This window comes from Sciurus vulgaris, assembly GCF_902686455.1.
Source record: "Sciurus vulgaris genome assembly, chromosome: 14".
NCBI classification, from domain to species: Eukaryota; Metazoa; Chordata; class Mammalia; order Rodentia; family Sciuridae; genus Sciurus; species Sciurus vulgaris.
In genome coordinates this window covers 43927177-44215534 of record NC_136475.1, presented here as the reverse complement: position 1 = coordinate 44215534, position 288358 = coordinate 43927177, and the positions used below count along the sequence as shown (strand labels likewise).

Here is a 288358-nt window from a genome sequence, read left to right as displayed (position 1 = left end):
AGCTCCTCACCGATGCTTTGCACATAGCTCGCATCCTGTAAATTGTTGTTGAATTATGGCTGAGTGAATGCATATTAAGGCCAACTTGGACTGAACCCAAGTTTGCCATACCTACCAGCCCCATCTGGAATCATTGGTGAACCCCATCTCTGGCCCCAGCTGCTGCTGGTTTATTCACAACAGATCTCAGCACGCTTCCAACAAAGCTGAAGCAGCATGATTATAAATCCTTTTATGAAAGCATTCTTATTTCCCCCTACTCTTTGTTTGATTATAAAAATAAATATGCTCACAAGGAAAACCTGACAAGTTTCAAAAACATAAAAAAAAAAAAAAAAAAGGAGGGGAAAATCCCCATCATCTCAACATTCAGGAAAGTGTGCCTTTTAAACCTCTGGCTAATCTGCGTCATTGCCGCCGATTTGCTACCTGTGTTTCAATTTGAAATTCTTTCATCTTTAACAACCATAGCTTGTTATATCCTGCCCAACTTGAGAAATTCTATGGGAGATAAGTTATAAAACCCAAAATACAGGAAGCTGACTAGCAGAGGAGAATTTCATGAGTGATACAGTTTGATATAGTTGTTCATTGTTATATTGCAATTCTTGCCCATAAATGAATCTACGTGTCATGATGGAGTGGGGGAGGACTAAACAAGCCTCATGTCATCTATGTTCTTTCCATTAAATTAACAGACTTAAGAAAATGGTCATAAGACTTCTTTCTTCTTCCTCTTCTTTAACATTTTTTCCCTCTTCTTTAACTTTAAAAAGGTAAAGAACACACTTTTTGGAAGAATCTCATCAATACTTCCACTGTAGGCCCCATTTTCTAAGGAACATCTCTATTTGCAGTTCTTGACAGTAAATGATTTTACTGTCATTGAACCAGACTGTTCTCATCTTTTAAAAAAAAAAATCACAATTTCTCTGTGACAAATTTAGCTTCAAAATAATAAATGAAATAAAATAATACCAATGCTTAGCAGAGCATGAGAGATAAATATAAAAACTTAGGATATGAAATCTGTATATCTGCAAAGATTTAGAAGACTAGACAATTATGGGGCCAAATTTAAGAGTCAAATCTTTTAATAGTAGCATAAGGAAATTCTAATGCAAAGGAAGGCAACAAATTTTAAAAATCAACCAGCAAGCAATTTTAGAAAACTGTAGCCAGTAACACTAGCCTCTCTTGTTTAAAGAACTCTATGAGAAGTTTGTCACAGCAGTGAAAATCTCACCACAGCCAGACACAGTGAGCTCTTGAAAAATCTGCAGAGCAGCTGATATCAAGGGAAGACCTTTGCTTTTAGTTATTTGTTTTCACTTTAAAAACCACTAATTTTAGAGGTCATGTGGCTAAGCAATATATTATTATTAGTCTCTCACTGAAGCCTGGGGTCATAATAACAGTTGCCCAGGCTACTTTTCAGGAACTAATGCCATTTTTGACTATTTGGGACTGCACAAGAGTCTGATGGGTAATTTCGTTGATATCAAGAGACCTAAAAACTCTGCCCTCAAATCACATGAAAGCCACCACTTTCTGAACACATCCTTTGAAGAGCTATGAAGATTTATTAAAACGCACAGAGCACCAATTATGTCAGTTTTCTCACCCCACTCACCTTTCCCCACACTTTAAACCAATCATCCTGCTTCTTTATCCCATAAGTATCCTTAAGCTCTGTCCTGGGGAGGCAGATTTGAGTCTTGATCTCCTGGCTCCCTGCTTGGCCTTGTAAAGAAACTCTCTTTTGCAAAACTTGTTTCAGTGATTGGCATACTGCGCAATGGGCAGAATGGGCCTTGTTTGGTAATAAGGTGATTGTTTTTATTTCTAGGACTCTGTTATTAGCCTGGAAGATTAGCTTTCATACCCATTCTCCTCTAGAATTTTTAAAATAACCTTCTGACATCTTTTACTTGGCAAGAAAAGAGCTTGCTTTCAAGTAAAAGCAAGCAAGTTAAAGCTGAAGTTAAAAGATCCTCTCTCAGTACTGCAAATTCCAGAAAATAATAACACAGATATGGTACTATTAAACAATGCATCCTAATGAAACATGACCTCCAGAAGAATATCTGAAGGTAAAATGATTGTATCTTGTAACATCTCACTATGCACAGAGATATGAGTAGTATAATAACAAAACAGGGAAAAAAGAAAAAAATTAGAAGATGTCCAGCAACTTGATAGCATTTGGAAACAAGTAGGAAAATTGCTTCTGACCCACTCCGAGCATATGTGAACAAAAAGTAGTCTTTGGGAACCAGACCTCATCTGGAGCTATGTGGCTCTGATTCATGGGAACTGGAACAGCAAACACCAGGACCTGGACTATGGGAAGACAGTGAGGAGCTGGGGCTCAAAACTTAAGGAGGCATTCACTCACAGGGCTCACCCTACCCTTGTATCTTTCTGAGAATGAGTGCCTTTTTAAATCTTGAGCCCCCAGCTAGCCCTTCATTTCCCTGGCCCTGGTCTGGGGCCCTGTCAAATGCTGTGAAATAACAATAAACATTCATGTGATAATTATTCAAAGTAATATCATATACTTAATTTTATCTAAGTCTTACAACAACCATAGGAAGTAGATATACATAAATATAATTGCTTTCATTTTATAGATGAGGAAATGGAGACTGAAGGCTAAGTGATTGGCCCATTTATTCCACTAGTCAGGAAGGTACCAATACTGGAATGGGAGCCTTCTGACTTCAATGATGCTGTCTTCCACTTGGCTCTCTGCTCATATACCATTCATAGATATCCTCCATCTAAATTCCAAGGGATGCTTTTTAGCAGATGTTAAGGAAATTTTCAAAATACAGTCTCATGAACACAAACTGAAAGTACTTTGGATGTTACAATAAGCTTATTTTCCATATAACTATTCATCCAATCTCCACTTGGAACTAGCACCAAGATTTATATATTTCTTCCCTTTCTACCCCCAAATCCTTAGTCCATACATTATAAGAACATATGCTAACATACTTGGTATCACTTTTGAGCAAGACTTCATTATATCCTTCTAAGAATTCATCCTCTGTTATCCAAATTCATGATATTCTCTTTAGTACAGGGTCTAAGTAAAAATCAACCACATTTGACAAAATATTTTCTTTGACTTGGAGATAATGTGATTCAATGTTGTCTAACACAGTGTTATCACAAAAGGCAATATCCACCTAGAATACTGGTTATATATGAATGATTTTATCAAATTATCTTTTCATTACATTTTATGATTTTTTCATTAAAATGTGTGCCAAAAATGTATTAAAGTGTACCTAGAACCATTCGTAATGCACCAGACAAAATACTCATTTTTTTATGTTCCTGGGAGTGGAGTCATTCTGTGAAAAGTTCTTCAATTTAAAAAAGTGTGTGTTGTAGGGGAGGGTGAATAAACAGACCCTGTCAGGAAAAGTGGCCTGTTGAAGGTCACTCAGTGGCAGGGCCAGACTGCATCTCCTGATCACCAGTTAAGAGCTCTTTCCCTGAACTCTGCTTCCTTCTGATAACATATCAGGTGATTTTGCCTTCATGATAAAAGCAAACCAGAAACATTGCACAACTCAATTTCTATTTTCTTACTTAACACACAAATAACTTTCATTAAAGTTCAAGTCATTAAAGTTCAAACCTTCCCTTCCCACCAGATTAAAGGGATGCAGAAATTTTAACCAAATCTCTGCACAATAGTTGAGTTTCCTATGCTATTTTGTGCAATGAAAAAAAAAAGTTTTGCTGTGGAAAAATAAAGATCACAAAGAGGAATTACAAGTTGTGTCATAGTAAGGTTGCTTTTTTCTTCCTATTTCTGATGTCTACTGCTGTGTTATTTTCTTATAATACTAAAACTCATCAAATATGATCCAGGCTTACTTTTCCACCTGGTCCTTCCTTGATTTTATTTGTGCATACGTGGGGTTGGGAGAAAGAAAGAGCCCTTGTCCCAGGCAGAGGGCACAAGTAACTCAGTGTCTGTGGTAAAGAAGGTGGAGCAGTTTTGGAGGCTGAAGGGAACTAGAAAAAAGAGCAAGTGTGTCCACAGACACTCATACACATGAATGTACCCAAGGAACATTGCACATCACCTCATTCAATCTCCATAAGGTCCTTAGGAGGTAGGAAAAATCATTATTCCCATTTTTTAACACAAGGAAACAGATTTGCTAAGTCACTGATCCAGATCAATGCTGCTAGGACATGAAAGAACCAGGATCTGAATTGAGGCTGTCTGACTCCAAAAACCCACAGGGAAGAAAATTTTCTCCCTTTTATTTCCAGAGGTTGGTTTACTATCCCTGCCCATTAAAATAGAAGTGGGTGTGAGTGAATGGCCAGGGTGTTTCAGGGACAAGTAAGCCCCTAATGACTGAAGAACCCTAGAAGTCCTGTTCCCCAATAAAGTCACCAGGAGACTTTCCATACAACATAAATTAACCATTTAAAATAGTACCATTAACCATTTAAAATAGGACAGTTCAGCAGCATTTAGGATGTTGACTATGTTGTGCAAAATCCATTACCTCTAGTCCCAAGAATAGTCTCATCCACCCAAGAGGCAGCCTGTAAAGGCAAACACAGTAGTGCAGTTTTGTGAAATGCTATTAGGAAGTCTAGCAAAGTAGAAGAAAAGACACAAAATATTCCAGTGGAATGGCAAGAAGTGAGAAATAGCAAACAGAACTTAAGAGAAACTAAATAGTTCTTAAATTTTATTTAACAACTACCTTGCTGAAAGAGTATAATGCATATAATGTACTTGTGCTGGAAAGTTGAATACTGTGGGGAGCTGTGGATGTAGCATTACTGAATTCCATTTGCTTTTAGTCTCCACATGAGCTTGTAATTTAATGAATTCAGTTGTGTCATACAATGTACAAGGTAAGGAAAAGAAAAGTGTCTACAGACAGAAGAAATAAGGTACCAAAGAATAGGACAGGAAGTGCATTTGTTCTCTTTAGATCAAGGAAAGTCTTGTGCTTGGACCAATGGTGACTTCAAGACTGAAGAGCAGAGAAGTGCCAGGTAAGCTGCTGAAAGCAATGATGAAACATGAGCTCAGGAAGTGAGTCTTCCTTTTGGGGAGGGAATAAAGAAATTGAGGAGACAGTCTTGTGTGATGGTTGGTCTTTATGGTGTTAGGTGTGTAGACTCCTCTCATGAGAGAGTATAGGTCAAGTCCAGGAAACAGGGGGAACATTTGAAAAGAGCAAAATGTGAAGATACCTTTAATGACATCATTTCATAGCAGAAATGTGAGCATTTAAAACATCGAGAGAGCCCAGCTTGGTGGCACACTCCTATAATCCTAGTGGCTCAGGAGGCTGAAGTAGGAGGATTTCAAGTTTCAGGCCAGCCTTAGCAACTAAGCGAGGCCCTGAGCAACTTAGCAAGACCCTGTCTCAAAAAAAAAAAAAAAAAAAAAGGGAGTTGTGACTCATAGGTTAAGCACCCCTGGGTTCAATCCCTTGTACTAAACAAACAAACAAAACCAGCTAGTGAATGAGTAAAATGAGCTGGATGGCAACAAAGTAAAAAATGGGACATAAAGAGGACTATGACAGATTGAAGATATGAAGTATATAATAATGATATGTTTAGAAAGGAAAGAACATGCAAAAATTGGAGATCAACCTTCAGTTCCATTGTCCAAAATGATACATACAGCAAATAATGCCCCCAAAAGGTGATTTGTAGAAGAGGGGTATATTTCCAGAAGATAAGATAAAGAAAGTTGTCAGTGAAATATAAAGTTTGAGAGCCTAAAAAAAGTTTGAGAACATAATTACCTACATATACAGGTAATTATGGAAGAACTCTTAAAAGAAATGCCTGTGTATAAAGGTATTAATAAGAGAAATGCTTAGGTATAAAGGTATTAATAATAAACCTGAGTATTAAAATAATTTTAAGAGGGTATAGGAAAAAAATAATAAATATAACTAGTTAATATGAAGGATAATATAAAACAGAAGTGGTTTTTTTGTTTTGCTTTATTTCATTTTTTTATACCAGGGGCGCTTAACCACTGAGCCACATCCCCAACCATTTTTTATATTTTATTTAGAGACAGAGTCTTGCTACGTAGCTTAGAGGCTCAATAAGTTGCTGAGACTGGCTTTGAACTCTTGATCCTCCAGTCTCAGCCTCCCTAGCTGCTGGGATTACAGGCATGTGCCACTGTTCCTGGCCAAAACAGAAGTATTTTATAAAATGTTTTACTTAACAAATGATGGTTCCACAATGAAAATATTCAGGATATGGGCAGCAACCATTGCATGGGCTATGACTAAATGTTTTGGAGCCACTTAGACAAGATTAGGAGGAAGAAAGAAGTGACTTAGTGTCAAAGAATAAGCTTATGGGTCTTATTCAGAGGAAGGGAGATAGATGAGAAATAAATCATCCTGAAAATAAAGATTCAGAAAGCAGAAACCTCCAGATATGTAAGAAGTCAGAAGAACTGGGAGTATGTAAATAAATTAGAAGAAGGAAGTGTGTGATGGGTTGACATATTTGACTCCATGGAAATTATAGGCCAGGCTATATATATGGGTAATGACTAAACAGACTCCATTTTACCCTGACACTCCATGTCATGAAGGAAATGCTTCTCTCATGGGAACACCCCACCTCTGTACCCATCAATAGTTGCTTAGCATAGCATGTATGGCAATACAAAATGGCAATTCTTCTATAATGTAAATTTAAAAATTAAAATTAAAAATTAATGCAAATGTAAGATTGTTCTCTTTTTGATTTCTATTTTTCTTAGACAATGTACCATGTCAACAGCAATTGTCTAGATGTTAGTACCCATTCTTTAACTTGTACCCAACTAAGGTCATTTTGACCCACTTCCTCCTCTGCTTATGATTTTGGATCTCATGATGTTAGTTTCTAGTTTTGAATCATAGCAACAGACACTTTTGATTGATGTTCTGACTTATGGTATAAAAACTCCTGCAAGCCTATGGTGTGGGCTGTTCTCCCAATAGCCATTTTGGGCATTATGTGTGACAGTCAGCTGGCTGGCTAATAAAGACTCTCCAATTTGGACTTCTCAGTGGCGATCAATCTGTTCTTAAGTTGTGCCCCACAACAAGCAAGTGAAATAAATAAAGGGTCACCAGGGCATCCCAGAGAAATCCAGCACAGTTATAAACAGAATTCTTCTTGGTTTGTTTCATGGTGGATAAACAATTATAAATACGTATAAAATAATACACTACAATTATAAACAGGTATAAAATAAAAGTATGTTTAGAAATAAAACAAAGGAATCAAATGAGTTAATGGAGTTAAAATTAACTTAAAAATTACAAGTCAAGATAGAAATGAGGGCTGGGGAGATAGCTCAGCTGGTAGAGTGCTTGCTTTGCAAGCACAAGGCCCTGAGTTGGATCCCCAGTACTGCCAAAAAAAAAAAAAAAAGATAGAAATGAAAGGCATTATTTCATTGGAGTCCAGCAGCTGTGGGCTTCCATATGAGGCACAAAGAAGGCAGAAGCACTTGGCTGATCTCTGCTCAGTTACCACAGAAGCCGGTCACTGCGAGAGCATGCATGTTGAAGACAGTGCTCTTCCATTACTACCAAAGTCTACTCCTTGCTACCTGAAACCATATCATGCAGAATCTTTCCCTGATATCTTAAAAAACTGAGCTATAATTCCCATACCATAATATTCCACCTTTAAAGTGTTCAACTCAGTGGCTTATAGTATATCCACAAACTTATACAACCATTACCACTCTCTAATAAAGAAAATTTTCATCACCCTATAAAAAAACTCCATACTTATTAGTACTTGCCCTCATTCCCCTCTCAGATCAGCTCCTGAAAACCAAGAATTCACTTTCTTTATCTATGGATTTACCTATTCTGGAAATTTCATATGAATGGAATAATACAATACATGACCTTTTATGTCTGGCTTCTTTCACTTAGCATAATGTTTTCAAGGTTCATCCATTTTGTAGCATGTATCAGCACTTCATTCCTTTTTAAAAATTTTTTTTTAGTTTTTTTTAATTTAGCTTTTAATTTTTACAGACTGCCTTTTGATTCATTGTACACAAATGGGGTACATCATTTCGTTTCTATGGTTGTACACAATGTAGATTCATACTATTCATGTAATCATACATGTACATAGGGTAATGATGTCTGTCTCATTCCACCATTTTTCATACCCCCTCTCTCTCATTTTCTTCTACATATTCTAAAGTTCCCCCATTATTCTCTCATTCCCCACCCCCACCCCCATTATATATCATCCTCCACTTATCAGGAAAAACATTTGGCCTTTGGTTTTTGGGGCTCGGCTTATTTCACTTAGCATGATATTCTCCAATTCCATCCATTTATTTGCAAATGTCATAATATTATTCTTCTTTATGGCTGATTAGTATTCCATTGTGTATATATACCAGAGTTTCTTTGTCCATTTATCTGCTGAAGGACATCTAGGTTGGTTCCACAATCTAGCTATTGTGAACTGAGCTGCTATAAACATTGATGTGGCTGTGTTACTGTGTTACTGTAGTTTGCTGATTTTAGGTACTTTGGGTATAAACTGAGGAGTAGGATAACTGGGTCAAAAGGTGGGTGCATTCCAAGTTTTCTTAGGATTCTCCATACTGCTTTCCAAAGTGGCTGCACCAATTTGCATTGTTGATGAACCTTTATTTTACTTATTTGTATGTGGTGCTGAGAATCAAACCCAATGCCTCATGCATGCTAAGCAAAGTGCTCTACCACTGAGCTACAACTCCAGTTCCTTCATTCCTTTTTTATAGCTAAATAATATTACATTGTATCAATTTTTATCACATTTTACTTATTCATCAGTTGATGGACATTTCCAATTATTATTTTCATTTCCTTCAATTTTTTCAAGTTTGCAGATATTTAGAAATTAGTTTTACAGCTAAATAGATATATGCAGATTTATTTCAAGTATGTGATATGAAGTTCTCAAGTTTATTATTATTATTATTATTAGTAGTAGTAGTAGTAGTAGTAGTTATATTATTATTAGTAGTAGTAGTAGTAGTGCTGGGGATGGAACCCATAGGCACTTTGCCAATGAGCTACATCTCCAGTCCTTTTTATTTTTCATTTTAAGGCAGCGTCTTGCTAAGTTGCTTAGTTCCTTGCTAAGTTGCTAGCTGGCCTTGAACTTGCAATCTTCCTACCTCAGCCTCCTGAGTCACTGGGATTATAGGCATGTGCCATCATGCCTGGCTCAAGATTAATTTTTAAGATAAAGAATTATTATAAAAATTGACAAACATCACAATAGGTATAGGAATGAATAAAATGGTTTTAGATATATATAAACACTTTATTTTACATATGTATATTATTTATATATGTATAAATTATTCTTATGTATATTATACATATATATGTGTATGTATGTACATGTTATATATTAAAAAAAACTATCTTATATCCAGTCATTGCTGTTCAAACTGTCCTCTTTGGGGGCACATATTCTGTAGAACGTCTCTTCTTTGCTGAAAAAAGAATAAAAACAGCTATGACTTTTCTTCATGCTCCATATGAGGCAATGTCTCAAGTGCATTCTTCGCTTTTCTGGATAAAAACATGTATGTTCCATTTATGGAGTTAGTGTTGATCTTTCTCACAGGTTTACATCAGTTTTCACAAACATTTGAACATCATAGTACACAAACACACGAACCTAAACCACAGTTGAAATCTGACTACCATACAATGTTTGAAAGAGGGGAACTGGGTATTAATTACATGCTAAACTTGCAACGTAAGTTATCTTATCTGTCATATTTTTCTTTCCTAGTTTTTTTTTCACTGAAACGAGACATAGGCAGAGAAATAAAAGATAGATGGATAGATGGACAGATAGATAATAGATGACAGAGGAATTTCTGATTTTTTAAAAAGTACCCTGTGAACAATTCTAATTTGGTAGAAGGAATCTGGGTAAGTTCAAACTCCCTCCATAATTTTGGTATCATTTACTCATTGAGCAAATATTTGTGAGAAACTATGTGCCAGTACTTTGAAGGGTTGACAAATCTGGAATGACATTGCTTCTGATTATCTGGTGAGTAAGACAAGACATGAACATAAATATCTAAAATATAGAGTAGAAAGTAATGACTGCCACAAGAGAGATGCGGACAAGTTGCCACAGGAATTCAGGGAAAAGATAAGTTGTCTACAGTTGAGAGGAACCAAGAAAAGCTGGGGGTGGGGAAAATAATGGGTGATCCCAAGATCCTGGACTAGACTTTAAGGATAGGTAGAATCTGAATAGGCAGAAACAGGGAGCAAGATCCAGGGGACAAAGGCACAGAGAATATTTCTGAGCATGTGAAGGAAGAGCAGGCATCTTGTAAGGAGTAATGGGCCACAAAAACGAGAAGCTAGATTGGGGTGGACAGTACAGGGCCTTGCATGCCATGAATAAGAATTTATGTCATATTGTCAGCAGAGAGATATCAAGATTTTTGAGAAGGAAAGTAATGTGAAAATAACTGTACTTGAGGAAGAGTAAAATAATAAATACAAGTATAAAATCATGGGTAAAAGGAGTTGAGGGAAGAGACCAGAGGTATGAAAAACAGTTAAGAGTCTATTACAGTGCCCAGGAGAGAGACAGGGCCTGAACAAGGGGCATATATGAAAGAAATATCATGAAAACAGAACTGAATAAATCTTTCATTGTCCTATTATTAATTCATATTCCAAGAAGCAAAATTCTACTCAATTAATATAGAAACAATCTCTTGATTGGTGAAAACAGCAGTCATTGGCACCCAAAGTTACACAGAAAATGACATTGGCTCTTTATTAAAAAAAAAAAGAATTTTACAATATAAATTTTTTAATAAATTTTTTATAAATTTTTATAAATTTTTCTCTTTTGAATATTTAATCCATCTTCAGAATTTCTAGAGAGAGTCCTCACAATCCAGGGATTAAGGAATGTGCAGAACCCTGGACCAATTTACCTCACCTCCATTTACCAGTAATGCAACTCAGGCCCATGCAGAACTGACGTGGCCAGGGGAACATGGCTGGGTGGGTACTCAACCTCCTGATCTCAGCTGCCATCCCCAAACTCACAGTCTACTGTGAATATTATGGGTTGGCTAGAGTTTCAGTATCTAAATAAATTGTCTTCCTGTTTGCTTGGGCTTAAAGTGTTGGTTTCAAATAAATGGTCATCAAGGAAAAAAAAATATGACTCCATTAGCAAATTGGAAATCTGCAAGGCATTACTGTTTGGAGGGAAGAGTGGCATACCTCACGCCTTATTTATCAGGTATCATAAAACACGGAGTTAAATGCAGTGTAGCAACCTCTTGACTGGAAAATTCTGGTTACTTACGGGAATTTCTTAGGTCTTACAGAAATCTGTGGTCTCCAAAATCCCAGTGTTTTTTTTTTTTTTTAAACTTGAGAACAACAAATATGTTTTTAATAGAATTCATTTTAAGATTTCAGGAAATAACAAAATCCAAAGCTTATAGGCATTGCAAAAATGAAGGAAAAGGGCATCAATCTCTCAAAATTCTGGCAGGAAAGGGGTGGCTGTTTCCAAAGTTCTTTTTCCTTTGCAATAAGCTGCTCACTTGTGCCAAAGAACAGCTCATCAGCAGTGTTGTTTCATTTTATAGGGATGTTTGGGGAGAGGAAAAAAAAAAATCAGGAATGTGCACTGTGATTTTTTTTAAACTTCATGTCCCAAAGCCAATAATAATCTTGCTACTTCTTATTTAAAAAAAAAAAAAAAAGAAGAAGAAACCAAATGTTTGCGATTTAATCTTTGAGTCTACCACGCTGACTGCAGGCATATTATGTTAACATTATCACAAGAAGCAACATGTAGTTTCTTCACATGTTGCCAGATGGGAACAAAAAAGCCATAGCTACAGATTTTAAGAACTCAAATTTAAGTACTCTTTGTTTTTCTTTTTTTTTTTAAGAACATTCTTCTATGTGTAACTCACGTTACACTGAGTAAGTCACTGGGTAAGACAGAGCATTTCTGTCTCTGTCCTGGGATCTCATTCTCTGCACTGCAGTCCAGGAGTGCCCACGGGTATCTCATATGTACCCTGAGAACCGGTCTCTTGGCTGCTATGTGTTTCACAATTCCTTTTTTCTGATATAAGCACCTGCTGCCAATCCTCTAGGCCATGTCATATGCCTAAAAGGCATTGCCACCATTGTTGGGGCTGATATGTATAAGATCTCCAAGCCTTGAAGTCCACATCAGAGATGTTGATGGTCCTAGAGCCAAGGCTGCTCCCGTGGCACCAACATTTGAAGATTATGGGGAATAATTTCCTTTAGCTTCTACTAGGTCTTATACTACACCTATGTTGGGGTTGCAAAACTCAGGTCAGGTGTTCAATAGCTACTTGTTGAAAGAATGAATTATTCTTCTAGCTGGGCTAGAAACAATCCTAGTAGCAGGTATGATGTCTCAGACATGTTCAACCCCACCTGCAGAGCTTCAGGCAACCTCTGTCCTTGGTCCTTTCTTCCACAGAGATTAGTTCTTTCCTGGAGGCTACTTGTGTTGTCTTATAAATAGAATTCTAAAAGGTTCACCCCACCAGATACCAGGTATGTCCAGATATGTCTGAATCCTGGAGAGGATAAAACTTAGGCTCAACTTCACCACATACTATCTTCATCTTAGCAAAGGGAAATACAGAATTTTATATAATTATGCAAAAATTAAGGTTTTTTTTCATTTGTATTTTATTAAGAGTGACAACCTGGCAGCCAATAAGTCAAATCTGGCTAGATGATTTAAAAAAAAAAAAAACTTGTATGATTTTAAAAATATTTTTTAAATTAATAGACATCTAGATCAGTGATACCCAGACTTCAGTGTGCATCAGAATTAAGCTTGTCACAACTGGAGGACTTGTTAAAACACAGATTGCTGGTTTCAACCCCCAGAATTTCTGATTACAATAGATCTGGGTTGGGAGCCAGATAATTTGAATTTCTTCCCAGTTACAGATACAGCTAGTCTGGAGACAAATTCAGAACCACAGCTTAGGTGCTCTGTAGTTTACCACACTCTGTTACCAACCCCCATTGTGTTTCATCTGACCTACTTTATTAATTTACATTACGTGCATTATGTAATGCATTATTTGCATTAAATGTGAATCTCTGTGAGTCTCAATGTTTCAGGTGAAAATTATTTTACAGTGTGATTCATGGAAATGGTCATATTATCCACTTTATTTCACTTGTAATTCTTGGTTTATATCTATGGTCTCATGACAAAATGTTCAGTAAATGCTGTTCCCATCACTCAGGTTCTTATTTTTTATGATGGCTACTGTTGACACTTGATTGTTCCTGAGATTATCAGCTCAGTCCAGAAGTGGAAAATGGAAAAGACCAGAATGCTTGTGACAATGGAGAAAGCAATTTCATTTTCATGTTTCATTGTGGTCATATCATGCTTGGAAATAAATGCCAATTTTCCATGCTTATGTGTATTTGGATTTTTAATCTATACTTTTGTCAAAGAACAAAGATTGCCTGAATACCAAATACTGATTATATTCATAGCTATAGGCATAGTAATAAGAATAATTTAAACCTGTCATCAAGAATAAACATTAATTATATTTTCTCTTGACTTTTTATTGAAAAGTAACAGAATAACCCACATATTATAAATGTACAGCTCATTGAATTTTCACAAACTGAACACAACCATGTAACCAGCCCCCAGAGCAAGAAACAGAATATCCACAGATCCTAGAAACCTCCTGTCTACCCCTTTTAAATATTAACCCCCAGGGAAACCACAATGTTGACTTCTAAGATCATAGAATAATTTTGTCTGGTTTTGTGATTTATACAAATGGACTCATACATCATGTATTCCATTGTGTCTGGCCTCTTTTGATCAATACTATAAGATTTATTCACATTTGTTGTATATGTAGTTGTAATTGTTCAAACTTAATTGCTATAGCATGTTCCATTGTGGGATTATACTACAATTTATCCATTCTACTGCTTGTAGACATTTGGATTGTTTATATTTTGGGACTGTTACAAAAAGCGGTGCCACAAACATTCTCAGATATGTCTTTTGCTGTATATACTATGCATTTTTATTACATACATATCTAAGAGTAGAATTGCTGGGTCATAGGGTGTGGGTATTTTCAGCTTTAGGAGATACTGCCAAAATGTTTTCCTAAGTAGTGGTACCAATTTACACTCCTGCTAGAAATGTACCAAAGTTTTAGTTTCTCCACATTATCACCAATACTTCAGATTTCCCTTATCACTTTGAAGGAATACAGATCTGCTGGATCTAAGTTATTGCGGAAAACCGCAGCTGCTTGCCGACAGGGCTGCTTCAAGCGGCTCGCCTTGCGGCTTCTCTTATGGGAAACTGCGGGTTCTTTGTCTTTTCGCTTCCGAAAACTGCTTGCAGAAAACTGCGGCTCCTCGCACTTACCGCCGAACAGTGGGACAGAAGACACATACTCTTTAGAAGTTCATGAAGCAGTTTCCCTTTATTCCAATAACACCCTCAATATATAAGCAATCTCATGCATAAGCAATTGTAACCAGATATGTCCATCCAATCCTGTTAAAGGTCAAGCAGTCACTCGCTGGAGCATACATGTAAAGTATATCTGCCCACGTGCTAGGCAGCTGAACTGATTATAATACAGCCAATTGTAAACGCATTCTGCCTTTCTCCATGCATATTCAGAACTCCATTTGCTCTCTGCCAGTCGCCATCTTCGGATGCACGTTAACCCTGGGCCCCGGTTCCGCCTGCCACAAGTTATCAGTGTCTTCATCTGATATTCCTTCTGAGTTCACTGTACTTCTACCAATTTCAAGCAACCAAGGTATGTCTTAAATAATTGAGCCCACAACCAATTTGTAAATAGATACCCCAATGAACTTACTATCTAAGTGAATATTATTCTTGCCATGTATTATCCACTGTCTGATTTTTAAGCCACCAAGTCTATTCTGCATGGGAAGATAAGAGTATTCTCTGTGTTGCAGCTCTAATCTTAATGTCTAACTAAGTACACTTTGCATTTGGTGACTGGAGGTTATTATTTGTAGTAACTCTCCCAGCAGCTGATGCTCTTCTTTGAATCACAATTTCCATAACACAGTAAGAAGCTCAAGACCTCACCTGTCTTACTGGACAACAAGGTTAAGTTGCCTGTCTGCTGCTGCTAGTTCCTATAGCCTGGAGCCATGGCAGAACATAGAAAGCTATTTGTCTTTTGGCTTAAGAAATACTTCTTTCCCCCATCCATGAGGGTTACATAATTGCTTTACTTCTGATTCATATTATCCAAGAGTTCTGGCATATCTATTTTGTAAAATTTGGTCTTGGTGAGTGGTAGCTAAAATTGTGGTATTTGAAATGCTATTACTGAGAAATTTTGTTATTAATAGGAAGTCAAAGATTTTAGGATCTTATCTATCCACAGGGAAGAAATTTGCATTTCCTGGCTGAAGGTTGACTCTAATGATCAGTGACAAGTGTTTTATATCATGTAACCTCTCTTACTTTGGTTGTAAGATGACCCTTCGAAAACACTTCAGAATGACACCTTTTGTGGTACTATCAGGACTAGCAAGGGAACCAGTCTCAGATTCCTGAGACCTTCCATTTATTTCTGTTTTCCCACTGTTGGGGATTAAACACAAGGCCTTGCACATGCTAGGCAAGCACTTTACCTTTGAGTTACATTCCTGACACCGCCCCCCCACAACCATCTTTATTTTTTTTGAAACAGTGTCACCCTAGGTTGCCTAGGCCAGCCTTGAACATGTGATCCTCCTGTCTCAGCCTCCTGAGTAGCTGGGATTACAGGCATGCACCACCAAGGCCAGCTGAGACCTCTTCTAACAGGCTCATTTATCTACTTTACACTTTCATGGAGTTGAATTTCTCCTTGGCATCTCTGGTAACCAGGTGCCATAAATAAACATTTTATTTAATTGTTTAATTGAGCAGGAAATGGCCTTAACACAATGGAAATCTTTTATATTTCACTATACTAATGTTTATTTTCTTTGCTTGCCTCCTTTGAATAGTTTTTGGCTCTGATAAATTTCATCTTAAATTTCATTGGTTCACTTAAATAATTGCACTATTTACATCTTTTTTCATAAAACTTAATGGCTTAACAATATACCTTTTAATTCCGTATTTGTCACTTTTCATCAGAAACTGGGTAAGTGAAAAAAATAATTATTTTGAATTCTTTAATTTTTTAAAAGAATAACATCTCTGATTTTTTTAAAATGCAAAAAATTCAAGTGATTTTTAAAAAGCAAAAGTAAAAAATTAACCAAAAATAGTAAAAATAGCTATTGCTAACTCTAGTTGAATATTATTCCAGACATTTCTATGCCCGTGTACAAGGCTAGACAAACAGGAAAAAAGGTAGATAAATAGATGTTATTAGAATTGGATCATAAAATAGCTGGCAGTTAATAAAAAATTAATAATTTTAATTTAACAGAAGAAAAGCAAATTGAATGATATGGAATAGCTGAACTTCAGACAGATTTTGGAGGTTGTGACCGTGTATGCTTGTGCTGGACTGAGTTCTGACCTCTAGCTGTTGGCCTAACCCTCGAGGAATTTCTTGATTGCTGGTCCAACAATATTAGTCTCCCCAACCCCTAATAGTTTATCTGATATTGCAGTACGTGTATTTTTGTCAGAAGCCTGTTATTCTTTCCTGTAGAAAGATTAGAAAGAAAGAAAAGTTTCAATCTCAGTGTTTATATTCCAGTTTGTCACTTTAGAGATCCTCTTAAAGTGCCATGTAACTTGTAGATAGTACTGAACATTCTAGGGAGACCTAGTGTTTTTCATAAATAGACCTGGCCTTCCTACTTTATTATGGAATAGGTCCAAAAAGCCATTATGGCTAGCACGATGGTGCACGCCTATAATCCCAGCAGCTCGGTAGGCTGAGACAAGAGGATCATAAGTTCAAAGCCAGTCTCAGCAATTTAGCGAGGCCCTAAGCATCTCAGTGAAATCCTGTCTCTAAATAAAATATAAGAAAGGGATAGGGATGTGGCTCAGTGGTTAAATGCCCCTAGGTTCAATCCCAGGTACAAAAAAATAAATAAATAAATAAAGTTGTTGGATTATTTATCATAGGCTCTGCACAATGCCATAGACCATGAACTTGCAGAATGCCTGGGTAATATACCAAGCAGCACCTGGGAAACTCTATACCCAGTTCTCCCATCAATAATACAAAACCCAATGTTATCAACTACATCTCATTAACTATACTGTAAAGAATTGAAGGAGGCTATATGATTGAAAGCGAACTGAAAATTTAATAGGAAAGGTCAACATGACCCAGGCAAATGGGAGGAAGGAAACTAACATTTCTTGAGCCTCTATTCTTATGTTAAATAGTATGTTTACCTCTTTTTTAATCCTCAAACCACACTGTGGAGTTGATATCATTTGTGTTTTCATGTTACAGAGGAGTAAGCAAAACTTGGATGAGTTGATGCTGATTGATGAGCTGGAATTTAAATCCAGATCTGTCCCAAGTCCTGTGCTCTTTCTCCTCTCCTGAGCCGTTCTACCTCCTGCAAGTTGTTATTCCAACAAAATTTGAAACTATACATGCAATGAAGCTTTATCATAGGGTGCTATGCATAGCATGCTATGTGGTTCCCCTATTTAGTCATTTATCAGAGCAACAGACCCAACTATTTCAGTCATAATGCTGTCTCCGAGTCACACCTAACACTTAACGGATTTGGTTACTGCCTGTCCTTGTCACCTGATGCTGCCAGGGAAAATGGAAGAACAGCTGCTGGAAAGTCTTGCTGATTCCTTTGAATAGTTTGTGACATTATCTAAACTTTAGATTTTAAAGGACTCTGTTGACACTGTAGTTTTAAGAAATAAGATAGTTTTTTAGAAATCTATTTTGTTGATATTGTGTAGTCTTCTCAATTAATGTATATGAAACATAATCCCCCGTAATGAATACTTGAATGACAGTTCCAGCATTAAGAGATGGAATTCTGTTTGAAAGGTCATGTGCACAGTTGAGCAACTTCATATCAAGTGATCTTATTAAGGAGATTACACTGTAGACCTTGTGATACAGGCTTTTTTTTTTTTTTAATTTTAATACCATGAACTGTTTAAAGGTAAAAAGTGATTGTTTTTAGATTTCTTACAATTTAAAAACATGGAAAATTAAGTAAAAAGTTTCATTCACTGCTTATCATTCTTTCTGATTTCAAAATCTCTTTTAAAAAGTGGGTAGGTAAATCACATAATGTAAGGATCAGAGGGTAGTCCTGATTAAATGGTAGTAAGCCACTTGTTGGCAGGGACAACTTTCCATACATCATGTTCAGAAAAAAAAAAAAAAAAAAAAAAAGATTATTGGTTCCTCTAATCTGTGGTTTCAGTATTTCCCAGTTGTGTGAATGGTGGTGGTGTAGAGAGATGGGGAAGAGAAGGAGTGATTTCTCATTTTACTTTATAACTGGTGAAACTGAAATAGAGAAGTGATTTGCCAAGATTGTGTTTCTGGATATGTAACACTCAGCTGCATTGCACTTCTTGTTAAAGCAAAACTCTAGTACTTTATGGTTCAGATTAGGGAGATGGTATGTTCTTTCCTATTTCAAATCTGCCTAATCCAAAAGTTGCAATAGCCCTGTAGCCCTCTCCTCTTGCTCTTAGGCTTTTTTTTTTTTTTTTTTTTTTTTTTTGTAACGGGAAGTGAACCCAGGGGCATTTAACCACTGAGCCACATCCTCAGACCATTTTTGTATTTTATTTAGCAACTCTCACTGAGTTGCTTAGGGCCTTGCTAATTTGCTGAGGCTAGCTTTGAACTTGTGATCCTCCTGCCTCAACCACCTAAGCTGCTGGGATTACAAGTGTGGGCCACCACTTACGGCCCAATCTCTGGCTCTGTTTTATGATGACCTGGTTTGAAATGATAGATCATTCCTCGTTTGACTTCAGTAGTGAGACAGGACTCTCAGGACAGAACAAAGACTCTCAGAACAGAATCACCTTAGCACTGTTGCCATCAAAACACCTGGACATTACTCTAGGAAACTTAATGTCCAATTTTCATTGTTAGGCTTTTCATACATCTCTTTTCATACATCAATGCTGAAATCAAACAAATATGTTGTCCCAAGACATGCAAAACTCAGACTCACCCTAGAAAACTGTTGTCCTCTCTCATATACTCAAGTAAATCATTGTTTTGCAATTGCTGTAGAAAAAAAAATACAAGAAACAGAATAAAAAGAAAGAAGCTCATATCCTAGAGGGAAATTAATTTATAATCACATTTTTCTAATTATAGTCTTTTCAGTATTTCCCCCCTTTGAGAAATCTTCTGTTTGGTTCTCTTTCAGCCCCACAGCCTGTATGACCCAGAGTAAACTCTCTGATTAGAGAAACTTTCCATGTGGTGAGATTCTAGCCCCCCTTTTCCCTGCCTACCCCACCCCACATGCAAATAGTTCCACCATCTGTCTGTAACACTGCCTGGAATTCCATCATGTAATATATTCCTGCACATTTAATATGTACTTACTTATTTTAAAAAATCATCATCATTTCATTGAACATTATCCTAACACAACTATTTATATTAATTTTTTCTGATATTTTCAGTGCTACTACAGATATTTTTAATTACACAAATACCATGTGAATTTATGTTTATTTCTGGTTGTTGCTGTTTATTTGATGCTGATTTGATATATTATCCATATGTCCATGCAAGGCATATATTCATCATGTTATTTTCATTATTTATGTGCTCTAATTTGGTAATTTGAGAAGAAAAAGCATTTTGAATTGTGTCAAGTTTTATCTTAAAAAATATTTCTGCCTTAAATGTTATTTTACACAAATGCTTGATTCTGACTTCTCCAGTATTTTCTTAAATATCCTTAAATTCCCCAAAGTAGAATCCTTTGTCAAAAAAGAACAATGCATTGATATCTCATTTCATATTTCTAATATAGTTAAAACTATACCATTGAAATATTGTATCACCAGCAGTGGTGGCACAGGGCTATAAGCCCAGTGGACTGGGAGGCTGAGGCAGGAGGGTTGTTAGTTCAAAGTCAGCCTCAACAACTTAGCAAGACCCTAAGCAACTTAGTGAGACCCTGTCTCAAAATTGAAAAAATATAAAAAAGGGCTGGGGATGTGGGTCAGTGGCTAAGTACCCCTGGGTTCAAACCTGGCTACTAAAAAGAAAGATTATATCAATTTGAAATGCTACCAGAAACATGCATATGAGTTTCTCTACACTGATGACTACTATCATCTTTAAATTTAAAAATAAATACATAATATGTATGTGCATAGTTAAAACTCATCATTTTTGGCTTTTTTAAAAATTAGACAAGGTAATGTTTTTCAACTGATGTTTTCCTGTACCCCCTTTCATTTGTAAAGCCTAGAAATTTTGATATTGGCCTGATAGCTCTGCATTATGACTAAGATAATATAGTGAGGAAGTGACAGCATTAAGATTTGAATTTAAATCCTGGGGATGTAGCTCAGTGGTAGAGTGCTTGCCTAGCATGGGGGAGACTGTAGTTTCAATCCCCAATACTGGGGGAAAAAAAGATTTTAATTAGGTCAATCTAAGCCAGATGGATGAGAAGGACACTGGAATGAAAAGGAAGTAGTAATAACATAGGATTGCTCTTTGTATATTTTATAAATTAAGTTGTTTTTGATATTATGTTATCTTCATTGTGAAATATGTAACATACATACATATATATATATGCAGAAACTAATTTAAGCATACATTTAAGTAACAATTATAGAGTAAACTTTAGTTCTGAAATAGAAAATTGTTAATAGCTTAGAATTTCTGTGTGGGTCCTCCTATACTCTCTTCTAAAAGTAACCCACACTCCTATCTTTTGTGATATTTTTTCCTTTGCTTTTCTTTATAATTTTACCATGTATACATGCCTCCCTAAATTACATATTGCTTGGGTTTTACCTATTCTCCAACAGACCATTTGTATTATTTATTACTTGCTTCTTTTGCTCAACATGATGTTTATAAAATTCATCTATGTTGATACACATAGCTCTAGTTTGTTGATTTTTATTTCTGTATAGTTTGTTTCCTATGCTTTGTAAAAAATATAACAAATGTAATGACTTAAAATATCCCACATTTATTATCTCACAGTTTCTACAGGTCAAGAGTCCAGATATTACTTAATTGGGTCCTCTGCTCAGGGTATCACTACCTGCAATGAAGATATTGACCAGAAAGCAAAACGGGAAGGATCTGCTTCCAAGCTCCTTCAGGTTATTGGCAGAGCTCATTTTCTTACAGCTTTAGAATTCATGGTAACTTGCTCTTCAAGTTCAACAGGAAAGAAGAATCTGTTCAGATTTATGTACATAGGTGTATATATGTAGAAACACACCCATATATAGACAGAAGCATAATCATAGGAGTGATATCCCATTACCTTTGGCATATAATATAAAATAATCAAGAAAATAACATCCCATAGTTTAGCCATATTTCACTAGTGAAAGGGAAGTCACAGACTCTGCCTGTGATTATATAGTTTAACAATGGGAGTGGAGATCATGGTGGCCAACTTGGAATTCTACTTATCACAATAGTAATTTAGTATTTCCATTGTGTATGTAAGCCACAACTTATTCATCTAGTCTAACACAGATGGACATTTAGATCCATCTAATTTGTTTCTAGTTTGGGGCTGCGATATTTAATTTTAAGTGTCAATTTGGCTGAACCATGGTGCCCAGATAATTGGTCAAGCCTTATTCTGGATGCCTCTGTGAGGTTGTTGTTGTTTGAGATTTGCATTTAAATTGGTGAACTTTAAGTAAAGCACACTGCCCTCCATAGTATACGTGAGCCTCATCCAAACAAGTTGAAGGCCTAATAGAACAAAAAGCTGACTTCCCCTGAGCAAAAGAGAATACTAATTCTGCCAACAGAACGCCTTCAGACTTCATCTGCAATATTAGCTCTTCCTGGTTCACAAGCAGACCGCCTTTAGACTTGAACTGCAACAATTTTTTTTTAGTCTCCAGCCTTCTGGCCTTGTCCATAGGATATGGGACTCACCAAGCCTTCACAGTTGCATGAGCCAATTCCTTAAAATAAATCCTTTTCAAACTACACACACACACACACACACACACACACACACACACACAATTTGTTCTGTTTCTCTGGAGAATCTTGACCAATACAGGGACAATTAATAATGTTGCTCCTATGGATGTTCTCCTGTATGCCTTCTGATGACCATGAGAAGATAATTGGGGAACATACTCAGGAGTAGAATTCTTGTGTTGTAAAGTATGCCTCTATTCAGCTTTATGAGTTAGTGCTAGAGTTTTTTTCAAAGTTTCTGTGCCTGTTTATACTCCCACCAGCACAGCTGAGTTCCCATCAATACAAACGCTCGTCAACACATGGTATTCTCTATTTTTAAATTTTGCCAATCTGATGGGTATGAAATGGTATCTCATTATACTTGTGTTTCCTTGATAACAAATGAGGTTGAGCATGCTTTCATATGTCTGTGAGCCATTTGAGTTCCTTCTTTTGTGAAATCTCTTGTCCATTTATCCACTGAGCATTTTGTCATTTTCCTACTGATTTGTGGAAGTCCTTATATAGTCTATATATTAGAATTTCCTAACATGTGCTGCAAATATCTTCTAGTTTGTAAGTTTTCTTTGCACTGTTTTATGGTATATTTTGATGATCAGAAAATCTTAATTTTAATGCATCTTAAGTTTTCAATGTTTTCTTCTGTTTGTCTATTTGTGCTCTAAGAAATCTTTAAGTACTTTATTACCCTGAAAATATTTTTCTGTATTATCTTTTTAAATTTTTCTATTTGTTCTTTTTAGTTATTTATATGACAGTAGAATGTATTTTGACATACATAACATGAGTATAACTTCTTGTGGCTGTGCAAGATGTGGAGTTACACTGGTCAAGTATTCACATATGAACATAGGAAAGTTATGTCTGATTCATTCTACTGCCTTTCCGATTTCCATTCCCCTCCCTTCCCTTCATTCTTCTTTGTCCAGTCGAATGAACTTCTATTCTCCCTGTACCCTGCTTATTGTGTGTTAGCATCCTCACATCAGAGAGAACATTCAGCCTTTGTTTTGGGGATTGGATTATTTCACATAGCATGATAGTCACCAATTCCATCCATTTTACTGCCATTCTTATTTATGGCAGAGTAATATTCCATTGTGTATATATACATTTTCTTTATCCTTTCATCTGTTGAATGGCACCTCGGTTGGTTTTTATTATCTTTTAAGACTTTAGTTTTGCCTCTGACTTTTATCTTTAATTTTCCTAAATTTTTATTTTATTTGTAGTATGGGGATAGAGATCTAATGTAATGTTTTTCCCATATGGAAATCTTTATCCAGTCCCACTTTTTGAAAAAAACATCCTTTTCCTGATATCTGAAAAAGCAGTTCTGTCACATACCAAGTATTTATATTATATAAGTATTATTTGTATTATGTTGGGGGATTTTTTTTTCTGTTCTATTGACCTATTTGTCAATACTCTACAATTCTAAAAGGCATAGCCTTTTTTTTTATTGTAAACAAATGGGATACATGTTGTTTCTCTGTTTGTACATGGAGTCAAGGCATACCATTTGTGTAATCATAAATTTACATAGGGTAATGTTGTTTGATTCATTCTGTTATTTTTTCCCTTCCCCTCCACCGCTCCCACCCCTCTTTTCCCTCTATACAGTCCTTCCTTCCTCCATTCTTGCCCCCCTCCCTACCCTAACTCTAATCCTAACACTAACCCTTCCCTCCTCCCATTGTGTGTCATCATCCACTTATTAGCGATATCATTCGCCCTTTGGCTTTTTGAGATTGGCTTATCTCACTTAGCATGATATTCTCCAATTTCATCCATTTACCTGCAAATGCCATAATTTTATCATTCTTTATGGCTGAGTAATGTTCCATTGTATATATATACCACAGTTTCTTTATCCATTCATCAATTGAAGGACATCTAGGTTGGTTCCACACTCTGGCTATTGTGAATTGAGCAGCTATGAACATTGATGTGGCTGTATCTCTGTAGTATGCTGATTTTAAGTCCTTTGGGTATAGGCCAAGGAGTGGGATAGCTGGGTCAAATGGTGGTTCCATTCCAAGCTTTCTGAGGAATCTCCATATTGCTTTCCAGAGTGGCTGCACTAATTTGCAACCCCACTAGCAATGTATGAGTGTACCTTTTCCCCCACATCCTCGCCAACACCTATTGTTGCTTGTGTTCTTGATAATCGCCATTCTAATTGGGGTGAGATGAAATCTTAGGGTAGTTTTGATTTGCATTTCTCTTATTACTAAAGATGGTGAACATTTTTTCATATGTTTGTTGATTTCTTGTAGATTTTCTTCTGTGAAGTGTCTGTTCATTTCCTTAGCCCATTTGTTGATTGGGTTATTTGTATTCTTGGTGTAGAGTTTTTTGAGTTCTTTATAGATTCTGGAAATTAGCGCTCTATCTGAAGTATGAGTGGCAAAGATATTCTCCCACTCAGTAGATCTCTCTTCACATTACTGATAGTTTCCTTTGCTGAGAGAAAGCTTTTAGATTTAATCTATCCCAGTTGTTGATTCTTGCTTTTATTTCTTGTGCTATGGGGGTCCTGTTAAGGAAGTCTGCTCCTAAGCCAACAAGTTGAAGGTTTGGACCTACTTTTTCTTCTAGAAAATGCAGGGTCTCTGGTCTGATTCCGAAGTCCTTGATCCATTTTGAATTGAGTTTTGTGCAGGGTGAGAGATAGGGGTTTAATTTCATTCTGTTGCATATGGTTTTCCAGTTTTCCCAGCACCATTTGCTGAAGAGGCTATCTTTTCTCCATTGCATATTTTTCGCACCTTTGTCTAGTATGAGAAAATTGTATTTATTTGGGTTTGTGTCCATGTCCTCTATTCTGTACCATTGATCTACCTGTCTATTTTGGTACCAATACCATGCTGTTTTTGTTACTATTGCTTTGTAATAGAGTTGAAGATCTGGTATTGTGATACCCATTGAGGATTGCTTTAGCTATTCTGGGTTTCTTATTCTTCCAGATGAATTTCATAATTGCTTGCTCTATTTCTGTAAGGTACATCATTGGGATTTTAATTGGAATTGCATTGACTCTATATAGCACTTTTGGTAGTATGGCCATTTTGACAATATTAATTCTGCCTATCCAAGAACATGGGAGATCTTTCCATCTTCTAAGGTTTTCTTTAATTTCTTTCTTCAGTGTTCTGTAGTTCTCACTGCAGGGGCCTTTCACCTCTTTTGTGAGATTGATTCCCAAGTATTTTATTTTTTTCGATGCTATTGTGAATGGGGTAGTTTTCCTAATTTCTCTTTCTGAAGATTCATCACTTATGTATAAAAATGCATTGGATTTATGAGCATTGATCTTGTAACCTGCTACTTCACTGAATTCACTTATGAGTTCTAAAAGTTTTCTGGTGGAATTTCCTGGTTCCTCTAAGTATATAATCATATCATCAGCAAATAGGGATAGTTTGAGTTCTTCTTTTCCTATTCGTATCCCTTTAATTTCTTTGGTTTGTCTAATTGCTCTGGCTAGAGTTTTAAGGACGATGTTGAATAGAAGTGGTGAAAGAAAGCATCCCTGCCTTGTTCCAGTTTTTAGGGGGAATGCTTCCAGTTTTTCACCATTTAGAATGATATTGGCCATGGGCTTAGCGTAGATGGCCTTTACAATGTTAAGGAATGTTCCCACTACCCCAATTTTTTTCTAGTGTTTTGAGCATGAAGGGATGCTGTATTTTATAGAATGCTTTTTCTGCATCTATTGAAATAATCATATGATTCTTAACTTTTAGTCTGTTGATATGGTGAATGACATTTATTGATTTCCGGATGTTGAACCAACCTTGCATCCCTGGGATAAAACCCACTTGATCGTGGTGCACTATCTTTTTAATATATTTTTGTATGCGATTTGCTAAAATTTTGTTGAGAATTTTTGCGTCGATGTTCATTAAGGATTTTGGTCTGAAATTTTCTTTCCTCGATGTGTCTCTGTCTGGTTTAGGTATCAGGGTGATATTGGCTTCATAGAATGAGTTTGGGAGGGTTCCCTCCTCTTCTATTTTATGGAATACTTTGAGAAGTATTGGAATGAGCTCTTTTGTAAAGGTTTTGTAGAACTCGGCTGAGAACCCATCTGGTCCCGGACTTTTCTTTGTTGGTAGGCTTTTGATGACCTCTTCTATTTCATTGCTCGAAATTGATTGTTTAAGTTGTGTATATCCTCCTCGTTCAGTTTAGGCAATTCATATGTCTCTAGAAAGTTGTTGATGTCTTTGAGGTTTTCTGTTTTGTAGAAGTATAGATTTTCAAAATAGCTTCTAATTATGTTTTGTATTTCACTCGTGTCTGTTGTGATATTTCCATGTTCATTCGAATTTTAGTAATCTGAGTTTTCTCCCTCTTTCTCTTTGTTAGTGTAGCTAAGGGTTTATCAATTTTGTTTATTTTTTCAAAGAACCAACTATTTATTTTGTTAATTTTTCCGATTGTTTCTTTTGTTTCAATTTCGTGATTTCAGCTCTGATTTTAACTATTTCCTATCTTCTACTACTTTTGGTGTTGGTCTGCTCTTCTTTTTCTAGGGCTTTGAGCTGTAGTGTTAAGTCGTTTATTTGTTGATTTCTACTTCTTTTGTTGAATGCGCCCCATGAAATAAACCTTCCTCTAAGTACTGCTTTCATAGTGTCCCAGAGATTTTGATATGATGTGTCTTTGTTCTCATTTACTTCTAAGAATTTTTTTATTTCCCTCCTGATGTCTTCTGTTATCCATTCATCATGTAATAGTGTATTATTTAATCTCCAGGTATTGGAGAACTTTCTGTTTTTTATTCTGTCATTTATTTCTAATTTCAATCCATTATGATCTGATAGAATACAAGGTAGTATCTCTGTCTTCTTGTATTTACTAACAGTAGCTTTGTGGCATAAAATATGGTCTATTTTAGAGAAGGATCCATGTGCTGCTGAGAAAAAAGTGTATTCGTTCTTTGTTGGATGGTATATTCTATATATGTCCGTTAAGTCTAAATTGTTGATTGTGTTATTGAGATCTATGGTTTCTTTATTCAATATTTGTTTGGACGATCTATCCAGCGGTGAGAGAGGTGTGTTAAAATTACCTAGTATTATTGTGTTGTGGTCTATTTGATTTCTGGAATTGAGAAGGATTTGTTTGACGTACATGGATGAGCCAATGTTCGGGGCATAGATATTTATGATTGTTATGTCTTGCTGATTTATGCTTCCCTTAAGCAGTATGTAATGTCCTTCTTTATCCCTTCTGACTAGTTTTGTCTTGAAGTCCACATTATCTGAAATGAGGATGGATACTCCAGCTTTTTTGCTGTGTCCATGTGCATGGTATGTTTTTTCCCATCCTTTCACCTTTAGTCTATGGGTATCTCTTTCTATGAGATGAGTCTCTTGCAGGCAGCATATTGTTGGATTTTTCTTTTTAATCCAATCTGCCAGTCTATGTCTTTTGATTGCTGAGTTCAGGCCATTAACATTCACGGTTATTATTGTGATATGATTTGTATTCCCAGTCATTTGACTCATTTTTGTTTTTTGACATGATTTGGTTTCTCCTTTATTTGGCTATTCCTTTAGGCTAGTTCCTCCCATTAAGGCATAGCTTTTTAATGTCTTAAAATCTGATAGGGCAAGTCCCCCATACTCACTAATCCTTCAAAGAGTGTCTTGGCTATTTTTAGTCCTTTATACTTGCATTTAAGTTTTAATCACATTTCATAATGTTCTACTTTCATTTGTTCAGTTGTGCCATTTTGTTTGAGATATTTGAGATGGTCTCACTGTGTTCCCCAGACTGACTTTGAACTCCTACTTCTTTCTCACATGTAGCTGGAATTACAAGCATGTACCAGGGCACAGGAAAGTTTTATTTATTTTTAAATTAGAAAAAGGAAATTCGATTTATTCCTAGTTAGCTATATGTTTTTATTCTGAACGAATGTTAAATTTTAATCAAACACCTTTTCTGCATCTGAGATTATCATATATATTTTCTTCTAGAGTCTAGTAATGTGGTGAATTGAATTAATTAATCTAGAGTTAATCCAATGTTGAATGACTAGGAGAAACCTCACTTGGTCATCATATGCTATCCTTCCTACCCATAGCTGGATATGTTTTGGTAATATTTTATGCCTGGCAAACACTTTGAATCTTATCCTTTATTTTTTAAAATAGTAAACATTTAAATTTTATATTTTGTGTTTGAAATATGTGTGGACCTATTCCTGGTAATTCTGCTTTCTGCTATTTATCACACATGGTGCCTTTTTTTAACTTATGTGTTTTGTTATTCTTTCTTCTTGTGAGCAATTCATTTCTTGGAACTCCATGAAGTCTGAGATGACAGTGGGATGCTCTAGATTCAATGTATATTTGTTTTTGACTGGCCATATGCGAGTGCTACAAGTAAAAGTTACTGTAAATTTTTAAAATTCTGAGAATTTGTTATGATCCTATGTGAGGCTCATCTTGTAATTCCAGATTTATTTATTTATTTATTTATTTATTTATTTATTTATTTATTTATTTGGTACTAGGGATTAAACCCAAGGGCACTCTACCACTGAGCTATATCCCCAACCTATATTGCCTAGGTTGGCCTTGAACTTGCCATCCTCCTGCCTCAGCCTCCTTAGTAGCTGGGATTCTGGGTGAGAATCACCATACCTGGGTTATAATTCCAAATTCTTTGCAATTTTTTTAACCTCTTTGTTTCTATGCTAAATGTCAAGTCTGTCTATTGTCTTTTTAGACCCCAAGGACAGGAAAGAGGTGGATTTATTTCCAGGTCATTCTTATACTGAATGTTTAGAAGTTTGATGTCTCGGGTGAATTTGTTTGCTTGTTTGTTTGATTTTTAGGTTTTTTTTTTTTTTTTTTTTGGTATTGGGGATTGAACTCAGGGGCACTCAACCACTGAGACACATCCTGAGCCCTATTTTTTTTTTGTATTTTATTTAGAGACAGGGTCTCACTGAGATGCATAGTGCCTTGCTATTACTGAGGTGGGTTTTAAACTCGAGATTCTTCTGCCTCAGCCTCCTGAGCCACTGGAATTACAGGTGTGCACCACCACGCCCAGCTCAGATGTTTTTGAGGTGGGAATAAATATTTATATTCTGATAAACAAATATTTGATAAATAAAAGTTGATCTTAGCACATTTACAGCTATGTGTTTCAAACCTTCATAATTCCTTTTTATTGGTACTTGGAATTGAACGCAAGGGTTACCACTGAGTTAGTTAATCCCCAGTTCTTCTTATTTACTTTTTATTTTAAATGTAAGCTTTTTCAAAAATATTTTTTAATTGTAGATGGACACAATACCTTTATTTTATGTATTTATTTTTATGTGATGCTGATGATCAAACCCAGTGAGCTCTACCACTGACCTACAACCCCAGTCCCTCTTTTTATCCTTTGTTTTGAGACGGAGTCTCACTAAATTGCTCAGTCTGAACTCTTAACTTGTAATCCTCCTGCTTCGGCCTCCTGGGTAGCTGGAATTACAGACATGTGCCACTGCACCTGGAAAACCTACATAATGTTTAACTTTTTTTTTTTTTTTCTGATTTCATGAAATTGTTCTTGCCTAGAACATCTCACAGGCAAAAGCTTAGAAATTCTAATACTTGTTGAAAAAGAAACCTAACATTATACTTGTGGATTCAGCAAAGGTTTCCAATGTACTTCAAGTAATTAGCTGATTTTAAAAAATACTGCAAAAAAATACTAATGTTTATTAGTTAAATTCAAAACACATATATCAAGGAAAATATAATTTGCACACTTACTACCTACCAAACTAGAAACAAAGGAACAAAATATCCTACCCCTTCTCAGGAGAATCTCCATCAGGGAAATGCTTCCTACTTATGATTAAGTTAGACACCAGATAATTCTCCTTGCATTTCCCATAAAAACAGTAAAACTTTAGATAAAAGATAAAATATTCAATTAAAAGGTGTTTTTAATTAGTTCTGCTTAACGAGGAAGAGATCATTTGTTTGTTGTAACTTGAACCTCAAGTGGAGGATATTTTTCTTCCTAATTTTTCCCAAACATTATTCTGTTTTAGTTTTGACTCATGTCCTGCAGCAACGAATTGAAATTCAAAATATTGTTTTGTCCTAAATATTTCACAACTCAGAACTAGTTTTCCAAATTTCCACTGAGGATAGCATATATTTTTATAGTAAGTTTACTTACTTGGATTATGCTTGGTTGAAATAACAGAAGTGGTACTGGGTAAAATTTCTGGATTCTCTGAATTATTGCATATTGTCTTGTTACAATAACAATATAAGGAGACTGTATCCCTCTTTCAGGGTCTATCGGTACTTTATAACATAGAAAAGTGTAAAGCCGACAGCAAAATTCATGTCACTAGTATCATCACTTTGACAACTTGGCTTATGAAAAAAGATACACATAATCTATAAATTTTAATAATTTTTAAATGACCTGTTTTTTTAAAAAAGATTGTTTTTAGATGCTGATGGACCTTTATTTTATTCATTTATTTACATGTGGTGCTGAGAATTGAACCCAGTGCCTCACACATGCAAGTGACCTAACACTGAGCCACAACCCCAGCCCAAAATTTAATAATTTTGACCCCAAAACAAGGAGTGGCCGTAGTGGAAGTAGAAAGTACACAGGACATAAAGTTTCATTCTGTAATGTATTCGTTGGGAAATCTTGGGCAAGTCATGTAGTCCCGTTAAGTTCTAGTTTTTTCATATAAAATAGGAATTCTAATAACCTCCTCTTTAAATTTTTGTGTGGGCTTAAGAAGGGATAAAAATGTGAATGCACTTAGCAAACATTTATATGGTACATAAAGGTTTCATTTGTTCTTTAATCCTCTTAGTTAAACAATAGAATTTCACAGATGGAAAAACTCAGAGACATCAGGTAACTTGCCTAAGATCATATATCCAAAAACATTCTCTAGTGCTTGCAGGGGGCCTATGCAATTAATTGCAACAGGATGTGCATGTGACATTATTGGTTATACTTGTGTGGTAGGAGTTGGGGGTAGTACAATGTTTCGTGCTTTGTTCGGCACACAGAGGAAAAGGTTAGTCTAAACTGGTTATCTGTATCTGTGTGTGTGTACATGTATACATATATTAAAACTGCTCAGTCCTGAAAGATGGCATATTTCTCAATGTCGACTTCAGATTTGGCCAAGGAGGAAAAGGAAAAAGAATCTTTCAGAAGGTATACTCAGGGGCCACAGAGAACAATGAGCAAGAAAAATTTCTCAAAGTCAGAGCTTAATCAGGTAACAATCCTTAACCACAGGTAGAGGGCCCTCAAAAGTTCTCTGTAGTAGGATTTCAGAATCCCTACAAACCCAAATTTGTTGTGTATTTCCCATTTCTCCCTAGAAAAGCATTTATTACAATTGTCCTGTTTCTGTACCATCACTAGATATTGGGTGAGGGAAGGTAGGTAATTTATTTTTTTATTTCACAGGTGTGGGTAGTATCTAGAAAAGTGGTAGCATGATTGGAAACTACCATACATACCCAGAGGCCACAGATTATGAACTTGATGTCTTCATGCATGGGATTTGGGGGCTTTCTCACTTAGGGAGTGGGTAATTATATTTCACATCTCTGAAACAGAGTAAATCAAATACATGTGGACCAAATCAAAAAGAGGGCACCCATGGGCTGGAGATGTGGCTCAGTGGTAGAGTGCTTTCCTTGCATGCGTGGGGCATTGAGTTTGATCCTCAGCATTACATAAATAAATAAAATAAAGACATTGTGTTCATCTACAACTAAAAAAAAATTTTTTTTTAAAAAAAGGGGTACCTGTTAGGGTTATTGTTCTTCTTCCAGGGATATGACAGGATTTCACTTCCCTGCCCTTGAAGTTAGACATGGACAGGTAACTTGCTTTGACCAATGAAATGTGAGTATAAATGATAGATGTCTCTTTCAGACAAAATTCTTTGAGTCAGTACATTATTCAAATGTTTCTATTCTCTCCTACTGTAGTGATCACAGAAATGCATTGTAGAGCCCTTTGATTCTGGGTCCTTAGTTGTTCAAATGAACAGACTCCCTTGCTGATCTGGGTTCTGCATGCAAGATGAACAAGAAATAAACATTTGTTGTAATTAAGCCTCTGAGACAGGAAGTTGTTTCTTACTAGGGGTAAAAGGCAACCTGTCCTTAATATATAAGCCCAAATCTTATTAATTAATTGAAACCACATCCTATGTGGGTGGGTGCCTGCCTGTGTGCATGTGAGGTTCTGATGTTTGAACCCAGAGGGAAACTCTACCAGGGGCTACATTCCCATCCCTTGTTTGTTTTATTTTTTATTTTGAAGCAGGGTCACACTAAATTGCCCAAAATTAACCTCAAGCTTGCAATCCTGCCTTAGCCTTCTGCCTCAGTGGGATTACAGGTGTGTGCAATCTTGGGACCGAGCTCTTAAAGGAGCTTTACAAGTACATCAACCAACCTGAGAAAACACTGATAAATTGATGATATTAACATTCTAATCTCCAATCATGTGTACTTGATCATTCATTACAGAAGGTCTAGAACTTGTGCCATACAGTGTTGAATGAGAGGTGAGATTCGTCAAAGTAGAGGACTGCGTATATATGTGTGTATGTACATAAAATATTTCATTGTATTATACTTTATTTTGAAAAATTTCTATCTTTTTTCTTAATGCATTATTACATTTATTTATGTTTTCAATTTGTATAGAGTTGCATTGCTTCTCAAATAGGGATAAAATCAATAAACGAGAGACTTCAATAATCAAAGAAAGAGGAAAATTTTTTTCCATGTAGAAGGTGACTTGAAGTAGAACTTGACAGTCCAGCATCAATTAACTGGCAAGAGTTTTCAAGTCTAGGGTTGATTCAGCAAAGAGGCCTCCCAGAGGGGCCATAAGTGATTCTCTGTGACAGAGAAACAGTAGAAGACAAAGGAGAGAGAAAAACACTAAAATCTTGAGGAATTCAACACGTTTACCCTTTCCCATGTCAAAAACATATGATCACTCAGCATATGATTTTCAGATTTCATGGTAAGTAAGAGAAGTTCTGTAATTTTTAAGAAGATTCCAGATTCTTAAGGTGAACCTAGGAATGGGTGGAAGGCATGCTATGAGGGCAGGGGTGTCACAAAGCTAATAAGACATAAACTTCAGCACCCCTCACTTGCATTTGTAATTTTCTCAAAGGAGTACCACTTTAATCCTAGGAGTTTCAAATCCATGCAACCCGTATCTGCCTCTGTATGACAAAGCAAGCTAGCTCTGTAAGCTTGATATTCTTCCTGCTAGGAACTTCCTAACAACTTAAGGATGGGATCAGATGGAAAGAGTAATAACGGGAAAAATCAGTGGGGGGCTGGAGTTGTGGCTCAGTGGTAGAACACTTGCCTAGCATGTATGAAGCACTGGGTTCAATTCTCAGCACCACAAATAACTAAGTAAAATGAAGGTCCATTGACAATTAAAAAAATAAAAAACAATTTAAAAAACCAGTGGGCTCAGTCTGTTTCAGGAAAAATTTGAAAAAGGTACATTGTCTTCTTCATTAGTGGTTGTCTTACAATACATGGTACTAATACATCTTGTTTTGAGCTGGGACCTTAGTTGCTAAATCCTGGGCAATGATACCAATATCTCTTTTAAAGTACATGCATCAAACAAATAGGGATACTAGTAAAGTAGCCTGGTTCTTGAGGGCCACTGTAAGACTGCCATCCTTTTCTAGTCAAGGTTCATTCAGGCAGGCTTGAGATGCTGGAGATTGCCTTAAGTGAGGAGCATCATGAACCAAACTAGGACAAACAGCCCAAACCAGACTACTAAGTCCAAATGCCAGGTAGAGAGTAGAGGCAGATGTGGGAGTCTGAATTATGGGAGAATAGAGAGGAGGGTGATAGAAGGGAGCAAGGAGCATGCTAAGGACAGTGAATGCCTTTTTCCACAGGGTTTTTCCTTGGGGACCCTCTGCCCACTTGTGTGAGCAGGCCAAATTAAAAATCAGACAATATGAAAATATGACGTGGAAATGACATTTGCATGCAGAGGAAGGTAAGAACTATCACAACCAATAAATTAGGCATTTCTGGTTTGAGTCAGTGCTGGACCACATAAAAACCAGATAAAACAATGAAGACGTTTTATTCACATCAAAAAAATTTGATCAGTTTCTCCAGTGCACCAAACCTGTGGTATATGCTGGGCTACAGCAATGATCATGACAAACAAGGTCTTTATGTTTTCAAGTTCACTTTCATTTCTAACACAGCTCCTTCTATGTTTGAAACATGATCATCTACATGTTTAATGTGATTATTAGAGTATAAATATTTGAGTGAGGATATGCCTTATGCATCCTTGTATTCACAGAAAATACTCAAGAAACCTTTGTTAGCTGAATAATGAATTCATTTGCAGCGAGAATATGGCTCATGAAATTCATTCAAAATGCACATGTTAATTTAGTATGATTAAAACTTTAAGAAAGGAAGACCTATCTCATAATTCTGAAATGTAATACCAAAGAAATATTGTGATTAATAAAATTATATAGAAAAATATCTCTGAAAAGGATATATTCAGAGATTAGTCAGGAGTTATTTTCATTTTCTTTCTTCATGGCTATTTTTCTGTGCCAATAATTTGCTGCTAGAAGATGATTTTAAGAATAGAATCTTTAGGTAATAGATTAAATGCAGCTGGCTTCAAATGGTAGCTGGGGGGATGAGTCATAGATGGCCAGCAATCTAGGGAATTCTATGACCTCAGTGATAACCCACTAAAATTCCTGGACTACTTCTTATAAGAGAAATTCTGTATATCTTGAGAATTATTGCTTTTTATTGAGATAAAATTCACATTACACAAAATTAACCATTTAAAATCCCACAATTCAGTGGCATTGAGTGCATTTACCATGTTGTACAATCACCTCCTTTAGTTTCAAAATGTCTTCATTACACCAAAATGAAACTTCAGACCTATAGCAGTCATCCTGAGAATTATTTAATCCTTGGCTTTAAGTGCCCATTTTATCAGCTCTAAAAGAAATAACATGAAAAGTATTTTTCACTACAAAATATGAAATAGTAGGACCAGCCAGAGAAAGCTGTCTGGGTTGACCCTGGAAGATCAAAATATCAACAGAGTTTTGAAGCATATTTAAGGTTTTCAAACTTAAGTAATTGTAAGTTACCAAAAACCAGACCATTATGAGATGTGGAAGTGATCAAAATGAAAAGTACAAAATATATAAATGTATTGGAAAGTGGAAAAAAAAAAAAACTCACAAACACTACACAGCAGCAGTCTAGGAAATACCTCTTTCCAACTTTGACTCTCCTGATGAGGAGTATGTGCTGAGGGAATGGGGGCTCAATTTCATTTAAAGAAAGGACCAAATGCCTCCAAGGTGAAAATCCATCTACAGGGAAGAGCATGGAGAAAGAATCCGGCTAGAAACAAAAGCTGAGGAATCCCCAGAGGGATTTGGTCTTTCGGATCCCAGTTTTGTATTTGCCATTCAGATTCTACTCCTGACAATATTCTTTGGGGACTCATGTCTAGGTGGGATGGGTAGAGTAGTAAAATTTGAAATCTGAAAAGCTACTTAGTTAAGGAGTAGTCATTTCAACAAATATTGTGAAAAGTGACAAGTGCCAGGCTTTTGTTACACACAGAATATAATGGTCACCAAGACAGAAATACATGCATATGTTCTTGTCCCCCAAAATTTTACAGTCTAAACATAGTCTCTGGGTTCAAACCCCTGTACCAATAATAACAATAATAGTAACATAAAATTTGACTACATAACTAATAATTATAATAAAGGATATAAAGGATTAGTTCAGTAGGCAATGGCAGTATTTAATGGTGAAATCCAGCCTGCCTGGAGGGACAAGGGAAGACTTTCCTGAGGAGATGACATTTCAGCTGAGAACTGTGGGATGAGGTGTTGGGAAGGCAAAAGAGTAGGGACCAGAGGCACAGCTGTGCAAATGTTTTGAAATGGAAGGAGCTTGAACTTGAGGTGAGTGGGCTTTAGTAAAGGGGCCTGGGAGAAAACCAGTAGCTGGCTGCTTCCCCATACATGCCAGGCTTAGCATCCTACCAGAGACCACATTTAGCCATAGGCAAGGCAGGGTCCCTCCCAGTTGGAAGGCTGTGGGATTTAAAAAGAAATGGGGACTTGAGGGGTTTGATAAATAGATGAGGCAGATGTCTGGTTTTCCTTCTAGCTCAAAGCACTGGGCCATTAATGTAGCCAGGACACTTTTCTCAGGTATCTATGCAACATTGTCCCAAAGATATAGATTTAATCCCTTCCAGAAACTCTAGAATTATTCTAGAATCTACATCAAGGTTCAGAAACCAAAGCTAAAGCATACTGTCTGGTTAACGCTTTTACCTCAATTCCGGGCTGCATGTGTTTTGTACATCTGCACAGGAAACCCCTCACAACATTAAGTCCTCTGTTGTAGGAAAGTTGCCACCATGTCTGTGCTTTCCCTAGCAGAAAACTCACCAGGAAGGAGCAGCTTGAAGAATCATAAATCTCACAGCTACACCAGGACCTGGTTTCCCATCAGATATTTAGGCAGAACCTCTGTGGGTGAGCATGGCACCTCTGGCCATCCTTAGCTCCAGAAGACAAACATGTCCCTCTTGTCTAAAGCAGCTTCCTGGCACCTGGCACAGTGCATAGCATGGCACAGTAGGGAATCAAGAATTATCATCATAATGATTGTGGGGGATCGGAGGAGGACAGAGCAGGTATTACTCCTGTTAACAAAGCAGTTTCTAGCTCTCAAAAGGTGAGCATTCTCTGCTTGCAGAGATTTACAAACACAGCCGCTAAGTCAGTGATTCTCATCCTGGCCTCTCATTCATGAGTTGAGCAAATAATTAATACCTATTAATGTCATGAATTTCATTGATTGATTTTTAAATATTATATTAACATTACATTTCTGGTATATTCTATTATGCATGACTGAATTAAGTTTACTAATATTTTGTCTAAGATTTTTGCATCTTTCATGGAAGAGATTGGCTTGTGTTTCTTTCTTATTTTGTACTTGCAAGCTTTGGTACCAGGTTATGTGGTTCACTAAATAAGTTGGCAAGTTTCCTCTCTTATCCTGTTCTTTAAGTAGTAATGTAAGTTAGATGTTATTTCTTCTTTAACCTCTAAGCCTAGAGGTTTTATGTATGCCAGAGGAAGGTTTTAAATTATAGAGTAAATGTTTACACAGCTATAAACTATTCATATTTTTATTTCTTTTTGTGTTGTTTTAGTAAGTATCATATTTCTGGGAATTTGTCAATTATTTAAAATTTCAGATAAATTAACATAAAGGTGCTCATATCATTTTATCCTTTTAGTGCCCATAGAGTGGATAGTGATATTTCCATTTTATTTCTGACATTAGAGATCCATGCTTTCTTTTTAATCTTTTCTTTGATCAATAGCATCATTGATAAATCAATATTATCAGTCCAGTGAGTCTGAAGATCTCTTACACTTTCAAAATTATTGCAGACACTAATGAGCTTTTGTTTTTGGTTATACATATCAATATTATAGTGTTAAAAGTTAAAATTGTAATAATTTTAAAATATTGATGTATTAATTCATTTAAAATCCATTATTATTTAGAATAAATAACACATTTTATGTTATTTCTAACATATAGAGATGAGTAAATTGTTAACTCAATGAATGAGCAGTATTTTTTAAAACAAAATGTTGAGAAAAGTAACGTTTTACACTTAAAATTTATTTTCATGTAAGTTTTAATAGAACAAAGAATATCTCATTCATTTTTGTTTTAATATGTTAAATTACTGCTATACTGTATACTTGTGAGAGAATAATAATGAAAAAAGAAAATAATGCATTATTGTTATTAAAATAATTTTGATCCTATGGACCCCTTGAAAGGAATTCAGAAATCTAAGGGTCCTCAGACCACACTTTGAGAACCACCATGTTAGTCTTCATTAAGAACCAACTTGGAAGAAAGAGCCTATAGAGTGGGAGAATATCTTTGCCAATCATACTTCAGATAGAGTACTAATCTCCAGAATCTATAAAGAACTCAAAAAACTCTACTCCAAGAATTCAAATAATCCAGTCAACAAATGGGCTAAGGAAATGAATAGACACTTCACAGAAGAAGATCTACAAGCAATCAACAAACATATGGAAAAATGTTCAACATCTCTAGTAATAAGAGAAATGCAAATCAAAACCACCCTAAGATTCCATCTCACCCCAATTAGAATGGCAATTATCAAGAATACGAGCAACAACAGGTGTTGGTGAGGATGTGGGGAGAAAGGTACACTCATACATTCTGGTGGGGCTGCAAATTAGTGCAGCCACTCTGGAAAGCAGTGTGGAGATTCCTTAGAAAACTTGGAATGGACCCTCCATTTGACCCAGCTATCCCACTCCTTGGCCTATACCCAAAGGACTTACAATCAGCATACTACAGAGATACAGCCACATCAATGTTCATAGCTGCTCAATTCACAATAGCCAGACTGTGGAACCAACCTAGATGCCCTTCAATTGATGAGTGGATAACGAAACTGTGGTATATATATACAATGGACTATTACTCAGCCATAAAGAATGATAAAATTATGGCATTTGCAGGCAAATGGATGAAATTGGAGAATATCATGCTAAGTGAGATAAGCCAATCTCAAAAAGCCAAAGGACGAATGATATCACTAATAAGTAGATGATAAGACATAATGGGGGGAGGAAAGGGTTAGTGTTAGGGTTAGAATTAGGGTTAGGGAGAGGGGCAAGTATGGAGGAAGGAAGCACTGTATAGAGGGAAAAGGGGTGGGTGGGGTGGGGGGAAGGGAAAAAATAACAGAATGAATCAAACAACATTACTCTATGTAAATTTATGATTACACAAATGGCCTTTACGCCATATACAAACAGAGAAACAACATGTATCCCATTTGTTTACAATAAAATAAAATTAAAAAAAAAAGAACCAACATGGACATGATTTTTCCTTGGTCTTGAAATCCTCTCTCCCTTCTCTACTTGGATTCCTGCCCATCTATCAAGAGCCAGCTAAACTGTCCTTATCTCTGGGATGGCCTTCTCTCTTCTCTACTCTTGGTCCCTGTGTGCCAGGGTGTTGCTGTTATGCTTTGTGTAAACACTGCTCTTGAACATGCAGTTCAGCTGTCATGCATTCTCTTCACAGATTTGGTTCTACCAACAGCCTGAGCAGCATTTCTCAATCTTTTAAAAATCCATGTTCTCTTTTAAATAAACATTAAGTGTTGCAATACTCAACTCCACCCTTGATTCTGAGAATCCCTGCATCTCCTGCATAGTACTAATAGTCTCACATTTTTATTCAAGCTTTCCTTTCTGTGGTTTGTATTATGAAGCTATATTTTCATTTTTAAAATAAAATGTAGTATTCAATATGCTGTTTTCAAGAGACCGTGTCTCTCCTTCCCTTTTGCTTACAATTTCTCCCCACCTGTCTACAACTCTCCCACAGCTGTTTTATAGGTTCCATACAACCTAGGAAACTGTCTTTATTCTTAGTTCCAGGTCTGTGCCCTGCACTCATGGTCTCAGCTATGCACAGCTGTTTGTTTCCGTCCTGCATAAGTTCCACATGTGTGATGCCAAAAACTAACTGGCAGTCAATGATGTATCCAGTCCTGTGCCTAGTGCCCAGCTCAAAGGAGGACTGGCTCAATTCATTTTTGTTGAATAAATGAACATTGTGCTCATCCCTCTACCTTGAGACAAATTTCCAATCACTCAAAGAAGCCAACGGAAAGGCTTCTCTAGTGGGTCATGGAGGACTGTGGCCAGAATATAATCTGGAAGAAAGAGAAGGATTATTTTGCTCTTCACCAGAAGGTTACTTTGTTGGTGAATCAGGCTGAATATCATTATCCTCAAATAGAGATAAGTAGGTATTTTTCCTCTTACATGTTTTTCCTTCTAAATACAGAATTCCCAAGGATATAGTTGGTTTAATCACAAATAAAGGCTGAAGTGTAATAAACAGACAGCAATCTCAGGAAGAGAATCACAGCATTTTAATCAGCCTATGAGGTCTGATTCAAGACACCTGCTGCTTTGTTTAACAACAGCGGTCTTCTCAGGACAATGCATCTTTCTTTGTTCCCCTAGCACTGATGGATAATATATGCACAGCTTGGAGAACATTTATTATGGTAACTAACTTCAGGCAGAATGGAAGCAATAAAGAAAATAAATAGGTACTTATACTCCAGTGTAATGGAGCCCTTTAGACTTGAAAAAAGAACAAAATAAAACGAAACAGCATGTGAGACCTGAAAACCAGGCCAAGTAGACACTTTGTAGTCCTCCTTCCACAAAGAAAACCACTTCAGAAATGGATGGGATCTTGATCCACAGTTAGAATCAAGCCTACATTAGAAAATCAACAAACCAAGTCTGATACAGATTTTATTTGAGAGCAGGGTATTGCTTTTGAGAACTTCAGTTTAATTAGTGCTATTTTCTCCAGTATTATTTCAAAGCTGTACCCCTGGAAGGGGCCATAAGATCCCACTGTTTATTTCCTAGAGTATTTCCATACTCAATTTCAGTCCAAACACCAGAACTTGGGCTGGCCCTAAAACACTGTGTAGATATTTACTGAGCACAGGCATTCCATAAGTGGCAAATATTTTCCCTCATGCATGGCCATCCTTGAAGCATGTGCCAAATGTGTGTACCCAAAAATGTTGAATGGGACAGATGTGGAATAACTTGGGAAGAGAAGCAGGAGGAAGGGACAGAATATCATTATGTTTAAATGCTTACATATGACAGGCTCTCTACAAGATACTTTATGCACATCAATCAAAAACTTGTCTGTCTCTTCTTCTTTCCCACCTGGGATTTTTTCATTTAACAGGGATAGTGTTACTACTGAGAATCATGCCCCAAGTATCACCCACATCAACAGGGTAAGTGGTGTAAAGAAGATAAGCAAATGCCCAAAGAACGGGTACATTTAACTTTTCCCAGTAGTAATAACTCTCACAATAGCTAGATTGTGAAACCAACTGAGATGCCCTTCAAATGATGTGGTATAAAGAAGAATAAAATTATGGCATTTGCTAGTAAATGAATGGAGTTGGAGAATATCATGCTGAGTGAAATAGGCCAAGCTCAAAAAAAAACCAAAGGCCAGAATGTTTTCTCTGATAAGTGGATGACAATACATACCGAGGGGAAGTGGCAGGGCAGGGAAGAGAAGAATGAAGGAACTTTGGATGGTGCAGAGGAAAATGGGGCTGGAGTGGGTGGGGGAATGAGACAGACATATTACCCTATGTATATGTATGATTACACGAATGGTGTGAATCTACATTGTGTACCACCATAGACACGAAAAGTTGTAGCCCATTTGTGTATAATGAATCAAAATGCAGTCTGTAAAAATAAAAACTAAATAAAAAAAATAGATCAAAAAAGAAAAAAAAAGAACTTTCCTGTCCTTTACTTCATGCATTCTTGAGAAAGGGGCTGCAGTTTGTCCTTCCATTCATTCATTCATCCATTCAGCACCATTATTGAATGCCCACTCTAAACACTGTTAAGTTGCCATGCTAGGAAAACAGAGATAAATAAGACATATTCTCTGTCCTCAAGAAATGAAGTCTGGGATGGGGAGACAGCTCAGTCAGTAGAGCACGAGGCCTTGGGTCCGATCCCCAGTACCACTAAAAAAAAAAAAAAAAAAAAAAAAAAAAAAGAAATGAAGTCTACTTGGTAGGCAGACAGATTTGAAAACAATAAGAACAAAACAATCTGTGAGTGAGTGCAATAGTAGAAGCAGGTATAAGACATGAGTAGAGAGTAAAGGAGGACATAATCTCTTTCCCTGGAGGAACTAGGAAAACTTCTTAGAGGTATTATTGCAGTTGTGACTCCAGTAAATGAAATTGCTACCTGGCTAGATACTGCTGAGGGGATACTCCATATGGACCCCAGGACTCTGCCCTCTCTGGATTACAGGTGGGCACCTACCCCAAGGCAACACAATGGCTAGTCAGTGCACACGTAACCTATGGCATGACATAGACTGTGTGTGCGTGTGTGTGTGTGTGTGTGCGCGTAAGGGTGACCCAGGGCAAATCACATTCCCTCAGCATTTAAACTGGAAATGTAGAGAGAATTGGGTAGTTAGCCCAGAAATTTCTCTTTCCTGTTGATTCATGCTTCAAACTGCAGCTAAGAGTCACTTCCTTATGAAGAAGTCAGCAAGAATTGACAAATGGGATTACATCAAATTAAAAAGTTTCTGAGCAGCAAAGGAAACAATCAGCAGAATGAAGAGACAACCTACAAAATAGGAGAAAATCTCTGCCAGCTATTCATCTGACAGAGGATCAATATCCAGAATATATAAAGAACTCACAAAACTCAACAAAAGAATAAGTAACCCAATCAAAGAGTGAGTAATGAGGGCTGGGGTTGTGGCTCAGTAGTAGAGCACTTGCCTAGCATGTGTGAGGCACTAGGTTCGATTCTCAGCACCGCACATAAATAAAATGAATAAAATAGAGGTCTATTAACATCTAAAAAGTATTTTTAAAAAATGAGTAATGAACTAAACAGACACTTCTCCAACGAAGTACAAATGGCCAATAATTTTATGAAAAAATGTTCAATGTGTATTAGCCATCAGACAAATGTAAATCAAAAGTGCATTGAGATTCCATCTCACCCCAGTCAGATGGCTATTACAAAAAAATATTTTAGAAATAAAGAAAGGCTATGAAGAACCCTTGTATACTGTTGATGGGAATGTAAATTAGTACAGTCACTATGGAGAACAATATAGCGGTCCCTCAAAAAACTAAAAATATAACTACCATGATCTAGCTATTATGTTTGTACATTCAAAGAAAATAAAATCAGCATACAAGAGAGAAACCTGTATATGCCTGTGTATGGTGGCACTACTCACAATAGCTAAGATACACAATCAGTCTAGTTGCCCATGGACAGAAAAATGGGTAAAGAAAATACAGTGTATATGCACAATGGAGTATTATTCCATCATAAAGAAGAATGAAATCCTGTCATTTTCAAGAAAATGGATGGAAGTAGAGAACAATATATTAAGCAAAATAAGCCAGACACAGATAAGTTTTGCTTGTTCTTTTCTAACGTGTGTACAACAACCATAACAAAGATGTGAAATTAGAAGAGGGGTTATGAAGGAAGGTGAGAGATTATCAGGGAGGGGGACGGGGCAAGAGGGAATAGAAGGTGGACAGGATCAAGGCATGTATGTAAATGTCACAGTGAAACCCATTTGTACAATTAATATGCATTAATTATAGTAAAAAAGAAAAATAAGTGTAATATATAACAGAATATTGTTTATTCTTAAATTTTTTTTATCTGAGATAACATAGTTGAACCTGGAGGAAATTATGCTAAGTGAAATAAGCCAGACTCAGAACAACCAAAAATACTGCATGATCTCATTTATATGTGGTATCAGGAAAAAAAAATCAAATTCTGGAAAATGAAGAATTTACCAGAGGCTGGGGGACTGGAGAGAAAGGAGAGCTCTTTGTCAAAAAGTTTAAACTTCCATTTATGAGTCAATTCTTAAGATCTGATTTACGGTGTGGTAACTAAAGTCAATAATAATGTATTGTACACGCAATTTGTGGAGAGAGTAGTTGTCACCATACACTCCAAAAATAAAAATGTAACTAGGTAAGGTGATGAATATTAGTTAGAGTGATTATGGTAATTACTTTAAAATGTGTAATTATATCAAAACATCTTGATGTATACTTTAAATATATACATTTTTGTCAATCATAATGAGGTAAAATAGAAGACATAAGTATACATAGAAAGGAAAAATATGGGACAAAACAAGAGTGGCCTTGATTTAATGTTTAAATTCCATTCTCATGTGATTTAAAGTTCACATTTAAATTTTGCTTCCACATATCTTGATCACAAACAACATATTAAATAAACTATCATATCTTATCTGCAAATCCATAAATAACCTCTTTTCTGACCTAGATCTAAAGAAATAAGAGAACCAATAATGTTTTTACTCAACAAATAGATTTTTCCATAATTTATATTTTTGGGATCTGATTATTTCATCCATATGTCACACTCCTGAAAAAACCCTCAGCATTGCACAAATATAGTAGTGCTTACAGTTCACTAAGCAAAACTAGAAAATCTTCAAGATGGGGAAGTTAATAGAGATTTCCCATCAAAACAAAGAAGAAAAGAAAACAACCCTTAGTAGGTAGTGATTTACATGTCAAGTCACTTACACAAAAGAGAACTAAAAATACCCTCTTAGATCACATCCTGTAGATTTTAAACATGCCATGCCAAGGGGAAGCCAGCGCGTAACTCTCCAATGCCCACATCCTATCCTGTCTCTTACACTGTATACTCCTTACTTCTCTTGATAAAATCAACCTGTCTCACTTTGACCTGTTCTTAAATTCCTTGCCTCTGCCTGATTCCAAGTCTACCTTCCTTTGGGAACCTCTTTGGAACCCTCTGTGTCCCAATGACAATCACATTTGCAGTGTTTGCAGTTTGTTTGTGTAGCTTTTGTTGATTTGGACCAGTACTTACTCTCCTCTGTATCTCTGGAAAGGCAGTGATCATGTTTTTATCCTTCTCATTGCATATATAGTATCAATCACAGTGCCTGAGACATAGGAGACAAAGTTTGTGCTTGATAAGTCTTTGTTGAATGAATGAACAAAGAAGATTGTAATGCAGTGAAGCAGAAAAAGCCAAGGCTGTGTGGGCCATGGATAACTCAACACTGCTTGGAGAAGCTGCGGGTCAACAAGAAGATCCCAGGAAAGGATCTCTGATGCAGTTAGAAGGGCACTCAAGAAAGTCTCCTAGAAGAGCCCCAAAGACCACTACAGGCCTAGGACTAAATAACTGTCTTAGGTTAGCTGCCACGAGAAATTCATTTTGAAAATCATGAAATGTACCTGCATTTAATACCTCTTATGTTCACCTGAATTCGAATATAAGCAAAAATAAGTTCAAAATTTCTCATTTTTCCACTACCATTAAGAGTAAAGATTGAAAATACAAGTGACCCTCATGTGACAACAACTCCTCAAGATGATTTTCTCTTTTAAATTCTGCACTACTAAAAAAACACTCTACTTCTTAAAAAAAACGAGCAGCTTCTAAAGGGAACACTTACAAATTTTGCTGCAATAAGGAAAGACAGTGAAGAAACATCTCAAAATTTAGGCCTAATTACCCAACACAATTTTAGCAACCAAAGATGTTTCAAGATGATTATATTCTTATAAATTGACAATTCAAATCATAGTATTGAAACTATGCAAGGAACCATGTTATATTTTGGACACAGGCTTTATTTAAAACTGGTAGAACTGGGTATGATGAAACCTGATGTGTTGATGAGTTTCTTAACCTCTAAATACCTCAATTTCTTAATACAGACCACACAAAATAATTAAACTGCCTCTCAAAGTTGTAAAGATTAAATGAGACGATGTACATGAGTTTGGCTGATCTTTCATATGAGGGTTCAATAAGTGATAATTATTGTTTTTTTTTTCTTTTTATTTTTTTATTGTAAACAAATGGGATACATGTTGTTTCTCTGTTCGTACATGGCATAAAGGCATACCATTTGTGTAATCATAAATTTACATAGAGTAATGTTGTTTGATTCATTCTGTTATTTTTTCCCTTCCCCTCACCCCTCCCACCCCTCTTTTCCCTCTATACAGTCCTTCCTTCCTCCATTCTTGCCCCCCTCCCTACCCTAACTCTAACCCTAACACTAACCCTTCCCTCCCCCCATTATGTGTCATCATCCACTTATTAGCAATATCATTCGTCCTTTGGCTTTTTGAGATTGGCTTATCTCACTTAGCATGATATTCTCCAATTTCATCCATTTACCTGCAAATGCCATAATTTTATCATTCTTTATGGCTGAGTAATGTTCCATTGTATATATATATATATACCACAGTTTCTTTATCCATTCATCAATTGAAGGACATCTAGGTTGGTTCCACACTCTGGCTATTGTGAATTGAGCAGCTATGAACATTGATGTGGTTGTATCTCTGTAGTATGCTGATTTTAAGTCCTTTGGGTATAGGCCAAGGAGTGGGATAGCTGGGTCAAATGGTGGTTCCATTCCAAGTTTTCTAAGGAATCTCCACACTGCTTTCCAGAGTGGCTGCACTAATTTGCAGCCCCACCAGCAATGTATGAGTGTACCTTTCTCCCCACATCCTCGCCAACACCTGTTGTTGCTTGTATTCTTGATAATCGCCATTCTAATTGGGGTGAGATGGAATCTTTCTTTTATTACCAGAGATGTTGAACATTTTTCCATATGTTTGTTGATTGCTTGTAGATCTTCTTCTGTGAAGTGTCTATTCATTTCCTTAGCCCATTTGTCGATTGGATTATTTGAATTCTTGGAGTAGAGTTTTTTGAGTTCTTTATAGATTCTGGAGATTAGTGCTCTATCTGAAGTATGATTGGCAAAGATTTTCTCCCACTCTGTAGGCTCTTTCTTCACATTGCTGATAGTTTCCTTTGCTGAGAGAAAGCTTTTTAGTTTGAATCTATCCCAGTTATTGATTCTTGCTTTTATTTCTTGTGCTATGGGAGTCCTGTTAAGGAAGTCTGGTCCTAAGCCGACATGTTGAAGATCTGGAACTACTTTTTCTTCTATAATCTGCAGGGTCTCTGGTCTGATTCCGAGGTCCTTAATCCATTTTGAGTTTAGTTTCGTGCGTGGTGAGAGATATGGGTTTAGTTTCATTCTGTTGCATATGGATTTCCAATTCTCCCAGCACCATTTGTTGAAGAGGCTATCTTTTCTCCATTGCATATTTTTGGCCCCTTTGTCTAGTATGAGAAAATTGTATTTATTTGGGTTTGTGTCCATGTCCTCTATTCTGTACCACTAAAGAAAGAAATTAAAGAAAACCTTAGAAGGTGGAAAGATCTCCCATGTTCTTGGATAGGAAGAATTAATATTGTCAAAATGGCCATACTACCTAAAGTGCTATACAAATTCAATGCAATTCCAATTAAAATCCCAATGACGTACCTTACAGAAAGAGAGCAAGCAATTATGAAATTCATCTGGAAGAATAAGAAACCCAGAATAGCTAAAGCAATCCTTAGCAGGAAGAGTGAAACAGGGGGTATTGCAATACCAGATCTTCAACTCTACTACAAAGCAATAGTAACAAAAACGGCATGGTATTGGTACCAAAATAGAAAGATAATTATTGTTAAATAAATAAAACTATCTCTTTTACATTTAAAAATATTTCTTAAAAACCTATTTCTCCATCAGATTTTTTATAACTTTATTTATTTATTTATTTATTTATTTATTTATTTATTTATTTATTTATTTTTATGTGGTTTTGAGGATTGAACCCAGCACCTCACATGTGCTAGGCAAGCACTCTGCCACTGAGCCACAACCCCAGGCCTCTATCAGATTTGGTCTCCAATTTCATTGAGTTGTTTCTTTCTCCTCCATAGGAAAAATATTTAAATACATTCTACTTTTCCTAGTCAAAGGTAGTGAAAATGTGTTCTGTAGTCACAAAGGAGAGAAAAATCTCTCTCTCTCTCTCCTTTTTCTTTTTTTTTTTTTTTGTTTCTGGGTTCTTTTCACACAGGAGGAATTATTTCCTCTTTCCTCCCTGCTACCCCTCTCATTCTGTGTACAAACCTCGATGGCTACTTAGCTTGATTTCACACTCACAATTTTCTCTTCTCTCTGGTATGGAGAGCTGAGCTCATTCATTATTAAAGAAGGGTAGAGTGTCTTTTAAAATTTTTCAACCAGTATTTTGAAGGGATGCTAGATTGGCATTTATGAATTAAGAATCCATAAATATTATATTATATTCATTCACTTTTCTATTTTAATAAAGTTATTAATATGATACTCCTGCACATAATTTTTTTCCTAAAGTGCTGCATTTCAAGAAATGTTGATTGTATTTCTCTGTTCTCCTTATCTTATTCTATATTTTGTTGTTATTTAGCTGAAAATTAGGCACCCTTCCAGATGCATTCATTATTCAACTTACTGAAGCAAAAGAACCACTAGAATCTCCTGAAGTTTATTTTCTGTCTCTTAACCTGAGCCTTACAAGTTTTAAATTCTATCACCTAGAGAAACTTGGTTTGCTTAATACCAGGCTTTTATATGACTGTGTTGTGGGGTGGGGCGGAAGAACATTTTAAAGAGAACATACTAAGACAGAATGATCATGATAACAATGTAGACATTTGTATCAGGAAAAACAGTCTTTACACATTTGGTAGCACAGCTTCCTATTTTGAAAACAAGATTAACCACACTGAACTTTGCTAACATTTTCGAAGAATTCACCCCCCCCCATCACCCGCCACCCCTTAGATAAACTCCTTATTCAAAATATCTGTGCTCCCATCATTTTCTTTCTCTATATAATATTCAATTAAGGAGAAAGTGAAGGGCTGGGACTCTTCTAGAACTCTTGCCTGGCCTGCATGAGGCCCTGGGTTCAATCCTCAGCACAGCAAAAGGAAGGCAGAAAGGAAAAAAGAAAAAGTGAAGTGTTTGGATTTTGTTTTACAAGTTCCATTATGGAATGTCTTGAGGAGAATGGACCCATGCTATTTTTCTTCTTCTTCCTTTTTAATTAGAGCTTTATAGTTTAACATATTGAGTAGGTTCATCCCAACAAACTCATACATGCATGGAATTTGATTTTAGATCATGATCCTTCCTCCTTTTTCCTCCCCTTTTTCCCATGCAGTTTTTTAAAAACACTTTTTTTAGTTGTAGATGGACACAATACTTTTATTTTATTTATTTATTTTTATGTGGTGCTTCACCCTTGCTAGGCACCACTCTACCACTGAGCTACAGTCCAGGGCCCTCTCATGCAGTTTTGAAGAGGGCAACTAAGTAAATATTTTAACCCAAAGTTACAGGAGTCTTGGAGAGATTTTAATGCCTAGGATTTATTCATGATACTGCCTGTGCCATATGAATGTTAAGCACAGCCTCATTAAATTCTGATCTACCTCCATGAAAACAGTGACCTTTAAGTGTCAGCCTCTCACTTTGTTTTCAATATGGGGATGCCAGTCATTGACTGGCCACTTAAAGGCTTAAATAGTGACATCCAAGACACTAACATGTATTTCATCAAGTACTACAGATATGACATAAAGTATGACCATTGGAAATAGACAAAAAAAATCCAAACTGTTTGCAAACATATTATAACTTACAAAATGAAAAAGACGATTCATGCTCTCAAGAGATATAAAAATTGTACAAATGTGAGCACCACAAGCACAGGGAATTTTATATTTTGTTACTCAGTATATTCCAAGTGCCTTGAACATTTCTGGCATACAAAAGGCATTCAATAAACACATGTACCATGAATGAACGATCAAGATAATATAGATGAGGAACGGGACAATTTCTAGTAGATTCTTAGATTCTCTGACCCATGATTATTCCAATCCTTCACTACAACTGTATTAACTTTTTTTAGAAAAATTATTGAACTAGCATATTCTAGGATTTTAAGGAAAATAAACACAAAACAGGTAAAGTTAAGCTGGGAAAGATATTATGATACCCATATTCTTTCAGAATGAGGTATGAGGAACTGAAAGAAAAAATCTAGAATGACTGAGATGGGCCCCTATGGCCAAGGGTGCCTTGGGGAGAGAAGAGACAGGCACCCAAGACAAATGTTGCCTTTTTTGTAATCTTGCCAAGGGTCAAAGCAAGTATGTTTAAGCAAGTAGAGTGGAAAAATAGAGAAGTTTCTCTACCTATAACTATTGTTAAAAACTATTGGGCAAAAAGATGAAATATGCATTTATTGGGGAAGATTTATTTTATCTCATACCAAAGTGATTTTTTAAATTAAGATTAAAGAGCACTAATTAAAGGCACTCAAATTACAAAAAAATGTGATTTACTTTCATTGACTGTTTCAGAACAGACTACTTTAAAACATATAACAAGCTAACATCAATTCAAGGTAAATTTAAGGACTACTATCCAAATTCTGCTAATTAAAAAAATGACAAGTATAAATAAGTATTAAATTCTGGAACCAAAATACTGTCAATACAATTAGTAAAATTGAGGGCGATATCATTCATTTCTTTTTCTTTTAACCTTAGAAAGAACTCATTGCCAGGCATGGGTTACATGCCTTGAGTCCAGTGACTTGAGAGGCTGAAGTGGAGTATCATAAGTTCAAGGACAGCCTCAGCAACTTAGCAAGGCCCTAAGGAACTAGAGAGACCCTGTCTCAAAAATAAATAAATCAGCTGGTAGAGTGCTTGCCTTGCAAGCACAAGGCCCTGAGCTCAATCCCCAGTACTGCAAATAAATAAATAAATAAATAAATAAATAGGACTGGGGAGATATCAAGAAAAAAAAAAAAAAGAACTGATAATATGTAGCACATCCACAGTTGTATGTTGCAAAATTCTGTACCTAGAATAATTACACAGCTCTTCAAATCACAGGAATGAACAAGTCATATAATTTTCCAGACCATGATGTTTCAGTATAGTCAAGTACTATAAAAACATAAATGAGGAATATTTCACTGATAGCATGACTAGCAGGGCATTAGCCAATGCACTTTTCCAGTAAAGAATCTAATCAACAGATATAATGGTAAACAGAATTTTTCTTAGTAAAATCTCCAACTTCATATCTTTACACTTGAGAGAAACATATGGTTCAGTCCTTACAGACTTAGCAGTAGTGGGAGACCTGTGAAAACTGTTCACAGTCACAACCTAGAGCACATTTTTAGGTCTTCTTCCAGAACTCACTTGAAGACTTCCTTTCTTTCTAATGTTAAATACAGATGGGGTTCTATTTTATTCACTTGCATCATTATTCATTATAATCAATGTGAATATTAAAGGATATTTTTGTTTTCACCAAAAGAAACAAACTGCCATATTCAGTATATACAACTGATTAAAAAAGAAAGAAAAAAAATCTTGTCCTCTTACTTTTTATTGCACCAATTCTACAAATGGTTTTCAAAAAAGAAGGTTTAGTTTTGCACAAATTCTCTTTTCACCTATTCTCACATTTTCAAATTCCATTTCTTTCTTTTACTGTACAATCATATTGCTTTCTGATTCTGGCATCACCAGATTTCAATATCATACACATCTGTCTATACAACATGTTTATAATCCTGACCATTCAGACCCTAGACACAGATCCTCATACAGCAACAAGCAGAAAAAGAAAACAAACAAACAAACAAACAAACAAAAAAACAAAACAAAAAAAAAAAAAAAAAAAAGAGCAAGGTGGGCAGGGAGAAGTGGTGGGAAGGAAAGGAACTGCAATTCTGGAGCCCAATACAGGAGTCCAGATGTTGGCATAGGGACACTTTCTAATATTACAGTGGATGCAAAGATGAATCACAAATATGGAAGTCTAATTACTTGAGTACATTACCCCATGTATCCCCAAATCCCAGAAAAAAAGGTGGGGCGGGCCTGGGGCAGAGACTATGTCTGTTTTGCAATTTTATGTCTGGTGTTGGAAATAAATTTCTTATGAAGCTAATGGAGTTTAAGCCTTGATGTCCTTCACTTGTACGAACCTAGGAGAACTCTAGCACTGTGTTCACATGGTCAAAAGCATTTGTAAAATTTGCAAAAGTAAGATATTTTAAGTGTGGTCATAGTCCACATAACCTCCCTGCCCCCTGCTGAGCTGCTCATACGTCTCCATATGGCACATGGTGGGAATCACTGCAAGTATTTTCAGTTCAGGGACTGTTCAGTTGGAGACACATCTAGTTTGGGTTTAGCATGAATGTTCATGGGTTTGTAATCACCTCTGACTAAACTCATCCATGACATTGGATGAGTCATGACCCAAAGGCAAGGGGGCCAGAGGTTGTATTATATGAACATGTCCTGTAGAAGACAGCATAAAATTATATGAGAAGTGGAATAGAGGCTAAATATGAAATTTATAGATCCAGAAGCTCATCTAGAAGGTCATTATATGTGTACACTAGAATTACAAGTGGAGAATTTATTTCTGTTCAGTGGTAAACAAAATGAAAATTCTCTTCTGCATGGAATGAACTTGACAACAACTCTTTTATAATTATAAGTGCATTATTCTTATAGTTGGATCTGAAATGTCCCCCAAAAACTCATGTGTTGGAAACTTGGTCCTCAATACAATAGGGTTCAAAGGTGGGGCTTATAGGCAAAAATTTTGAGGGATTAAACCATTGACAGTTGAATGAACTACTGGGAGATGAAACCAAGTTGGAGGAAGTAGGTCTCTCGGGGCATGCCCTAGAAGGATTTATCTAGTCCCTGGCCCCTTCCTTCCTTTTTCTTTCTCTTTGCTGACAGGCTACCATGAGTTGAGCGGATTTCCTCTGACATGCCTTTCTGCCATGATGTTCTGCCTCATCTCAGGCTCAGAGCAATGGCCTTGGCCAACCATGGCCTGAGACCTCTGAAACAATGAGCACCACAGTTTTTCTTTAAGTTATTCTTGATAAATATTTTGGTTACAACAACAAAAAACTGCCTAAACAACTACACACTTTTCCATCTTTAAATGAGAATCAGATAAAACAGAATGGTCATAATGATCTCTGTATTTGTGAGGAACAACCCTTAGCAGTATTATGGACAGTGCAGTGGACTAGGTAGTGTTTCACATATCTCAAAATACTATGAATACACTGATAAAAGATTAAAATTGCTTGCTAACTTGATATGAAATATTCAAAAAAGTAATATAAGACTCACTATTATGAGGATATCAGTGACAATTCAGATTAAGATTTGAAAAAAAGTTTTTTAAAGATTTGAAATTTCTTAAATTCTACTGGTTGTATTTGAAAGAAACTTCAAGGAGATTTTCTCAAATCTTAAAAAAGTTAAATGACATGACTGATAAAGACTGCCAAGACTGAGAGAAACTTTTAAAAACTGTCAATAAAAAACTTATTTTGATTAGTCATGCTAGTCTCCTCTGTTTTATTTCTATAGAAAAATATTTATAATATTGTCATATGGAAAGATGATTAAGACAAAAACATAGGGAGATATTATGGAGATGTCAGAAAAGTTAAAAATATTATGTCATTTTTCTGGGTTTTATAAATTTAGTGATATTTGTAGCTTTTAGAAACTTTAATTTGTTACAATTTCTTTTCTCTATTCACTACTGTACCCAGTTTGGGTCTGTACTTAAATTGTTTTTCTTAACAAGGGTCCCCAAATTATACAAGCTTCAGGTCATACAAAGCCTGGATTTGCTTTTGTCCTGTGCTCAGCTCAGAACCTAGTAAATTAGGTCTTTGTTGGCAGAATCACTGTTCCTGTGGACCCAAGGTTAATGACTCTGGTCAGTCTGTGCTAAGAGTTCTTAGCTCATTCAGCCTCTATCCTTGATCAGTTTTGGAATCCTGGTGGTACCAACCTGCCACAGAAATTCTGAATCCATCCTGTGGAAAGCTGAGATGACAGAGGCAGCAAAAATGAGGCTGCAGACTAATAGATGGTTTTACAGTCAAGAAATAATATTTGTGCTTTCACTCTTGAAGGGTACTGAAATTAATAAAAAGAAACTCTTCCTGTCTCCAAAGAGTATGCAAATTAATTTTCATGTGTTTGGAAATGTATCCCTCTGCGTTATGTTTCTCATTTGAAGAAAATAGTTACTCTTCCTACCCTTTAAACTGTATAATGTGAAACATATGTGAGTAGGATTACATCAAGTCCCAAGATATCAATGTTTGGAAGTGACTGAAGTGTTCCATATAGAGTTCCAAGTTAAAATACTTTAACTTGAATTAACATGCACATTGTGACTTGATATTGTTATTCTACTCATGTTCCCACTTGACAATATTTCCAGCCTGAAGGAATATTTAACCTCAAAATTTCTAGATTGCTTCACTTGCACCAAGGCTAGAAGTCTAGGAAACTCTCTTAACTAAAGACAAAGCCTTGAAACATGGTTGGGTGAACTGGTTCCTGCTAGAGCTGCTTCTGAGGCACCAGTAACTAGAACTAGACCCACGCCTCAGCCCAGGAGAGCTCGTTGGGAGAGATGGGAGTAGATAGTCCTTGCTCAGCGTGCTGGGGGAAAGTATAAAACTACATGATATCTAAAGGAAATGACAAAAGATAGAGTCAAACAGCTGATGTCCTGGATTCTGATACTCCCCCAAAAGGAGAAAATGTGGAACCTAGAGGAAACCAGTTTGGAAGTTCAAAGGTTTCATTGCCTACTAATAGGCATTAGTAGGTAACGAAACAATGGCCACCTGACTGGTATTCAGGGACAAGTTCCAGTCCCTGGGAAGGGGTGAGAGTAAAGAATGATAATAACAAAGCAGGACTCTGTTGAAGATATGAAATCAGGTACCAGCCACAAGAAAGCAAGGCAGAACCTCTGTTAACTAACCTGAAGCATAAGCAGGTAGACAAGTGAATCTTGGAGAATGGGACAGAAACTTATCAGAACCTACAGCTGGACCAGCAACAAAAGTGACTTGATGCTGAATCCCATAGTATTGGGCTAGAGCCCTTATATCTCTTCTGAACTGGGTCTGAACAGTAGGATAAGCTGAGCTTGTGGTTAGGACAAAGTGGATTTTGCTGAGGGAATAAGAGGGCTGCAAAGACTTGGAAGCAGGTACCACCTGACTGATGATGAAGTAAAGGAAGGTCCTACACATGTACAGGGCTTTTGAAATAATTCATTGAACTTTAGCAACAATAGGAAGACCATTTGAATCTTTTATGCTACTTCGATGAAAAAGAAGAACTTTTTTTTTTTCACATAAGGGAGTTTATTAAGCAAACAGAGTGTCTCCCTGCAGGGTAAGAGAGAAAATGAGAGGAAAAGAGAAAGGAAAGAGAAAGGGAGTGTGAAAAGCGAGGAGGAGAAAGAAAGTGAGTCGGGGAGAGAAAAGCAAGAGAGAGAAAAAAAAAAAGAACTTTTAATAAGGAGAAATATTTTTGCTCAGAGAAAGAAATATTCAGATTTTTGAAACCTATTCTTTTAGCTTCTCTTTATACATAATAAAAAAGAAAGTTAAAACAGAATGTAACTAAGAATTCTCTCTCTCTCTCTCTCTCTCTCTCTCTCTCTCTCTCTTTTTTTTTGCAGATTCAGAAAGGATTAAGTTAGGACAGAGAAAGCTACTTTCTCTTCCAAGACATGGATTTAGTAATTGTTTGACACAAATTCCTCACCTAGGAAGCTGCTTAGCACATTTTTTTTTTTTCTCTCTTGACTCACTGTCTGATTCATCAGGGAGATAGGCTGTATCAATTCTGGAAGTCACTGGGGTCCTCATTTATGCCCCCATATACCATTTTCAATTACTAGGGTTAGAGTAGAGACTACATCAGAAGATTCAAAATGTCATAAATGGAATTTAGAATTAGGCTGTAGCCATAGACATGATGTGATGAGGCCTGGCTGATCAGATGTTAGCCCTTAACCCTGTGTGCAAGCTAAGTGCCTATCACTGGGTTTCAACATCAGTTCTTCACTTAGTAGTCCAATTCTTTGTGGGAGGGAGACTTACATGGAGCCCCAGTCTAGTTGGCTGAGAGGTATCCTCTCAGGATCATATCCTCTAAAAGACAATCCTATTTCCTATGCCCCCAGCAACATAGGGCTGCCTAGGGCACTTTTTTGAAGTTGAATGTTAACCCTAAGCCATGGAAATGGTGTCTGCTTATCTTGGAACATTACTTGGTGACTGAATATCTGCCTGCAGTAACACTGATATTGGTAACCTCTCACTCTTAGACACGGAATAGAGCCACTGATCCTGAAGGTTATGACCTGATAAGGCCTGAACTCCCTTGTCCATTTTTTCACCTAGAGTATTAGAAAGGATCTCTATAATGTGCTGAACGGAGAGACAATAAATAAATAAATAAATAAGAAAAGAAAAAAGAAAAAAAGAAAGTCAAAGAGTTGGAATCTGAGAGAGTTGATCTAGCTCTGCCATTTAATTTTAGATAATATGCTAAGCTTTTTTTTCTCATGTGTAAAATGAGGCTAATGATTCCTACTCCTATGACAACTGTTAAATTTACATGAGATAAATAATATAAAACATCTCTTATAGTGTCTGCATTTAAAGGTTACTTAACAAATGATTGCTACCATAATTACTAGCAAAAGTAAGGAAAAAACTAAATTCATTCATCCAACAAATATTTAGTGCCTATTCACTACCAAGTATTGTCTCTGGAAGACAATGGCGAAAAAGACATTGTCCTCTAGTGGAGAAGAATCAATAAATAGACATCTTCAGCATAGTATGCTATGGATAGTGCAATGACACTTTTTAGCCTGGGTAATACAGACCTGCATTGGAGGGGCATCTAAACTGGAGATGAACCTAGAAGAACATCCTGAAGGAAAAAAAGAGCTGGAAGTGTGGATGTGAAAGGTGCTCTTAGAAGAGTGTGATCAAGCTTGTCGGACTGGGAAACTGCAAGTAGTGACTGGAATATGGACTGGAAGCAGAGAGGTGAGTCACTGAAGGAAATGGAAAGTAAATGGGTGTCTTTCACAACGACTCTTGTGGCTGGGCTAAGGAGTTTGGAATTAAACCTGAGGACTATAAGTGGCTGTTGATGGGTTTAAGCAGAAGTACAGCATGATCAGATTTATGTTTTAGAAAAAGACTCCAAAGCTTCCATGAATGACATCATGAATTGAAAAAACACTGAAAACCAAGACAGAATCACTATGATAGAGACCCATGTGCTACTCCAGAAGTATGTTCTTTTATTTTAATCCTCTAATGGAAATGTTATGCCTAAATGACTTCACAAACATTAAGATAATGAAAAGAAAATATTTTTGGATTAAAATTTATTTTAGTTTGAACTTCCTGATTTATTAAAAGACCTAACTTAACGTCTTCAAACGTGAGCAAAATCGAAGTCCAGGATCCCCATATATGTTCTCACACTTATGATTTTAACACCTGAGCATGGATCCCAGGTAGTCACAGGCTGACTGAAAATGACTTTATAAATAGAAATTATTTAATGTGAAATGTTTAGCCTTTCAGGAACCAGTGTAAATCCATGTCTATACTGAACTCTATAAATATTATTGGCAATTTAAGAAATTCTTAAAATTCTCAATTTTATAAAATACTACTCACATAGTATATATCCATCACATTGCCATTTTTGGGGTGTTGGCAGGATATTTAATTTTTGAGAAGTGGTTGTAAAATAATTTAAGGGTACTGAATTGTAATTAAAGGTGACCCTTGTATCAATCATACAGATGAAATATTAACTCAGATGTTAAGTATTGCTTTTCAATGTCATTGAATTGATGGAGTACTCTACTTTTAGCCTTCTTATCTTCTGACTAGCAAATATTCTCACTATTTAAAACACTTTGAGTTGAGGCATTCTGCTGTTGTTTTGGAAAACAACCTGTTGAAGAATTTACTACCAGAATGTGGAATGCTGCAAATAACACTCCCCAACTTGTGGAATTGGGTGAGTGGAAGTGGTAGATCAGAGGACAGTGAGGAGGGTGCCATTCTTCTGGACTGAGGAAATGGTGGTTGGAAAATAGTTCACTGAACTATTACTTGGTACCTGAAACAAAGTTTTCTGTGACTTGAGTATTAGGGAAAATGATGGTGAGAAAAAGAATGTTGGTGTGTGTGGGCTGCTTCTCATGTCTTTCACTAAAAGCTAAAAATAAGAAGGCTTATGCTGAAAGCAGAGAGCTAGTAGTAGAAATAAACTTACTTGCCAAAATTACTTCTAAATATCTGCTTTTAAAAATCTACACTAGACAAAGGTAACTAGTTTTGTTTTGTTTTTGTCTAAGATAAGATTACAAATCTCCACTTGAATCCATTGTTTCCAATTGCACTGAGGCAGAGGTCATCAAAATGTGGACCAGGGGAAATGCATAAATCTCAGAGAGGTGTCTGTGGCTAGAACACTGGCATTGCCAGACCCGAAGATCGTATCTAAACTGGTTCCCTAGCAGTACTTCCTGGTTTGTGGAATTGTCTAGAAGAAAAGACATTAGAATTCACTGTTTTGAAGATAATTGTATAACAAATAAATTCTAAGCCTAAAAAGTCACAACAATGACCTACCCAGTGATAGTTCAATCTCTAAGAGACTATTATAGGTCCCTCAAACTTACAATAACAGGAAGGATTAAACTCTCCAATACTGTCTCAAATGTGGCCAAAGAAGGCAATGAACAAGGAAGATGTTCCCAGAGGACAGAACTAAGGGTTACAGAGACCAATAGGTCCTAGAAAACAGAATCAGAGATGAACAAATCAACTGGCCAAGGAATTCATCACTATCTCAGTGGGCAGTCCTCGCTTCTTTCTAATAGGACATGATATAAGATACAGATCAATGTCCATCCAGTGTCACTTTCCTTTTTCTCCTTCTCAAGTGATAGTTTTAATTGTTATCTTGTTCCTTTTCCACCATCATATTTTGAAAATGTTTTATATGGAAGACTTGTTTTTAAGCCATGGGACCCTGGTTCACAAGAAGCCAAAGCCAAACCTGGCAGAGAGATCCTAGACTTAGAGCCGGATGTAATTACTGGCTGAGACTTTGGATTTCTTCCCTGTGGGGAAGGAATGAATGTGTCTCATGTTCTCATGTAGACATTTTTTAGATTCTATATGTGGGAGGAATGAAACTAGACTAACCATATATGATACTGTTGGCTGTCTACTCTGCTTCCATTTCCTCTTCTTCCTTTACTGTTGAATGAAACCTACTTTTGTTCAGGTACCCACCTCTTTCTATGTATCCATGTTCATCAGGAGACACCAATTGCTTCCAAGAAGTAAATCCTGACTGGTTTAACCCAACCAAGTTTCTCCCATTGCCCTTTCTGGTAGCTGTTACAGACATGGGTATGCTCAGCACCTAGTTAGTAGAAAAGGTCTGTTGAAAGCCTTCTGATAAAAGTTTCTCAAAAAGATAGAAGAAAGTCACAGCTTCTCTCTGTATGATGAACTTTATCACATTGGGTTATGAAGCATGCACTTGCTACAGCTATTGCATGATCATGGGAAGAGTTTTATGCTAAGGAGAGGGAAACAGTGGAAAGAAACAGGGTCCTTTAGACATTAAGTTAAATAGTCTTAGAGTTTCTCTACCTCAGGGTTTCTGGTCATGTGTAATCATAAATATCCTATTCCTTAACTCTATCTAAATTGAGAATATCTTTTCCTTGCAGTTCAAAGCATCCTTACAGATCTCTCTCTATCTCACCCTTTGAGTGCTGTTTTTACCTGATTAATTTTTTCAATATAAAATTCCCTAGAGGCAGCTCATTGAAGCTGAAGCCTGGACACTAATCTGGATGCTGGATTCAAGTGTAATTTTTTAGAGCATGAATACATTTATTCAGTTATACCATACAAATAGTAATTCAGGCTCTAGTATTTTAGTATCTATTTTAGGTTGAGTTGTATCTTTCCTTATCAACAAAATTCATATGTTGAAATCCTAAAATCACACTATCTCAGAATGTGGCCTTATTTGGTTATAAGGTCTTTATGCAGTTAATAAAGTTAAAACGGGGTCATTATTGTAGGCCTTCTTCTGATATGACTGTGTATGTATAAGAAGAGAAAACTTGAACACAGACACACATAGAGGGAAAAAAATGCAAAGAAATATAGAGAAGGCAGTCATCTCAAGCCTACGAGAGACACTTCAGAAGAAACCAGCCCTGCTAGCATCTTCACCTGAGACATCTGTTAAGTCACTCAATTTGTGGTACTATGTCATGAGAGCCCTAACAAACTAATATGTATTTGTGACACTGCTTCTCTGTAATTAATCCCAGTGGCTTGGGAGGCTGAGGCAGAAGGATTGTGAGTTCAAAGCCAGCCTCACCAGAAGCAAGGCAACTTAGTGAAATCTTATCTCTAAATAAAATACAAAATAGGGCTGGGGATGTGACTCAGTGGTTGAGTACCCCTGAGTTCAATTCCCCAGTACCAAAAAAAAAAAAAAAAAAAAAAAAAAAAAAATGGACAAAGTTTTTCTTTCTCAAATTTAGCAAATAGCATATCCAACGTTATAATGCCACTCATTCATTTAATTATTCAACTTAATTTGATAAGCATTTACTGATAAGCATATACCAGGATTTGTTAAATGGGTTCTCAGAGACAAATAAAATATTTATACTTTGTTCTCAGAGATCTCAGTAGTGAGTAGCCTACTGTATAGTTGTTAATTTAAACTAAGAGAAGAAATTGTTATCAAAACCTTTAAAAGAAACTATTTATTATAAACCATATGCCAATTTCAGATCATTCTTGTGTATGCATTAAAGCTGATTTCTAGAATAAATGAACATGATAAATATAATGTACATGAGAGGAATAAAGTTGTATAATCTTAAAATAGTTGATAATTCAGATTGGCTTTTTAAATTGGTGTTAATTAGTAAGGCATTATTCAAAGGATTTACAATAAATAATTTTTTAAAATTTGCTCAAAACTATCAGATGTTCCTAAAATATTGACATTAAGAAGGAAGAGGGGTAGTAAAAATATTTAAAATGTAACCTTGTCCTCACTTAACATATTATCTAACAGAATACCAACCCATTGAAAAAATAAATAACTACACCTACAAAGTAAGGTTTGAGGGAGAGAACTAAGTTTGAGCAAGGGTTAGTTTTGGAAGGCTTTCTATACAGAAAGGGGTCTCTGTGGCAGTGTTTTAAAGAAAAGGAGAGAACTTCCTACAGCCCTCATTGGGTATTGTTCTAGTTCTCCTGCTCACAGCCAGGAATTAGATCCACATTTCCTTTGCCTGGAAGCACCAGACTCCCTCTACCATGGAGCCTTTACATCGAGGCCTTGCTTTCTTCCAATTTCCCTTGGTGCAAATACGGTGAGGTCTAAAATTCTTCCAGTCCAATTGACATCATCTGCTTTTTAAAAAAACTGTACAACTGTCCTCAAACTAATAAGTGGTCAGAAGTATTAAGAATGTTTAAGTTTAATTTAAAGTCTATCCTGAATTATTCTAAGTTTTCCTTGATAATTACATATTACCTACTTATAGGAAGCCATAGAATGATTCTTTAACACCTGAGGTTTTTTATAAACAGAATTCATAGTAAAAAACATGTCTAACCTTGGATGAATATGCCATTTTAGATCCTTTCATGTTTAAAATTAAAATAAAGCTTTTTAGCTACTATTAGGAAAGGGAAAGGGAGTGGGAAGAGGGAGAGACTCAGGGTAAAGGGGTAAAAGTGGGGGGAACATGACCAAATCACAGTATGTGTATGTATGGAAATGTCTCAGTAAAAACCCATTAATTTGTACAATTAATAGGCATTAATAATCATAATGAAAATTGAGTTTCTTTGTAAAAAGATAAATATTTGAAAATACCATTTGTCTCTTCTATTCCAAAAGAGATCTTTAGTCAGGAAAATTAATCAAGAAAAGAATTCATTTTAGTCAAAGTGAACACAGATGTCCAAGAAATGTAGCCTTATAAGGAATTTAAGTATCTTGCTAGTTGTTGGATTCAAGTGGAAAAACTAAATATAAAGAAGGGTAAAGCACAGAAGATTGGTTATATCTTAGAAACAGAGTTTTAGGTTTAGAAATTACCTCAACAATTATCAAGTTACCAGTGAGAGGACTGGGATTCAGTACTTGCCCAAGGTCTCAGAGTCAGTGGAAGCTTTAGAAATGTACCAAAGTATCCTTGACTCCAGTCTTTCCTGGACACTACCCCTAGTTATGACAACCATTCAATAATAACCTCAATCATTTGCACCAGCATCAGAGTCCCTTCTAAAGGGATCTAATTCTAGGGTAACATAGGAAGAGGTTTGCAAACATTTTTCCATAAAAGGTTCCATAGTAAATATTTCAGAGCTCATGGTCCATTCACAATATGAGTCTTTGTCTCATATTCTTTTCCTACTTCTTTTTTATTTGTTATCCTTTACAAATATATTTTTAAAAACTTTTCTTAGATTGAGCTCTAGTTAAGGTACACACTAAAGGCCAGAATTGTCTAGTTGGCCAGAAGTTTGCTAACCCCTGTCATGGGTCAGAGAGTGTTGGTCAATAAAGTCTCCGTGTTAGCCCGCTTTCCATTACTGTAACAAATAGCTGAGGTAATTAACTTGTAAAAGGAAAATGTTTACTTTGTCTCAAAGTTTTAGGAGTTCCAGTTCCTGGTTGGTCCTACTGTTTTTAAGTCTCAGGCAGCATGACATGGTGGGAGGGTATGGCAGAGCAAAACGGCTCACCTCATGGCAGGAAGGAAAAAGAAAGAGGATGAACCCAGGTGCCATAATCCCCTTTAAGGGTATAACCCCAATGACCCAAAGACCTCTGGTAGGTTCCACCTCTTAAAGGACTCCCTCCTCCTAATAGAGCCAAGCTTGGGGACCAAACCCTTTAATACATGGGCCTTTGAGGGTCATTCCAGATGCAAGCTATAGCAGCTTCGTTGACTCAGGGAAAAATGAAAAAAATAAGGGCAATGTGGTGAGCTAAATTCATTCAGTTTAAAGGACTGCCCTCTGTTCTGACATATCTTTCCTCCATTTTGGAAGAGAGAAGTTCATTAAAATGCTCTTATTTTTATGGTCTAATGAGGATAAAACTTGTTCTGGTTTTTTTTGTTTTTTTTTTTTTTGTTTTTTTTGTTTTTTTTTTTTTTTTGGGGCGTTGGGTACCAGGGATTGAACTCAGGGGCACTCAACCACTGAGTCACATCCCAAGCCCTATTTTGTATTTAATTTAGAGATGGGTCTCACTAAGTTGCTTAGTGACTCACTGTTGCTGAGGCTGGCTTCGAACTTGAGATCCTCCTGCCTTAGCCTTCCGAGTCACTAGGATTACAGGCATGTGCCATGGCCTCTGGCTGGTTTTTTTGTTTGTTTGTTTTTTAATGTTCTTCCTTGGCTTAAAAAAATAAGAAGAATAAAAGAGAAGAAAAAAATAAGCAACCTATGCTCTTAATAAAAAATTATATGCATTTTATTGGCCCCTGATATCTCAAAGTCTAATGGCACTTTATGGGAGTCACTGCTCCCAAATAAGGTATTTTAGGTTTTTAGAATGTGTCCAAATGGCATTCACAATTGAATGCAACATGTAACTTACCTAACAAACTCTTATTGAGGTCTAGTAATTATTGCAGTCATTTGACAAGCTCTGGGGTTCCCTTTATTTGAATGACGGAATGATACTTTGTACAGTGATTTGCAAAGCTCAGTGCAGTTGCATTTCTGGATCTTGACTAATGGAAATAGCCTTTCTTGAGACCTAGCTCTCCTGTTATGGTATCATATAAGAATAAAAAGATCCCAAGTTCTTTAAAGGCAGAGACCATATTTTGTTCATATATTTATCTTCCCACAGCATCAAACATAGTAATGAAAACTATGTATATTTTCCTGATTAAATAAATAAATAAACAAGACAATCAGAAGTTCAGAAGTATATTGGAAAGATTACTGCCTATAGCAGATACAAATCTGGAGAAAATTAGGGGGTTAGTTCCAGTGAAAATCCTGACATTTTTGTTATTACCTTGTGAAAAGGGTTCACTTCTTGAACAGGTACAGGTATGAAACTGATGTTTCAGTTGGGTAGAGTTTGGGTAGAATGTTCCATGCTCAGAGCAATGTCTCACATAGTGCTAAAAACAATAGAAGAATTAAAATTTTTTAATAATTTCTTAAAATTGTGCTAAAAACAATAGAAGAATTATAATTGTGCAGAACTCTTACTGATCTATTTTTTATTTCATTTTTTTAATTAAAAATCATAAATTTACATAGGGCAATGTTCTTTGATTCATTCTGTTATTTTTTCCCTTTACCCCCACCCCTCCCACTCCTCTTTTCCCTCTATACAGTCCTTCCTTCCTCCATTCTTACCACCCTCCTTATCCCTAACCCTAAACCTAACCCTAACCCTAACGCTAACCCCTCCTACCCCCGATTATATGTCCTCATCTGTTTATCAGCGAGATCATTCGTCCTTTAGTTTTTTGAGATTGACTTACCTCACTTAGCATGATATTCTCCAATTTCATCCATTTGCCTGCAAATGCCATAATTTTATCATTCTTCATGGCAGAGTAATATTCCATTGTATATATATGCCACAGTTTCTTTATCCATTCATCAACTGAAGGGCATGTAGGTTGGTTCCACAATCTGGCTATGGTGAATTGAGCAGCTATGAACATTGATGTGGCTGTATCTCTGTAGTATGCTGATTTTAAGTCATTTGGGTATAGGCCAAGAGGTGGGATAGCTGGGTCAAATGGTGGTTCCATTCCAAGCTTTCTGAGGAATCTCCAAACTGCTTTCCAGAGTGGCTGCACTAATTTGCAACCCCACCAGCAATGTATGAGTGTACCTTTTTCCCCACATCCTCACCAACACCTATTGTTGCTTATGTTCTTGATAATTGTCATTCTAATTGGGGTGAGATGAAATCTTAGTGTACTTTTGATTTGCATTTCTCTTATTAATAGAGATGTTGAACAATTTTCCATATATCTGTTGATTGCTTGTACATCTTCTTCGGTGAAGTGTCTGTTCATTTCCTTAGCCCATTTGTTGATTGGGTTATTTGTATTCTTGGTGTAGAGTTTTTTGAGTTCTTTATCGATTCGGGATATTAGCGCTCTATCTAAAGTATGAGTGGCAAAGATATTCTCCCACTCTGTAGGCTCTCTCTTCACATTACTGATAGTTTCCTTTGCTGAGAGAAAGCTTTTTAGTTTGAATCTATCCCAGTTGTTGATTCTTGCTTTTATTTCTTGTGCTATGGGGGTCCTGTTAAGGAAGTCTGCTCCTAAGCCAACAAGTTGAAGGTTTGGACCTACTTTTTCTTCTATAAGATGCAGGGTCTCTGGTCTGATTCCGAGATCCTTGATCCATTTTGAGTTGAGTTTAGTGCAGGGTGAGAGATAGGGGTTTAATTTCATTCTGTTGCATATGGTTTTCCAGTTTTCCCAGCACCATTTGTTGAAGAGGCTATCTTTTCTCCGTTGCATATTTTTGGCCCCTTTGTCTAGTATGAGAAAATTGTATTTATTTGGGTTTGTGTCCATGTCCTCTATTCTGTGCCATTGATCTACCTGTCTATTTTGGTACCAATACCATGCCGTTTTTGTTACTATTGCTTTGTAATAGAGTTGAAGACCTGGTATTGTGATACCCCCTGCTTCGCTCTTTCTGCTGAGGATTGCTTTAGCTATTCTGGGTTTCTTATTCTTCCAGATGAATTTCATAATTGCTTGCTCTATTTCTGTAAGGTACATCATTGGGATTTTAATTGGAATTGCATTGACTCTGTATACCACTTTAGGTAGTATGGCCATTTTGACAATATTAATTCTGCCTATCCAAGAACATGGGAGACCTTTCCATCTTCTAAGGTTTTCTTTAATTTCTTTCTTTAGTGTTCTGTAGTTCTCATTGCAGAGGTCTTTCACCTCTTTTGTGAGATTGATTCCCAAGTGTTTTTTTTTTTTTTTTTTTTTGATGCTATTGTGAATGGGGTAGTTTTCCTAATTTCTCTTTCTGAAGATTCATCACTTATGTATAAAATGCATTGGATTTATGAGCATTGATCTTGTAACCTGCTACTTTACTGAATTCACTTATGAGTTCTAAGAGTTTTCTGGTGGAATTTCCAGGTTTCTCTAAGTATATAATCATGTCATCACCGAACAGGGATAGTTTGAGTTCTTCTTTTCCTATTCGTATCCCTTTAATTTCTTTGGTTTGTCTAATTGCTCTGGCTAGAGTCTCAAGAACGATGTTGAATAGAAGTGGTGAAAGAGGACATCCCTGCCTTGTTCCAGTTTTTAGGGGGAATGCTTTCAGTTTTTCACCATTTAGAATGATATTGGCCATGGGCTTAGCGTAGATGGCCTTTACAATGTTAAGGAATGTTCCCACTATCCCAGTTTTTCTAGTGTTTTGAGCATGAAGGAATGCTGTATTTTATAGAATGCTTTTTCTGCATCTATTGAAATAATCATGTGATTCTTAACTTTTAGTCTGTTGATATGGTGAATGACATTTATTGATTTCCGGATGTTGAACCAACCTTGCATCCCTGGGATAAAACCCACTTGATCGTGGTGCACTATCTTTTTAATATATTTTTGTATGTGATTTGCTAAAATTTTGTTGAGAATTTTTGCGTCGATGTTGATTAAGGATATTGATCTGAAATTTTCTTTCCTCGATGTGTCTCTGTCTGGTTTAGGTATCAGGGTGATATTGGCTTCATAGAATGAGTTTGGGAGGGTTCCCTCCTCTTCTATTTCATGGAATACTTTGAGGAGTATTGGAATGAGCTCTTTTGTAAAGGTTTTGTAGAACTCGGCTGAGAACCCATCTGGTCCCGGACTTTTCTTTGTTGGTAGGCTTTTGATGACCTCTTCTATTTCATTGCTTGAAATTGATTTATTTAAGTTGTGTATATCCTCCTCATTCAGTTTAGGTAATTCATATATCTCTAGAAAGTTGTTGATGTCTTCGAGGTTTTCTATTTTGTTGGAGTATAGATTTTCAAAATAGCTTCTAATTATGTTTTGTATTTCACTCATGTCTGTTGTGATATTTCCTTGTTCATTCCGAATTTTAGTAATTTGAGTTTTCTCCCTCTTTCTCTTTGTTAGTGTAGCTAAGGGTTTATCAATTTTGTTTATTTTTTTCAAAGAATCAACTATTTATTTTGTTAATTTTTCCGATTGTTTCTTTTGTTTCAATTTCGTGATTTCGGCTCTGATTTTAACTATTTCCTATCGTCTACTACTTTTGGTGTTGGTCTGCTCTTCTTTTTCTAGGGCTTTGAGCTGTAGTGTTAAGTCGTTTATTTGTTGATTTCTACTTCTTTTGTTGAATGCGCCCCATGAAATAAACCTTCCTCTAAGTACTGCTTTCATAGTGTCCCAGAGATTTTGATATGATGTGTCTTTGTTCTCATTTACTTCTAAGAATTTTTTTATTTCCCTCCTGATGTCTTCTGTTATCCATTCATCGTGTAATAGTGTATTATTTAATCTCCAGGTATTGGAGAACTTTCTGTTTTTTATTCTGTCATTTATTTCTAATTTCAGTCCATTATGATCTGATAGAGTACAAGGTAGTATCTCTATCTTCTTGTATTTGCTAACAGTAGCTTTGTGGCATAAAACATGGTCTATTTTAGAGAAGGATCCATGTGCTGCTGAGAAGAAAGTGTATTCGTTCTTTGTTGGATGGTATATACTACATATGTCCATTAAGTCTAAATTGTTGATTGTGTTATTGAGATCTATGGTTTCTTTATTCAGTTTTTGTTTAGAGGATCTATCCAGTGGTGAGAGAGAGGTGTGTTAAAATTGCCTAGTATTATTGTGTTGGGTCCGTTTGATTTCTGAAATTAAGAAGGATTTGTTTGACGTACATGGATGAGCCAATGTTCGGGGCATAGATATTTATGAGTGTTATGTCTTGCTGATTTATGCTTCCCTTAAGCAGTATGTAATGTCCTTCTTTATCCCTTCTGACTAGTTTTGGCTTGAAGTCCACATTATCTGAAATGAGGATGGATACTCCAGCTTTTTTGCTGTGTCCGTGTGCATGGTATGTTTTTTCCCATCCTTTCACCTTTAGTCTATGGGTATCTCTTTCTATGAGATGAGTCTCTTGCAGGCAGCATATTGTTGGATTTTTCTTTTTAATCCAATCTGCCAGTCTATGTCTTTTGATTGCTGAATTCAGGCCATTAACATTCAGGGTTATTATTGTGATATGATTTGTATTCCCAGTCATTTGACTCATTTTTATTTTTTGACATGATTTGGTTTCTCCTTTATTTGGCTATTCCTTTAAGCTAGTTCCTCCCATCGCTGATTTGCATTGTTGTTTTTGATCTCTTCCTCATGGAATATTTTGCTGAGAATGTTCTGTAATGGTGGCTTTCTTTTTGTAAATTCCTTTAGCTTTTGTTTATCATGGAAGGATCTTATCTCATCGTCAAATCTGAAAGTAAGTTTTGCTGGGTATAAGATTCTTGGTTGGCAACCATTTTCTTTCAGGGCTTGGTAAATGTTGTACCAGGCCCTTCTAGCTTTTAGGGTCTGGATTGAAAAATCTGCTGATATTCTTATTGGTTTCCCCCTGAATGTAATTTGATTCTTTTCTCTCGCGGCCTTTAAAATTCTGTCTTTATTTTGTATGTTAGGTATTTTCATAGTAATGTGCCTTGGTGTGGGTCTGTTGTAATTTTGTATATTTGAAGTCCTATAAGCCCTTGTACTTGATTTTCCATTTCATTCTTCAAATTGGGAAATTTTCTGATATTATTTCATTGACTAGATTGTTCATTCCTTTGTTTTGTTTCTCTAAGCCTTCCTCAATCCCAATAATTCTTAAATTTGGCCTTTTCATGATATCCCATAATTCTTGTAGATTCTGTTCAGATTTCTTACCATCTTTTCTGTTTGGTCAACCTTGTTTTCACGATTAAATATTTTGTCTTCAATATCTGAGGTTCTGTCTTCTAGGTGTTCTATCCTATTGGTTATGCTTTCTATGGAGTTTTTAACTTGGTTTATTGGTTCCTTTATTTCAAGGATTTCTGCTTGGTTTTTTTTCAGTATCTCTAACTCTTTATTGAAATGATCTCTTGCTTCCCTTATTTGCTCTTTTAACTCTTGATTGGTGCGATCATTTAATGCCTGCATTTGTTCTTTCATCTCCTCCTTCAATGCCTGCATTTGCTCTTTCATCTCCTCGTTTGCTTCCCTGATTGTTTTAATTATGTACATTCTGAACTCCCTTTCTGACATTTCTTCTGCTGTGCTGTCATTGGGTTTTATTGATAAAGTATCTAGGTTTGTTTGGGACATTTTCTTCCCTTGTTATCTCATATTGGTCAGATGTCAGTGGGACTCTGTGATATTGCAGATTTCCTCTATTGGCTTATAGTTTCCCTGTAGATTTCCAGTGTATCACCTTCCAGCTTTCAGTAGCCTGAAGTCTTGGAGTAACTTGATAATGCAGTGCTTCCGAAGAAAGCTGCCCCTAGCCCACTACTGGTTCCAGGGCTTGGAGCTGGCTCTGTGTGGAAAGGCTCTCACTGGGGGGCCTGCTCAGAAAAGCTGGCCATGTGGGAGGAGCCCACCGCTGGAGTGCACAGGGCTGCCTGGGGAAGACTCTACCTGCCCTGCCCTACTCTAATAAGCCGCCCGAATCCAGGCCTGCCGACTGGGCAGAGCTTCATCGGGTGGGGGAGACTCACCCGTGGCTCTATTTTAATCCAAGTCTCTCAATGCTTCCCCTTCTTGAATCCTGGGTTCTGGAGCGACTGGAGATGCAGTCACCCTCTAGTCCGCCATCTTGGATTGCCCTGATCTCTTAGATTGAAGCAATGTGTCTCCTCTCCACATAGCTTTTTTATTTTTTATCTCAATACCAGGGATTGAACCCAGGGGTGCTTCATCACTTAACCACTAAGCTATATCCCCAGCACCGCCTCCCCCATTTTTTGAGACAGGGTCTTGCTAAATCATTGTAGGCCTCACTAAGTTGCTGAGGCTGGCCTTGAATTTGCAATTCTCCTAACTTAGCCTATTGAGTTGCTGGAATTAAACTCATGTGCCACCACGTCTAGCGCTGTATACCTTTATTTATTTTTTTAAAGCTGTATAAGCCAATGATAACATAGAAAATTTTATGATATACATTTTTGGTCTAGGTACAATGAATAAGTTTGCAAAGTATTATTTTATTTCCAATCAATAAATATATGGGGGCTGATGTTGTGACTCAATGGTAGAGTGCTTGCCTAGCATGTGTGAGTCACTGGGTTTAATTCTTAGCACCACAATAAAATAAAAGTCCATCAACAACTAAAATAAAAAATTTTAAGTCTATTCTAAACAAACAAATAAATAAATATATGGAATATATACTGTTATGGTTTGATGTGAGGTGTCCCCCCAAAGCTCATGTGTGAAACAATGCAAGAAGGTTTGGAGGAGAAATGTTTGAGTTACAGACTTAACCTAATCAGTGAATTAATACCTAATGGGAATAATTGAGTGGTAACTGGAGGTAGATCAGGCATGGCTGGAGGAAATGGTTCATTGGGGGCATGGCTATGGGGTATATATTTTGTATCTGGACAGTGGATTCTTTCTCTCTGTCTCTCTCTGTCTCTCTCTGTCTCTCTCTGTCTCTCTCTCTCTCTCTCTCTCTCTCGGCTTTCTGATCATGATGTGAGCTGCTTCCCTCTGCCACACTCTCCTGCCTAAACTTGAGCCCCAAGGAATGGAGCTGGTTTTCTATAGACTAAAACCTCTGAAACCATGAACCCTCAAACTTTTCCTCTTTTACAGTTGTTTTGGTCAGGTCATTTAGTCACAGCAGTGAAAAAGCTGACTAAAACACATGCTAAAAATGGTATGGTATTTTTTTCACAGAATCATTTTTTCATATTATATTATTGAATAATATAGAACTAGCACATATCAAATGTTGAAAATTTTGGCTTTCTGCCTAAGTAACTTTAGGTACTGAGTTACATCATTAACCAGCACTTGCCATATGTTGGAACCCCTACCTCTTTATTTTATTTTATTTTTTTCTTTTGTAATTCATAACAGCTCACACTATAGAAATTGCTATTAAGATATTACAATTTATTTATTATTATTATTTTTTTTTTTACAAAACCATCATGAAAACAGAAAAAAGATTATTTCCTAGTAACTTGCCTACTGAGGAGGTTGAGCTTGGGCCTGAACTCTGCTTAATTTCACTCACCATATATGAAACTCAGTGTTCAAGTACATCAAGGCATTTTCAGACATACTTGGGAATTTAAATTATTGAACACCAGTACACATAATTTCAGTGTTTCATTTTAGATATGTCCTTAACATTAGTGACAATTAAATGCCATGCTTTTATGTATAAATTCATGTTGTTCTTTCAGTTTTCTATTTCCAAATCTCTTCTATCACCAAAAGACTACAAGTAACAGAGCAAGAAGAACTGACATTGAGTTGAAATGGCTTCCTTTGGGGAGAGTTTCTGTTCAAAAACGGGTTTATTATCCTAGGTAATATTTCACTTGGCAATGCAATTGTGACCAACTATGAATTCTCATCTTCATACCCAGAGAAGGGTTGGTAACATAGTTTTCCAAGCAAATTAAAGAGAAGCAGTTTTTTTAGTTCCTGTTCCAGGCTTTTGGAGCATAGAAATGTCCTTCAGAGCAAGCTAGATGCTCTTATCCTAACTCCACAAAGGTGCCCTTTGTCTTCTAGTTGCACTGTGATTGGATTCCATCTTTACAAAATAACATTAGTGAGCATCTGGAGAATGATCTGGGAGAATTCTTGAAACTCATGGCAGAATAGCTCTCTTCCTTCATGCCTCTCTTACTCAGACCTGTCTCCTGATGGTCCAGCCTTGTCATATACAGAGTTTATGGCATGGTGTGTCTGCCTGGAGATAAAGGCAAAAGAAAAAGTACCCAAGTAATGTCAAATTTATTCAGTTTTATTCTTCTTATAGAAAGTAAAATGTCAGGGACCATAATTTAAATCAAGAAGTAGATGTACTTTTGACAAGCATTTTACTTTCTGTTGGGAACATTGGTCCTCAGTGAGTTCATCCATCTAATCCCATTTAGGATCATACCATAGCAGATCTGGAAGGGATCTCAGTGACCCCCAATTGCAGTCATGCAGTTAGAGTTCAAAATATCACTTTTATTATTGATAAGGCTGTTTGTGGAACGAGGGTTAGGGCTGAGGGCCAAATGCACTTGTCAATGTTTCCTGACATTCTCTGCCCTTCCTCACACCTATCTCTGCCCCTAAACCAGATTCTAGAAGAGAATTTGAAACTGACTCAGCTTGGCTTATGTATCAATGGTCATGTTAATAGGTTAACTCTACCTAAGTATGATCTGTGGATTAATGGCTGTCAGTTATCAACCAGCTTGAATAAGAGGCCAGAGGACCACTATTCTGGGAAGTCCCTCCACATGGGAACACAAAGAGTAGGAAGAAGCACACCACTTCCCAGCATTTATGAGAAGCAATGCCATAGGGATTCTGGTAAATAAAATCCTCCATTTCATTTCAAAATAATTTGAAAGCAGTTTAATAGGAATGTACCATAAATTATTAATACAGAACTCTATTCTTAACAACATATATAATCGAAGACCAAACGTTTTCTCTGATATGTGGAAGCTAATTTATAACAAGGGGGGATTTGGAAGAATAGAGTTGCGTTACATTAGGTAGAGGGGAGTGAAGGGAGGGTAACAGGTTTGGGGCAAGGAGTGATAGAAGACTGAAACAGACATTATTCCTCAGGTACATGTATGCCTAACTGATGTGATCCTGCAATATGTATAATCAGAAAAATGAGAGATTACACTTATTTATATATGATCTTTCCAAATGTATAAATGGATTCTACTGACATGTGCAACTAATTAGAAGCAATAAAATTTTAAAAATTAAAAAAGAAAAATATATATATATAAAAGACTTCTACTGTGGGCTGGGGAGATAGCTCAGTTGGTAGAATGCTCACCTCGCAAGCACAAGGCCCTGGGTTCAATCCCCAGCACCACAAAAAAAAAAAATTAAAATAAATAAATAAATAAAAGACTTCTACTAATCTCTTACAAACATATCATTAAAAAAAAAAAAGGTTTAAAACCACTGTAAGAATCGTTTCTTTTCTCCAAGTCTTATCACAACAATTTATCTCACACCTCAAATTCTGAATAATTTTAACAAAAAACATTCTGCAGGAAGGAATACTGGAAACAGAATTGCTTTATGTGAAAGAAACTTAAAACAAAGAAGATGAGTTTTGCTTGTAATTCAGTTCTGAATTATAGTACTTTTAAAGCCAAAAAATAAATCTCAAGAAGCAACATTACACTAAATTAATAAAGTTTGCGGATATCTTATGGAAGCCATCTGTCAGAAAATAATCAAACCAACAAAGGCAATAACAGATCCATATGATAGGTACTCAGTGTGCTTGTTGAATTATTAAAAGGCATGACTACATATAATCTGAGGAAACTGAACTTTCATTTCAGAACATTAAGACCTTTAATTCACTCAAAGCTCATCATTTCAATAAAATACCTGTGGTTATGAGGCTGTGAGCTTATATGTTATGATATTTTGGACAGGAATTTACTAAAATTATACTGACATGATCCTGAAAGAATATTCTAGTTGCTCAAATGACAAAATATAGAGGGTATTTAATCTGTTTCCTTTAATTTCTTCATGAGAAATATTTTTTCTTAAATGAAATTTTTTTATCCACAGTATATCTTATTTATACTGTAGTGAGAATCCAAATTACTCTGCAACATTTGACTAATCTATTTTGTCAAGATAAAAAGGTAATTTAAAAAAATAAGCCATATATAAACAATACCTAAAGACCTAGGAAATTGCAAACACAAAGTTCGTTTTATACTTCACTGAGCATTCTAATTAAGGTTTCTATGCTGCTTTGATCTCTCTTCTATTCTGGATGATCTCATCCACTCCCTTAACTTTAAATACCATCTTTTTTTAAAAAAATATTTGTATAGTTGTAGATGGACACAATGTCTTTATTTTATTTATTTATTTATTTTATCTGGTGCTGAGGATCAAACCCAGTGCTTTGTGTGTGTTAGGCAAGTGTTCACAACTTGAGACACAACCCCGGCCCTTCAAATACCGTCTTATCTGTTAATTACTTTATGTGCTTTGGCCATCACCTTTCTCCTACTGTTTTGACTCATATGTCTCTAAGTTAGGATAACTTCTTTGAGAGGTTTACAGTTTCATAAAAAGATACAGGCCTGTAATCAAAAACAAACATTGGAGAAAAGATAGCCTCTTCAACAAATGGCTCTGGGAAATCTGGAAATCCATGTGCAGCAAAATGAAATTAAACCCCTGTCTCTCACCCTGCACAAAATTCAACTCAAAGTGGATCAAGGACTTAGGCACTAGAACAGAGACCCTCAGCCTAATAGAAGAAAAAGTAGGCCCAAATCTCCACCATGTCAGCTTAGGAACTGACTTCCTTAACAAGACCCCTAAAGCACAAGAAGTAAAATCAAGAATAAATAAATGGGATGAAATCAAACTAAAAATCTTCTTCACAACAAAGGAAAACAAATAACCCAATCAATAATGGGAAAAGGAACTAAACAGACACTTCACAGAAAAAGAAATATGAATGGGCAACAAATATATGAAAACATATTCTACATCTCTAGCAATTAGAGAAATTCATATTAAAACTACACTGAGAGTTCATCTCACTCCAGTAAGAATGGCAATGATCAAGAATACAAGCAACAATAAATGTTGGCAAGGATATGCGGAAAAAGGTCCACTCATACATTGCTGATGAGGCTGCAAATTGGTGCAATCACTAGGGAAAGCAATATGGAGATTCCTCAGAAATCCTAGAATGGAACCACCATTTAACCCAGTTATCCCACTCTTTGATTTAAACCCAAAGGGCTTAAAATCAGCATACTGTAGTGATGCAGCCACATCAATGTTTATAGCAGTTCAATTCACAATAGCTAAGCTATGGAACCAACCCAGGTGCCCTTCAACAGACGAAGTAAATGAATGGAATTGAAGAATATCATGCTAAGTGAAATAAGTCAATCCCAAAGAACCAAAAGCAAAATATTTTCTCTGATATGTGAATGCTAATTCATAATAAGGGGGTACTAGGGAAGAATAGAAGTGCTTTGGAGTAGACAGAAGGTAATGAAGGGAGGGGAGCAGGTATGGGAGTGAGAGGACAGTGAAATGAATTCAACATTTTTACCCTATGTGTATATGGTGTAATTCTACATCAGGTATAACCAAAAGACTAAGAAGTTATTCTCCATTTATATATGATATGTCAAAATGCATTCTACTATATGTATAACTAATTTAAAAAAAGAGAGAGACAGACCTGTAAACAAATGTACATGTTACAAATATTAATATCAGCCCATACAGGTGCTGTGGGGTTACAAAAGAAACAGGAAATATGTCACAGGGGAAACAGCATTGCAGTAGATGTCTAAGGAGGGGAGTGACAGGAAGATAGGAAGAAGACTGTGGGGAGAAAGAAGAGTAGGAGTCAAATTTCTAAATCATGAAATGACTTCTAAAGCAATTTCCTAAAACTTGGATTCTAGAGTACAAAGTGGGAAATAGCCAGAAATCAGGTAAGAGCCAAATTTGGATGGAGGGCAGTCTGACACTTCATATTTGACAATTTATTCCATATTGAATTTATTCCATATTTCTTCTACCTATCGTGGAGCAATAGGAAAACATCACAGGGTTTTTTAAGCAGAGAAGAAACAGGATCCAATTTGGATATAACAGAGGGGGGGAAAACTTTCCTATTTTAATCCCAACTACTTTCTAAAGAGAATGAATTAAATTTGTTCTTTTTAGCCCCTGCAGAGATTTAGTCATACATGGTTGTGAGTAAAGATAGAAAAGTTTTAAACTGTTGTGCTTTCCAGGGGAAGAAGGAATTTCCTAGATAACCATAGGGAAACGGGATAGAGGTGAGAAAAGCTGGAAAAATACTGTAAAATGCTAACTCACAAATACTTTGGTTGGGTTTGTTTGTTTATTTGTTTGTTTTGGTAGAAACTCAATTTCATTCCAAGATCAGTTGAGACTGCACTCATAGAGCAGATCCTAAGGACAAAAAGACTGTGATTACATCGTGACAGACTCTAAGGTGGTTCTCCATGATCTTTGCCTTCTAGTGTTCACAAATTTGCTATCCACACCTCTCTGAGTGTGGGCAGGACCTGTAACTTGCTTGTTACTGATAAAATGTTGCTAAGGTGATGGGTGTCCCTCCCATAATTGCATTGCTCTGTCTTGCTAGCAGATTCAGTCTAAAGGCTGTCCTTGCTATTCTGATCAGGTAATCAGCCAAGTTAGAAAAGTCCATGTGGCAACAGATTATAGGTAGCCTCTAAGAGTACAGATGGCCCCTGGATGCTAAGGACAGCTTCCAGCCAGTAGTCAGAAAGAAGCCCAGACCCTCACCCCTACAACCATGGGCAATGCATTTTGCTAACAAACAGAGTGAACTTGAGAGCAGATTCTTCCCCAGTCAAGCCTCCAGATGAGGACACGGCCCTGTCCACACTTTCCTAAACAGAAATAACAAATGCATGTTGTTTTAAGCCTCTAAAAATGTGTTACCCAGCAATAGAAAACTAATACAAATATAAATCTATAGTCCCCTACTCCCCAAGTTTATAGATATTCCATATTCTGTACCCCTCCCCTCCCCTGACTTGTGGATTACTTAAATTTTAGGAGAGAAAGTAACATTCAAAGTGGCTTGAGAGAATGGATTAAAGGAGTATGAGATTATAGGCTGAAAAGAATAGCAAGAGCCCAGGTGTGAGACAGTGAGGGCCTACGCTAAGGAAGTAGCAGTGCCATTTACCAAGTTAGTTAGGAAATACAGGAGAAGAAAAGGTTTCAATAGAAATAGAATGAGTGCATCTGAAATATGACAAGTTCAAAGTGTTTGTGTATTCTCCAAGTGAAGCCATCTAGTAAGCTTTAGTACTAACTTTGCAAGATACAAGTAAATTTGGCAAAACTCTCACTTCCCCCATCATAACCCTTCACAACCTGACACCAACCTACCCATTCAGTCCTCTTCATGTATTCTATACTTTCTGGAGCTACTCTATGCTCTCCATACATGACTTGTATACTCCCACTTCCATGTCTGTGTTCATGCTGTTGACTCTGAATGAAATGCACTTCCCTTTCATATTTATTGATGAAAAGCCTACTCGTTTTAAAATATCAATATGCTCTGTTAAAAATATAGGCTCCTTCAAGGGCAGGGTTCTTTGTCTTGCTCACAGATTATCTCAAAAACCCAGAATAGTGTCTGGCACACAGTAGACACAAATATTTCTTTAGTGAATGGATAAATGTCTTCTCTAAAGTCATTCCTAATTATCTTCCCAGTCACAGAGTAAATACTAATGTATTTCATATCAGAGACGCTGAACAAATGCTTACTGATAAGCAGTACAACTATGAAAATGATGAAAAGAAAAGGTAAATTTAATAAGAAAGGTAATAAAAATGCAGGTGTATACCTGAATTTTAGCTCTGTTTAAAAATACAGGTCATTTGATATGTATTTACCAAGCACCTAGTATATGCAATATTTGCTTACCCAAAACCCATTCCAAAACCTTTCTTCCTTGCTACCCTTTAGTTACAGAACTGAAAGTAGGTACTCATTTCCCCAACCTCCTTTATAGCTAGGGATAATCATCTGACACATTTCTGTAAATGTGTCATCCATTTCACTAAATGGATGATTTGAGAAAGATGTCTTTCCTGGTTTAAAAATAAATAAATAAAAAGCAAAAAAGAGTCACATAGAAAACTCTGTCTAGTAGTGCCTCCAGCTTACTGTCTTTGAAAACAGCTGTGATGCTTAGAGATTTTGCATTCATCTTGTGACCATGAAGAGAGAATAATGCCCTGGCATTAAACTGCTAACCCAATGCAAGTGCCTAATTCTTCTGTTAGACAAATAGACCAAGAGGTTCAGATCTATTAGTCTGTTATTCTATTACTTATAGCTGAAAATATCTCCATACTAGAAGAGGTTAAAAAAAAAACCTGGCCAACAATACAACGAATCTGGTAAATAATGCTATGCATAAAATGACATTAAAGTGCATATTGATTTTAAATTGTTTTTGAAAATACCATCTACATGTCTTTAAAAACACATGAGTTACACTTCCTAGTATGTGACTGCATTATCATCATCTTCATGGTCTCTTCTGTTAAACCTCAACCTGTGAATACTTGTGTCAAGAGAGCATGTTTGCCAACTCTGATTTCAGAGATAGGACTACTAAGATGAAAATGAAAATTAAAGGAACAGAATAAAGTAAAAATGGAAATTAGGATTAATGAAAATTCCAAAGTTATTAGCCCAAACCTTTCAAAGTAATTCTATTCCAGTAAAGCTGGATCTATACTTTTCAAAAAGGTAAAGTAAAATTTTTGATTTATAGACCTTACAAAAGACTAGGGTAGTATGATAAAGCGTATTACATTATTCTGTGCCTGTTTAAAAAAATTCAAACCACTCATAGGACTGTTTCTTACAGCTGTCTAAAAAGTATAATGAGAACTCTGTTTTTCTCTATACAACTTGCCAAGTATCAACAGGACATGGGTAGTATTTTAAATTGCTTTCGTAAGTGAGTAGTGTACCCAATTACCAGTTCCTAGAATTTTTGAATAAAGGAAGCAAATTCAATAAGAAACCACCTGTGTAATAAATAATTGTCCTGGAGGCTTTCCAATAGATTGAAAAGGGAACCATTTATTAAAACTATCTCTAAGAAATTTCATTAGCTGGAACTGTTCTGCCTTAGTAGAATTACTCTACTATAAAAAAAAAAAATTCCCTTCCTTATTTTTTTCCCACAGGCACTATTTTGTCAGGAAACACTTGGAAGGTTAAGAAAGCACAGGGCTGTGCCTGGAGCTAGAGGATACCAGAGGCATGAGAGAGGCCCTGCCCTCTATGAAGCTTTCAATGTAGAGGGGCAGCCAGAGAGGCAGCCAGTCAGGCAGAAAGCTTCCAACCCAAATCCCAGCAGTTCTGTTAAAGCTGGGTCTATCAGAATAGAAGGGTGGGAGTGTAGCCCAGATGGATGGCTTTGATTTTTTGTTTTGTTTTTTGTTTTAATTTTTAAAAATTTTTACAGACTGCATTTTGATTCATTGTACACAAATGGGGAACATCTTTTCATTTCTATGGTTGTTTGTTTTTATTGAGGAGCTGCCTTTAAGTTTCATGCCAGTGGAATGGTCAGTGTCAGTCATTCCCAAATGAGATAGATGTATCAAATGTATCAGAAGTAATGGTCACAAGCACTCATCAAGTAACATAACGAAATAATAGGAATGACAGTATGAAAGCAAGCTTTGTTTTGTTTTGTTTTGCTTTCACTTTAATCAGGCATTGTTATTTAAAGAAGTTAAATAAAAGCAAGGCTGAAACTTGTTTCTTAATAGTGTCTTAAGAAACAAAAATGAAGAACCTGGTAGAATTTCATATCCTATCTCTTGACATTATTAGGTTTTCACTTATACAAAATATTTAAGATATATGTATGCAGATTGATCAATTCTTAAATTCCTGCCAAAATGAAAAATGTTACCATGGGTAATTATTACTAAAAAGAAAATCACATTTTATATAAAAATAATTTGAACTGACAATCAAAGACTGTGAGGCTGAAAATACATCTACAAAAAGCCTTGTATAAGAATATTAAGAACAGCTTTATTCAAAATAGAAAAAGAAAAGGGAAAAAAAGAAATAGTTGAGATGGTGTTATTAGGAGACCTGCTAAAATGTGATTCTACGTTGGTTTGAATGGTGGCTCTCTAAAGATGTGTCCATTTGGAACCTGTGAATGTGACCTTATTTGGGGAAAGGATCTGTGTAAATTTAATTAAGGATCTTGAGATGGGATCAGCCTTGAATAGGATGGGTGTTAAGTCCAATGACACTGTCCATATAGAGGAGAAGGTAGACACAGAGACACCGAGAAGTAGGCTGTGTGAAGACAGAGAATGGAATTATGCTGCCACAGCCAAGAAACACCTGGAGCCACCAGAAGCTGGAACAGGCAAGGAAAGATCTCCCCTAGGATCTTCAGAGGGAGTACAGCCCTGCCAATACCTTGATTTTAGGCTTCTGACTCCAGAAATGTAAGATGTCATTTTAAATAACCAGACTTGTGGTAATTTGTTAAGGTAGCCCTAGGAAACTAATACAGATGTATTCATAAAATGGTGGTATATTCATACAATAAAATACTGCCCAGCAATAAAAAGTAAACTTAAAATACTGGTATCCTCAATAACATAGGTGAATCTCACAAATGAGTGAACATTGAACAGGTATTCAAAGACTCTGAGGCTGAAACATATCTACAAAAAGTGAAAGACATATTAAGACATGCAGATAGTGTGATATTTTATTTAAATGAAGTTTAAGAATAGGCAAAATGAAATCTGTAGGCATAGACATCAGAACAGTGATTAAGCTCTGGGGGCAGGGATGGTGACTGACTAGAAGGCACTTCCTGAGGCAATGGGAGTGTTCTAAATCTTGACCAGGATGTTGATCACATAGGTGAATCATTTGTCAAAAACTCATCAAATACTGCATTTAAGAGCCGCTGCATTTCATTGAGTGTAAATTAGATATTAATAAAAAAAATATGGATGGAAAAACTCAAACAATTAACAGCAATGAGAACTGAAATTGGAAACTAAGGCAGGGATTAGGAAAATACAGGCTCTGGCCCAAATCTTGGCCACCACCAATACAATTTTATGTGACCACTGCCAGGCACAACTGAAACTGTTCTCACCTTGCAAAGTGAGAGAAGTTGAAAGACATGCTATACCCTGCAAAGTTGAAAATATTTACTATCTGGCCTGTTACAGAAAAAGTTCAGCAACCCCTACACTAAAACAATAGTCTGTAATTTGTCTATAGCTCTTGCTTTTAACATCATGTGATTCTCATTACACTTGATGGTGGTATGAATCAGAGATGTTGTTAATATACTTGAAAAGCCTGAGCACTCAGGTGAGATTTTGAACTAAATCTTAGGATTCTCTCTGTTCATTATTTCATTTTTTATTTCACGTGACATTTTTCGTTCACTATTACACTATCAAAAGTCTTGGCATTTTATCCATAAGGGCACTAACTTATAAGGCCCTCCTGTGAGACATACTCATCACTTAACCGTTGATAACAGAGAAATGAAAGAGAGAATTGGCAGCCTATGGGCCCAGGGTTGAGAGAACTTAACCAGCTGCTGACAGGATCCTGTTAGCCGTGGAGCAGGAACTTTAGGGACAAATTCCTATACTTGTGGGGTGGAAGGTGGAGGGAAAAACTGCTGCCCCCTTAAATGGCTGTTGCTTGTTTCAGGTAAGGCCCTCCAGAGAAAACCGCAAGGAACAAACCAAAAACGTTCAGTTATTCTGATCTACACTTCTAGATGACTTTTATATTGTTTATTATATTGCAATATTTTTGCAATATAATATTATTATATTATATTGCTTATTATAGTCTCATTATAATGCTAAATTACCCACTCAGGGTCTGTTCCTGCCCAACATTTTCAACATGTGATGTATAAAGAAGTATGACCTTGAATTCAGCATGCTCAGGAAATTTTCCACACATGATGACAAGACTTTCTAAAATGAATATGTGTGTGTTTCCCCACAAAAAAAGCCCCTTGCTTTTTTTTGTTCTGGGAGAGACAATGTTTTGGGAATTATAGTCAGTGCTTCCCTTACTGGTGCAAGTGATATATCTTTTCACTCTTTATCTCTTGGTTGTGCTTATTGACTTTGTACTCATCCAGGGTGAACCCATTGTGTTCAGTTATAATCCCAAGGACCTGTGGGCCAGAGCATAATAAGAGCCTAGAAAACTTGGTTAGATTCTCATGGGCACAGTCATCAACCAACCAATTGGGTGGTTTGGGGACTCTGAAGTAGGCATCCTCTGAACTTTGAGAATAGTCAAAACCATCAGTCAGAAAGAACTTTTCATTATTGTGTGGAAAGCAGACTGTGCCCATCTCTGAGTTACCCCACATTATATAGAACAGCAGTGCCTAGCCCTGAATTACTCTATTTTGAATCCGAGTGCAAAGGCAGAATGATTTGGGGACTTGTCTGAACAAATAGAATAACCACCAGAAATTAGACATACAGAATTTATCAAAATAGCAATAATTAATAACAACCACCCCAGGCTCACAGCACAATCATAAGCACAAACTCATAAATCAATTATGCTAATAAAAAATGACCACCTGCAAATTTATCAAATTAAATTAGAAGCACATGGATACACGAGCATATCAAACGCACATCAGAGAAACCAGGCCTGTGAGCTTAAAAAACACACCACATCACTGATTGATGCATGCCTGTCACCTGAGATACATAAAAGGAGAGGCACTGAAGATGGTGGCACAGCAACACATACCGACCTGCCATCTTAGACCATCTAGTAAACTCCTCACAAGAGCAACAGATGACAACTTCCAACTTCATCCCCAGGGCTTTGACTCAGCTCAATCTCCCTGCTTGATGAAGTCCACTTTGAAACTGCCTGTCATCTCGAGGACCCTCACCTGGAACAAGTTCTGTGCCCTGAACACTGCACCCTGAACAAGTTCTTAGCTAGTTCAAAATCTTATCTGACCACCTGCAGTGACACTTTTGCCTTCATATCTGCTGTCTGCCTTAACTCTCAGTGCAGCCTTTTGAAACACTATAGTTATCGTGGCCCTTTCTTCACTGTTCTGTAACCATATATCATTGGGTAAAGTGTGAGGTGTGATTTGAGTGTTACAGATCTTAGTCATTAAGATTGGAATGCAATTAAAGAACCTGTGATTACCCTGCTCATGGCTACCAAGTGAACTATGAGTACTTGGTGAATTAAAGTCAATGAAAGTGATGTAGCTTGTGAATTTATTGTTACTCAATAAACTCCAATATTGTGGACATGTGTCCACCCTATGTTAATAGCATAACTTGCTCCTAACAACAGCCCTTAGAATAAAACACTCAATCACTAAAATAGTTCCCAATACCCTGAATAATGTGGTCACTGCCTACCTCTCAGCCTTTTTTCTTCTTCTCTTATAATGTCTTTTTTTTTAAATTTTAATGTATTTATTCATTTTTTTCCATTTTTTAATTAAAAATCATAAATTTACATAGGGCAATGTTGTTTGATTCATTCTGTTATTTTATCCCTTCCCCCACCCCTCCCACCCCTCTTTTCCCTCTATACAGTCCTTCCTTCCTCCATTCTTACCACCCTCCTTATCCCTAACCCTAAACCTAACCCTAGCCCTAACGCTAACCCCTCCTACCCCCCATTATATGTCCTCATCTGCTTATCAGCGAGATCATTCGTCCTTTAGTTTTTTGAGATTGGCTTATCTCACTTAGCATGATATCCTCCAATTTCATCCATTTGCCTGCAAATGCCATAATTTTATCATTCTTCATGGCAGAGTAATATTCCATTGTATATATATGCCACAGTTTCTTTATCCATTCATCAACTGAAGGGCATGTAGGTTGGTTCCACAATCTGGCTATGGTGAATTGAGCAGCTATGAACATTGATGTGGCTGTATCTCTGAGGTATGCTGATTTTAAGTCATTTGGGTATAGGCCAAGGAGTGGGATAGCTGGGTCAAATGGTGGTTCCATTCCAAGCTTTCTGAGGAATCTCCAAACTGCTTTCCAGAGTGGCTGCACTAATTTGCAACCCCACCAGCAATGTATGAGTGTACCTTTTTCCCCACATCCTCGCCAACACCTATTGTTGCTTATGTTCTTGATAATCGCCATTCTAATTGGGGTGAGATGAAATCTTAGTGTACTTTTGATTTGCATTTCTCTTATTAATAGAGATGTTGAACATTTTTTCATATATCTGTTGATTGCTTGTACATCTTCTTCGGTGAAGTGTCTGTTCATTTCCTTAGCCCATTTGTTGATTGGGTTATTTGTATTCTTGGTGTAGAGTTTTTTGAGTTCTTTATCGATTTGGGATATAAGCGCTCTATCTAAAGTATGAGTGGCAAAGATATTCTCCCACTCTGTAGGCTCTCTCTTCACATTACTGATAGTTTCCTTTGCTGAGAGAAAGCTTTTTAGTTTGAATCTATCCCAGTTGTTGATTCTTGCTTTTATTTCTTGTGCTATGGGAGTCCTGTTAAGGAAGTATGATCCTAAGCCTATATGTTGAAGATCTGGACCTACTTTTTCTTCTATAAGATGCAGGGTCTCTGGTCTGATTCCGAGGTCCTTGATCCATTTTGAGTTGAGTTTTGTGCAGGGTGAGAGATAGGGGTTTAATTTCATTCTGTTGCATATGGTTTTCCAGTTTTCCCAGCACCATTTGTTGAAGAGGCTATCTTTTCTCCATTGCATATTTTTGGCCCCTTTGTCTAGTATGAGAAAATTGTTATTTATTTGGGTTTGTGTCCGTGTCCTCTATTCTATACCATTGATCTACCTTTCTATTTTGGTACCAATACCATGCCGTTTTTGTTACTATTGCTTTGTAATAGAGTTGAAGTTCTGATATTGTGATACCCCCTGCTTCGCTCTTTCTGCTGAGGATTGCTTTAGCTATTCTGGGTTTCGTATTCTTCCAGATGAATTTCATAATTGCTTGCTCTATTTCTGTAAGGTACATCATTGGGATTTTAATTGGAATTGCATTGAATCTATATAGCACTTTTGGTAGTAAGGCCATTTTGACAATATTAATTCTGCCTATCCATGAACATGAGAGATCTTTCCATCTTTTAAGGTTTTCTTTAATTTCTTTCTTTAGTGTTCTGTAGTTCTCATTGTAGAGGTCTTTCACCTCTTTTGTGAGATTGATTCCCAAGTATTTTGTTTTTTTCAATGCTATTGTGAATGGGATAGTTTTCCTAATTTCTCTTTCTGAAGATTCATCACTTATGTATAAAAATGCATTGGATTTATGAGCATTGATCTTGTAACCTGCTACTTTACTGAATTCACTTATGAGTTCTAAGAGTTTTCTGGTGGAATTTCCAGGTTTCTCTAAATATATAATCATGTCATCACCGAACAGGGATAGTTTGAGTTCCTCTTTTCCAATTCGTATCCCTTTAATTTCTTTGGTTTGTCTAATTGCTCTGGCTAGAGTCTCAAGAACAATGTTGAATAGAAGTGGTGAAAGAGGGCATCCCTGCCTTGTTCCAGTTTTTAGGGGGAATGCTTTCAGTTTTTCACCATTTAGAATGATATTGGCCATGGGCTTAGCGTAGATGGCCTTCACAATGTTAAGGAATGTTCCCACTACCCCAATTTTTTCTAGTGTTTTGAGCATGAAGGGATGCTATATTTTATCGAATGCTTTTTCTGCATCTATTGAAATAATCATGTGATTCTTAACTTTTAGTCTGTTGATATGGTGAATGACATTTATTGATTTCTGGATGTTGAACCAACCTTGCATCCCTGGGATAAAACCCACTTGATCGTGGTGCACTATCTTTTTAATATATTTTTGTATGTGATTTGCTAAAATTTTGTTGAGAATATTTGCATCGATGTTCATTTAGGATTGTCGCTGGCTCTTTGCGGTTTCAAAATCCGTGGATATTTGTCACCGCTTGCAGCAAAACTTGCACGGGTTTTATGGGTGGTGGACTGGAAACTGAGGCACTTCTATCTTTCTCTTTAGTGCACTGCTTTCTTGCTTTTTGTTCATAGAGGATAGAGGAAATGAGGTTTACTTGCTTTGAGAGGAGAGAGAAAGAGACTTTGCTTATCAGAGAGAAAGAAGCTTTGCTTAAGAGAGACCTTGAGAGAAGGACAGGCTTTGCTTAGAGGAAGAGAGTCTGCTATGCCTCACTTAAGTTCTGCTGCCTCTTACTGGTGCATCCTGCATCCTATGAACTAAGGGTGTGTCTACCTAAGGTGGTTTAGTAATGCGTCTCAGTTCTCCATTCTGTAATCTGCCTTCTGCCGCTTTCTGCTAGCTGCTGTGCCGCTTTTCCCTACTAGCTGCCGTCGTGCGTCTAGCTGCTTCAGTGTGTCTTATTAGCTGCTGCTCTGTGTTTTTCTGCTTCCGTGAGTGTGTCTTCTTCTACTGCTTTTCTGCTAATGGCTGCTGCTCATGTCTGTCTCGCTCCACCTACGCTTATATCACCTCCAGGAGGCAGAGAGCAGGGCCACGCCTCTTACGCAAAGATCAGGCTAGACGCTCTGAGCAGGCAATTAGTGCTCGAGAACACATGCGCATACATTGTGTGTGTGGACCATAAAATCACCTGAGTGTGCTTATGTCAATTAACCTCCTCACTGCCGATGTGATCAACATGGCACAGCCCCCAACAATTCCCCCTTCTTTATATACAATGAAAAGAAAGCTTGCAGGGATCATGTCTGTCTCAGGTTGTCCACGGCAGAGCAACATCCTTACCCGTCATCGGAATTCTCACCTCCAGGCGTCAGAACCCTGTCTTAGGTTGGTATGAGCTCCCCATGAATCTTACCCGTCTTTGACTACCGATCCAGCACACCAAGCCATACACTGGGAGATTGGGCGGCCATGGCCTATTTTATGATGACATAAGCCTGTTGACTGGCTTTGAGGTTTTTGTAGAAGATAGAATTAACACAAGCACACCCAAACCTATTAGTGTAAAACCTAAAAATCCCCCAAATCTGATGCCAAACTGTGCTGAAAAAACAATTGTTTAATATTAACTCCATTAACCTTCTAGTCAGTGCACTTCCCTTTACTTATAAACCCTCCTTAAAGGTGAGGTATCAACATGAGTGATTAGAAAGTGAGTTACACAGGATGAAAATAAGCAGCTTGCTTTACTGAGAAAAAGATGAAAACCATCTGAGTAGCTAGATCAGCTTATGAGGGCTATGGGTCCTACCAATTCCAATTTGGGAATTGCCCGAGTGATGCAATCACTATCAGCAAAAATATCTGTTATTTCCCAAACTCTACAAGGGCTATAACTGTGCTCCCATTTTGTAAGCCCTGAGTTGAAGAGCCCTGTACCTTGTTTCTTAAATGATTTGGTAACATCTTTCCCTCAACATTAGTAACTAATTTGCACTTGTTAACCCAATGTTTTCCCTTTCTGCACTTTGAGCAGAGGCCTGGGGCACAGGGTATAACAGATTTTACTATAGTTATCTCTTGGCTTTTCTTTTGTTAGGGCATTGTCTCTTTGCTGCTGTATATATGTGCATGCACTCCAGGATCATATTGACTTTGAGTATCTATTGAAGCATATTAGCCTTCTCCTACTAGCATTCCAACGTTTCCACCAGGAAACCTTGCTACTACATTTCTGCAAGCAGTTTCGACAGCTATTTCTTGCCACTGAGCTCTCCAACCAGACATCGTCCTCCAAATAACACTGCTCTGCATAGCTTTTTCCAGTCATCACTGTCTATATTCTTTGTATTAGATTCAGCTCTGTCCTACCTTTTTCCCTTGTTCTTAAGTTTTCACTACCACTTAGTTATTCCTTTTTTGGGGTTCTTTGTATTAGGTTTAGCTTTCTCCTACATTTTTCCCTTGTTCTTAAGCTTTGAGCAATTATTTTCTAAGTCATTACCATGCAATTATTCCTCACTTTGTTTTCTTTAACAGTTCTTTTCTGTTGCTATTAGATCCTGTTTATGAAGATCCCCTTGTGGCACATTGAACAACTTTTCCTCTATAAACCCTGGGCTTATTTCTGCTAGAGTTTGAACATATGATTGTACACTGGTTTCCTTATTTTCTAATTCTTCCCCAGTGTTTCCTTCCTCCCCAGAACATTCCTGTTTTTGGTTACCCCAGCTAACTTCCTTTTTAATCTCTCCCAGCACTTCTTGTAATATATTTTTCACACCTCCTTTTGAATTATCCCTTCAGACTGACTTCATGATATTTCTGAATTTATCCTTCACTGTACAAAGGCCACACTAACAGTAGTACAAACACACAAACAATACAAAATACACACATTCCGGAGCCCCTCTATCATTCTCTTTACAATGCGACCAAAGACATGAACTCTTGACAAACAACAAACACACAAAATCTTATTTTAATACCTAGCCAGTCCACTGGGAGTTACTTTACCCAGCTCCCTATCCGCTGGGGGTTACTTTACCCACCTCCCTGTATTTGGGCCCTCTCCACTGGGGGTTACTTTACCCAGCTCCCTGTACCTGAGCCCTCTTCAACCCAGCTTCCTGTATACTACTTTAACTTTTCTTGACTTTTTTTTTTACTTGACTTATTTTAGTTTTAAACACAAACAAATACATGCATTTTTGCACTTCACTGTCGTGTCCTTTGTGACCTTTAGTTTTTGACCAACACTATTTATTTTTACTATCCCTCGCCCTTAAACTGCTCTGGCCAGAGACTCCTGCGAGGTTCCTACTTTCCCTGCTGTATCTATTCCCGGAGGTGGATCTTGAATTTTCTCTTACCCTATTTCTGTGAGGTTCCTCAGTTTCCCCACCATGCAGATTTCCCTTTTTTTTTTTTCCTGTAAGGTTGTTGTTAATTTTCCTTCCCCGCATGCTCCCCATTCCCCGGAGGGGCCACCATTCCCCGGACGGGCCACCATTTGTCGCTGGCTCTTTGCGGTACAAAATCTGTGGATATTTGTCACTGCTTGAAGCAACAACTTGCACGGGTTTTATGGGTGGTGGACTGGAAACTGAGGCACTTCTATCTTTCTCTTTAGTGCACTGCTTTCTTGCTTTTTGTTCATAGAGGATAGAGGAAATGAGGTTTACTTGCTTTGAGAGGAGAGAGAGAGAGACTTTGCTTATCAGAGAGAAAGAAACTTTGCTTAAGAGAGACTTTGAGAGAAGGACAGGCTTTGCTTAGAAGAAGAGAGTCTTGCTACGCCTCACTTAAGTTCTGCTGCCTCTTACTGGTGTGTCCTGCATCCTATGAACTAAGGGTGTGTCTACCTAAGGTGGTTTAGTGATGCGTCTCAGTTCTCCATTCTGTAATCTGCCTTCCGCCGCTTTCTGCTAGCTGCTGTGTCGCTTTTCCCTACTAGCTGCCGTCGTGCGTCTAGCTGCTTCAGTGTGTCCTATTAGCTGCTGTTCTGTGTTTTTCTGCTTCCGTGAGTGTGTCTTCTTCTACTGCTTTTCTGCTAATGGCTGCTGCTCGTGTCTGTCTCGCTCCACCTACGCTTATATCACCTCCAAGAGGCGGAGAGCAGGGCCACGCCTCTTACACAAAGATCAGGCAAAACGCTCTGAGCAGGCAAGTAGTGCTCGATAACACATGTGCATACATTGTGTGTGTGGACAATAAAATCACCTGAGTGTGCTTATGTCAATTAACCTCCTCACTGCCGATGTGATCAACATGGCGCAGCCCCCAACAAAGGATATTGGTCTGAAATTTTCTTTCCTCGATGTGTCTCTGTCTGGTTTAGGTATCAGGGTGATATTGGCTTCATAGAATGAGTTTGGGAGGGTTCCCTCCTCTTCTATTTCATGGAATACTTTGAGGAGTATTGGAATGAGCTCTTTTGTAAAGGTTTTGTAGAACTCGGCTGAGAACACATCTGGTCCCGGACTTTTCTTTGTTGGTAGGCTTTTGATGACCTCTTCTATTTCATTGCTTGAAATTGATTTATTTAAGTTGTGTATGTCCTCCTCGTTCAGTTTAGGTAATTCATATGTCTCTAGAAACTTGTTGATGTCTTCGAGGTTTTCTGTTTTGTTGGAGTATAGATTTTCAAAACAGCTTCTAATTATGTTTTGTATTTCACTCGTGTCTGTTGTGATATTTCCTTGTTCATTCTGAATTTTAGTAATTTGAGTTTTCTCCCTCTTTCTCTTTGTTAGTGTAGCTAAGGGTTTATCAATTTTGTTTATTTTTTCAAAGAACCAACTATTTATTTTGTTGATTTTTCTGATTCTTTTGTTTCAATTTCATTGATTTCGGCTCTGATTTTAACTATTTCCTGTATTCTACGACTTTTGGTGTTGGTCTGCTCTTCTTTTTCTAATGCTTTGAGCTGTAATGTTAAGTCGTTTATTTGTTGATTTCTAGTTCTTTTGTTGAATGCGCCCCATGAAATAAATCTTCCTCTAAGTACTGCTTTCATAGTGTCCCAGAGATTTTGATATGATGTGTCTTTGTTCTCATTTACTTCTAAGAATTTTTTTATTTCCCTCCTGATGTCTTCTATTATCCACTATTATTAGTAATAATAATACACTATTATTAGTGTATTATTTAATCTCCAAGTATTGGAGAAGTTTCTGTTTTTTATTCTGTCATTTATTTCTAATTGAAATTAAATTAGTCCATTATGATCTGATAGAGTACAAGGTAGTATCTCTATCTTCTTGTATTTGCTAACAGTAGCTTTGTGGCATAAAACATGGTCTATTTTAGAGAAGGATCCATGTGCTGCTGAGAAGAAAGTGTATTCATTCTTTGTTGGATGGTATATTCTATATAAGTCGGTTAAGTCTAAATTGTTGATTGTGTTATTGAGATCTATGGTTTCTTTATTCAATTTTTGTTTAGACGATCTATCCAGCGGTGAGAGAGTTGTGTTAAAATCACCTAGTATTATTGTGTTGTGGTCTATTTGATTCCTGGAATTGAGAAGGATTTGTTTGATGTACATGGATGAGCCAATGTTCGGGGCATAGATATTTATGATTGTTATGTCTTGCTGATTTATGCTTCCTTTAAGCAGTATGTAATATCCTTCTTTATCCCTTCTGACTAGTTTTGTCTTGAAGTCCACATTATCTGAAATGAGGATGGATACTCCAGCTTTTTTGCTGTGTCCGTGTGCATGGTATGTTTTTTCCCATCCTTTCACCTTTAGTCTATGGGTATCTCTTTCTATGAGATGAGTCTCTTGCAGGCAGCATATTGTTGGATTTTTTCTTTTTAATCCATTCTGCCAGTCTATGTCTTTTGATTGATGAGTTCAGGCCATTAACATTCATGGTTATTATTGTGATATGATATGTATTCCTAGTCATTGGACTCATTTTTGTTTTTTGGCATGATTTGGTTTCTCCTTTATTTGGCTATTCCTTTAAGCTAGTTCCTCCCGTTGCTGATTTACATTGTTGTTTTTCATCTCTTCCTCATGGAATATTTTGCTGAGAATGTTCTGTAATGGTGGCTTTCTTTTTGTAAATTCCTTTAGCTTTTGTTTATCATGGAAGGATCTTATCTCATCGTCAAATCTGAAAGTAAGTTTTGCTGGGTATAAAATTCTTGGTTGGCAACCATTTTCTTTCAGGGCTTGGTAAATGTTGTACCTGGCCCTTCTAGCTTTTAGGGTGTGTATTGAAAAATCTGCTGATATTCTTATTGGTTTCCCCTGAATGTAATCTGATTCTTTTCTCTTGTGGCCTTTAAAATTCTGTCTTTATTTTGTATGTTAGGTATTTTCATAAAAATGTGCCTTGGCGTAGGTCTGTTGTAATTTTGTATATTTGGAGTCCTATAAGCCTCTTGTACTTGGTTTTCCATTTCAATCTTCTGATTGGGAAATTTTCTGATATTATATCATTGAATAGATTGTTCATTCCTTTGGTTTGTTTCTCTAAGCCTTCCTCAATCCCAATAATTCTTAAATTTGGCCTTTTCATGATATCCCATAATTCTTGTGGATTCTGTTCATGATTTCTTACCATCTTTTCTGTTTGGTCAACCTTGTTTTCAAGATTAAATATTTTGTCTTCAATATCTGAGGTTCTGTCTTCCAGGTGATCTATCCTATTGGTTATGCTTTCTATGGAGTTTTTAACTTGGTTTATTGTTTCCTTCATTTCAAGGATTTCTGTTTGGTTTTTTTTTCAGAATCTCTGACTCTTTATTGAAATGTTCTTTTGCTTCCCGTATTTGCTCTTTTAACTGTTGATTGGTGCGTTCATTTAATGCCTGCATTTGCTCTTTCATCTCCTCGTTTGCTTCCCTGATTGTTTTAATTATGTACATTCTGAACTCCCTTTCTGACATTTCTTCTGCTGTGCTGTCATTGGGTTTTATTGATATAGTATCTAGGTTTGTTTGGGACATTTTCTTCCCTTTTTTTCTCATATTGGTCAGATGTCAGTGGGACTCTGTGATATCGTAGATTTCTTCTATTGGCTTATAGTGTCCCTGTAGATTTCCAGTGTATCACCTACCAGCCTTCAGTAGCCTGAAGTCTTGGATTATCTTGATAATGTAGTGCTTCCGAAGAACGCTGCACCTAGCCCACTACTAGTTCCAGAGAGAGAGACCCGAGAGGTCTCTTGCTGCCCAGTCTTGGTCCCAGAGGCTGCTTGCAGGTCGGAGGTCTCCACTGACTTGGGGACTTGTATCTGGCTCTGTGTAGACAGGCTCTCACTGGGCGGTCTGCCCCGAGAAGCTAGCCTAGAAAGGCGCTTCCCGCCGCAGGGGGCTGGGCTTCTTGGGGAAGTCCCTGGTGCCCTGTGCTGGTCTCTGAAGCAACCTGCGGGCAGGCCGGAGCTGGCCGCGCTGCTTCTGTGCAGAAAGGCTCTCACTGGGGGGCCTGCTCCGTGAGGCTGGAGAATCTGGCCCTGTGGGAGGAGCCCACCGCCAGAGTGCTCAGAGCTGCCTGGGGGAGACTCTATCTGCCCTGTCCTACTCTAATAAGCCACTCAAATCCGGGCCTGCCGCCCAGCTGAGATTCACTGGGTGGGGGAGACTCACCCCGTGGTTCTATTTTATTCCGAGTCTCTCAATGCCTCCCCTTCTTGAATCCTGGGTTCTGGAGCGACTGGAGATGCAGTCACTCTCTAGTCTGCCATCTTGGATCGCCCCGTAGAAAAAGCCTGCAGCTGGAGGGGGACAAGGCTGCCTGGAGAGGTCTCTGGCTGCCCAGCCCTGGTCCCAGAAGCTGCTTGCGGGTCGGAGGTCTCCGCTGGCTTGAGGACTTGTGGCTGGCTGTGCCTCTTATAATGTCTTTTAACAGGATAGACATGATCAGTGTTGATCTTCAGAAAGCTTCCTTTGGCATCGGTAGGGGAGAGCCTGGAGATAAGCAGAATAGTTAGGGGCTACCAGGATAATTAAAGTACTAAGAAGTCATTTAATGAAGGTCTGAATTAGGAGAGTGAAAGCATAAATAAAGAAAAGGATTCCAGGATAAATAAAATGTTTATTATTCATTCAATGCAACACTACATAGCAATGAAATGAACAATGACTACACATAATATGGATGAATGTCACAATCATGATGTTAAGCAAAACCAGCAGGGCCAAAAAGAATATACACAGTATGATTTCCCTCATATAAAGAGGGAAATGGAAAACTATGTTGTTTGAAAATAATTATAGAGGTGATTTAATAAGGAAAAGCAAGGAAACAATTATCAAAGAGTCAAGTTTATGACCTTCAGGGAGAACAGAGGCATTTAGGGACTTGCTGCAATGTTCTATTTTTTGTTCTGGTTGATAGTGATTACATGGATGTCAGCTATGTAATGAAATATATATAAACACAAATTTTTCTCTCTTGGTATGTATATGTACACACACACACACATATATATACAGTATACAAATATATAAATACATATATAAAACACTTTTCTTATGAACTCTCTGCAATGTTTTATCACAATTTAAAACAAAATTTAAAGGAAAACAGATTCTATAGAAACAGTTGAAGTATACTTAATTAGGAAATGGAGGGTAAGGCAGAGGACTCAGGATCAGATAGCCCTGGGTTCAAATTTTGATTATGTCACTTATTGGTGATGTGACCTTGAACAAGTTATTTAGCCTTTAAAAGCCTCAATTTTTATCAGGAGTACTAAGAAGGTTGTTATTATGATTGAAATTAAAATCTGTCTTTGACTATTTTTTCTTCTCCTTTCTGACTGATCAACTGGTGAATCTCCCTCAAATTAATAAACTCATATGTATCATAATTCCCTGTGCTTTACTAATGGATATGAGTTCCTCAGCATCTTTACAGGTTCGGCGGTCTGGTTTCTCTAAAACTGATAAATCAGACAAGTGGAGGATATTAAGCTGTCCACTCAAGCTAGGTTTAGTGACTCACGTGTAATTGCAGTGATTGGGGATAAGTGAATGAGGGCTGAGACAGAAGGATAGTCTAGGAAAATTAGCGAGACCCTATCCCAAAATACAAAATAAAAAGGGGTTGGAGATATCACTCAGAGGTAAAGCACCACTGAGTTCAATCCCCAGTAGTAGTGTGTGTGTGCACGGGCACACACACACACACACACACACACACACACTCTCAGAGGGAGAGAGAGAGAGGGAGAGAGAGTGCTATCTCCTCTGATAACTTAGTGGTTCTCAGTCCTGAATATTTACCACAATCTTATTAAAGATCTATTAAAATACAACTTGCTGGGTCCCACTTCCAGTTCCTGATTTAAAGTCCTGCAGTAAGGTTTGAGAATTGCATTTCTAACAAGTTCCAAGTTCTCAGTTGATGTCACTATGTCATTGCTTCTGGTTCTGGGACATATCAAGAACTATATTCTAGCCCAAAGCCAGACAAGTTGACAAATTGAGTCCCCTTCACTGAAGGAACTTCTTTGTTCTCAGACTGTCCAAGTATGAGAGAGATAATTTATCCCAAGACACCTGGAAAGAGAATGACTGCATCTGTGTGGGCCCCTTTTCTTCTGAGTCAGGAGTCAGCATTCCCAGGTTACAGACCTTATATATCCCACACCTATCTTCTCCTCTGGAAAACTCACAGTTGTCTTCAGAAGCACAGATTACCTCCAGAGAGGTTTTTGGTAGTTGTTTTTGTCCTTGAATTTTGCTTCAGTAAGGAATTGGGGTTGGGGAGGGAGAAGTCAGGGAAATGTGTTCAAGTCATTTTTTTCCTCCCAGAAATTCCTGTGAGAGTTAAAGGAGACTAAAAAAAAAAAAAGTGCCTGACACGTCCGAGCACTTTACTACATGTTAGCTGTTACTTCTAAGACTTCAACTTTTTTGAGATGGACATTTGCAAAGATTGTTATTAATATAGAAATAGAATACATGAGATGAGAAGTTTTTCAGGAAAGTGTATAGCTTAATTAGGAACATTTTAATGTTTACAAATATTATATTTATTTTCATATTTACCCATTTTAGTCATGACTCTAATGTTAAAACTGAAGTATTTTATAAAATAGAACTGACAAATAATCTGAGAGACAAAGACAGCAGAAAGTTTCTGGAGCTTCTTTCAGAAGTGAAGATGTGACCCAGTTTGAGACTTAACTAGCTAGAAGGTACCCCAAGTGCTAGCAGCTGCCTAGTTCATGGACACTAGTTTTTTAGAGCAGGCAGTAAGCACATGTTAAGCTTGTGATGTGCTTTGGCAGCGAGTCTTGACCATCCTCTCTCATTCTTTGAACACATGGTTCGAACGTTTCTAAACAAAGTCCAGTCTGAACCTTGACTCTGTCTCCCTGGGGACGGGGTGGAGAGGTTTATTTTGCAATGCCTCATTAAATATTTCAGGGTTTTGCTTTCCACAAAAAAACATGTTTCTTTCGCACAAGTTTTTTTTTTTCTTTTAAGCACCATCTTATTCTTTAATGTTTGTATCTCAGCTAGCCATTCTAATTATTTTTACAATTTACATACTTTCTTTTTGGGGGGTGGCAGGAAGGGTACTTGGGATTGAACCCTGGGACACTCTACCTCTGAGCCACATCCCCACATCTTTTTTTTTTCTTTTTTGAGACAGGGTCTCACTAAATTTCCCAGGCTGATTTTGAACTTGTGATTCTCCTGCCTCAACTTCCTGAGTTGCTGGGGTTATAGGTGTGAACCTGCTTGGCTATAATTTTTATGATTTATATCCGTTCAAATTACCCAGAGACCTTTAAATAGATTCTATGAGCTACACAGAAGTAAAAAAACAAACAAAAAAACCTATATAAATGTAACTGAAGTTTATTAAAAATTATGGGATATACATTTATAGCATATATATATATATATATATACATATGCAAAACTTTAGTAACCACTTTGTGAGGTTTTTATTTCTCTTCTTTGTTTTGGAAGTGGGAGTGGAAAGTCAGGGTCTTGCTATGTTGCTCATACTGACCTTGAACTTACAATACTCCTACCTCAGCCTTCTCAGTGGCTAGAACTATGGGTGTAGGCTACTATGTTCAGCATAAGGGTTTTTTAAAGATCAAATTATGAACTGATAGCTTTACAAAGAAACATAATTACTATTTTAGATGTGAAAATGCAATTATTAAACTATTTTCATATGATCCAGTTAAATTCAATTCAACATTTATTTATTGTGTGATTTGGTATAGATGCTGTGGGGGACCCAGAAGAGAATAAACAACACTGTCTTTGTCCTCAAGGAGTTCTTAGTCTTTTTGACCATGGGCTTGAGTATTTATTTCCTTGTCGCTCTGTCCCACTAGATAATGATTATCTAGTCCCTAGAGGAGGAGGTGATTGATTTGGCCAGGATCTCTGAACATGGAGGTGTGGTTAAGGAGGTAAACTTTGGGTTAGTTCTTCAGGGATACAAGGAATTGGGGTGAGGAGGTGGGGAGAAGAAGGACATTCTAAATGGAGATGACAGAGCAGTGCAAAAGCATTGGCAGGGAAATTGTTGAGATTGACAGGTACCTCTGTGTGGCTCCAGTGTCAGTATTCATTCTGAGAGGGGTGCAAATGAGAATGGTGAGGCCAGATGGTGGAAGGTTCTTTTATCTTGTTTTCTTTTCTTTTTCTTTTTCTTTTTTCTTTTTTTTTTTTTTTTTTTTTTTTTTGCCTCTAAGGAGTTTTGATTTTACCTATAGATGGTTGGGAGTCATGGAAGAATGACAAAATCAGATTTGTGTTTGGGCAACAATGTCAACAGTACAGAGGGTGAACATAGTGACCAATTGTGGACAAAAAGTCAAGTTAGGTTGTGGTATGACAGCCCTCAGAAGCCAGACTCTGTCTATTGCTATTTCCATGTGATTGATTCAACAATACTCATAAATTCTGTTTTAAAATTGTTATATAAAAATGGAAGAGTTACTGAAAATGAACTAAAACTAAAGGCCCTACCCAATAGCTCAAAGTTCAAAATAAAAGTTCAAAATTTAGAATATTAAAGGATTTCAGAAACACACAAATACTAATTAGGTATGAAGATAAGTAGTAAAGTTAGATTTCCAGCACTTTTCAGCAGTTCAATGATTACCATAGGACAAAAAAATCCAAATTGCTTTTGTGTAAGGACAGAGGAATTATGGTTGCTGGGATATACTGTAAAAACAAATATTTTATTTAAAGAAGGGAGAAAAAAGACTTGGGCCGGGTGTAGTGGCACTCGCTTGTAATCCTAGCAGCTCTGGGAGGATCCAGAGTTCAAAGCCAGCCGCAGCAAAAACGAGTTGCTAAGCAACTCAGTGAAACCCTGTCTCTAAATAAAATATAAAAAATAGAGTAGAGATGTGGCACAGTGGTCGAGTGCCCCTGAGTTCAATCCCCAGTACCAAAAAAAAAAAAAAGAAAGAAAAGAAAAAAATCTTTGGGGTTTGTGGATCAATTAATCTGAATCTCAAAGGGAAAATATGGGGGGTAATATTAATAGTCACATATGAATGATGTTAATTGCCATAGCACACAAAGGTAGTTAGGATAATAATTTTGTACTATAAGGAGTCACAGGAAATGCTAACAAAGCACAGGCCTTTATTGTTATATAATTCAAAGAAATTTGAATTTGAAGTATTTTTAAATTAAAATTCAGCATCAGAAATTTATTCTAAATGTTTCAAAGTATTAGTATCTACACAATAAATCTGGACTTTATTATAACAATGTAAAATTTTCAGAATTTTTTAGTTTAAAATAGTTTTTATCTCACAAAAGTCCCAAAAAATGAGTGATAAAGGAAATTATTCAATCAGATCTGCTTTTGTTTTTATTAACTCATCTCCTATGGAGCCTGTTAAAACAAAACAAAACCAATAGTACACGTGTGTGTGTGTGTGTGTGTGTGTGTGTGTGTGTGTGTGTGTGTGTTTGTGTGTGTGTGTGTTGCTGGGGATTGATCCCAGAGCTTCACTCATGTTAGGCAAACTCTCTACAATTGATCAATAGCACAATAGAACACTCCCAGCCCAAACCTTTTAGAAAATGACACAGCAAAAACTTTGATACCAATGTTTTGTCTTAAACATTGAACCAAATCTCAGACCTCACATGAACTGTATTGCTTTTTTTTTTGGGGGGGGGGGGGGAGATGGGGATGCCAGGGATTGAATTCAGGCCACTAAGCCACATTACCAGCCCTATTTTGTGTTTTATTTAGAGACAGGGTCTCACTGAGTTGCCTGAGGTTGGCTTTAAACTCGTGATCCTTCTGCCTCAGTCTCCCAAGCTGCTGGGATTACAGGAGTGTGCCATGGAGTCTGGCTCCTAAACTGTATTGCTTTTAATTTCCCACACTTTTATTCTGTAAAATTTCAAAACTTGCTTCACTATATGGAAGTTATACCTCAGTTTTTAAATTTTTATTAAGGAAAACTGTAAAAAAAAAAAAAAATTAACCCTCCAAAACCCTTTTCAAACATACATAGAAGTTAAAAGACTAGTAGGATGAACACTAGATTGACCATATTAACATTTTATTATTCACCTTCTTTCTCTGTCTTTTCCAGAACCAACTGAAAGTCAGTTGCAGACATCATAGACATTTTGACACTTTCGCCCTAAATACACTTTCACCCTAAATACACAGCAGTAAAACTTAAGGGGTATCTCTCTTTTTAAACATTTTTTTTTTGTAGTTGTAGATGGACAGGATGCCTTTATTTTATTTTATATTTTTATTTTTAGTTTTTTTTTAAAATGTGGTGCTAAGGATCAAACCCAGTGCCTCACACATGCTAGGCAAATGTTCTGCCACTGAGCTATAGTACCAGCCCATTAAGGAGTATCTTGATAACCAAATTTTGTTATATTCAATTTATCTTTTCAAAAGTCACCCTGGATGGGGGCTGAGAATATAGCTCAGTTGGTAGAGCGCTTGCTTAGGATGCAAAGCCCTGGGTTCAATCCCCAGCATTACTGGGTTGGCAGGGAGAAAAAAAAAAAAAGGTCATCTTGGAACAAATAAACAGATAAATGTAAAACGGATACTCTGAAATAAAGACTCAACTGTATTTGGTCAAAAATAATGATGAGCTGGGTGTAGTGGTGCAAGGCTATAATTCCAGCAACTCAGGAGACCGACACAGAAGGATCACAAGTTTAAAACCAGTCAGCAGCTTAGGTAAGACCCTAAGAAACTCAGTGAGACCCTGTATCAAAATCGAAAAATAAAAAGGGCTGGGAATGTGGAACAGTGATTAAGTACCCATGAGTTAAATTCCCAGCACCAGAAAATAATAATAATAAAACTAAAAAAGTATTACATCTTAGTGGGAAAAGGAAAGAGTATCCAATAGCATGCCAGGATAATTAGTAAACCATTTTGGAAAAAAGAATTAACTAAGTCTACATTTATACTGTATATCAAATAAAGTCTAAGGGCTAGTGATGTAGCTAAGAGGTAGAGCACTTGCCCAGCATGCACCAGGTCCCAGCACTGTAAAAATAAATAAAAACTAAATCAATTGTGTTATAGGTAAAAAAATCTTACTCTTAGAATGAATGATAATTTGTGTATTCACTTATTTGCTCATATTTATAGTTCACTTAAGTTGGTATAAATATTTTGTGCAACATAAATGAGAATCATGCCAATGAGAAAAAGAGAATAAATGGAAAAATAAAAAGTGAATGGATAATCATCCCTAGGTAAAACTTTTAGGATGATGGACTAGTAAGGAAGGGGGAGGGGCAAGAGAAGAGGGAGGAGGAGGAGGAAAACTGTCAAAGGTATTTGCTTTGCTAGTGGGTGACATTTGGCAATTATTAAAATCCATCTCTTGACTCAGCAAAATTCTCAATTTGAGGAATATTCACTTTACCTTGCTAAGTAGTTGTTGCTTAAAGATGGAAATTCTATCATGCTCCACAGGATAATGTGGGGGTTAGTATCAGAACCCATTGGAGCTGGGAAGTGAGAGTTCTAGGATCAACTGCTCTCTTTTATCTTTCCCTCCAGGCATCTCTGATTTTCTCTGCAAGTCTGTCCCACTCTCTCTGCTCTCTTCTTCCACTTATATATGATCTCTTATACATGTCCAGTGCAGATTGGCAGGGCTTCTGTTCTTTGTCACTCAGGAATTGAACTTGATGGAGATCCATCTCAATGTGCTTCTTTGATAACTGGCAGGGAGAAGGAAATAGAGAACTGTACACTGGCTTTTGCTCTTGAAACATCTGCCCCAAAGCGATGTATATTACTCCTGCTCATGTTTCACTGACCAATCCAAGGTACATACCACAATTAACTCCAAAGTGGCAGGAATTGCCATAACTTACCAAATATCCAGAAAGAGAATCAGCATTTTTATGAATAGTCTTTATGAGTTCCAAATCCACATCTTTGTGTGCTTATTTGAATTTCTTATGAATGTATATTAAAAGTTCAGTTCTTTACTATCCTTTTATTAAAAAAATTTAAGACAAAGCAGCAGGGGTTTATTGACATAAAACTATATAAATGAGCACAAATCTACCACACATACATCTTACTCAATTAAATGCCACTTAAAAGTTCAGAAGTATCAGTCTGGGAAATTCTCTGTTAAGGCAAATTAGCCATGCATATAAAACACAATATTTTATCCTACTATAGGTATTTTTTAAGTTACACTTTTTAAAATTTATTTTTGGAGTTGTAGATGGATAGCATGCCTTTATTTTATTTGTTTATTTTTATGTGGTGCTGAGGATAGAAGCCAGTGCCTCACTTGTGCCAGGCAAGCACTCTGCCACTGAGCTACAGCCCCAGCTCTATTATAGGTATTTAAAGCAATCCTTGTAACAGTTCTTCCTTCTCTAACTTTTCTACTTAAAATAATTAATTCCATTCATAGACATTCTTAGAGGTTTAACCTTGAAATAAAAAATTTCAAAAATCTACTGCTCCTTTCTCAGCCTTCTGAGTTTAATTGAAAATTATTTTTTTAGTTGTCAATGAAAAAGTTTATTTTATTTATTTATATGTGGTACTGAGAATTGAACCCAGTGTCTCACACATGCTAGGAAAGTGCTCTACCACTGAGCTACAACTTCCACCTGAAAAGTATTCTGAAAATCACGATTTTTGCAAATACTTATCTTATACCTGCAAAACTGTAATAAATAGAGAAATAAATATTAATGTTGGTAAGAGTGGAACTGTCATACACAGCTCCTGATCTTAATATTTTTTGTGTGATTATTAAAAGAGCATCCCTCCTCTGTTTAATAAGTAAATGTCATACAATTAAACTTTAAAAAAAAAACCTATACTAACAATTCACTTGTCTAATATACATATTGACATTTTCAATGCTAAAATGAATTTTGAGAACTACTTCTATAGGCCATTTTGTTGGTCACAAATTCATTTGGTATTTATCTCACTTTTAGATATTTAACCTAGGGATGCTTTACCACTGAGTCCTTTTTATTTTTTACTTTGAGACAGTGTCTCTATAAGTTGCTTAGATCCAAGGATGGCCTTGAACTTGTGATCCTTCATTCCCCCATCTCAGCCTCCTGGCTCAATGAGATTATAGGTATGCACCACCACACTCAGCTGGTCTCTCCTATTTTGAAAATTCTTCTTAAAACACAAAACATAATGTCTTGTGTCTCTTGGCTTTCAGACTCTTGAATCTCCCTTCTTTGTAAGTTATTCCAGCAAAATTCTTTAGTGAATGAAATAACAGAATATTAAACAGTTTGTGCGATTTGTTAAAAATATTTGCATAAACCTAGAGCATGAGGCTAGAGATAATTTTGTACAGTCCCCGGCACAATTGTTACTTGGCTAACAAAACTCAGCCTCCCTTCTAACCCTACATCATTTTCCCCTTTTTAGCCCTTTAGCTTTGTTTCTCCTGAACAAAACATTCATAGAAAATTCTTTGTATTTCTTAGAATTCTTAAAAGATAAAAATATTACTCTGATGCAAATGTTTCCATCAAAACTGCATAACAGTTTCATGGACTCATGTAGACATTGGTAGCACATGGGCTTTATAGACAACAACATTTTAAGAAATTTACTGTATGATTGTGGTTTCTATGATAACAATCTCTCTGAGAATGTGACTTGAGTCTACCATCTCTAGCAAGATCATTTCAGTCAAGTCAACCTAAATGCCTCAAATAAATAAAAAACAAATTTACTGGCCTAACCCATTAAGGCCCAGGTTTTAAATTCTACAAATATTTCAAAAAAATTGGCACAGATGCATTAAAATGGTTTAGAAATCATAATCTAGAGCTTACATAACATAAATGAACACACATATATATGTATATATATGTATTTTAAAATGCTCTAATCAGTCACCTCTTACTTTTCTCCAAAAACTGAACTCTGGAAACATAATAGTTATTTCAAAGTGATCATAAGTGATATATTTGTCATTCAATTTAAGTTTTTTATTGATGTCCTCTATATAGCATGATGAGATAATGGGTTAAATAATTGAAAAGTCCATGGGTAGAGAGCAGAAAATGGGTCTCAGTTAAAGGGTTCAAACCCTGTCATCAAGACTCCATTTCTCTCCATCTTCCACTCTGCCTTTCACTCTGTTGATTTAATTTCCAGGCTCCATGTGGTAGTACCCAGAAGTTTCAGCACACCTTTACTCAGATTCAAGTTTAGTAGAAGAGTAAGAGTCTCTTCTCTGTTGTTACCTCACATCTGATTTGACCATTTTAATATGTGTCCTTGGTTGCAAGAATGCTAGGACCTGTATCAAGGGTTCTTTGGGCTACAAATGACAGAAAAATCTAAGTTACAGTTATTTAAACAATGTAGAAATTTATGATATCATAAACAAGAATACTAAAGACAAGCAGTTCAAAGGCTAGTGCCATTTGTTGAAACCTATCTTTTGCTAATGATCTCTTATAGCCATCTCACATAAATCAAGCCACCATATATATATATATATATATTTATTTATTTATTTATTTATTTATTTATATGTATCAGTTTCTTGAGTCTGTTCTGTTTCTATTAGTCAATATTTTTGTCCCTAGGTCACTGCCAATGTGTTTCATAAGAAATCTTGTCATTTGGCAGAGCAAAATTTTCTCCTTTTTTCTTGAGAAGCATTTTGGCTGTTCTTGAATCTTTGATTTTCCATATAAATTCTGTCAAACTTGTCAAGTTAAACAAATCCAGCTAAGATTTCAACTGAAGCTAATTTGAACAGATAGATCAATTTTGAGGAACTTGTCTTCTATATAATATTGACTCTTTCTATCAAGAACATGCTGTATTTTTCATTAAAGTTTCATAAGTTTCTCTGTAATGTTTTGAAGGATGTTACATTTTTTGTTGCTATTGTAAAAAGTTTCTCTTAAAATCTTGCTTTCCTAATATATATTTTAAATTTAAATTCTACATTTTAATCTTATATTGGACATTTTGGCAAATTCTCTGCTTTCATGATTTATAGGTAGAATTCTTTAGATTTTTGTATGTATGTATTTTGTATGACAATCATATATATGAATAATAATTTTATATTTTCTATTTCAATCCCATAACTTTTATTTATTTATTTTTTCTTACTGTAAAAGTTCTTCTTTTACCTACAACCCTTCTGTGTCCTTATGTTAGATATGTTTCCTATAAATTCCATTCAGGTACATTTTATTATTTTTTAACCAATCTCAAAATCTTTCCTTCAACAGCTTAGCCTATATACATTGATGGTGTTTACTGATACATTTGGATTTATTTCTATCATTTTATTTCATGCTTATTTTCTCTTTTAAGTTTTTTAAAAATTTTGTTTTATTTTAAAAATCTGTTCTTTTTCTTTTGCTCCTATCTATTGCATTACATAAACTTTCATATACTTTTTCCTCTGTCTATTGCATTTAGGAATAACACATTCCACATATATTCTCTTAGGGATTTCCTTAACATGAGCATCTAAAGCTGATAAATGTGTACACCTTGTTCTTGAATACAACAATAACTTAGGATACTTCTCCTGAGATCATCTTATTCCATCATACATGCTATTACCATTAGTATTTCAGCTACATGTTATTTTTATACCTCACCAAGAGTCATTATTATTATCATTGCTTTATATAATTAATGCTAATTTAGATTTTCCCATGTACTTACCTCTCCCATCACTATTTTTTTTTGTATCTCATTCCTTTCTTGTGGTATTGTTTAATTATGAAGTAATTAAATACTACTCTTCTAGTAGAGAGTCTTGATATTTGGTTTAGCTGGATATAAAATTTTAGGTTGACATTGTATTAAATATTTATTTGCTCATTCTTCTCCCTGTACCAAGTATATGGATCCCCAAGACAGAGACTGTTTTACTCATTGCTGCACCCCTAGTACCTAGAATGGTATATAATACTTAAATATTTGTTGATTTCATTAGTGAATGGCCCCTCCTCTATGCTTTATTCTCTCCTTTTTAGGCAGATGAGTTTTCTCTCTATATATGTGATAGATGGACCAAATATATTCACTATCAGATGAAATACTATTATTACATGGAATCAATAAGCTAAAATTTTTTCTTGATTCAAGACAAATCAAAAAGTTTAAGTACTGTTGTCATAAAGGAAACCATTAAACTTTTGATTTCTCTGTCTTCTTCCTTTTACATCCCTTGCCTGGTTTTTTTTTTTTTTTTTTTTTTTTTTTTTTTTTTTTTTTGCAGTGCTAGGGATTGAACCCAGGTCCTTGTATTTGCAAGGCAGGCACTCTATCAACTGAGCCATCTCCCCAGCCCCTGCCTGTGTTCTTAATGTCTTAAACTCCTACCCCTGCCCCTGCCTTTCCTCCCTTATGTAATCTTTAAAAATGAACTTTCCTTCCTTGCTAAGTAATGTTAAGGGGGCCTGTGATTTTTGTTTCTGAAGAAAATGGCCTAATATTCACTTTTGTAAGGAAATATACTATTTGTACTATGAAAGTTTGTGAATTTGTGTTTTTCCATATTAAAAACCAAATACATATTTTAAGTTATTGAAGAGTAATACATGCATGAGTTTTAAAATTCAAGCAGTACAACTGAGTAGGAAAATGAAAGATAAAAATGTAGCCTAGCCACTGTCAATTCAGTCCAGCTTCTCCTTCATTGATCAGGATCCAAGTAGGAAATACATTTTACATATATGTGTAAAGCTGAAAAATGTTTCACATATTTTCCTTAACCCCACTCACACATCTCAATATGACATTTCTTTTTTTCCTTCTTTTCCTCCTTCTAATATAAGTTGCAACCCACCAAATTGATTTCTCTCCCACCATTAGAAAAACACTGCTCTAATGATAGCATTTATCAAACTATTTCTAGTACTTCTGATAGCTATATCCATAGTTTAAAATAGTACACATACACTGCCACTGCCATTTTTTTGGTTCTATATCTGACTTTTTTTTATTGACTACACATTTTGAAATTTTATTGCTCTAAAGAATATACTTAAACCTCTATTTCTTGGTGCACCCACTTTAGAAAGTGACTCTTAAACGCTCCAGTATGTAAGATTAACAAATTTGCATTCTTTCTTTTCCCTCCATTTTTCAACTATTGTTAGCTAATTTTACATTGTCAGTATTTATAATATCTTATCTGTTAGAATAAGTGTCTTCTTCATTCTGTCTTTAACTTTATTTTGAAAATTGAAGATTTTTTTTCAGTATCATCACTTTGCAAACCATATGCACTGTAGAATCAAGTTGTAAAAATGCACTGTGAATAGGGAAACATGTTACTAACCTATTTTGTCCCATTTTCCCAGATGTGAAACACCTATAAAAACTTAAATATAGTATATAATATGTAATATATAATAAATTACATAATATAAATTTGTAATAATAATATAATTATAATAATGTTAATTGAAAATAATTAATAAAATAACATATAAAGCTGTAGATTATAATTTCCAACCTATTTAAGTGTACTTGTGTCAACTTCATTGCAATATTACAGAATCAAAAACCTGGGACTTAATACACTTTCTGAAGGAGAATTTTTTTCACCTCAGGGGCACTTAATGACTGAACAACATCCCCAGTCCTTTTTATTTTTTATTTTGAGACAGGGTCTAGTTAAATTGCTTAGGGCCTCGATAAATTGTTGAAACTGGCCTGGAATTTTCCATTCTCCTGCCTCAGCCTCCTGGGGCACTGGGATTACAGGCATGCGCCACCACACCCAGCCTCCCTATCACTCTTGAAAAGGTAATTTACAACTTCTATTTGGTTGACTGTCTTTTTCTTCCTTAGGTTAACAGAATTCTCATAACTGGCCATTTTTGCTACTCTCTTCTCCTAGCTCTATATCACATATTATCCTGACTTTCTTTAATAATTGCCTTCACTTTCTTATTCTCCTTTACACATTTCTGCCTTTACTATGTGATTTCTAAATATTGGAGTTTCCGTACCTTCTTTTCTACTCTCTCTGTCTTCTCCCTGAATGATCTTATCTGTTTTCATGCTTTAAAAACCATCTGTTGACAATTTCTAAATTTATATCAATAGGGTAGACTCTATTTCTGAGCTCTAAACTCACATCTTTAAATATCTACTTGACATCTCTCTTGTATGTCTCCTAGGCATTTCAAACTTAAAATGAACAAAATGTTTTTCTCTTACATCTGGATCTCCCTCAGCCTTTACCATCTCAATAAAAAGCCCTATGATTGACTGTTCTTGACTCTTCCCTTTCATTCACTCCTCATAGCTTGAGTTTCTTTTCATTTTGCTGAAACATTTCCTTAAGCAATTAATTCATCTAATCCAGCATCTAATCCGGCATCAATTCCTGTTATTTCCACCTTCAAAATTAAAAATGTAAATTAGAGCATGTCAGTTCCCTGCTTAAAATGTTTAGGTTGCTTTCCAGTGCATTTAGAATAAAATCCAAAACCTACACAGCCAGCCCTCTGGGTCTGATTTCTTCCTACTATCCAAATTCATTTCTTGCTGTTTGTCATTCTCCACTCACATTTCCCTACTCCAACTTCTTGTCATCTCCCAGAATACATAATGCTCAGAGCCTCTGTACTTGCTATTCTGCCTGGTGTCCTTTTTCCTCAGGTCTACATAGGGCTGATTCTTTTTCATTCTTCAGGTTTTAGCTTACACATTCAGGGCTATATGTGAATTGGAAAAAGTTAGTCTTCTGGAAAGCAGTTTGGGTTGGATTTTAGCCCCCAATAGGCCGTGATTCAAATGGCACCTCTTAGAGAGAAGCTGTTCTTGACCACCTTAATGGTCATATTAATGCTCCCTTGTTATTCTAGATTATGGCACTCCTTTATAGATTTTTCATTCAACTTTTAATTCTTTAAGTTTAAAAGTTATCCTGGTCATTCCCACTCAGGACAGTAACTTCTTGGTCAAATTTACTATTATAGACTTAGGGCTTGGCATAATGCCCAGCACATGATAGGTGTTCAAGAAGTAATTTTAAATAAATAAATAGGGTGAAACTCTGTTTTGAAATTTCATAAGAATGTGATAAGGAAAATAGTTTCCATCTGTTATGGTTTGGATGTGAGGTGTCCCCCAAAAGCTCATGTGTCAAGACAATGTAAGAAGTTTCAGAGGAGAAATGATTGAGTTTTAAGAGTCTTAACCTAATCAGTGAATTGATCCCTGAAGGGATTAACTGAGTGGTAAATGGAGGCAGGTAGGGCTAGAGGAAGTAGTTCATTAGGGATATGGCTATGGAGAGTAGTGTGTGTGTGTGTGTCTCTCTCTCTCTGGTTCCAGATGATATGAGCAGTTTCCCTCTGCCATGCTCTTTTGCCATGATGTTCTGACTCACCTGAAATCCCCAGGAATGGAGCTGGCCTTCTGTAAACTCAGACATCAGAAACGGTGAACCCTCAAATAAACCTTTCCTCTTCTATAATTGTGCTAGTCACAGCAGCAAAAAAACTGACTAAAACACCATCATTCAGTTTAGATTTTTATGGGTACAATTCACCTGAAAACTTGGGTTTTTGTTCATATATATTCTTCATATATAAAATATGTACTTTATATAAGTAAGCTCAGGGGCACAGCTAGCAGACAAATAAAATCAAACAGAAAGCGGCCGAAGCAAGCTTTATTGGAATTTGGCTCTCGGGCAAAATTCCCAGCACCCCAGGGTACAGGGCAGGGTAAGGAGCCGGAGAAAATCGCACAATCTAGCCTGGCCCTAACTGCCCAGGATCTTTATAGGCTGGAATGGGCGGGGGTCCTGCTGAGTAACAGAGGGAGTTAAGAGTCAGCAGGTGGAGTTAAGGGTCAGTGGAGTTTTCTTGTCCTTTTGATTGATCACCCTTTGGCGCAATGGCCTTTGTCTCAGTTGCTCTGCTCTCCCTCCTACAGTTGCCCAAATTCTGACCTAACAATATATGTATGTATGTATATATTTTCTATTTATTTCTACCACTTGAGTTTTTCTGTTTTCTACTTTCTGGAACCTCTATTTGACAGATCACAGAACTTAATGGGAATTATTCCATTGCTCTAGAATTGGTAGTAAGTCAAACCTAGTACAGATAGGTGGTAAGTATCTCTCATTTTAAAGAGAGAGTCTCAACAAATTGAAGATTTACTGCTTCCAACCATATCCCAAACCCCTCCCCATCTATTCCCAGTGTTTAGGAGTAGAAGAGTGATGAAGGGTAGTAAAAAATAAATTATCAACATTGTTTTAAGCCACAGTACAGTACCTTTTCCTTATGTTCCCTACTTCCAAAACCAGGTAAGATACGAAAGCTGAAAATCACTCCTTACAAGAACACTTGAACATGAACCTCAATTGCTGGATATTTTTAAATGGCCCACTATTGATCTGCCCAGTACTACTTTAAATACAGAAAGAAGAAATAAAAAGAGATAATAGGTGCAGTATGGGAAGCAAAGTAATGTTTACCCTGTCCATTTGGGCTAGAAAGGAAATAGAAATTTCTCATTAGCCAAATAATTCCATTAAAGATAATTATTATAAAGTATAAGCCATTGTACTAATGTTCCACCTAAGAAAGCAATGTTTGGATAGAAAGACTCTAGTAGCAAGAGTTTGTGGGATGTATTGTCAATTTTAAGAGTTGGGGTAGAGAGGAAAGAAGCAAACTCTTTTACAAAAAGAGGACACACACACACGCACGCGCACACACAACCTTTTCCCCCCACTTAGGATGCAAAGAGTAGTAACTTTACTTGTCATTATATATGTTGCCATCACATCTTTTAATGATTAATAATATCCTTTTATATTAAATATACCATAATTTAACTACTCCACTATTAGTGGCATTTGAGTTGTATCTTCATTTTTTATAATTAAAACACTGGAATATTCTTGTTTATATAGTGCATATTCAAAGCAACTTATTTTACATTTTGTGTAAAAATATATTTTAAAATCAGACACTATTTTATTCCATTTGGAGAAACTCAAAAACTCTAGCTGAAAAGCAGATCTATACGTGTAACGAGGAAAGTGATACAAGGAAATTTCTTCCTCCTCCAAAGGGTTTGAAAACAGAGTTTAGAGGTGAGAAATGTATGGGTTTAAAAAATATAGACCCAGTGAGAAAAGATTAAGGGCAGTTCTAGGGCTAAGCAAAGAATAAATGAGTGTGGTTTGCTATTCTTTGACACTACAATTATGGTATATTAGAGTATTTTAGTTATCTTTTACTATGTAACAATACACAGTACTAAACATAGCAAGCTGGGCCATTCTTCTACTGGTCTTACATGGGTCATTCATGTGGCCAGTTTGAGCCATTAAGCAGTTTGACTGGAAGTAGATATACTAAGATGAGCCCCAACACATCTGTCAATTCGTACTATTTGCTCTGAAGGGCCTCAAATGGAAAAACTTATCTTTATTGCATGTGGCCTGTCATTTCTGGTAGGTTAACATTGGCTTCTTCCTGCAACAGTATCAGGGCAGTAAGTATTCCAGGGGATGAGACTGAAAGCTGAAAAGCTTGAGGCCAAGGCTTACAAGCCATTCAACATCACTTCTGTAGCATACTACTGGACAAAGAAAATCACCTGTCCAGCCCAGACTCCACTTCTTAATGGGAGGAGTGACAAAATCACATTGCAAAAGAGCTAAGACACAGGGATGGGAAAAACTGTGACCATCTTTCCAAATAAGCTGTTGTAGCGGGTCTTGTTTAGAAATCCTCCTTTTGTGTTACAAAAGTAAATTTGTAAGTTGATTATTTGTCATTTCTATTGGTTCCTATAGAAATAATGGGTAACCTCTAATATCACATACCTATGTAACAGTCTACATTATTAAAGTTCATTTATGGTCTAGGGTTGTAGCTCAGTGGTAGAGCACTTGCTTAGCACACATGAGTCACTGGGTTCCGTCTTCAGCACCACATAAAAATAAATAAATAAAATAAAGGTATTATGTCCATCTACAACTAAAAAATTTTTTTGAAAAAAGTTCATTTATAAGTATCTCACTTGATAACTCATTTAACAAATTTCTTTTGGTTGTCTATTATGTGACAAGCACTGTGATTTGCTCTAGGAATACAAAGATAGACATGGTGCTTACCCTCAAAGAGCTTACAGTCTGTGGAGATAAATATTGAAAAAGTAACAACAATAAATCAAGAAATGATAATAATTATTTATTAATAATATTATGATAGGAAAATATGGTGAATCATTAGTTGAGTTCACATTCTCTGCCAACACTCAGTGAGATGATCTTTGTAATAACTACATAAGAAGCAAGATAGGTTATTAATCATTATCTTCATTTTTATGTGAGGAAACTAAGGCTCATAAAGTTAGCCAAGTAACTTAACCAAGATTACAAAGGTTCTAAGTGGCGGAATTTCACAATTTAAAAAATAGGCCTACTTTACAAATTGTTTTTTCCAGTATACTCTTTTGCCTTGTGAGTACCTAAAAAAGAAAAAAACAAAACAAAACAAAACAAAACAATAAATAAACAAATACTTAGATGATGGTATACATTATGTAGGGATTCTGCTGAGTTTCAAAGCTACCAGAGCTGCACCAACCAGGAGGTACAAGAAGTTGGTAATGTGCTGAGTGTTTACAGCTTTAGAGATCGATCATATAATGTACACATACCTTAACCGAGAACATCATCTACAACAAGAAACTTTGCTTATTTTCTAAATCTTTCTGGACCCAGAATCCAGATTATCACTTGGATTCACTAGATTGAAAAAGAGCCATTTAAAAAGTATTACATAATATTCCATATCTAAAGACAACAAAAAGGTTTAGATGAGAATGACTACCCTGAATTTCTACTACAGAAAAAATTATACTATCACCATTTTACTAAGCAAATAATTTAATCAGGAACATACACAACTTTGCCTCAAGAACATATATATCTTGCCCTCAAGTTCTTTTTGGAATTTATGAACACATGTAAATATATGTCAACATGCATATGTAAAAATATATGAATACAAAAATTTTAAATAATTAATTATCAGTGCAACCTTGGTATTTATTCCTTCACACTAAGAAACTGGTACAGCCCTCAGTCTAATATGGGCTTAAAGAAAGTTTTGGTCTATCTGTATCCTTTTATCTTTCATTATTCTATTACTCTATTTGTGGCTTTATCTGATCTCTATCCCATGCTGGTCTGTTAGGAAGGCCTACATATCAAATAGCTAAAATTCTCTAAATTGGTCTGTGATGCTTCCAATACTGACAGTCTTCAATAAGTTTATTTCTATTATTTGAATAATCTGATTTTAATTTGTTACTGTCCTGATCTGTGCAAAGCTAGAATTTTAGTAGGCTGTTAACCTCTAATGCTTTCTCTGTAAAACTCTGGATAAAAGTCACAGATGACTGAGAGTGGCCTGTCTTCTGGCAGTACTTTCTGCTCCAAGTTTTACCCTCTTTCTTTCTCTCTCATGTGCTGCCCAGCCAATGGTGGGAAGGGGAATACAGATCAGAAACTTCTAATGGTATTTTTGAATGAATGGCTTATAGCTGTGAAGCCTAATTAATCCTTTCAGGCCTTGGGGGCAGGCAATTTAGGAGCACCTGGCCTGGATTCCTCTAGCAGCTAGCAACTGTTACCAGAGCATCTTGGAGGGTGACCAAAGAGGAGCAAAGTCTCCACAAGTGGAGTAGACAATGAAAAACATCCAAAAGTTCCACAGGTGTCTTATCCAAGGTGAATAGAATATGCTTGGGAGCTGGTTTCTGGAGCAAGATGTCCAGATAACAGATTACCTTCCTTGGCTGTGCTCAGCACATTACCAACTTCTTGTACCCCCTGGATGGTGCAGCTCTGGTAGCTCTGAAACTCTAACCTCACCAACATCAGATACTTCTAATTATTTCCAGTTGACATATCCTTTTAAGGGCATCCAAAGTATTTTGGTCTGACTAATCCAACAATGAATGCATATTTTACAAATGAAAGCTTCATCATTATTTTAAAACACTTTCTTGAAAACAGTTCAATTAGATTAAAAATCCATTTGCCTTATCACACTCAATTTTACCATTGCATTTGCCAATCAAAAAGAGAGTGTTATTGGACTCTGAATATAATTTCGGTCATCATACAGTTTTGAATAGTTTCAAAAGAAAGGATTTTTACAAATTTTTATCACCTATTTGTGCAAAATTTCTCATGAATAGTAAGAGTATTAGTTTCTTACATGTAAATATGACCATGGATGGCTTATAACATATACCCAGGCTCTTATCAATCCAAAATAGGTTTTTCTTGATGTAAATTAGTGTCTGCAGGGTTGTACTACCTGTGGAGGCTCTCAGGGAGACTCCATTGTCTTCTCTAGTTTAAGGAAGATATCCTCATTCCTTGGCTTATGGCCCAGCATGACACAGCCTTTTCTCTCCCTGCTTCCGCCATCTCACTGTTTCTTCCTGTCTTCAAATCTCCTCTGCCTATATTTATGAGTGACTTGTGATTACATTTGTGGTCCACCCAGACAGTCCAAGATTATCTCTTCATCTGAATATCCCTAATCACATTTTCGAAATTCCCACTACCATAGAGGATGGTATTAAAAAATTCAGGGATTTGAAACTAGATATCGTTGGAGGTTGTTATTTAGCCTACCATAGTGACTACCAAAAATTTGAAAAGATTATCGTTGGAAAACTTGATCAGAAACTGTATAACTAACTATTCAAGCATAAAATTGGATTTAAAAAGGTTATGTTCTTGCAAACAAGTTCAAATTTCCCATTTAAATACTTGAAAAGATTTTATTTCAAAATTTTATGTAAATTTAATATTTAAATATTTAAATATTTAATGCAATATAAACATTTAGAAATATAGAGGCAACTATCAGATGAAAAATTGTTGCCTCTGGGGAACAGAGTTGAATTAAAGACAAGTAGGGCAAAAGAATAAGGCTCTTCTTTGTGGGCAATTTGGTACTACTGTATTTGGAATTTAAAAAAAAAAAAAAGATGTGTACCTTTAGTGAAATAAAAAAAATTAAAATTTAATTTAAAATAGCACCAGAACTTGACATGAATAGGTCACATTTTTTTCTGTGGTCTTTTCTCTAAATATGACATTCCTCCTGCTTTTCATTCTAGAGAGGAAACATCATTACTTTTTATTTTCTAATCATATTATTCATTTAATGTCATACAATTACTTAATTATCTAAGCTGTATCCAAAGAACAGTACTGAAAATCTTCTCTGTAATATTTTGTTACGGTGGTAGGTGTAAAATGCTTAAAATAAATTTCCTAAGACTAAGTTAGGAAACAGAAGTTCTTTATCCTTTCCTTTCCAGTGGTGGCACTGGCAGGAAACTTAGTAAGCTAGACCAGAGGCAAAGATATTTGGAAAACCATCAAAAGTCATTTGATGGGAAGCACAACAGGGAATCTTGAATGTAGTTGAAAGAGGAAGAAAAGATAGGATTAAACTGAAATCTTGTCTATTCCACAACTTTTCTCTATGAGAATTTTAAACTCAACATTAAGTAAATTCATCATCTGTACATACATCACTAAAGTAAAGCAGAATATTTGTTCTGTCTTAGGACTTTAGTAAGATATGTGTTATTTCTTTTTAAAAATACTTTTTAGATGTTCATAGACCTTTATTTTATTAATTTATTTATATGTGGTGCTGAGAATTGAACCCAGTGCCTCACACATGCTAGGCAAGCACTCTACAACTGAGTCACAACCCCAGCCCAATGTTATTTCTTGTTGAGTTTTCTTTTTGTATTTCTAAACTATGTTCATGTAATGATCCATGCTTATTAAAAAGTTTATGTTTCTAATTTTATGTTTATTCCTGGCCTATTAACTAAAGGGAAAGAATCCTCTTCCTCTATAATTGAAGGGGGTCTGGAGATACAGTTTGGCACATGATTGAGACAAAACAATGACATCACCACTACTCACCAACACTTTCCCCTGGAGAACATGCAGATCAGAACCATGAGATGACATAGTAAGGACCTGCTTTCTTCACCTTTTTTTTTTTTTTTTGGTATCAGGGATTGAATTCAGGGACATTTGACCACTGAGCCACATTCACAACCCTATTTTGTATTTTATTTAGAATCAGGGTCTCACTGAGTTGCTTAGGGCCTCAATGTTGCTGAGGCTGACTTTGAACTCTCCCTCCTCCTGGCTCAGCCTCCCGAGTTGCTGGGATTACAGGTGTGCACCACTGAGCCTGGCCCTTCTTAAACTCTTAAAGGAGAATTTGGAGGAAAATTATTGATAATTGTGAATGAAATAATGTGTACTATGGTTAAACTGCATTCTTTTAAGTCTAATGACTTAAAACGACTAAGAAGTAAGACTTATCAACTCTTCAGATAGCTATCTGTAATATGAAATAACATTTTTTTAAAAAAAACTCAGTTACTTGAAATAATTGATACTAATCTGATATAAAAGTTATGCAACTTTCAAACATAATTTAAAACTCACACTGTGAACAAATGAAAGGACATGTCACAATTTAAATTCACAACTTGTTTCAGCAAACTTCCTGATTCATTACCAACAGGGGTTGGCAACAGGAAAGAATGTAGTCATTTTCTTCCTCAAGTATTTGGAAATCCCATTCATTTTTAGATTACTCATTCATCAGCAGTCCATCTCATAGGTATAATTTGATATCTTTTACAGTTAGCCCTGTTTGATTACCTTCTGATTCAAGTGAAGTACCCTATTGTTAAAGCTAGTCAGTAACTGGCATCTGCTGACCCAACAGTAGCCCCTTTTGATTCTTTCATGTGGGTGGCCTAGGATTTAGATAGAGCCAATATTGAGTGTGGGCAGCAGTCCAGGGGATAATTGTTGCCTGGTCTGTTGGCTCAAAACTTTGGGCATGACAGAAAATTTTATGTCTATGACATATTTCCTCAAAAAAATAAAGTACTGCTTTATTTTCTTGAGAAGATAGGGAATGGTAGATAGGGAAAAAATAAAAGACTATACATATGGCTTACTTGTATATTTATTCCATATTTTAGTTTCTAAACCACCCCTTATTAGATAATGCTAATGGTGGAGAATTAGCAAAACTTACTGTAAAGTCACCAAGGCATTGTATTTGCTGTTATTATTGTATTCTTATACTTTGGTTCAGGTTTCTATTCTAGGAGGAAATAACTGAAACTCAAAAATCATTACCTCCAAAAACTTCTTATTTTATTTATGGTTCTCAGAGAGTAGAGAGCAAGATACAATATTGAGTTAAAAAGATTTAGTAGCACTAAACTGGTCATTCAATATACACTTATGAACTGCTTGCTATTTGCCACTATTATTAAGCACTAAATCTAAAGAGGCACAAAAAAGAATGCTTAGAAATATGACAACACACATTGTTTTCTTGTTGTTGACAGAAAGTTCCTGTATAGAGAAAAGGAAAAAGATATGGTGAGGTTGTATTACATCCCAGGACACCAGACTGTTTAAACCAAACTGAATTTTCTCAGGTTTCTATGGGGAAGTAGAAAGAAGGAATGAAGAAAATTAGAGGCAGAATTTATATCATCCTTGGATGGTAGCATATGGTCCCAGAGAAAAACTGGCTTCCAGCCTTCTTTTTAGTTTGCAATTCATCTCATTCCAACACCTTATTCCTGCACACTCTTCTTCCCAGCCTTCCCTCTTCATCCTTCTTTAGATTGCCCCACCCCAGGCTTCTGCAAAGGTTTAATCTGTAAATCTAACCACTTTAGATTTCTAACAATACAGACATCAACATGATGTACCCTGAAGAGATATTACACAATAATATATATGAAAAAAAAGAATTAAAGACACATACAGACATACATAGGGAGACATACACAGAATAGGCATTTTTTCAGGGGCTGAATTGTATAAGGAGAAATAAGTCATTGCCTCTAAAGCATGCCATGGCTCCAAGGTCTTGAAGAATTAGTTTTCAGTTTTCTTCCCTATCCCCTCATGATCATCCAGTGAAGTATTTCCTCGTTGTGGGAGTGGGAAGCTCCTTTCAAAGAGCTCAAGTGTTCAAAATTTAAGTTTCTGTATAAAGAAATTCCATTTGCAGGGTATTATTTGAAGGTAATATTTGGCAATATGACTTCTAGAGAACTACTGCTCTGAGTATTTATAGATTTTAAACACTGAAGATGGATAGTTACTTTTTCAGAGATTTCTTGAGGCACTGAATGAGGTACTATATCTCAATAAATAATCACTCATAAATTAAGATGTCATTCTTGAGAATTACCAACTGCTTTTGTTGCAGTTAAAAACCATTTCCTCCTTCATGCTTCTCTCTCTCCAACTCACTTTCTCTATCCTCCTCACTTTTCCACTCTCTCTAGCGTGCGCCCTTTCTTTTCCTCTCATTTTCTCTCTAACCCTGCAGGGAGACACTTTGTTTGCTTAATATACTCCCTTACATGGAAAAAACAACAAAACAAAACATTTCATTTCCCTTAATCATCTGTGAAGGTAGAAAATAACTGATCATTCTTCTAGTAAACCTTGTATATTCAAAGACTCTTCATTGTCTCTTATATTTTGCAGGTTAAGTAATCCTGGGGGTGGGCCCTGAATTTTTGGTACTATTTTACTTGATGGATAAATACAGTTCTTTCAAGGCCAGAATAATTTCTGTACTGTTAACAAAAGATGTAGAGATTCTAAGATCTCGTCTCCAATGCTGTTATTAAATTGTAGGCATCTGAAGTTTAGATACTTCATTGGTCTTATTTGGGGGCAATTAGTTTCATAATGGAGAGATTTTGGATGTAATCTTTTTGGATTCCTCATTAAGAAACACAATGATCACTGGTCTTGTTCTGTGTTGTTTTAATAACATTTCCATATGAATGTTTGGAACTAAAAAAAAAAAAAATGAAGTACCTTTGTTTAGAGAATGAATCATTTAAAAATTTCTCACTTTACCTTGGTTGAATAACGTTACCCAAATCCTCAAATTCGTTTGGAAGTACTTGATTTATTGGAGACTCTTAAGAGCGGACACTGACAATTCATCTGTCTTCATGAGGGTTGTTTGCGTCATTAAGTGTAAATGTTAAGCCTGAGATACACCCACTGACGGGCACACTGGGTATTACATGTTGGTGGGATTGGCCATACCAATTCACATTGGAGCTCCCTGTGGTAGTCCCCAGGTAAGTGTCAAAGTTCCATCATTTAATATCCTCTTTCCTTTGAGGACTAAAGGATCTACCAAAAGGAAAGCATCTCTTGGATGATAACTTGAGCCATTTCCACATTAATCAGAAAAGTAAAGGCTTATCACAAACCTATCTCTGCAAGCGTAGAATCAGGGTAAGGGGGGATAGTGGTGATTCTGGTGAGGAAGCCTTGACTCCTAAAGCCCTCCTCTTGTTAGGCCGTACACATCCCGCTGCTTATTCTGAACGCATCTTCATCCTTCTAAAACCAGAGGTGGTTAGCAGAGTTAGGGTCTAGAGAAGGACCGGGTTCCCTCTTGGAGAAGCTGTTTTGGCAAGTTCTAGCTCCATCCTCCCAAGTTTCTTCATCCTTGGTAAGGAGCCTTTTTTTACTAACTGCAAAAATAACCACTGGTGCTTACGTTCTCTCCCTTGCTGAAGTATACGTAGAAGACGGAACTGTTACTGGGCAAATAGCCTTTGCCCTACCACCACAGCAGGTGCGGATTCCACGCGCGGGATTCCCGCGCCTGCTTCAGCGCCCGCCCACGCCGGGCTCCCTCAGTCTGCAAATGCCCCGCCCCCTGCCACCTCCGTAAGTCTCATTGGCCAGGCCCTGCGTTAACCTCGGCTCCCGACTGGCAGTTGCGTCTGTCGGTCTGCTCTGTAGGTACATTTCCGCATTGAGGGGGGCTGCTGCGAATGGAGGGGGAGGGGAGGTGTTTGAGAGAAAGTGGGGGCTTCGGGGGCCGGGAGCCTGCGCTCGGGTGGGTAGAGGGGGTCAACTGGGCTGCGACTTCAGGGAAGGGCTCAGGGTGTGCATGTGTGAGGGAAAAGAGAGAGCGGAGGGTGCTTCAGAGGTGACATTCAGCCTGTGAGCCTTCTTCCCGGGGCGCCATAAACGCCCCCAATTTCCCAGCTGCTGAAGGAAGACTGGAAGGTGGGTCTTGCTGGCGGCTTGCGGAGGGGCGGAGTTGGACTTCTGGTGACCCCTGGGGGGGGGGATGAGCTTCCCTCTCCGAGAGGTGGAGAACCCCGTTCCTCACCCGCTGTGTGGTCCCAGCGGCCGAATTCGGGATAAGAATATGCATGAGAAGGGCCCCCTCCCCGGGAGTCCAAGGCGGGTGCACAGGTCGCCGCTCGCCGGTGGTCTCTTAGTGTCCGTTGGGGGAGGGGCAGCGTAGCCTTCGGCCTCCCGGGAAAAGCCTCAGCCGCTTTCGCTGCTCCGGGCCAGAAGGCGGGTAGCAAGAGGCCTGGGCCAGTTGGCTTGCCCAAGTGCGGAATTCACGCGCCTCCTGGTCCCGGGATATTTATGGGCTGGTAAAAATGGTTGCATCGTCCCGCTCTGCCTGCCTCACGCGCCTCCCTGACCCCTGCTGGGGCCGGAGCCACTGCTGGCCGAGGTTTTCCGGGGAATCCGCCAGGGGCTGAACGGCGGCGCTGGGAGGGGGCTAGCGGGGGTGCGGCCCTTGGTGTCTGCTGCAGTCCAGCCCCAGAGGGCGTGGAGACTGAGGGGCGGTGAAATATCTGCTCTGGGTCCGCCTCTTTCATTGATGAAATTTAAGTTCGTGTGGTTTTTACCTTTTCCGGGAGTCTCCAGCTGGCCCTCATTTGTGTCAGGAGCGCAGTATAGGCACGAGTTCTAGGCAGACTCGGTCGCACCAAGTTTCCGCCCTTTGGATTTAGGGAAGGTTTTCCTAGTGTTTTTTTATTTTTTATTTTTTATTTTTTATTTTTGTTTTTTAATTTGAATGAATACTCCCTTAAGTATCCAAACATTCGAGAAGCAAGAACACGTCGGTTGGTAAAAGCAGGGAGGAGGAAGAGAGACCTGCCCTATAGCGTGACTCTTCTAGAAAATTTTTTTTTAAAAAATTATAAGCCAGAGTATTTTAATAAAACACTAAAATGTCGAGATTTGTACAAGGTAAGGCATGCTGCTTCTTATCTCCCGTATTGCTTCAGTCGAATCTGGGTACTCGGCAGTCGAGAGGTTGGTGGGTGGTTTGGAAGTGGAATTGTTCACTTGAGATACCGTTTGCCAGACCTTTTCGTTAAATTGACATCTGAGCTGCCTTTCCTGCTTGCTGGGTTGGTGGTTCAGATACGTATACTATGCCCGGTGTCTTGTTGGGTTTAGTTCTGCCTCCCTGAAATCAGGTTAGTAGTACTCTGGCTCCTCCGATTGTGGCCGCAAATGATTTAAAACAGGATTTCGTTTGCTGTTCCCTTTTCCTTATTCTCTTTTGGGGGTCGATGTGAAGGTACCTATGTGTGGGACTGACGGGAAGGGGAACTTGTAGGGTAGTGGGAGGCAGGTGGGTTTGTAAGGACTTGAGAAAGCTTTAGAGTTCCCTGCTTCTGCTGCTTGTGTGTACGTGGGTTGAGTCTCAGATTCATTTATTGCGAAACCGGGAGTAGTCCATAGAAGCTGGAGGTCATTTCAGCTGAAGAAATGACTTTGCTGCATTGCTGTGTTTATTTTTACCTTTGAAATATGGAAAGATCATTAAGATTTCTTTGAAATTTGAAAATTGCCCTCTAAATCACATGTATATTAAACTTTAGAAAATGCCCATCAACTGAACTGAGCAGTAAGTAACATTGTTTGTACGTACGATTGTGTGTGTATAGTGTGCATATTGAAATTAGTGCTGCCTTAAATCTCTGTCACCAATTTGTAATATAGGATTTGCCTTCTGGTATGCAAGTAAACCCTTTCTTTGCAGATCCCAGTTTGTGAAAGTAACAGCCATCTTGATGAACACAGCTAGTAAAGTTCACAACAACTTAGTGTAATTCTCAACAAAAGTCGATGTACTTTATTTAAAAAGTTGTGTTCCTAATGCCCATCATTTGCCCTCAGAAATAAAAATTCCCTAGTGAGTTCTACATCACTTTATTAACTCTTCTTTAAGTTTTGGGTAATAGATTAAAAGAGTCTGTATTATGGAAACAGATGGGACCCTATGCCTATCTTTAGCACTGAACTCTGAAATGTCACTTGTCTTTAGAGTTTCAAATTCATAGTATACTTTATATGTGGTGAGAGATGCTTCTTTGTGTTCTGATTGAATAAATGTCTTATTCAAGATTAGAAAGGCAGAGATAACTTTGAAACTTTTACTAATTGTAACAGTGACAATATTCAGCATCATAAACTCAGTATTTTGGGGCTGGGGGATATAGCTCAGTTGGTAGAGTGCTTGCCTTGCAAGCACAAAGCCCTGGGTTCAATTCTCAGTACCACTACCCCACACAAAATAATAATGAACTCAATAATTTGCAAGAATGCTAGGAAAAAGGCAAGTCACTTCTCTTTAAAAGTTAGGAATATCATTAAACTCAAGATGTTTTAAAATAGCTTACAGAATCTGTGTACATTAACAGCCTTTCTAACTGTGGCTGTGTATCTGTCATTGCTTTGTCATCCACCTTTTTAAAATAAGCTTTTAATTTCAGATTTTTTCTACACCTATAGTATAGTTGTACTTTTGTCAGTTAAACTAAGAAATTAACATAACATGCATTATCTAAACTATAAACTTTATTCAGGTTACTGTTCCCATGATTCAATCCAAGATAACACATTGCATTTTCTTGCCATCCACTTTTACATTAAATGGTAGTTACCTTTTTAAACTGGCAGTTTGGTATAAAAAGATGACCCCCCAAACATGCTTTTTAAACATTATTGTGCTCCTGTTTACTACTTAAATTTTGTGTTTCAGGTATGAGCCTTCTATATGTTTAACTGCTGCTGTTATAAATGATACCTAATTGGCTAGCCCTAATTGGCTAATTACACAGCTGTCTCCACACATCAGTAATCAAGTGTCAGGGTTTGGGATTTTTGGTTTTGAATTTTTTAGAAGCAAATCAAATTCTTTGATTTCTGCTGCAGAACTTATTAATATTTCTGCTCATTGGTACTTAGCTTATGTAATTTCGTAGGGGAAAGAGTTAACAAATATTAGACTCCAACCACTTTCATGCTTTGTCTCCTTTAAACTTAAGAGCCCTAAGAAATAGAATTTTATCACCATTTTACAGCTGAGAAAAGTTATATGTTGTATTCAAAGTTCACATCCAGTAAGAAGCACTGAAATTTCATATGAATGCATGTAAAACCCTTGTCCTTTCCAACATCTTTTTTGTTGCTTCTTACATTAAAAACTATAGAAATGGCCTGTTTCTCCAAGTAGACAGTTTTGTGTGGGCAAAGATAATTTTATATTGTTGGGGAAATGTAGTGTCTTATAAGTAGTGGATGCTCTAAAAGAATTTGTCTAGGCAACAAATGAGAAACCTACAACTCAGTACTTCCCATGTACTACTTAATAGGTTAGCCTACATTTTTGGTTGTACTTTTATAACACCTCTTAGATTACATAAATGTTGAAAAAGATGTAAGTGTATGAACTTATGTTTGAGTCCTGTTACTAACAGGTGATCTTTGATAGGACTTTTCTGAACTTCAGTTTCTGCCTATGTAAAAAGTGGGTATTGGGCTTGGAGCATAGCTCAGTAGTAGAGCACGTGTTCAGCATGCCCAAGTTACTGGGACAATCCCCAGCACCAAAAACAAACTAACTCAGAATTAATGCTATGCCTCAGGGTTATTGAGAAGCTGAAATGAGTTGATCATGTGAATGTACTAGGCACGTTAGCTGGCCAGGGAATTCTACTTTTTTTTTTTTTTTCCCTAAAAAGATGTTGGTGGCCTATCAGCATTGCTACCAGAAATATGACCATATGTCATCAGCAGAAATAAACAGTAATGCAGGTATGACAGCTCTTATTTTCCTATTCTAGGTTCAGCAGTCAGGCCTTGGCACTTGGGAGTTGATAATTTTAAAAAGAAAGAAAAAGTGCAGTTAGGAGGGGAGGACAGGTAGGGTAAAGTGTGGATAGTGTCAATTCATATTGGTGAGAGTTTTTATTTCAACCTAGTCAACAAACATTTTAGTGCTTACTGTGTGCGGTACACTATAGGAATTTCTGGTGTATCCTTGTGGTGGGCAATTGAAAAGTCTATCAGATCTGTGTATTAACTATGTGTTGTGTAAATGTGTTTTTGAATGTCATAGAGCATGAGGTTGCTACACTTGGCTTGAATCTTTTCCTCTAAATCCAAGCAATGTACTTTATGGGAAAGCTACACATTTCTATCCTCAAGAACTCTGACCATAAGCTGTTAGCTGGAAATGTTCTGTTAATAAAGATTCTTAATGTTGTTAGGCAGAAGAGTCCTAAGTATTTTATTCTTTGGCCATCTCCCCAAGGTTGTATCCCTAAGATGCCTAAGGTTCTTTCTCACAGGAAGACCCTTCTTAACCTAATCTGCCACCTCATTCCTAGTTGTTGTATTCTGTCTTCAGGTCACCCTTTGCCTGCCTGTGAAATTTCTTCTCCAGCTCCAGTTTTTTCTGCCCCAGGGATTGTTGTAGGGCCTCCAGTTATTCTAAATAAATGTGAGCAGTATCTCTTTTCTAGCTTGTCACATTCAGAGGTGCTAGAGGTCATCAACAGTTGTGGTTTTCTGCCAGGTTTTTCAGTGGGTGCCATTTGCAGTTTTGTTTTTTAAAAGTTCTGAGAGTTATCTCTTCAAATGTTTTTAAATTTACAGTGAAGGAACTGATGTTGTCTAATCAGCTTATGCCATATTATATACTTATAACTATAATATTATAGGCATTTTTAAAAGCTATTTTGAAGTACCGTTATCTAAGTTCTATAAAAATGTCCCTTATTGTTCTGAAATTGAGGTACTTTCCTATGTTTCAGTGAAAACCATTTCAGTACCTCTGTCACTTAAAAAATATTTAAAGGCTGTTAACTGTCCCATTTGCTGGAATTCTTTTTGTGACACTTTGATAATTCCTGCTTGGTAGATGGCTGCTATCCAGGGAAGATTACTGAGCTAATTATAACTGGAAGGGGCTCACATGAATACAAGGATGAGAAGCATTTTGGGGTGTGATGGTTGAGGTCAGGCCTTAGCCTGGTTCTTCTCAAATCCTAAAACCAAATTTAGCCTGTTGCTGATAATTTAGATGACTAGGAGAATTTTAATTCAGGGGAACTATGGCATGGATTTGAGTCAGGACTAGCACCAGCAAAATAATGACTAAGACATACCCTTCAGTTTTTTAATTTGTACTTTAGGATTTATTATGTTGCTAGAGAGAGGAACGTATTTAAATTCCTAGTGAGAATGTTTAATGGAAAATTAAAAGAAATTCAAAGTTGAGCTGATGAAAATTTTATAGACTGTTTTCTAACATGGACCGCGTGGTCTCTGTGGGTAAATTTTTATTCTTACTAACTCTTTCTTCTAATAAGGTGGGTAATTTTCATTTGTAAAAGCCTTCTAAAGAAAAAAAATAACAGGGAGCATCACAGAAATAAATATTAACTTGTTCACTTCTTGGAAGTTCCATTTCTATATTCTGAAGATACACTGGAAAGTTTTGACGGTAGGTTTTTCTTTTTAAAATTTTTTTTAAAACAATAGTACTTCACAAGACCATGAATTGTAGCAACTTTTATAATTAAAATAATGGGATACTTAGTTTGTGTGAGGACTATTAGTTGACCTCATTTTAAAAGGTTCTAGATAAAAAATACAAGATACATAATTTTCCAGTTTCCACCAAGTTGCATTTGGTACTTTTTGCAGAAGTGTGGGTATCATGAGTTCTCAGACTTACTCCTTACTGAAAAGTTAATATAAACCAACACTTGAAAGTTAAACTCTTATCTGTTGAAATGAGAGTTCCTATAAGCTGTTCATCATGATATCATTTATACCATTGGAGAAATGGTATTTATATCATTTATAACATTGGAGTAAATTCCAGCAATATTAAAAAAAATACTTTAGGGGAGGTTCTTTGTGGGTTTGGAATTTAAAATGGGCTTGGAAATATGATTTATTTACTATCTTTTTGATTGCTTTGGATTCTTTAGACACAGGAGTTATTCTAAAGACTGTCGTTCTTTTTGATATAACCTCTAATTTCCTCTCTAAAATATCATTTTGAACTTGAAGTAATACTGTTGGAATTATAGACATCTTGGTTTTAATAATTTGGTGATTTGCCCCAGGCACAGTAACTATTAATTGGAACCATATTTTGTAGATCTCTAAAATTCTTCTGGGCTTGTATCTTTCTATTAATAACTTAGTAAATTCTTGGAATGTTGGCTTGCTAAGCTATTGAAAGAAAATTAAACTTTGTTTTTTGATTAGGCAACTTTTGTGAGAAAGGAAATAATAGTCCATTCTAAAAGCCGTTTCCCCGTACTCTTGATTGGTGATGCAGGCATCTCCTTGAGTTTGTTGTAAAGAATTGTCTGGGATTCAGATTCTGCCTCTGCCAGTAGTTCTGTTGTTTATTTTTCTTAGTCATTGCCAGAAGAAATTGATTGTGCCCCCAAACCATTTTGACAATTGAGGATTGTTTTTGAGAACCATGTAGAAGTTGGTTGTTAACTTACATAAACAACACAATGTTTCATCTTTCCCAAAACGTGTAGATTGTTTTTCCTGTTTAAGTCAAGAGTGTTTCCCATTCTCTTTGATTTCACATTCATCTTAAAACAAACAAACAAAAATCCACTATACTCATGGTCCTGAAATAGTCATAATATGCTTAGTCTACTTTTTCACTTGCTAGTCTCTAAATTGTAGAATACTAATGTAGTGGAAATGCTTTTTGACACTAGCTCCACTTGCTCCTTGGCCACAATGACCTGCAGGCAAAGTGATTTGAGTTTGTGTTTTTCTCTAGGTGCTCCCCTGGCAAAGACTAATGTGGTATATCATTTGTGTTATACTTTTGCTTAGAATTTGAAAACTTCTAAAGAGTATAGGCAAATGGATAACAAAGATATATATGCACTGTTTTGGATTCATTTGTGCCAATGGCCAATGGTAAAATACTTAGCCTTTGTAATAAAATATTTATAGACTGCAGAAAGCCTTTCTTTGATTTTTTTTTTTTTTTCATTGCTCAGAAACCAAATGTATTTAAGGAAAAGTCGAGCATAAGATGCAATAAGACAATGTTTATTCTGATTTGTAATTTTAATGTCACGTGCTTAACTTCATGTCACATAATAACTTCACATAATGATCATAGTTGAGTTTTCATTCATATTTGGTGGCATACACCTGGAGTGGTAAACACACTGTAAATTGTTAGAGGAGAGACCTTCTGCCAATAAAAGGAGAAGCAGGCGCCAGGCAACAGGGCTTGGGTTCCAGCTTGGCACTGCTACTGTTGTCCTTAGGCAAATCAGCTTCTCTGACCCCCTGTTTCCTCTTCCCCACCATAAGAAACTGGACTCACTGACTTTAAAGCCTTTTCAAACTTAAAAATTTTATCTGAATGCAATAAATTTAGTTACAGAGCTACCAATTCATTTTTTAGTCCTTGGTGGTGATTTTATGTTAGACCTCTTTCCCTTCTCAATAAACAAGTTCGTGTAGGACCCTTGATGTGACTTTCCTATCATCCATTAAACTTAATAATTATTTAACAAACCTCTTCTGAATGTTGTTTTCCAAAAATGATGTTTTCTTTCTGAGATTCTAAAAAATATTTTTAATTGTAGATGGACACAATACATTTATTTTATTTATTTTTATGTGGTGCTGAGGATCGAACCCAGCCCTCTTTTTGAGATTTTTAAGAACTAATTCTATTGTATGAGAGCAAGGTTAATCTTAATTATCAATAGGAAGTCTGGTTTATGTGTCAATTGTGATAGTGTTTTTAATAAGGTAAACAATGTGGGATTAGGAAAAAGAATCTTGATTTTTTTTTTTTTAATTCTGCATTTTCAGTGCATTTATTAAGCATTTATGTGGACTTTTCTCATTTCTTTCCTCCTATATCTTTTCTTTTTCAGTGAGGAACTTGTTTCTCCAAAGTACTTTATTAACTATGACTTTGTGGCTCCTGTCCAGAATCATACTGTGTTTCATGCTTAAACCAATCTCTGGGAGGGCTTTAGACCAACCTGGGCCTGATGCCATCTCTGAAACACATGGTCTTTGGGGTATATAGTTGGTGACAGGGTACTGGGGCAGAAAAAGTTGGCAACTATAAACATTAAGATAAATGGAATATAATCTTTATCAGAGCTACTCAAAGCAGTACTGGCAATGTATGCTTATTAGAAATGTGTATTCTCCCCACCTCACACCTACTGAGTCAGCATCTCTGGGAGCTTGCCTAGGAATCTGTGTTTTAACAAGCCCTTCAGATGTTTTGTATGCAAATTAAAGTTTTTGAAACACTATTCTAGAAGTCATAAATGGAGTAGGAAATTGCAGCCTTTGGTCATTATATAGCACTTTCATCAGGTTTGTTTACTTGAAAAGGTACTTTACTTGCTTTTAAGGCATGCCTGGATAAGGAATTTGTATTTTTTCAGTAGGCCATGAGAATCCCATCAAATGAGGAAGAGAAGTGATTTGATAAGGGGATCAGTTCATTCTATTGTGACACCACTAGATTAGAACAGTAGGCAGACTGGTTAGAAAATGGTTTTGTCATGACAAGGAGTGAAAATGCTAGAAGTATTTAAGTAGTAGTAATGGAAATGGAGAGCAGTGAATGGAATTATGATTTAATTAGAATTTTTGGTAATTGGCTGTAATGCATAGGGAAAGCAGGGAAGAACCAACTGTTTGACCAAGGTTTCAACCTGGGTGACTAGGAAAATGTTAGTGCTGTGGGGAGCAAGAAGAGAAATTTAGGTTGAATGATGAGTCTTGTTCTGGACAAAGCTGAGTTTGAAGTACCCGGCAGGGTATCCAGGTGCATAAGATTTAGGAAGTGGTAGGGAATGTGAACCTGGAGCTCAGGGAGAAAGGTTGTGATGAGAGGCACATATTTTGAGAGTCATCAGTAAGAACATTGGTGAGGGGAAAAAATTGAGAAGAAAAAAATGGCCTGGGGACAGAATCTTAGGAAACCCAGGGAGTAGGAGAAGAAATGGGGAGCCAGTTGTGGAAACTGAGACCTGGTTGTCAGAGAAGTAAAAAAAGATGTAGGATAATATTGGTTAATAGAAACCAAAGAAGAATTTTTCCAGGGAGAATATTTACATGTAATTGAGTTCGAAAGACTGAAGTGAGCCAAGAAGAAGCTAATTGTAAACCTAGTTAGCATATTCCTCAAGTTTTATTCATGGCTATTTCCAGTTGCCATTACACTCCTAAAGTGTTATGTTTATTTGAATCACAAGTCATTTCCTGGTTTAAGATTAAGTGGGCTCTCTAATTCTCTGACTTCAAGAACCTCTCAGTGTGGATTTCCAAGAAAGGTTGGGACTGATCAGATCTTTTGAGTGGTGAGAGGTGGCCTGGGTGTGGCTCTACTACCCTTTGTTGCCTTTAGTGTCTTTCTGTCGCTTCTCCATGTACTGTATATCTTGCAACTAGCTTTGTACTTCAGAAGGTGAAGTTATTTTGTTTGTTCTAGTATTAGATTGTCAGGGAAGGGTATTGCATATACTTACACACTTATCTTAGTTGCTGAAATGCATGGAATGAAATACCTGAATTAAGAAACAAAAAGAATCTCTTGTCAGATTGAATGTCAGTTCTTCCTCTGTTTTTTCGTACTGGGTCTTCCTTCTATCCCACACCCCCGCAGTTGGAAAGCAGAAAGTCTGTGATGTTGAAATTTTAGTTCTGTGAAGAAAGAAGAATTAGGAAATTTTTGGGGGTGGGGAGGAAAAAGGGTGGTAAAAACAATTATTGCCTGTTTTATATGAAATTGACTGAAGTGTGATGAAATCAACCAAGGTAATTCTAGTAAACCCAGTTTTATGTGATGGGTAGTTAGATCTGTTGGTTGGATATAAGAAAAAATTCTGCTATAAATGCTTTTGAAGCAGAGTGGTCTTTAGAGATTCTATGTCAAAAATTACAGAGGGCCAAACCGGGGCAAAAAAATGAAAAGGGTATTTTTACTCATTGTGGTATGTGGGGCTCAGGAGAAAAAAAAAAAAAAAAAATCTTTCAGAGCTCCAACATTAGCCTGTTCTGTGACCTTGGATAAGTCATCTATTTTCAGCCTCAGTTTCTTCATCTGTAAAATGAGGAGGGTAGATTAGTTGCTCCCTTTCATCTCTAAAAATATTTTGATTTATTCTAAGGTAATAAAATGTTTGGCTTCTAATCCACTTTCTTAAGTCATGGAGAATCAATTATATTTTGCTAGGAAGTGAGGAGGGACAAAAACATTTTATGAGGTTTGAAATCTTGCATTATTCAGGGCATTCTTTAGTTGACCTTCCCTTGGAAACACAACTGTCATTGCCAGAAGTGTAACCTGAGAATGTTAAATCCAAGAAAGTTTCTAAATTCTGCCCCTTTTTTTCTACCAGAAATTCCAGATCTTTAAAAAGTCAGGATGGTTAAGGAAGATGCACAGGGAAATGGTTCTGTGCCTCTGGTTTGTATCCAGTTGCTTAAGATAGTTACTCTTGTTGCTTAAGCGCTCTTTCTTATTCTTTATTCTTTAATATTATTTATTCCTAAAAAGGCCTTCCTTATTCTTTAATCACTACAAACAGAACTTCATAGTAGCACTTTGCCTAGGGCAGGGGGAGTGAAACAGGAATAGAATGGGATTGAAGGGGTGACATGCTTGTTATGAGTTTTTTTGTTATATAAGCTGATTTTATTTGTAAACAGTGTAGAAAGAATGAATTGTTGTGCATTTGGTGCTTATGGAACAAATAAGAAAAATAAAGGTTAGGAATGTTTCTTTAATTTTAATCTTCTCCACCCCCACTTGGTACTGGGGATGGAACTCAGGGAGACACTATCACTGAAATCCCCACCCTGTTTGTATTTATTTTGAGACAGAGTCTTGCCAAGTTTCCTGGACTGGCCTGGAACTTGGGATTCTCCTGTCTTAGCTATCCAAGTCAGTGGGATTACAGGCAAGTGCTGCCATGCCTGACTTATTTGGAATTTTTTAAAGCTGTATCTGAAGATTGGACCTGCTATGATTGGCAAAGATCACAGATTTTTTTTTTTTTTTTGGTGGTACTGGGGATTTGAACCCAGGGCCTTGTGCTTGAGAGGCAAGCACTCAACCAACTGAGCTATATCCCCAGCCCACAGATAGTTTTAATGTGGGTCTTTCAGCTAGCCATTTTTTAAAAAATTCTTTTTAGATATACATAATAGTGGAGTATATTTTGACATACATACATGGAGTATAATTTGTTCTAATTAGGATACCATTATTGTTGTTATATATGATGTGGAGTTTCACTGGTGATGTATTCATATATTAACATAGGAAAGTTATGTCTAATTCACTCTACTGTCTTTCCTATTCCCATCCCCCCTCCCTTCCATCATTCCCCTTTGTCTAATCCATTGAACTTTATCTCCTCCTCCCCCACTGTGTGTTAGCATCCACATATGAGAACATTTGACCTTTGGTTTTTTGGAATTGACTGTTTCATTTAGCATAAGTGATTCATCCATTTACTGGCAAAAGTCATAAAGTCATGCTTTTTTATTCAGCCAGTCATTCTAAGCTTGCCTAAGAGAACAGTAACATAGTAGGTTCTATGTGTTTTCACCTTAGGCTATTGTCCTGCACAGGGAGCCTCTAAAGTTGTTTTTAACTGTCCTCATTTAGCCAAATCTCAGATAGCTACTTTAGTTATTTTTAAACTTTGCAGTACATTTAGTTTTATCTTGTCTGGCATATTCCCAGGGTTTAAGTAAGCTAAATGTTTCCATCACTATTTTTTAGGAATGTGACTTAATGCTGGCCTTCACATGTAGCTTCAGCAATAAAGCAACAAGCCTATAAATGTCTTCAAGTCTAATGAAAAACCTTAGTTTAAAAATCATTGTATAGGGCTGGGATTGTGGGTCAGTGGTAAGATTGCTTGCCTTGCACATGTGAGGCACTGGGTTCGATCCTCAGCACCACATAAAATGAATAAGTAAAATAAAGGTATTGTGTCCATCTACAACTAAAAATAAATAAATAAATAAAAAGTTATTGTATAGTTATTCCTTGATTTATTTTAATTGATTTGTGATCCAGAATCAAGTGATTCATGTTTTTTAACAGAGGTTTTTCTTCCCTGTATTTAGATTTTTCTTCCAAATATTATAAGAATTGACTTAGAGATAGAGGAAGAGTTATCCCAGGTACACATGAGGCATTAGGATGGGAGATGAACCTGTGACAAATTTTAAATTACCACCAAGTCTGTCAAGGGATAAACGTGTGGATGATGTCTCGTTAACTCTTACTTTTAACCATATTATAGTAGCTTTTAATTATTTGTCATAGCTTATGCAAATGTGCTAATCCATTATCATGGGTTTTTACAGATTGTAATCAAATTATTATTGTCAGAACATATCTTTTGGAACACACGTGTGTTACGGAACACACATGAAGTATAGTGCTTATTAGCTCCCAGAGAAGTTATTTATGAACCACAGTTTGGATCATGTTGGTAGTTTTACTGGACTCTATAGACTTAGTTGTGTTGTGGTTTATGCTAACAAAAAGAACATAGAAGATGGCTATTGAAAGGTTGAATTGTGTACTGTCACCACATTTCCTTGGATTTTTTTTTTCTCTTGGGTTTTAATATGATGAAAAGTAACTATTAGGGCTGGGATTGTGGCTCAGTGGGTAGAGTGCATGCCTAGCATGTGTGAGGCACTGGGTTCAATTCCCAGCACCGCATATAAATAAATGAGTAAAATAAAGGTCCATCAACATCTAAAAAGTATCTATTAAATATTTTTCAAGATCCATGTTAACTATGTCATTTGTTAATGTTTTTACATACTTGGGGGAGGTAGAGGCTGTCTACATTAAGTAAATTACCCCAGGAGTTATGTAGCTTACTAATGTCTGTTCTCAAAAATATCTTTAAAATACTGATTGTGTTGGCTTTAATTCTGCCTATATAAATGTTTCCTTCTTCTGCCCAGAAAATAAAATAATTTGTAATGTGGGAATGTGCAAGGGGACAAAATTTTTAGCCTTAAATGGAGCTATGATTCTGCTAAATTAATCAGTATTTGTAGACATCACTAGCTGAAATGGGGAGGGGTAGACAATAATTGGATTGTCCCTTATTTTATAAGTAGACAGGATGATTAGAGATAAAAGTCTATAAAACAACTTGTGTTAGCATTTTTCTTAAAAGTTATTTGGGCCTGGGGTGTTTTCTTTTTATGTATTTTTCTATTTTTGTTCGTATTAATCTAATAGGCATTTCTGTTGCCTTTTGAGTTCCATCTGTCATGGAGTTGTCCAGCTATGCCAAAAGCCCTAATAGTCTATTCTGACACAGAAAAGCAATGAAAAGTCTTGGCTGAAATTGGGGATCAGAAGCAGGCAGGCAGCCTTGTGCCCTTCTCCTTTTAAAGTGAAAATGTTGATGAATGAAAATAGAGGCACCTTGGAATTGCCAGTGTCTCCCAAGAAGTTCTTCTTTAGTAGGGAATATGAAACTGGAGTGGTTCCCCTTCTAAAATGGAAAGAATTTCTTAAATTTTTCATCTGGAATGGAGAGGAGAAGGAAGGAGTCTTTTGCTTCTGTAAAATTGCTAAACTACTTCAGCTCTCTTATTGAGGCAGCATTTCTGTAAGGACATATTCTATAGATAATGCCTTTATTAGCTGGATGCAGTGGTGCATACTTGTAATCCCAGCAACTCAGAGGCTGAGACAGGAGGATGGCAAGTTCAAGGCCAGTCTCAGCAACTTAGTAAGGCCCTAAGCAACGTAACAAGACCCTGTCTCAAAATAAAGAGATCTGGGGATGTAACTCAGTAGTAAATCACCCCAGTACTGAAAAACAAAACAAAACAAAAAACCCTTATTAATGTCATCCCAATTGGGTTACTTTTTCCAGTTTTGATGGCTATTAGGGAAACATTAATAGAAATGAAACTATATGCTCAAATGTGAATAAATCTTTTTACTTTTACCTTTTTTTGTTTTTAAACCAAACTCAAAATGATTAGTTTACCACTTATACTCTGGTATACTACAATCAAATTTTAGACCATATTATCATGTATCATGTAGTCCTAATTTAGTGACCCTGCTGGAATATCATACAAAGGATTGAGCCCTTTCATTTTCTGAAATATCAGAAATAGATCCATTGTAGCTTCCCAACTGTTTGAATGGCTGTCTCATTTTTCACTTGGTGGTTTTATATTTTGTTTTCAGATCTTAGCAAAGCAATGTCTCAAGATGGTGCCTCTCAGTTCCAAGAAGTCATTCGACAAGAGCTAGAATTATCTGTGAAAAAGGAATTAGAAAAAATACTTACCACAGCACCCTCACATGAGTTTGAGGTAAGGACATTACAGTGTTTTTTGCTTCCTCTATGTAATTCTTAGTTGTTGCTGCTGATGATTGTCTAGCTGGAAATAAGTGTAGGATGTATTGAGAACAAACGAAAAAGGTAGCCTTGTTTAACAGTTAAGGATTTTCAGCCTTAGCCCGTAGCAAAACTATTAAATCTTCTTTTTTATTTCAATCTAGGAAATTTTCAAGGTCACTAAAACAATCTGAACAAGATAAATACTTTAATTACTCTGTGTTTTGATATCATTGGTGGAGAACTGGATACTGGTCCTTGATGGGAATTGTGAGAAGTTAGTTTATAAACCATATATTTCCAATGCCTTTTCCAAAAAGCCAGTTTTAATAGAACCAATGCTACTTTGACAGCTATCATAGAACTTTCCCAGAATTGAGAGATATTTACTTTTATACTTAAAAGTCAGTGTTATCCTTTTTGTTTTCTAAATTTCAGTTTTTTACTTCCATGTCTTGAGGTTAGCTGTGTTTCTTTTTGTTCTTTTGGCAAAGATTAATTTCCACTGGGAAGTAAAGAAAGACATTGGTGAGTAATATAGAGAGCCAGTTAATTTCTCTTGAACCAAATGGTGTTTAAGTTATATGATACTGCTGGGAGGCAGAGGTTTTTGGTTTATATTCCATTAAATGTGGCTCCTATTAGCTTTTTTTTTTTTTTTTTAATCCTTTTTGTTTTAAATTGGGTGTGAAAAAGTCTCTGCTCTACTCCAAATTCTAATAGTATAAGAATTTCATTTAAAGGTATTTAAAATGTATCATTAATATCTGTTTTCATTAAATATTAAGCATTCTGCTAGTGTAACAAGGACTTCTATTTTTATAGCATACTAAAAAAGACCTTGATGGATTTCGGAAGCTGTTTCACAGATTTTTACAAGAAAAGGGACCTTCTGTGGATTGGGGGAAAATTCAGAGACCGCCAGAAGATTCGGTAAGTTTTAGGTAAAAATGTGAGAAAATTTAAGGTAATTTTGCATGTTGGTTTACATTCGGAGGTGTGGTAGTGTAGAGGACTTGTAAGAATCATTACATCAAATGTGGAAATTGCTATGCAATCTGTTCCTTTTAGACTTTTTAGAGTTACTGAGAACTTCTGAAAGTCTAATCTCCCTGTAGCATTCCCTTATAACTTAACATCCTTATAAAGGAGGTCATTCTTTTGCAATGTGTGTTTAGTATAAAACATACAGTAAGAGTTTCTTGTTGGTTTCCTCTTTCTTCTAAGTCGTTTGATTTTTTATTGCTCAGGGTCACTTAGACACTTAGAATTTACAGCCCTCCCCATGCTTTCAATTCATCTCTCTATCCTTACTTCATCTTATTTGCCTAGCATTCCTTTCACTTATTGTATTTTCTTGCTTCTGGACTTCTGTATACATTGTTTTCTTGGAATGCCAGAGTGTTTTCACCCATTAAATCTTTCTCATTCTTGGAGGAACAAGCCTGTACTTCTGTTGCTGGCCCCTGGCAGAAGGTCACACAGAGGAGTAATGGAATAGTAAATCTAGAGATTTAAATCCTAGTTCTGCAGCTTTATCAGTTTTGTGTAAAATGAGAATAATACTAAGTGCTTTATGTACTTCAGAGGTTTCTTATGAAATTGTGTTAGGATAATATATGTGGAATATGTTAAACTGTGAAGCATTTTACAATTGGTCATTATATCTACCATGATGTGGCACTTACCCAGCCTAAATAGTAGTAGATATTTGTGAATGTATTGTCTTCTTTACTAGATCTTGAGCCGGGGGGCATGTGTACTGAGCAAATGTTTGTTAAATGGATAGTCTAAATGAAGTTATTGTATTTTAAGAAATAGGTTTTGTTAACATATTGACTTTTCTTCCTGTCAGCTCTTTTGACCTCTGCTACTTGTAGCACTTTTCACCATAGTAGAAAAGACTTGATAAAAGTCAAATAATTGTATGTAGTTTCTCTTTTATATGTTGGTAATCTTACATAGGTTTAAAAACAGGGTTGGTTAGAGAAAACTACTGACTAAAGTCTACTGCCTGTGTTTGCAAAGTTTTATTGGAACATAGGTCAACTCACTCATGTATGGCAGCTTAAGCTAAATGGAGACCGTCTTATATTTTTTCCTAATGAGAAAAATCTTAAATATGATTTCCAGTTAGGAAGACATTTATTCCCATATGTCTTTCAGTTCTCTTTTTTAAAAAATATTTTTAATTGTAGGTGAACCCAATAACTTTATTATTTTTTTATGTGGTGCTGAGTATCAAACTCAGTGCCTTATACATGCTAGGCAAGCGCTTTACTACTGGGCCACAGCCCCAGTCCCTGAGCACAACCCCAGCCCTCTTTCAGTTCTTAAACTTTTAAAATTTAGAAAATGACTCTTTTCTATATAGTTGACAATTACAGTTAGTATGCTGTTTTTAGATCTTTGATTTCCTTCGTCTTTGATTTTAGGTCTTTTTGGTCTTTTATTTCCTTGGTGATTTATTTTTCTTCTTTTAAATAATAGAAATAATATTTTCTTCCAAAAAAGAGTAATGAGAGAATTGTTCTAGATAGGTTACATTGTTTTTAAAAGGAACTAAATATAGACTCAGTCATATTTTTAAAACTGTTTGGGAGCAGGCCTAAATTATAATAAAATAAATTTAGGTACTTTTTATTTTCCCACTTTAAATCCTTATCCTTTTTGCTTAGTTATCATTCCTAATTGACGTAGCCTCACTAACCTAGTTAGGGATGGACTTGGGTCTAGAGGTGTGGTTTTTCCCACTTCTTAATTCTTTCTTTCGAACCTGACAATTTTTTGTTTTCTCTTATACAAACTTAATCTTTTGAAGTGAAAGCCTATGTTGAAGAAAAGCACACATTATTTGTTACTTTCAGTGTTGTTTAAGGTTCAAGGTTCTTTTTTTGCCAGTGGGAAAAAGCTGTCCTACTGTATTTTGAGAGATCATGATATGTAGTAGGGGTTCTTGAATTGGGGATTGGAAGATGCAGAAAGAAGTAGATGAATCATAATTACCTTGGGATTTTTCCAGTTCAGTACCTCCCACCTTACTCCCCAAGAAGGTTCTGATAAATTCTTCCAGAAGGCTATGCCCATGTAGTGAGCCATAGTTGCTACTGGGGATACAGAACTGATATAGGAAAAAGGGAAAATAGAAAATATATTCTGCATTTAATGATTTTGTGTAGTCTTTTGTGTCTATAAAAGTATAAGTCTTCATTAAAAATATTTTTATTTTGAAGCCTAGGTTTTGAACATCTTTTAAAAATGTGTTCATAGGGTTGGGGTTGTGGCTCAGTGGTGGAGTGCTTGCCAGGCATATGTGAGTGGGTTCGATTCCCAGCACCACATGTAAATAAATGAATAAAATAAAGGTCCATCAACATCTAAAAAAATAGTTTAAAAAAAATTTGTTCATAGAGCCAGAGTACAGCTCAGTGGTAGAGCACATGCCTTGCATGCACAAGGCCCTGAGTTTGATCACCATTACCAGAAGGAGAAAAAAATGGCTTGTAATCCCAAATGCCTATAATGTTGATGGTTTTGGAATATAGAGGCAAAAAATGTTTGCTCTTCAACTATGTCATAAACTTCATAAGTGCAGGTGTCTCATTTGCAGTTTGTTACCAGCTTTTGCAAATAGTTCTGAGAACAAATAATGGGTTATTGTTTCTTCACCTTGCTTCTTATGCCTTTCTCTTTCTTCTCCCCAATAGATTTTCTTTCTCAGGCCTTAGAAATTGAGGTAAATTTTCATTTCAAAATACAATTTTATTTAGTGAACATAGTCCCCCCCCCCCTTAACTGTAGATATTGTTTTATTTTTCTGGCCAAGTAGATATTACTGTGAAGAACCACCATTTAGAATGACGTTTTTAATGTCAGTCTTGCATCAAAGGTGTGCACATACACACTATTACAGAGGATCTGTATTTTTGTATATTGGCAAATTGCCAGAATCAGACATCTAGTTTGTAAATAATTTTAATTGGAATACAGCCACATTCATTTATCCATATTTTGTAGCTGCTGTCCTGTTACAAAGGCAGAGCTGAATAGTTACCGTAGAGACAGTATGACCTTTTACAACTAAAATATTTATTATCTGGGAAAAAGTTTGCTGACCCTATTTTAGTGTATTTATTTTCAGAAGATCTTCAGTAGTTCTTTTTTTTTTTTTAAACTTCTTTGGCTCTCAGAAAACTAATCTCACTTGTTGATTGAAAAGAATACTTTTCAGGTAAAAATATTTTTTTCATAATAAATATTAGATTGAAGGGCATACTTAGATTGGCATTGAAATTTTATGATATCATATTTTACTCATTTTTGCTTGCTGTGTTGAGTATTTCATCTTAGTTCTAAGTGAGCACATACATGTATTTTGAAAAAAAAATCCATTGAGTCCATATTGAATTATGTTGAACAAACATGTTTATGGAATTATGGATAATACTCTGCCGTAACTTTGTGAATGTTAGATAAATAAGTGTTCTATTGTGTTAAATTTGATATTTAGCTACACACATAAAAGAAAGTTAAAAATATATATTAAGCAGGCATATACCTGTGATACCGAGTCGGGAGACTTATAAAATGGAGGATTGTAAAATGGAGGCCAGCCTGAGCAACTTAGCAAGATCCGTCTTAAAATTTAAAAAGGAGTAGGGATGTAACTCAATGATGGGGTGCTTCTCTAGCATGTGCAAAGGCCAAAATCAGTCTCTAGTGCTGGAAAAATGTGTATGTATGTGTGTGTGTGTATTTCGAATTGGAATAAGGAAGGACCACGCAGTTTCATTTCATTGTTTCACAGAAAATCTGTGACAGTGTCTTCATCCTGGCCAAGCTTCTGTATTGGGGTTGGAGAAGGTTGAGAAATAGATCAAAGAGAGAAGAAACTGTACAGCCCATTCAAGAAGGGACTGGAACTGATTGATTCTTCTGAGCCTTAACTTAAAACCTGGTATCATATGGCTGGTACTCACCTCTGCTGATTCTTTCACATTTATATGAAAGATAATATTTAAAGAAGACTTTTTCATTTATGTACAAGAGAGTAAGGGAGTATTAGTGAATGGAAAGGAGTTGTATAGGGTAGAGAATTGGCTTGAAGAGAATGTCATACATCAGAGTGATATTTAGCTCCAATTTACTTTTTTTTAGTTTTTGTTCCATTGAATGTTTTTCTTACTTTAGTCTGTCAGTACAAAAACATTAAATGTGTATGTTTGGAGGATAAGGCATTCTGAGAAAGTTAATGTAGGTGTGCAGAATACAAATACACATTTTTTTTTCTTCTGAAGTTACACCATATATCTAAAATTCCAGTGTTTTCTTGGCCAAAGATCTGACGTAAAGGACACAGACTGGTTTGCTTTGAGCATATGAGATTTTCTAATAGTGTTGTAATGCATTAGAGACTTGTTTTGTGTGTTTGTAGAAATAAAGTGAAATCCCAAATGTAAAGTATGTCACAAAAAGGAAACACTGACATTTAAGGAAATGACCCTGAGGACATGGCTCAATAATACCAGAGAGTTTCATGTTTTCCTTAATGTAAAATTTTAAAATGCTAATGCATAAAAATACTAATCTAAGCAAATATATATTCAACAAATATTACTAAAGCTTTAATTCCCTATCTCTTGATTCCATAATGAATTAAACAGTCTTTAATTTTTTTTTTTTTTTCTTCTTCTCTAGGACTACCTTCTTTCACATGTCTTTCTGTGTAGAACCTTTGTTTCAGGAATAGTGACCTGATTAAGGAACTGAGTTGGTCTGTGATCCTTAATTCCATCCTGGTTCCTTATTTGTGATTTTACTTTATAAATAGTAATGGCAAATATCTCAAACTCAAATGGCAATTCCATGTTTGATTTGAGAGACTCCCAAGTATTATTGTTGGACCAGTGTCTCTAATTGCTGCCTTCTGCTCAGAGTTGGGGACACTCCAGTCCCACAGAATCATAGTCTTTGGGAAAAAATCACAGAGTGGGTATAGGTGGAAATACTGTTCTTTGAACATTGCCATTCCTTCTACTCTACCCCCTACATCATGGAGAGTATTTGTAAACCTTCTCTTATGTGACACAGGACTTCTGGCCCTTCATAGAGAAAATTTGAGCATTATACTCCTCAAAGTTTATCTTTTATCTGAGTAGTTTATATTTTATAATTGGATGAGAAAAATATATTTGTGAGGTTCTCCTATCCTACATCTTCATTTTTGGGACAAATGTGAGGGAGAGGGAATTCCCACTGTCTTTACTTATTAAGGAGACCCTGAACCTTTAAGATTGATGCTGGGAGAAATTTTATATAAGGCAAGATGGGTGGTCCATGACTGCCTCTCGTCTTTCAGCCCTGAAATTTCTTGGGGGATCTTTTACTGATCCTTTGTTCTAGATCAGACTTGGAAAAACTGACTATCTACTAGTCCCATTTTATAGCCAAGATAAAACTAGAATATTTATGCCAGGCATCTCAACTTGGGAGATCTTTTTAGGAATTGCAGGTCCTTCAAAGATTTCTTAAAATCATAGGTAAAATTGTATAAATATTCATTTTTTTTTTCAGAGTAGATTCCTTGGCTTTCATCAGATTCTCAAAGGGGTTCATAACCTATAAATGTTAAGAACTATTGTCTTAGAATCTTATTCAGGAAATATTTACCATGTGCCTTCTCCCTGCCAGGCACTAGCTGTATGATAGGACTATAAAAACAAGTCTTGATCTCTCTCTCTCTCTCTCTCTTTTTTTTTTTTTTTGGTACCAGGGATTGAACCCAGGGGTGCTTAAACACTAACATTCCCGACCCTTTTAAAAAATATTTTATTTAGAGACAGGTTCTCACTGAGTTGCTAAGTGCCTTTCTAAGTTGCTGAGGCTGTCTTTGAACTCACAATCCTCCTGCCTCAGTCTCCTGAGTCATTGGAATTACAGGCATGCACCACCATGCCCAGCTCTTGGTCTCTCTTTAGCATTTTTTAGCCCCATGTTTTTGGAGGAAATGGATCCAGAAACAGATGACTTCAGAACAGCAGGATGAGTCCAAAGGGTACTGTGGGAGACTCTAAATGGCATGGGGGCTCAGGAAAGACTTCCTGGCACTAAGGTAGGCTATTGAAGTTACCTTAAGGCAAGACTTCTCTGAGGATAGAAGGGTAATCAAAGAGAAGATAGCTGTGAGAATAGAAGAATCTAAAAGTAGTAAGCTTGAAAGCATGTAGCTTGTTTTCTGGTGGTGGAACATATGGTGGATGTGTTGCTTCTTTGTATCTAGAGCCAGAAGAAAGGTCCTGAGAGAACCAGACACTGAGTCTCTGTCTGCCATCGCTGCTGCTGTCCACTCATTGAGAACCTCCACCTTTTCTGTGTGGGTTGCCCTGGAGCAGTGTTAGAAATTGCAGTTTCCACTTAAGAGAGATACCAATGGTGGAAGATTGGAACTATAAATTTTGTTTATTAAAACCATTCTTTGTATACCTTAAACAACTATTAGATATTGCATCATTGTAAGACATGGTAAATTACTTAAAAGATGACTGTTGTCTTTGTTTTTAATGGTGATAAATGAACTTTATAAGGTTAATCAGCATTTTAGCTGTTAATAACTTTTTAAAATGTCAGAATTATTGAGGTGTAGTTTACATATAGTAGAGTATACATTTTTATGAGTCTTGGCAAATGTATACAGTAGTTTGCCTCCACAATCAACATCCAGAACTTCGCCGTCACCCTCAACATTTCCCTTATGCCCCTTTTAAAATGTACTTCTTCTTTATAGTTCTCTGGTTCCTACTTTGCCTCTTCTCTTAAAAACACAAGCTAAGTAAGTATGTATCTTACTAAAATACTACCTTTCCTTCATTCAGGCTTCTAAGGAAGAGGTCAGCCTAGCCTCCACCCTCACTTTTATCATCTGTACCTTTCTCCTAGCCTTTTGTCTACCCACATTAATCTTCCATAGAACTTTATTTTTACAGCCTCTGCCCTTTTCTCTCTTCCCCACCTTCTTTTCTCCAGGGCTGCTCCCACAATACGAATTATATAATTAAACTAACAATGTACTTTACACTACTTTAATCACTGGCAGTTTGATACCTCAGTTTAAAGCTAGTACATGGCATAAACAGGATTATATTAGAGACCTCGTTTTTATTTAGGGTATTTAGGATTAGTACAGTTATTCTGCAGCCTTTCATGTTCACAGATAGGCCAACAGGAAGTTTGGCGTATAGGAAAGATGCAAGGTGATTTTAATAAAGAGCCGGTAGATTGTAACATAAACAAGCTGGCATTAGGACCTTCCATTCTTCTAACATTCTTTCCAACACCTGGGTCAGCTACCTTTGTCCTTTCTAATCCATACTCAGTGGAATGTTCTTTTAAAACTATACCCTAGCTGATAAGGATACAGCAGGCCAAATGCCTCATAAAGTTGAGTCGTTTTATGACCTCAGCTCTGACGTCTATGAAAAGATGTTGAAAGATACTATTTATAGTGTTCGAATTCTTTTCCATCTGTATTTATTATTTTCGTCTATTGCGGTCATTTCTATTAAAAACTGTACAGTAAGGTTTAGGGAGCGCTTGGTAGCATGTCTTCACATTTACCTTTTACTTTGTAGGATCATTTGCCGTCTGTACACACTTTTTATTTCTGTTTTCGTCAACTGTTTTTTTTTTTTTTTTGCAGTGCTGGGGATTGAACCCAGGGCCTTGTGCTTGCGAGGCAGGCACTCTACCAACTGAGCTAACTGAGCTATCTCCCCAGCCCTGTCATCTGTTTTTTTGAGAATTCTTTTGTTGTCTTCTATCCTCTAGGTCACAAGGTTTAGTTTTTGGGAGAGAATATCTCTTCAGTATTTTGGAAATTGCTACAATTTTTAATGGGAGGGTGGTAGGATTGAGAGTTTGAATGGCAAAGATATAAAGAATAAGAAATAGTTCTGTAAGTAGATGAACACACAACTGAATAAATGAGAAGTGATTTGCGTTTTTAAATAAATAATTTTAGAGTAGTTTGATTAACTGAAAAAGTTGCTTTTAACTAGAAATGTTAGAGCTATCAGAATTAATTTTTGTTACCTATATCCCTTTTTTTTTTTTTTTTTTTTTTGGCGGTACGGGGATTGAACCCAGGGCCTGTGCTTGCGAGGCAGACACTCTACCCTCTGAGCTATATCCCCAGCCCCTATATCCCATTTTAAAACCTGCTGAGTGAAAAGCAGCACAGATAATTATTGAAGGTACCGACAGAATATTTTTGAAAGTTCAAACTGAAAATACATAAAAGATAGCTTAGAAGAAACATGAAAGTGCCAGAAGGTTATCTATGACTAGATTAAATGTGGGAGAGGGTAAAAGCAGGCCATTTAACAGATTTCTATGTATAGATGGGCTCATTGAAGACTGGTGTCTTCATTGTACATATTCTAAAGCCCTTGGGAGATTAGAAGGTATTCTGTTATTTCAAGAAAGCATGAAACACCATTTCTAAGGTTTTGTTTTTGTTTTGATTTTTGCTTTTAATGAAACAAAGGGTTAAGTTTTAAATTTTATTTAATGAATTTTTTTGGGCATTGCTGGGGATCAAACCCAGGGCCTTGCTCATGCTAGGCAAGTGTTCTACCTCTGAGCTACATCCCAGCCCAGTATTTTTATTTAAAAAAAAAAAAAAAAAACACCAAAACAAAACAAAACAAAACAAAACAAAACAAAAAACTTTGTAAAGATCTGTGTATGCAAAACTCCATTTTATAGTTGATGATTATCTCCAGTGTTACAGGGTGCTTTATAAATCAAGCATTGTACTAAATGCTTTATGTTCATGATCTCATTTAATATTCCCAACAGAGCTGGAAAATAAGCCTTATTCTCATTTTACAAAAGAGGAAACTGAAGTTCAGAGTAACAAGATGGAGTCCTGATATGAACTGTGTAGGTTGTCAGATCTCAAAGACCTGTTCTTGGGTATCCTTTAGTAACAATAAAGGAGCTCTGTATCTCTAGTGTACACAATTGTGGCATATTTTATGTGCTTATCAACAACTATAATAATATTAATAGCAGTAAACATTTATTCAGCAATAATGTACCAAGCATTTTTCTCCAGTGTATTTCCTTAATATGATCCTCAAACAATTATAGAGCTTTTATTCTTATTTCACAATGAGAAACTGAGCCTGAGAGGGATTGAATTACCCATGTAAGTTTCCTTAGCTTGCTAGCTGGAATTCAGGCCCAGATTTGCCTAAACCCAGTCTTTTAAGTACTACGGTGTGTTGCCATCAGTATTTGAAAAGAACTTGAAAGTCTTTATGGCCTTTCCATCATTTCTCCATGTATTTTGAGTAGAACCATTCCAGTCCTTCCCATAGAGTCAAAAACACTTCTTTGAAGTCTTACAACTACATTTAACAGATAATATTTATTGAATAGCTGCTGTATGGTAGGCATCTAGGCAGTGAGATACCAGTGAATGAGATAGATAAGGGTTTAATAATCATGGAACTGCATTCTAGTGGAAGAAAGAAAATATACATCTGTTGATAAATGATTTAAAAGACTAATTTCTTGTCACTGCTTTTGCTTGCCCTCCATAGTCACATTTCCCTGGCCAAAGTCTTTTTTCTTTTCTTTCCTTTTTTTTTTTTTAAATTTGTTTATTTATTTTTATGTGGTGCTTAGGATTGAACCCAGTGCCTCACATGTGCTGGGCAGGTGCTCTACCACTGAGCCACAAGTCTGCCCCACCAAAGTCTTTTTTTTTTTTCTAGTTTATGTGTAGTCTTTACACAATGCTATGGAAGTTACTTTTATTCTACAAATCTATTAAATGCCCACTATTTAATTTTAATTATTGGAAATGCAAAAAATAAAGGCTAACCACTTTTAAGAACTTATAATTTTGTAATATATCCCAGCCTTTCCCATGTAAAGCAAAATGCAAGAGATGGTTTTGCAGGTAGAGGCTATTGCTGTCTCAAGGTCTGCCCAGCTGCCTATAGGACTAAAGGAATCAGTACCACATGGATGTAATAGCAAATCAGTTTTTAACTTTTGGTTTAGTGGGGAGATGTTTGCACAAAGATATGCTTATTATGCAGAATGAGTAATAACTATGATGGTGGTTGAGGAGACACTTAAATAATTGACTTCCACCTAGAGAGATTAACTGATATCTCCATTCTCTTTGAATTCTTGGGTCTACTGCTGATCCAGGTGTAAGTTCTCTAACCAAAGTGAGTGGTCTGCTCACCAAAAGTCACTATGTTCGTTCCCAAACCTATTTATTCCATTTATCTTTATTTTAATGAAATAATATGGTTATATTTTATTTTTTAAAAAAAAGTGAAATGATGCTTTAAAAATTACTTCTATGTAATTGTGTAGAGGGAAATGGGGGGGGCAGGGGAAGGAAAGATGGTGGAATGAGACAGGCATTATTACCCTATGTACATGTATGATTACACAAATGGTGTGAATCCACATTGTGTACAACCATAGAAATGAAGGGTTGTACCCCATTTGTGTACAATAAATCAAAATACAGTCTGTAAAAATAAAATTTAAAAAATTACTTCTGTAGAAGCTGATTGTAGTGCTTTGGAAAAATTGGATAAAGATGAGTAGGGGAAAAAAAAAGTTGAAGTGGCTGGAGTGTAGCTCAGTGGTAGCATGTGTGCTTGTATGAGTGTTGGGTTCATCCCCCACCCCAAGTGATGATTTAGGTGTTGGTGAGGCCACTGTGAAAGGTTGGGAAAACTGCATAAATCCAGAATGATTCTTCTGCATGCTGATTATTTTACAAGTGTATGTTCTTGGTCCATACTATATCTAAAGAAAAGATCTTTGTTGACAAATGTGTGTTTACTTGTAAGTGGTTATAAATAGTTCATGTATCTAAAACTTTTTTATGATTTGTGCTTGAACTTATGTTTTTCATATATATGCTGCTGATGTGACCACTTGAACTTACTTTTTAAAAAATTGACTGTACCTGTCTAGAATGTTTTATTCTGCTTGTTTTGGTTTTGTAGTACTGAGGATCAAACCTAGGCCTTAGGCATGCTAGATCATTGCTTTACCACTGAGCTACATCCCCAGTCCCTAGAATGTTTTAAATGTAGCAAAAGGAGCAGCTGGTGGGTTGGAGCAGTCTTAAGCAAGTTGAGGATGAAGAGGTGACTTTAGAGCTAATACTCTTAAGTATATGTAAGACTTTGCCCAGAGAATCAGAGGCGGACATTTCAGGTTTAACAGAACATGATGTACAAAGGCTTAAAGGTATGAGAGAATAAAACAGTTACTCCAAGAACTACAGTTTTTATAGTATTCCTGGAGCAAAAAATAGAAATGATTAGGCAAAATAAGTAGGGGCCATGTCTGCAAACTCAGACATGATCTCTCAGGAGAGATAATTCTGACTGAACTAAGAAGATGCAGGAAAACAGGAGATAGGAATTCCTAAGCCTTATAGAAGACTAATGAGGTGTATTTTTAGGAGACAAGTAGGGATTGGCTGTGCTCTAATTTCTTAAATTCTAAAACACAAAGTACATAGGAAATCCAGATTTCTTGTGGTTCTTGGTTGCAGTTGGAGAAATGGCTACTTTTAATTTTCTCTGGTATTTTTTTAATGCCCTTTATCAGAGCTGCCATTTAATGTCTATACACTTATGTGTATTATACAAATTTTTATAGGTTTAAAATCCTTAATTTTATGATAGTGAGCTATAATAATCCCAATTGCCTGCATGATCAACAGAAACTAAGAAACTACCATGTGTTGGTGTAAATCAATGAAATATTAACACAGACCAGCTATATATGCATATTGAATTTATTCTTCAGTGTATTTAACATTTTTTTTTTTTCCCCCCAGTTTGGTAGTAATGCAGTGAGGTAGAAAGCACAAACTCTAGAGATTTAAATCCTGTGTTACTTCTTAGCAATATAACACTGAGCAGGTTTTTTTAACTGTTTTAAGTCTTCGTTTTCTCACTCATAAAAAAAATAAATAATAAAAGTAACCTATTGTGTAGGATTTTAGTGAAGATTTTTGAGAATGTATGTAAAAACATTTATTATGTGTTAGAGAGTCTGATAAAGGCTCAACAAATGTTTGCTAGTTTTGTTATAGTCAACAAATATTATATAGCTCCTAGATGTCAGGTAGTATGTTGGGCACAACAAAAACAGTAGAATTGAATTAAGACTACAGATGATTGTTTCTCTTTAAAATTCTATATAATATGTATGTGTTTTTTGTAGTTTTATCTTTAGTTCTAAGTATGTATATGTATTTGTCACTGGCTAATTTGGTACATACTCAGTATATTTAGTTTATTTTTGCTGTGTGGCTGTTGGATTCCTTACTGGGACATTTATGTGTACCTATACACATGCACTTAAAAAAATTGTAAGTACACATTCCATAAAATTTTCCATCTTATCCATTATATTTCAGTAGTGTTAAGTATATTCACATTCTTGTGCAACGAATCTTTAGAGCTTTTTTCTTAATCCTGAAAAACAAACTCTATACCCACTAAAGAACAGCTTCCCATTTTCCTCGAACCCTTCTTCTCCCAGCAGGATGCAACTACTGTAGTCTGCTCTCCATCTATATGAATTTGACTACTGTGAATAACTCATAAGTAGATAAAAGACTTTTTTAGGTCTCAGATTTTCTTCCTGTTGTTTTGAAAAGTGCCTGATTTTTTTTGTTACCTGTTACATATCCTTGGCTTTGCTTTCCTGGACAAATATGACAAGACAAAAAAGCGTAAGGGATTATACTATGGAAGTGTTCTTGCCAGTGGAAGTATAGTCAACGTATAGCCCAAGGGAGATCCTGTTCTCTTTGGCTCTTCTGAGAAATCTCAGGCAGCATGGAGTCATTTTAGGAGAAACATGGTTTAAAAAGGCAAAATATTATCCAAGCTTGGATTTTTCTTAGAAGACTGTCTTAAACCAGGACTTAGCAAAATATTAAAAGGCCAAAGAGTGTAAATATTTTAGACTTAGGCCATACAGTCTTTGTCATAACTACTCAACTCAGCTATGGTGGCATGAAACAGCCGTATACTATACGTAAACTAATGAGTATTTCTGTGTTCCAGTAAAAGGTTGTGAAAACAGGTGCTGATTGCCCTACAGTTTATCTCTTGTCTTAATATCTTCAAGTTCTGCATGACTTAAAAGAGACTTTGGGTGAACCCTGTGGGAAAATGTTTATTCAGCTTGTTTGTGATTGGAGCAGAAATTTGATAACATATTACTTCCATTTTGGGCCACTGATTGTAAGTTTTACACACTATTAATAAAAAACTACAACCAATTAATTATAAGAATCCATTAGTTGTATAATGGATCCTGGTTTTTAAACTGTTGAAGAGTGGGATGGGTGGGGAGAAGTGTGTACTTCTCAGTGATGTACTAACAATACCAGCCAACATCTGAGTGCTTACTATGATCCAGGTACTTTGCTAAGCACTTTATCTACATGATCTCATTTATCTTCATAACAAATCAATGAAGTTAATTAAAAAGTCTCAAAGCAGTTAAATATTTTACTATAATATATAGTGGAGTCCAAAGTCCAAACCCAGGCAGCCTGGCATTAGAGCCATTGTTCTCTATCAACTGCTGTACTACCCCATTCTGTTTTAGAGCTCTCTTTTTGTCAAATGATAGTATTCATGCTGGAATCAATTTAATTTATTGGATCAGGTCATGGAGGAAATAGTTAGTACATCGTTTCCCTTTAGCATGTCCTTGAGATTTCAGACAATATTCAGTGCAGTTAGCTGCTATTTTTTGTTCACTGTTGCATGCTGATACCCTCAAAGAATTATTTGTGAATCTCTTCTGATGATATTTTTTAAATGATAAAATGTCTCAGTGACACAAAACTTGTGCTGGGAGAGAATTGTTGATACTGTGTAGCATCATTAATGTCTTTCTGATCCTGCTGTGGGGGGGGGAGTGAACTCCACATATTACTATAATTCATCCTCTTCTGTATCTATAAGCCTTGCATCAAAGATTGCATAATCCTGCATAAGTGGCATAAACTTCTGTAAAGATGATCTTACTTTCAAAATGTCAGTTTCAAAACAGGAAATTCATGAACATTTCAGCTTTGAGCTTCTGGTTTTCTTAAAAACAGAGCAAGCAAGTGGGTTAGGGTTGAAGCTCAGTGGTAGATCACTTGCCTAGCACATGTGAAACACTGGGTTCAATCCTTGATACCACATAAAAATAAGGATATTGTCCATCTACATCTAAAAAAAATTTTTTTAAATAAGACAAAAAACTCCAGCAAGTTGTGTTAGCTGTTGAGTTAGAGTTAGCATTTGTGACCATTAAAAAGAAAAGTAAAAATGGAATGGCAGGCAATAGCAGTGACCCAGTGAGAGGAAGGCAGGAAGGTAGCAGGTCACTGTCCTTGGGGCAGTGAGGTGAGAAATGGGGCCAGCCTCCTGGAGCGGTCTGGGGACGGAATCAGCTGAGAATCTAAAATTGTTTGGAGTCAACAATGATTCCAACCATGGGTTTGTCAGCCTCTGCTCCTGCTGTTGCAGTTCAGACCTCAAGTGCTTCAGATCATCAGAGACAGCATTACCACCTTCAGGATGCCCAATGCATGAAGGGAAAATGAAAGGCTATCCAGTAAGTGAGGAATCCGCTAGTCCAGCCTGTGAGAGCACACCAAGATCGTGCATATCAGTATGTGGAGTGTCCCATTATAGGAGTTGCTGCTAAGAATAAGGAGAATCTGGATCCTTCAAATTTGATACCACCACCTAATCAAACACCAGCTCCAGAACAGCCGTTCGTGTTGTCTACTGTCAGAGAAGAGTCATCCATTCTATGAGCAGATTCAGAGAAAAAGAGGGTTTATCCTTCTGAACAGATGTTCTGGAATGCAGTGTTAAGGAAAGAGTGGAAGTGGAATGATGAGGATATTAGAAAGATATGTATATTAGAATTCACAATCAGAACAATGTGCAGACTTGGAGAGACATTTTGAAGTGGGAAACCCTTCATGCTGAGGAGTGTTCTTGTGGTCCATCATTGATCCGATTTGGAGGGAAAGCAAAAGAGTATTCACCAAGGGCAAGAATTTGTTCCTAGAAAGGGGTATGTGTTGCCTTTTGACAGGCACGATTGGATCATCAACTCTTGTAGCACAGAATTAGATATGTGATAGATTACTGCGATGGTGACAAAGTCAATAAGGACTACCAGTTCACCAACCTGGATGTCCACCCTGCCTTGGATTCACTTTCCACAGTATGGGACAGAATGAAAGTTGCTTGGTAGCACTGGACATTGTAATCACTGTTTTGTTTGTGATACAAAGTATAAACTATTTTTTTTTTGAGAGAGATACATTAAACTATTTTCCCCAAACTGAATTGCATTCATGATGTAACAGGAACTTCAAGTGGATAATCACACTTCATCCTCCACTTAGCAAAGGACCCCTGCTCAATTCAGTTTTTTAAAAAAATATTTTTTTTTAGTTGTTGATGGACCTTTATTTTATTTATTTACTTATATGTGGTGCTGAGAATCGAACCCAGTGCCTCACACATGCTAGGCAAGCACTGTACCACTGAGCTACAATTCTGGCCTCTCCATTCAGTTTTGAGCTGCATTTTGCCTTTCAGTTTATAGCAGATCATTCTAAGTTTTCCTCCAATTTGGTTTAAGTGGGAAGCAGTCCCTCAGTTTGTCCGTTAGCTGCAGTATTGCCTGTGTATTTCATGTAGAAAAGTCTGAAAAACCTCTGAAAAAGAGTTTTTAGAAAGTGAGGAAAGCCGCTTTTGTCTTACTGTTTTCTCAGGAGTATTTGAGAGGTAAAACCTGAAAGTCAGTGCACTACTTATAAGCTTTTATCTGGTCAAATCTTTTAACTAAAATCATTTATTATAAATAAGCAATATCTTTTTAAAAAGAGACTCTTTCCGAAGTTCCTACAATTTAGTAGAGACCCTGAACAAAATGCAAAGCCATACCCTTGCACTCAGCAAGTGTGTCTTGGCTCTCTAAATTCTCATTTATATGCATTTTTCAGACTGGGCCTTGGTTAAAAAAAAAAAAAAAAAAAAAAAAAAAAAGTTTGAACTCACCATGAGGTGCTGATGCATAATTTTTGAAACAATATTTTAATTAAAACAATATTTTCCTGTTGTTTTGATATGTAACTCTGCTTCCCCAAAACAGATCTCTTTATTAGCCCTGGAATTTCAAGTTATCCCAACTTTGACTTCCATTCCTTCCTCCATTGGAAGCCTTCACCCTGGTTGGCCTAATCCAGATTTAAAAGCCTGGCTCAAGTCACAGTGCCAGTGATTATATTTAGCTGAGTATTAACATTCACAAGAAGAGTATTTTTCTCAGATGTAGTATGTTTGAATCAAATCTCTATCTCAATTTTTGTGTTTTAAGGAAGCTTTAAGCTTACTGTTGAAATTCCTTATATCAGTAACCCAAAAACTGGTTGTTCTCATTATAGCAGCATTTTACAGATGACTGGTTTTTAACATGTTGATGATATTAAATCCTTTAATTTGTCCTGAAAAACAAAAATGGAAAGGCATTTAAGCGTGACATGCAAGGACGCTTACCTCGCAAGCACAAGGCCCTGGGTTCAATCCCTAGCACTGGGGGGGGGGGGGGGGGGGGGGGGGTGTGACATGCATATAACCATGTCAAACCACATCATGGTGATGGTGTCAGCTTCTTTATTCAAGCCAAATGTAAGCCTTCTCATTGGAATTTCTTACAAAGATTATTTTTATTTTCTGTGATGAAATTTCCAGTGTAGTGAAGTAAACATACCGACAGAGTCTAAGGATGAAGAAAAGGTGAAGTTGCATGAGGTGGTAAAAATGCAGAAACCTACAAGATAGAGATGACATTGTATGTTAGAGAATTCAGTGCTTCATGTTTCTTGAGCACAGTATTAGGGGACTAGGAAAGGAAAGCAGAAGGTAAAAAGAGCCAGATCATTAAGGACCTTACAAATCATATCTTCCAGTTAGGAATAAATTCAGTTACACATAATATAGAAATGCAGTAACAATAAATCTGGAGTAAGGTAATCCAGTTAGTATGGTAGCTTAAGAGTCATCAGGAATCTGGGCTTCTCTGTTGTGCTGCTTTTCCATTCTTAGCATATCACCTTATGGCCCCAGATGGCCACTAGAATAAACTCTAGTCATCATGTCTTTATTCCAAACAGCAGGAGGGAGTTGGGCATGCCCCCTACCTTTTCACAGAGACTTCCTGGAAATCTTTCAGTTCACTTGGAGTTAATCACAATGACCAGAACTTTGGCACAAACAGCTGCAAGGGTGGCTGGGAAATGTAGTTTTATTTTGGATGGTGGTATGCCCAGCTGAAAGTTGGGGTTCTAAAGTGGAAGGGAAAACAATGATGTTGGGAGAGGCTGCTAGGCCATGTGAAAGATATAACAGAGAAACATGCTCAAAATCCTGATTTTTTTTTTGTTTGTTTCATTTTATTTTTTAAAGACAGTCACCACTTGACAATTGGAGGGTGGATTTTAGGGAAGTAAGAAGACCATGAAGATTGCTGCAGTGAGATGAGTGAGATACTGATCATGGCAGTGAGATGATTTCATGAGACTGAAGGACTTGGTGATTGATCAGATGTGATCAGGCTCCTGGCTTAGGAGCCGGGTGTCTTGGTGTCACAGAGTTGGGAGTGATGAAGCCATGGGATTGGAGCCTACTGTGTGGGAAATAGAGTTCTACCTAGAATGAACTTTGCAAGGAGCAGGCAAAACAGGAGGAGGATAGAGGAGGGTTTCAGAATTCAAAGGGAAGAGAGCATTTCAAGATTTTAGGACTGGTTATTTGTGTCAAATATACCTGTGAATGCAGGTAAGAGAAGCATTTATGTTGTTGATAGGACTTAGCAATTAGGAGGTTGTTGATGCTGTGTTAAGAGCAGTTCAATCAGCGATAGAGGAGAAAACCAGACTGTAGCAGGGGAGAATGTAGGGGAGGTGAATGTAGAGGTGCTAATGGAAAAAAAAAGTAGGAGGATAGGTTGAGATAAGAGTAGACAGAGACTGAATGATTGATAAAAAGAAGTCCTTGAGATGGGCCCTGTCAGAGGTTGCCTTTGGATGGGGGTCAGGTCTTCCTATAGCCAGAAGGAAGGGGAGAAAATAAGGAGGAGATACAGGGAGGGTCTAAGGATCTGATTTTGTCCTGTAAAATACAAGTTGAGCCCATCTTGGTTGTTGAGGGCGTATTAACAAACTTGTTAGTGGACCATGTGATAATATTGCATGTATATAATTTACCAGTTTTTCTGTAATGAAAAAATCTGGGTATGATTTTTCTGTTATTAAATTGATCCTATAAGATCATTTAAATGACCCAGATTCTGGTCATTACCTTAATAAATGTGAAATGAGGAAAAAATTTGTGAAAGTGTGTAGTACAGAACTTGGCACACAAACACTGTGCATAAGGGTTTTGTGAATAAGCCAGTGTTCTTGGAACACTATCTGTACATATGGAGCATCATTCCTAATTTGTTTTACTGTTTACACAGCTCATTTTCTTTCAGGCAAACTTGCTTTTGTTGAAAAAAAATTCTTTCAGATTGCAATAATCATACCCTTGTGAACCATAACAGGGCAGGTACTGTTAGCTTGCTTTGGGTACTTGGCACTGTCTCCAGGAATAGCACAAATATGCTACCCAGAACTGGGTTATACTATTGCTAATGGGAACAGTGTGTCCATGACTATGTAATGAATTTGGCTTTTCTTCTAACTGGAAACTAAGTTGTGAACAGACTTGGCAAGATATAGATCATGGCAGACAGTTTTTAAAAGATCTTCTTTTCATTTCTGCAAGAAAACTAGATTGAATACTAGAGGGCAGAATGTTTTTAAATTATATTCTTTAGTAGATTGCCAACTGCTTTCTTTCACTCATTCCTCAGGGGAAGTTAGATATTTGATTAATTCTCTTCTGGTAAAAAGAGAACATGAGTGGCTTGGCTTGTCCTGAATATTTTTCCTCTTGGAGCTTGCCCCACCTCACCTCTGGAGGTTGGCCCACTGTCTGTTTAGCTGCAGAAGAGGTCTTCTAAGAACACTGAATTCTATTCATGTCTGGGGAAAATGAGGGACAGGGTGATTAGGATTGAAAACACAAAGATCGCACTTAGTGACTGACTAAAGTGGTTCAGTCAGGGTAACATTGTGATTGTATCTGGCAGTGCGAGGTACTCCCTGTTGTTTGCAAATACCATTCATTTTTGCCTGAGTTAATGTCTTTGTGCATTCTCCTGGGGGAGGTAAAAAGGAAAGTGGTAGACAGTCTAAAAATGTCTCTGGGACAAGGCGTGTCCAGTAACTTCAGGGGTTGCTGAGCAACTTTGTAACATGCATCCCCTTGACTTGTTAATCTAAACTCAGCTCTGTGGGCCTGCTTGGTTAGGTTCCCTGGTGGAGTGTGGACAGTATCACCAACAGAGAGCACTTTTGTTGAAATACAAGGTGATTTTATGTGACAGAAAGCCATGCTTACTGCCTAATTTAATCTGTAGTCAGCTTTAGACATGAAATGTCTTGACCTGGAATCAAACAGTTGTTTGATTCAACTACTGTCTCTTTTCTTTGTGTATGCATGTGGGTCTAGGTTATGAAACAAGTCAAAGACCTTCACTGGAGGTTTCCAAGAGCAGCATTAACCTCACCACTCTGAACATTTCTCCCCTCTTCATCTTTTTGCTTTCTTCTTCCTTTTATAGTTCTTTTCAGATTCCTATTCTTGTGAACAAATTCTTTAGCAGAATCCATATTTAATGAGCTGCTTTAAGAGTTAGACAAGTTGGTGTAACTGAAAGCACCACATAAATAACAAGGGTTCCTTGGCATTTGAAGAGGTAGGGCAATGTTTATGCCCTTTTAATTTAGGCAACAACACTTAACAGAGAATTCAGGCAATGGTGGTGAATAAATCTTTCTTCTATAGGCTTACTGGGGCCAAGTGTTTTTATTAACTCACTTTTGGAATTTTAATGTTACATGTGAAATACCTCATTTTATTCCACACCAAATATGTGGAAATATGAGCAAAATATTCAGAATTACATTTTAAATTCAAACTTAGATTCTCAAGAAACCAGCCTTTGGGAGATTTGTATTAAAACTAGAAATACATTTAAAACATCTTTTGGCTGAAGGCCAAAAGGCTTAATGTTAAAATCAGTATGAGGCTGAAACCTTATTTTACCATTATGGAATAAGTTTTCGGAATACAAGAAAAGAAAATCACAATCATTTAAGTTTTCTTTATAAATTTAGTATCTAAGCTTAAAAATAATAATTGATACTATATTGTAAGAACAATAATTCCTCAGCATGATCTTAAGGAGTCAACTGAAGTTGGTGAAAGAACAAGATATTTTCAACTCTTTACTAGTATTGGGATGTAACTGCCATGACCTCAAGTTTTCCTTTCTAACTGAAAGGAAACTTTCCAACCTACTGAAGTGATGCTGTCCTTAGTATCCTGACCTTTTAAATTGTATTATTAGTTATGATGCCATTATTCCACAAACTAAAGTTTTCTCCATGCTTCCAGATGATTTATGAGTTTTCCCCACTTATATTGCTTTATTTTGTGCTTTTAAATACACAGTTGCATGCACTTGTTGCTTCTCACAATCAAGGTTTTAGATTCTTTGGATCTAGAAATTTGGCAATGAAATCGTGGCTCTTAAGATAAGAATGTCTGTGAATTTCCATCTGTATCTTGGTTTTTATTGAATGAACTCCAATTTCAGCAAAGTGGAATATCTTCCCAACTGTATCCTTTTTTTTTTTTTTTTTTTTTTAAATCCAGGGCCTCATGCATTCTAGACAAGTACTCCACCACTGATATACATCCCAGCCCTTTTTATTATTTATTTTGAGAGTTTCTTACTAAGTTTTCCCAGGCGGAAGCTTGTTGTCCTCCTCCTTTAGATTTCCTAGGTAGCTGGGATTACAGGTGTACACCACGATGCCCAGTTCAAAGCTGTATCTTGTAAAGTCTTTGCATATCAGAGTGTATAGTTGGGTATTTTTAGTAGGTTCTAGCAAATGAACTAATAAGCCAATACCAGTTATTAGGAGGTTCTGATATGTTGGTTTTGTTACCTCCAAGCTCAGTTTTGGGACTTTTTGTTCATGCAGCCCACATAAAATTTAACTGTTATTCCATCTCGTGAACAGCTCATGTAAGTAAATGTTCTCTAGTGGCTCATCTTTGAGGCAGAATGATGAAAGTGGCTCACCATTTCTCAACTCACATCAAGTAATTGAAAAGTCTGAATGAGTGTTCCTGATTCCTAAATCATTCTCTCACCCCATTTGTCACTGACATTTGTGCAGTACTTTGTTTTTCATTGTATATTTTTTCAGTCAGATATTATATTTTTAGCAGAGTTGAATTCATCATGTATTGTGCTTTCCAGCTTACATGTAGTGTGTTTACATGACTAAGTATAAGAAGCAGCAGCACATTTAATTTTTGTAACAAGTTTAGAATAAGCTTTCTAGTAATATGTTTCTATAAGGAACCTTGTACCTAGGACTAAGAACTTGAACAAACCTTAAGAATCCTGTTTTCAACTATTTTAAAAGGTTGGCAGGCTACAAAAATAATTTTTACATGTTTTAAATTTATTTGTTTAGCCTCTGCAGCCTCATTTGTAAGGAATTAACTTCCTAATAACTTTGCTATGTGCATATATGAATACACCAGTGAATCTCAACATCACATACATCCACAACACTGGAATTCTAATCAGAATAAGATATACTCCATGCTTGTATAAATATGTCATAATAGACTCTGTCATTTATGACTAAAAATAACAAAAATAATAAAATATTTAAAAAAATTCTAATACACATTTTGAAGTTTGTGGAATACAAAATGTATTTACGTAACTCTTAAATACTTTTCCTTGTAAACTACATTCCTATGTGTGGATTAAAGATAATTTGTGATAAATATACATGATTTTGAAGTTCTTTTTCTTATAAAATTTTTTAAAGAAACAAGGTTATTTGGTTTTTAATTCATCTTCACTGGAGGTGAAAAATTTCTATTGGTATTTCTTTCTTGAAGAAATAGACCTAAATGGAATTAAACAGCTAACAATTAGATCTTTTCTCTTGCTTCCTCTCTCCTAGCACTTTTCTTTCTCTCTCCTCGATTTTCCACTCTCTCTAGTGCGCGCCCTTTCTCTTTTCCCCTCATTTTCTCTCTTACCCTGCAGGGAGACACTTTTTTGCTTAATAAACTCCCTTATGTTAAAAAAAAAAAAATAGCTAACAATTAAATGTGTCCTAAAACTCTCTGTATTATGCTGTGAATGTTGGTATACCAAACAGTCCTTTAAAGTTTAGAATTAAGAAGTAATCTAGGGGCCGTGGTTGTGGCTCAGTGGTAGAGCGCTTGCCTAGCATGTGTGGGTTCAACCCTCAGCACCACATAAAAATAAATAAAATAAAGGTATAAAAAATACAGTAACATTATTTAAAAAAAAAGATGTAATCTAATTTTGATTACTCTTCCTGGCGTTATTATTTAAATGTGTAAACAGTTGCTAGCTCAAAGGAAATAGTTTCTTAAAGGCAGCTAAGTAATTTATGTAATGAATTTTTTATGTGTATTGTCATTAATTCCTAATTTAACTAACTAAAATACTTGGAAATTTATTATACATAAAATAGTAACATTCAAAATCATTAGTTATTGTAGCACTTTTGTACTCTGAAAATAAGCATTTATGCTTCAATTGATATTAATGGTATGTGGAATTTTTTGCTTTGTGATACTTCTAGATAATGTTTATTCAAATATTGACACTACATCCCAGTGATAATGCTTTGTTTGAATTGCTGATATTGTACCTACTTGATAATATGGTTCAGTTTATTTAAAATTTTAGAGGCAAATTAAGTGACTTACTGTTATTAGGTATACATACATAGTTCAAATGTTGTTTATCCAGGGAGATAGAAGAGGAATGTGATCAGGGACGGTTGCATGGAGGCTTCTAAGTTATGGAAGAATACCTTTTTGGTAATGTTATTCCAGCTGTGTATGTCTATTTTATGAGCATTTATGATGTTTCACAGTTAAAATTTTAGGTGGAATTAGAAAACACACTTATCTTACCATGTGTAGGAAAAAACCTTCTGTGTATTTTTTTAAAAGAGCATATTTAAAGCATTAAATAGGTCAGAGAATTTGAGCTATTAACATTACCTAAAATGAATGTAAGAATTAAGGGGTTTTGTTTAAATTGATTTTCACACCCCTGTGAGATCTCTATAAATATTTGATTTTTGCTGTGAAGTGAAAAGAAACTGTTAAATATTTGACTCCTACAAAATGATTGGAAAATAATGACTTGGTCCCATTTGCTAAGGAGTAAATATAATGTGCCCAAGAAATTCTCCAAACATAGTGTAGACCACTTGAAGCCATAATATCACAGTGGTATTCCCTTTACTAACGAGTTGATTCCAGCAGCTTGACTAGAAAGAATAATAAACTACCCTCTTACATGAAGTGACAGAAGGTTCCAGTTGTCATCTTCTCTTTAGTAGAGTATAACACTTAAATTGGGACTTTTTCTCCAAAATAGTATTATCAGTTTCCTTGGAATACTGAACAAATGATCATGGTAGTGTAAACATTTTCAAGGAATATCTTCCACTGGGCCATGGGCACTTTGTAATGTGTGTTGGGGTCCAAAGCGTTATTGCCCTTGCGTTGTCCTCACCAAAACTAAGTGCTGCCAGAGAAGCGACTAGTATGGTCTTTGCTCTTTCCCACCTCCCTGTCCTTGCCCTTGGCAGTTCATACCAGTGTTCAGGTAACACCTGATGGAGTGCCCACAGTCCTGTCTTTTTCAGTCATCAGCCCTTCTTTTGATTCATGAATGGGAATTACTGCTGATGGCTACTTAGCAGCATTTATCAGGAACACTGTCTATCACATTAGGAAATAACGCAACATGAGTGATAATGGGCGTGGGGATAACCAGTAGAGAGCTTTTAAAATGCTTTGTGTTCCTCAGTATTTATACCAGGTTACACAGTGTATTAGTCCACACTTGCAGTTAATACAGTATATTAAAGTTTATAAGAAATAAAAGTTACAGACTAGTCTTTGTGGAAAGAGCTGTTAAGAACAAGAATTGTGAAGAGAGTCTATGTATGATATGTGTATGTTTGTCTGACCAAGTATAAAGAGATTCTTGTTCCATAGGCTTAGATCACTGGAGTGTGAGCCTATCAAGACCTTTCCCAATCACAAATGTCACCTGCCCCCTGCGCCTCTCATCCACACATACACAACCCTAGGTAGCAGAATAAATAACAGCTAGTACTTCACAGAGCACCTACTGGTTGGCTTTATTTTTTTGTCCACTCATGTGTTAATCTGTCTTATACCATGATGTAACTGAAGAGTTCATTTGAGGATCTGTTCCATTAAAGCAAAATATGTGACATAAGTTGAAAATATGTGACAAAAATGTCACATAAGTTGAAAATATGTTGTGATCTTTTAAAAGCTTTTATTCTTGCTATAAGATGCCGAGAATTATCTGTGCCTGTTTAGAACAACAAAAATGACTGTCTGCTTCTAAGAGTCATTGTTCCTTTCCTGTGAGGGAGAAGTTAAAAGTTTAAGACTCTCTGCTCACAGAAATAGTTGAGAATGCTAGGGAGGAGGAGATTTGGGGGTTTTCTCCAGTCCGGCCCTTGTTCTTTAACAGGGTATTTCCTGGAACAATGAGAAGACTTAATTTTCCAGTGTAGGCTTTTATAGTAACAATTAAGAGTTAAATTCTTAAGGAATTCTGTGCATACCTATGCCATCATCTTCTGAAGATCAAACTTAGTGAATGGAGGAGAATGGCAAAGAACAAGTATGTTTTGGTTTTTGCCTTCTATGGTAGAATAATGTATAATTGTAAATATCCGTCGGAATTGAAGTAGATCATAGTGCACCAGAAATATTTAGATTTTGGTGAACTTGGTGTATCTTATTTGCTTTGTTGAGGCAAATTGGAAATTTTGAGTCCAAGAAACTTGGATGTTCCCATCAGCCAGACAATTGTTTGTAGACAACTTTTTCCCTTTCTTATACTTCATTACAGTGTAAATGAACCACTCAACTACTTCTGTGTGCAAGGGAAGTTGTCTGCTAAGTACTCAATTTTGAACCAGAAGGGTCTGGTGATATTAAAGGAAATGGGGGTGAAACTTTTCACAGAGAAACCAAAACTTTTAAAGGAAGATGGAAGTAATCCCAGGATTGATTTAACATTTCATGAAGCTATTTGAATTACTCCTATAATTTTATTTTTCCTTTCAGATTCAACCCTATGAAAAGATAAAGGCCAGGGGCTTGCCTGATAACATATCTTCTGTGTTGAACAAGCTGGTGGTGGTGAAACTCAATGGTGGTTTGGGAACCAGCATGGGGTGCAAAGGCCCTAAAAGTCTGATTGGTGTGAGGAATGAGAATACCTTTTTGGATCTGACTGTTCAGCAAATTGAAGTGAGTAACACAGCCTTTCTGATGAGATACTAAAATAGTTTTTAGGTTATAAATGCAGCAGATGTGAATTTGAGCTAATCAAAGAGCTTGCTATCTTTAGTCTCTTTAATAGTGTTAAAAAAGGTTTAAGGTCACATCCTTAGGATGATATAAAAACTTTTCATCTTAAAGCATTTGTGGTTGGTGAAATCTCCAGTTCTATTCAGATTATCCTTTGATCTGCCGCTTTCCACCTCCTTTCTTTTGGCTAACAGCCTTTGTGATGGCTGGGTTGATCTAGCTTTATTAACCCCTTTTGGTAAGTTGGAGAAGATAATGCATAACTAGTTGGATGTCATGAATGCTGAGAACTGTTCTTGGCATTCCTCTTGTGACAAAGTCATCAATCAGACTGTAAGCTCTTCAGAGGCAGTGTCCCTATCTTTCCCATCTCTGTATCTATTGTCTAGTGTGATGCTGGCAACTAGTCAGGACATTAGCAGTAGCAGTGGCTAAAATTTATCCAGCCCTTACTGTGTACCAAGTACTCCAAGCTCTTCCTAAGAATTGATCTATTTGTTCCTCTAAACAACTGAGTTAAGTAGTTATCATCCCCATTTTATAGATGAGGAAACCATGACTTTATTTCCCAAGCTTCCTAACTAGTTAATCCAGAATCAACATTTGAACATAGGATAGTCTGACTTCTAAGAACCTATTTTCTCTCCCTATGTTGTCTCTTAGCTCTTCTGAGAGATTGAAAAGATTTCAGGTGAGGTGTGATTCATAATTTTTGATCATTCTGAGAACAGCAAGCCAGATCTTTGTAACATCTGTACTTTGATCCCCACAGAACTTGAAACATAAGAGTAAATGCTTACTTAGCACTTGTGTACTCAGAGCACCTTGGCTGTGCACACCCTTTGAGAGTTGGCTGCCTGGGGGCACCAAGCTGGGCTTAAGTTTATAATTGGCAATAAAGTGCAATCAGTAGTTCTGTTGTGATTTATTGAGGGAGCACATGGTGAACTGCTTAGCAAAGTGTCTGACTGTTGCAAAGCAGTTACTTATATTAAATGTATATATTTGGATGTATATACAGATGAGGTTATTTTGTGATTAACCATGAAGAATTAGTTTTACATAAGCAAAGGAAACAAATCTGGGTAATCTGATTGCCATTTTCCTCCCTAGCACTTGAACAAAACCTACAACACTGATGTTCCTCTTGTTTTAATGAACTCTTTTAATACGGATGAAGATACAAAAAAAATACTACAAAAGTACAATCATTGTCGTGTGAAAATCTACACTTTCAATCAAAGCAGGTAAAAGGAGTAAAAAATGACTGTAGGGAGTATTACTCTTGGGAAAGAATTTTTTTAAATATATATATATGTGTGTGTATATATATGTATATATATATATATATATATGTATATTTTAGTTGTCAGTGGATCTTTATTCATATGCAGTGCTGAGAATTGAACCCAGTGCTAGGCAAGTGCTCTACCACTGAGCTACAACCCCAGTCCAGGAAAGGATTTCTGTGCTTTGTAATAGTAGTCTGAAGATGTGCATGTGCCAAAGACCATAGATTGCAAATGCTTGACACCTTTAAAAGTTGAACATTTAGGGGCTGGGGAGATAGCTCAGTCAGTAGAGCGCTTGCCTTGTAAGCACAAGGCCCTGGGTTTGATCCCCAGCACCGCCAAAAAAAAAAAAAAAAAAAAAAGTCGAACATTTATTAATAGCTATGATTGTTAGTCACTTTTACAGTTGTGTAATTCTGTAATTTCCAGTTCTTTAAGGTCTGTTTAAGATTCTCTTCCATGTCCAGAATATTTGAGGTTATAGATCTTTGCTTTCTGAGGGTATATTTGTGCTTCAGCTAGATCTGTGAAAGGCTTTCTACATTCTATAGTATTGATAACCTTCACTTATGTGAAAATCTCTTCATCTTGAGTTAGGCCTGGGGATAATTTAATAAATTCTGGAGAAAACCATCAACTTTGGGGAAGGTGGAGTGAGTAGAAAGGAATTCAGATGAAGAATTGTGATAAACCCCAGGCAACTGGGGAGATAAGTTTTCCACTTAAGAATAGACACGAGTCTACATAAACTTATGACAAAGGGATACATCTAAAGTTTTTAGGTTGTTTTTTAATCCATTTAACCATGGAAGCTTAAGGTCACAGATGGGTTCTCTCTGTTTTTCTTCACTCTGTTGTCCTGATTTCTCCTGCCTTCCTCTCCCTGTTGCCAGTTTTTACCCATGTGCTCATTGATGGTGGGAAGGGTGCTAATGACCTGCTGTTGATTTTCTGAGGAAGAAAGAGAACCACTCCTGAATATATATGTAAGAATGAGCAGTTTCCCCTAGATAGGTCTTAATGGAAAACAACCATCCTATATCCAAAAAGCTTGAGAACATCATTTATTTAATATATGCCTCCTCTTAGGAGTTATAAAACATTAATATCTTAAAAATTTGAGGTGTCTTACCATCTATATGACCATGGAAAACTTTTTTTTTCCAGCAGCTATCACTAGCTAAAAAACAGATTTTGAACAACACAGAGATTTTCCTAAGTGGGTTCACCTATAATTAACTATTGAAACACTGAAAAAGAAGGGATCTTTTAACATTAATACATTGTTTTGCTTGAAGGTCTGGAATGCTCTACAGGGTTGATAATGCAAAAAGAACTTTTTCTTTTTTTAAGGTACCCGAGGATTAATAAAGAATCTTTACTTCCTGTAGCAAAGGATGTATCTTACTCAGGGGAAAATACAGAAGCTTGGTACCCTCCAGGTCATGGTGATATCTACGCCAGTTTCTACAACTCTGGTTTGCTCGATACATTTATAGGAGAAGGCAAAGAGTATATTTTTGTGTCTAACATAGATAATCTGGGTGCCACAGTGGATCTTTATATTCTTAATCATCTAATGAACCCACCTAATGGAAAACGCTGTGAATTCGTTATGGAAGTCACAAACAAAACACGTGCGGATGTGAAGGTAAATACTGAGGGGAAGCATTGGGATTGAGTTTTCACATTCATAGGTTATGTACTTAAGGCTTTTTCTTTCTAATTTGAAAGTTTCTATTTTAAGCAGAACACTTATCCACTTGACATTGTAAGATAGAGTGAGATGATATTCTGTGGAGTAATTCAGGTTCCGACATAACAATGTGAATCATAAATCCAAAGTTAATGATATTAGAACCATCCTTTTTGGATAATCTGTGATTTTAACTGAAATGTTCCATAAGTATTTATGAAATAAAACTGAAATGTGAAAACATTTTCATTAAGTTTGTTCAGACATTAATATTCCTGTCTGGAACTTATTTATTTCATTGTCCCACTAATGAAAACTTTCTTACAGAATATATTTATCAAGTTTTATCACTGTAATCTCTTTGTAGTACTTGTAAAAATGTGCCATTCTTTTGGTGCACATCACAAATTTGTTTAACCTGGCCTGTTTGATGGTCATGAAATTTGGCCTTAGAGGAAATGGCACAGATTTTACTACTTACCCACAGAAAAGCAAGCAGTATGTGAATATTAAAGCAGTCTGTCCTTGACCTGGATTCTAAGCCCCTTGGAAATGTCTCCCTTTTTCTACACTGGCATGTTCTAGTGGATGAAAGAACATCTCCAGCCTGAGGGCACTTATCTAGTTGTGCATTTGTCTCTGCTCCCCTTATAGTGAGAACAAGAGGAAAGGCTCTTTCTGTAGCAGACCTTAGGCAAGTGAGGATTCTGACCTGCTTCCAGGATTTTAATTGTGGACAAGATGGTGGTTCTACCTTTAAAATATATCACTTTGTTTTCTGGGAGATTGTACCATCATTGTCTTTTCTGTAAAATTAAGCAGGATGATGTGGTTCTGATGGGGAAAGATGTGGAAGCACTCATTATTTTCTGCTTTTTCTAGGGTGGGACACTCACTCAGTATGAAGGCAAACTGAGATTGGTGGAAATCGCTCAAGTGCCAAAAGCACACGTGGATGAATTCAAGTCTGTATCAAAATTTAAAATATTCAACACAAACAACCTATGGATTTCTCTTGCAGCAGTTAAAAGACTGCAGGAACAGAATGCCATTGACATGGAAATCATTGTGAATCCAAAGGTAAGCAAAAGTTGGGTCTCATTGGGCCTCCAGGTGCTGAGTGAAGATCATAGTAGGCTATATGGACCCCATTGCCTACTCCCACCAGCCTATCTATTCCTTTGGTCTCTTCTCTTTGCCTCATGAGACTCTAGGTTCCTGGTTCTGTCCTCCAGAGTCTGCATTCATTTCTGTAGTTGCCTTTATTTGACCTTGGCCTGTTGTGGCATGAGCACTGGGCTCAAAAGTAGTAAAAGACCCACCTATGTTTTGGTTATTGCTCTGACACTATCAGCCATTGGGCCATATGCAGCTTATATGAGTTTCTGGAACCTTGGGTTCTTTATGGTATAATGGGAATATTACTACATAACCAGAGTTATGAGACCAAAAAAAAATCACATAGGTGTTAAGACCTTGGCATATAATAGGTGCCTGATAAATGTCAGTTCTTGAAATTATATCTCCCTCGTTGGTTTTCTAAGAGTAATCCCTTCCCAAATATTAACCATCATGCATGGAACCAATTTGTAAGTTGCAGGTGCCTAAAATCTGTGCCCCCCCCCCCCCTTTATTTTTTACAGACTTTGGATGGAGGCCTGAATGTCATTCAGTTAGAAACTGCAGTAGGGGCTGCAATTAAAAGTTTTGAGAATTCTTTAGGTATTAATGTTCCAAGGAGCCGTTTTCTGCCTGTCAAAACCACATCAGATCTCTTGCTTGTGATGTCAAACCTCTATAGCCTTAATGCAGGATCTTTGACAATGAGTGAAAAGCGGGAGTTTCCTACTGTGCCCTTGGTTAAATTAGGCAGTTCTTTTACAAAGGTATGTAACCAGAAAGCTGATTATAAAGATATGATACACTTATGGAGTTAAGTCTTCACTACTGACCTGCTGTATTCCTCTATCTTTGATGTCATTTAAAGGAATCGATTATAGAAGATAAAGATGTACTTTTTGAAAATTGATTCACTGTAGAGAATGTTTAAATGTGGGGACATTTTACCTTATGTCCCTCCCATGAGTAGTACTGCTTTCATCAATGGAAAAAGATTTTAATTTTGGTTTAACGGATATTTATTGAGCTCTTCTCATGTGTTGGATTAGTATTTCTAGGTGGGGGGATTTAGCAGTAAACAAAAGAGACTAATAAAATCCTTGTCTTCACGGAAGGCTTACATTGTAGTGGAGAAGGAAGAAAATAAGCAAATAAATAAAATATACAATATTCTAAGTAGCAAAAAATCTGTGAAGAAATATAACGCAAGAATAGGAAATATGTGTGGGGAGAGTGTAATTTTACATTGATTAGATGGCCACGGACAGCCCAACTAAGAAGTTAAGTGTGTGTATGAGGCAGGTTTCTGGGCCAAAAACCTTCTAGGCAAAGGGAATAAGTCTAGCAAAACCTTACTCTAATAAGTGGAACCTTGAAAATTTAATCACATAAAATGTTCAGGTTAATGAAGCTATAGGGTGAGTCTGTGTGGCTAACCTGTGGTGTCCTGCTATATCATCCAAGTCTGTTGTAGTCCTGGATGTGGTTTAGTGCCACCTGGTATGCACCACAAATGAGGACTTGAATAGAAAAGTGTATGTGTGTCCTGAAAGTCAAATGAAAAAGAATGTTTCAAGAGGAAATAGGCCAGGCAAAGTAGTGCACACCTGTAATCCCAGTGGCTCTGGAGGCTGAGACAGGAGGATCGTGAGTGCAAAGCCAGCCTCAGCAAAAGCGAGGTACTAAGCAACTAAGTGAGACCTTGTCTCTAAATATAAAACAGGGCTGGGGATGTGACGCAGTGGCCAAGTGCCCTGGAGTTCAAGTTCAATCCCCAGTAAACCACCCCCCACCAAAAAAAAAAAAGGAAAAAGGAAAAAGAGGGAATAAGCATTCATGCTGCCGATTCAAGTAAGATGAGTATAAGAATTGACCATTGTATTTATCAACATGGAAGTTTGGGAGTATGACTGGAATAGATTGAGAGTTTAGGACAAGATTGGAGATATGAATATTGACAGCTCATCCAAAAGTTTTGCCTTGAAGAAAAACAAAAGATAGAAAGGAATATAAGATTTAAGAGGTTTTTTTTTTTTTTTTTTTTTTTTTTTTAAATATGGGAGAATTGCTAAGTATGGTGGCATATGCTTGTAATCCCAGCTATTTGGTTGGCCAAGACAGAAGGATCACCAGTTCGAGGCCAGCCTGGGCAATTAAATGAGACCCTGAGTTTTAATAAAGGGCTAGGATTCAATCCCCAATACTGCAAAAATAAACACACATATACACATATGTAAGTAAATATAGGAGAATTAATTTACTTATACATTGATGGGAACTGATGCAGTCAGGAGGGGAAAAACATTGCAGAGAGACTTCTTGAAACAGTATTTTTTAAATAAGCCATAAGAAGGAACCTAATACACAGTGGAGAGGTTGGCTTTAAGTCAGTAGAAATTGTCCAACCCCAATACTAGGAGAAAAGGGTAATGGGCTAAGAGGCAAGATCGTGATGGTTGAATATAAAGGAAGGTTTCTGATTGTATCTGTTTTCTCAGCAAAATAGGAAATGAAGTCACATAGAACAATCTTTAGTGCTTATACATCCAGAGAAATAAAGGCAAAGATAAAAGCTGGGTGCAGTGGCACACACCTGTTAATTCTAGCACCTGGGGAGGCTGAGACAGGAGGATCACAAGTTCAAGGCCAGCCTCAGCGCCTAAGCAAGGGCCTGTCTCAAAAAAATAAAAAGGGCTATGGGTGAAGGGCTGGGAATGTAGAACAGTGGTAAAGCACTCCTGGATTCAGTTCCCCATTAACATCCCCCAAGAGACAAAGATAGGGATAATGGTGGTTTGTGTTTTTGTTCACAAGTGGCTTATGAATTCTACCCATCCCATAAAACCCATTTCCAGTCTGGAATGCTTCAAACCATGATTGTTCATTCTTTTTCCCCAATATATCCAGACTGTGTGAACTACTACTTACCTGGCGTTTAAGCATGATGGCTGGTTTGGTTATCTTAAAACAACACACACACAAACACACACATCTGACTGGGCTCAACTGTTTTATAAATTGCTTGATTTTTTAAGGACATGGGTCATATCTACTGGACTCTCCTGCACAGGATTTTATAGTGAGAGCTTAATAAATAGGTGCTTCTTATAGAAAACCTGAGCTTCAGTTACACTGTTTTGTTAGTATAATTCTTAATTTGGTACCAGGGATCGAACCCAGGGGTGCTTAAACACTGAGTGACACCCCAACTCTTTTTATATTTTATTTAGAGACAGTCTTGCTGCGTTGCTCAGGGCTGAGCTAAGTTGCTGAGGCTGGCTTTGAACTTGCAATCCTCCTGCTTCCTGAGCTGCTGGGACTATAGGCATGTACCACCATGCCTGGCTCCTATGAAACCATTTTTGAAATATTTTTTGTATCAACTTAAAGGTTCAAGATTATCTAAGAAGATTTGAAAGTATTCCAGATATGCTTGAATTGGATCACCTCACAGTTTCAGGGGATGTGACATTTGGCAAAAATGTTTCATTAAAGGTATGTATGTTAATGATGAAAATCATATTTCTTATAGCTTTATAAGTAGGTATTGTCTTCTAGTCCTAAATTTACCTCTGCTGGGGTACTTTTTAGACTGAACCAGATATAATCTTTTAAAGTGTGAAGATACCGATATGAAATAAGTTACTATAGTATTTAGTAGTAGTATAACCAGATATATACCTGGTTAAAATACCAACATAATTTTATAAGAATTTTGTGGAATATAGCATTCAAATGGGAAAGCAAACACTAGTGACGAACATCAAAATGTTAAAATCTTTAAAATAGGATCACTATTAGCATTAGCTCTCTAAAGTTGACTTTTGAATGACATTTTAAAAGTGACTTCATATATACTGAATAGTCTAAACATAATGTGTATAATCTTTAAACAAGTATAATGATGTTTGTTTACATTACTATAGTACTTAGGTACTTTTGAGTATTCTAGCCTAGTGTAAGAAATAGGAGGGGAATATGGTATAAGTATTAACCCATTATGTCCTGTGGTCTCACATATGGGATACCCACAAACACTTGAGCAATAGTCCATCTATGGTGATTTTGAAATATTTACATTTTCAGAGTTCTATTGAGAAAATAGGTGAATGATTAGTGATATTATTCATAAGCTATAGATTATGATTTCTGATTTTAATGTACTTGTACCAGTTTCATTGAAGTATTCACTGAATTGAAAACTTGAGACTTTATGGCTTAAGCTACCACTTAAGATGTTTTTTTCCTAATAAGTATTTGTTGTAAAAATGCCATACCTATTTTGTCATGTGTTCTTTCGCTTAAAGCTACTTGCTTAAATGAAGATCTTGGAAAAACAAAAACTCATATATATTGAATTTATTGCTTATACTACCTAATTTAAAATCTCAAGACATGAAAACTTATCAGTACAACCATTCCTTTAAACACAAACAACAAAAAGCCACAACCAGCTGGGCACAGTGGCACAATGCCTTGTAATCACAGTGACTTGGGAGGTTGAGGCGGGAGGATTCCAAGTTCAAGACCAGCCTCAGCAAGTTAGGTCTAAGTTGCTTAGGCCCTCCCTATCTCAAAATAAAAATTAAAAAAGGGCTGGGGATGTAGCTTAGAGGTAGAGCACCTCTAGGTTCAATCCCCAGTACCCAAAACAACACAAAACTGTATGAAAATATAAATCAAGCAATCTTTTCTGTGCTGGACATCAAAGCCAGGCCCTTGCAACATGCAAGACAAGTGCTCTATCACTGAGCTACAACCCCAGCCCTTCTTCCCTTGCTGCCTGCCAAACAACTCGCGGAGTTAAGTACCTTGCTAAGTTGCTAGGGCTGGCTTTGAACTCATGATCCTCCTTCCTCAGCCTCTTAAGCCACTGGGATTACAGATGTGTGCCACCAGGCCTGGCACCTGTTACTTGCTTTTTGGGTATTGGATAATGCTGGCGACCTTGCAAGCAGGCCTTCAAAAAAGCCAGTTCTGCTATGGCACTGGGTGTACTTCCCATTCTTGGCACCACCTCTGATAAGAAGGCAGGGAATCTAGGAACTATGGCCAGGATTGTGACAGAAGGACACATCACAATTTTCCTTAATGTTACTTGCTTTTTACGTTTAATATTGTTTATAATTACAATTACTCCATTGTAAAAGGAGTTGTACATAAACTTGATAATTCTAAGATAATTGCGTTGCAGTTGCAAGTATATTCTTAGCTCTTTGTTTTCCCTGTCAGGGAACAGTTATCATCATTGCAAACCATGGTGACAGAATTGACATCCCACCTGGAGCAGTATTAGAGAACAAGATTGTATCTGGAAACCTTCGCATATTGGACCACTGAAAAGAATACTGTATATACACTTTATACTAATTATGGGCTAAATTATGGGCTAAATAATTTCTTATATTGTAATGTCCTCTAGGATTCTAAAGTAGGCAGGTACTTGACTATGTTACTGTACCCTGCAGTGTTGATTTTTAGAGTTTTCTGCAATATGCTTTTAGTCTAAGAAAAACAGATGGAGCAATACTTTCCCTCTTTGAAGAGGATCCTGAAAGTTCATCTTAAAAGTGCAATATTGTTTAATCCTAAAACTGGGGCAGTTCTGTTGGAAGATTTTTTTTTTTTTTAACAGAAGCCTCAGTGACGGTCACTTTGAATTGCCTGTGATTTCAAAAATAAAGTGGTAAAGCCATACTCATGTATTATTGAACTTTTTAATGCTAATTTTATGGAATAGCAAAATAAAATGGTTCTTGCTAAACAGATACTATATAGGTTGGAGGGTTTGCTTTTGGAATTATTTAAGTACTCACCAGCTAGTTTCTACCAAGTCCAGTTTTTTGCATTTCTAAGAATCTTAAACACATTCTTATTTCCATAGGAAATGGAAGATATTTAGTACTTTCATCTAGTTTTAAGACTGGGACGCCAGCCATGCTTTCCACAGACTCTCCATTTACTGAAACAAAGTGGTGTTTCTTTCCCCAGCTAAATGGTTGGGGTGGGCAGAGGTAGAGCATTTCTTTCAGATCCTTATACTCTAGTATGGTGGGGTGAGGGAAAAACTTCATGTCACTGGAAAATGTTCAAGAATAACCTTACAAATAAGGTCTACTGGTAGTTCAACTTATGTCTTTTCTCTAAGAATCAAGTCATTCTTCCCAATTCTTCCATAATTTAAAAAAAAAAAAAAGTTGTCTTTTAAAGTCTGATTTTTTTACACCTTTATTTTAGACAGAGTGTAAGAACCAATGACATACCTTTGTAATGATAAAGGAAAGAAAACAAGCTTTCCTTTTGAAAAAACTGAAAAGCACAAAATAAGACTATTTCATTGTACATAATCACAAGATTAGGCACTCTGACAGGGTTAGGCAAGAGTCTTGGTATGAGGTGAGGCACAGGCACTTTCACTTCCAGAGTGCTGCTGATTCTAATTTTTAATTTTGAAGGTAGGCATCATAAAAGACTTTAATACCTTATATTTCTGGCCCCAAAACAGCAGCCCATATTTTAAAATTTGTTTCTCCCTGGTCTTTGTTCATATACACATTGAAAGTAACTTAAAAACAAGAATCCAAGGGGACCATACTTCATGTTATCTAAATGTTAAAATGAGAACTTATAAGTAGGCATATTACATGAATACATATTCTTACCAGTTGGAGGGGAACCCAAACCCTTCATAGGTACTTTTATAGAAATACAGGTATTAAACTGTAGCCATCTGTATTCCACTTCTGGAAAGTATTTAAATTAGTTGCATAACTGTCAATATCTTATTATTACTCGTAATTAGCCTTTCATGTATTTAGACTTTTCGAGAAGGCTTTACCCAGTTGACATATGGTGGTAGTAGAAAGATTAAATATGTAACACAAAGCCTGAAACTTAATATTGGTCACTAAAACAAAAACTGAATTCCTAAATCCAAGCAATCAAAAGATGTTTATTTTTTATAGAAAGATCTGTAAAAAAATAATTTTTTCAAACAGCTTTACTTTCATAGAGAAAACGTTCTACAGAGGTTGACTAAGATTTTAATATTTTAAATTGTACCATCATTAAATAAGGTGGGACACCATATGAATTTCATTGCACTGGAAGAAATGCAAAGCATTTTTTAATATAAAGTATACAGAGCATTCTAGTCAACTACAGCTGTGTTACAGCTATGTGTTCTTTTGGATTTGGTCCAAAGAAACCTGAGTCTGTTTCCAGAAAGAATGAAAAATGTTATAGACACCTGATCAGTTACTCCTCACTTAAGAATGCACAAAAATGGCATTCCTTATAGATCCCACTGAATCCAGTTTCCCAACACTGATACTTTCCTTTTCCCTTTCCCCCATCTCAGTTCACTTTGGGTTCCAGGTTCTTGAAACACAGGCATTCAGATTTTCTTCAGAAACACATGTCCCATGGTCAGATGAACTACCCAATTTTCCAGTAAGTTGTCACCTCTTCTGTTCCCAGATCTCTGCCATATTTAGGTCCAAATCTTTAAGACCTTTTAAGGCTTGAAGATTTCCAGTGTAAAAAGCTACATCCGCTGTGACCAACCTAAACATTGAAGAGAAAATTTTTAAATTTCACACTTTCTATCCAGATAAATGAGCAATGCTCTCAGATTCCTATGCCAGCTGCTACAATACTATTTAAAATTCCTAGGGATAAATATCAACATTTCTCTTACCAGGATTCTTGCTATCATAAAGTTAACCATTTAATGCTTTATTTAAAAAATAAATGGGAAAATATAAATGAATGCATATTACAGTCAGGTTCATTATAAACTCTACCCAGTAATATTGGATTTATCTTAAAAGAGCATGAATTAAATGAGAAAACAAACTATTTTTGATTGTCACTAGAGTATATATGGATGTGACTAAAACAGTATATTCAAGGGAAGGAAAGGCCAGGTTTCCTGAGCATTATCTAAGGAGTAAAATGGAAGCTGGTACTACTGGATATAAAACTTCATACCAAGGGCTGGGGATGTAGCTCTGGTGGTAGAGCTCTTGCCTAATATGCACAAGGCCCTGAGCTCAATTCCCAGAACCACAGAACAATAAAAACCCCTTGATAATGATAATACAACACCACAAAAAGAATCACACCTTTCTGTACTTGATCTGTCACATTAATGCCTATACCTGAAAGAACTTCCTTTATAAACACTCAACTATTTAATTAAGAACTATATACCCTGTGACTGACTCTCATACACACACACAATCAATCATTCCCTTTTAAAGTTACAAATACTGATTTTTGCTGATACTACGTTGTTTAACCAGTCTCATTTTTTCCCCTCAAAGTAGGTATGAGATTGGAGGGGTGGGGGTGCTGTGGAGCAAACCCAAGGTTCATATACCTTCTAGGCAAGTGCTACACCACAAGCCCAGACAGCAGATTTTTAAATTGTGAAATTAATGTTTGTGAAGCAATGATATAACCATAAAATACCTCAAGATCCTAAAGGATCTTTATACGAAATTATTTCCCAGTATGGCAATCAGAGTCTTATGACAAATTGGTGATTTGGCAAGTGTAATTGATTTGGGGGGGGGGGGATCTTTGCACTTTACAAATGGGCAAATAAATGGAATTGTAAAGTAATGAGTGCATTTTTCAGTAGCTTATCAAGATACTATGGGATTCCTTGTGAAAAATGAATAAAATACTACTCCATATGAGATATTCAGCTTAACTTTGTCTCAGTGTACTCAGTAGTAATCACATGTTGATTTAGGATTCAGTTACTTAAAGTATCTTTATCTTACAATCAAGAGTACAATAAATGACATAAATGAAACTCATAAGTACAGTTTGAAACTCAAAAAAATATTGAATGATGTATTTTTAATCATTAGTTAATATTCTAACAATCAACAGTCTTCTAAGGTTAGTCTAAGATAATACCCACAAAGTACATAGCTTGGTCTGGTACAGAGGACAGTTTATTCTCACTAAGAAAAGCAGATTACTAATGCTCACCTGTTCAATTCTACTGACACTGAAGTGACCCATAAGAAAAACATCACTTTAGAAATCGGAGAGCTGGGTATATTTAAAATAAAAACTCTTATTATTCCAGCCTTTCATAATTTTAGCCATAATAATAATTAATAGAATAAACTGCTAAGAAAACAATGTCTCCCTAAACCACTCACAATCCAAATTCTTTAAAAGGGAGTGTTCTATACCTCATAATTCCAAGTTTACATAATATCAACCAGCCAATTTATAAATGGCCTTCACAGCTGCAGAAGAAAACTGGTAATGAATAATATTCAGATAGCACCTAAGAGATTCTCTACTACCAGTAAATGGTTTCCTCTCCCCCCATTTTTTAATTGGTGCATTACAATTAATTGTACATAATGGTGGGATTTGTTATATATTTCATATGCACACACTATTAACAATGTAACTTGGCCAATATCACTCCCCTGCACAGCACCTAGTATCATTATTTCTAATTTTAAATAGAAAAAACTTAAGGCACACAGAAAATAAGTGAATTTACCCAACATTATCCAGCTAAAAAGTGGCAGAACTAGTATTTAACCTAAGTTTTTAGATTCTAGACCCTGTTTTCTCTTTTTTATACACTATTTCAATAGACCCATGTTTTCTTATTCTAAATACTGTTTTCTGTTTTTTTTACACTATAGCATTTCAATGGTAATATATAAAATTTGCTCAACACTTTACAATATAACATACTGTGTCACTTATACACTACTTTTAATAATTATATGAAAGAATTAAGGCAGATTTTATCCTTGTCATTTTATAAATGAGTCACATAAATTGAATGACCTTCACACAGTCACAGAGTGAGTAGAACTGAGTCCTGTCTGGAAAAGGAAGGTTACACACGAACTCCAAATGCCCCAAAACATATAAAGAACTTATCTTTCATAAACCACTTTAACAGAAAGAGACAGACAGGGCAGCATCTTCATAGGGGAAAAAAGCAAAAATGTTGATTTTACAACTTTGTTCCCCAGTATGATAAAGATAAAAATAAATCACTAAAATAATTCAATATCATAATATGTGGTAAAAATATATTAAAAATCATACCCATTTTGAGGTCCTCCATCATTTATCACATTTAAGTGAGATAACTGCTTTTTCAAGTGAAGTTTATAACTTGTATTAATTCTTAAAAATAACATCTGGAAAAGAAAGAAAATTGTGTTTCTTAAAAGTTCTCCTGAAATGGAAGACATAAGTATATGAGTTATCAATATTATTTGAAGAAAGTATTAAAACAAAACCTTGTTTTGACATATACTTTTAAAATGCTCCTCTGAAAAATAAGTAATTGCTTATTTCATTATGATTTTTCTCCTTAGTGGGACAAAAACTTTTTCCCCTTCTTGGCAGTACTTCTTTTAGCAATAAGACTGTTCTTCCAACAAAAAGTAAAAAGAACAAAAGGTAGCAGAAAGTTTTGTAATATATAAACTTGATTTAAAAAAAAAAAGATAGAGACAAAGATACCTTTATGCTTCTAACTAATAAAATCATTTCAAAGCATTTCATTATTCTTGCATGCAGACATAATGAACTGTCCAATATTTCTTTGAGAAATATCTGATCTAAAATTGTATGAAACTGATTTATGGAAATGATTTAGTAGAATAATATTTTCTATGGGAAATAGAACCACCAGTGGAAATTTTGTATAATTATGAATATTCAAGTGGCAATAAGGATATAAAACCTGTAACTTTTGCCCAGACTTAACAGAAGTATTCTTTAAGTTATGACACTAATAGAAACAAATGAAGTAACTATATATGCACCTCCCTGGCCTGGCTAAATTCAGATGTCAAATCTAGAAGGTCAAAATATCAGATGTGGGGGTTCTTACATACGGAATGAAAAGGAAGGGTCAGCTAGGAAGTGATCAGAAGGAAAAAAAGAGAACTAGTGGGTACTCATATCTTATGGCTATCCCTTAGTACTCTGAACTCAAAGGAGTTAGATGATAGTCATGAAGTTGATACTTTAAGTGAAGTGGTAATAAATAATACAGGATGGAAGTCTGGGGTGGCATGAGAGAGGCCATCAGTAGGAGCAATAGTAGGCAAGAGACACTAGGAAAGCTACTCTCTACTCCCAAACACCACTGCCATGCACTCAGAGAAAAAACAAAGTAAACAAACTTGTCTAAATAACAAAATTCTCAGTGGAAATTAAATTCACTTGATATACAACAACTAGGCTTGTATTATAACACTATCATTATACCACTAGACTGAGACTACCTGGTATAAAGGTAAAAAGTTAAAGGTAAGGGAAGGAGACTGGGAAAAAAGGAATGCTGGAACCTCTGAAGTTCCAGGTGAAGGAAACATGGAGTGTTGAGGTAAGGGAGGATCACTAAAGAGTGAAATGAACTCTGGGATAATACTTTTATATTACCAGAGCAATGCAACAGGGGTAGAGCACAGATAACTTCACAGGTGAGAGGTGCCAAAGACTTCCTTCCCCATTTTGCTATTTTTCCTCCCATACAAATATTCATGATAAAGCAGAATGATTTAGTTATATGTATTAATCTTATTAACTCCATCACTAATTCTTTCCAATCCAATTTGGATTACAATCACAGTAACATTATGTTATTCACTAATAAATGCCAATTCCGATGTTCAGACTTGTAAAAATGTAATGAGTGATTTAAGTAGCATCTGGGATCTCATAATGGACAAAAATGGAAAACCTGCTTTTTAGAATTACTGATCATATAGTAAAGCTATAGCTCTCACCTAACAGCTATCACCGATCACTTTGAAATTAGAAAATTTTATCCATGTTCCACTGGTTAAATCAATAACCTAAAAAAAAGTTAAAAATCTTATCGGAATATGAACTAAGCTTAACTGTGCAAAAAACATGTAAAAAATCCCAGTCTGCATGGTATTATATGCCATATATACAAAAATAGTTGGAGGGAATTACTACTCACCTGTGTTTGTTCTTCTGGAAGAAGATCAAATATAGCTTCATGCATTTTTGCCATTTGCTTACAAATATTCCTGAAACAGGCAGAAGGAACGGGAGCTTTCACTTCATACTGGCAGGGAGAAATAGAGTAATGTTTAGGTCATCTGAAGGTATGGTGTTTCCACTATTCCGTGAGACAAATGTTTTCTCCCCCTCCACACACCTGCCTCTGGTATAGGGCTCAAGCTTATATTTCAACTGTGATTTGTACTCCTCATACAAATCTTGAGAACCTTTTATTCAATATCTTAATCTATTTTATGGTTAACTAAAACACCCTCGTGACTAAGAACGGAGGCCAGTTTCAATCTTAAAACTGGTTGCTTGGGTTCAAGTCCCAGCTCCTCCAAATCTTGGCTATTTCATATAAATAGAGTCGTAAAATATGTTACCATTTGTGGTTGGTTTCTTTCACCTAATCTTTTTTTAAATTGTTCTATTTAGTTATACATGACAGCAGAATGGCAAAATGCATTTTAATTCCCTGTACACAAATGGGGTACAATTTTCATTTCTCTGGTTGTACACACCAATCCTTTTACAATTCATTCATGCTATAGTGTATATCAGTACTTCATTTCTTTTTATGGCTAATATCCCATTGTATGAATAGACCATACTTTATCTATTTTTCAGCTGATGGACATTTAGGTTGTTTCTACATTTTGGTTATTATGAATAGTGTTATGAACATTTGTGTACAAGTTCTTGTGGGGACAAGTATTTTCATCTTTTTTGTGTATATACATAGTGTGGAATTAGTGGGTCATATGGTTAACTCCATGTTTAATCTTACAAGGAAATGCCAAACTATTTTCCAAAGTGGCTGCCCCATGTATGATGACTCCAATGTATCTATATCCTCACCAAAACTTGTTACTTTTTTTTTTAAAACCCATTCTCGTGAGTAACTTCTTAATCACCCCTCAGTACTGGGTTGAATAACATCCCCTCAAAATTCATGTCTACCTGGTACTTCATGAGGTCATACCCATTAGAATGGGCCCTAAGTTCACTGCCTGGTATCTTTATAAACAGGAAAATTCAGATATAGAGATACATAGAAGGCACACAACCAAGTGAAGACAGAGGCAGATACTGGTGTGATGCAGCTTCAAGCCAAGGAATGCCAGGGACTGACAGCAATTGCCAGAATCTGAAAAGAGGAGGGATGGATTCTTCCCTAGAGATTTTAGAGAAAGCACATCTTAGCTGACCAGTTGATCCCCCCGCTGGTCTCCAGAACTGTGAAAGAACAAGTTTCTGTTGTTTTAAGACACTTTAAGTTTGTGTTGATTTGATATGGCAGCCCTAAACACTTACACCCCAAAACCTTCCTTCACTCCTCTTTCTCTAAAGATACTATTTTATCCCCTTTTATCACTGTCACAATTCTTCAGTCACCTAAACTTGACACTACTTTACTCTCAACCCTGCCACCACCCAAACTACCTTCCCTTACTATAATACTCTTCTGAAATTTCTTTCAGAGGGAAGAAAAAAATAACTGAAGACATTCTTTCTTCCAAATTCAGTAACTTTCCTAGCCCTCCTTCCTCATCACTCTATAGTATTTCAAGCACCCTCAACTTTAAACCCTGTCCTCGTGGAGTACTATGGTCTCCTGGCTCTTCCCCTCTTGACCTTACTCTTCTTCAGACTCTGGTCATCTAAATACAAGGCTTCTTCATTATTTAACTCCCTTATCATCCCCTCTTTTCTCTCATCAGTTTCATCCAATCTGGTCCCTTCTACTTATTTCTAGTCCTGAAACATTTTCTTGGGTTTAAATCCCACATTTCCTAGCTGTTCCATTCAAAACCTGAATTATCATAAGCTTGCCCCATCCTGCTTTTCCTCTTTGTTTCCATGAGGGCTACTATACCTCCTGGTCACACAGACTTGAAATATCCAACTCAGTCTTCCTTGTTTCAGATCAACAGCAAAGCCCCATAAACTGTATTTTCAAATTTTTTTTGTACAGGAGTTTGTACTTTAGGTCAGTTTTTAAACCTCTACACTACTGAACTTTAGGTTAATTTTTGTTATGGGTACTGTCTTACATATTTAGTAGCCTGGTCTCTACTCACTAGTTGGCAGTAGCACCTCACTCCCTCTACCCAAATTATGACAACCAAAACTGTGCTCAACATTTCTGAATGTTGCCTTCTGGGAACATGGACAAAATTGCCTCAGTCAAGAAATACTGCTCTATGGAAGGCCTTTAATACTTACTATCACCTGAAAAAATGCCATCACATTTTAGCTAGTCCAGGTATTAGTTCAATTAAAAAAAAAAAAAAAAAAAAAAAAAAAAGCCAAAAAGAGTTATGGACCATAAACTTAAATAGAAAACTCCAAATGGTTAAAATTCTAGAAGAAGCCAGGTGTGGTAATGCACACCTGTAATCCCAGTGGTTCAGGAGGCTGAGACAGGAGGATCCCAAGTTCAAGACTAGACTCAGCAAGTTAGGGAAGTTCTAAACAACTTAGTGAGATCCTGTCACAAAATAAGAAACTTTTAAATAAAAGGGCTGGGGATATAGCTCAGTGGTAATGTGTTCCTGAGTTCAATCCCTAATACCAAAAGAAACTAAACACAACAACAACAATAAATTCTAAAAGAAAATACTGTAGAATATCTTTGTAGCCTGGGTTATACACATACTCCTTAGGCTAGAATACAAGAAGCATGGGGGGGGGGGGATAAAATGAATTTGATCAAAATAAAATATTGTTCTTTATAAGGCACTTTTAACAAAATAAAAAGTCATAGGCTTGGAGAAAATACACAAACCACATCTGATAAAGGACTTCTAGCAAAGATATATTTAAAAAACTCACACTCAGTAAGAAGATAACCCAATTTTTTAAAATAAGCAAAGCAAAATACAAAACAAACAAACAAAAAAAAAGACATTTTACTAAGTAAAGAGATGAATGGTAAATAAGCACATGAAATGATGTTTAACTTGTTAGTCATTATGTAAGCTAATTCCACAATGCAGTGCTGAGGGTATAGCTTAAGTCATAGAGTGCTTGTCTAGCATATGTAAGGCCCTGGGTTCAATCCCCAGTACTAAACAAAACAAAAACAAACAAAAAACAATGAGACATCACTCTTACACACCTATTAGAGACTAACATTAAAAATCAGGAAGACACTAGAAAGTAATGGTGAAAATGAAGAACATCTAGAACTCTAGTCTCATATGTGGCAAGAAGGACAACAAAGAGATACAATCATGAATTCCAAAGGCATTCATCTAAAAAAAGAAAGGAGGCTGGCCCAACAGCCATTTAAAGGATATTTTGGAAAAGGCAAAATTAAACTAAAAGTGCCCAAAAGAATGTTTACTTAAGAAAAAGAATAAATTCAAAAGTAAAAAAAAAAAAAAAAAAAAAAGTTTACTTATATTTTTTATCTTGATTGCAGTAGTTCCACTACTCTACATATTTGTTAGTCATCAAACCATATATTTAGAAAGGGTAAATTTTACTTAGTGTAAATTATACCAATAAACCTGATTTAAAGAGCTTAGCTTTTTACTCATAGCCACAGATCTCCACTATCTGCCCAACATATCACCCAATGCACCCTAAATAGAGCTGCTACCTTTGTTATTAACAATAGTAAAATATTAGCAGCCAATATTTACCAGGACTTGCTTATAGTTAGATATATGATAAAAGAAAAGCCCTCCACATACATTATCACATTAATTCCCATTACAACATTATGAGGTAAACTCTACTATTACTTCCATTTAGAACTGGAAACAGAAGCTTAAAAAAAAATAATAATTTGCCCAAGGTCCTTCAATGATGATTGTGTATCATACATGGGATCTGAATTTAGGTCTATCTGACTCTAAAATCCTGAATTACTTGCTTGTGATTTCTAACAACACGTTTGCTCATGCTTGTTCTTGGAGATCTCTTTATCTCAACTTTGTCTGCCCTAATCTTATCTTTAAAAGCCAAATTTCTATGCATACTACTATAAAACTGTCTCATATCTTCCTCTCCAATTGGCAACCATCTCTTTCAAAGCATTAAATGCTCCGATGCACTAATTCCTTATTCAATAAAACTTGACATATTCTACTTCACATCATTACTGATATATTTCCCTACTAGATATTTGGCTATTTAAACAAGACGTTTACCCTTGTGTATCTCTGTCACCTAATGTGATGGTCTGCACATAACTTACTAAATGAAAATGAACAAATGAGTGGTGGCTAAGACAGTAGTCTAGCTGCTGCTACACATATTAATGCCTCACTCTATTCAAGCAACAGTACCCTTACTTATTAGTTTCTTAGAATTAGCCTATATGTTATACTGTGTCATTGTTTCCCAAAATTATATTTTAAGGTTAAGAAAATAAAAAGCTAAAAATTGAAAGGCAAACCCTGTTATTTTGGTATGAATTGAACACAGGATTAAACTCCTGGGAAACACAGGAAAGCAAACTGGACAGGAGTGGCAAGAAGGGACTTAATATAAGGAAAATGTGCATGCCAGGTAACAGGAGCAGCCATCAGTGGGAAAGACAGCAGAGAGAACACTGCTATAAAAGCCAGACAACATTCAAGTAACTGATATTAAAAACAAAACAGAAACAAAAGAAAAGGGGAGGGGAATATTCTAGTTTATAGAAAACTTAAAAGGACTTAACAAATGCAATAAATAAATCACACAGAAGTCTTTGTCCAAACAAATCATCAAAGATATTTTGGGGCAACTGTTAAGTTTCAAATATGAGAAGAGATGTTAGATGATATTGGAAGATTATTAATTTTCTTAGGTATGGTGGTTATTATGGAAGGTTTGTGTTCTTAATTTTAAAATTCTATAAAAAATTAGGGATGAAATAAAATATTTTAGTAAAAAATTCTAAAATATTCATAACGTAAGTTTAGGTGAATATGAACACAAAGTCCTTTAAGTCTAGTCAGTCATGATTCTTTTTTGAAACCCCCACATATGACCAAAATGACAGATTCAAGTCAGTGTTTTAAGAGTATGGGCAGATTTTTCGGTTTTACTTCATTATATTCCACAGCCTACTACTAGTTCTACTATTTAACATTTACTTTTATCCTACAATGATAGCAGTTTATAAACCTCTGTCTTGTTAAGATGGTAAATTTCTCGAGGACAGATATGTTTTTCTTGTAACAAAATTCAGTGTAACATATCAAAAAGCAAAGTGGTGGAACTGAATTGCTTCTGAGTTTAGCTTGTACTTGATCATGAAGGAAAGAATGAATTTCTAAATAAGATTTTTTTTTCCCATACAAAACTAGAAAACTAAGTCATATACAGTAAGATACATTTGTGGATCCCTACAAATTCCTTTATATTCTTAAAAGTAAAATGTAAAGTAATTTCAGTTAACCACTCAGACTCTCAAACTGTGGTCTGGTAACTCCTAGGAGTCATAGATCCTTTCAGAGAATCTGGGAAGTAAAAATAATTTCCATAAAAGCACTAAGATGTTTGTTATCTTTTTTACTTCTATTTCCTCATGACTGCAACAGTTTTTAGTTGACTTATAATATCACAATCCTGAAAACTAATGGAAGATGTATATGTACATTGTTTTAGGATTTCTGAGCTTTAGGGCTGGGGTTGTGGCTCAGCAATAGAGTGCTTGCCTAGCATGTGTGAAGCACTTGGGTTCAATCCTTAGCACCACAGAAAAAAAAATGAAGATATTAAAAAAAAAAAAAAGAATCAACTCTTGAAAAAAAAATTGGCTTTACATTCTAATATGATACTTAATGATAAGTACAACATTTGTAAATCAATAAACATAATCCATCATGTCAATAGACTTAAGGATAAGAATAATATGGTTATTTCAATTGACGCAGAAAAAGCATTCGACAAACTACAACACCCCTTCATGCTCAAAACACTAGAGCATGAAGGGATAGTAGGGACATACCTGAACACTGTAAAGGCTATTTATGCTAAGCCCATGGCCAACATCATTCTTAATGGAGAAAAACTGAAACCATTCCCTTTAAAAAGGGGAACAAGACAGGGATATCCTCTTTCACCACTTCTATTCAACATTATCCTCGAAACTCTAGCCAGAGCAATTAGGCAGACTAAAGAAATTAAAGAGATACGAATAGGAAAAAAGGAACTTAAGCTGTCACTATTTGAGGATGACATGATTCTATATTTAGAGGATCCAAAAACCTCCTCCAGAAAACTTCTAGACCTCATCAATGAATTCAGCAAAATAGCAGGCTATAAAATCAACACGCATAAATCTAAAGCATTTTTCTATGCAAGCGACGAAACAGCTGAAAGGGAAATGAGGAAAACAACTCCATTTACAATAGCCTGACAAAACATAAAATACTTGGGAATCAATGTTACCAAAGAGGTAAAAGATCCCTACAATGAAAACTACTAAACACTGAAGAAAGAAATTAAGGAAGACCTTAGAAGATGGAAAGATCTCCCATGTTCTTGGATAGGCAGAATTAATATTGTCAAAATGGCCACACTACCAAAAGTGCTATACAGAGTCAATGCAATTCCAATTAAAATCCCAATGATGTACCTTAAAGAAATAGAGCAAGCAATCATGAAATTCATCTGGAAGAAGAAAAAACCCAGAATAGCTAAAGCAATCCTTAGCAGGAAGAACGAAACAGGTGGTATCACAATATCAGAACTTCAACTATACTACAAAGCAATAGTAACAAAAACAGCATGGTATTAGCACTAAAACAGACAGGTAGATCAATGGTACAGAATAGAGGACACGGACACAAACCCAAATAAATACAGTTTTCTAATACTAGACAAAGGTGCCAAAAATATGAAATGGAGAAAAGATAGCCTCTTCAACAAATGGTGCTGGGAAAACTGGAAATCCATATGCAACAGAGTGAAACTAAACCCCTATCTCTCACCCTGCACAAAACTCAACTCACAATAGATCAAGGACCTTGAAATCAGACCAGAGACCCTGCATCTTATAGAAGAAAAAGTAGGTCCAAATATTCACCTTGTTGGCTTAGGATCAGACTTCCTTAACAGGACTCCCATAGCACAAGAAATAAAAGCAAGAATCAATAACTGGGATAGATTCAAACTGAATAGCTTTCTCTCAGCAAAGGAAACTATCAGCAATGTGAAGAGAGAGCCTACAGAGTGGGAGAATATCTTTGCCACTCATACTTCAGATAAAGCACTAATTTCCAGAATCTATAAAGAACTCAAAAAACTCTACACCAAGAATAAAAATAACCCAATCAACAAATGGGCTAAGGAAATGAACAGACACTTCACCGAAGAAGATCTACAAGCAATCAACAAACATATGAAAAAATGTTCACCATCTTTAGTAATGAGGGAAATGCAAATCAAAACTACACTAAGATTCCATCTCACCCCAATTAGAATGGCGATTATCAAGAATACAAGCAACAATATGTGTTGGAGAGGATGTAGGGGAAAAGGTACACTCATACATTGCTGGTGGGGCTGCAAATTAGTGCAGCCACTCTGGAAAGCAGTGTGGAGATTCCTTAGAAAACTTGGAATGGACCCTACCGTTTGACCCAGCTATCCCACTCCTTGGCCTATACCCAAAGGACTTAAAATCAGCATACTACAGAAAGACAGCCACATCAATGTTCATAGCTGCTCAATTCACAATAGCCAGACTATGGAACCAACCTAGATGCCCTTCAATTGAATGGACAAAGAAACTGTGGTGTATACACACACACACACACAATGGTATATTACTCAGCTGTAAAGAATGACAAAATTATGGCATTTGCAGGCAAATGGATGAAATTGGAGAATATCATGTTAAGTGAGATAAGCCAATCTCAAAAATCCGAAAGACGAATGATCTCACTGATAAGTGGATGATGACACATGATTGGGGGGTGGGAGGGGGTAAGAATGGAGGAAGGAGGGACTGTAGAGAGGAAAAAGAGAGGTGGGAGGGGTGGGGGGGAAGGGAAAAATAACGGAATGAATCAAACATCATTACTCTATGTAAATGTATGAATATGCAAATGGTATGCTGTTACTCCATGTACAAACAAACAACATGTATCCCATTTGTTTACAATAAGAATAAGTTAAAAAAAAAATGTACAAACCGGATAAAAACAAAAAGCTCTTTGGAGTCAATTATTTTCATTAATGTAAAGGTGTCTTATGACCAAAATTTAAGAACTAGTAAACAACTGAAGTACTGTTTCCCAAGTACTTCTCTCTCACTGTCATTTTCAAAGGATTAGGCACATGCCTATGTATGTGTGAATGGGAGTCACTTTATCTTGCCCTTTTATGATTTTTACATGTCTGCTGTCCCTGGCATTTCAAAATCTTAAAGATGCAAGTACAAGAAGAAGCAAATCAAAGTTCCTTGCCTACTAAGGTTATTTATTCTAAGTATGATCTTGGGCATAAAGTATACATTAAATAAACCTTCAAACTTCCAAGTTATGAAATTTCTGCTTTCACCCAAAGACATGCATTTAAGAACTTAGGAAAAGGTAAGAGTGAAGGATAGGGCAAAAGTGAGTGGGGCTAATTAAATGATATTTTCCAGAAGATACCCTCCCAGTATAATTGAGACTTCCTTATGGAATGACGTATGGGAATGAAAAGAAACAAACATTGAAATTGTTTCTGAGGGAAACAATAGAGCACCTCAGACTCGCACAGCATTTTTAGCTTGGAAAATAAAGTCACATACTTTATTTCAAATAATTTATTTACTTTATTCTTATTGATCCTTGTCCTTAAAAATCTCTCTGGAAGGCTTTCAAACCATTGTTTTGAAGAAGGTATACATTTGTCAATGAAGCCAACATAAAAATGCTTCTGTGCAGGATTTCTATCACCCCAAAACATCTACCTTACTCTCTCTATCCCTGCCCTTTAGAAGATGCATATCAACTATTTGGGAAATCTTTAACGTTTTATTGAGTTGTTTTCTAAACTCTGGGGGAGTTGATTTGTTACACATCTAAAGCCAATGGACACATTTCCCTGAAAAACTATTTATAAATCCTACCCAATTAATTGGTATATGTCTTTTAAAAATTTAGACTATTATCACATTTTAACTTATGTGTAATATAAAAGATCCTCTATAAAATGAATAGTCACAATGCTTTTAAGCAAAGTCTAATGATTTTCACAAATTATTACCTTTGATAATAGCTTGTCAAATAAGCTATCCATTATCGCTACAAGCTTAGCTGATATTTCAGCAATGTGGTCATGGTAATCCTGCAACGAGAAATAATATTGTACTTTACAGTTCCTAAGACACATACAAAAATATTTAACAATTAAGGAATTAAATTTGTGAACTTCAATAGAAAATACATGTAAAATACCTTAGTGATATGATCAAAATGCCTAAGCATGTTATATTGCTTAGGTGGTAGTCGAGCTTCAAAATGAGCCCTGATCACAGGAATGTAGTGCACAATTAACTGCAAACATCGTGAAGAAAGAGCTAAAGATTCAGGGAGTGGATACAAATGGAGAAAAAAACTGTTTAGATTTTAATTACATATGCAATTAAGTTTAAAATGCTCATTAATTTCATAAAGACCCCAGTTTATTTCATAAATGAAGAGTACCATGGCAAACGCAACCCATTTCATTTTTCTTAAGAAAATAATCTGGTACTGAATAATTCAATGAATATGCTGCTTTCTCAATGGACTTGAGTTCTCAGCAGTAAAAATATGAGGACAATAAGAAGACAATTTATTCTCTTCTGACATTCAGATACCTTTCAGCCCAAAGTACTTCTTACACATTACATATTATTTAGTATTGTTTAGATTGCAGCAGCTTCCAAATAATTTATACTTGTTAAGAGTGGAAATTTCTTATAATTTCTCCAGATTAGTTTTTCAATTATGATAACACATAAAGAGTGATGTAGCATTTGCCACTTTCATAGCCTTTGGTTAGAGCCATGAAACTATCAGGTATGATAAAAACATGGTAAGAAGAGTGACATCATTATAACACCTCAACATGTGAATAAAATACAAGAATCCATACCCAAATTTTTTGTAGTTATTGTTTTTAGTCCAACAACTTGCAATGCACCAGCTCCAAGAACTAACTGGCAACTTCTTGAATTGAAGTACTAAGAAAGGAAGAAGGGGAAAACAAAAAAAACAAAAAACAAAAAACCCAAACTCAACAATTTATTAAAAGCATTCTTTCTATCCTGATAATGTGTTAACTATCCTAAAAATACATTCTTCTTTCCTCTCATTCAAGGACCAAATGAATTTTCTAGTAGCAGCAATTAGGATCTATTTATGCAATAATGGGGGGGAGAAAAGGAAAAGCGGAATTCTAAATGATAATATTTACTTCTGATAGACAAAAATTTGAAATTCTAAAAATTAGTTTTCAGAAATTCATCCTTAATTTGCATTCACAACACTAATTTAATTTCAGTCATTCTTATTCAAATATCCTATTTTCAAAAGAGTAAAATATTTCCGGACTAAAATTCAAGTTCAGGACAATATTGATAGAATAAAGGTTTGAAAAAATAAAGCTTTTCCAATATACTCATAATTTAAAATATCTGTCAATATGAAATGGCTCAATAAAACTATCACATTTTCATTTTACATCAATTGTTCGGAAAGAATGATGTAAGAAAAATCTCTAACCTTAGTGAGATGAATTTTGTAATGTTCAGTGAATTCCTTCCATGCACATTTGAAACCAGTCCAGGTTTTTTGACCTAAGTGGCCTCAGTCATGTTCAGCACCTAACGAACAAATCATCTCCTGTCTCCAATGTCATTAACAACTCTATGAGTGTAATGAGGAATCACTAAATGTAGAGTGAGAAGGAAGCAGGCAGCCCTTTCTCTAGTAACATGTGATGCAACCATGATTAAATATCACAAAATTAATGTCTTAAATATAACTTGGTCTTGAAATGTCTTCAAGTTGAAAGATTAATTATATCCTAATGGGTTAATTCTTCTAAATATTTTTCTATAAAAAGGTAAAGTCATACACACCTTCAATAAATCTGACAGACGAGTAAGCATGTCAGTAGTAACAGATGGGATGTTATCCACACACTGGCAATATTCAAGGATAATTCTTATTAACAGCAATACAGTTCTATAAGAAAAGAAAATGTCCCATAGGAAATCAAAATAAAAAAATTCAAGCTGATCTGGCATATAAAGAAATCAAATTATCAGTTCAATGCATCGCTGAGGATATGCTAATCTTGATAACTGCTAAATTATGTGTTTCACCTAAAAGTGCAACAGGTTCTGGCCTAATGTAAACGAAGAGAAGCACTGATGGTGCAAGATTTAAGGAGGCACTTATTATCAGAGTTGTGTAATTAAAGTCAGTGCTTACATGACAGAATAAGTGGCTTGTCAGATTTTGTGCTGTAGGCACAGTACATGGTTTATGGTATTCTTATTAAGAAAGTCTCATACATCAGGCTACTGAAGACTGGGAGGTTTGAATACTATATGACTGTTATAGTGTAGATTTTCTTGTTTCTCCTTATTTAAAAATTTTAACTTTTTATTTCTTTACTTTTCTTGCTCTCTTTTCCTTTTGTTTACCTGTTCCCTCAGAGTCCCTTTCTCCTTTTTTGCATGCTGACAATCAACTTCTTTTGATTACACTCTCACTCTTTCTATGATCTAGAACTTCTATATATTCTTTTCTTATCCCATTAACACCTACATTCTACACTTCTCCGCATCCTCTTTGTCCTCCATTAGAAACTGCAGACCTTATTGCAAATCCATTTGTTACACTGAAGATAATAATCAAACTCATTCTGATTATTATGACAATATTGTTGATGTACTCATAAGGGCTATTTGGTCTAGGGTTGCATACTGTCGGAACTGGGCCCTGATAATACTGATCTCCCCCTTAAAGAAAAGATTTTGGAAACCTATAGAGTTCACTATAAGCTTATAGGTGGGAAACTGCAATACCCCAGATCTGCACTGCTAGAGGGGAAGATACATGAACAACATGAAAAAACAAGGGAAGAAAATGATCCAAACAAATCTAGATTCTACAGGAATAGAAACCAATGACAGTACGGTAGAAGAAATGTCAGAAAAGGACTTCAGATTATACATTATTAAGATGATTTGTGAAGCAAAGGATGAGATAAGAGAGCAACTGCAGGCAATGAATGATAATACCAATAAGCAGTTGAAAGAGCAACTGCAGGAAGCAGAAGATCATTTCAACAAAGAGAGATTCTCAAAAAAAACAAACAAACAAACAAACGGAAATCCTTGAAATGAAGGAGACAATAAACCAAATAAAAAACTCAATGGAAAGCATCACCAACAGACTAGACCACTTGGAAGACAGAACCTTAGACAATGAAGACAAAATATTTAATCTTGAAAATAAAGTTGCCCAAACAGACAAGATGGTAAGAAATCGAACAAAATCTCCAAGAACTATGGGACATCATGAAAAGATCAAATTTAAGAATTATTGGGATTGAGGAAGGCACAGAGATAAAAACCAAAGGAATGAACAACCTATTCAATGAAATAATATCAGAAAATTTCCCAAACCTGAAGAATGAAATGGAAAATCAAATACAAGAGGCTTACAGAACACCAAAGGCACAAAATCACAACAGCTCCACACCAAGGCACATTATAATGAAAATGTCTAACATACAAAATAAAGATAGGATTTTGAAGGCTGGGAGAAAAGCATCAGATTACATATACGGGGAAACCAATACAGATATCAGCAGAGTTCGCAGCCCAGACTCTAAAAGCTAGAAGGGCTGGAACAACATATTTCAAGCTCTAAAATAACACGGTTGCCAACCAAGAATCCTATACCCAGCAAAACTAACCTTCAGATTTGAAGATGAAATAAAATCCTTCCATGATAAACAAAAGTTAAAAGAATTTACAAATAGAAAGCCTGCACTACAGAAAGTTCTCAACAAAATATTCCATGAGGAGGAAATGAAAAACAACAATGTAGGTCAGCAAAGGGAGGAACTACCTTAGAGAAAAACCACTCAAAGGCCAACTTAAAAACCAAAAATAAGCCAAAATAACTGGGAATACAAATCATATCTCAATAACAATCCTGAACATTAATGGCCCAAACTCATCAATCAAAAGACACAGACTGGTAGAATGGATTAAAAAGAAAGACCCAACGATATGCTGCCTTCAAGAGACTCATCTCATAGAAAAAGACATCCACAGACTAAAGGTGAAAGGATGGGAAAAAAATCTACCACGCACACGGACTCAGTAAAAACAAGCGGGGGTTTCCATCCTTATTTCAGATAAAGTGGACGTCGAGCCAAAGTTAGTCAGAAGGGATAAAGAAGGACATTTCATACTGCTTAAGGGAACCATAAATCAGGAAGACATAACAATAGTAAATATTTATGCCTCAAACAACAGTGCATCCATGTAGATCAAACAAATCCTTCTCAATTCCAGGAATCACAGACCACAACACAATAATTCTGGGTGACTTTAACACACTGCTGTCACCACTGGATAGATCTTCCAAACAAAAACTAAACAAAGAAACCATAGAACTCAATAACACAATCAATAACCTAGACTGAACAGACATATATAGAATATTCCATCCATCAACGAGAAAATTCACTTTCTTCTCAGCAGTACATGGAACCTTCTCGAAAACAGCCCATATGTTATGCCACAAAGCAGCCCTTAGTAAATGCAAAAAAGTAGAGATACTGCCTTGTGTTCTATCAGATCATAATGGAATGAAATTAGAAATCAATGATAAAATAAACAGAAATTACTCCAACACCTGGAGACTAAACAATGTGCTACTGAATGAAACATGGATAACAGAAAACATCAGGGAGGATATAATAAAATTCTTAGAGGTAAATGAGAATGACGATACAACATATCAAAATCTCTGGGACACTATGAAAGCACTACTAAATGCATAGAGTGCATTCATTGCATAGAGTGCATTCAAGAAAAGAATAAAAAGTCAACAACTAAATGACCTAACATTCTAGCTCAAAGCTCTAGAAAAAGAACAGAATTACAGCAAAAGTAGAAGACCCTAGGAAATAATTAAAATCAGAGCTGAAACCAATGAAACTGAAACAAAAGAAACAATTCAAAAAAAAGTTGGTTCTTTGAAAAAGTAAACAAAATAGACAAACCCTTAGCCACACTAACAAACAGAAGGAGAGAGAAAACTCGAATTACTAAAATTAAGGGGAAATATCACGACAGACACCAATTCCAACAAAATAGAAAATACCAAAGACATTGACAAATTTCTAGAGACATATGCTTCTCCCAAACTGAACCTAGACCTCATAAATTCAGTAAAACAGCAGATTATAAAATCAACACACATAAATCTAAAGCATTTTTATACATAAGCGATGAAACATCTGAAAGAGAAATGAAGAAAACAACTCCATTCGCAATAGTCTCAAAAAAAAAAAAAAAAAACAAAAAACCTTGGGAATCAATGTAACCAAAGACGTGAAAGATCTCTACAATGAAAACTACAAAACACTGAAGAGAGAAATTGAGGAAGACCTCAGTAGATGGAAAGATCTCCCATGTTCTTGGATAGGCACAATTAATATTGTCAAAATGGCCATACTTCCAAAGGTGCTATACAGATTTAACAGAAGTCCAATTAAAATACCAATGACATTCCTCATAGAAATAGAGAAAGCAATCATGAAATTCATCTGGAAGAACAAAAGACCCAGAATAACCAAAGCAATCCGGGGCAGGAAGAGTGATGCAGGCGATATCACAATACCAGACCTTAAACTCTACTATAGAGCAACAGTAACAAAAACGGCATGGTATTGGCACCAAAACAAACAGGTAGATCAATGGTACAGGATAGAAGACATGAGATCCACATGAGTACAGTTATCTCATAGTACCATGATAAGGCACATAGAGTTCCTTTCTTCCTGGAAGGGGCAGCTATTTCAGATAATTTTTGGTGATGAGAAGCAAAGAAAAGTGATGAAAAAGAATGATGGTCTAGATATTGGGAGTTAGACCTAAATTCTAATTCTGACTTCATTTGGGCCATGTTGTTAACCACTTAACCTTCTAAGCTTCAATTCTGGTAACTCAGAAAGGAAACCATAATCCCTGACATGTCTATTTCACAAAGTGATAATAAAGATCAAATGAGATCAGATATATGAAAATACTTAATCTATAAAGTGCTATTAAAGAACATTAAGACATTTTTAAATGGGTAACAAGATAATATTTAATTATCAATTTAATAAAAGGCCTGTCATGCCAGACACAATGTTGGAATTTATATATTTCTTTAACTTGAATTAGAGATGTTTATTAGTAAAAGATAAAACAACTGAAATTATAAAAAAATAACCACCAATATATTAGTTAGAACTGTGCTAAATGGGTCACATATGGTGGCATATAGTTGTAATCCTAGTGGCTCAGGAGGTTGATACAGAAAGATTCCAAGTTCAAAGCCAGCCTCAGCAACTTAACGAGGCCCTAAGCAACTTAGCAACACCCTGTTTCAAAATAAAATATAAAAAAGGGCTGGGGGTGTGGCTCAGTGGTTAAGTACCCTTGGGTTCAATCCCTAGTATAAAAACAAAACAAAACAAAAAGACCGTGCTAAATGCTTTACAGCATTACCTGTTTAATTTTTACAATAGTTCTAAGAATAGAACTACTTTCCACCTTTTGAAATCTCCAGCGCCCATGAGTTAAAGTATCATGCTACTGTACACACTAAGAAAGCTGAATAAAAGAAGATGGCAAGAACCTATAATGATAACACCAAGGAGTCACTACATCACCCATGGACTGCCTACATTTCTCATTACATGCGAAAAAAAAAATCAAGGCCTTTTTTATTAACCCAATGATAAAGCACACTTACCACACTACAGAATATAGAAAATAAAAAGGAATCCATAAAATTTCCTTTAGGGCTGGGGATATAGCTCAGTTGGTAGAGTGCTTGCCTCGCATGCACTAGGCCCTGGGTTCAATCCCCAGCACCGCGCAAAAAAAAAAAAAAAAAAAAAAATCCTTTAAATACTTCATTAGAATTTAAAATTGTTGATCCAAAATTCCTCATTCACTTCAAGAGGAAAATAGAAGATTTATGTTTCAAATAATCGACTCAACGAATAAAGAAAATACACTACTCACCCAACAACAGCATATTGTTGTCCCTCGACAATGAGAACTTCAGCTGGTTTTCTTTCTTCTGTAGGTAAAGGAGTAAAGCAATAAACAAAAAGGGGTACATGATTAAACAACATACTGGAGGAAAAACCACTGAAAACAACAGTTCTGATTTCAGGCCTGGAACTATCTCATTTCTGGAAATAAACACACTTCTTCAGAAGCGACTTGGTAGAGTAAATAAAGTACACTGGGTTTGGAGTTAGATTTGGTTTTTTTCTGGGTATTGCCAATTATCATTTACCTTAGGTCAATTACTTAACTTCTCTGAGTCTCAATCTGTATCCATGAAATGCTTCAGGATTGTTGTTAATGATAGGGATAAGGATGACAAACTCCCTATCCTCTAGGCCTGACATGGCAATCAGTAAGTAGTTAAAAAACAAAGTTATTATTAGTTTGTAAAGGCAGAACTAGCTTTTCAACAGGCTCTCTTTATTACTGTCATTATCATTCTTAGAATTTGGGTTAATTTCTAAATTTAATAGACAGACTATATATTTTCTGTATTTTAATTTTTTTTCCTTTTCTTCTCTTTCTGGTACTGGGAATTGAACCCAGGAGCACTTTAGCACTGGAGCTACATCCCCAGTGTTTTTATCTTGAGACAGGTTGTCACTAAGTTGCTGAGGCAGGTCTTGCACTTGCAATCCTCCTGCCTTAGCTTCCTGAATCACTGGGATTATAGGCATGCACCACTGTACCCAGCTATGTACTTAGTTCTTAAGATTTCAACCTGGAAGTTATTTTCAGTGTGACACTTATTATTATTATATAACAAAATTCAGCATTTTGAGGTGAAAAGAACAGGAGACTGGATTATCATCCTGGATCAGTCAAATGAATTAATTGCTACAGGCAAATCATTGCTTCCCTACGATTAAAGTCCCTCTGAACTGCTGGACAAAAAAAAAGTCAACTACCTCTTTTCTTTCATGCAAAGAAGTCCATTGTGATAAAATTTCTACACACAATTCAATATGTCCTTTGGATTATAAATCTTTTTCAGGGCAAGGACTGCTTTGGAACCCAGTAAAGGAGATAAGACAGTATTCCTGAATATGAATCCTACTCTACCACCTCCTAGCTATGTAACTCTAAGTTATACTTAAACCCTTTGTGCCTCAGTTTCCATATTTATTAAGTGGTAATATTACCAGTATCCAGCTCATGGACCTGTAAATGACATGACACATGTAAAGTACTTAAAACAGTGTCTAGCACCAAATAAAAACTCAATCAGTATAGCTGCTCTTCACTAACCTTCATTTCTGCAATGCTAGGAGTGTATTTAATGACTAAATAAATGTATGGTGAATGAATAAATAACAACCCAGGATCCTCAACTTAATAAGAACTAGTAAAATAATGAACTTCTAATAGTATAGCTATGCTAGTACAAGGGTGAGAGTTGAGGAGAAAGAAAGGTATTTAAGAGAAACCTCACACTACCAGAATTCTACAATAAGGGATTGAAAATAGTTCACTTTGCAGGAAAAAAAGGACAACATTTAATTCAATCATTCTACATTTTAAAATTTTAATTTAAAAAATAATTCTGTTTAACAGCAAAATTAAAAGATTGAGCTTTCAGGGACAGAAAACATGTCCAAGCTATCCAGCAAAGATAGCATCTCCCATAGTAAGATGTCAATGAAATACAGCCTGCAAGATGAGTGATAAGTCTTATAACTATAGCTAGTGAGTATGTTCAGAGTGTTTTATTTTTCTTTTGCTTTTGCTACATAAAGGTTTTTATTTTGCTAGTATAATATAATCAATTAAAATTGCAACCTGACATGGTTACCTAGTTAAAACAATCAGCAGATAACAGAAATTTACATCATTCCTTCAATTCCTCTTTCTGTCCAATATGAACTAATCTATCTAAAACCAACCCTTGATCCCTTCCCTCTTGTCATAGTGGTAAAAGAGATAGGCTTTCTCTTGAATTCTGGACTCAACTCAGGCACCTTGCCTTGTAACTCATCCTTTCTCACTCTTATTCAAAATCAAGTTGCTTCTTATATCTGTTAAGCATGAAAATATAATTCAGCTTCCCCCCACCCAAAACAAATAAAACATCCTCTTCTCTCAACTCTGAGTAGATTAAGGAAACAATCTAATTTGTCAGTCTCTCTAGCTACCACTTCACTCACTTTTCTTTCACAACCAAACTTATTGATAAAGTGGGCTACATTTGTCTAGCCTCCCTTAGCACTGAACTGCACTCTGACACTATCACACCACTGAACTGCATGTCAAATCAATGGTCACTGTGTTTTATTCAGTCTCTTGTAGCAAAATTGTGTTTTGCAAATGTGAAGTATACAATTTGAAAATGTATCTATGTAAAAACATTAAACTTTCATTAAAATGCGTAAAATTTGAAATAATGCAATTGCCTTCTCCATTAAAAGTATCAAGTTCATAATTTCAGAATGTAATATAAAGCAATTTACATTTTCATCACAGATGACTCTATTTTAACTTGTATGCAAACGAATCTCCTAGCTATTCCATCTATTTCATATGAAACCCAACTGGTATTTGACAGAGACATTTTCTCATTGAAACTTTAATTTTTTTACTTCGATTTTTATGAATTTCTTCCTATCTCTCTGGTCCTTCTTTTTTCTTTTACCATAGTTCTTCACATTTTTTTTAAGGACTTATTTACATATTTTTTGTTTTATTCATTAAATTTAGCTTCTTTAAAACAGAATCATAACTGTTACCTTTGCTCAATATGACATGAAGTAATTAGTGTTTACTGGATGTAAAGCACATCATCCAGGGTCTAGCATATGGTTACATTCAATAATATTTGAAATATTATAAATTACAATAAATATTTTTCCTATCAAATATTTAATTGGAAGTTTTAGTTCTAGGTATTTTAATAGGCATTGTCGATTACGGTAATATTAAACATTCATACAAAATAAACAAACAATAAAAAACTGGAAGAAAGTGTGTGAAGAATACACATACCCCCTGATTTTTTTTCAGGTAAAGCAATCTTTCCATCTGATATAGAATCAACAAGATCCTGAAATTCTGCAGGAACATCAGCTTGTTTCCAGCGCTCATTGTCTAAGAGAAGACTGTTCAAAAGATCAATGAAAAGTAAACTTTAATAATATTTCAACATCATCTTCCTTGGTTGATAAGGAAGAAGAGCTTTTAAGTTTTTTTAAAATTCTGAATAACAAGTTTATTTTTTAAAAGGCATAACAATTAACAAAGTAAACATTTAAACAGATCTTAATTTCTGTACTAGAATTGTTTCAGTAATCATCATCTTCATCAGAGTCCTTTACTCTTCTGTTGAATTTAACTGCTGTTTTCTATTTGTTGGCTTAATTTTTCAAGGACTTCTATTAAGCCTTGTTCTGATATCTTCCCAATGAGTAGTCAGTACCTTGTCATCTGTATAAGGTAATTTTCTACAAAAATATGGAACGCTTCACAAATATGCATGTCATCCTTTCACAGGGGCCATGCTAATCTTCTGTGTCCAATTTTAGTGAATACTTAAGATTTTAAAAGTGCTGAACACCTTAATAAACTGGAATCATTCATAAAGAATACCAATACTTTCAGAAAACACTTATACCTCAGTCTAACCAAGAGTGATGAAACATAATTTACTTAACTTTGAGTTAAGAAAGAAGTCGAGACCTACTGAGGTTCTTCCTGATAAGCACTTTTATATAAGTAAGCATTCTAACTCCATTTTGGAAAGTGAAAATGTAATTTTAACTCCATAATCTGTCTTTAATTAAAAAAAAATTAAGATAGTCGATTAATTTATTTTTAAAATATAATTGTGTTTTCTAAAGAAAAAAATTGCACAGTAATGATACCTGAGCTTGGTTTTTCTCTCTTCATGAAATCTATTTACAAATTTATTAGCTTGGCTTTGAAGTGCTCCAAGTAATGATGTACTTTTTCTTCCACAGATCTGTTCTGTCTCTAAAATGAATGTTTCCATTAATCTAGAAAGTGTAATGAATTCCGTGGAATTTAACTTCTCAAGAAAACCATCCTAAATTAAAAAAAAAAAAAAAAAAAAAACGCAAATGTCATGATGGAAGTTAATATAAAGCCAAATATGGATGAGCTATAAAGTCAACTAAGTTTAGGGCTGGGGATATAACTCAGTTGGTAGAGTGCTTGCCTTGCAAGCACAAGGCCCTGGGTTCAGTCCCCAGCACTGGAGGAAAACAACAACAACAACAAAAAAACCAATAACCAACTAAGTGTAATAAATTTTAATATTAATTATCTTTTCCATAATATATAATTACATCATATTCACTCCTTTTGTAATTAATAAAATTTAATTTTTATCATTTTAAATGAATATTTCCCAATATTTCAGATCTAAAAACTGAACATGAAAGCTTAAGATGTCTTAAATTTAATTCTGATTCCTTTAAAACTAATACAGTGACTCAAATGAATTCAGGTCATTATATAAATTTTTCACCATCCTGGAGTTTAATTTTATTGTTTGATCACATGAATACATATGCAGATATAAAACAGCATCTTATATTCAAATTAACTATTAAGGTGTTAATTTTATAGTAAGTCCTTTAATTATTCATTTGAAAATAATACTTCAATATTTCCTATTTCTTTAATTATTTTACATCTTAGCATTTCCCTACTAGAACACACCAATAATACCATTAACTTTATTGTTAAAACTATAAAATGCATTATAGGGAAAGTACAGATATAAGCAAAGATATAATTCTGGATCTCTAACCTAACTATCCCACATATAAATATAAAATATACAAAGTATTACAAAAATACCTTTGCTCTTGACATGAGAAATTTGACGGCTCGATCATGACATATATCTGAGGCACTATACAGTAACTCTTGGATATTATTTGCCAGCTTCCCCAGTTCTAAGTCAGTTAATTTCATGTCTTCACTAACTCTGAAAATGATAAAATGAGATTTAGGGAAAACACAGTTCTCCATAGGTGATATTATCAACAAAAAAGGATAAAACACTTGAAAATTCATGTTTGAGGAAGATTCTGCGACATGCCAAATTTTAGCAATGCTTCAGAAAATGAAACCTAAATAGTAAACTTCAAAATTTATGATAGAACATCCTTAACCATGCTTAGATAATATATACCTAAATATATATTATACATATATATTTAAATAATATGTAATATATATTTAAACCAAATCTTATATAATAGTTTTTTCTCTGTAGTATTTCCAATACTTAGTTGATATTCTGATTGGAAATCTGCAGGCAGTAGAGCAAAAAAAATTTTTTTTGGCCTAGGTACAAGATGGTAGCTATGGCAGGACAGGGGTTATACACAGGCACTTAGGGAAGACATAGCAGAAGAAAGAAGGAATGTTATATCATGACAAGTGACTCTCTTTTCACTCATAATTATGAATGATATAATATTTTAAGTCATATTTACTTAATGACTGAGCATTTACTGAATGTAACTGCTAGGAACTGGAGGGATTACAATTTATAAGATGTAATACATGTTTTTCAATTTTGAAGGGAAATGTAAGGCTTGGTTTTTAAACATTTTCTCCCAAGGATATACTCATAAAGACCAATGATTTCATGTTCAGTTTAGTTTTGCCATGAGCCAAGTAAAGTTTTCTCCCATTCTGCAAGTTACAACAATTTTTAAAGAGGCTCTGATGTATGTTAATATGAAGCAAACCGCCACTCTGTGTTAAGGTATTAAGGTAAATTATTACTATCCTTCAAATTTTCAATATCAGTACATTCATTTACTAATGCTTTAAAATAACACATAAATATTCTTAAAGTACTCTCAGAAACACTGTATTGTTCAATTCCCACACAAAAGACCATTATATATATGATACCACTTACATAAAGTTTACAATTAGAAAAACCAATAGTTTTATTAAAGGTTTCCTTGAAGCAGTAGCATAGTGGCAAGGGTTTTTGGAAGAGTTGAGAATATTCTATTTCTTGACCTGAATGGTGGTTACACCAATGTTTCTGTGGTATTATTTGAGATAAACACATTAATTGGTGCATTTTCCCATGTTTGCATTATACTTCAATTAAAAAGTTAAGAACAAAAAAAAGGAGGCTATTCCCCTTGTCTTCTTGCTAATTAGGAATGCAGATAAGATGATAAAAGCTGAAATAGAGCCAGAAGTAGTAACGCACATCTGTAATCCCAGCTACTTGGGAGGCTAAGGCAAGAGGGTCCCAAGTTTGACCCTCCTGAAAACTTAGCAAAATCCCGTCTCAAAATAAAATTTTAGGGGCTGTGGAGATGGCTCAGTTGGTAGAGTGCTTGCCTCGCAAGCACAAGACCCTGGGTTCAATCCCCAGCACTGCAAAAAAAAAAAAAAAAAAAAAAAAATGAATAAAATAAAATAAAAATAAAAATTTAAAAGGGATGAGGATGTAGTTTAGCGATAAAGTGCCCCTGGATTCAATCCTTAATACTGGGCGGGGTAGGGGTGGGGGTGGGGGGTAGGGAAAAAGCTAGAATAGAGCCTTAGACACAAATGGAAGCAACATGCTGAGGATGGGAAAGCTGCCTTTTCAAGTGAGGCTCTCCTATCTCTGAAATGTTACATGGCTGAAACAAAATTTTCTATTATTTAAGTACATTTCCCTATTAAGTTTTTATCTCTCTTTGAATAGCAATTTTAGACTATGCCCTGCCTAGTAAATGTGAAAATATTAGCCAAAAAAAGAAAAAAAATATATACATATATATTTACACATAGTTCAGAGATTTGTTTTGGTAGGAAGGGGTGTTATAGCCGGCTTAATGCTGTAACTGTGACTTCTATAAACTCCTAGACCATAGGTTGATTTATGTAAAGGTGATCAAAAGTACTAAGTCTTATTATTCTTAATAATATCCAAATTCAAACTATCCTCTTAGGCCAGAAAATTTTATTAGCTCTGTTCTGTCTTTTAGACACCAGAGATTACTGGGATACCTCATGAACTTTGAATACAGTCTATGGATTAGGTGGTAATAATGTATCAATGTTTTCTTGTATTAAATTGATATAATATGATTATGCAGAAGAGTACTCGTGTTCAGGAAATACATACTGTAATATCTGAGATAATGGGGCATCATTCCTACAACCCACTGTCAAATGATTCAGAAAAACATTAGCATGAGAGACAAAGAGGGGGGAGGGGGAAAAAAAGGAGGGAGACAGAAGGTAATGTGATAAACTCTTAATTGGGTAATCTGTATGATGGATATATGAGTGTTTTGTACTATCATGACAACTTTTCTGTAAATGTGAATTTCAAAATAAGTTTTTAAAATAATGTTTAAAAAGACAGTGTACTGAACTTGGAAATTCATGTCTTTGAAAAACCAAAAATTGTGTATCAACAGATCTTTGCTATATATAAATACAAAGGTGAGGAAAAAAACAAAGAAAAATGACCAAAGCAATAACTGACTTGGGTTCCAGAACAAATTCTGCCACTAGTGACTAAGCTCTCAGGGCATCAGTAACCATATCACTGAAATAAGGGCATTCAATTAAATAAGTTAATAAATTAAAGTTCCTTTATTGCCTTAATATTGTGTAATTTCTCCATTACCTCTGCATCTCACATCTGTACCTTCCCTGCATTTTCAGAGACATGTTTAATAAAATTAATATTTTTGTTAAATTCCAAGACAAATGTTTATTTTTTTTAATCAAATGAATATTCAAAATCTTACTGAAACCATTAATAAATGATGTAAAAAATCTTGTCAATTTGGCAACAGTCACCATACTCACATAATATCCACACCTCCTGGAGTAGCAGATGATGATGTCTGCTCTTTGCTAGATGAAGAATCAGTAGTACATTCTGGTTCAGATACTGAATCACTGCTGCAGGGTTCACTATTTGGAGAGGCATTTCTTTGTGAGGAAGCATCAACTACTATAGGCGTTAATTCGCCCTCACTGAATGCATCACTTATAAACATGCCTTCATGGATTAAATAAGCCACCTCTGTGTCCAATGAATTATCTTTTGCAGCATTCTTCTGCTGTGAAATCTCCTCCAATTCTCGAGTCCTTTGGTTTTTGTCAAGAACTGAGAGAACAACATTGTGAATGATATTCAATGTTGCCTAAAAAAAAAAAAAAAAACAGGATATTACTTGTAAAGGATTTATAATATCTTGTGAATTCTGTGCTGTGCGCTAATTTTGAACATCTACCATAAATGAGTCAAGGTCAGGCATACCAGAATTTCTACCAATTTTTTATTACACAGTAATAGTGATTTGTTAAAACAAACAAACAAACAAAAACAACAACAACAAAAACTGCTCAGGAAAAATTAGGTGCACTAAAGCTTAGTGCTATATATTGTTTTCTTTTGGCATTGGGGATTGAACCCAGAGGCACTTTACCACTTAATTACACCTCACCAAGTGGCTTACAGCCTAAGTTGCTGAGGTTGGCCTTGAACTTGGAATACTCCTGCCTCAGCCTCCCAAACCACTGGGATTACAGGTGTGTGCCACCAAACCCAGCTTAGTTATTTTTTTAAGTGGAATTCTTAAAATATATATTTCTCTAGCCTCTTATGTGGGCTACATCAGTATATCATAAATATGAGAATCATATTAGTTCATATGCCTGCTTATTATTATTCTTATTCCTTACCACACCTAGGCTATGCCCATCTCTCATCTCATCTCACCTCATCCCTTCTCTCACCTATTCACTACACTGTGGATATTCTGGTTCTCTTTCTATTCTTCTAATATTCCAAGATGGTTCCCATCTCAGTGCCTTCCCTTCTGGTTCTGTGCAGAATGATGTGTGAAGTTTGGTTTTGCATACTTCTCATCACTCAGTTTCTGGCATAAATAGTAACTTTTCTCCAAAAGGCCTTCCCTGACTCTCTTCTCAGCAGCTCTACCCTATTATCTATTTGTTTTTTAAAAAAGAAAATCTATTATTATCTAAAATTATCTTTTTATTTGTCCGAGTTCTTCTGCTATGTTAGCTCCATGAGCTATTATAAGCCTATAACCTAGAATAGTGCCTGTTAAATAAGTTCTCAATAAATATTGATTATAATCTTTATGAACTTAACCAATAAAGGACTATTTTGCCCAATTTAACATTCAATGTTGCATTCTAATAATTTCTTGCTCCCTTTCTTAAAACCTTGATTTCTTTTTCTACATGGTTCTAGAAAAGCAAACTCCAACTTCACAACTCCAAAGTCAGCATAGGGTCTAAGTTAATAAAACCAGCATTTGGAAATACTAGGGTCTGAACTTAAAGGTAGACAGACTGAGAATTGCAGAAAAAATAGACCTGATGACATCACCAATCTATTAAGCACTTAAAGGCTGAGTTACCTCCGTATTTTTTCAGTTATATAAGCTAATAAATTCTCTTACTAGTTTGAGACACTGAGTTGTGTCTCCCATTACTTGGAAATGAAAGCACTCTGAAGTGATACACTATCTCAGAATATACAGCAGATACAGCCTTCAAGAATTTTAGTAGCAGTGTCTTATTTTTCCCCTTCAATTATTGCTAATTTCTGTCTTGTCACAAATTTGCTGTTTACAACAGTCCACCACTGCTGCTTGTAAGTCCCATTACTGTCCAATCTTTCATGTGCAGATTTCTCCAATCTTTCTGTTTCTTCTATCTTGCTTTCTTTCTAGCAGCTTTTTTAAAAAATTTATTTTCTTAATAACAAGACCATGATGAGGGACAAGGTCTTTTGTAACCAACACCTCCTCTATCTATACCTCCCCCTATGGTATAGCAGTCATGCAAAACTGAACCCACCTTCCAACTTCATTCAGAGTATTCTCAACCTCCCTGCCTCATGATTAGTTCACACAAGAAAATCCAGACCTAAACTAACTCAGTACATAGTATTTTCCCGACCACAATGACTGGGCATGTGACCTAAATTAAATTAGTTCAATTAATTAAAGCCAAGAACTTTCATTTGATGACTGAGAAGAAACATCTTGTTCTAGGTGGTATAGGGTGCAAATATGGCAGATCTGGAACTGATGGAGCCAACAAGAAAGAGGAAGACAAAGTTTGACAACAGAGAAATTAAGCTTGAGAACCATGACAAAAAAATGCATAAAGCTCATCTACTCTTGGGCTATTTTTAGGTACCTAGGCTTTATTCTTTAAACTCATTTGGTTTGAATACTTTGTCCCTTTGGACTGACAATATCTCAACTGAAACAGTAAATTTTCCATATAATTAGTATTAGGGTTTTTACAATATCTATAGTCCTAAACATTTGGTGACTATTTTTCCCAAGCCCAGGGCTATTTACGCTTAAGGATGCCAGAAAACTGGTCTCCAAAAAACATTTGACAATATATATTAGATTCAATAGATGAAATTCTGCCAGATACTAAGGAAACAAACTTTCCATCCTAGAGTGTTTGCCCTATTTGTGTGTAGCCTTGTGGAGAGGGATCCAATGCTGGTAAAAACTGCTGAGACTTACTCAAAGCCTTAACAGTTCACATTCTGGCACTATGTCAAGCTTGAGCTAGCTCCTCTAATTCCTGTTGAGATCCTTATATCTATCAGAACCTGAAAAAAATGGTTAATAGTATTCAAACTGGTAGCTTCAAACAGCTCACAATTAAAGAAGCTGTACTGAATGGTTATATGGCCATTTAAGTATGGATATGGTTTTGTATCAGAGAGATCACAGGCACCCACGGCAGAGTTGCTATGTTTGAAGACAAATATTTAATATCTTGTTATATCTAATATATTATTTGAGTGTTCTTGGACCATGTGTGATCAGCATCTATCTGAATAAAATGTGTAAAAAAAGAAAAAGTAGAACCGAGTAGAAGAAAATCAGGTCTCAAGGACTCCCCACTCAAGAAGGGATCATCACCCTAACAATGTTTTGCAGGAATGGGTCAAGTCTGGTAGGGATGTATTACTTCCCTCAAAAGCAATTAGTTATAAAGAGATAAGCCTGGCTCCTTGCTTCCTCTATCTCACCTTATGACTTCTTCCTCACATATTCAACCACTTGGGCTATGGATGTGGCTCAGTGGGGAGCACTTGCCTAGCATACATACATAGGCTCTGGTTTTGATCCCAGCACCATTAAAAATGAAAAATCCTTTAACATATTCCCACCATTGTGATGCTATCCAGCATGAGATTCAAGCAGATACACCATGCTCTCGAACCTTCAAAGTTCAGTAAACCTCTTTTCTTTACAAAGTACCCAGGTTCAGATATTTTGTTAAAAACAACACAAAATGCACTTAGGGTAACCACATAGAAAAACTAATTTAAACTGGATACAAGTGGAGCATACCTTTAATCCCAAAGATTTGGGAGGCAAAGGCAGGACAATCACAAAGTTTGAGGCCCGCCTCACCTAATTAACAAGACCCTGTCTTAAAAATAAAATAGGGGCTGGGGCTGTGGCTCAGTGGTACAGCGCTTGCCTAGCACTAGCATGTGTGAGGCACCGGGTTTGATTCTCAGCACCACATATAAATAAATGAATAAAATAAAAAGTTTATCAACATCCAAAAAAAAAAAGGAATAAAAAAAACTGGGGATATATATATAGCTCAGTGGCAAAGCACCCCTGGTTTAATCTCTAGTATCAAAAAAAAAAAAAAGAAAGAAAAATTAATTCAAAATAGAGAAAAGATCTAAACATAATACTTAATGTTATAAAATTCTTAATAGAAAATACAGGGGAAAAGTTTCAAGACACTGGGCTAGAATTGATTTTTTTGGATATGCCAAATGCACAGGCAACAAAAGAAAAAAATCAGATAAATTGTACAATACCAAAATAAAAACTTTTTATGGCATCAAAAGATACCATTAATAGCTGGGCATGATGTCACGCGCCTGTAATCCCAGTGATTTGAGAGGCTGAGGCTGAAGCAAGAAGATCGCAAGTTCAAAGCCAGTCTCCTCAACAAATTATGAGGACCTAAGCAACTCAATAAGACCCTGTCTCTAACAAATTATAAGGAAAAAAAAAAAAAAAAAAAAAAAAAAAAGCAGGGAAGCTGGGGATGTGCCTAGGTGGTTAACCACCTCTGGGTTCAATCCCTGGTACCAAAAAAAAGAAAAAGAAAAGAAACAAAGGTACCACTAACAGAGTGAAAAGACAATTCATGGAACTGGATAAAGTATTTGTAAATCATGTATCTGATAAGAGGTTAATATCCAGGATATATAAAGAATTCTTACAGCTCAACAAGAAAACAAATAACCCAATTAAATAAAAGGCAAAGTCATTTCTCCAAAGAAGGCATAAAATAAGCACATGATACTCAACATCACTCATCATTACAGAAATGCAAATTAAACCATAGTGAAATACCACCACAAACCCATTAAGATGGTTCAAATCAGAAAATAACAAGTGTTAGCAAAAATGTAGAGAATAGAAATACTGTGCACTGTTAGCAGGAATGTAAAATGGTACAGTTGCTATGGAAAACAGTATGAGTTCCTCAAAAAAACAGAATTACAATATGATCCAGCAATTCCATTTCTGGGTATATTCCCAAAAGAACTAATAACAGGCACTCGAAGAGATATTTATATGTCTATGTTCATGACAGCATTACTCACAACAGCCAAAAGGTGTTAGTAAATCAAATGGCAGATGAATGAATAAACTAAATGTACTATAGCTGTATAATAAAATGGCATTTGGCCTTAAAAAGGAAGGGAATTCTAATACATGCTACAACATGAATGACAGTTTGAAGACATTAGGCTACATGAAATAAGCCAGTCACAAAAGGATACATATTATATGACTCCACCTATGAGTTACTTAATATTAGTTAAACTAGTACAGTCAGAAAGTAGAATGGTGGTTTCCAGGGGCAAGGGGGAAAACAGGGCACTGTTTAATAGTTTATTTTGCAAGATAAAAATGTTCTGTGGATGGATGGTAGTTATGGCTGCACAAGGTGAATGAGTGCAGTGCCTCAGAACTGTATACTTAATAGTTAAATTTCGTGTTATGTTCATCTTACTAAAATAAAAAAAAATACTAAAACATAACAGCAATATAGATCCTCAACTCATAAATAATTGCTCAAAGGAAAATTTTCAAACCCTAATCTTTCCATTGTTTATCCATTCAAAAAAGCTATTAAAATATTCTGATGCTTTAATGTCTTTTAAAAATATCATTTACTTTAATACTAAAATATATTGTTTTTGAGAAACACAAGAACATAGGATAGCAAATTATTTAGCCTTAGTAATTAAACAAGAAAATCAAATACTATAGGTTATTCCTGTAACACAGTAAACACTATTAAAAAGCAAAAACCTTTTTCTAATTGTAAAAATAATGCCTCTCAAAAAAAAAAAATTATGGAAAACAAAATAAAAGTTTTAAATGACATGTAATTCAACCACCTAAAATAATCACCAAAAATATAAGCTCTTTGTTTTATGAGCAGGATAAAAAATATTTTTGACACAGATGAAATCACATATAAGTAGGTCTCATATCTTGTTTTTTCATTTAATATTATAATGTACCCATCTGAGGCCAGCCTGGGCAACTTGATGAGATCCTGTCTCAAAATAAAATCTAAAAAGGGTTGGAGACATAGTGGTAGAGCTGCCCTGGGTTCAATTTCCAGTGCTGCAAAGAAAAAGAAAAAAGGGAAGAAGGGGGAGAAAAAAAAAGCTCGAAATTATGTAATTAACATTATTTTTCAGTGAAATATTTCCTTATAGAATCACAAACATTTTAAGGTAAAAAGAACTATATTTGAAGGTTACAAGGCATCTTCAAAGATGTTCGACATAATTACTAGTTTAAGCAGCTCAAATATGAAAACAAGAAATTACAACTATGATAAATCAGAGTTCCTATGTTGTACATACATCAAATAATAATTCTACTTAGTTTTAACATAATGTAAAAGTGGAAGCATTACTTTAAAAATTATAGGAAAAAAGTTGGTCAATTCTATTATTCAATTTAGGAGTTCTGTATATCCAAATATGTAATAACAGATGGTGTGACAAGGTCATAAAACCTAAGAAAAAAGTAAAAACATGGTCAAGTTCTTAAACAATTCATAGATCCACACTTGCTGTCTTTCACTGTCATGGGTAGGATCTACAGTTTGTTCCTACCAGTCTCAAGCATTTAAATTATGCACATTCTATAAAACTTGTCTGACCCTGACTGAAGAGCTTCTACATGTAACTCAGCATTGCTCCAATGTCAGTAAAGAAAATTTATGTGGTAGAGAAGTACCAAAGCACCCAAGATGATTTAACTAATACTCATGAGATGCTAGGGATGTTAACTAGCACATACAACACAACACCAACACTTAATAACTCAATATCAAACTTCAAAAATGGCTCCTTTAAATATGACATTAAGTAATTTTTAATGACCACATTGTTATTAAAACACAGCTATGACATATTAGTGATTTCTAAAGTTTGGATCTAGAATGTACCACAAAAGCTCATGTGTTTAAGGCTTGGTCCCTGTTATAAGTACATATAAGGTGTTCCCCTAAAGCTCCTGTTAATGCCAGAATATTCAGAGATAAAATGATTAGGTTATGAAAGCTGTAACGTGATCATTCGATCCTAGTTTGAATGGACTGATTAGTTAGTGACTGTACTAGGGTGGGGCATAGTAGGAGGCGGTGGGTCACTTAGAGGTGAGCATCTTTCTTTCCTGTGGCCCCTTCTCCCTTCCTCCCTGTTTTCCTGATAGTATGAGGGGAGTAGCTTGCTTCTCTCTGCCACATCCTTCCCCTATGATGTGCTGCCTCACTTTAGGCCCAGGGCAATACAGTCAGGTGACCATGAACTGAACCTCTGAAACCATGAGCCAAAATAAACTTTTACTCCTCTACACTGTTCTTGTCAAGTATTTTGCTAAAGCTAACTAATACAGTACCTATTTTAGAAATTTTCAGAGGCGAGGCTTTGGGAAGTGACTGGATCATGAGGGCTCTAATTTTATCAATGGATTAACCCACTGATGGATTCATAGCCAAATGAACTATTGAAGGTGGTGAAAACTATGTGGTGGAAGGGAGTGGGTTCTTGGGGGCATTTCTTTGGAGACTATATTTTGTCCCTAGCCCCTTCCTCAACCCTATACTTTCTGCTTTTGGCAACCATGAGGTGGTAGTGAACAGCTACACTTCACCATACCCTCCCTGCCACAACATTATACCTCATCCAGCCCGCAGGAATGGGGCCAAGCAACTAAGGACTGAAACCATGAACCAAAATGTATCTTTACTCCTTTGTTTCTTTTCCTCAGGTATTTTGCCACAGTGACAGAATAGTAATACAGTGATTCCAAACAATATGTATTATAGTCTGTGACAATTTTCCTTTAAAGAAAAAAATTTATGGCATGTGTTATCTTTATATGATTACACAAATGATAGGCCTTTACTTCATGTACAAACAGAAACATGTATCCCATTTGTTTACAATAAAAATAAAAGTTGTACCCCATTTGTGTACAATGAATCAAAAAATAAAAATAAAAATAAATAAGTAAATAAAATTAAATAAAATTAAACGGTCTGGCTAAAGAGACATGTAATATATACTGTTTGATTGAACCTTAGAACAGAAAAATGAAACAAAAACCTACAATAACAGATAGTGAGATAATTTGAATATGAACAATATGCTAAAAAATAGTATTATATCAACATTAAATTCCTAGAAAAATTATTGGTTTGGGATGAGTTTTTTAGTGTTTCACAATATTGAACCTCTGTATAATCTAGAAGGATCTGACATCATAAAATCACAAAAGGAGACCAGTGTGGCAGCACAGGTCTGTGATCCCAGCTACTAGGAAGGCTGAGGAAGGAGGACCACAAATTCCAGGCCAGCCTAGGCAAACTCTGTGAGGCCCTGTCTCAAAACAAAAAACAAAAAGGACTGGAAATGCAGCTGAGTGGTAAAGCACCCTTGGGTTTTATTCCCAGAACCAAAGGGAAAAAAAAAAAAAATCACAGGAGGAAAAATTATTATTTAATATTTAATGCCAAGTATGCTCTATAATATTTCTTTTTAATGTAGAAAAAAATCATTCAAAGTTTAAGAATTGCCAAAATACTGGGCACTTCATTTCTTATTTAAAACCAAGCCTCAAACTATCCCTATTTGCGGATGATATGATTATATACTTAGAGGAACCAGGAAATTCCACCAGAAAACTGTTAGAACTCATAAGTGAATTCAGTAAAGTGGCAGGTTACAAGATCAATGCTCATAAATCCAATGCATTTTTATACATAAGTGAGGAATCCTCAGAAAGAGAAATTATGAAAACTACCCCATTCACCATAGCATCGAAAAAAATAAAATACTTGGGAATCAATCTCACAAAAGAGGTGAAAGACCTCTACAATGAGAACTACAGAACACTAAAGAAAGAAATCGAAGAAAACCTTAGAAGATGGAAAGATCTCCCATGTTCTTGGACAGGCCGAATTAATATTTTCAAAATGGCCATACTACCAAAAGTGCTATACAGATTCAATGCAATCCCAATTAAAATCCCAATGACGTACCTTACAGAAATAGAGCAAGCAATCATGAAATTCATCTGGAAGAATAAGAAACCCAGAATAGCTAAAGCAGTCCTTCGCAGGAAAAATGAAGCAGGGGGTATCGCAATATCAGAACTTCAACTTTATTACAAAGCAATAGTAACAAAGACGGCATGGTACTGGTACCAAAATAGACAGGTAGATCAATGGTACAGAATAGAGGACACGGACACAAACCCAAATAAATACAACTTTCTAATACTAGACAAAGGGGCCAAAAATATGCAATGGAGAAAAGATAGCCTCTTCAACAAATGGTGCTGGGAGAATTGGAAATCCATATGCAACAGAATGAAACTAAACCCATATCTCTCACCCTGCACAAAACTCAACTCAAAATGGATTAAGGACCTGGGAATCAGACCAGAGACTCTGCAGATTATAGAAGAAAAAGTAGGTCCCGATCTTCAACATGTCGGCCTAGGACCAGACTTCCTCAACAGGACTCCCATAGCACAAGAAATAAAAGCAAGAATCAATAACTGGGATAGATTCAAACTAAAAAGCTTTCTCTCAGCAAAGGAAACTATCAGTAATGTGAAGAAAGAGCCTACAGAGTGGGAGAATGTCTTTGCCAATCATACTTCAGATAGAGCACTAATCTCCAGAATCTATAAAGAACTCAAAAAACTCTACACCAACAATACAAATAATCCAATCGACAAATGGGCTAAGGAAATGAACAGACACTTCACAGAAGAAAATGTACAAGCAATCAATAAACATATGAAAAAATGTTCAACATCTCTAGTAATAAGAGAAATGCAAATCAAAACCACCCTAAGATTCCATCTCACCCCAATTAGAATGGCGATTATCAAAAATACAAGCAACAGGTGTTGGTGAGGATGTGGGGAGAAAGGTACACTCATACATTGCTGGTGGGGCTGCAAATTAGTGCAGCCACTCTGGAAAGCAGTGTGGAGATTCCTTAGAAAACTTGGAATGGACCCTCCATTTGACCCAGCTATCCCACTCCTTGGCCTATACCCAAAGGACCTAAAATCAGCATACTACAGAGATACAGCCACATCAATGTTCATAGCTGCTCAATTCACAATAGCCAGACTATGGAACCAACCTAGATGCCCTTCAATTGATGAGTGGATAAAGAAACTGTGGTATATATACACAATGGAATATTACTCAGCCATAAAGAATGACAAAATTATGGCATTTGCAGGCAAATGGATGAAATTGGAGAATATCATGCTAAGTGAGATAAGCCAATCTCAAAAAGCCAAGGGACGAATGATATCGCTAATAAGTGGAGGATGACACATAAAGGGGGGGAGGGAAGGGTTAATGTTAGGGTTAGAGTTAGGGTTAGGGAGGGGGGCAAGTATGGAGGAAGAAAGTACTGTATAGAGGGTAAAGAGGGGTGGGAGGGGTGGGGGGAAGGGAAAAAATAACAGAATGAATCAAACAACATTACTGTATGTGGATTTATGATTACACAAATGGTATGCCTTTGCGCCATGTACAAACAGAGAGGCAACATGTATCCCATTTGTTTACAATAAAAAAAAAAAAAACCAAGCCTCTTTAGAAAAATTAGAAAAACAAGTTAATGATATTTTATTGTAGCTCAATTATATACACATATACATACCAGAGGAAAAAAAAATTTAGGGATATTCTGAACAAACTAATATGTAAGCTTACCTTAACTCTCTGTAGGAAAATTTTAAACTTAGAAAAAATATCCTTCAACAGATCAAACCACTGAGGAAAATTCAACATTCTCATCTGATCTGCAAGCCTAGAAAAAAATAATTGAAGAAAAACAATGATGTCTCTGGACCAATATGATAACATCTACAAATGGGAAGAAATGTTACTAAATACTATATAGTAACAAGAATAAAATGCAATTTTAGCTAGATCTCTAACACAGAACTTTGAGTTGAAGAGGTCAATTAACAGAACAATTCCTACTTATTTAAAAAGCTTTAAGATTAGTGTAAATAAGGATGCTAACATAAACTTTATCACATATCAATTCAATGTGAACATATTCTGTGACCATTGAAGGAATAAACCATAGAGAAATAAACCAATTTTGGTAAAAGGTAAGACTATCTTCTGGAATAAAAATAGAAATGTAACATCTCCCTCAACAAATTTAATGACCTGCTTTTCTAACTACAAAGTGCTTTTCTACATCTGAGAAGGAATATAACATGATGATTAAGAACATGGGCTCTGAAGCCATACTGCCATGATTCAAACTTTCAGCAGCTTACTGGAATTATTAGCTATATACCTGCCTAGTGACCAGTCCTCATGCTCCCATTTTTTCATATTAACATGGGGAAAGTAATAAAATCTCCCTTATATAGCTTTGTAAATATTAAATGAGTTAATAAAAAGTGCTTAAAGCAATGCATGGTACTTTTAAAATATGCTGTGTAACTATGAGCCTCTATTATTTGATAGCTCACATCAATCAATAACTTTAAAAATAAAACAGATCAGTGCAAAACAATTCCACAAAGATATTTCATAGTACTAAAATGACTTATTACTCTATCTTTTTTAATATGTACTTTTAGTTGTTGATTAACCTTTATTTTATTTATTTATATGTGGTGCTGAGAATTGAACCCAGTGCCTCACACATGCTAGGCCAGTGCTCTACCACTGAGCCACAACCCCAGTCCCATACTCTAAATTTATAATGAATGCTGCTGAAGCCAGGAGTTCATTTTCAAAAAATATGCCTATACTAGGTATATTAAAATTCTCTACTGAAGTTGAGAAAATTCACTACAAAAGAAGAAAATGAAATCACCAAATCTCCATGTCTGTGGGGTTTCTAACAGAGTATCAATGACTCATAAGTTTTCCACATATTAACAGACCTTTCTTTAATAGAGTCGCTATAATTAATTCTGAAATTGAGTTTTTACAATCTTCATTCTGTGAGCTTGGCCCAGAAAAACTTCACAGTTGTCCTTATACTGTAATTCATATCTTAGGCCAATATTAATAAAGTTTAGATATTCCTATGAATGAGCAGTTCAGTCATAAAATACTTATCACTGTTCTCAAAATAAAATAGGAACTTCCAAGGACAAAACCCAAAAATTACAGATAGGCAATTCAAAATCAAAATCTCAAACTCCTCAAAGCCAGTGAGAAGTCTGGTTTCAATTACACAGCTGAATAAGTTAAACTTAATGCTTGCTATTCAGCTGAAATGATTATCTTCAATTTCCCCACTTTGGATCTACCTTCTATCCATCTCCCACTCTCTTCTCTGCCCTGTGAGGCCAACCTAATGGGCTTGGCCAATGAGGAACCCTTAGAAAGGCTGAAAGAAGGAAACAGTCATCACCCTTATCTGCAGTTACATGTTCTGCAGTTTTAGTTACCTGCAGTCCACACAGTCCAAAAATATTAAATGGACATTTTCAGAAATAAGCAAATCATTACGTTTTAAACTGTATGCCATCCCAAGTAGTATGATACCTGTAACAACCCATTCCTTCCTACCTATGAATCATCTCTTGGTCCAGTCTATCCATCCTGTAAATGATACCTTCCCATTAGTCACTTAGTAGCCATCTAATTTATCAGATTGAATATTTTGGCTCACACAGTTTATGTTTAAGTAACCTTTATTTTACTTAATAATGGCTCCAAAGTCATGCAAAGGAGGCATCAGGGTATAAATGTGGAAGGACAGGTTAAATGGGGCACATAGGAAAAAACAGGTATATAGCTATATGAACCTAAAACCTGGACCCCAGGGTGATGGTATTAAGGGACAGTGTGGAATCTTTAAGAGGTGGAGTCTAATGGGAGGTCTTTAGGCCACTGGGGGAAATGGCTTTGGAAGGGGTTTAGGTGAGTCTTAAGGGACCTTTAACAAATGTTCCTAATATTTTGAGCAGTCTCTAGTAGTTGGATGGGTTGATGGATGGGTAGAGTAGGTATGTTGATTCACATTACTTCATTCACCCTTACTACAATGGAGATTCTTATACCTCTCTCAGGCCATCTGTTAGTCCATCTTTTTATGACTATAAAAATACCTGAACTAGGTTACCTATATGAAGTAAAGAGGTTTTCTGGTTCACATTTCTGGAGTTTCAGATTGGTTCAGCCTTTGGTGAGGGAATAATGATGGATGGTTTCACGGTGGTGAGAGTAAGTATGGGAAGACGAGATCACATCTCAGAACAGAAAGCCAGAGAGCAATTCAGGGGTTGAATTCACACTTATAACAAGTCTTGAGACAGAGCTCAGAGGTCCCATGAGAGCCACCTTAATCTCTTCCAAGGGCACTTCCCCCAGTAATCTAAGGATCTCCCAGTAGAGCACATCTCGTAAAGGTTTCACACTATCACCCAACACCTTCATCCTGGGGACCAAGTATCCAACACATGAACCTTTGGGAGATAAATCACTTCCAAACTTTCTAACTTTCTAACCAGAGAGTTGTGGGCCTCTGGGCTGACTTCACTGAAGGCTGGGAATCTGAACTTGTTCTTCCCTCTGGACCATTGGGACCCATTTTCAAGAGAGATCCATGCACTCAATCTGAGGAATATCCCTGCAGAGATTCCCCAGAGACTCCAGTGCTCTGTGACTATACCACTAAAGAATTCAGTATTATCTGTAGTTTAAGGCATCCACTAGGGACCTTGGAATGCATCTGCTCACACATAAGGGCAGACTACTTTACTGTACACTTAAGTCTCTTCCAGTTTCCTCCCTGAAGAGTTACCTCAAGATGACTATTTCCTCTACTCAGGGACAGAGCTTTTTCTCAACTCCTACTGTCTTTCTCCTGAATTTCAGTAACTGCTCTTTACTTGTCTTTTAAAGGTACTACAGTGTCACTTGTGATTTTCTTATAGCCTGCCCCATACCTTGGTTAAAAAATTCTTAACTAGCGGGTGGAGTTGTGGCTCAGTGGTAGAGTACTTGCCTACTATGTGTGAGGCACTGGTTTTGATTCTCAGCACCACATATAAATGAATGAATAAAATAAAGGTCTATCAACATCTAAAAAAATATTAAAAAAAAAATTCCTTGACTAAATCTTCTTAAATTACCCTAATTTGTATGTGTCACCATTTCCCTGACTGATAACCCCCAACCTATGTATAATACTTACTTCATAACAACATCTGTGTCTATTTCTTCTATTTGTGAAACCTTATTAATCACACACTGCAAGGGATTTAAGAAAAAACAAACACAATTCAATTAATTGTCTTTAGACTCCCAAGTACTCCATGTTCCATTTGTACATCAAAAATGACTCACTGACTACAATAATCATTTCAACAGACATTTCTTATGTCTCTTATACACACCTCAAAATATCTGAAAAACTTCAGCCATGACCCTTACCCCATTAAATAATTATTTCAGAGTATGCTTGAACTGCAACAGTTAAAATGTCCTACTATTTAAAACTGTTCAAAATCATACACCAGCAAAATTGAACTGTAATGCTTATAAACGATGCCTAAGTTTCATATAAAAATCCCCAAAAGAAATGCATATTGGAGATTTGCATTTCTTTGCAATACAAGCAACAAAAGTTTAAAACGGTAACAATAAATGCTTAAAATTCAAGAGAAACATGTGGAATTAAAATAGTTAATTTTTTAAAAACACATATATGAAAAATCATAGAAATTATGCTTTCAGTGCAGTATGGAGTACATCTGTTCAACCAGAATTCAGCTCACGAAACTGAACACTGCCAGTACCAAGTCGTCCCTCTCCTGCTCTCTGCCTAGTCACTACTGTTTCTTTGCTTCACATTATGTAATATTCATTTACATAGTTCTGAGTTATTTATTCTCATTGCTGCATAGTATTCCATTGTAGAAATATACCATAATTCTATTTATCCTTTTTACTGATGATGGAATTTGGGATATTTCCAGTTTTTATTACAAATAGCATTGCCATGAATATTCTCTACTGTGTTTTGGTGAACTTATGTAAGTATTCCTTAAGGGTGAATGCCTAGGAATAGAAATACTAGGTTGTAGTATGTGTACACTTAGACACTGTCAACAATTTTCCAAAGTGCTTATACCAATTTAAAAATTCAGTGTCTCAGTGTTTAAGAAGTGAAAAAGAGAGGGTAACTACATTTTCTTTTGCTTATTTTATATTCACATTAAAAATTCTCATATGGCTGAGCATGGCAGTGCATGCCTGTAATCCCAGCAAGGTTGAGGTAGAAAGATCCCAAGTTCAAGGCCAGCCTGAGCAAAATATAGCAAAAAATAAAAAGGAACAGGGATGTAGCTCAGCGGTAGAGCACCCTTGGGTTTAAATCCCAGTACTATGCCAACAAAAACCAAAAACCAAAAAACCCTCATATTCATATAAGTGCATTCAACCTAAACATATAAACACATTTGAAATTATATCAACCTTTTCACACATAGAAAAATTGAACTTCAGTGATTGAGATTTATCTGAGTAGAACAAAAATAAAGATCAGGAAAAACTAAAAAATATACGAATTTTAGTTATAATTCTTAGAGATCAGGGTAAAAAGAAAAGCACTTGTCTGCTGACAGTGTAAAAACTGGTAAAAGCTTTTTTAGGTAGCAATTCAGTTCTATGTATTAAACTACTTAAAAATGCTTTTCACTCTGACCACTAACTCTACTTTCAAGAATCCGTCCAAGAAAACAGTCTCAAATATGAAAAACAAATTAACTTTATACCAAAGACGTTTTCAGTGTTATTTATAGTAACAAACTGAAACCAACTTAAATATTCTACATATAAGAAATGCTAAATAAGTTTATTCAACATAAATGTAATGGAATTTTATGTAATTATTAAAACTAATGCCTCTGAAGACTTGCATAATACAAGAAAATGCTTATGCTGATTCTAACTGAAATGTATGTTCAAAATGCTTAAGCTGATTCTAACTGAAATGTATGTTCATGTATAGGACTGGGGTTGTAGCTCAGTGGTAGAGCGCTTGCCTACACATGTGTGAGGCACAGGGTTCGATTCTCAGCATCATATGTAAATAAATATAAATAAATTAAAAATCATGTATACATTATAACGAACAATCTAAAAATTCAATTAATGATCTACAAATAGAAGCATTCTTTAAATTATAATCTTGGCTGGTAAGGCTGTTTTTCTTATATTTTTCCATATTTTCAACTTTTACATAAAAGAGGAAGTATTACCATTACAATGCATACTGCATGTATTACTAGACAACATAAACTTCACAAGAATTCCTGACCATGTATCAAAGAAATATGTACAATTACCTGCTTAATGATATTCTTTGCTGTAATAATCATTTCTTCTCCATAGATTTCTAAAAAATTAAGTTTTCTTTGTTTTAAAAGTCCAAATACAAGAGATACTAGTCTTTCCTATTAAAATGAAAGAAAAATATGTAATTTCATATTTTTAAATTTTAAATATTATTTAGAGATAGAAATACTCAGCATCAAAGATTTTTGATGATTCTCAGATCTCTATCCTGAATGCAGTATTTCTTGAAGTCTGAAAAATTCCTCCACAGCCATCTTTTCATCAGATTTTAGGAGCCAATGTTCTAAAACAGACAAATTCAATTCCACTACATGGGATCAAATGAAGCCGATTTGGAGCAAACCAATATAAGGATATTTTTGGCCTAGTTTCCATAAAAAGAAAATATTCTTAAACCTGGATAACCAATAAATACTTCCTGAGCCCTGTGCTTTTTGATTCATGTTCTAGAACACTAGAGTGACGAGGTGAACATTTAATTGGAAAGTCAAACTCTAACATGTACGTCTCCTTAACTACTTGGGCTGTTATTAGTCAGAATCTTTTGGATATTTTTTAAAACTAGTTTTTGGCAATGATTAGCACTGAAGTTACCAGGTAAGTGTAGCCTTGATATGACATATGTACATCATATGTATATACATGAAACATACACAATAGGCATTCAATGGAACTTTATTATCATATTATGATTACCTTTAACAAAAGATAAAAGTCAGTAAATGAATGCACACATGGATTATAAATTCATTCATCTTATATCTGTATTTTGAACTTCATTTATAAGCTAGAAAGACTTCATTTTAACTGTTTCTGTATAAGCTATAAAATAATTTCATTCTCAAATACATAAGAAACTGAACACTTATTTGTACTAATAATGGACTTCATAGGTTTGACAGACCCTGAAATTCAAGGTAATTTTGCTCATTAAAATCTGAAGAAAGTACTCTAAACTAAGGCTGTTAGTAATTAATACTTAACAATGACATCGATTTCACTCTATAGTTCAAAAACACATACCTCTTCTAAAACTTGACAATCATCTTCCAGTGGTCTATTTAAGTCACTGTGAGAGTAAGTAGAAAATTCTGCAATCATCATTTTATCTATCAGTTTTTCTAATTCACAAAGTTGTGATCCCAAATGCCTACAAAAGAGAAAAATGCTATCCATATTAATTTTAAAAATTATAAATTCATTCCAATTTTTAGAGAACTAGTATGAAAACTATTCTAGCTGATAGTACCTGTGCAATAATATAATGCTTTAATAAAATGAAGACCTTAAATACCCCAATACAACTGCCATAATTTCATTTAATCTTAGAATTCTATTTTTTTAATCTCTAACCTCTAAACAGTTTAATGTGTTCTAGAAAACTTGGTTACTTGGTAAATTCTAAGACTGGTTTTCACACGTAAAATATTCAGATATTCTAATTCCTTTCTTCATTAACCATTTGCTAAACATCAATGGTGGTAGCTCCATAGTAATTTATTTATTCAACAAATTTGAGTGCCTACTATGTGCCAAGCCCCGTTTTAGGTGCATAAAAATTATCTGAAGGACAATAGGTCAACTGTTTCAATCTATTATCATCAATTTGAGTTATTATACACCAACCTTCAGATCATTAAACTGAAAGTCATTGAGTTAAATGAAAATGTAAGAAGTACTTTCACATATCAAGGGATTTTTGCCACATGATCTAATAGCTTCATAAAAACAATGAGCTGAAGAAATCTAGACAGCTTACTCAACTTAAAGTATTTGAAAAACTTAAGTGAAATAGGCCAGTTCAAAATCTGTATCCCTCAGGGTGAAAAATTTCTTTTAGTTTAATTTTTTGTTCTTATTTATCAGTTAAAAATATTTTGTAACTATTTTTAAAGTTCTATCATGGACTGGGGATATAAATTCAGTGATAGAGTACCTGCCTAGCATGTACAAGGGCCCTATTTCAATCCCTACCATAATAAATAAATAATGAAAAGTTCTATCTTTTGGCTAATGTGAAAACATTTAAATATTTCATGTTAAATACTAAACTTAATATTATATATAAAATTTTTTAAATGTTTAAAAATATATGTGCAACATTTATTTGAAAAAAAGTCCTTTATGTTAGCAATGGTCTTTACTGAAAATGACTGGACATAGAAACAAAAATTTAAAAAGTAAGTTATAGGCTGGGGATGTGCTTAGTGGCTAAATGCCCTTGGGTTCAATCTGTGGTACCAATAAAAAAAAAAACAAAATTAGTTACAACCATTTGATCTTTTGGGCAGATATACTATTGTTCTTTTATAAACAACTAGTAAGTAAGGAGAGCGATAATTTTGATACAATCTGATAAGCGAAATGGGAGTTTTCATTTGCAATAGAATATTATATTTCTTATAGTTATTTAGAAAATTGATAAGCTTCTTATAAATAGCATCAATACCTCACAATAAACCAATTTAGAACCCATTCTCTAGTACAAACTAGAACATTTACCTTAACAGGAATTTGGCAATACCTACCAAAATTAAGTAGACAATTACCATTTGACCTAAGAATCGGACTTTTTGGAATCTTATCTCTAAGATGCACCAGTAAAAATACAGAACACAAGTTAACTGTAGTACTGTTGGTAATCGTAAAGGAATGGAAACAACCCAAATGTTGACCAACAGGGGACTAGTTATACGTTCTTAAATAAAAAGTATACACTTAAAAAAAAACAAAAAACTTATTTTATTTTTTTAGATGTTAGTAGATTTTTATTTTTATTCATTTATTTATATGCGGTGCTGAGACTCAAACCCAGTGCCTCACACATGCTAAGCAAGTGCTCTACCACTGAGCCACAACCCCAGCCCCCAAAAGTATACACTTTTGAAGAACTGAGAAATGCTCTATTCTCTATAGAGCAGTTTCTTAATCTTCTTTTATTACACATATACACCCTTATGAAAATTTAATCCCATGTATATCGTATATCTGCTTGTATACTGTGGCTCTTTGGAGGACCACAAATAGTTGTAATATCCAAGATTTTTTCCCACTATTCAACAGTCAAGTTTTATCCTCATAGAGTGATATCTCCAATTCACAACACATGCAATAAAGAATGGTATAAGATCCAGGGTATATTGTAAGGCAAAAATAGTAAGGTGAAGAAAAGTATGTACAATATGCTAATGCTCATCTAAGATGGGAGGGGAGGCTGATAAACGGATGGAGAAATAAAAATTAAAACATTTTTTAAATAGAGACTTCTGAGGCAGGTGCAATGGCACACAACTGTAACCCCAGTGGCTCAGGAGGCTGAGGGAGGAGGATAGCAAGTTCAAAGGCAGCCTCAGCAACTCAGCAAGATCATGTCTCAAAATGAAAAGGGGGGGAGGGAGTCTAGGTATGTGGGCAGTTGTTAAGTACCCCTAGGTTCACTCCCTAGTATCAAAATAAATAAAGAGAAACTTATGACAGGGGATAGGAAGGAGGAGGCAAGGGACCCTGATAGAATATAAATTTCTCTAAATATCCTTTGCTTTATAGATTTTACTACTGAATATGTGACCACCATAGTTATAAAATATTAATTTATAAAAGCGAATCCTTAAAAATTGTGATGAAATATGAACTATATACCAAGCTACAAATCCATACATATGAATTATTTCATGTGAATTAAAAACAGGAATGTAACTGTTCACCCCACATGGAAAGTTATCCTAAGGAGAAATCCTATACTACAGTAGTCTCCTTATCTTCAGGTTTGTTTTTCGTAGTTTAAGTTAGTTGTGGCCAGTTGTGATCCAAAAATATTACATGGAAAATTCCAGAAATAAATCATACCTTGTTAAACTGTGCACCATTCTGAGTGGTATGATAAAACCTCACATTGTCCTACTCTATCCTGCTTTGGGACATGAATCATCCCTTTGTCCAGTCTATCCATACTAAGTACCCACTATCCCTTAGATGCTGGTCCTGCTTACAAAATGACTGCAGTATCACAATGCTTGTGTTCAAGTAACTCTTATGTAGTAACTTAATGATCTATCACAAAGACTACGTAATTCACCTTACTTCACACTATCACCTAAGTATTATTAATATCTCATGTCATCACAAGAAAGGTGAATACAACAATAAGATACTCTGAGAAAAAAACCTATATTCACAAAGCTTTTGTTATAGTATATTGTTATAACTTTTTATTACTAGTTATTATTTACTATGCCTAATTTATAAATCAAACTATTGTACATACACATAAACAATAAAGTTCTCATACACACACACACACACACACAAACAAACATATATGGAAAAAAACAGTATATATTAGGTTCAGTACTATCTGTAGTTTCAGGCACCCACTTAGGGTCTCGGAACATATCCCCCAAAAATAAGCAGGGGACGGGGGACTACTATAATAATTGTTAGTCCCGAGAGCATTCTATATGTGCTATGTGATAAAATAAATGAGGAATTATGTTGGTATCATTTGGTACTACAATTCTCAGACTGTAAGATGGAAGAAGTAAAACCCTACAGGACTCAATGTAAATTGGAAGTATCAGTCTAGACTCTTTCCACCCTCCTCTTAAAAAAGAAATATTAGGGGTTGGGAGGGTACGGCTCTGTTGTAGTAGCATGTTTAGCATAAGGCCCTGGTTTTAATCTCTGCACCAAAACATTAAGTTGATATAAAATACCTCAAAAAATAAGAATGGAAAATTATTTTCTAGGTCTGTCCAACCACCAAGGTTTAAAATAAGGATGACTGATTCAGTAGCAAGAATATTTCTAGTACTCAGATGGATTTCTAAATACGCTTTCCCACTAAAAGAAACTAAACCTTCTTAGAGAAGATAGAACAATGGCAAATTACCAGTTTGTGACAGAAAATGTATAATATGAATATGTTGTCAAAGCACCAAGCAAGAAAGCCACCAAAGGACTTATGGAATCATGTCAAAAGGACTCAAGAATGAACATGTAGAACTTAGGACAATTTACGCCTCTATAAAAATAAAAACAACATAAGATTTAAATGCTTCAAATGCATATAAATCCATGTATTTATAATAATTTTTAAAAATTCATCAGTCACCTTTGGATCACCTTTGGATGATGCTAAATTTTCAATTCGTTATTTTACCAACTGCTAGTAAAGAAATCTATCATTTCTCCAGCCAATTCTTATAAGATCTATTATTCAGGGTAACCAAATACAGTGGACATTTGAATAACTAACTTAGGGGCTTAGGAGTCACCCCCAACCACACAATAAAAAAACTCAAAAACCTCTATTTGGGGGTGGGGAGAGTACTGGGGATGAAACTAGGATGTTCTACCCACATTCCCAGCCCTTTTTTATTTTTTATTTTAAGAAAGGGTCTCACTAAGTTGCTTAGGGCCCTGCTAAGTTGCTGAGGATGGCCTCAAACTTATGATCCTACTGCTTAAACCTTGCAAGTCACTTGATTACAGGCATGTACCACCATGTCTGGCCAAAAATCTATAACTTTTGACTTCCTAAAAATTAACTACTGATAGCCTGCTATTAATCAGAAATATTACCAATAACATAAACTGCCTATTAACACGCATTTTCTATATTATATATACTAAATACAGTGAAAATTACATAAGAACCACTGACAGATCACTTGATAATCAATTTACTGGAGAGAAAAGATTGCAGACATGGAGATGATTATAGTTACAGTGTTTTAAAAGGACACTTGCAACACTTGAGCTCACCACAACAGCAATAGGAGGCTGCCACTGTGTTCTTATAGTATTGTTATAATTAATTTTATACACTTAGAATTAAATACTGCATCTTTACATTTGTTTACATTTCCTTTAACTGTTACTGGTGCCATGTAGTATGTTCATGTCCATAAATTTTGACTTTTAAGTTCTTCTGATAGAATCGTGTATATTTAGGGTAATAAATGATAAAAGACTATTTTCTACATATATTTAACACATTCACCACATGCTTAGCATTTTTAAAATTTTTTTGGTACATCTAGGCTACACAGAACCTTGAGTTTTCTCAAACTGTCACAAATCACAATAAAAAAAAAAAAAAAGAATAAAACCCTCCATGTAATTGGCCCCACAAAATTCAAACATATGTTGTTTAAGAGTCAACTGTAATTGTTACAGGGAAAAATCACTAATAACCCATAATGAATGATAAATCTAGGCAATAAACATCACATGGCATCTAATAATAAAATGAAATAAAACCAAATACATGATTATTGGCTGAATATACAACACTACATATTAGGTACTCCTATCAGAAAGTAAAACACTGAAATCTAATCAAGCCTTTAAATATAACTTCCAAATACAGAAAACAGGTAGAAGAACATGTGCAATATGGGGACATAGTTGGCAAAATCCAGACAGTGTGCAAGACAAATAACCCAAGTTCTTCAACATTTGGAAGAGGAGAAAATAAGAATGTAGAACTACACATCAAAAGACACTTGAGACATTACACTGTACAGATATTATTTGGATCCTGATTCCAACAAACTGTTAACAAGAATTTTGAGACAAACAGGGAAATTCGAACATTGACCAGCTATTCAAAAATGTAAATGATTTTACTTTCTTAAAAATCCTTCTTCCAATGATAAAATTATGGCATTTGCAGGCAAATGGATGAAATTGGAGAATATCATGCTGTGAGATAAGCCAATCTCAAAAAACTAAAGGACGAATGATCTCGCTGATAAGTGGATGAGGACATATAATGGGGGGTGGGAAAGGTTAGCATTAGGCTTAGGGTTAGGTTTAGGGTTAGAGATAAGGGGGTGGTAAGAATGGAGAAAGAAAGGACTGTATAGAGGGAAAAGAGGGGTGGAAGGGGTAGGGGGGAAGGGAAAGAAAATAACAATAAATCAAACAACATTACCCTATGTAAATTTATGATTACATGATTACACAAATGGTATGCCTTGACTCCATGTATAAACAGAGAAACAACATGTATCCCATTTGTTTACAATAAAAAAAAAATTCTTCTACCTAAAGTACATATTGAAGCCAGGTGCAGTGGTATATACCTGTAATCCCAGCAACTTGGGAGCCTGAGGCAAGAGAATCACAAGTTTATACATGTATATGTGTGTGTGTGTGTATCATGCATGTATATATATATCTCTATATATAGATATATATATGTGTGTGTGTATATATACACACAAAGAACAGCAATGAGGTAAGATATAAATATACAGGGGCTGGGGTTGTGGCTCAGTGGTAGAGTACTTGCCTAGCATGTGTGAGGCACTGGGTTCAATTCTCAGTACCACATATAGATAAATGCATAAAATAAAGTTCTATCAACATCTAAAAATATTTTTAAAAATAAAAATAAATAAATTTACATATAATGTCAACATGGTTTGCTCTTCAGGTTGTTTTCAAGAAAATCAGATTCCTTTTTACCACAGCTTGGAAGTTAACTCTCAGGTGTTACCTCTGGGTAGGTCTTCAACAAATTGACTGAAAGGATTATGGCAGGAAACCCACATAATTACATCTACTAACATCTGAGCATCAAAATAATGAAATTCTTTGTCATTTCAGCATAACTTCTCAAATGTAAGGTTATAGTTGATCTCAGCTATCATCTTAAATAACTTGAGTAGTTTCATTTTTATGCATTCTTAAATTTTGATTAACAACCAAGAAGAGATACAAACCTCGATATTGACAAATATGTTACAACACTGCAGGCACCTGATCACACACATACACAGATTTGTTCAAACAAATCCTTATACACAAAATCCAGAACTATGTTTGACAAGATTCTTCTAGTCTTCCTTGTTCTAATTATCCTCTTTATATTTGTGACTACCTTTGTGCTGTTTTTATTAGAGAAACCTATCAATAAACATTTCAGTAATTCTACTTTTATCAATCAGCAAAAATTGATCTCTTGGCTTAAGACCAAAGCATATAATGTGAATGTTTTCTTACTATAGTGTTTGAAATTTAAATTTAAGAGATTATTTCAGGATAAAATTCAGGCTGAATATCTTTTGATATAATCAATATTAAAAAATATTGCTGGGTATGGAAGCATGGACTTGTAATCCCAGTGACTCAGGAGGCCAAGGCAAGAGGATCTGAAGTTCAAAGCCAGCCTCAACATATTAGTAAGGCCCTAAACAACTTACTAAGACACTGTCTCAAAAATAAAAATTTATAAAAGAGGTGGGGAGGTGAGTATATGGCTCAGTGGTTAAACGTAATCCTTGGTAACAAAAAAAAAACTCAACTGAAGATGAAATCATAAGTGGGAGCCTATAATTAACTCTGAATATTTTTCATTAAAAAAAAAAAAAAAAAAAGGTGGTGGGGAGTCTGGGGATGTAACTGGTAAAGTCAACTACTCAGGCAGAAGGATGGCAAATTAGAAGCCAGTCTGAACAATATATCGTGGCCCTATTCTCGAAATAAAATAAAAAGGACTGGGGGTGTAGCTCAGTGGTAGAGTGCTAAGGTGGCAGGCACAAAGCTCTAGTTTCAATCCCTAGTATTGCCAAAAAAAAAAAAAAAAAAGAACATGGTACAAAGTACCCAAATACATTTGCTAATATATTGGCTAATATATTCACAGATTTCAAAAATACGTATTAAGGTGCATGATATAGCTCTTGTCCAAGACATTTGAAGCCCAAAGGAAAAGACTTAAAAACAAACACACATAAAGGACAATAAACTGCAGTAGAATGTTTTAAGATTTCCTTAGAGAATACAAATAGTGTGTTCTGAAATTCAAAAGTCAAAAACCAAAACTTACACAGAAAATAATTTTAAGGTCAAAAACTACAACAAAAAATGAGAATAAAGAAAACATTCATAAGCATTATTTACGACCACTGAACTAGAAGAAACACAGAAAAATGGTATACAAACACATACAAATTAAAAAAAAGATTTGTATTTATGGTAATTTGATCATTAGAAGATCTTGGTATAAAAGTTTTCTTTTAAATCAATACACAAAGACATTCAAAAGCAAAACATTGACTAAGATTCATAAAATAGACTATTAATTTAATCCAACAGAGTTCTTTGGTGGTTCTACTAAGGGAAAGATTTCCTATCTTTTCTAAGATAAGCCCTGCCAAAATTGCTAAAATTTGGTTTCACGTATGAAGGAGAAAAAAAAAAAAAAAAAAAAAAAAAGGGCAGGTGAAATGCAAGTAGAATACCTTTTATCCCTATGAGGAGAGCATAATTATTTTAGTAAACAAAAGAAAACAGTTTATGTCACTACTACTTATAGTAGACAAGAAACCTATACTACACGTTCCTCCTCATTGAGTAAATAAAAATATAAATGATCCAGAACTAATTCTTTTGTTTCCAAATAAGGTTAAATGACCTGTAAAATATCTGTGATGCTATCCAAGAAAATGTTGATATTTAACAACATTATAGCAAAAGAAAAGATAATATGAAGGAAATCATCATATAGAATTTGACAGAAATCTAAAAAAATCTGTATCACAATAACCCCATTTTATTATTTTATTCTTTTAGTTCTCATTAGACCTAATTAATTTATTTATTTATATGCAGTGCTGATAATCAAACCCAGTGCCTCATACTTGCTAGGCAAGCACCTTGCCACTAAGCCACAGCCCTAGCCCCACAATAACCCCATTTTAAAATACTTCAAGTATGAGTCAGTATTCTTCCTTCATTCAAAAAAATGTTTTTAGAATACATTTTTTAAAAAATCATTTGTACATGGAGATGTTTATCTAAAGTTAGAGTGTCAAGTTCTGATATTAGATGTTTATATAGTTATTTGAAACTGACATTTGAGGCAGCTTTACAGAGATGCATGTTGTGCAAGGGCTTGTCCACTGAGCTAAACCCCAGCCCTAAAATTGTGTGTGTGTGTGTGTGTGTGTGTGTGTATGTATGTATGTGTTTAAATGAAGATATTCTGTCCTTTGAGTTAAGGTACAAAGAAAAAGTCAAGTTCTAATACCAAACTTTTATACAGTTATAACCATAACGGAACCATCATTTGATCAGCAGCTTTACAGAAACGTTTTACATGAAGAATCAACATTCTTTATATGTGTAGGTTCCAAGGAAAATAAAAAATTCTTGAAGGGAAGGAAGGAGAAAGGGATGGAGGAAAGGAGGGAAGAAAAGGGGGAAGGAAGAAAGGAAGAAGGGCTAGGGATATAGCTTAGTAATGAATAGGTGCTTAGCATGAGCAAGGCCCTGGGTTTGAATTCCAGAACTTCATTCATTCATTCAATTATTCAATCAATAAATATAAGCTCTTGAACTCAGAATAAAGACGCAATTATAAAATTTTCATTCTGTAGTCCAATAAATCATAAACTATCAGTAATAAATATCCAACTCTGTTCTTAAAATTTTTCCCAAATAGCTTTGTATAACTATACTTCTATTAAGCAAATTTATAAATCAAGGAAGTAAAACTATATGACCTTTTATTTCCTTTTATCAAGGAAAACAAAACTATGTTTGGGACAAAAATAAGAACTGGTTCAGAAACTGTGTTTAGCAAACAAGCATTCAACCTTTGATTCTATTTCTCAGCTCCATACTATCCAGAGGATACTGACAACAATATTTATCAACACAGTATTATAGAGCAAGCAACAAGTGAAAAACAGCTTTTTTCATTATAGAAGTCTATTTTTCTAAAGTAATGATAAAACTGATTACTCACTGATTTAAAAAAATATCACACACATATTACAAAGAGAGAAAGATTTTAAATTCAGAGGTGAAAGGGAAATTAGAAATCCTTTAGTCACCTTGGGTTTTGGGCTGTGAAGTCAAAGTAGTCTTCGAAGGATGAATTTCCCAAAATTGATTGTAAAAATTTTATATACAGATGCTCTTAGGAAAAGTCTTTTTTTTTTATACCTTTCAATAAATTCCCTAAGAGGTTTGTGACTCAAATCTTCTGTATAATTCTGGATTAGGTTCCACTCTAAAATTAGAGCTTTGCAGCAATCTCTATAGGTTCATCAATATATTGTACTGTATTGCATTATTAGTGCTCAGTAATGTGTCTGTCTCCCTCCTGCTGCCAAAATGTAGAAAATGTCAAAGCAGAAAATATCTCAGCTTTGTTCATGACTACAGATCCAGTATTCTGCCTACAGATGCATTATTATATGCCTGACCTGTAATAGGTGCTCACTTGACTCAAATTCTTAAATAAAATAAATCAACTATTTAAATTTGGCCTAAGTTTAAAAAATGCTTTCTAAATATATATTCCAACTATATAACCTTGGTCAGTAAGAATTTATAACTGAATTTAAAGTTACTTTGAAGCAATCTTTTCTGGAATATACTAAGTTATATATATTAATATATTAAGTTATAGAGCACATCCTCTATAAAACTTATCTGTAGCCACTTAGTACCAGTTTGGATGGATTTTCCAGAATCTAGGACCTTCTACAACAATGGACATCTGCTTGACTCAATAAAATTTTGATGACTTCTAATTTGTCTATAGGAAAAACCTGACAACTTCTCATAGTATCTAAAACCCGAATCTTAAAGGTATTTTTTCCTATGTGTAAATTCAAAATCAAATTTTTTTCTTAAAGGTATTTATATATATGTGTATATATATATATATATATTTTTTTTTTTTTTTCAGTTGTCAGTGGACCTTTACTTTGTTTATATTGGTGCTGAGAATTGAACCCAGTACCTCACACATGCTAGGCAAGCACTCTACCACTAAGCTATAACCCCAGCCTCTTAAAAGTATCTTCAAAGTAAAAACCTAGAAAAAGCTGGGTCTTTCTCATCACCTCATGGTATTTCTGGCAACATGAAAAACAGACTTAAAATTAGTGGTGCATGCCTATAACCCCAGGGACTTCAGAGGCTAGGGAGGAGGACTGCAAGTTCAAGGTCACCTCAGAAACTCTGTGAGACTCTGTCTCAGAATAAAAAGGGCTGGGGATGTAACTCAGAGGTTGAATACCCATGGGTTCAATCCCCAATACTGCCAAGAAAAAAAAAAAACACACACACATAATTATTCAATTTAAAACCCATTAAGGGCAGGGGTTATAGCTCAGTGGTAGAGTGCTTGCCTCTCGTGGGTAAGGCAATGGCTTCAATCCTCAGAACCACATAAATACATAAAGGTATTGGGTTCATCTACAACTAAAAACAAAATTTTAAAATAAAAAACACTCATTAAAAGCCAGGAACACTGGTGCATACCTGTAATCTCACAACGTGGGAGGTTGAGGCAGGAGGATTAAAAATTCAAGACCACCCTGGGCAATTTCAGTGATAAATAAAAAAGGTTAGGAATATAGCTCAATGTTAGAGGGTCCATGAGTTCAATAGTAACACAAAAAACAAATCCAGCAACAAAAAACTATTTAAAAAGCTTTTTAAAAATTAATTTTAAACATACTGATATTCACCTCTCCACCTTCATGTACTATCTTGAAACAAAGCACTTCAATATTTTCAAAATATTATTTTCATCGTTGTGACTGGTCTTTTACTTATTTTTTCTACTAGAAATTTTAAGTTTGTGGGGCTGGAGTTGTGGCTCAGTGGTAGAGCACTTGCATGACATGTGTGAGGCCCTGGGTTCAATACTCAACACCATATATAAATTAAAAAATAAAAGATCCATTGACAACTGAAACAATATTTTAAAAAATTATAAAAAATAAAGAAATTTTAAGTTTGCTTATCAAAATGTCTCTGTAAATACTATTCCTTATGGTTTTTGGTTTGCGGATACCTAAAATCAGAGTAACAAATTGATATGAAGAAAAATATATACATTTTACTCTGAATACATTCACACTTTTAACATTACATGCTAATATTTATCCTTTAATGTTTTCTCATATTATTTCTAATGGCTTAATAGACATACCGAAAGCTGTGAATGCCCTGAAGTTCCTGCTGTAGAACCTCCTGTGTTGTTGCTATTAAGTCCAATGCTCCAACAAATTCAGAAGTTGATAATAACACCTGCACTGTAGGCTGAGTTTGGTGTACAGTGGCCATTAACTTCAGTTTATTGTATACTTTAACACAATTATTTCTGGTAAGTGCCAGTCTTAAAATGTGTAGTGATCCTTCACACATTACTTTATCAATCTGTGCAATTTTATCTCGAAGCATTTTTACAGCTTGGGAAGTTTTCTTGAGGTAGTCCTGCAATTCATGTTGAGAGGTCATTGCATGAAAAAATGCTTCTGAACGTAGAGAGATCTGGTGAGCAATGTTTACTTCCACAATGTCCAGATAATGGCTCAGCTTTTAAAAGGGAAGGAAAAAAAAATTATGGAGTATTGTAAGTATCCAAATACTTTTTGAAAATGAAAATAATAAAAGATTTCCACATGTATTTTCAATTCCATGGTGTGAATTCTTTGATTATTGGATCCTTGGAATCAGGCACAACATGATGAAGAGATCAAAGTGAATAATAATAAGAATAATAATAAATGAATATGAAAAAGCAGGCAATTTACTTTTCTCTGCTCCTCCCAAACACAACCCACCAAACACTCTTAAAAATAAGAGTACCCCAAAACTATCTCAGGTTATAATTCTAGGTTTAGGAGTTGTAAGATTTGAGAAAAGATGATATTCATAAATATCACATGTATCTAATTAAATGATATATAGTTTCCATTGACTGATTTCCTTCTGTGTATTAGGAAAAGGTATTTTCCTAGTTTTTCTAATTTGAATAACATTTGGATATAATTATTCTTATTTTACAGATGAGGAAACCCAGAGACATTAAATCATTAAAGCATGTAATCAGGAAGTGGCGAAACAACTAAAGACGAACTCAAGTCTGTCAGATTCTAAAACTGAAGCCCTTTCTACTATATCACGCTGCTTCAAAATGCTAAAAAATCCATGAAAGACAGATTGGCAATTCAGACACAAATTATAGAAAATATCAGAATTGGTTTGGATCATTTTATTTTTAATTTTTTTTTTTTTTCAGTTGTTGATGGACTCTTATTTTTATGTGGTGTTGAGAATCAAACCCAGTGCCTCACACATGCTGGGCAAGCACTCAATCACTGAGCTACAAGTGCAGCCCTGGCTTGGATCTTTTTCCTTCCCCCCTCCCTCACATTTTTATTGACGAAATTCTAACTGTATATACTGATAGGATCAGTTACACATTCATACATGCACACAATATACAATATAACAACTAATTTGGCTACTATCTCTCCCTGGATCTTTTTCCAAGGTTTATTTTACATTTCAAAATGATTCTTCTATCAATTTGTAAAATTTTTGTTTTCAATACACTGTTCTCCTAAAAGATTAACAAATTCCTTAAACACTTAGCTCATGTATATTTTAACACTATGTTTCTAAGTCATATATTAAACATGCTTTAGAAATTTCAAATTTTGGTCTAAAACTTAATTTGTCCTTTCTTGCTTTCTAGCTGCATGTGCCTTTTGGGCTATATTATCATTCCATTTTTCTTCCTTTTTTTTTAATTGATTTTATTTTTTATTTTTTTGTAGTTGTAGATGGACAGCATGCCTTATTTTTATGTGATGTTGAGGATTGAAACCAGAGACTCATACATGCTAGGCGAGCACTTTGCCACTGAGCTACAGTCCCAGCCCCATCTCTCCCATTTAAAAAAAATACATATATATATCGTGTAGTTGTAGATGGACTGCATGCCTTTAATTTATTTATTTTTATGTGGTGCTGAGGATCAAACTCAGTGCCCCACATGCACTAGGCAAGTGCATTACCACTGAGCCACAACCCAAGGCCCCTCTCCTACTTTTTTTTTTAACTTTTAGTTTTTTTAAATTATGGTTCAGACTCTAGATACTATCTCTGAATATCTCTTAGCATTAAAAGATTGATCAACTCCAACATTTAGGATTTAAATAATTAGAAGAAATTATTTAGTAACCAAGACTATTTCCTTAAAACAGTATCACTTATATCTTCAATAACATTCTTTTAGTAATCTATTATAATATTCAATAGATTGCAGACAAGAAAATTTCCATAGATTACGTCTTGGGTTTAAGCTCTTTGACTCTTGTTCTTTTCATCTCCAATAGAGCTGTTCATTTATTTACCTAAAAAAGTAACATGAGCATGAATGTAGAAGGGTAAACTACAAGTTCAAGCAGACTCAATTTTCAGAAGAATAAATCCATTTTGCATAGCTCCTTTAGGACAGTGCTACTCAGATTGTGGTTTATATGCTGCTGCCAATCTTAGACTATTTCACAGATTCATGATAAAATAAGGAACTTTGCCAGAATGCAAATCAACTATATCAGTAAGCACTCATCATCATCATCATCATCATCATCGTTTTTGTTCAAGGGCTTGAACTTGGGATCTCACACATACTAGGCAAGTGCTCTACCACTAAACTGCATCCCCAGTCATTTTTGCTTAATAGGAAGATTCTTAATAAAGAAAACAATGTGATTTGCATTCTGGTGAAAACTCCTTATCTCATCACAGACCAGCACTTTGGGTAGCACAATATAGGATCCAGATTTCTTTAATTCTGGTTGTAGCACCTCCTCTGTAAATCTAGCAAGATAAATCAACTGTCGTCCATAATGGGAGCTTGAAAATGCTGTCTTAGAATTGTCTTCCACTCCTAACAACAGAGCAGAATGAAAAGGAGTCAGAATGTAAATACTGCAAACCTGGTTCTATGATGCACAAATTTTAAAATGTTTCCATTACTTTAGCCACTTTAAACACTCAGGATGAGAAAAATATTTCATTTCAATTTCAAAGGTTTTTGGAAATCCACTGATCTACTCTTTTCAAAGGCATAATACTTTCACAAATATTAGGAAATATAAATATTTATGAAATACAAATATTTCAACAAATGCTTGAAAGAAACAATGTTTAAAGTATTCCTAAAAGTATCTGTGTAGATTGAGATTTTTATTGACATTTGTTATTGGTGTTAAGGTTATATTCTACTAGGGAATAGACTTGGGACTGTAAAAACTCAGTCTGGGAGTAAGCTCGTGTCAGTAAATCCAGCACTTTCATCAGATTTATGAATTTCCTACTCAAAAGAAAACCTTTATTGGTAAAATGTTGTCAAAGAAAAACTGAGCTCATTTTCATTTTTAATTGTGAAAAAGAAATATTCACGATTCTTTTCCCACATTTCTTTTCTTCTTCTCCCCAAGTTAAGTCTTTTCTTCAGTTACTGAGGAGGAATGGACCTTCCCTAGAAAAACTTTCGGACTGTCAAGCAATGTCTCTACAGTGAAACAAAGTGGTTTCTCATTTTAAGAATCAGTTCAAGAAAGGTCTAAACCAAGTGCTCAGAAAGAAGAGGTCAAAAGTTTTTACAAGCATTCAAGTTTTAGAAATACTTAATAGGTTATGTTTAAAGTTCTAATTTTTTTAAATGACTTTCAAGATGTTGATTTCTGAAATACAGAATACTAAAAAACTTAAAAACCAATTAATTACTAATATGCAAAAGGAAAGGCTTTTGTAAAGCTAGAATTACAATAGGAATATTGTATTTTTTTAAACTAAGACATTCTGCTTCAAAATAATCATCCTTATGATGAAAATGAGGAAAAAAAATAGTACCTCAGGAAAAGTAGGTTTCTGTACTTTAAATCATTCTGAAAAATTTAGCGGATACATAATAACCATTTGGGATAAATGCAAGCAATTTCATTCACTGTGTCATCTAACATATCCTTTCCATTAAAATTCCGTGACTACTATTTCAGAAGAAAAGCAAATAAATAGGAAGTGTGTCCTTTTCCACAAGCATAACTTTTATTCCAATGAACCCAAATGCTATTAGTTTATCAGTTAAGACAAAAAGGCCTATGTTAACAGTAACAACAAAAATGAACTTTCCTAGTATGTGCAACATTCAAGGTTTGACACCCAGCATTACAGATAAAAGAAGCAGAGTTTACTAAGTAACTTAATCTGAATTCATAAACAGTACCACTTACCCAAAATAAAGATGCTACATGGGAAAAGAGAAATTACCTTTTCTTGAAGCAACTTTGAGGAAGCTGCATCACGATTTCCTTTTCCACCAGCAGTATTAAAATGAGACCATGGTAAAACTGAATTAAAAGTTAAGGAATCATCCAAGGCAAAATCTGGTTTCATAAAAATCTATTAAAAGAAAGCATTTTCCTCAATTAGATGAACATTTTCTTTGTTATCCCTTCTAACATTATAAGACCACTAAGCAAAAATCAACTTGGATCTTGAGCATGAACAGAAAAAGCAAACGATAATAGGCTGAATATTTACCAAAAAAATCTGGTCAGAATATATACACAATGTTTCAACAAGTTTAAAATGCTCATAAAAAGATAATGCTTGTTTGTTTGCCTTTATCAATGGCGATAGTCATTCCATTACCACATGATCAAAGTCACTAATACAGTCCCACTAGGGATATAACAAAGGGAGGTACCATACCTAAAAGGTCCATATGATTTCCCCCAATAATTTTTTAATGTAATATATCCATTTCTCTTATTTCTTTCAATTTTTCTAATTTTATTTCTATTTTCTCCTGTGCAATTTTTTTTTCAAAATTAGTTTTTAGAATAAACACACTCAACTTTAAAACTAAAATTCAATTCTACAAAGACTGTTCTTTTCCTTTCCACACAATATCCAGCTACTCAATAAGACTTACCAATTGAATTTCCTAAATATCCAATGAAACCCTTCTCTCCTCTGTCTCCTTAGCATATCAGTTCAGCTCTTCATTTTCTCTGGTTTACATTAAGTAGCTACATAACTGATGTCCCTCCCTTATCTATCTCCTGTATTACTATCAAAAGTACCCTTTTAAAATATCAATTGTATTAACTTCCCTGTTTAAAACTCTCAGTGTATTCCCAAGACCCACAGACCAATTAAAAATGGTGTCTAAAATTCATCTTATTTAAAAAAAAAAAAAACCCAAATAGTTCTTTGTACTTTGTCAATCCCCTTCACTACTTACACAGTACATTCTAACAGTACTCAAAAACTTTCCATATCTTCCTATGCCTAAGTATCTTTGTGCTTCCTTTGGCCTAGAACACCCTTTCTTGCCTATCTCCTTGGAGAACATGAACCAATCAAAAGAGCAAATATATCTGTGTATGACACAGATTAATCACCCCACCTCTGAACACAGCATAAACATGTACACAAAGTAAGATGTATATCTCTGCCCAGAGATCTATGTTCCTATAAGGTTCGATTTATAGCTCATTAGTCATTGTATCCCTAACACCAGGCACCAAACATAATTTAACCAATTTATTAATATCTTTGCTGTATCTAATCTACTGATTCATTTCACAAATACTCAAAAAACTAGCATGATTGTGACAGGGAAAATCTAATCAGAGACAGGAGTAAATTTTCTAATCCCTGCTTTAGTATTATAATTAAAAGTATTTATTGGCCTGAGGTTGTGGCTCAGTGGTAGAGCACTTGCCTGACATGTGTGAGGCACTGGGTTCAATTCTCAGCACCGCATGTAAATAAATAAATAAAGGTTCATTGACAACTAAAAAAATATTAAATAAAAAAAAGTATTTTTTAATTCAATAAATATCTAGCAGTTGTCCCTTATGTTAAGCACAGGGAGAAACAAAGATAAATTACTACACAGATCCTTAGCTCAAGGATCTTCAGGCCAAAGAATGTGATAAAATACACATACAATTGACCCTCTATATCCCTGGATACCACATTAGCAAATTCAACGAAATGAAGATCAAGAATAGTTGAAAATGCATCTGTACTGAACGTGTATAGCCTTTTTTTCTTTGTCATTATCACTAAACAATAAAGCATAACAACTATTTATACTGTATTAGGTATTATATGTAATCTAGAGATGATTTAAAGATTACAGGAAGATATATGTCGGTTATATTCAATATATGAGGGACCCTGAGGGACAAATGTATAAATATCCTGCAAAGAAAAGAGTATCTAGGGAGGGGGTCCTAGATAAAATGTTATGGGAATTTGGCAAAGGGGTCAATTTTCTTTACTTGAGAAGAACAAGAAATTATACAAAGTTGCCATTTTAGCTGAAAACTACAGAAGTAGGTATGGAAAGAGGAGGAAAAATTCCTCCAGACTGAGGGAACAGTGCAAGGAAAACAGAGCAAGCCAAAAACAGTCTGGCAGAAATTAAAAATATGTAAAAATTAGTAGGCAAAAGTTAGCAGTATGACTGATGGAAGCAAATCTTGAAGGCCTTTAAATGACAGAGTATTGATTTTATTTTATAGAAGTCAAAGAACTTTAAAAATTATCACCCTATTCCTTTTTCCGTTGTTCATTTTTTTTTCTCATCCTTAAAAGCAATTGTCACAGGCCTCTTTTGAGAACCTGATGGAAGCAATGGACTCTTTCCAGAAAATAATGTACCCATTACACAAATCTACAAAATTTATCACACAAAGAAAATCTCTTAATAATTTGTAGGGGTAGCAAATTCAACAAAATTATTTTTCAGAATAGACTTGGACAAATTTATAGGTTCCACTGATGAGGTAGAAATTCATGATGCAAAAGAGAAAAGAATACCATAAATATATACAACTTTAGTCAAATATATTTTTCATTAAAAAAAAAAAAAAAGAGAGAGAGAGAGTAAGAAACAAGAAAAGTGGTGCAACAAAGTCCCAAAAGAGGCAAAGTGGCCCAACTGTCAAAAAACAGCCAAATGAAAGCTTCTTAATAGTCAAAATTAAAGACCTTAAGTTAAAAAGCGGTACTCTCATTTTTATGCTTTTACCTTAGGTACTTGCTCCAGATCTGTCCTGGATTTATCTATGAAAAAAAGAAAACGGAAAAATATGATTTTTTTAAACTTGTTTTCATTTTACCTTCATAAAATATATTTTGACAGATTCAGTGTTGTACTGAGTCACAACCAAATAACTACTTAGGTCTCTTCCTTCATCAAGTATCTATCAATCAACCTACCATGTCTACTTAATAGGCAAGTAGGTAAAGCACTGAGTAAAACACATGTTCCAAATAATTTGAATCAAAGATTTAGCAGCAAAAATTTATAATCAAACATTCAGCTGAATAATACATTTCAAATTCTTTTTTGAAATGGCAGAGAAAGGTTGATGCTCTCATATTAAGTTTTGGTAAAATTAAGTATGGTAGGTTTTGTAGTTTTAGAAAATGAATTAAATTCTACAACAGAAATATTGTTTTTTATCATTTAAAATATCCACCCTCCCATCCAGAACTTATGATCAAAGACTACCTTTTTTTGGGGGGGGGGGGGACAGGGCAGGGTTACAGGAATTGAACCTGGAGGCACTTAACCACTGAGCCATATCCCTCTCCCCTTTTTTGTATTTTACTTAGAGACAGGGTCTCACTGAGTTGCTTAGGGCCTCAGTAAGTTGCTGAGGCTGATTTTGAACTCGAGATCCTCCTGCCTCAGCCTCCCAAGCCACTGGGATTACAGACATGTGCCACCACACCTAGCAGGACTACTTTTCTATACCATATTAATTTTCTTCTCAGACATCTTCATTTGTATCACCTACAAACTTATTTACAAAGGAAACTACTTTCATCCAACTATGAAGTACCCTGCCTTTTTATTCTGTACCAGGGACTGAACTCAGGGTGGTACCCTTTTTATTTTTTCATTTGAGACAGGGTCTAAGTTGCTTGGGGCCTTGCTATGTTACCGAAGCTAGTCTTGAACTTGTGATCCTCCTGACTCAGCCTCCTGAGTTGCTGGGATTATAGGCTACTGTGCATGGTCCCCTTTCATTCCCAAAATTAACTTTTCTATACTTGGACTCCATCTCCTCCTGCTTTTCTATACTTGGACTCCATCTCCTCCTGCTTTTTCTATGAGCTTTCTTCATCAATTACCCTCCCTTCCATATCTTCAACTTCTTTGCTGCTATTAATTCTTATATCTCTGCATATAATTATGCTCAGTTCTCTTCCATTTAAAAAGAAAAAGAAAAAGATAAAACCTCAGGGCTAGGACTAGGTTGAAGCAAGGGAGCCAACTAAGGTACAAAATGTAAAGTACTCATGTTAGGAGCTATGTAATGCCTCTCTTGCTAGTCCTGGCCTTAAAAACACATTCTTTCACTCTGTTCTCTCTAATCAATGCCCTATCTCAAACTTTCCATATCTCTACCAGTAGTCGTATTTCTTTCTCTTGGACTCAAGAGATAGTAGTTTTTGTAACCACTACTCCATTTCAAATGCTCTCCCTAACATCCCCTAACTGCCAAATCCTAAGAGACTTCTCAGTGTACAAAAAGATCTACCCCTGAAGTATTCTCACACTGCGGACTAATCATTCTCACTTCACTGAAACTCTCATGGCCTTTCATTTCCAACTTCTTTGACCACTTTTTTGTTTCCTTCACAAGTACCTTATTTACTATCTGCTCCTTAAACATGATAGTTTCATAGCTTTCCATCATCAGTCCTTCTCACTATTCACATCCTCCCTGGTTGATCCCTTTCATGCCCTTGGATTCAGCTACCATACTATTGTCCAGCACACTGTCTATGATAGTGTTCATCATACCTATATTTCATCCTACATTTCTCTTTCCTGAGCTGTAGGTTGCCAATCAGACATGTCCTTCACTGCAACTCTGCAACAAATTAGCCTCCACCGCTTCCAAAATTTCTCCTGCTATATACTGCCTTTTGTGTTGACTTGAACCTCTCACCTAGACAGTTGCCCAAACAAGAAATCTGGAATCATTTTGGCCATTAAAACCTGTATCCAGATTTCTGAGGTATCTCTCTCAAAGATCTAATCCCCTTTCCATTTTCACTGTAACTGTTATTGGGGCATCATTTCTCATTTGTATTACCACTTAAGACTCCAACTGTCTCATTGCCTCCAGTCTTATTATCATCTGAAAATTCATTAGCCACAACTGTTTTCACAGTGATAAGTATAATTATAAATCTGATCATGTGTGATTAAAAAAATTTTGTAGCACTATACTGCCTTTAGAAAAAGTAAAATTCCTGAGCATAGCATATAAGGCTCTTCTGACCCCTGCCTACTGCTTCAGCTGCATCTCTTACTCTCAGTACAGCAAACATACGAGGCTCTTGCACTCTTTGAACATGTTATGTTCTCTCAATTCTATGGCTTTGTATAAACTATTCCCTTTTCCTGGAATGTTTTTTCCCCACATAACTGTTTCACACTAACTAGTTTAAAATACATGTAATCATCATCAACTATGCCTTTTGAGTTAGTAATGTTAGGGGTAAAAATTTACCACCATACCAAACTTACTGTTTAATATACAAATGCTGTAACGACTGGTTTATTTCTTTAACCTCATTCAAAAGATCAGCTTCTACAGGACTGAGAATATTTCTTAACGAATCTATTTTTGAGCAACAAGCAAAATACAAAGCACCATGCTATTAATGTCAGACCCTCAATTTTTCTCTTTAAAGTTTTTAGAAAATAGGCTACAAAAATTTTACTATAAATAAAAATTATACATATGACAGCAACCAAGGTTCCAGAATTAAGATTTTGTTCATTAATATTTATGCTATGCTTTACTATCTGCAAATAATACATTTTCATACCATGAGTATGTAAAAGAGTCCTGTCAAAGGTATCTTTAGGAGGACAAATATTCTTGCATCTCTCATGTATCTTCTCTCTCTAATCAAAAGACAATAGTTAAGACAATAGTTAAATAAGTAATCAATGCTATACAGAAATGTGATTATTCAAAGTATAAAAATTTTCACAACAGAATACTAAAATAAAAGCAAATGAGTTCTATAATTTTAAATATATGAAATCACTAGTGCCCTAAACTTAAATAAAAATAACAACTATTTAATTATGGTAAAATCTCCATATATGGAATGAAGAAAGCAAACAGAAAATCTTTATTCACATAACAGAAATCAATTGGGATAATTAGTTTTAGATCAAGAAAGAAAACCCCAAAACCTACATAAAACCAGATAAAAAGACAGAAATTAATCACTGCCAATTTGAGTTAAAAAAAAAAAAATCTCACTCTGAACTAAGGCTGAATGTCCACTTTATAACATTGTTATCTTTTCAAAGGTGCCACTGAAAGGACACCTGGGAATGGCAAGTATGTTGACAAAAAAAAAACACTTGGCTACTAGTGTTCAGTGTCAGTGACTACAAGACTATTTTCCAAAGAAGCTGCACCATTTTGCATGCCAACCAGCAATAAATGAGAGTTCCTATTGTTCCATGTCCTTGACAATATTTAGCACTGTAAGTATTTTGGATTTTTGTAATTCTAATAGATATGTAATGGCATCTTATTTAAATTTGCAATTTGTAGATTCTGTATAAAAACATATATGATAGCCCTAAAAAGAATCAGATACTATATGCATTAATGCCAATATAAAGCCACATTTAGCCTATCTCCAAACCATAAAAAGTAATCAAGTAAAATAAAATCAGCTAAATTCAAATTAGACTTGTGAATGAAAGAGTATAAAAAGGACTACTTATAGAAATATAAATGAATTTTGGGTCAGGTACAATGGCACATGCCTATATTCCAGGCTACTGGGAAGACTGAGGCAAAAGGATCACTTGAGCCCAGAAGATTCTAAGCCACACAGTGAGATCCCATTTCAAAAAAATATAAAATATGTGTGTGTATTCCCTGTAAAAAAGACTGAAATGGCAACTAGTATTATATTGCTAATAGTCACTTTCTAACAATCTAAAAATGAGTAATAGGCCATCTCAAACTCAGCACTACCCTCAGTTTCTGTTTCAGATCAGGTTTAAAGCAACATACTGAGTTATAATTACGCCTGGATATGTTAAGGCAATCTGCTAGAGCTAACTACTAAACTGTGAAAAATGAGGGTCACAGGAATCGTTCTACTCCTAATTTCTTCCTTTTTTTGGGGGGGTTCTGGGAATTGAACCCAGGATACTTAATCACTTAGCTACATCCCCGGCCCTTTTTATTTTGAGATAGGGTCTTACTAAATTGCTTAGGGCTTTGCTAAATTGCTGAAGCTGGCTTTGAACTTGAGCTCCTCTTACCTCAGTCTCCCAAGTCTCTGGGATTACAGAATGTGCCATCACACCTGGCTACTCCTAATTTCTTAAATCTCACAAATGATCTAAATTTTATAGGTCTAATAGAACCATTTTATCCTTGGTAGGTAGGGTAGGTTTCATACTAATCTTAGCACCAACAAGGATGTGTAATTCTGAAAACTCACTACAGTAAAACAAATGTATCTAAGAAAAAAATTAAACATAACCCAAAACAGGAGTATTTTTATGAATAAAAAATAATACCATCATAGGTTCAAAGATTATTGGTCAAAAATTTACAATAAATCAAACTAAAACTCTATTATTTTTTACCTGACTATAACTAATTTTAAGATTAGATATTACCTGAGAGATTTCCTGTTGATATACTGTAAAATGTTCCTTGTTGATCTGTGGGAGGTAGAATGAAGGTATGACTTCGGTATCCACAAAGTCCAATCCCCATGTTTTTGTGAAGAAGTCAGATTCTCTTTTTGCTAATCTAGGATCATTTAGTGCTGCTGGGAGATTTACTTTGGAATGATATATAGTCCATCTATTTTGATCTGTAACTAGAGATGGGGTAACACATAAACTATTTGAATCACCTGCAAAAAGTAAACAAGAAAACCTGGTAAAGTTGGTTCTGTTGTTTGCAAATATATCCTAGGAAAAAAAAAAATGCTTAGAATCGACTTTGCACAAACCAACCAAATGCTCTCTTCCATGGTAAATTATTAGTTTAAAAAAAAAAAAAAATCAATCTGATTAAATAATCTTCATCTTCCAGAAGCAATTAATTATCAAAAGGAAGAAAAACATGCACAAGATAAAGGATATGCAAAATTTGAGGGCTGTAGTTTCCAGGTGGGGTAGGTGTTAAAAAAAAAAAAAATCATTAATTCCTTTCTTTATAATACCTCTATCATTTTTTTCAAAATTGGAAATACCGACCTCCGCCCCCCCCCCTCTTTTTTTTAAGAGCTAGGCCTTTATTCTATTGTACTATGGCAAGCATTCTTGGTTCAAACATTCTTTGACTTGAAATCAGGTGATATAATGTTGCTGTGGCAGTGAATTCTCATTATTTGCAGCAGTTTTCTTGTACAAAGTCACTGTGAACACTTAACAAATATTGAACTACTGCTCCTAGGAAATTAAAGAGTTAAGTTCTTATGAACCTCAGGTCACAACATTTTCATCAACCAATTCATTTTGTGGATGTTTCTGTTTAAAAACACTTTACACTATATAGCACTGATTCAATAACATTTAACTCATGGCTAACAGCACCATAACTCATGGTTGAATGAAGCTTATTCTACACATGCATTTTTCTTATAAGGTATAACACAGCCTACTTGTGTTTATGAACTCTAGACGGCACTTCGGCATATGCCTGGGGGCCGATTTAAACAGTAAAATCACCAAGAAAAAGCACAAAAATGCAAAACATGAAATATTGCTCTCTGCATGTATCCAGGCAGCTCAAATTTTTCTTTTTTTTCTTTCTTTTTTTCAGTATTGGGGATTGAGCCTAGGGACTTATACACGCTATGCACTCTACCACTGAGCTACAAACTCAGATCTTCTTATTTTGAGACAAAGTCTCATTAAGTTGCCCAGGCTAGCCTCAAAATTGTGATCCTCCTGCCTCAGTCTCCCAATTGCTGGGATTACAAGGTTACAGGTGTGCACCACCATTGTCCAGCTTCAAATTTTTCAAAGCTCAAGACTGCAAATAATCACAAAAGTACCACTAGTATTGATTTGAGGGGTTACAAATAAATTTTAGGGAGAATAAACAAATACAGAATCTGCAAATAATGAGGACTGATTGTACTGTTTTAACTAAACAACTTTCAATCTGAACTTTCATTTTCAACACTTTTTCAGCAGATATAGGTAACTTATTTTATGGCAATTCATGAAAAGGACTACAATCCAATTCCACTATCAACTTATTTCCAAATTATTTATCTATCTTAATTTTTAATATTAAAAATTCTACTCTTTCAGGTAATTTTATGAAACATGACTGCTAATTTAAAGATAGTATAAATTATCAGTAAAAAATCCTCAAAAAGGAAAAAATAAAAAGCTTTACCTGTGGGTTCCTTGGGACATACGTCTGGCAGTGACTGCACAGGTCGAATGTGTTTTGTTGGATCTACCTCTTTTTTAAAGAAAACATCACTGCTGCTTCCTTGAGGCACTGGTGAAGAACTGTGGCTTGAAGCCATTGCATAAAATCACCACTCAACTAAAAATGAGTAAGAAACAAATAAAAATTGATACTTCATACAAACCCAAATCTGTTATGTGCATTTCATAAAGTTTTCTTTCAAAAACAAATGTTTTTCAAAATCCCTCAAAGCATATGTAAGCATGCAGTTTGTATATTGTGAAAGTTATTCAAAACATTTAGTTTGCTAAGGTATTAGTCCTTGTTCGAAGAAAAAAAAAATTCTCCCAGGTAAAACATCTTAGCTTTTTACCCAAATTCAAATTTATACCAATACTGTACCCAATGTTATTAAGGATGAAAATATTCCATTCATTCAACAAGTATATAGTAATGATACATTTACAGCAAAATGGTTAAGTACTTTTTCATTATTTTTATTTTCTCCCCTTTTGTACTGAGGATTGAACCCAGGGGCTCTCAAATATCAAGCCACATCCCCAGAACTTTTTTTTTTTTTTTTTTTTTTTTTTGAGACAGGGCCTTGTTAAACTGCTGAGATTGCTTTGAACTTGTGATCATCCTGCCTTCAACTGCCCGAGAGACACTGGGATTGTAGGTGTGTGCCACCATGCCCGGCTCAGTGCCTAAGTTTCCCCAGGTAGTCTCTGTCTACCTGGGGTCATATCATTCACCAACAGGATAACCAGAAGAAAATTTACTTAATCCTTCTATGCCTTTCTTTATCTGTGAAATGGAAGGGGGAAAGATTCCATCTCATAAACACTTTGTCAACAATTACAGGAATGGGTATATATAAAGCATTTAAAATAACACCTGCCTCCAAGTTAGTATTCAGATGTAAGTAATTACCATTATAGTTACTTTTACTATGTGACTGCCATACAGTAATATATTGATTAAAAAATCATTAGTAATTAAATCATAAAGGAAAAGAAGTGGCATTCTTCAAGGAGCTTACAATTACATTAAGCAACCAAAATAAATATGTAAACTTATGCTTTATCTACACAAAAGGAAACTATATTTAGGTTTTTTTTTTTTTTTAAATGCATTCTGAAAGAACTTGTGGGGCAAAACAACAAAATATAGGTCAGAGAGTCAGACTTCATAAATGAAGCAATACTGCAACTAGATAGTGAAGACACTGTATTATTTTACTATTTTCTTAATGAAATGTTTAGAGATCACTTAATCTAAGTTCCCTCATACTGAGATAAGTATAGCAAGGCCCAGAAATATTATATGCTTCAACAAGTTAGAAAGAAAGAGCCAAATTAGGATATATGGTGAATATAAAAACAAAAGTAGGAAATAAGAAGCAGAGCAATACAAGTAGGACCCATGACAAATAGCTCATCTACTCTTTTTTTAAAAAATGTTTTAAAATATCTTTTTAGTTGTAGATGGACACCTTTATTTACTTTTATGTGGTGCTGAGGATCAAGCCCAGTACTTCATACATGCTAGGCAAGTGCTCTTCCACTGAGCCACAACCCCAGCACCTCATGACTACTCTTAACTTTCCTCTGGACTGCTGAAAAATTACATTTATCAGACTTCCTTGCATATCTACCTCAGTACTTTCAATGCAAAGGAAACAACCAAACATTTACTCTGGCTATATGAAAACAAGCTGCTAAGGAAATAGCACAGACTGCGGGATCTGAGAACCCCAGGTTACACACCTTCCAGCTCTAGACCTACGTTCCAGTTCACAGGAAATAGGACTGAGAGAGAAAGGTTTAACCCAAAATATGGAGGAAACAATCAGACAAAGTGAAAATATGAGGCATTCTATAAGAAAACTGGCCTGGTCACTTAGTTGTTTTAATAAAGCAAGGAGTAGTTTTTTTTTTTGTTGTTGTTGTTTTTCCCCTTCGAGGAGCTGGGGATTTGAGCAAGTGCCCTCCAAAGTAGGCTATTTCTTCAGCTCAGCAAGTTCTTTTAGATTAAATAACAAGGCAAAACTAAGCTAATTTGTTAGACTTAACTGAATCCTGGTTCAAAAAGAATAAACTGGCTTTAATACATTCTTGGGGAAATTGGAAAATCTTGAATATGAACTGAATGTTAGATATTTTGGGATTATTTTTAGATGTATTAATGGTGTTGAGACTACAAGAAATGTCCTTACAATTAGCACAAGAATAATGAAGTATTTAAGTGAAGGGTGATGTCATTATCTGCAACTTACTTTCAAACAATTCAGCAAAGAATACACATTAAGTAAATATGGCAAAATGTTTAAAACAGTCTAAGTGAAATGTATGAGTATTGTACCTTCTATGCTTTCGTTTTTCTAAAGGTTTGAAATTTTTCACAATAAAAATTGAGGGAAAAGACATTTTACACATTTGTCAAATGTTACAAATATTACAAAATATAACAAAAGGACAATTATCCAACAAAAGAACGTTCCATTTGTAACTTTTAATTTACCTCAAGATGGCATTATATACAACTTCAAATGTAGAAAAACTTACCAATAGAGTTCAATTTCATGCTGCAGAATAATATTACTCACAGAAACCAGAATTCCTAATAAAGTCTGATAAAAAGATAGCTGAGACTTATCACAGGCATTACCCAAATAGTATGCAAAAATTTCTTCCCTTCCTTCTACACTGTAATAGTTACTATTACAAAACCACTTATAGTAAACTGGATTTTCAATGAGATTATTTATTATAGGTAAGTCTTTTTTTCTTTTGTCTACTATTTTTAATATACACAAAAGTTCTTACTAGAATGATTAACATTACAGATACATAACTAGTCATTTTATTTACCTCCTCCTATGTATCATAAGTGGTAACCTACTTTAAAAATCTAAATTTACCTACCCTCTATCATGCTTCTGTCATACTATGGTATCCTAACTGGGGTCTCTGCTTCCAATCTAAACCTTTTTTTTTCTTTTTTTTTTTTTTTTTGCAGTGCTACAGATTGAACACACAACCTTATGTAGTCTAGGCTAACTTTCTACAACTGAACTGTATGTCCCCAGTCCCTCAAAAATCTTTAGTGATTATTTATTACCTCCCAGACAAATCCCAAACATCCTAAGCTGGTATTTGAAGGTTTTACAATCTTCTTTTTAGTCTTATTTTCTATTATTTGTGGATAAGCTCTACTTTAGACTGACTGGTCTAACTGTCTAATTTATCATGCTATCCTGGATGCTTTGTCCTAGAATGTTTATACCATCATGCTACCTAATACCTCTTCTCCCTTCAAAAGTGATTTTAAATTGTTTCATTTCTAGATTTTATATCCTAACAAATACACCCCGTATTTGAAAATATAAACCAAATATAAACAATCCCAGAATTATTTTTAAGAGTGAAAAAGTTGAAACCAACTTTTAAATAAGAATGATTAAGGCAGATTTGAGGTTTTCAAGTACTATTGAAAACTGCAAGTCTTGGCCATACTTAGTCATAACTTGGTGCAAAAAGCCTGAGCAGCATGTCTATTAATGAATTGATAGAAAGCTGATTATGTTTGCTTTGTTAATCATCTCAGAATATCTCTTTTAAAATAAGTTGTTTTAAAAGAAACAGAAGGGAAATATGCTACCTAATATATACACAGTGCAGACCTCATAGGTCTTTAGACATACCCTCATATAAGGGGGTAAAGGAGAAGACTGAGTGGTTAAGGGTGTCAAGGAACTTAACTGCTCCCATAGGAAAGGAACTGGCCAACCTTGGACCAGCAGGTTTTTAGCTGAACTGTTACCTGCCTTTCTCACCCAGTAAATCAATCCCTGTACTTGTTTTCTTCTTTTAAAGAAGTCTTGGTTACCTAATTCTATTTTATTATAACTTTAAAAATGAAAGTTATTGCTCTAAATTCATAGCAGGTGCTTTACTCTTTGCTTGAATCAAATCATTCCGTATCAGACTTGCCCTTGGTTTACTATAGATAATTGGCTTTAAGGTGGCTTTTGTTTTTTAATGTACAATGTTTTTAATTTGTTAAATTGCTATAGCCGGCAACTATTTCACATATATAAAATTGCATTCCCTTTGTATTTTATGCGCAATTTGACAACTGAGTGTGTTTTATATTCTGGTTGAATTATGCATGTTTGGGTAAATGAAAACTGTCTATCACTTAAAAATAAAGTTCCCTGAATAACTGATGCTTTTCTTCTAAAAGAAAATGGTTAATAAACTACAATACAACCAAATAATGGATTATACTGCCACTAAAAATAGAATTGCAGACCTCATGCAGATCAGAATGGCTGCAATGAAAAAATAACTAGTATTGGCAAGGATGTGGAAATTGGAACTCTGAACATTATTGGTTGGAATGTGAAATCATACAGCTACTATGGAAAAAATATATAGCTCCTAAGAAAATAAAAAACAATTACTGTATGATCCAGCAATTCCACTTCTTGGTATATACCCCAAGTAATTGAAAACAGTATCTCAAAAATATATTTGTCTACCTAACTTCATAGCAGCACTATTTGAAATAGCTAAGGGACAGAAACAACTGAAGTGTTCACAGATGAATGGATAAACAAAATGTAGTATATACATGTAATAGAATATTATTTAGCCTTAAAAAGGAAGGAAATTCTTTTCCTTTTTTCTTTTGGTTTACTGGGGACTGAACCCAGGGCCTTGTGTATGCTAAGCAAGCATTCTATTGTTCAGCTACATTCCTTGTCCTTTTATTCTACTTAAACAGGGTCTCATTTAATTGTCCAGGTTGGCCTATAACTTGCAATCCTCCTTTTTCTGCCTCCCAAGTAGCTGGTATTACAGGCAACAGCAAAAAGTAAGGAAATTCTGACATATGCCACAATACGGATGAACCCTGAGAACAAGATGCTAAGTGAAATAAGTCAAACAAAATGACAAATATTGTATGATTCCACTTATATGAGGAATTCATATAGATTAAAAGTAGAATGATGGTTGCCAGGCGCTGGGAGGAGGGGGAGATAGGGAGTCATTATTTAATGGTTACTAAGTTTCAGTTTTACAAGATGAAAAAGTTTTGGAGGGGCTGGGGATATAGCTCAGTTGGTAGAGTGCTTACCTCCCAAGCATCCCTGGGTTCAATCCCCAGCACTGCCAAAAAAAAAAAAAAAAAAAAAAAAAAAATTTTGGAGGTTTTGGAGACTGGGTACATAACAATGTAAATATACTTAACATTACTTAACAGGCACTTAAACAGTTAAGATGATATATTTTGCATATTTTTAAATATAATTTAAAATATTTAAGTAGAATTGCAGGGTATTTAATTACATAAAAATGTTTGTAATATATTGTTAAGTAGAAAGTTTTCAAAGCAATAAAGTATGATCCTGATTTTCTAACTTAAAATAAGTATATGTACTAGCAAAAAAATTGTAAGGTATTAACCGCAATATTAATAGCAGTTAAGTTCAAAGGACAGAATTAAAAGCATTTTAAATTTTTGTTAGCCTGTGTTTTTCTACATTTTTCAAATGTTCTATGAAAGTGAATTACTTTGTGAACTCTGAATCAGGAACAATATATAAAAAGTACTATTATTAAACTAAACAAAAAAGCACTATTATTAAACTATACAAGTTCAGCCTCAGACTTATACCTACTTCTACCATGAATCTTTGTTTTTATTACCTAAAGAGAACTAGCCTTCCTTTGAACTTTGAATGATTATCTGTACCAGCAATCTACAAACATATTGATCACATACCCATGAGCTTAAAATCTTTTAAGGAAAAATATTTAAGCAAATATCATTTAAAAATTATATAGCATATCACTATCTTATTACATTATGTACAATATAAAACTTAAATGTAAATTTAAAAGATGAGAAAGAGGACTTTTTAAAATATTCTTATATTAGTTAATGTATAAAATCCTTTTACTCCAATTTTAATTGATAACAATGTGATGTTATGCATCGTTATTAAAAATCATATATATATATATATATATATATATATATATATATATATTTGTGTGTGTGTGGTGCTGGGGATTGAACCCAGGGCCTTCTGCTTGCAAGGCAAGCACTCTACCAACTGAGCTATATTCCCAGTCCAAAAATCTGAATACTTTATGAACTAGTGATTCAAAGATATGGTTCTCAATTCCATTTATTTTAATGCCTGGGTTTAAAGCCTGCTGTAGGTAAAAAGAGTATCATACAAGTGTATATGGAACCAAAGGGAAAAAATACATCACCACATCACTGATTACAATTTCTAAACCAATTATCTGGAGGGTTTTTAAGTAGGTTAGAAAATTTCATTTATTTTTTTAAAGTGTTCGTTTTCAGCAACAAAATCACATGATTATTTCCAAACATCTATTTTCAAAATACATTCACTACAGCACAAGTGTCTTTAGAAAATTAACTATTTTCTCACTGTTTAAGATTAAAATAAGTTGGGCAATGATCGCACACACCTGTAGTCCCAACTATGGAGAGGCCAAGATGGGAGGATCACTTGAGACCCTATCTCTTAAAAAGAAAAAAAAAAGATAAAACATAAAACACTTGGAAGGAACAGAGAAAGTGCATTGTTCTTTGTTTACTTAGCTCTTTGACTAAATTCTACAGTCAGTCACATGTTGTCTTTCAAAAGATCAGCAGATTTGGAACTTTTTTTGTTGCTGTTAAAAAACAAATCCAGGGCTGGGGTTGTGGCTCAGTGGAAAAATGCTTGCCTAGCACATGTGAGGCACTCGATTCGATCCTAAGCACCACATAAAAATAAATAAAATAAAGGTATTGTGTCCCTCTATAACTAAAAAATATTTTTAAAAAATCCAACACACAGCAAAATTAAGTTTGACAACTCTTAAGTTATTATTTATAAGCCTAATGAGGTCTATAGGTAGGAAGAAGACCTAGTTTTGCACTTTATTTACTTGTGCTTCCATTATTAGTATCACCTTTCACTCAAGGTTTTCCTTTAATTAAAACCAGATAACAATCTGTAAACCCACTTAACTACTCATGTAAACTATATAATAACATCACAGGATGAACTAAGTAAAGGATACCACTGTTACTGCCTTTGTGCTTATTTGCTTGTATGAAACCATCTGAGATGGATATATGGACTGACTGGAAGTGCTGATATCAATCCTTATAGCAAATTAGTGAAAGTTAAGCTTAAACTGGATGATACCTTACAAATAAGTTTGGACTTTACCCACAAGACTGTGGTGAGTCGTTATATACTTTAAAATTTGGGTGCCAAATACATCATTCTGTGAGAGTATTAGGAAGAGATGAGGGCCAAGTACAGAACCCAAAAAGACTCAAACATTTCTAAAGAAATAAATGAAAAAAAAAAAAAAAAAAAAAAAAAAGATGGAAGGGCTGGGAAGGTAGCGCAGTGGTAGAGTGCTTGCCTAGCATGCAGAAATCCTTGTCGAACCCCAGTAACACAAAAAAAGAAAGAAGGGGGCAGCAATAAAAATTTGTGGTATTGGAGGGGTGTAGCTCAGTGATAGAGCAAGCATATGCTCAGCATGTACAAGGCCCTGGGTTCAATCCCCAGTACCAAAAAAAAAAAAAAAAAAAGTCTGCAATAAAAGAAAAAACATCCAAGAGAGTGGGAGGAAAGAGCAGGAGAGAAATATCCACCCAGAATGTACAAACAAAATAATAAGGAAAGAAAAGCTCCTTCGAATTTGTCAAGTAGGAATTCATCAGTTATATCAGAAAACAATGTCAACTCCAGTTATGGGAGTGAAAGCCAGACTGCAGAGGCTGGACTGGAATAGAAAGTGAGGAAATTAAAAAATAAGATGTTCAGCCATTTTTCAAGAGACTCAACCATGACATAATAAAACAGAACACATAGTACAATCTCATTTTGATAAAAAACTTTTATAACGATATAATGTACAGAAAAATATACAGCAAAATGTTAACAGTGGTTATAGCTGCCTATAGTGGTTATAGTAGTCTTTCCTGACTACTGTTTCTAAGCATATTCTTTCCCTTCATTCCCAACCCAACACATACTCCCATTTTCTATCACAGCATTATAGTTTATAATCTTTAGAGTATTTTCTCAAATTACAAGTGATTTATTTACCTGCTTGTTCCCCATTTCCTCCACTATATTGTAAAATTATACTTACGTCATTTACTGTCCTATACTGTACCAAACAGTCTGAGCATTCAATAAATTCCATGAACGTTCACAGAATGAACAAATGAACAAATACTGTGGCATGGAGGTTAGGACACAGAAGCCACTCACAATGTCTCATGTAAGTTTATATGTGTTCAAAATAAAATAAAACCTAAGTCCCAAATATATTTTGTTTGTATAACATTACTGACTTCCTAAAATTTAATTCTAGATCTCTACATTTCTTAAAGCACAACATAATATACTGTTTAGGAATACTATCTACGGGTAGTTAAATCTGTCATTTGTAAGTTTTATGACTTTTGACAACTTTTTAACCTTCACATGTCTCAGTTTCCTCGTTTGTATAATGGAACACCAACGACATGTTCCTCATAGGAATGTTGTAAGAGTTAAATGAAAAACCTTACGTTAAGTTCATGGCATAATACTTAGCACATATTAAGACAATAAGCAATTACAACTACTATTAATATTATAAACATCTAGGATTAACATTTGGACTATGCCAAATTCTTTAAATCAATTTTATCTTTAGGATCCTGAGCTGTCGCTTTTGGTGCCTTTTTTTGTTGTTTTTTGTTTAATCCTAGTTTTGGAGAGGAGGGAATAGGTAAGAAAAAGGGAGGTGGGAAGCAGCAAACCAATAAGGGCAGATACGATTTACTTTGAGTAAAGTACTCAAAGCAGAGAACAGTAACTGAACCTGCATGGCAAGGGGTGTGGATGGGGATGGGGGGGATGGGTATTGGAAAGTGATGATAAAGCTAGAAAAGGAAAGGTAGAGAAAAAAAGAAAGAATATCAAGCCCAGGGACTATGAGGCACCTTGGTCTTGTGCTCCATCTTGAGAAACGAAGGACTTTTGTCAGGCAACAGTGAGAAAATAAGCAAACTGACCTAGAAGAGCTAGTTGCCTAATTGTATTCCTGTGCCCAATGTCCTCATCTGGAGCATGGGACGGCAGGGAGGACCAGCTGGAACTTGGGTAAAACTACAGATTGCCTCACTCCCATGACTAATTCTGATGGTTTTCCAAAGTTACAGTCAACAGAGAAATGAAAATACATTATCAATGAAAGAGAAAGATGGCAGAGAAGGAAGCAACATAAAGACAAGAGTAGTAATCAATAATATTGGTCTAAACACTATATAGTTCATAATTGCTTGATTCCATTCAGATTGTTTTGATGGTCTTCAAAACAATCTAGGAAGAAAAATATTTCTGAATGACTCAGTTCATGAATGAATCATTGATCTACAGCAAACAGATGAAAAACACAGAACATTTAGATAATTGTGAAGATAGGATTTGAATTCAGATTTTCTGACTCAAAATCCCACTTTTTCTGTACCATATGACCTCTTCAAAAAAAAAAAAAAAACTAAATTATTTCGCTATTGCCTTTCACCCATTACTGAAATCCAGTTCTTTTTTCTTCTTTCCTCCCTTATCAGATCAATTACTGACATATTCTATTAAATGATAGGAAGAATTAACATCTGTGATGAGCATTTTATAAGACTATAACTATCACTTAAGAAAAAAGGTACTATACATTTTCATCAATGTAACTTACTATATTTTTCTTAGTAAAGGGATAATTATTCGTCCAGAATGTGGGATAAAAGGGCTACTATGGCCATCATCTTAGTGCTTTCAACAGGAAACATGTTCTCTGAATTCCAAACTGACTTATAAATGATCACATAACATGTCTATTTGTAACGAGACAATGGGGACAAAGTGGGAAGTTTTTCCACAATGGAGCTGGACAAAGAGAACTTCTTTTAATACAATTTCGGATTTAAATTTAATAAAAAAAGAAAAATACTTAACTGCATTAACAATAAAAGCAAACAAAAAATAGCAAACTTTATTTCCCCAAATTAGAAAGAATTGATATATGCCACAAAAAAAATACATAAACAACCATACTGGACTGTCCTACCAAAGGTCAATTTGATAAAAAGAGGGTTTCTTTTTTACCATAGAAAAAATTCTAACTATAGTTTCTCTTTAATCTCACCCTTCTGTTGGTTTCCTGCTGTTTGCCTACAAAAGACTTCTGATACCTCATGTTCTAAGAGCATTTCTATATTTTTAGAATTTTAAGAGCCAATCTCTAGTAAATGGTAGTTAATTTTCTTTCATACAACCTAGACATAATATACTTCTCAACACTATTTAAGATTTATCACTTAGCAAAATAATCATAATTTTAAAGTACTTAAAAATTTTTTTAATTGCTTATCACATATTGCTCATGAGTCAATAAAGAAGCTGATATGTGGATGCTAATTCACAATGGTGGAGATAAGAATAGAGGAAATCTGGACTAAACAGAGGGGAGTGAAGGGAAGGGAGAGGGGAAGGGAGAGGGGAAGGGAGAGGGATGGGGTAGGAATAATAGAATGGATGGGACATTATTACCCTATGTACATATATGATTGCATGACCTGTGTAACTCTACATCATGTACAACCAGATGAATAAGAAGTTATACTCCCATCTATGTATGCTGTGTCAAAATGCATTCTACTGGCATGTATAACAAACTAGAATAAAAAATATATAAAATTAAATCCAAAAAATAATAAAGCTAAAATTTAAACTTAAATAACAATCTGAGCTTTTAAGAAATACAAACAAATTTAGGCAGTCATATAATTATTTGTATACTCATCTTGAGCATTAAAGAAATATGGAAAAAGTTAAAGGAACCCAGAAATAAGAACAAAGTTTTAGTAACCTACTTTGCTTTTTCCTCACATCCCCATGTGACATTTGACCCTGAGTCTTGTCAGAAACTGAATGCATATACTTCCTAAAGTTGCTTACTTACTTTTGATTTAGTGATAACAAGGAACAGCAAAATATAATACTGGCTAGGAAGATAAAAATTATAACCATTTTAACATTAGATTTAAATATTTTTAAATAACCTATAAAATAAGTGCTATTTCATATGACATCCTTATAAGGAATAAAAATTACAAATATCCTTATTAAATAACATTTAATTTCAAAATCTAAGTATTATTCAAAATAAATGTAATTTTCCCCCAGTACTTGTAGTTTTATATAAGTCCTTGAAATTAATTCAGGAATTCAGGGTCAGAGGTCTCACTGTGTCTAGCATGTAAAAATTTCAACGAAAAACAAAAATAGTATAGATACCTTTACCCCTTTGGGCCATGGATATATTACTTGTGAAATTTTTGTCAATAAAGTAAGCCAGATTCACACTGGTATTGTGTTTTTGGTATCCTAGTCAAAGATGAACAAGTAAATCCTATAATCACTCATTTATTTACTGAAGAACAAAAATACATTTCAAATACACAAACCATTAGATAGTTATTAAAATGCCTACATAAAAGTAAAAATAAAATCTGTATACTGTTCTGCTTTGAAAATAACTGCTAGAAGAAATCATGTATTAATATAGTTCCAAGGATAAAAACAACACAGACTTATCCAGTTTTGGAACAGCTCTCTATGTTGCTTTTTTTCAAAATAGAAACAATCTATTGTTAACAGCCTATTAATTAAATATATTTTATACCTAGATCCCTAATGGGCAAGTCTTCAAATAATCTAAATAAGTACTCAATAAATGTTAAGTAAGAATAAATATGATGCTTTCAAGGAATTTTCATTTTAGGAAAAATAAAATAGCTAGAAATATCTGCATTAAGTCAGTAAACAGTTCAAGAATAAAAACAGTAAAATGTTAAAAGAAAAAAGTAACAAGGTTCATTATTACTATAACCCCAAACCAACAATGAGTATTTGAATCAATGAGTTTGGCATTACCTCTACATTCCTCTCCATTGTTTGGGTCTTAACCTAGTTCTGCCTTACTAGTTTCTCTACTTGGCCTGAATCCCACGGTCAATTACTTCAACAGACTCCTCTGCATCTTCAATTCTCTTCACCCTCATCCATTTTCAATACAATCTTTCTTTGTTTTACTCTTGCCTGTAGAACACTGCCAGAGAAAACTATAAAATGTGCTAATTATAAATCTGAGTTATAATCTCGGATGAACGCTGATATTGCTCTGTAATCCTTTATTTTGAAACATTTCCCTTTCCCATTCCAATCAGTATATGTAACATTTTTATTACCCTCCTCCTGTTCCCTAGCCAACCTCCATCAAATTCTAAGCTGAAAAGTAACTTCTTAAAGCAAATTTTCAGATGACTTCTCTCCCATATTCAAATGTACTTAATTCTCACCTGTACACAACTCCCAACTTTTTGAAGCAGAATATCGGTATCCACTGTTTTTAGAGTTAATTGGCTATTCTTAACTTCACCTATTCCCATTTCCTCTGGGACCTTACTCTATTAATTATTCCCTATCTTCAATACCTTCAACAACCAAACAAAGAAAGTACCAAATTAAACTTCTTTCCTTCAACCCTATCTCCTTCAGAGAGCATTCTTCCTCCCCTTCAGTAGCAAACCTTTACTGAATTTTCATCTAACCTGACCTTTCAAAAGTCAATAAAGGCAATAAATGTAGAAGGAATGGGAGTTAGAAAATAACCATTTGGGGCTGGGGATATAGCTCTGTTGGTTGAGTGTTGGTTGAGTTGGTGGGGGGAGAAAAGAAAAAAACCATTTGTAATCCTCCAAGTGATGCTTTATTCAAGCAAGGATCATTAATATATGCCAAAACCAATTGGTTAAAAAGTTGTTGGGGCAAATCAAAACTACCCTAAGATTCCATCTCACCCCAATTAGAATGGCGATTATCAAGAATACGAGCAACAATAGGTGTTGGTGAGGATGTGGGGAAAAAGGTACACTCATACATTGCTGATGGGGCTGCAAATTAGTGCAGCCACTCTGCAAAGCAGTGTGGAGATTCCTTTGAAAACTTGGAATGGAACCACCATTTGACCCAGCTATCCCACTCCTTGGCCTATACCCAAAGGACTTAAAATCAGCACACTACAGTGACACAGCCACATCAATGTTTATAGCAGCCTAATCACAATAGTTAGATTGTGGAACCAACCTAGATGCCCTTCAATGGATGAATGGATAATGAAACTGTGATACACACACACACACACACACACACACACACACACACACACACACACACAATGGAATATTACTCGGCCATAAAAAATAATAAAATTATGGCATTTGCAGGCAAATGGATGAAATTGGAGAATATCATGCTAAGTGAGATAAGCCAATCTCAAACCAAAGGACGAATGATCTCGCTGGTAAGGGAGGATGAGAGGGGGGCAAGAAGGGAGGAAGGAGGGACTGTATAGAGGGAAAAGAGGGGTGGGGGGGGTAGAAAAAAATAACAGAATGAATCAAAAAACAATTACCCTAGGTATGCCTCTACTTCATGTACAAACAGAGAAACAAGATGTATCCCATTTGTTTACAAAAAAAAAAAAAGTTGTTAGGGTCTGGGAATACAGTTCAACAGCAGAGCACTTCCCTAGCAGTCTCAAGGTCCTGGATTCAAGCCCCAGGACCACCAAAAAGAAAAAAAGGTTAGGACACAGAATACCTACATGACCATTAAGTATCACCCTATTACTTATTTATTAAACAACAGAGAATTGTCAGGCTCCACCTTTACCAAAGGGACAAGTGTGCATTACCAATGGGGGCAGAGGGCAGCCTGATATGATGTGCCTGCTGATACATACTATAATGCAGTAGGAGAATCGCACATCATTTTTGTGGTGGTCTTGCCAGAAATGTCTCACAAAATCCAACTGTAAGGTAAGAGACCATACAGAATGTGGAGAATACTCTGGAACAAATGACCTCTACTTTTCAAAGGAGGAAATTCACAAAAAGAGGGAGGCAGTGGGTCTATTTTGACTCACAGTTTCAGAGTTTTAGTCCATGATCACTTGGCCACATTGCTTTGGGTCTTTGGGTGAGGAAGAATATCATGATGGGACACTCATGGTGAAGTAAAACTGCCAACCTCATGGCAGTTAGGAAGCAAAGAGAAAAAGGAAAGGAAGGAGCCAGGGTCCCAACATAGCCTTCAGGGGCTACCTCCTCCTACTAGGCCTTACCTTTTAAACTTTCCACCACCTCCCAACAGCTCTATCAGCTGAGGACAAAGCCTTCAACATATGAGCTCTTGGGGGACATTTAAGATCCAAACCATAACAAAGCATACTGTCAGAAACCACAAATAATTCAATATGCCTGAGAAAATTATATATTTGGAGAATGGGTAAGTTGTCATTAAGGCTAGAAAGGTAATGCAGAAAAAGAACTAAAGGAATTTACAAATCTGTTAAAGGAATAAAGAATATGTATTTTATCAGGATGATGAAAGTCACAAATAATTTAAGCAGAGGAATGATATAATCAGATTTACCCTTTAGAAAAACCAGATAATAGCACAGAAAATGTACTGAAGGAAAGCAAGACTAGAAGACCAGATAGGAAATTTACAATAATCTAGGTGAAAGGTACATTAAAACTGTCTCAGTGTAAGAGAAGTGGGAGAAAACCAAGATTTCAAATGTTTCTCCAGTCATAATCTTTTTTTCAGTGTCCCATACTCCATTCTAACTGCCTACCGGGCACCTTTAACTACAGGTTTCATAGATACCTAAAATTTAAAATATACAAAACTTAATTCATTATCTGCCATCTTCATCATCTCCTCCGCCTGCCAAAATTTTATACCTTCTCCAACTTAATTAACTGCGACACCATCTATGTAGTTTCCCAAACTAGGAACTCTGGAGTCAATGTGACTCCCTCGCATTTCCATGTTTTTCAATTTCTATACGAGATCAGATTGTCCTATGGATTCTACCTCTAAACACACCACAAATCCTTCCCTCAATTCTCCATGTCAGTTGACGTGCTACAGTTAAGGACTTTATATGAAGATTACTGTTATTAGAATCCTGTACCATAAGTTCTTCCTTGGTCCTAATCTCATTCAACCTCAGAATTACTTTTTCTAAAATTCATATTCATTTAAGTTACTCTCATTAGGTCTAAAATCTCCGGCATAAACCCCCTTTACAATCCAGCCCCCAACCTGCTCTTGCGTTTAATCAAATTGCAACGACAACAAAAAATTTAAACAAGTCCAGGGTATGAACTTTCTTGACATAATTTTTATGATTTCAAAATTATACTTTGTATAAAATATGATGCGTCACCATAATGTTCATATGCAAACACCTACTCCTTAAACTTCCTTTGAATTAAAAAAGTCAACTATTGAACATAAAATTCTCCAAATCCACATGATTATTTTGGCCATGAAAATTTTACTCCATTTTCTAAAATCCAATTTTTAAAGTCCATTGTATTAAGAAAAATACCTACCAATACCACCACATGGCTTACTCTGGATATTATCGCAAACTATTCCACCTTTAAGCTACTCCCTGAAAGAATCTTACTGAATAGTTAGAGCTTTGTCTACTTTCTTACCGTACTTTTGTATGATTAAGGAAAGTTGACCAGTTAACAAAACTATATAAGAGATTACATTTTTCCCCATTAAGTATTTTAATCAAATGAACTCTAAATGCTACAGCACAACTGTGGATTACTGGACATACAGAATAATCAAAGTAACTCTCTGCATGAAGAGATGTTGAAAATAATAGAAAAAGAAACAAATCTAACAAGATGAGAATTTTACAAATGATGGGGAGGCTTAAAACCCCTATTTCTTCAGTTAAATTCTCCCGTTTGAAGAGCAATTATCACTGGTTAGAAAAACAACAACAAAATAATCTTTCAAATACAAAAGAAGTCATGCATACTAAATGCAAACAAAAGGAATTGTTCTCAAAAAAGTAATTAGTCCAAATAACTGTAGCTTACTCTTCCCAAAAAACACTCTGAAATTCTGAAATAACATTTATTTCAAAAACATAAAAATGTTTTCTCAAATACATATTTTAAAACAAAGTAAACTTCCCCCCCGCCTTTTTTTTTTTTTTTTTTGTACTAGGGATTGAATCCAGAGATGCTTAACCACTATACCACATCTCCAGCTCTTTTTTTTTAAGTTTTGAGCAAGGCCTCACTAAGTTGCTGAGGCGGGTTTTGAACTTGCAGTCCTCCTGCCTCAGCCTCCCAAGTTGCTGGGATTACAGGTGTGCACCACCTTGCCTGGTCGAGGTAACCCTTCCTTGATAACTTAATTTCACCATTTATATTAATCAGTTATTATAAGAGTGAAAACCTCAGGTACTACTGAAAGAAGTCAGTATGCACTTGTATTAAGGATTATAGTGATATGCTAATTCTTCTATAAACTTATTATGGACAGACAGATGGAAATATATACTTAGTATTATATCCTTAGTAATATATCCTTCTCCTTAAGAGCTGTCATTAGGGCTAGGGATTAAGCTTAGTTGGTAGAGTGCTTGCCTTGCATGCACAAAGCCCTAGGTTCAATCCCCAGCATTTAAAAAAAAAAAAAAAAAAAAAAAAAAAAGCTGTGATCAGTCATGGTTCCCCACCTTGCTATCTCTCAATTCTCATCTTTGGCAATTTCAATATTGCTTTTCAATTTGATTCTTCTGAAATAAGTAATACATATGGTATATATCATAGTTGACATATCATCTTACTACACATTATCTCATTTAATTCCTATAATAATCTTGTAATACAGGAATCATTACTACCATTATTTTATAGATGAGAAACCAAGGATCAGAAAGACTGTAACTTCTCTAAGGTCAAATGGATCTTAAGTAGCAAAACTGATCCCAACTGTCAATCATTTTTCATCACCAAATTAAACTTGTTAAAAACATTAAATAAGAATCAAAAGTGGGGCCTGTTGGGGAATTGAGATATGAGTATAAACTTTGAACTTTTCTGGATATTCACAACATATATATGCACAGCACACATGTATTAGTTAATTAAAACACTTAGCTAACTTCTTTCTTGGCAGTTGAAGCTGCAGGTGGATTGGGGTGGAGGGGAATCAGTCTGGCTAAAGAAGATACTATCAGGTTTTTTCGAATTTGAAAAACCTATGCAACAATAACCAATAATTCAAAACATAACTAGCTCAAATCTGTAGTCATATTAAGCTGCCATATTAAGGGGGTAAAAGGTATTTTTCTTCAGATTTGAAGACAACTACAGAGTAAAGAATATGCATTACGTCATAAATAGACTTCCTTTTACCTTACCCTCCCAGCCGAGTTGCTAGAGGATTTCAAGTGTTAAGTGGAGACTATTTTTTCACCCGGTGAAGGTCATGAACACCATCTCCAGCCTTTACCAGAATCACAGAAACAACAGATTTATAACAGTACTATTGACATTTTGAGTCAGATAATTCTTTGTTATGTGGATGGGGTATGTCTTTTACTTTTGTACAATAGTTAACAACACCCCTAGCTAGATGCCAACAGTTACTCCCTTCAGTTCTAACAACCAAAAATGTTTCCACACACTGTCAAAAGTTCCTTGGGGACTGGGGATATAGGTCAGTTGGTAGAGTGCTTGCCTTGTAAGCACAAGGCCCTGGGTTCAATCCCCAGTACTGCAAAGAAAAAAAAAAAAGTTCCTTGGGAGGCAAAACTGACCTTGGAGAACCATGTTAGGGTTCTGGATCTTTGAAAAAGATTTCAATCATTTGTTAATTACAATTTTTTAAAAAATAAATATTTTTAAAATTTGGATTTTAAAAAATGTTAATAGTACAAGAAGCTATCTAAATAATACATTTGTGACACTTACGTAAAGTATTTCATTTACATGGATACTTTAGTTACCCCCTTGTCCTCAAAGCTGGAAGAAAGTTGGTTCTTTCTAAGCTCTGCTAGCAAAATGTCAAATACACATGAGAATCTAAACAATTCTAACAACCAACCCACCCCTAATCACACTCCCCATTTCTTGTTTTACATGGACACATTGTGTTTCTTAAGCCATGCATCCTGGAAATTTAAGTTTCTACCCTTCAGATTTCCTCATCTGTTTCCTGCCAACAACTTGTGAAGTAAGCAGGAAGTAAACTGATGACCTTTAAGGTCTTTTCCAACTTGATACCCTAATATTCAATGGCAAAACCCCTCCTCCAACTTTAATGTACCCCCAGTGGACCAAACTACCTCTTGAGGTCACCAAAGTCATTTATACTTTTTTCTTTCTTCAAACTTCATATTTATGATGGCCAAACAGTTTAATCTGTTGTTTACAATATCGCTTTAAATACTGGGTGATCAATTGCTTATTCCCTGACCCAAATAAATAATTTAAAACAAGTAAATTGACTTCTAAAAGCATAACTCCAAGAAATTTTGAGTTAATGACATTTGTATGAAAGGGCCACATTAGGCAAATATTGAGATAAAAAGTAGATTAGTGGATGCCTAGAGCTGCAGGTGGTATGAGGAGAATGGGGAGTAAATGCTAATGGGTACCAGGCTTTTGGGGGGTAGTGGGTGATGAAACTGTTCTAAAATTCGATTATGGTGCTGAAACCCACTGAATCACATTTTACACAGGTATACTTTATGATATGTTGTTAATTATAACTCAAAAAAGCTGTTAAAAGCTTGCCTACCACTGTGAGGTCCTGGGATAAATCACCAGGACCAAAAAGGGAAAAAAGAAGAAAAAGCTAAAAGCAGGAAAAACGAATTTCAATCAACTTTTATTGATGGAAAAAGGAGTGTGATTAAGAACAAATTCTGCAGTTTGCCATTTCATGGGTTATATAAGATTTGATTTGAACTGTGACATAAAAACTTATTATTTTGTCCAGAAATAAATCGTAACTTTTTCAGAAAACAAATATATGCAAATTTAATCATCTTTTCTTTGTAAACTGGATGATTTTATCTGTCATGATTTTGAAAACAATGAAAAACATTTCAAAAAGTTAAAATAACAATACTTCTACAGTAACAAGATACATGAGTATCTCCAACAAAGCATAGGCTTTACAGTTTTATAGGGAACAGACTGGAAATGTAATAATTCTAAAGTTACCAAAACATTTTAAAATAGCCAAATCACAATAAAACTGCAAACATCTAACCCATAAACCAAATTATCATTTACATATATTGATCTATCCACTTATCAGAAGCAATGATCACTATGAACCAACAATACCCATTTCTAGGAAATCAGACTCTGATTTACAGATAAGAGTCAAACAAATCCCATCATTCCAACTGTTTCATCATAACTGCTCAGTAATCAATTAGAACTCCCCATCATTTATAAAAGTGACTGTCCATCAAGATCTACAGCTAAAGTTATAACAATATATATCTCTGTATACTACAAATAATTTATCGTGATGTCACTTACAAAGTAAGCATTTACTTTCAAGACTGCCCTGGGTTTGACAAATCAGAAGTAGAGCCAATTAGAAACAAAAACAATTCTTCAAAAGTGGAACCTCTATAAAATACAAAAAAAACAAAGCTCTAAAAGGGAATTCTAAAAAAATTTTATTCGCAACTCTGGTCGGTCAAAATTCTAAAAATATCATCTTGAACTCAACACATGGGCAGAGCAGTGGCTAATTATAATGGTCAGGCAAAAGTTCCCAAACGACGAAGGGAAGGCAGGGATGGCCTACCTTTGTTATCATGCAGGGATAGAAAGAAGTACAACTGAAGAAAATTAACCACTGAACCAATTATTGCGGGCTAAATTACCTAACTGCAAAACACCGAATTAGTCTTGAGTTTTCCCCAGAGCTGGGAGAAATTTTAAAACATAAAAATAAAAATTATCCCAGTAGGCTCCAAAAAGGGCTAAGGGCCGGGCTGGAAAAGTTTGGAATCGGTATCTATGAGGAGTGATGGAAGTTCCAGAGTCGAGATCCTGGAAAGGGGCGAGCTCAGCGTCTGCGGCCGCCGACAGGAGAGGAGCAGAGCTGCTGGCCCGGATCCCCAAGGGAGAGTGACAAGGAAGAGAAGGTGGCGGAAGGGAGAATGGAAGCTTCGGCGCCGGTCACTGGTGACCGAAACTCTGTCCGCTTCGGGCCAGGGAGGAGACAGAAAGGGTGGGGTCTCGGTCCCACTCTCCGCAGTAGGTCGGGGTGAACCAGGGCCCCGGAACGCAGTGGGCAACGGTGGGCTGGCTGACACCTACCTGCGGTCCCGGGCAGCCGCCCCACAGCGAGGCCTAGTGCATCGCCGCCGCCTCCGGCCCTCCACGTCGCACCGAGGCTGCTGCTCCGCGGCCGCTGCCACCCGGAGCCCAGCCGGGCCGAACCCGGCTTCCCGCCTCCGCCTCGCGCCTGCTGGCCCGTCAGCCGGGGGAGCACAGGGCCGCCCTCTAGAGCCCAGCTCCGCTCGGGAGTAAGAGGCGGCAGCGGCGGCTCCCTCACGTCTCTCCCGGGTGTCCTGTCAGCCAGCAGTTTCCCCCGGGTCCGCAGCACCGCCTCCGCCGCTGCTGCCACCGCCTCTCCCACATCCCCGGCCTCCAGGGGAGCCGCCGCTGCCGCCGCTGCCGCGCAGCGACCACTGCCCCTGGGGCTTCTGATTCCTGCTCCACTGCTTCTCCTCACCCCGCCGGCCGGGCCCGGCAGGGTCCGGGGAGACTGCGCCGGAGGCTGCCGCGAGGCCGCCGCAGCCCCCAGCCCACAATCCACCGCGCGGCTCCGCCGGGGCGGGAGAACCGTGGCCCGGACCAGGGGGAGCGCCGGAGCCTCGGTGAGGGGCCGCGGCGCGGGCCGGCGCGCCCTCCGCGGGCGCAGCCGCGTTCCCCCCGGGCGGGGAATACCCCGCGCGGCTCCTCTGCGCCTCCTCTAATAGTACTACGCGCAAAGACAAAAATTCTCGCTGAACTCCACTTTTCCCCACGACCCTTCCCCCCAACTGAGGCAGGAAGTTAGGGATGACAAGATGGCGGAATATGCCAAGATGTCGGCCGGGTCACAGGACTATATACCTGCTTGCGTCACCCACGTTGCCAAGAGAACTCCCGCCCTGGGCTCAATAGGACCACCCACAGTTGCTATGGGAACTCCCCAGCCCTGTGCTTAATAGGACCACCCATGTTGCTATGGGAACTCCCGTTCTGGACATCAATAGGACCAAGGGAAATGGAATGAGGCCAAGTGCCACCCCTTCTGGAAATCCCCTAGGGAACGCAGATATGAAACACTGGTCTCCTGCTCTTGGATCCTTGAGCCATTCTCTCCCACTTTGCTGCAGGTTTTATGGAGTGTACTCTGACTTTCATAAATCTAGCTCGTGCCGCGTCTTCTGTGTGTCTTGCTGAATTCTTTGTTGCAGACCCCAAAAACTTAGACATTGACTTGACCTTCCTCCCGTAACAGTTTTGGCAAGCCAACTAGAAGGTAAGCCCCCTGAAACCCTCTCAGGCCTTAATGTTTCACTGTTCTGCTTTATCTGTTTTTCTATCAGAATCGCTGATGGTAACCCGACTGAGGAGCTATTGACAGTTTCCCCTGAGGACAATCAGAAGGCACTTCTATCAGAGACAGTGGAAAATCTTTAGCCCAATAGGATGGAGAACCAGAGACTCTGCTAGACCCTGGAATGGAAGACCCCATTCCCCAGATAATTGTGATATCCCAGGGTGACTTTCTGGGATGACTCTGAGATCCAGGGAAAAGGGAGCTCGTCTGTCATTTGCCCAATGGGGCAGAAGGTCTTCTTTTCCTCACTACTTCTGTATTAATGCTACTTCACCTGTTTCTCCCAGTGATCTGCCTATGGCCACACTCTCATTGGGCACCAGATGGGCAGTTAAGAGCCAGTAGAGTGCCTGCCACTTTAAGACTCCTGTGACAGGATAACCTAGTTGTGAGCCACAGTTAGAATTACCCAGACTCCAGACAAAGCTCACCATCATAGGCACATAGTAAAAACACATCCAAGTACCTCAACCCTGTAGCTAGCCAGGGCAAATCATGTCAGACCTCCCTTTCTGTTGTGGGCATTAAGCCCAGCCCTGATTCCATATTCTTTTTTCTCTTGCCTTCTACATACTTCTACTTCAAAACTCCCAATTCCTCCTCTCCTGAAATGTGCTCAAGACTTCCTCCTGGAGACAGACTGCCCCTTTTGCACTATTACCACCTTGCTACCTCTCTTAGACAGTAGGGGCCTACTGGCTATGGTGGTTTCTTTCTCGCATACTAAAACACAGACCAGACCAGATGAAAATTGCTGTTCATTTTATTACTTTAATTTGATGAAAAGTGGAAACAGGATTTAGATTGCTGGAATACAGCCAAGCAGTCCTTGGCTGATAAACCAGGCTGGGTGCACCTTAGCCTCTCGTGTAGGGAAGCCAAATTTCACTGGACTCAGGAAATAGCTTTAAGGATGCCCTAAATCCGGAAATACCTCTAGGAGTCCCCACCATTATTGTTGACCACCACCCTTGGAAAAAATTCTGCCTTATCCTTATGGTTAAGAAAGCACTGCAGTGTTGAGGTTGTAGCTCAGTGGTAGAGTACTTGCCTAGCACCCATGAGGCACTGGATTGATCCTCAGCACCACATAAAAATAAATAAAATAAAAATATTGTGTTCATCTACAACAACAACAAAAATTCTTTAAAAAAGCACCCCAGAAAAAAACTGGAAATCCATATGTAACAAAATTAAATTAGACCCCTCTCACCCTGCACAAAACTCAACTCGAAGTGGATCAAGGACCTAGCATTAGACCAGAGATCCTGCACCCGTTAGAAGGAAAAGTAGGCCCAAATTTCCATCATGTTGGTTTAGAAACTGAATTCTTCAACAAGAGTAAAATCAAAAGTCAATAAATGGACTGGTATCAGATTAAATGCTTCTTCACAGCAAAAGAAACAAGAACATAAACAAAGAGCCTACAGAGTGGGAGAAAATCTTTGCCACCTGCACCTCAGATAAAGCATTAATCTCCAGGATATAAAAGAACTCAAAAAACTTAACACCAAAAAACCCAAATAACCCAGTAAATAAATGGGCCAAGGAATTGAACAGATACTTCACAGTAGAAGAAATACAATCAGCCAACAAATAAATGAAAAAATGTAACATCTCTAGCAAATAAAGAAATGCAAATTAAAATTACACTGAGTTCATCTCACTCCACTGAGGATGGTGATTATCAAGATACAAGTAACAATAAATGTTGGTGAGGATGTGGGGGAAAAGGTACACTCTTACATTGCTTGTAGGACTGCAAATTGGTGCAACCATTCTGGAAAACAGTATGGAGATTCCTTAGAAAGCTCGGAATGGAACCACCATTTGATTCAGTTATCCCACTCTTTGGTGTATACCCAAAGGACTTAAAATCAGTATACTATAGTGATGCGGCCACATTAGTGTCTATAGCAGCTCAATTCACAATAGCTAAGCTATGGAACCAACCTAGGTGCCCTTCAAAAGATGAATGAATGAAGAAAATGTGGTACCTATACACAATGGAATTTTACTCAGCCATAAAGAAGAATGAAATTATGGCATTGCTGGTAAAATGGGTGGAATTGGAGATTAACATGTTAAGTGAAATAAGCCAGTCCCCAAAATCCAAAAGCCAAATGTTCTCTCTGATATGCGAATGCTAACTCACAATAAGCAGGGGAGGGGAGGGAAGAATAGAAGTACTTTGGATTAGATCAAGGGGAATGAAGGGAAGGAAGGGGGAATGGGAATAGAAAAGATAGCAGAATGAGTCAGACAGACATGAGTTTTCTATGTTCATATGTGAATACATGACTAATGTAATTCCACATCATGTGCAACCAGAAGAATGGGAAGTTTACTCCATGTATGTATAATATGTCAAATACATTCTACTTTAAAAGGTGTTGAGGATATACAATTATTGACAGTTCTTGACTTTGCAAAAGGAACCCAGGAACGGAAAAAGGCACACAAGGAGGGTTTCACACTTTGCTTTAGATATTTATCACGTGAATCTTCTACAGTGTATTAATGTATTATTTCTATAATTTGAAAATAAAAAATTAGAGCTTTCTTCCATTAAAAAATACATTCTACTGTCATGTATAGCTAAAGAGAACAACAAAAAAATAAGAGTAGATACAAAAAAAAAAAAAAAAAATAGTGAAGGTGTTGCCCCTCCCTGCACAGATCCAGACCCAATCCATCAGTCAGAGGAGACCTTGTTCTGTAAACAAATGGGAAATTTTAGACTCTTCAAGAAGCAGCTACCTAAAAGATAAGTAAATAACTTCTGGTCTCCTGGTAATTCTGGTGGACTTCAGTCTAGGGTTTATCTTCCTCTGTGTATTGTGTTCATGGTTCTGCTGTTTTTGAGGCTGTATTCTCAAGAATAAGGTCCTTTGCTGTCTCTTTAATATAGGGTTACTTTCCCCAGAGCGCTGCTACAATATTAAAAGTTTTATTATTCCTTTCCCCATTTTTTATCCCAATCCTGGCCAATGAGAACCTACATTTGGAAAACACTACTGCATGAACCCTAAAACTTAACTAGTCTTGGTGGTTATGTATATCCTCTCACATGTGGGGGTGCCCTGTACCAGCCATGTGACAACTACGGGGAAGTATTTCCACAAAATTCAATCAACACGCTACTACTGTCTATGACCCTTGGGTTGTTGCAGCCATTACTACCCTTCAAACAAACAATGAACAGACTATGGCATAAAAAAACAATTCTACTGGTACCCAGGACCACCTACCACCTGAAGGCACACTCTTCTCCCACTTAATTCATAATCCCATTGACCAACCTGTATAGTCTGTAAATTTTCCCACCCTAAAGCTCATCCTGTCAGAACCTTAGAACTCCAACATTGCTCATATACCTTCCAAGTTAAACAACCACCCTTATGGAATACTTCTTAGAGCTCTTGGGGGCCAAATAGAATCTGCAGGGAAAATAACTACCTTCAAAAATTTTATCTATCCATTCGCAATAGCCTCAAAAAAATAAAATAAAATAATTGGGAATCAATCTAACCAAAGAGGTGAAAGATCTCTACAATGAAAACTACAAAACATTGAAGAAAAAAATTGAGGAAGACCTTAGAAGATGGAAAGATCTCCCATGTTCTTGGATAGTCAGAATTAATATTATCAAAATGGCCATAACTCAAACAGAGAAACAAGATGTATCCCATTTGTTTACAATAAAAATGAATTTAAAAAAAATTCATCATACCATATATTTCAAAAAACTAAAATAAATAATTGTTAATGTTTTCACCACAGTGATAAATGTTTGAAGAGATACATATGCTTACACTGATTGAAGAGTCAACAATATAGACATTCATTGAAACATCACATAAATCCCAGTAAATATGTATAATTTTACATATCGATTTAAAAAACCAGTAAATCATCTAGAAAAAAAAAAAAATGGCCATACTTCCAAAGGCCCTATTCAGATTTAACAGAATTCCAATTAAAATCCCTACGACATTTCTCATAGATACAGAAAAAGCAATCATGAAATTCATCTGGAAGAACAAAAGGCCCAGAATAGCCAAAGCAATCCTGGGCAAGGAAGAGTGATGCAGGAGGTATCACTATACTAGTCCTTAAACTCTACTGTAGAGCAATAGTAACAAAAACGGCATGGTGGGCTGGGGAGATAGCTCAGCTGGTAGAGTGCTTGCCTGGAAAGCATAAGGCCCTGACTTTGATCCCCAGTACCACAAAAAAAAAAAAAAAAAAAAAAAAAAAAAAAGGCATGGTACTGGCACCAAAATAGGTAGATCAATGGTACAGGATAGAAGTCTCAGAGACATACCCACATAAGTACAGTAACCTCATACTAGACAAAGTTGCCAAAAACTTACAATGGAGAAAAGATAGCCTGTTCAACAAATGGTGCTGGGAAAACTGGAAATCCATGTGTAGTAAAATGAAACTAAACCCTCTCTCTCACCTTGTACAAAACTCAACTAGAAATGGATCAAGGATCTAGGAATTAGACCTGAGACCCTTCACCAATTAAAAGAAAAAGTAGGCTCAAATCTCCATCACTTTGGCTTAGGACCAAACTTCCTTAACAAGACCCCCATAGCACAGGAAATAAAAGCAAGAATCAATAAATGGGGTAGATTCAAACTAAAAAGTTTTTTCTCAGCACAGGAAATAATTAATAATGTGAAAAGAGAGCCTACAGAGTGGGAGAAAATCTTTTCCACACACACTTCAGACAGAGCACTCATCTCCAAAGTTTATAAAGAACTTTAAAAACTTTACACCCAAAATACAAAGAACCCAATTAATAAATGGGCTAAGGAAATGGGCAGACACTTCACAGAAGATATACAGGTGATAAACAAATATATGAAAAAGTGCTCATCATCCCTAATAATCAGAGAAATGCAAATTAAAACTACCCTAAGATTTCATCTAACTCCAGTTAGAATGGCTATTATCAAGAACACAAGCAATAGTAAGTGTTGGTGTGGATGTGGGGAAAAAGGCACACTCATACATTGTGGTGGAGTTGCAAATTGGTGCAGTCACTCCGGAAAGCAGTATGGAGATTCCTCAGAAAGCTTGGAATGGACCCACCATTTGACCCAGCTATCCCACTCCTTGGTTTATACCCAAAGGACTTAAAATCAGCATACTACAGTGATGCAGCCACATCAATGTTCATAGCAGTTCAATTCACAATAGCTAGATTGTGGAACCAACCTAGATGCCCTTCAATTGATGAATGGATAAAGAAACTGTGGTATATATACACAATGGAATATTACTCAGTCATAAAGAAGAATAAAATTATGGCATTTGCTGGTAAATGGATGAAGTTGGAAAATATCATGCTAAGTGAAATAGGCCAAGCCCAAAAAACCAAAGGCCGAATGTTTTCTCTGATAAGTACGTGACAATATATAATGAAGAGGGGGTGACGGGGGAAGAGAAGAATGAAGGAACTTCGGATGGTGTAGAGGAAAAAGGGGTGGGAGGGGATAGGGATGGAAAAACAGAATGAAACAGTGTTACCCTATATATATGTATGATTACATGAATGATGTGACTCTACATTGTGTACAACCATAGAAACGAAAAGTTGTACCCCATTTGTGTACAGTGATTCAAAATGTGTCTGTAAAAATAAAAAATATTTTAATAAAAAATATGGCCCCCCTTGGTAATCCCCTTAATCATGGTCCTCACTGGCCTCACTGCAGCCACCAGGACTATAGTAGGGAGAACCTTCCTCAGACAGAAGACATAACTTTCCTAGGACTCTGCAGTGGCTCTTGTCCACATGAAAAAAAACCTAAAACTCCTACAAGAGCAACTTGACTCACTGGCCAGTATAGCATTTTAAAACAGAGGATCTTAGACGTACTGCCTTCTGCTGAAAGTGGAACTTGCCTGTACCTGAAAAAATAATGCTACTTTTGTATTACTAAATCTGGCCAAGTATAACAAAACCAAACAAATATTAGAGCCACTAATATGCAGGGTCAATCATAACGGGTGTGGGGTGACCATTCCTGGCTTCTTACGCACTACTCCCTTTTATGGCTTCTCCTATAATCATTATCTTGGTCCTTCACTATTAAGGACTAAATTTGTTTCTTCCAGACCACAGGCTGTCCATGCCCAAATGTTCATGCCCTACAGGCTCAATATCAATCTCTTATTTCATAGTCTGACCCCATTACATCTCAGATACTAGAGGCATTCTGCTGTCTCATCCTGATCAGACAGGGCAAGAGTTTCATCATACCCAATGAAGTAGGGACAACAGTCCACCATCAGCCTGAAGCAACTACAGAAAACAAGATCTCCAGGCCCTCTGCTGCCTCTAAAGAATTTTGGGATAATGTCTCTTCGGGGGGAAATGAGGCAGGAGGTTAGGGATAACAAGATGGTAGAATATGCCAAGATATAGGCCAGGTCTCAAGTTTATGTAACTACTTGAGTCACCCACATTGCTATGGGAACACCCACCCTCAGCATGAATAGGACCACCCATATTTCTATGGAATCCCCCACCCTGGGCATCAATAAGACCAAGGGAAGAGGAGTAAGAAAAAGTACCACCCCTTCTGTAAATCTCCTACTGAAGGCAGAAAAAAGCCTGGTCTTGGGGCCTTGAGCCTTCTCTCTTACTGGGCCTCCTCTGTTGTACAGAGTGTACTTTCACTTTCAATAAATCTAGGCTTGTAGCTGTTTCTCTTGTATGTCTTGCTCAATTCTTTGTTCCCAATGCCAAGGATCTGGACATCATCTTGACCATCCTCCAGTAACACCACCCCGCGTTGTGGTCTAGAACACCCAGTTGCCACCTTCCACCTTTGTGGGGTCTGGGATACAATCCTTCTGCATGACCCTTGCCCACTTTATAGACCAATTAACTCTAATCTTCCCTAAATCATCCAACATCTATTTAAGCACATTATTCCACAAGATTTCCTTTCACCCCCTCAGAGGAAATGCTGTTCAATTTCCCAAATACATGCCCTTCAAATGTTAAAGTTTACCCTCCAACAACAACCACCCACCCAACTCTGAAAATAGTACATTGTTTCTCTGAGGCCTTTGCAAGTGTTCCCCAAGTTCCAGGCCTTTCTCCCAGGCACCCATTACACTTCCCTGGCATTAAAATCAGTTATTCCTGCTATTTGAAGATAGAAACTTGGAGTATGTAAGTAAAAAATTTATTCTAGTTCTGTTTCTTAACATTCTTCCTGGTTTCAGAGGGTTTTCAATCTTAAACTAAACAAAATACAATTCACATAAGGGGAATGTCTTAGAATATTTTTTAAAAGGCCTCAAACTATGCCTTAAGTTTAAGATTTTGTTCCATTTCAACAGTATTTCTTTCCCTAAAAACAAGTTCCAAGCATTTATCAGACACTCAGTATGTTTTTAACAAATCAAAAGTCAAAATGTAACTCCTGCAGTTGGAGATTGAAAAAAACAAAACAAAACAAAACAAAAACTGGTACAAGTTTCACTTCTAAGAAGTCACTTTTGAAAACTGCAAACATAACTCTGCAGTTTACTCACCAAAGAGGTAAAATTGGGGGAGAGACGTAAAGGACAAAAATAACTGAGAGGAAAGTCATACATTATAATTTTCTAAATTCAGTTCGTAAGTGCAAAAGAACAGGAGGTAAACCTCAACGGATTCAGAGAAGCCTTTATTCCTTCGCCCTAGGGTGCCCATTTTCCGGATGGGGAAAATGTATGTCAGTTACAGAGGGGATTTTGGTTTTATAGGGTACTATGAGGATGCTGTAATCATTGGAAACCATGCACCTTCAGGGGCTAGTTGTACAGGTTAAAACCAGACCGGAGGGATGAGTACTCAAATCTTGCCCATGGTCATTCAGGACTAATTTGACGTGGGGGAAGGTCAAGGGTTAGGGCCTGGCATTCCGGATCCGCCCCTTTCCTTTAGGGCCCTTTGTTATCAGGAATGCACTGGGAGAAGTTTAATGTTTGACCAATTTCCCCTCCCACCTTCCGAGCCACACAACACCGTCCCTCCATTTTCTTGGGGAGCTGTCTTATAGGAACATTGTTTTCCATAACCCTTCACAGTTCTTGTGAGAAAACTCCCAGTATAAAGAAAATATATCTATAAAATAATTAAAAAGTTTTTTTAAGTCCCTGCTTTTATCTCTTATAAAACCAGATGAATTTACATGGAAGCCGAACCAAATGATGCTTATCAGAGTCTGGGGGTGTGGGGGGGTGGAGGAACTACAAAGTTTCAGTTAGAAGGAATAAATTTTAGGGACCTGTTACAGAGCATAGTTACCATAGTTAATAACAATGTGTATTTCAAAACTGATAAAAGTAGATTTTAAGTGTTCTTGCCATAAAAAATAAATCAAAGTGACAGATTGTTTGATTCAATCATTCCTCAATGTATACACACATCTAAATATCCTATTATATTCCATAATTTTATGTAATTGTCAATTTAATAGTTTTTAAAAAGATTTTTAAGCATAAGTATTTTCATTCTAGCTGGGTGCAGTGGTGCATGCCTGTAATCCCAGCCACTTGGGAAGCTGAGGCAGGAGCAAGTTCTAGGTTAGCCTCAGCAACTTAGTGAGACCCTAAGCAACTCAGCAAGACCCGATCTCTTAATAAAATACAAAAGAGGGCTGAGGATATAGCCCAGTGGTTAAGGGCCCCTGGGTTCAATCCCTGGTTTAAAAAAAAAAAAAAAAAGAAAGAAAGAAAATAAAATACTAAAGAAAGGATTGACCAAATTTCACCTAAGGCCAAAGACGAAAATAATTTCACTTAATGTCTAGAATTAGTTCATAGATTATACTAAGAAATGTATTAAGCTACTTACTATTTTGAACCTTATCAGGAAGTCAACAATAGTTCAAAATCTGCCTTAAGCCTGCCTGGTTTGACCTTTTAAAAAGCACTGTGAAGTTGGGTTTCGTGCACGCTTACATTTCCTGCTACTCAGGAGGCTGAGGAGACTGAGGCAGGAGGATCACTAGTTTGTAAGATCAGATGGAGGTAACCGAAGGACAGATAGGCCAGATATAATTAAAAAAGAAATTTATTGGGCCAGTTCTCAGGCCAGGTTCACCAATCAGCGAGAGTGAAGGGCCCTGGAAGTCGCACCGCAGCTCCTGCGGGCTGCGTTTTTGTAGTCCGGGATAGGAGGGAGAAGGCCTGAGGGTTTAGTGTCCTCCTGGGGTTGGCTGCAGACCCTGCAGGGACTCTAGGATTCTAGTCTAGGATTCTAGGACTCTAGGACTCTAGTCAATCCTTGGGGACTTTGCCGAAAGTCCGGCAGTTAGAGAAGCCATTAGGGTTTATCTGTCAGTGCCTGATTGGTTGTTCTTTGGCATACACTGGCTGCCGGATGCCCTGCCTGCATCCAGCTGCCTTGGATTACCCTAACATAGTTCAAGGCCAGCCTGAGCAAATTTGTGAGATCTTGTTTCAAGATAATGTGTTTTTGTTGTTGTTGTTTGTTTGTTTTGTTTTTTAATAACTGGAAATGTAGCTCAGCAGTAGACTGCTTGCCTAGCATGCATAGTCCCTTGGTTCAATCCCCAACGTGAGCAGACACAAAAATTATACATGTGTAAATGTGAGTTCAAACTAGAACAACCTGGAATCACTTTTAGAACAAGGTAGGGTTCCAAAGTGGTTCCAAGTTGTTCTAGTTTGCACTTGAATCCTTGCATGTGTCCAAGACACTAGAACAAGACAAACCGGTTTGCTTCCTCATTATCCACTTGTTGATAACATACCATAGAAGAAAATGCATGCTGAGTATTGAACTTAGTTCCAGCACAATGTTTCACTTTTCTTTCTTCCTTTCTTCCTTCCTTCCTTCCTTCCTTCCTTCCTTCCTTCCTTCCTTCCTTCCTTCCTTCCTTCCTTTCTTTTTTATTTTTTTATTGTAAACAAATGGGATACATGTTGTTTCTCTGTTTGTACGTGGCGTAAAGGCATACCATTTGTGTAATCATAAATTTACATAGAGCAATGTTGTTTGATTCATTCTGTTATTTTTCCCCCCTCTTTCTTTCTTTCTTTCTTTCTTTCTTTCTTTCTTTCTTTCTTTCTTTCTTTCTTTCTTTCTTTCTTTCTTTCCTTTCTTTCTTTCTTTCTTTCTTTCTTTCTTTCTTTCTTTCTTTCTTTCTTTCTTTCTTTCTTTCTTTCTTTCTTTTCTTTCTTTCTTTCTTTCTTTCTTTCTTTTCTTTCTTTTCTTTTTTTCCCCGTTTTTTTGAGACAGGGTCTTGCTAAGTTGCCCAGGCTGGCCTTGAATTTGCAATCTTCCTGACTCAGCCTTCTGAATCACTGGAATTCCAAGCATGGGCCATTAGGCCCAGCTACTTTTACCTTTCCACAAACAATTCATAATCTTGAATCTACACAGAAAAGCAAATGTTGACAAGGTTTGCAAAACAGAAAAAAAATGTGTAAATTAGACAATTTTATTTAAAGGTAGATAAATTTCAAAATAATAGGTTCAATTACTATCACTTGAATTGTTCCAATAGTAAAAAGAAATGCCAAATTACAAATAAATATGGATAGATATATTATTAGTATTCATTTCCAGAAATTATGGATGACATAAAGTTAAGAAAAACTGATAGAAGATTCTATCACTGACCTCACGAGAAGCAAATATGAAGAAAATATTTAGCTGCTGCATTACTAATACTATACTTCTGTACATGGCATATGTACTATATCTGTTAATAATCATCAAAGACAATAATCCCCAGAGTCATATATTCTCATTTGAGGGAGAACAGCATGCTTTTTAATGCTATAATACTATAAAGGGCCTATGAATATTTTTACTATATGTTTGGTACATATTTGTATGACAGTAGTGAAGGTAACACATCTGCTCAATCATCTGCTCAATTTTTTTGCAATATTGGTCATTGGAACCATAGCCTCACACATGCTAAGTGCTTTATCACTGAACTACACCCCTAGCCCAAACACTGCCATTTTTTTTAACACTACCATTTTTAATGATTCATTTGACAGAAACTACTGATGAAACTATATAACCATGTGCCAGAGTAAATACAGAGGACAAAGAAGGTACTGATACAAAGAACAAATAGAAAAATAATTTTGTAATTTAGTAAGGTCTAAATTTAGTAAGTACTAGCCCCTCTTTTTTTCACAACAAACCTTGAATCTATCAGATGGAAACTCATTTAAGTTCTCTAACCTATTCCTCAGCCAAATATGTATAATTACTTTATACATTTAGTATAAATAATCTTTGATAAGCAAAATCTACATGTATTCATGAACTAAAAGTTTTATGCTGATAGTTGTTTCATTATGGTTTGGTTTTTTGATTCAATGTCTTGAATTGTTTTATCTATCATATTTAAACTATTTTTAAATGATACAGTGTTTTAAAACATAATTTGTAACAGTATGACTAACATGAAACTATGTTTTGATGTTCCCTTATATCTAATGTAGGACTATCTTAAGATGGAACTTTCCAGTTTACATTTAGTGTAGTGTAAGATATTAAAACTAAATGTGGCTATAAGCACTACTGGGAATTCTAAAATATTTCAGTTGATAACAATACACTCAATAATTCTGTTTTCAATATGCCATCTGTTTCTTCTACATGAGCTGCTTGATTGCTTTGGAAGCAATTATTTAACTCTGAAATTTCTTTCTCTTTGATATTGTCAAATTTCTGTTTGATTATCATAATAATAGGAACTACCATTTACTAAGAATTTACTGCACTTCAAACATAGGGAAAATCAAGGTAGAATGGTGTATTAGTTTTCTGTTGGTATGTACAAATTGCTACTAATTTAGCAATTTAAAACAACACATTTATTATGTTACAGTTTCTGTGAGTCAGTAGTGTAAGCATAATTTAGCCTGTGTTGGGTCTAAAATCTCACAAGTTTGTAATCCAGGCCCAGTCAAGGGCTGGGGATGGGAGCTTGCCTAGCATATGTGGGGCCCTGAGTGTGAGGCCCTGGGTTCAATTCCCAGCACTGCAAAGAAAAAAAAAGCAAAAGCAACTGTCAAAAGTATACTCCCATCTGAAAGCTTGACTGGGCAAGAATCTCCTTCCAAGTTCACCCAGATTATTGGCATAATTTATTTTCTTTCATTTGTAGGTCTGAAAGTCCTGGCTTCTTAGGAGCCAGAGGTTGCCCTCAGCTCCTAGAGGCCACCTGCAGGCACGTGCCCTATGGGTCTTTCCAACATAGCTACTTCAGCAACCCAATGAGGAGTGTCTCCAACATCTCTAAATCTGCTAGCCAAACCGTGATATCCTTTCATCTTTGCCTTAGTCTGTGCAGATTATAAATTTCACTCAAACTCAGGGAGAGGGGATTAAACAAATGTGCAAACACCACTAGGTAGGAATTGTGGGGGGGCTATGCTCAACTTTGTCTATTACCTGCAATGATTAATGTCACAGGTTTTTGGCTAACCTTGGATTTCCAACTCAACTCTGATACTCTAGCTATGTGACTTTGATTATCTTAGTCTTTCACTTTTTTTTTTTTTTTTTTGGTACCAGGGATTAACCCCCAGAGGCACTTAACAACTGAGCCACATTCTCCAGCCCATTTTTGTATTTTATTAGAGAGAGGCTCTTGCTGAGTTGCTTAGGGCCTTGATAAATTGCTGAGACTGACTTTGAATTCACAATCCTCGTGCCTCAGCCTCGGCCACTGCTGGGATTACAGGTGTGTGCTACCCCATCCATCAGTCCTTCACTTTTAGTTTCTTTCCCTGTGAATAAAGGCAATAACCTCTCCCTGCCCCTTTGGTACCATGTGTTGAACCCACAGGTACTTTACCACTGAATCATATCCCTAGCCCTTTTCATTTTTTATTCTAAAGCAAGGTCTCAATAAGTTGCTTAGGGTCTTCTTAGTAAATTGCTGAGGCTGGTTTGGAACTTGCAATTCTCCTGCCTTAGCCTCCTGAGCCACTGGGATTACAGATGAATGCCACCGTGTCCACTGAGGAAATAACCTCTTTATGCTTTATTTTTCTCTCATGTAAAATAAGGCTCAAAATAGAGTAATAACTGATAACATGAAATGCTCAGTAAGCACTTGTTAGTTTTCTTTCTCCTACAGGCCCCCTAGCCCTTTCCTGTTTTCTTTTATTTTGGTCTTGATCCATTAGAAATCCCCATTAGCATTTCAAACCTCTTAACTTCTTATTTATTCTGTGTCCAGGGTTTGTGTGTGTGTATGTGTGTGTGTGTGTGTGTGTGTGTGTGTGTGTGTGTATACAGTGGTGTTGAAGGTCATTCAAAACCAGCTCTTTGGGCTTGGGTTGCAGCTCAGTGGTAGAGCACTTGCCTTGCATGCATGAGGCACTGGGTTTGATCCTCAGAACCACATAAATAAATAAAATAAATGTATTGTGTCCATCAACAACTAAACATTTTTTAAAAAACCCACAACTCTAGATTCAATACCTTTAAAAACAAGACTGAGGGATGGAGGTGTGGCTCAGTAGTACAACTTTTGCCTAGCAAACACAAGGCCCTGGGTTAGATCTTTAGCACCACAAAAAGCCTAAAATAAAAAACAAAACAGAATAGCAATAACAACAACAAAGCAAGACTGATATTATTGTAAATGTCATGTTCAACATGAGCTTGGCAAAATTAATAAAATGATAAATCCATAACATCAGAAAGATAATTATTAGACATACAGTCCTTGAGAATTTAGAAAACATTGCTGATTGACTTTACTTTTTCCCTCAATCATATTCAGTATGCATAAGCTACAAAAGAACATGTTATGGCATAATATTATTCCTGAGCTCTGAGTTGCATCCCAGCTCTGCCTCTTTCTAGCTAAGTAACCTTGGGCATGTTACTTCAGCTCTCGAAAGCTGAGTTCTTTATGGATATGATAGTACCCACTTGATAGGAAAGCTGTGAGGATTATGTTTAAAATTTACTTAAATGCCAAAGCTTAGCACCTAACTCGTAGTTCTTAAGAAGTGGTAATGATCATAATCACTATTATAATCTTTACTATCTCATTACTATTAAGAAGGCTATATTAGCAAACCCCATGAAATAGGAAGTGGAGAGATACAGCTATGAATGAAGTGGGTGAAGTAAGGCATATGAAACCACAAGATCTTAAGTTCTCAGAAGGAGTGAGGATGTGGCTTAGTGGTAGAGTAGTTGCCTAGCATACTAAAAAACCTGGGTTTAATCCCAGGGAGGCTGAGGGAGGAGGATCCCAGGTTGGTAGACCAGCCTCCACAACTTAATGAGAACTTCAGCAATTTAGTGAGAACCTGTCTCAAATGTTAAAAAAAAAGGACTGGGAATGTAGCTCAGAGGTAAAGTGCCTCTGGGTTCAAGCCTCAGTATTTAAAAATAAAATAAAATTGGACCATTTCCCTAGAGGATTATTTATATATCATTTTGCTAATCATTATCATATTTTTTGCTTTATGTTGCTTTTCACAGTATTTAGTTCTTTGATCTATGAAGACTTTCTCTAACAAACTAAATTATAAATATTTCCAGGATAGGATTTTCTGTTATTGTTGCCATTGTACTTTTTAAAAGATTCCCTATGGAATCTGGAACAGTATAGTACATAGCAGACTTTTGATAATGCTTATTGAATTAGAAATAAATATGAATTAATCTTCTTTATTAAATGTTTTTGGTTTAACAAATATAAATAATTTATGAAATTAATGGATGACTTTGATGAAATCCTTCTTGACTCTTTCATATACCACATCTAATGGGTCAGCAAATCCTATTAGTTCTACCTGCAAAATATATCTAAACTAAACACTTCTCACCTCTCATGTAGTACCACCCTGAACCAAGTCATCTTGCCTGCAGGGACTCTTAACTGCAGCTGTTGGGTTATAATTACTCTGCTCATTGCAGGAAGCACCATTCACAGAAAAGGTAGGGTGAATGGTGCTTCCTGGATTGTGCAGTGCAATGATTCTGTTTGCCTGGATTATTGCAAAAACTCATAACACATCCCCTTTCTGTTTCTGCCTTTGTCCCTTACCAGTCTATTCTTTTTTTGGGGGGGTGGGGGTGGGGGGGCAGGTGGGTTGGGGGAGTACCAGCCTTTTTTTTTTTTGCAGCAGGGCCATACCAGGGATTGAACTCAGGGGCACTCGATCATTGAGCCATATCCTCAGCCCTATTTGGCATTTTATTTAGAGACAGGGTCTCACTGAGTTGTGTAGCACCTTGCTTTTGCTGAGACTGGCTTTGAACTCTCTGAGTCTCTAGGTTTACAGGCGTGCCCCACCATGCCCAGTTTACCAGTCTATTCTTAACACAATAGCTCGATCCTGTTAAAACTTAAGTCATATCATGTCATTTCTCTGCTTAAAATCTTTCAGAATCTCCCATCTCACTTTTACCTCTCTGGTACCTCTCTGGCTGCATCTCCTGTTCCTCCATTTTCCACTATGCTGCTAGGTTTCATTGGGCTCCTCACTCTTCCTGGGACATGCCAGGCATGCGCTTGCCTAAGAGTATTTGCATGTGCTCATCTTTCTGCCTTATATCTCATCCCCCCACCCCCGCAGATATCCACATGGTTAATCCCTTCTGGTCTTTATTCAAATTTCACCTTCTGCTTGATGTAGTTAAGGTACACACCTGTAATCCCAGCTACTTGGGAGGTTGAGATAGGATTGCAAGTTCAAGGACGGCCTGGGTAGTCTAGGGAGAGTTTGTCTTTAAAAAAAAAAAAAGCAGGGGTGGATGGGGTAAGGGGGTACTGCGATGTAGCAGAGCACTTGCTGATCCTGCCCAAGGCCCTGGGTTCAATCCCCTACACCAAAACAAAACAAAACAAAACAAAAAAAACTACCTCATCTTCTTTATTTGTTTTTGTTATGTCAATTTTTTGAATAGTTTCTTTTGTTTCAATTTCATTGATTTCAGCTCTGATTTTAATGATTTCCTGTCTTCTACTACTTTTGTTGTTATTCTGTTCTTCTTTTTCTAGGGCTTTGAGCTGTAATGTTAGGTCATTTAATTGTTGACTCTTCATTCTTTTCTGGAATGCGCTCCATGCAATGAATTTTCCTCTTAGTACTTCTTTCATAGTGTCCCAGAGATTTTGCTATGTTGTATCATCATTCTCATTGACCTCTAAGAATTTTTTAATCTCCTCCCTGATGTTTTTTGTTATCCATGTTTCATTCAATAGCATATTATTTAGTCTCCAAGTATTGGAGTAATTTCCTTTTTTTACTATGTCATTGATTTCTACTCTTAGTCCATTATGATCTGATAGAACACAAGGCAGTATCTCTATTTTTTTGCATTTCCTAAGGGCTGCTTTGTGGCATAACATATGGTCTATTTTTGAGAAGGTTCCATGTGCTGCTGAGAAGAAAGTGTATCCGCTTGTTGATGGATGGAATATTCTACATATGTCTATTAAGTCTAGGTTATTGATTGTGTTATTGAGTTCTATGGTTTCTTTGGTTGGATTTTGTTTGGAAGACCTATCAAGTGGTGACAGCGGTGTGTTAAAGTCGCCCAGAATTATTGTGTTGTGGTCTATGTGATTCTTGAAATTGAGAAGGATTTGTTTGATGTACAGTGATGAACCATTGTTTGGGGCATAAATATTTACTATTGTTATGTCTTCCTGACTTATGGTTCCCTTAAGCAGTATGAAATGTCCTTCTTTATCCCTTCTGACTAACTTTGGCTTGAAGTCCACTTTATCTGATATAAGGTTGGAAACCCCCGCTTTTTTACTGGGTCCATGTGCGTGGTAGGTTTTTTCCCATAATTTCACCTTTAGTCTGTGGATGTCTTTTTCTATGAGATGAGTCTCTTGCAGGCAGCATATTGTTGGGTCTTTCTTTTTAATCCATTCTGCCAGTCTATGTCTTTTGATTGATGAGTTTAGGCCATTAACGTTCAGGGTTATTATTGAGAAATGATTTGTATTCCCAGTCATTTGGCTTATTTTTGGTTTTTAAGTTGGCTTGGTTTCTCCTTTGAGTGGTTTTTCTCTAAGGTAGTTCCTTCCTTTGCTGACCTACATTGTTGTTTTTCATTTCCTCCTCATGGAATATTTTGTTGAGAACTTTCTGTAGTGCAGGCTTTCTATTTGTAAATTCTTTTAACTTTTGTTTATCATGGAAGGATTTTATTTCATCTTTAAATCTGAAGGTTAGTTTTGCTGGGTATAGGATTCTTGGTTGGCAACCATGTTCTTTCAGAGCTTGAAATATGTTGGTCCAGGCCCTTCTAGCTTTTAGAGTCTGGGTTGAGAAGTCTGCTGCTATCCATATTGGTCTCCCCCTATATGTAATCTGATGCTTTTCTCTCGCGGCCTTCAAAATCCTATCTTTATTTTGAATGTTAGGCATTTTCATTATAATGTGCCTTGGTGTGGATCTGCTGTGATTCTGTGCATTTGGTGTTCTGTAAGCCTCTTGTATTTGATTTTCCATTTCATTCTTCAGGTTTGGGAAATTTTCTGATATTATTTCATTGAATAGGTTGTTCATTCCTTTGGTTTGTATCTCTGTGCCTTCCTCAATCCCAATTATTCTTAAATTTGGTCTTTTCATGATGTCCCATAGTTCTTGGAGATTCTATTCATGATTTCTTACCATCTTGTCTGTTTGGGCGACTTTATTTTCAAGATTAAATATTTTGTCTTCATTGTCTGAGGTTCTGTCTTCCAAGTGGTCTAGTCTATTGGTGATGCTTTCTATTGAGTTTTTTATTTGGTTTATTGTCTCCTTCATTTCAAGGATTTCCGTTTGTTTTTTTTTTGAGAATCTCTATCTCTTTGTTGAAATGATCTTTTGCTTCCTGCAGGTGCTCTTTCAGCTTATTGGTATTATCATTCATTGCCTGCAATTCCTCTCTTATCTCATCCTTTGCTTCGCGAATCATCTTAATCATGTATAATCTGAAGTCCTTTTCTGACATTTCTTCTACCATACTGTCATTGGATTCTATTACTATAGAATCTAGATTTGTTTGGATCATTTTCTTCCCTTGTTTTTTCATGTTGTTCATGTATCTTCCCCTCTAGCGCTGCAGATCTGGGGGTATTGCAGATTTTCCCCTATAGGCTTATAGTGGCCCTATAGTTTTCCAAAACCCTTTCTTTAAGGGGAGATCAATATTAGCAGTGCCCAAACCAGACACTATGCAATCCTAGACCTAATAGCCCCTATGGGGACAATAACATCATGTAAATAAGGGAGAAAGCGACTCTGAGGGAACAGGTAAACAGAAGGAAAAGAAAGCAAGAAACGTAAAGAAATAAAAACTTAAATTTTTTTTAAAAAAGGAGAAAAAAGAAAATCTACTGTATAATAGTCATATTGTAATGAAACCTCCCAGTGTTCAGTAGCCCGATATATGAGAGGTACCTGAGAATGAGCTTCAAGCCTCCAGCAGGCGTCGCAGGATGGGATTTGCCCCACCCGAAGATCGGAGCTACGGCTTCCAGGATTATCCAAGATGGCTGCTCTGGCTTCCAAATGTGTTGGCAAATGGGGAGTTGCAGCTCAGGAGTGGACGTGGTCAGCTGGAGGTCCTGGAGACAGGATACAGTTGGTCCAGCAGGGGTCCTGGAGGTCCGGTGTGTTTGGTGTGGTTGTGGGATCCAGGAGGCCGGGTGCAATCAGTCGGTCTGGTTTCCCGGTGATAGGGTGCAGTCAGTTGGTCTGGGGGTCCTGGTGGCAGGGAGCAGTCAGTTGATGTGAGGGCCCCAGCGGCAGGGAGTGATCGGTCGGGCTGAGGGATCCTGGAGATGGGACTTGGTCAGTCTGGCCAGGGGTCCTATAGGGCTTGGCTGTTGTCTCAAAATGGCGGCAGCCATGTGTAATCAAACCTGCAGGTACTGCAACAGTGAACTTCCAGGCAGCAGCAGGCAGCTGGTTCTCCACTGGTGGTCCGCGGTCAGTCTGCTCTTTTTATTTGTTTTTATTCAATTTTTTTTTTTAGTTTAGATGATACAATACTTTATTTTATTTATTTATTTTTATGTGGTGCTGAGGATCAAACCCAGTGCCTCACAGGCAAGCGCTCTACCACTGACCTACAACCCCAGCCTCCACCTCACCTTCTTGGTGAGGCATTTTTGACACCCATATTTCTCATTGCAACACCATGCTTTGTATGCTTTACACCTTAGTTTTTTATTATTATCTCACCCACTGTGTATTACATACTTATTGTCTGTCTTTCCCCATATGAATGCACACCGAGGTAGGGAGTTGTTTTCTTATGTTTACCACTTTATCCCCAACACCTGGACCATGCTTGATGCAAGTAAGATCTCAATAAATACTGCCTGAAATAATGAATGAACAACAAAGACACACTGGCTCTTCTGAATATAAACTACTTTCTTCCATAGATTAGTCTAATGTCTTGAAAACAACTTGCTAATGATATTATAGGGCTCAAGATTTTGACAAATCACTATTCATTCATAAGATTTGTGATAAAGATGATAGTCTTTTTCAGTACAGGGAACCAAACCCAGGGCATGCTAGGCAAACACTCTATATACAATTGGAATATTTGATGTAATAACCATTTGAAATTATTTTTAGAATATGCAATTCTATAATTAAGTAGAACTGTCAAGACAGAAGAGTCAAACATTTATAGAAACAAATTTTTTCATTTAAAACTTCTCTAGAAAAAGGAAAAAAATCATATAAAATTTCTCTAAGAAAATTATGAATAATTTAAAAGCCATACCTTTCCAGAAAAACAAAATATAGAGTGGAATGGGAACCAATCTGATCAGTGGCCTGAGAATTATATGCATTTAGGTATCCAAGGAAAGTTAAAGCCTCTCAAGGGATTTCCACAAGAACCCCTTTATACCTGATTGCTATGGTATATGTGACTTAACACCTGTCATTGCTCAGAAACAACTTCCTAAGCAGTAGGAATACAAATTCTTACTCCACTATATAAGTGTAAATAGAGAAAAAATATCAAATAGTGTGGGAATATTTTACAAGCAAAATAGACAAAACAATACTGAGCATCATGAAACCAGGAAAACTTCATAACATATTCAAATAAAAGATTAGTATAACAATGAATTGCAATTACATAATGACTTTCCTGGGATACCTAAATGTGTTATAAAGATCATTTAATTCTCAAGCTACTGATCATTTGGGTTCCTGCTCCACCAAGCAATAAAATATCTGCATTTTCTATTCTTATTTTTTTACTTCTGTGAATTCCTGAGCTATAGTAAATAAATCAACAACAACAAGCTCTCAATCTGAATCGCATTTCAATTTGGAAGTCTTACTTCCAAAAATCTAACTTTAGATTTAGAACCACATATTTCTCTTCCATACTTTCATTTATTAGCTTTTAAGGCTCTCTATAATATAAAAATAATAAAAGAAGGGGAACATTGAAATCAGACTTTTGGAATAGTTGAGTAAAAGAAGGTCCAAAAGGCTGAGAAAAATAACATTTTAATGTCAATTTCCAGGAGGCTGGGGCTGTAGCTCAGTGGCAGAGCGCTTGTCTCACACATCTAAGGCACTGGGTGCAATCCTCAGTGCCACATAAAAATAAACAAATAAAATAAGGGCATTCTGTCTATCTACAACTACAAAAAATTAAAATAAAAAAAGTCAATTTCCAATCAGAAACCAGGTTTAAGGACTTTTGGTCCAGTGTTCTTTGTCCCACACTGCACTGAGAGAATGCTACCTCAACAAATTACTGAAAAAGTAGAAAACTATATTTAGTGGACATTCAGATTATTTGATTCCAAAAATTATCAGGGTCCTTTCCCAACTCCCAAGGAAAAGTTAGGGCTTTCAATAAAATGTGATATATGAAGCATCTCATCACTTGTTAAAAAAAAATCTTATAGGGAAGATTTTGCTTGGTAACAAGGATTTAATAACTCAGGAAATAATGATGCAGATTAATTTGGCATTTTAAGTCCTCTTTACTAGTTCTCAAATCCAAGTGACAGTTCCCATATTTGGTTGCAAGAATCCAGTTTTTTAGAAAATGTATAGCTTATTTTCATGAATTTCTCCTTTATAAATATGTAAAAGCCTATTTCTATTCTTCTAAGTTTATCTCAACTTATTTTGCAAATTAGTATGCATAGCAAAATTAAAAAAAAAAAAAGATAAAATGAGAGGCTGGGGTTGTAGTTCAGTGGTGAAGCACTTGCCTAGTACATGTGAGGCACTGAGTTCAATTGTCAGCACCACATAAAAATAAATAAATGTATTGTGTCCATCTATAACTAAAAACATTTTTTAAAAAAAGAGGTAAAATGAGCTTAAGAGACACATTTATAAAGCCTAAGTATTTCTATATCTATAACAAATGGAAGGTCAGACTACTGTCAGGAATTTCCCCCCACAAATCTCTATAAGAAGCATATATCAAATCAGTGAGCAAACAAAAAGCTTGTATAAATGGCTTTGTCTTTATGATTAAGTTGGCTCACTGCTGTGTGCCAATGAGTGCTGCTTCCATTCCAGGATGTCAGCACATATCTCTGGCTAATGGCATCTGAGAGGGAAATGCTCTCTGCTCTCACCGACTTATTCTTTACTGCCTTCCTAAAAATATCTGATTTTTGCCCCAGTATCTTAGAGACTACTTCAATCACTCACTACTTACTCCCAGAATAAGGCAAATTTTTGTCAAAATCATGATTCCTCTTAATAGTGCAATCAGCATTCTGATTCTGACTCTAAATCTCTTATCATAATGAAGAGTTAGAAAAAACGTTCCTGCAGTAGTATTCCTTACCCCTCTGGCACACATTCTCATTCTCAAATAGATATCCAGAATATCTGATGAATATTTATCAAGGACTTTCTGGGTCCTACATACCAGCTGTAAGCAAGACTGATTCAGTTCATGTTCCTAGGGAACTCACAAACTGAGATGAGAGACATTAAAACAATTATAGGAATTGTTTGACAGCAGTAGGATATGTGTCATGGAAAGGTAACAGTGATGAAAGCTTCTAAGGATGAGTGTAATTTCATGTAGGTGAATGGAGAACACTTGCCCAAAGAAGCAGCATTTAAATTGAAGAAAGAACAGTTGGCAAGGGAAAAGGGTAGTAGTGATACAGAGTCCCAGGCAGAGGAAACCACTCCCAGAAAGTGGTTTTGAGGCATGAGGGAGCTCGGTGAGCAGAGGGAACAGGGAAAGGACAAGTGTGACCAGCATGCAAGGAGACAAGTAGACCCAAACCAGACCACAGGGGAGCTTTAGATCATATTGAAGTTTGAACTTTATTATAAGATATAATAGGGCTTTGGGCAAGATGTCACAAGCATGTTTTTTAAAAGATCAATTAGACCACTCTGTGGAAAATGAATCAATGAGGGTGACAATGAGAAATTATGGCACCAGCAGTTAAGAGTATCCAAGTGGTCTAGATGTTAGACCAAAGTGGCGTCAGCAAAAACTAAGAGTTGTAGACAAATGTCTCAGCTTGAGCTGCCATAACAAACTACCATAATATGAGTGGCTTAAACAATAGAAATTTATTTTTCATCGTTCTAAAGGCTGAAAGTCTGAGATCAGTGTTCCAGCATAGTCTGTTTCTGCAAAGGCTCACTTCCTGGCTTATTGGTGCCAAATGATAGCCAGCATGAAAGAGGAACCTCAGTTCTACAACTGTAAGGTCTCAAATTGCACCAATAACCAGTGAGCTTTGGAAGAGGATTCTGAGCCCAATATTAGATCACAGTCACCCCTGACACCTTGATTTCAGTTCAATGATATTCTGAGCAGATATCTGACAGAGGTAATCTGTTCCCATACCACTGACTCCTGGAAACTGAGATAATAAATTTGTGTTCTTTAAGATGCTAAGTTTGTGATAATTTGCTACGCAGCAATAGAACAATAATACATAAAGTCAACATACAAAAATTTAATTTTTTTAATTTACTAGCAACAAAAATTTTTAAAAACTTTAAGTTGCCAGTTACAATTACAAAAAATACTAAATACCTATAAAATAAACCCAATGAAAGAGTGCAAGATTCCTTTACATAGAAACCATAGAATAAGAAATTGAAGACAATCTAAGTAAATGGATATGTATGCTGTGTTTATGGATTGAAAGTGTCAGTGCTATAAATAGGTTACTCTCCCCAAATAAATCTATAGGCTCAATGCAGTCCCACTGAAAGTCCCATCTGGTTTTGTGTGTATGTGTGTGGGGACAACTGCAACCTGATTCTAAAATGTACATGAAAATGCATGCAGTCAAAAATAGCCACAATGCTCTTCTTAAAAGGTGGGAAGATTACTTGTCATTAAGTTTTCTTATAAAACTACAATATAATATGGCATAGTATTAACATAAAAAAGTGTTAATATGAAGATAGGCAAATAGACTCATCAAAGACAATAGAGTCTTGAAACATACCCATGAATGTATAAACACTTGATTTATGAAAAACATGACTCTGCAGAGCAGTAAAAAAGTATTGGTCTTTTCAAATAAATAGTGATGACTCATAAAACTTGATCCCTACTTTATACTCTGCACACACACAAAAAAATTAAGTCCATATGAATTATAGATCTAAATGTTAAAGGGAAAATAATGAAACTTATAGATGATAACATAGAAGAATATTTTACTCTAGGACACAAAATAACCACCATAAGGGAAAAGTTGGGTACATTTGAATGCATTAAAATTAGGAATATTTGTTCATCAAATGACAGCATTAAGAGAATGGAAAGGCAAGCCACAGAGTGGGGGAATTTATTTGCATCATATGCAGCTAAAAAAGATTTATGCATGAAATATTTCAGAAGATAA

General features: G+C 35.9%; 2 protein-coding genes, 1 long non-coding RNA gene and 1 pseudogene across 19 annotated transcripts; 2 read left to right on the top strand and 2 right to left on the bottom strand.

Moving 5' to 3' along the window:
• Nucleotides 1–71314: 71314 nt before the first annotated feature.
• Nucleotides 71315–118635, bottom strand: LOC306643541. Its single transcript, XR_013758973.1, has 3 exons — nucleotides 117796–118635; nucleotides 111246–111290; nucleotides 71315–71995 (listed from the first exon to the last, which is right to left on the bottom strand). It is a non-coding gene; the product is annotated as an uncharacterized lncRNA (long non-coding RNA).
• Nucleotides 118636–118820: 185 nt separating this feature from the next.
• On the top strand, nucleotides 118821–169945 carry UGP2 (UDP-glucose pyrophosphorylase 2). 5 transcript variants are annotated; one of them, XM_079109721.1, is made up of 10 exons: nucleotides 118821–118971; nucleotides 133292–133419; nucleotides 134271–134378; nucleotides 159896–160081; nucleotides 161255–161388; nucleotides 162787–163084; nucleotides 164012–164209; nucleotides 164773–165015; nucleotides 167639–167743; nucleotides 169481–169945. In XM_079109721.1, the coding sequence occupies exons 2-10, from the start codon at nucleotides 133306–133308 to the stop codon at nucleotides 169586–169588; spliced, it is 1494 nt and encodes a 497-aa protein (XP_078965847.1). In that variant the 5' UTR covers nucleotides 118821–118971; nucleotides 133292–133305; the 3' UTR covers nucleotides 169589–169945. The 5 variants fall into 5 exon arrangements, with proteins under 5 accessions (XP_078965847.1, XP_078965846.1, XP_078965850.1 ...); XM_079109720.1 differs by lacking the exon at nucleotides 118821–118971 and adding an exon at nucleotides 119094–119958; XM_079109724.1 differs by lacking the exon at nucleotides 118821–118971 and adding an exon at nucleotides 120033–120191.
• Nucleotides 149128–151127, top strand: LOC306643532 (holocytochrome c-type synthase-like; annotated as a pseudogene). Its single transcript has one exon. The product of its transcript is annotated as a holocytochrome c-type synthase-like (transcript).
• VPS54 (VPS54 subunit of GARP complex) lies at nucleotides 169813–263326 on the bottom strand. Of its 12 annotated transcripts, XM_079109681.1 has the most exons (24): nucleotides 263183–263272; nucleotides 247985–248016; nucleotides 242822–242977; nucleotides 241081–241322; nucleotides 239247–239325; nucleotides 236422–236456; nucleotides 233643–233774; nucleotides 229507–229892; nucleotides 217566–217692; nucleotides 216533–216640; nucleotides 214378–214433; nucleotides 210915–211011; nucleotides 200397–200737; nucleotides 197409–197538; nucleotides 196448–196629; nucleotides 195573–195685; nucleotides 192543–192600; nucleotides 187356–187461; nucleotides 186368–186455; nucleotides 185686–185807; nucleotides 185495–185575; nucleotides 176247–176354; nucleotides 174350–174444; nucleotides 169813–171814 (listed from the first exon to the last, which is right to left on the bottom strand). In XM_079109681.1, the coding sequence occupies exons 3-24, from the start codon at nucleotides 242955–242957 to the stop codon at nucleotides 171709–171711; spliced, it is 2928 nt and encodes a 975-aa protein (XP_078965807.1). In that variant the 5' UTR covers nucleotides 242958–242977; nucleotides 247985–248016; nucleotides 263183–263272; the 3' UTR covers nucleotides 169813–171708. The 12 variants fall into 12 exon arrangements, 8 of the variants coding, with proteins under 8 accessions (XP_078965807.1, XP_078965805.1, XP_078965809.1 ...); XM_079109679.1 differs by lacking the exon at nucleotides 247985–248016 and having other exon boundaries at nucleotides 263183–263326; XM_079109683.1 differs by lacking the exon at nucleotides 247985–248016 and having other exon boundaries at nucleotides 192543–192597; nucleotides 263183–263326.
• Nucleotides 263327–288358: the final 25032 nt, after the last annotated feature.

Excerpts from the sequence above, each read along its gene's own strand:
- UGP2 (XM_079109720.1), top strand. Across the intron at positions 164,210-164,772 it reads AAATCATTGTGAATCCAAAG|ACTTTGGATGGAGGCCTGAA; the intron begins GTAAGCAAAAGT and ends TATTTTTTACAG. Across the intron at positions 165,016-167,638 it reads TAGGCAGTTCTTTTACAAAG|GTTCAAGATTATCTAAGAAG; the intron begins GTATGTAACCAG and ends ATCAACTTAAAG.
- VPS54 (XM_079109679.1), bottom strand. The coding sequence starts at position 242,957 with ATGGCTTCAAGCCACAGTTCTTCACCAGTGCCTCAAGGAAGCAGCAGT. Across the intron at positions 233,775-236,421 it reads ATCTGGAGCAAGTACCTAAG|ATTTTTATGAAACCAGATTT; the intron begins GTAAAAGCATAA and ends TTCTTTTAATAG. Across the intron at positions 186,456-187,355 it reads GTCTGTCAGATTTATTGAAG|TACTTCAATTCAAGAAGTTG; the intron begins GTGTGTATGACT and ends TTCCTTTCTTAG.